The 288,358-nt window shown below is 33.7% G+C and overlaps 4 protein-coding genes across 5 annotated transcripts in view; 1 reads left to right on the forward strand and 3 right to left on the reverse strand.

The window, feature by feature from the left end:
• Positions 1-26,119: 26,119 nt before the first annotated feature.
• LOC106667885 (insulin-like growth factor-binding protein 7) lies at positions 26,120-210,128 on the reverse strand. Its single transcript, XM_014396126.2, has 4 exons — positions 209,842-210,128; positions 173,937-174,259; positions 42,797-42,991; positions 26,120-26,278 (listed from the first exon to the last, which is right to left on the reverse strand). Exons 2-4 carry the CDS (start codon positions 174,208-174,210, stop codon positions 26,247-26,249), a joined length of 501 nt encoding a protein of 166 aa, XP_014251612.1. The 5' UTR covers positions 174,211-174,259; positions 209,842-210,128; the 3' UTR covers positions 26,120-26,246.
• LOC106667884 lies at positions 107,354-130,780 on the forward strand. The gene is made up of 5 exons (XM_014396124.2): positions 107,354-107,515; positions 116,428-116,561; positions 117,189-117,277; positions 130,374-130,463; positions 130,528-130,780. The coding sequence occupies exons 1-5, from the start codon at positions 107,384-107,386 to the stop codon at positions 130,698-130,700; spliced, it is 618 nt and encodes a 205-aa protein (XP_014251610.1). The 5' UTR covers positions 107,354-107,383; the 3' UTR covers positions 130,701-130,780.
• Positions 210,129-262,707: 52,579 nt separating the features above from the next.
• LOC106667990 (lactoylglutathione lyase) lies at positions 262,708-266,869 on the reverse strand. The gene is made up of 5 exons (XM_014396348.2): positions 266,708-266,869; positions 266,414-266,637; positions 265,258-265,325; positions 264,900-264,989; positions 262,708-262,919 (listed from the first exon to the last, which is right to left on the reverse strand). The coding sequence occupies exons 1-5, from the start codon at positions 266,741-266,743 to the stop codon at positions 262,822-262,824; spliced, it is 516 nt and encodes a 171-aa protein (XP_014251834.1). The 5' UTR covers positions 266,744-266,869; the 3' UTR covers positions 262,708-262,821.
• Positions 266,870-271,822: 4,953 nt separating this feature from the next.
• Positions 271,823-288,358, reverse strand: part of LOC106667950 (ribosomal protein S6 kinase alpha-5-like) — a 262,137-nt gene continuing 245,601 nt past the window's right edge. For both annotated transcript variants that reach the window (XM_014396276.2, XM_014396275.2), the window contains exons 7-17: positions 283,330-283,433; positions 278,603-278,753; positions 278,362-278,523; positions 274,976-275,095; positions 274,590-274,814; positions 274,355-274,525; positions 274,092-274,277; positions 273,858-274,008; positions 273,589-273,791; positions 273,400-273,505; positions 271,823-272,562 (exon numbers count right to left, since the gene is read on the reverse strand). In XM_014396276.2, the coding sequence (XP_014251762.1) occupies positions 272,048-272,562; positions 273,400-273,505; positions 273,589-273,791; positions 273,858-274,008; positions 274,092-274,277; positions 274,355-274,525; positions 274,590-274,814; positions 274,976-275,095; positions 278,362-278,523; positions 278,603-278,753; positions 283,330-283,433 (2,094 nt within the window). In that variant the 3' untranslated portion in view covers positions 271,823-272,047. The remainder of the gene's footprint in view (positions 272,563-273,399; positions 273,506-273,588; positions 273,792-273,857; positions 274,009-274,091; positions 274,278-274,354; positions 274,526-274,589; positions 274,815-274,975; positions 275,096-278,361; positions 278,524-278,602; positions 278,754-283,329; positions 283,434-288,358) is intronic.

Raw genomic sequence — 288,358 nt, forward strand, 5'->3', positions numbered from 1 at the left:
GAGACAATATGAAGCAACTATGTTGGATAGAATAGCACATCCCAGCAACATTCTTATCTCTCTGGTGCATTTGCAGTCACGTTTGGGTCAGCGTTATTCTGTTGGAAACCAATCCATTGCGATTAGCCAATTTTGTTTTGCCAATGTTGTTTATGTTTAGAGTTTTGCTGACTTTAGTTAATCAAATTTGTTCACTATAAACTAGAATTAACGGTTTGTTTGGGCGGAAGAACTTCATAATAAAGCACCTCCATCTAATGCTCAGCATTAATGCTTTCACGTGTAATCCGGCTTTTGGAGTTTTTAACGGGGGGTAGCGCGCTTTTGTAATATACATCTCATCTGACTCTGCCATTTTTCGTGTTTGAATCATTTGTCAGAAAAGTTCAAAGTTGTACATCATCAATGGCTGAAAAACGACCAGAGCGCTTTGCGTCTTCGAAATGCGAAAAGCGGAAATGCGTTTCCGATTCTGAACCGAGCATACCAATTATGAACGGTGCTTTCTCTTAAAACATCTTTACTGTACAACTCAGAAAATTTCCATTTGAGTTTTAAAAAAAGCCTATTAATTGGGGGCGTCGGTGGCCGCAACGGTTTAGGCGTTGACACGTTTTATAAAGTAAAAATCCCGCGTTCGAATCCCGCATCGAGCATTCGAACCAGACATACTTACAATTTTTTTTTCCAAAAACACCGGCACCTCGAGGGTGGATATGATCTCTGCTGTTGCGAGCCCTCTTAAAAAAAATTAAACAAAGAAAATGCACTTTTATGTCACAATGTGAAGTCTAAAATACCTTGTAAAAATACTAGATCTCGAAGGAAACTGACGAATAAAAAATTTTTGCTAGCCTTTTCAGTGTTTAAATAATAATGAATAAATAAACAAAATAAACATTGCTTCCAGGCACAAGAAAGATAAAATCGCATGAAATTTAATTTATAATAAACAGCCTACATTACAAAATAAGCCTTAAAAATGACACAATAATGATCAAGTTAAGTCAGATGTACTGTATTAGGTAAGTAATAGTTTTAATGATTAATAAACTAAGGTATAATATTTTAATGGATTTACAAAAAATAAAATGCAGCAGGAGGTTCGGAAAATATTATGAAATTCGTATAAAAAGAAATTCGCACGTGTCGACCAAAAGTCCAAAAAATAATTAAACTTGTACGTAAATAATAATCAAGCTACGTTTAATAACAGGGCAAACATCCCTTTGTTAAAAAGTAGAGAGGGAACCTTGTTAAGACCTAAACCTTCACACATTTTCCCTTGAGTCTCACCCAAGAAATAATTGAATTCTGGGATAAAAATCAATACCTCAGAGATCGGAATTTAATGCCTTAAGACTCGGCGGTAGGGGGACTTTAATTAAAGCGATCAAACATGAACATTCGTGCCGGTTATACTATAACATGTTGGTAATTTTAAAACCCCGGTTCAATAATAGGCATCTTTGTTTTCATATTCATTATTTACAGTAATATTTCGATATATCAATTATGCAAGTATCATGTAGTATTAGGCTGAATTGTTTCTAAGTCTCTGGGCAAAACGGAAAGGTAAGAACATAAAGAGGCTTATAAGCTTTCGAGTACTTAGGAACTTGTGAACATCCATTATTTTGTAATAAAACCTGTACTGTCTTACGAAATACAAACAACAACATAACGAATGCTAGGCCAATGCCTGAATCAAATAATATTTGTTGTACTTGTTGGTTTTCTAGATATATAATTTACATGATTTACAATTTATTTAAAAAGAAAATTGAGTCAAATAATTAATGAGAAGGTGAAAGATGAAAACATTTTGCAATTGAAGGATGGGCTCAAAGGTTCAGAATTTTTCAAATCTGGGAACGCAGCATCAGTGGTGCACGACAATGAGTCTTGTCTAAATCCTGATTCCCGGTCAGTTCGAAATAATTTTGAAATGTAATTTCGATAATTATTTGAATTTAACATGCAAAGGGGTTTTGCTAAACTAGGAAAATTTTATGATACCAATACCAATACAGCTCGCTGGAAGTGTCGAAAAATTTTGAAAAATCATGGCCAGTTAGTAGTCATTAGTAACCAAAATTACTGCGGTCCAGGACTTACAACTTACGTACATCCTTTTTTACATAAATGATCACATTCCTATGCACAATTGAACCTCTCACAACAAGAACCAGAACAAATATTTAACTTACGTTCACACATATAAACACAATGAAAAAGTTTTTTTTATACAAACCAGTATATACTAAATTTTATCAGCTTCTATTAAATATGTAAATACTCAATTAATTATACACAATTTTTTTCAAAATGAAAAATTTGTGTCACAGGCGGGATTTGAACCCACGACCTTCGGCTCAATACGCCGCTGCGCTACCACTTGAGCTATCGTGACTTCGATCGCCCATGCCAAAAACTTCTCATTGCTATTATCCGATTTTATTCTAATTGTAAGCAAACCGCGGCTTCAAATAGAAACACTTTTTATTAACGATTGTACTAGATTAGCGGGACTGTGTACGATTCACAGGTGTGATTCTAGATTAATACTAAATTTTATCAGCTTCTATTAAATATATAAATACTCAATTAATTATTCACAATTATTTTCGAAATGAATTAGAAAATTAGAATAAAATCGGGTAGTCGAAATGAGAAGTTTGTGGCATGGGCGAAAGAGTTGGGCAAAATCTAACTAATTCAATCATGATTAAGAATTTTGATTGAAGTTTAATCATGATTGAATTAGTCATGAGTAAATTAATCATTATATGATTTAATCATAATTAATTCAATCATGAGGTATGACTAAATCATATAATGATTAATTGACTCATGACTAAAACAATCATGATTAAACTTCAATCAAAATTCTTAATCATGATTGAATTACTTTGATTTCGCCCAACTCTGGCTACAATGACCAACTTACCAAAATCCAACCGACTCCGGATAAAAATTTTGAGATGAGAGTCGTCCTCAAGGCCAACATTCAAAAATTATTATCATAAATGAAAACCAAAGTTACATAATTGTTTTACATGTCTATTTTATTACAATCAAGACCCCTAGATGGTGTATTTTCCAAATAACGTAAAAATCTCGCCTTTTAAGTGGAATAAATTTAATTCAAAGAAATATTTTTTCCATTGATCGGTTATGTAAACATATTTACTTTTCAAAGCGTAGCTCTTCAAGGATTTTTTTATTTTATTTTATTATTATTATTATCATTATTATTATCATTATCATTTTTTTGCTTTTCATAACGACGGAGTTTTACTTATAATTGGAAGATTGATTTTTCTTAAATAAGGTGCTGAAGGATTTTCGTTTTGATGAAATAAATTTCTGTTAGAAATTTTTTTAAAAGTGATGAAGTGTATTTTTCATTTTTTGAACACCCATTTGAACATGATTTATCGATATTTAGACATGACTAACTATATTGTGACTAAATTAGTCTTGCCTCATATTTAATTACTAGTCATGACTAATTTAGCCATCAATCACATATGGCGACTAATGACTAAATTAGTCATTTACTACCAATCATGACTAACGGTCTGAGTGATCAATCGTTAATCATTAGACATGACTAATTTTTGCCCAACACTGATGGGCGATCGAAGTCACGGTAGCTCAAGTAGAGCAGCGGCGTGTTGAGCCGAAGGTCGTAGGTTCGAATCCCGCCTGTGACACAAATTTTTCATTTCGAAAAAAATTGTGTACAATTAATTGAACAAACCAGTATTATCATTACGGTTAAAATGGTTTAAAAATGGTGGTTAAAATATCAAGAGAGTTCATCAAAATAATTCTCTAAGAAAATAACTGAATAAGATATTAGATGATTTAGGATGTTATTCTTTTGGAACAATATCACATAACTTAGGCTGGTATTTGCTGAAATAAAATCAAAGTTATATTTGCGTTTTTCAATCTTTTGCATATTAGGTAGTTTATTATTACTATATTTATTTTTACAATTTATGAGTTAGAAAAAAGAGAAGCATAAGTTGTCCTTCTCTTTACCAGAAGGAAGACATACAGATAAAGATAAAACCTTTAAAACTTTCCCTTTTCATGAAATCATTGTAATAAACCGTGATCTTTTCTTTTTCTTTTACGAACTAATTTGAAGTGTACAATAGAAGGAAGAAATGTTATTTGAAGCTACCGTTTGAAATAAGTTTAGGCAAAATAAGACAAAAAAAAAAGAGGGGAAAAAAGGAAAACTTCCAGCAATGAAGAAAATAAAACTAATCGAGGGTGGTTTTGAAGGAAAAGGTGTTAGGAGATAAAAGGGGAAATAATTCGGGGCAAATCCCCGCCTTCTCTGTCCTGCTCGTTAAGACTGAAGAAGAGAAATTTTGAAGCTTATCTGTTTAATGTGAGCTTCTAAGTAGGAGCTGATTGTTTTAGAAAAGTGGATTAAGTGTGGGGCATATTAGATAGGTTGGATTTAACACGTCTAATCACTTTTTCTACCCCAACGTCTTTTAAAAAGCTCATCAGGAACTACTCAGGCAGATGGTGGCGCAATGTCTCTTTTAAAGATGATTAATGTCAAAAAGTAGAAGTATGAAAAAAATTAGCAAAATTCAAATCTAGCTGTTGTAAATAAAAGTTGAATTCACTGAAATGGAATGAAGTTTTTACTTTTTAAACATTTTAAAATTTGCAAACAAAGTGTACACCAATTTTCACAATCTTTTAAAAATACTTTAAACAATAAATAAATTAAAATCAACCGTACTAACAAGGTTTTTAATTCTCACAACTGTACTAAAGGATATCGGTATTTTGTTGATTGTTTCTAATAAAATTTTCAGTATTAACCTTCTTATTTACATGTAATTTTAAATAGCGTCGTAAATCGACACAGAGTTCAATTTAAAAAGTGAGTATATTTTGGGAAAAGAAGACGTATCTTCTTGAAATGAAAGGGTTGTCGTAGCATCGTGTCCGCGGTCATTGGGCGTGCCCCCTGTGAAATATCGTCTCCAAGTGTTAGATTGCATTTAGTACGAAGCTACTACTTAGTCATTCAGGTCCAGGTTAATGTAAAACATTCACTGCGGCCATTTCTTGCCGGGTAAACGGAAATAAGTCTCCTCGGAGTAAACCGTGTGCACAACCCGAATCTAACGTGAAAGTTACTATTGAGTTAGTAAGGGTTTAAGCGTACCTAAGTACACACCTAATAAACGCACACAAATTAATGGGTACTTAAAACACACGCGTACACACACTTTTTCTCTCTTTCTTTTCCATTCTTATCTCTCTCTCACACACACTCTCTCTCTCTTTCTGGGTTTTTCCTTTTTCTCTATATTTTTTAACTATCTTTTACGTTTTCCCTTTATACCCCACTCTCTATCTCTCTCTCACCCTCTCTCCCTCCCTCTCTCTCTCTCTCTCTCTCTCGCTCTCTCTCTCTCTCTCGCTCTCTCTCTCTCTCTCCCTGAGATTGACAGTGTACGTAATTCCAGGGAATTTTGGAATTTAAACAGAACCACGATCTAACAAAAAGAGATAAAAGTTAAAAGGTCCCTTCATAAACTTAAATGAACTAAACATGCACAAGCTCGCTTTTCTTTATTATATTGTATTCCAGTGAGGAGACTAAGAACGTATAATGTGTGGTGATTAGTGACCCTTAATCGATATTTATTTAGAGATCGTGAGATACGGTCGGGTGTGGCGTAGGTTTAGAAAAAAATTTTCTTTATCGTGCCATCGTATCGATCTTTATTGAGATCATCTTCAGAGCCTGGGATTTATAAACATTGTTTAAATTATACAAATACTTGAAGGATTTGAAAAAAGTGAATTTATAAAATGATAGAAACTTTAGGCTCAATCAAAGTGTTTGTTTTCTGTATAAATGAGGGTCGTGTTAAGATATCCAGTGAGATATTGCTGTTTTATGTTTATATACGTTGGACTTTGAATGGATGGGGAAAGAAGTTGGGGCAGAAAGCATTTTTTTATAAATACTCGGCTTCTTTATTACAATAGATGGATTACAAAAACTTAACCCAGAAATAACACTTTATTATCAAAATTCAGAATTTTACTCTAACTTATCTGAGTAGATAGTAAATATTGTTAATGAGGAAAATTTACATTCAGTTATGTCTCATACTTATAACTATATAATCATAAGCTAAGAAGGTGATGGTATTTTTTCTTATTTCTTAATATTTCTTATCAGTAGATATTTTTCTCTGACACCTGACATTCTCACTTTCTTTTCCATCCTTCTCTTTCTCTCTCACTCTCTCTCTTTCTCTTTCTCTATCGTTCTCTCGTTCTCTTATTCTATTCTTTTATTCTCTCTCTCTTCTCTCTTTCTCTCTCCAACTATTTCTTTCTCCATTTTCATCTTTTTCTTATTTCATATTCATTCTCACTTTCTCTTTTTTTCTGTTTCAATCCTTCTCTTTTGGTTATTCTCTGTATTTTTCTCACTTTATCCTTTTTCTTTTTCAGTCCTTCTCTTCATATATATATTTTTTCACACACACTTAGTTCTGTTCTTTTCATTCTCTCGCTCTCTCTCTCTCTCTCTCTCTCTCTCTCTCTCTCTCTTTCTCGCTTTCTTTTCTCTCTCTCATTATACAACGTTACCAATCATTTTATTAATATTTTATTTCATTTTTATATTGTAAAATTATGTTCCAATTCTTATGAAAATCTATATTTAATTTTGATATAACTTCTATTATACTTACTTACTTATCTTTAACGATATTTAACCCATGTTTTTTTATTCTTACAATGTTATTCAATGCTAATACCCTCTCACTTTAGATATTTACTTTACTGTTGATTTTACTATAATTTGTTATTTTTATTTTATGTGTGATACAATAAAATTATAAACAAATATTATAATCGTAATTACAGATTAGCTGTAAGAAAGGTCCTACAGACCTCACTTCTGCGCATATTTTAATAAATAAATCGTTAATCAATCAATCAATTCTCGGTATTATCGAATCGAATCATCAATGTGTTTTATATGTGCGAGTATTGTAAATAAAACGTTTCAATTCAATTCTATCTTTTTAATTTTCACTCTTCCCCACTCTGTCATTATTTATCTTTATGTTAACATAAATTCACAATTCATAAAATTATTTCAATATTCGACAAGAAAAATGTGCCTTTGGGGAATCATGAAATTTACTTTAGGTCAGACCACTAATATGAGAGTTATTAAATGACGAGAATGTAAAGAATTTATTGTTTTTGATCTAACCGGCGCGCAAATAGACAACATGGAGTATCGATGTATTGCATATAGTGATGTATATTACATAAATCGCAAAGCGGCGAGACACAGCTGCCACTTATTCAGAAATTGAAAATAAAATATTCAGTTGATCATGAAAAGTCGCCCGAGAGACAGAGCGGTGTCGAGATTTAATGGAATGAGAATTTTCGGTGAACGGTTGTCTAAAGAGCGGAGGACTTTTGCCGATGTGTCAAGAAATGCGAGCCGAGGTTGTTCTTCGAATATCCCCAGAGTCTGCAAAGCTATTAGCCTCCCTCACGTCTCTACCAACACTCAATTTCGTTGAATGGTCCCATTCGTTTCCGAGGAAGCCGTAAAGACCGGTTGGTTTGGGTGCACGCCTTTAAAATATTCACCGGGTATTCTTAGGGAAGGGGGAGACTACAAGTGACATTACCACCTTTTCTCTCTATTTCTTTTAAGATGACAATCCGAAGTCTTTTTCTTCGTCGATGACAATTATCGGTATCCTTTCAATTTTTTTTCGTAAAATCATCTTCGACTTTTTAATATTTCTAAATTTTGATGAAGTCCTCACAATTGTATCCAAGATTTGCAAAGCAATTTGTTACCTCTTCGGTGTTATCAAAAAGGAATATTTGTTTACTACCAAATGGAAAAAAACGTCTCCTTATATGATTTACTAAAATTATGACGTTATAACGATTATTATTATAACCAAAAAGGTAATAATAGTCTACCGTAAATTTATTTTTTAATTGTGGCCCGGTGGGAGGTGAGCGGGCGGCATGCGAGGGAAGAAAAGGGGAAAGTTTGCTCCGCAGATCCTTAATGACCTAGCACTTTTTCCTTGGTCGAGTCGACGGAGAAAATTATTCACCAGAGGATGTAGGGGTCACCGGGATGGAGCTCTTCCCCTAACCGAGGCTGCTTCTCGGAAGGACACACCGCAGGACCGTAACACATAAAAGGCCAAATATATATCAAATATGTATTTGTAATCAAGGAAAATTGAAATTGTTCGACATCTTATAATTAACGACCTAATAACTTCCAGTAACGTGACGGTTTTAATCAACATGTTAACAGTATCATGTGGTAATTTTGTACCCTACGTATGACCTAAAACGGCAAAAGAACTGACAGACATTCTGTCAAGTTAAAAAATGTGCAAAATTGAATTTGCCTTTTGCAGTCAACAGGCTTATCTGTAAATCAATATATCATCAGTGATCGTTCTATTGAACCTAGAATATGCTTTACAGTGCTTAATCAAGCGCATCACATAGTGTAATGTGTTTTTCGGAAAATAGGGAGAAAACAGATTACAAGGCATCCAGTAAATAGATCAATTTGTAATTGAGCATCTGCACCAATTAACTCTGATCGACTCTCATTAGGTGAACTTTTACTAAGAACGGATAGATGTGTAAAGGAAATAGTTTAAATATCTGTGCCTGGTTAAAATGTCATAACATTTGAATAAAAATATTTACATAAAAAACTTAGGTTAAAATTATTTATTGAAAGACACATTAAGTACGTTAAGAAGACTTTCTTGGTGTGGTTGAGATGGGAGGTTGGTGTCCGAGTGGATCGAGGTCACGATAGCTCAAGAGCAGCGGCGTATGAAGCCGAAGATCGTGGGTTCGAATCCCGCTCGTGCCATTGACTTTTTTATCTCAACTGAAAACCTTAATTAATTGTAAAATATTAATTGGTCAAGCGGCCACGAAACTAGTGAATTTAACTAGTTGTAATTATACAAGTATTTTATATTCCCTTGAATCAATCCAGTCCTTTTTGTGCTGTTTGCGAAATTAGAAACGTATAAGCATATGTTGATAGACGATCACAACATTGAAATCAAATAGAGGACAAACTATTTGCTAACCGCTGTAACATCTGCTATACTACTTCAAAAACTACAGAATGTCACATCTGAGTGTGTAACTGATTCCCGGTTGATAGTTGTTATGGAAAAAAATGTGTACAAAAGCACAATTCAACTATTTTGGAAGGTGAAAACTTATTTTGTAGATGTCTAAAGCTATCGTTACGTATTAAACGTCTAAAAAAATATTTTACAAAATAAAACAAAAAATTCTTTGTTCGGCTTCTTTTGATTGAATTCGTAAATTTTTTCTCCTTTTTGCCATTTTTTTTTAAATGGCAAAAAGGAGTAAAAAATGGGAAGTTGGTGCCCGAGGGGATCGAGGTCACGATAGCTCAAGTGGTAGAGTAGCGGCGTATCAAGCCGAAGGTCGTGGGTTCGAATCCCGCTCGTGGCACTGACTTTTTTATCTCAACTTAAAACCTTAATTAATTGAATATATAGGGAAGTTCGTTAACGGATGCGACAAAATAGTATGGTTACGATACTCTGGAAATGGAGTAGAATGCCGCGGGTTTTTTAAAATTAAATCTATATGTCGAGAAGATACGATTTTTAAAATGTGTTTGGGGAAATAATTTCTACGTTACTTATACAATAGTCATAGGTCATTTAAGGTCGGTTTTAAAAACGGCGTAAAATTGTCCAAAGAATGAGTCTAGCTAACCTTATGTACTTACCTATAAAATTTGAACGTTGGAAGATCCTTGAAGGATTTCAAAAATGAATGGAGAAACATCCTAGATACTGAGAAATTTCACAAAATCTGTTTAATTTAATAAGCTTTCGGATGCTATGCTTGGTAGCGTCGGTACTTCTTTTTTACCAGTATGTATTTTGTAAGTAAGAGTTTTAAGTGAAGAGTAAGAATTAATTCTTATAGATTACAGTTTTGTAATACCACTTTTTAATACAGTATGAACGGAAGTATACAGGTTAAAATTAAATGTAGAATTTTTTGTGTAAACAAAATAAAAATAGAGTAAATAGGTTAACACCTTAAAAAATTCTGACAACGTACTGCAGCAAATTCTCGACGTGCATTCCATTCTTTCGTATATTCTACCTCTCTTTTTCTATCTTTTTTCACTATCACATTAATAATTACCAACTCTCACAGATTTTTGGCCGCATCCACCCTTTTGTGGTATCATCAAAATTGCCAACGATTGTAACAGCTTGTCAACTTGGGACTGAGTCGGTTCAAAGTAATTCGAAAATATCTACTAAAAACTTTATTATTACAATTTGTAGACACCTTTAAGACTGGTTTTCCTCTACTAGGGTTACTAGAGAACGTAAAAGATTTTGGGAACGTAAGCGAGGACAGCCCTTGGCAGTGTTGTAACTTTGTCTATTCTCAAAAAAATTTAAGACAGTGTTAATCTTTTTAAAAAGTTAGTTCCTAACTCCCCTGTGAGTAGATATTATCTTTTTAAAAAGATTGAATAACACACTCACTCCACCATTTATCATTTTGATCAATTTAAGATAGTTTTGCTCTGATTATGATCTTACAATAGGTCAAAAGCTAAACAGAACATAATTGAATTTGTTTTTTCATTCATTCATACCGTTATCCAGATTATACCTTACGGTCTTTCAATAGTTAAGAAAGGGTTAGTTTCTAGATACCTAGGAAATGGGCGGAGGTTGAAACATATTCCAAACATCTGTTTCTACAGAAATTAATAAGTATTAACTTAATGTGAGTACGAACCATTTTTTTAAAAAGCGAATCTGTTTCTACATTCTTTTAAGCCGCCAAAGTTGAAATAAAATTGTAAATTATTCTTTGTATGTAAGGTCTTGGTTGAAATGAACAAGTTAGTGTCACGAGCGGGATTCGAACCCACGATAGTTCGTCCCCCTTCGGCTCACGATAGTTCAAGTAGTTACAGCAGCGGTCCGAAGGTCGTGGGTTCGAATCCCGCTTGTGACATTAACTTTTTAATTTCAACCAAACCTTACAATCGATAATTAATTGAAAGGAGTAATTTGGCCAATCAGACCACTAAATATAATGGATTTAATAAAAGTATAAAGTTGAAAACTGCACTGGATCTTCAAGGTAAAAATAACACTAAAGTTCAAATCGAAATTGAAGAAAATATAAATAAATTTTACGACCAACAGCTCGTATGAACACCTGCCACCTTGATAAAGAGGTTAAAAATTCTCGAAACGTTGATGAATAAAAACGAATTAATATTTGTTTAAATATCAATGTCAAAATTCCACATCCAAAACCAATGAACTATTTAATTAAATAATTAAAATTATAATGTGGTTATAAAATTAATTAATATTTTGAAATCATTATTAATATGATATATTTCTTTTCGACGAACTGGCCTCTTCTACCTAACATCTAACTTTTTTTGCGTATAATACAGTTTGTTTCTACAATAACTAAATAAAACGTTTGTTTTATGCTTGTTTTGTATCGATTTGCCTGTGTCGTTCAGATTTAACAGGTACCTCAGAAATAGTGCAGTTGCATTGCAGGCGAGTTTCCATTTTACACCTGTATAAATACCACCGATGCCCAGTTAGCAATTAGCAGGACCAGAAGGTTCGCTAGCCCGACGGTTAATTATAGGCAATTGGAAGTGCTTACGTTACTGGGACTTCATTAATATGTATCGAGCTACAATCGCCATCAATCTCCCGCTCATATAGACGTACGCTGTTCAAATATATTGTGCACATTGCACCACACCTCCGCTTTTCCTCTCCCAGTACTATTTGTCTTGTACAGTAAAATGAAATTTCGTATCAGCGTTTAATTGCTTCACCAGGGTTGGTTTTGTACTATTGCATTACAAGGGAAGTAAGTGCATCACGAATTAATTGCTAATCAAGATGGCCGTATATGACATCTAATTTTAGCAGAGAGCCTAGTTAGAGCAGTAACTTCAATATTAATTGAAATTACTATCTCACTTGCTTTCGTAATAGGTCTCTTGGGTAATACGGTAAGACTTCATTATAAATAACATTCCTTATATCATGCATCTCCCACCTTAAAGAAATCTTCATACATTTAATACCAAGTATAAATTCGTAACAGTGCAACTAATACCAGCATATGAATTTTTTAAAATTTAACGAGAAAATACATTAAAAGCATTTTAATTCTTTGGTTTGTGTTTGTATCTCTTCACTGTATTCCTTGACTCCACACCATCATAAATCGGGAGGAAAAAGTGAAAGGCATTTTTTCTCGTATTCACAAATAATTATAACTCAATTAATGATGAAATGGAATTTAATTCTCTCATCTGACTAACAACTTGAAAATGATTGCCGAAATCCAAATCGCCCAAAATACAGTATTGTAAAAACAGTCCTTAGCGTTTCTGATGGGTAATTCACTGAATATTTCACGTATTCGTGAACAAATTTAACCACCTTGTCAGTATTTTGAACGAATTCCTTCATGTTTTTTCTGCAGCCCTCAAGCGAAGTTTCAAGTTTTTAAGAGCCTATAACAGGTTAAAATCTGAATAAGTAATGTCGAGTAAATACCGTGGATAGTGAGAGCAAATCTGAGCCAATCTCTAACAATATCTGGCTTGTCTGCAAACAAGGTGAGCCGAGCGTTGTCCTGATGGAAAACAATCCCCGTGCGATTAGCCAAAATTATTGACTTTAATATTTGCAACTGTGTGCATTACATACTCGAATTAACAGTTTGGTCGGGCGGAAGAAAATAATAAATCTCCCCCTTCCAATACCAACTACCTTCTAGATATGTACCCTTTTTTTGGAGTAGTTAACAGTGTGCCGTTTTGTTTTTTCCAAGATTTTCCATAACTTAACAATATGAAAAAGAACCCAATTTTTACACTCAATAATCAATCGTGTTAAAAGTGGGTTATTTCCAATCTGTTTTAGGAAGAAATCGCATATCATTTCACTCCCTCGTTTAATGCCCTACATTAAAAGATTTGTTCACTTAAGCCGTAGTTTCATGTCTAGAGCTGAATTAATCATAGACCTAAACTTTAAACTTATCGTGCTAATTAATTTTTGTAGTAATGCATAGAAATAAAAGTATGATTTTGATGCTTAAACCTTCATCGATATACAATATTGCCTCAATTTTTTCATTTTTAACTTTCATTACTTTTAAGTTCTATGGTCTTTAAATGTTTTTAACTTTCATTTTCTTGGTATATCCATCTTCCAGCATACGGAATTTTCTGTGGCGTACGGTGCTTATATTCTAAAGATATCATTTTTTGAATTGTGACAAATAAAGTATTATTTTTTTAAAGTATTATTTTTGTAAATGTGTGACGAACCGATATAGTTAACAAAATTTTCTTAAATAAACTTGTATTAATTTCAGAAGAAATTGAAATTATTTTTACAATGCCTTCGTCATACTTATTAATAATAATAATAATAATAATAAATTATTATGAGAACTAATCGTCGATATCATTTGATAAGATTCAGAAAAAAGTACACTAAACAGTTAATAAGTGATTTTTCAGGAGAGACAAAAATAAAAACAAAAACGGAAAAAGTCCTAATTGGATTTGAAAATATTATTTTTTAATTGATTTATCAGTAATTATTTATATAAATTATCGATTATCAGGGTGGAACCTCAGTAAAAGCTTTTTGAGCTTATTTTTTGTTGTGTTCATACATTCTACGACGGTAATATTTCCCATTTTCTTCGAATCGAACCGGATAAATTCTGTTATGAATCTATAAAAAGTTGGAACGGAAGTAAATAGGAAAATAGAGAAGGTTCTAGTCAACAACCTGCTAGAAAATCGGGCAGTAAAGGTAAACAAACTATGGAGAATGTGTACTAGAATGCTCTGGAAGGTTCTAAACAAATAATGAAAACAAAATTGGTTTTATAATATCTGTGTGGTGATTAGTGACCGTTAATCGATAATTATTCAGAAATCGTGAGATGCGGTCTGTGATGTAGGTTTAAAAAAAACGTTTTTCTGAAACCTACATCACACCAGATCGCATCTCACGATTTCTGAATAATTTTTTTATAATATCCTTAAGAAATTTTGAAATTATTTGAAAGAAAAATATTTTGAAGAGACAAGAAGTAAAACATATTTGTAGTACTCTGTATGCAAGTATTTCTTAAATGTTAAAAAAAATTAAAAAAGATACCATAAGATGTTAAAAAAAGACTGAAGAATATTTTAGGTGCATAAAAACCATAACTTTTCAGTTTTTGTTTAATTAAGTTTTGTCTGCCCTTCCACCTAACTAGCTTTGCTTTATCGACATCCCAGGAAAAGTTTCAAACTTTTAACAGCCCTGGCCAAATTTTGAAAATAAAGTGTTGCTACGAAACAGAAAAAAAAATAAAAAATCACCTGGAAGCTTCTAAAAACACTTTACAAGCAATATATGTTTTAATATATTTATAATGATCAAACCAAGATGGTTTTTGAAAGAAACCATAAAAAAACTGGGGCAAAAGTTAGACAGTTTTCAATTATTATTTTTTCCAGTGTCATCGGCCGTTCAGTATCCATACAACGAAAGCTCATCTAGAAAGGTGTACCCAGTGAAAGTTGATAAAACAAAAGTTCGCCGTTCCTAAAGTTGATCTTTCCGACAAAAGGTAAAAATGTATGCCGAATGGATTGGTGTACTTTGTCTTAATAAGACAGGCAAGCTCTTCCAACTCCAATTTAAACTGAATCGGGTTCTTCCTTTATAGATTATGTACATTGACGAAAAGCCTTTAGAACAAGTCCAAAAACATTGCCGTTTTAGGGAGAGAAAAGTGATTAAACAAGATACAGAAATAATATTAACCAATTCAGTAAAAATTCTTCCTATTAACCGAACTTGATCAGTTTTTAGGTGAAGATTTATGAATTGTTTGTATTTCTTAAAACTATTTTTCCTGGGTGGCTCACAATAAATGAAGAAGGTAATGGTTAACACTAACAGATAAAGAAAGAAATTAGAAGATAACTATCGATTATATTTTAGATTAATTATATATTCACTAGATTTCCTGGACCTTTAGTGGCTTGGGGAAGGGCTTTGGGCGGCCTTTATAAATTTCACTTTGATACATTTTTCAAATGTCGTGTAATCTATTTGATTCTCGGCGACAAATGAAATGGCCACGGATTTTATCTCAAAGATATTAATTGCTCAAGCGGACCACTAAAACTAGTGAATTTAATAAGTAAAAATGAAGTACACTTCACTAAAGCTCTCCGTAGCCATTTCATTTGTCGCCGAGAATCAAATAGATTACACGACATTTGAAAAATGGCAAAAAGGATGGAAAATTCAAAGGTGGAGTTGAGATGGGAAGTTGGTGTTCGAGTGGATCGAAGTCACGATAGCTGAGGTGGTTGAGTAGTGGCGTATCTAGCCGAAGATCGTGGGTTCGAATCTCGCTCGTGACACTGCCTTTTTTACCTCAACTAAAAAAAACCTTAATTAATTGAAAGATGTTAATTATAACATATACGTTGAACACCTACGTACAGAATTTTGTGTTTATTTAACTGTACATTTTTTCATGAGCTAATTTTAAAGTAAAACAAAAAAATTGAAAGTATCACTTCGTTGAGTGAAATCTTAAATTGCATTTAGGTTCGTTTGGATCTTGAATATGTTGAAAAAATTTTAAAATTGTAACTGGCGAACCATGATTTGACTGATTCCAGTCTTTCTGTACTTTCATTTAAAAACATTACTTCACACAAAAACATTAAGCCTACATCAGTCTAAATATATCCGAGATTTTACAGTAATAACTTCGCTTTTTATTTTATTAGAATTTTCACGGTTTTCCTCTTTTGAATATAGCATATAGCTGCTCAAAAATGATTAAATAATATGTAAATTTTTTTAATGCAATACGGCTCCCATCGGGTTGTATATTAGCGGCACTTAGTTTAACGGTGTCCTGTGTTGTGAGGCCGTTCGTTATTGCTTATCGTCCCGGGGAGACATCTAAATCGTTTTGAATTGCCCGTTCCTGTTTTCTAGTTTCCAATCGTCCATGGGAAAAAATAAATTTAGGGAAAAATGGTTTATATACTTGATAGAAAAATGAATCCCCGAGAGAGAGAAAGAAGGACGAAACAAAATAAAACGATAGTCAAAACTCTTATTTTGCACATTTTGTCAATGAATCTCACTATATTAAAAAGTTCAATGTTGAAAACAAAATTATTCTGCCTTCCAGAAATCCGATTTGTTTTAAGCTCACTTTAACCCGTTTAAAAATGAATTTTTATAGCAAACAAACAAACGATGTTTTCAGACTGGTTAAACCAGAAGCATTTTTTCTCTCTTTGAAATCCGGACTTGAAAAATCGTACTTTCTCAGTTTTATACAATATCCAGACCATTAAAATTTTTGAAATTTTTTATCATCTATACATAGCATTATAGAACCAACAACCTTTGTTTTTATATCTTTAATCTATTTGCGCATAGGTCTGCGGAATAAATCAGGCAGAGGTGAAAATGTCTGAAAAGCATAGATTTATTCTTGCAGACCTGTACTGTTTTTGGCATATGCTGGTCTTCCACTGTAACCAAGACGTTTAAATCAGTTCAGTTTTCGGATTCTGACTGAAAATTTTCAGATACCAGATCACCAACAAGTTATTTCTTCTCTGGTCAATTTATTCTTCTACACTATATTGGTTCTGCGTCACTCACTTTTCCTTGACCTCGACGAGAGGCTTAATTAATTAATCTTAATTTTTTTAAAATATGAAATTCAAGGTAGACAAATATAATTAGATTTTTTCTAAGTTAAAAAAAATATATGCAGAATCATTCATATTAAATAAGATTAGAGATCTAAAAATTAAAAAAAACCTTTCTAGTAAAGTACTTTAAAAAATTATTTTTGGAATAAAAATTAGGAATTTCTTAATCTAGCATTAAAACCTATAAATCCGAATTTTTAATAGAAAACTGACAAAATAAATGTTTTGGCTGGTTCGATCAGCAGATTTTTTCTCTATTTTATCCGGTGTTCCACTTGAAAATTCATAGCTCTTCTAGATTTTATCCAGTAACAAGGCTGTTAAAACCGCTGAAAAGATGATATTCTCATCGTTGAGGAAACAACCTTTCGGCTTTATGCCATTAAAACTGAGAAAAATTAACAATAAGACAAACAAAAATTCTCTAAAAGTTTTATTTTATATCTTTATTTACAGTTCCAGTTAAAATTTCCTGCGAATAAATTGAGGCGTTTAAAAATTAATTTTTTTTTTCGAAAAAAAACTAAAATAACGACTTTACAAAAATCTATCCTTGAATTTAAACTGCTATCAATTTGAACTGGTCTCCGTATTATATAAAATAAAATGATTGAGGGGATTTTGTTTATGTCATTCTTATTTTTGTCACTTGTACCCAAAGGTAAAACCTCAACATAGCTGGGTGAAGAGAAATTACGCTTCATACCAGTAGTAATAACGTCGAATTTGGATAAAATCCTGAGGTGTTATGAAATTTTAATATACCTATCTCTTAAAAGGCCGACCTTTAAGTTGCTTAATTTGATTCCTCGCTTATCAGCCGGACCGATTGTTTCCTCCTCGGCGAACTAGTTAAGTCAAAATTAATAGATTTAATCTTCCCAGTCGGAATTAGAAGCTCGAAGAGTTATGGGGGCAAGTAGGTCGAACTACAGGCAAGTAGGCCGTGTAGCGGGTGAACAGTGATAAGAACAGATATACCCGGTAGGTGTTACAAATATTGAGTTGGTTAAACATCAGTTACACTTCAAACTAGAATTTATTAAAACGTTCAGTCAATGTTAGTTCATAAATTTAGGAATTTAATTTTTTGTTTAATAATGAGATAGTGTAAATATTTTTTCAAAACTTGTATTTTTAACAAACCGTTGTTCAATAAATCATTTTAAAAAATACTAAACGAGCAATACATGTGTGCGCACCGTAAGCGTTGGTCTTTCGCTCCGTGCTAATAAGCTTGGAAACCTTAAATTAATTGTTCAATTAATAACTAACTCTATCTACCACGAAATAGGGCTCATTCTTTCTTACAGGACATTTTTACCTTCAGGACCTCATAGCACAAGTATAAAGATTTTTGTATAATTAATATAACTATAATTAATTTCAGGTTTGTTTTGTGAATTTCAGATGCAATATCTGTACGATTTGTAACATTTTTAAGATATAATTAAGGTTTTTAGTTGAGATGAAAAAAAGTTAATGGCACGAGCGGGATTCGAACCCACGATCTTCGTCTATATACGCCGCTGCTCTACCACTTGAGCTATCGTGACCTCGATCCACTCGGACATCAACTTCCTATCTCAAGCCATAATTCTAATGTATTAATTGGTCAAGCGGACCACGAAATTAGTGAATTTAATTAATTAAAATGAAGTACAGTTCACTAAACCTCTCCGTGGCACTTCACTAAAGCTCTCCGTGGCCATTTCATTTGTCGTCGAGAATCCAATCCGATTACACGACATTTGAAAAATGGCAAAAAGGTGGGTTGAGATAGGAAGTTGATGTCCCAGTGGATCGAGGTCACGATAGCTCAGGTGGTAGAGCAGCGACGTATCTAGCCGAAGATCGTGGGTTCGAATCCCGCTCGTGCCATTAACTTTTTTTCATCTCAACTAAAAACCTTAATTAATTGTAATGTATTAATTGGTCAAGCGGACCACGAAATTAGTGAATTTTTAAGATACTTCTCAATACTGCGATTGATTTTATATGTTACATTCTCTTATTGGTGACATACACTCTCAAAGACAACAAACTCGGACACTTGTATTTATTTGTTTCTTTTCCATAATAATAGTTAAAAAAATTATACAACTAACAAGCACGAGATTAGTAACTAGTTGTTTACGCTTATACACATTCTACACTATTTAGATTAAAAATAAAAGGAAATCAGTTCATTTTTATCATTTCCAGAGCGAACTTGGGCGATTATTAAATGGTAGTGGTTTTATTAAATTTTTTTCCTAAATAAACAATAAATTTGTATAAAAAATTAAATTACATATTTTTTGCTTGAAAGCAAAGTTCTAAATGAAAAATATGCTTTCCCCAAAGACAGACTAGCTTCTGCTCATACGTATGATATTGGATAAAAACAGATATACTCAGTAGGTGTTACGAATATTTAGTTGGTTAAACATTTCACTTCAAACTAGGATTTATTAAAACGTTCAGTTAATGCTAGTTCATAAATTTAGGAATTTAACTTTTTTTTAAATAATGAGATACTGGAAATATTTTTAAAAACTTGTGTTTTTAACAAACGTTGTTCAACTAGTTAAAGCATTAATTCACTACTTTCGTGGTCCGCTTGACTAATTAATACATGACAATTAATTAAGGTTTTTTGTTGAGATGAAAAAAAGTTAATGGCACGAGAAGGATTCGAACCCACGATCTTCGCCTAGATACGCCGCTGCTCTACCACCTGAGCTATCGTGACCTCGATCCACCCGGACATCAACTCCCCATCTCAACCCCACCTTATGAGTTTTCCCTCCTTTTTGTTAAAGAATGAGATACTGGAAATATTTTGAAAAAACTTGTGTTTTTAACAACCGTTGTTCAATAAATTATTTTAAAAAACACTAAACCAGCAATACATGTGTGTGCACCGTAAGTGTTGGTCTTTCGCTCCGTGCTAGCAGGCTTGAAAACCTTAAATTAATCGTTCAATTAATAACTAACTCTATCTACCACGAAATAGGGCTCATTCTTTCTTACAGGACATTTTTACCTTCAGGACCTAATAGCACAAGTATAAAGATTTTTTGTACCAAATTTACGAGAGATTTGCAAAGTTGAGAATTAATTTCAAGTCTGTTTTATAAATTTCAGAGACAATATCTGGACGATTTGTAACATTTTTAAGGTACTTCTCAATACCGCGGCTAATTTTTTATGTTCCATTTATTTCTTCTTCAACAAATATAACATAACACTCAAAAACAAAAAAACTCGGACACGTGTATTTTTTGTATATTTTCCAAAATAGTTAGGTATAAAGAGTAATAATTAACTAAAAACATAAACTCAACATTTTTAATTAGTTGTTTACCTTTAAAGACATTTAACACTCTTTCGATTAAAAATAAAGGAAATGAGTTCATTTTCATCCTTTCTAGAGCGACTTGTTGAGGAGTTAATTGGTTTTTAAATTGTTTTCCTAAATGAAACAATAAATTTGAATGAAAAATTAAATTATTAAATTGTTTTTTAAAAGCATGTTTTTACGTCAAAAAGATGCTTTGTTCAAAGACAGACTAGGGTCCGCTACGCAGGTAGAGTCATGGGTGAGCCGTGCTTTACCATCAACGATGATCTTCAACTGTTTACGGGCACCGAAATTCTCGATCAAAGAGAAGCAAGTGACCAACAACGACGGGTAGAGACGATCGTTTTACTGCTCTTACCACATTATTAATGTCATTTAATGGGTTCGTTGATAGGTAGTCAACTCCCCACGGTCCGTCAGGTAAGGGTGACTACTAAAACAGTCATCACAAGGCTTCATGAGACTAACCTAATCTCTAGACGTTCCGCAAAGGGTTCTGTATTACTTAAGAGTAGAAAGGTGATTACTCTCAAATCAACATATCGCTTGGACACTTGACCAATGGGGGCTGTTCTCTTCACAGATGAGTGCCGATTAGGTTTGTGGCAACCAGATGAACGGGTCTGTGGGTGGAGATGACCTGGAGAACACTGTGTATATCCCATGGGTACCTCATAACTGTTTCAAAGAGTGTTAGTTCATGGGGTGGAATCAGCCTCCGTGTACGGACAGACCTGATTATCTTACAAATTGGATCTTTGACATCATTAAGGAAATTCTTATAGAACTGTGGGTCCAGTTATTGGGGATAACGTCGAGTTGAGAGCAAATTCGAAAGGTAGGGTTGAGATGGGAAGTTAGTGTCCGAGTGGATCGAAGTACGATAGCTCAAAGGTTAGAGCAGCGGCGTATTTACCCAAAGGTCGTGGGTTCGAATCCCGCTCGTGACACTGACTTTTTCATTTCAACCAATACTTTACATAAAGATTAATTAATTGGAATAAAGAAAAACGTCATTCATTGTATCTGTTTGATATTTTTATTTGGAAAACTAATCTCTATTCTTTCTATACACTGAACCAAAGAGAAAGATAATCTTCAAATATATAAAATTTTATAAATACTATAATATTTTTCATTAAAATAATGAGTTTTTGCATGATATACAACATAAAATTGAATATATTTCATAATAATCCATGTTTGAATATATTTTTTTTCTTTCGAAAAGGTAGATCGGGGTTGAGGCCAGGAAGACAGAAACGTTTATTTTCTTGTCGAGCTTTCGGCAGAATATATCGCCTTCATCAGGGCTCTGTATTAACAAATTAACATAAGTAAATTTTCAAATATACAATTTTTAAAATTTTCCCTAATTACTAACTCGAAAAAAATCGTTATACTATATGAACAGGTACATGTGTGGATAACAGATAGCCGGTAGAACCCACCTTCGATAAACGAAGGTAATAAATATTACTAAACGCGACAGTATTGCCAACCGGCTCAATCTTCAATCTATAAAAAATTCCCTAACATTTTGGTATCAAATATCACAAATTATACAATTAAAAGAAAACCATTAATTAATTTGAAACGATCCTAAAATAAATTAATTATCACATATAAACATTCAGGCACATATTATACTATTAAAGCTGTTGGTTAAGGATAGAACTATAAATTACACTTAAGTTTGATATATCTGTTCTAAGGTTACACGAATTACCATCTTTATGAATGTATACCATCTCTTTAATCAATCTTCTACCTAAAAATTGTTCTTTATCCATAACAGAAACATTGTTAAAATCAAACGTGTGGTTATATTTTTGATTGTGTTGGGAAAGCGCAGTCCCTTGCTTATCTACATCTCTAACGTTGTTCGCGCCAAAAATCGCGAATTAGAATTGTTTATTTTGTTTCCGAAATGCCGCTAATCTAGAATTTATCCTAGCTCTGTTCCCTCCCAACAATCCTGTCCTGTTGCTGCCTAGTCCAGCTCTAGTCCTGTTCGCTTCCGTCTCGCTTCCATACAGTCCATTATTAATTAGTCTTCAAGAGTGATTTTCTTTTAGTTTTTTTTCAGTTTTTCTCTTATTTTCAAGAAGCATTTTTTTTCTTTGGTTTTGTTAATTATCGCGTTCAAAATAACGCGAGTGTCTCCTCCCGCATCCTTAATGCGACACATCATACAGGGTTCGGACGGAGCCCCGAAGGTAATTAATAGACTAGGATTCTGTTTTACCTTTGGCCAGAGTTATTGCAGGTTCTAGCTATTAAACAGCTCTACTCCCTGGTTGTCAAGAAAATCAAGCCACAATTAACAAGTTAGTATTTTATTTTATTTGGTATTTTTATTTAATTTAATTTTATTTTTATGGCGACCGACCAGCGCGTGCACAAACGTCGTAGGCGTGTTGTCTATATCTATTTTTCAATAATTGTTTAGTTTGACCATGATACACAGCACTAAATTCGTTACAACACAATTTATACACAACATTGCTACACAGTAGTGTTGGCACTTTTGATTTCAATTTTGAAAAAAATATATTTCCCAAATTGTTCTTATATTTTAAAGCTATCACAGTCGGTATATCACAGTTTGCAGTTCTATTTCTGACCATGGCAGAGAGCTTGTTAGTAATGCCCTTCACATATGTAATACCTCTGTATAATTTAACTGTATTGTTAACAGGTACTACAATTTCATTACTTTCATTCTTATATGTTAAAATTCTATCATTAATTAATTTATTTACAAGAGAGGTAGGATATTGATTTTTAACTAAAATATCTTTAACTAATGCTTTACATTCATAGTGGAATTGAGGGGAGCTAAGTTTAAAAATTCTACCGGTAAGGAGTATATCACATTTATTTTCAATTTAAAAGAGTGGAGGGAGTTATAATTTAGATTAAATAAATATTGTTTCTGTCTTCCTGGCCTCATCTTCGATCTACCTTTTGGAAAGAAAAAAAAAATTTTAACTGAGAAGGCTGATCAATCAACAAAGAAAATATTAATCCATGTATGTTTTAGTGGTCAATTGACCAAGTTACTTCTTTCAATTAATTATTTTTTTTATGTAAGGTTTTGGTTAAGATAAAAAAAGTCAGTGTCACGGGCGGAATTTTCATCTCAACCAAAATCTTACATAAAAAGAATAAATATTTCATAATCTTGCACCATATTTTAATTTGGATGTTATGAAGATAATAATGACCTTATAATAGTAGTGAAAAAATAAATATTGAACTCAAAATGACTACAATAAATAAAGTCTGTTTACTTCGAGAATTTTTAGGCTTCACGAGAGTCTGAATTGTAGATCATCCTAACACAACTCAGAACCGCGGTTATGTGACGGTCAATGTGTCCCTCTTAATTAATGGATTCATTCCTAGGCTCCTTATAAAGAGTGAATAGGAATGTCACCCAATATGAAAATTGAGCTTTAGTACTGCAACGGTCATTGGATGTCTTAAGCCAATTATTGGAGGCAACATGTGAATTTTTTTATATATTCATACTTTTGAAGTATTTAGTAGTGTGGAATATATCCAAAACGTTCTTATTTATAAGAAATTAAGTGCCTGCGTAGAGGCCACTTTTCTGAAAGCTCTAAATCTGATAGTAACCAAGAGAGTCATACTTAAACTTTATTAAAAACCTTTAAAAACTGGTAAAATGAATCGTCTAATTGATTATATATATTACAATTAATTAAGATTTTTAGTTGAGATAAAAAAGTCAATGGCACGAGCGGGATTCGAACCCACTATCTTCGGCTAGATACGCAGCTGCTTGGCTAGATAACAGCTTTAGTGAAGTATACTTCATTTAAATTCATTAAATTCACTAATTTCGTGGTCCTCTTGACCAATTAATATATTATAATTAATTAAGGTTTTTAGTTGAGATAAAAAAGGAGGGAAAATTCAAAAGGTGCGGTTGAAATGGGAAGTTAGTGTACAAGTGGATCGAGGTCACGATAGCTCAAGTGGTAGAGCAGCGGCGTATCTAGCCGAAGATCGTGGGTTCGAATCCCGCTCGTGCCATTGACTTTTTATCTCAACTAAGACCCTTAATTAATTGTAATATATTAATTGGTCAAGCGGACCAAGAAATTAGTGAATTTAATGATTTAAAATGAAGTATACTTCACTAAAGCTCTCCGTGGCCATTTCATTTGTCGTCAAGAATCCAATCCGATTACACGACATTTGAAAAATGGCAAAAAGGAGGGAAAATTCAAAAGTGGGGGTTGAGATGGGAAGTTAGTGTCCGAGTGGTTCGAGGTCACGATAGCTCAAGTGGTAGAGCAGCGGCGTATCTAGCCGAAGATCGTGGGTTCGAATCCCGCTCGTGCCATTGACTTTTTTATCTTAACTAAAAACCTTTACTAATTGTAATATATTAATGGTCAAGCGGACCACGAAATTAGTGAATTATATTATTGTTTACTTAATTTACAATAAGACGAATGAATCTCATAAATCATAACATTTTATGATATACGAAAAATTTATGGATTAAAGTTTTGAAAGTTTAAAGCAATCTAAAAATTGAAATATCTGGGATGCAATTGAAAATAGGATAACCTCATGAAATATTGACGTCTGTTCTCAGATCATCATATAGAGAAAAAGTTTGGTAATCTACTTTGTGTTACCCTTTTGCTGAGAATATAAGCATCAATGTGTATCCAGTACAGCGGAATATTAAGTACTCCATCGTCTCTCAATTAACGTAGATTATGTACAATATTTTATATGAGTAAAACAAAAATGAGCCTTATCTAGTATCCATCATCTTACTTGAGTGAAAACTATGCAAATAAAAAGACTTTTTTTTAAATGATGGCATAATAAGTGTGTTAAATGAAATTATATGCTTTGGGGTGGCTGAATTGACCTTGTTGTAGAAAGCACTTTATTAAACCTATAAAACCTAGAAATGCTTGATGACTTTCCCAATTTTTTCTCAATAAATACTCTTCTGACGTGTAGCAATAATTATTTTTGGCATGTTTATCAAATGGACAAATGGCATTCAAGTATCTATAACCTACAACACTGCTGCACTTTTTCGACTGGCTCTCTCTGACGTTAACACTAGCGAATATTTGGTTCTACGGTGGTGGAACAACTACAAACTGCAATTATCCTTACATGATTCTGTTAAGTACGGAATTGTGTAATGTAAATCTAAGTTTGAGCCAAAACTAATGAGTTTATAGCATAAACGTTAAGTGCGCTAATCGAATTACCAGCTAAGTTTCACGCCACATTGAAACAAAACTAAAAAATAGTACTTTTAATATTCGCTCAGCGAGTAGTTTCATGAAACTATCCCAGCTTGCGCGCATGATTACTAGTTGAAGTCGACAAAACATATCACATATTTTCATAGTACATATGATCAATGTTTTTAAAAAACACGAAAACAATAATATTTTCTTTCCTGAAATCTTATAGTTTGAATATAAAAATGGCTATTTGTAAAGTAAAACACTATTTGTAAAACTATCATCTTGTTTCCAAAAGATACGAAACGTAATTCTAGTATAAACAATTGCAAAAAAAAGTAAAACAAATGAAACTACTTTTACTCAATATCATTTATTACAATATAGCATTCAGTAGAGTACAATTTTCATTTAAAATATTCTATGTAATTTGTTTTAATTTCTTGTAAAAAGTGAGTTACCAATTGCAAAATATGTGTGAGAAGGAACAAAAAATGTAACAATAACACAATTATGAACTACCAATTATTTTTAATTTGAATGAGATTTTAAATAGTAAAAACACACAAAAATAAATTATCTGTGTGACACATTTGAATAATTTTGTAAAAATCATCTTGTTGGCAAAACAGTTCCTGATTATTTTTTAGAGTTCATAATTATGTCAATAAAAAATTGTACATACATATTTCATCCCTTATCACTGTAATTGTTATCCACTTCACAGTGATATTGGTAACCCATTTTTTAAGTCTGAAACAGAAAAGAACAAATTATTTCTATAATACTTTTTTGTTCAATAATTTAATCATCATAAAATTTAGACAAACCAAACTGGAAAGCAACTGTCTTTTATTTATAATTATTTATTTTCCTTTACTAAATATATTGCTAATATATTTGTGCGGTCATAATTTTATAGAATATGAAATTTAAATATATGTTTTGATTAAAAAATAAAAACTATTTGAGTGATGAAATGTATGAGTTATAATATGGAATAATTCAGCTAAAAATAACTCAGTTCTTATTTCACATAATTCCAGAAAAGTGGTACTCTCACTCTCCACATTGTTTTGTTTGGAATAGACAAAAATTTTACACAAAATTTTTTGAATTTTACTTAATATTCATTTATTACATGTTTTAGATTTTGATGGAATACAGATGGAGTTGGATTCTTGCAGTACTATACATAATATCGTAATATTGTACAACATTTAGTCTTACAAGTATTTAAATGTAATAAAAATTTCTATATTGTGATTATGGTAGTATTATATTAACAGAATAGTAGCAATAATGGCTATATTGATTACAATAATATAACCAAAATATCAATTGTAGCGATAATATCGCAAGAAGTAATTAGGAGTAATCATATTAATTAATAATTGATACTAATAATACTTGTTGACATAAATTTAGTGGGCTGAACTAAAGTAATGAATAATCGAACTGGTTAATGGAACGGAAATACACATAAAATTAGACGATTAATATTCTATGACGGCAATTAATCATAACTAAATGCACACATTTGTGTATTATAATTTTTATGCAATAAAGTATTTTCCCTTACACAAAGTATGTATGTTCAAGTAATGTGATATCTAAAACGAAGATGGCTTTTTTGTTTGATCTGGTAATGGCTGATCGATTAAATTAAGATGGTGTGACACTAAAAAGTGGTCTGATTCGTGAGAAATGTCAACAGGAAAAACATCGCTGATCGGCAGTGAGCGGTAGTTAACCAAAACCAGGTCAATTACACTTGAAGTTAGTAGGAGAATCATAGGAAGATTTGCCTTTCAGTAACAAAAATCTATTTTCTTACAAAAACTTAGCCATTCTTCACAATAGGGTACAATGTCATTTTTCCGTCAGGAACAGGTAATAACAGCCACTAGGTAATTCTTTATGTTAGCCAATATCAGTTGGAATATAATAAAGCATATTAGATGAAGAAGTTTTTGTAAAATTGGACAAGTTGTAGGTATTTTTTTGTAACCTCAGTAGAACGTACAATCATGTCCAAAATTGTAAATTTTGTAATTTTGACATGCTCCAACTGATATTGGCTAAAATTTTATGTCATTCAGATTATTGCAAAGAAGTATCTTACAGCAAATTTAGCGTTCTTTCAAATGGTGTAATTGGATTTGTTGTAGTCTCAACATTTTGAAAGTTGTAAGCGTTTTTATGTGGTAAGGTAGTGAAAAGTTGAAAAAACTTAATGACGAATATCTTCAAAATAGAGAACTTTCCGAAAATTTACTCCTGAGAATTTTTTGCTCCAAACGAAGAGTAGAATCGATTATTGATTCCCTCAGTTTGGTCAGAAAGAACTGGGACACCCTGTAAATGTGTGTGTGTGTGTGTGTGTGTGTGTGTGTGTGTGTGTGTGTGTGTGTGTGTGTGTGCGAATTTCTTGTATGTGGCAAACGTGAGAAAACATTTCTGAAATTTCAACCCGACTCGGTTCCCAACACAATTTTCTTTTATACCATAGCAAAAAAAATTTATATATCAATCGGTGCAAAGTCGACCATCTTTTATTAACTGCACCAGTGCTAATAAAAATGACATCAAAATGTACAAAACGACACCATGATGAGCAGAGAAAAATCAATCGTGTTTTCAATACAACAAATAACATAAGCTGTAACACAGAGAAAGGCCAAGAAATAAAGGGAAAGAGAGCATATACATATAAAATGTTTAGAACACATACAGTTTAGTAAAGAGAGATAGAATGATAGAGAGAGAGAGAGAGAGAGAGAGAGAGAGAGAGAAAGAGAGAGAGTAAGTGGACGTGAGAGAGAGAGAATGTGAGGGAGAGAGGGTAAGTGGACGTGAGACAAAGAGAGAGAGACTGAATGAATGACATAAAGAAAGGAAGAGAGAGAGAAAGGGAAAACATTATAGGAGGAATGTGTACTGTTTAGTTGGTTGAGTGGATGAGTAAATGAGCGTGGGTTTATTGTGGTTTGTATAAAGCAGTAAGTGTGTGGGTTCAGGAGACAGATTCGCGTGGGAAAGACAAAAGTAAAAAAAAAAATTACAGACAGAAAAGGAATCCTCTTTGATTTACAAATTTTAATATTTTTAAAAAATTTTTATATATTTTTAAGCCGTTTTTTTATATATTTAAATGTATGTGAAATTATTTATATAATTATGAAGTATTATTTTTAAGTAAATTATTTTACATTTAATTTTGATTTATGCTATCTTTGCCGTACATTGATACTATGTAGATATAAATAAACTGTCGATATAGAAAGTTAAATCCAAGAAAAGAAACACCCCTTCACGGCAGAAATTTACCCTGTAGAAAGCCCAGCTGGTGTGGAATATATTGTAATATATAAATGCTTAAATGCTGTAGGGGGCGGATAAAAAATATGAAAAAAAGCAGAAGAAAAAGGGGGCGGAACATTTATTAATTTTCTGCGAGGCTCGCATTTAGAAAGGACATATGTCATTTGCATGTTTTTATATGCAAATCTCACAGGATTTAGCCGTATTTTTAATCCCGGCCGGTGTCCCTTGCGTTCATTACTGTATATCACCTCATGTAGGTGGTAAATAATACCTGTATTTCCTTGAAACATCCTCTTGACGTTTCTATAAGCAAGGCTGGCTATTTGTGTAATATAGGTGGGCCATAATCTCTCGACTTGTCAGAAAATAATGAAACCCTCTAGAAGCGTACTAAAGTTATTAAAGTTGTATTTTCCTAAACAAGTCGAAAACGATCACACACTTTATTTCATTAAACGAAACAATGTAAAATGGCCTGAAATTATTATTTGCAGATCGTGAGATGGGGTTGTTGTGCCGTAGGTCAGAAAAACATTTTCTTTATAGTGCCAACGTTTCGAGCTCATAGTGTTTGTTTTCTGTGTAGATGTGTCATTGTTGGTGTCGTGTTGAGAGTGCCATACCATACCGCATCTCACCATCTCCAAATAATCATTAATTAATCGTCACTAAACGTACAATATCGACATTAAATTAAAAACGTTCATACAAAGGAAAAACCTACGCATTAAGAAATCTGTAAATTAAGCATTAAGAGGTTCCCGGTCAATAGTGCCTTTTGGAAGGAAAGGATAATATATGTCAACTTAAATATAACATGCCATGTGTTCTCACAATGAAAATTTTTCTGGCTCGTATGGGCACCTTAAAAAACTCCCTTAAAATGTAGCCGAAAGTCAGCGAGAAGAAGGCTTACATGGCGTTTAAATCTCTGCACACCTAAATTTGTATAAAGATGTACACTCTGTATTAATTAATTTTAAGACAGACAACCTTTGTGGTTTTATTTTATTAGATATTCAGTGTTTATTCAAAATGAGATGCGAGGTCATTTTGACAAGGACAGAGACAAGGAGAGAATGGTTTGTGGACATTATGTAATTCACGAAACCAGGAGAGTGTCCTCCTCTTTTGGGCAGAATGTACTATACTTAGTAAAAGTAGTTGATTACTCTTGGTTTATTTTTACCGTTACAAGATAAACACTAGTAGATAGACTAGTGGAAACAGTGTAAGTATTCGAGCTGTCATACTGTACGCGTATCAGGCCTGCCTGTATAAGAAGTTGTGCAGGAATTTAATTGCTAATAACGTTAAAAAATAAAGTATTTACTCCTCTCATAGAAGTTAAGTTATGTGATTTAAGTTTCTGTGTCTTGTATGAGTGAATGTATTTATCGGTGTGAATGGGGAGGGGCTGATGGTGAATTGCATTTCCATCGCCCCTCATATTGCGTCCGTGACTTGGATCTACGGCGGAAAACTTTTAAAGTACCCCATCGACCCCAATTTAGATTAATGCACTGTAGTGAACAGGTAGATGGAGGAATATCGTGTACTCCATCTACCAAACCAGATGAGTGAGATCAATGTATGTTGGTGTGAATGTATTTATTGGTGTGAAAGGGGAGAGGCTGATGGTGAAGTAGCATCTCCATCGCCTTTCATGTTCCTTGCGTGACTTGGGTCTACGGCGGAAAACTTTTAAAGTACCCCATCGACCCCAAATTAGATTAGTTTATTGTAGTGTACAGGTAGATGGAGGAATATCGAGTACTCTACTCCAACTACCAAACAGAATGAGTGTGATAAATGAACGGTGGTTTGAATGGGGAGAGGCTGATGTTGAAGTAGCATCTCCATCGCCTTTTATGTTCCTTGCGTGACATGGGTCTACGGCGGAAAACGTTTAAAGTACCACATCAACCCCAAATTAGCTTAGTGCATTGTAGTGAACAGGTAGATGGAGAAATATCGAGTACTCCATCTACCAAACAGTATGAGTGCGATCAATGTATATAGGTATGAATGTATTTATTCGTGTGATGGTGTATAGAGTGTGTAGCGGTACTTTGCTAGTGCTTCGGGGCTGAAATTACCAAGCTGTCGGATACCCCGTCACAAAAAACATTATCCTCTCCTCAAAATGCTAATTTTTATACCCCCCATTCGTGTAAAGGTTCGAATTTAAGTGTAATATCGTTAGTAAAATTTAGTTCCTTGTGGTTTTTCTTAATTAATTAGGTTATGCATGTGTTTTATTATTATTATTTATTACAATTAATTAAGGTTTTTAGTTGAGATGAAAAAAAGTTAATGGCACGAGAGGGATTCGAACCCACGACCTTCGGCTAGATACGTCGCTGTTCTACCACCTGAGCTATCGTGACCTCGATCCACTCGGACATCAACTCCCCATCTCAACCCCACCTTATGAGGTTGAAAAATGGCAAAAGGAGAGAAAACTCATAAGGTGGGGTTGAGATGGGGAGTTGATGTCCGAGTGGATCGAGGTCACGATAGCTCAGGTGGTAGAGCAGCGGCGTATCTAGCCGAAGGTCGTGGGTTCGAATCCCTCTCGTGCCATTAACTTTTTTTCATCTCAACTAAAAACCTTAATTAATTGTAATGATTTAATTGGTCAAGCGGACCACGAAATTAGGGAATTATTATTTATTCAATTAATTAAGGTTTTAAGTTGAGATAAAAAAGTCTGTCACGAGCGGGATTCGAACCCACGACCTTCGGCTTGATACGCCGCTACTCTACCACTTGTGCTATCGTGACTTCCTGTGTCCCTTCGTGAAGTCACGATAGCTCAAGTGGTAGAGTAGCGGCGTATCAAGCTGAAGGTCGTGGGTTCGAATCCCGCTCGTGACACTGACTTTTTTATCTCAACTTAAAACCTTAATTAATTGAATGTTATTAATTGGTCAAGCGGACCACGAAAAATAGTGAATTATTATTTATTAATATTGTATTTAGGTTTTCTTTTTCTTTTCAACGATCTTCGGCAAACGGATATTGTCGCATGATCCACATTGATTAGTCAGTGTCCTACTCTATTCCGAGCCATTTAAGAGCTATTGTATCGATTCATACGCACATACTCGCAAAGAAGAAGTTTAAACAATAATCTACGATTTCAAATAAAATATTATTATTAGTACATCTCCACTTAATTGGCATTTTTTTGTTGATAACATTAACTAGTAAAATAATTAAGAAAAGTACGAAATCACCAGGAGTAGTACTATGATTCTAGAAAATATACTATTATATTAATGTTATAATAATAACACAAATTCAGGTAGGAATCAAATATAAAATATTTATTCGAATAATAACGGCCTTTTTGAACATTATGTGTGACACACGCGTAGGTATTTATCTTCAATTGAGTTTTGTAAGAAAAACATTTTTGTAAAGAGGGATGGTTGATTTTGACATAAAACTTTCTAAAACACTCTGATACTTTCAGCAATCAAACATTTTACTCTTACATTCAAGACTCATTTCTCAGTATCTTGACAATTTTAACTTTCTGACGTTGTTTTCTTGGAAACAGGAGACCAAATAACGTACCTGGTTGAGAATAAACGATAATGCAGTACACGAAACTTTTTTTACATTTATTTTATCCAGTTAAAACAAAAACAATTCATTTGTATTTTAAATTGTTTCCGTTTTGATTTTATGCAATGAATTGTATTGCCATACGGCAATAAATTATTGCCAGTGTGAAATTATCTCACTGGAAAATTGGGTCGTATTATCTTTAACGAACTGCTTCTGTATTGGATAAAATTAAATTTTCATTATTAATTTTTATCAATTGTCATAATTGCTTGTTTCAGTTTCAGTTATTTAGTCTTTAAAATACAATTCATTTTCAATGCTTAACTTTTCATCTATCTAAACAGAAATGAATTAACATCTAGTTTGTAACTAATTCACATAGTAATCGAGAAGTATCCCAGCTCTTCATCAAATTTAGCGTCGTGTCGAATGTAATGAAACTCCCGTATACATAACCGTCAAGTATCAAGATTGATCTTCATAGAAAATGGCATGGGTATAACAATACCGTTTTACATTACAATGAGAGCAGATAATACGGGCAAAAGGTAAGTGAAGGTTTGAAAGCTTCAGTTCGGTCCATTTACCGAAAATAAACAATGCGTTTTAAGTTTCACTGGAATCGGTATAATTTGTATGCAATTCGATCGGAATACATAAAAACGAACGAAAGCAACTAGTTTTCGTTATTTTAGCTAAAATGATCAAACATACAAAAAATACAGCAAACACTCTTGTATAAACCCCTAAAAAGCAGACTGTAGAAATGAATACCTATTGATGTAGATTTTTATATTTATCAGTTGAAGATCTGACACGCTGATTAGCATCAGTAATCGAAAATTGAAAAATTTCAGAAATTTTTAAAATGCATCAATTTATTCTTACTTTTAAAAAAACTTGCATGAAATTTCTATAAAATCATATGTATTTGGTGCAGGGTAAACGTCTATATTTCTCAACTAAGTTTTACAAAAAAAAAAGTAAACAAGACCAAAGTTTAAGTGCTGACATGGAAATGATTATTGGTAGTTTTTTTTTACGTTATCACAGAATACTAATCCTAATTCTAAATTTATATACGAAATATGAGAGTTTCTTAAAATTAGTTCATAAACGGTGCGCGTATGATCAAAAATGTGTATAATGTCAGTGTACGATCGATGACAGATTTGATTAATATGATGTAATGACACTTCAAAACAAATAGGACAGAATGATTGAAAATGATCATATTTGATTAAAATATTAGAAATGTGTACTAGTGGTTTGGGCATATGATTTTTCTTTATTTTAAAGAAAAATATTAGCTATTAAATAATAATATTGGGGCGTCGGTGGCCGCAACGGTTTAAGCCAGGAACACACTTACCCCTTGCTACGCCATGCGACGCTACCCGACGTAAATCCAAACTCCGATTTTCCATAAGGATGCATTACCACCGTGCACATCTACCCGATGCTGTGATTTTTGTCGGGTCGCATCGAATACTGTCGAAGACAAAAGAACCGGACACTCATATTTTTATTCTAACTACATGTATTATTGTCGTTATATTAATTACAACATACTTATTTTTATAAACCAAATTAACTGTGATTAAAAATTAATTAGTTTTTATTTAAAAAATTAATTTTAATGGTTTGGTAGAAAATCAATCAAAACACCGGAATACGATTTTTTGATATAATGAATTTAACTAACAATTTATTGTACTCGCTTCGGCGGTATATATACTAAAATTGGAACAATTTATTACACGGTTTTGCTCATAAAATTGTTAGTTGTAGGCTCAATGGACTGATGGTCCCCGACTGAACAATTCCAAAAAAAGAACAAGAACCGGGAAAAGAAAATTTACAACCACACACATACATCAAAAAACTATAATTTGACCTTTTGAAATTTAACAAAAGTTATATATACAAAAAATGCCGTGAGATAGAAACACACCCAAAAGAAAAATATCTTGTGAACCAAAAAATAAAAATTTTCTCTTAAGAACAAAACAACAAAATTTTAACCTTAATCAATTTTTGAAAAAAGAAAAAACAAATTTACTAATGCTATTAATTAAAAAAAAAGGAGCGGGCACACTCCCTGAAGAAAATAAAGGATTTTGGCTCACCGTTGTCGACTCGCTCGTGTCCAGCCGCACAATTCCCCTCTCCCCGCTTTTCTTATCATCTCCAGGGAAAGAAGGTCCCCACCAGGGGTGTTGCATATCAATTTTGCACCCTTACAAAATTTAATTAACAATTTATTTCATAGTTTTGCTCGTAAAATTACACCATTTTCGTCGGGTAGCATCAGAACAGGACACTCATATTTTTTGTAGTTTATTTCAAACTAAGTACATGTAATTTTGTCGTTATATTAATTACATGTTATTTTAATGTAAACTAAATTAAACGAGATCAAAAATTCATAAGTTTTTATAAACATTGTTTGATATGATGGTCAGGAGTAACTTTACTTAAAACAATTAAGTTTAACAAACAATTTATTAGATGGTCGTGCTCATAAAATTTAACTAATAATTTATTACAAGGTTTTGCTCCAAATAGTGCATTAAGAACAAAAGATGCGTTGGGATTGTGATTGTGATTATTGTGATAAACGCTGTGGCCTGTACGCGACGTGTGCTTGCGTCGGATAGATGTGCTCACCCCACCAAAACGTGGCAAGGCGTCGGGTAGCATCGGGTAGCGTCGCATGGCGTAGCATCGGGTAAGTGTGTTCCTGGCTTTAGGCGTTGGCACGGCGCTCATCACTGTAAGGTGAAGGTCCCGGGTTCGAATCCAGCGGCCCTGCATTCGACATACTACATACATACATACTTAAAAATGGTCTTTTTTAAAAAACACCGGCACTCTGAGGGTTTATATGACCTCTGCTGTTGCGATCACTTGTAAAAAAAAGATTAAATTAATAATAATAGTAATACATTACACATTGGAAAAATAAATTTAATAAATAGTTACTTCAAATATAACTATTCAGAAATCGTGAGATGCGGTCTGGTGTGATGTAGGTTTCAGAAAAACATTTTCTTTATCGTGCCAACGTTTCGATGTTTTTCTGAAACCTACATCACACCAGACCGCATCTCACGATTTCTGAATAATTATCGATTAACGGTCACTAATCACCACACATTTAAATATAATTACATTCGGTAACTTTTAAAAAAAGAAGTCAATTCCGATGGTTTAAGCGGAATATCCGTCAGTATTCACAGAGTCAAGGAAATTTAGCTTAAATTTAAGACAACAACTTTAGAAAGTCGTTAAGTTTATGGTCAAACTGATTTTGTATTTTGTTTGCTTAATGTTGCAATAAAAACACCACTGAATCGCACAACGTTTTCGATGGTCGTTCCACTTGTTTAATAAAATTCACAGTAAGATTGACGTTTAATGATAAGCGGATCAAGTTGTGAAAGGTGGACGTAATCCCCATACATCTCTAATACTATTGACAACCAGGCTTTGGCCAGTAAGACATTTTAGTCAAATTTGACATGTAGGATAACCACTTGAAATATTGACGTTCACGGTACTGAATACAGGGTGTCTAGTGAACAGATGTCAATACTTCAGGAGGTTGTTCTTATGTCAATACTAAAATTGGCACACTGAACATGGCGAAATTCCAAAATACGTCTGACAAACTAACCCAGCGAGAAAAGGAAAACAAAAATGACAGGTAACGGTCAAATTTCACAATTTATTACGCAAGAAAACCATCAAACAACATAATAATTAAAATCTTAGTATTAAAAACGAAACATTTAATTTTTTTATAAATTGTAGTTTTGCTGCCCGAAGCGTCCAAAAAATTTAATGTTAAATAAAAAAACAATTATTAAAAGAACTACATAGAAAATTTTTTTATAAACAAACACAAATTATAAATAAAAAAAGAGAGTAAGTCTTTAAAAAAGTCACGTTACAAACTAAATATTATAGTATAAAAATATTTAAACTATTTATAAGAAAAAAACTTGTGGATTTTAAAAGTTTTATTGGATTGTGCTACGTGCTCTTATGGAACGGAAACTTTTAACAGAAAAAGAGATAAGCCTAGCCTTTGTTAAAAAAACCAATTCGATTTTGTTTTATAATTATGAAATTTTGAAAAGCTGCGTGTCACTAAAGGATTTGACCATTCATTTATAATTTAAATTTTTTTAAATTTACATATCTAAAAAATCTAAATAAAAATGAAACATCAAACAAAAACAGAATTTTTTTAATTTTAAGCAAATATTCAATTAAGAATTACAAGAATTGTCATGATGTAATAACTATTTTAACATTAAACATTTTTCTTCTCTGAACAAGCCCTTTCTTTTATTGATTAGCAAGTTTCAACATATTACGTCCTAGTTGTATATTTCAAGTTTTCCCTAGGTAGTAAAGTTTCTTCCTGCTCATGATTCAACAAGGGGCCTGGGATATAAGAAATATTATAATACTAGCGTCACCTTGTAGACGATTACTTGGAGTTTCAGCTATGAATAATTGCCAAGTATCGCCAGAAAGAAAGGAGATATTTCATCCTTCACGGGACACAGAAGTTATTTAGTTATTTCAGAGTGTGGTAAGAATAATAATACAAAAATAATAAAGAAAATTATCGCGTATTTTTAATTTTTTAAATACTCTGTAAGACAAATACGTTCCTGACTTTTTAATATATTACGTTTTATATTAAAAAAATAAAAGAAACATTCAATTAAATATAGAATGTGAAATATTGAATAAAATGATCAGGGATGAAACCATATAGGTGAAAAAAAACTTGTTTTTCTGCTGTCGAGCTTTCGGCTGTATTTGACGCCTTAGAAACGTCCTAACAATCTTACAAATCATTCATTTTCAAAATTGAAGTCCCCAGTATCTATTGAACTATGTAGTAATGTTGTCTACAAATTGCCTTGCAAGGACGGTGAAAGGAACCAAACTGTTACTCAAGGACAGATGTAGACAAAATGAATATGATTGAAGGGACCAAGACAAACAGGGAACAGCTCTTTCCCAGCATTGTCACAAACTCAAACATAAATTTGATTTTGAGAAAGTGGAGATTGTTGACAAGGAGCGTAACCTAGGGAGGAGGTTAATTAAAGATATGCTCTACATAAAAGCTGACAATAAAGCTTTTAATTTGAGAACAGATATCTCTAACTTGAGTATTATTTATAGTTCTATTGTTAACTAAAGTAGTCATTGTTGGTTGTTTTGTTGTATTGTCTTTATTGATTTGTTTATTATTAATGTATTTATTGATTGTTTTTATTTATAAATGGTAATTGCTATTATTATTAAATTTATTAGGTTTCGTGGTCCTTGACCAAATAAATTTTTTTCAATTATTAATTGGCAATTATCAATTAATTAATTATTAGGTGGGGTTGAGATGGAAAGTTAGTGTCCGAGTCGATCGAAGATACCGTAGCTCAAGTGCTAGAGCAGCGGCGTATTTAGCCGAAAGTCGTGGGTTCGAATCTCGGTTGAGACACTGACTTTTTTATCTCAATCAAAATCTTAATTAAAGATTAATTAATTGAAAAGTTATTATTATTATTATTATTTAAGTGCGTTTTAACGGCTAAGGTCATTTCACGCCCTAACATCTTAACTATTTAAAAACCTTCTATCTTAAGCTATGTCCTTTCTGAGTGCTATAAAACTCTGACTCCAAACATTCACTCAAGTGTTATATGTGAAATTGTTAGCGTTGATAAATCTCTGTAACTAAAGAAAATTACTTTAGGACAATTTGTAAGCCATTGGCATTATTGTTGTGTGAGATTGATAACATGTTGTTATCTCTCCTGGTGGTCGGCGTTAAGTTATCCGGCACCTTCTATTTGGACTACATGTCCGAACTGATTGTAAAGTTTTTTAAATAGTTTTTCAAGTAAGTTGTCGATTTATCATTATAAGTTATGTTTGCAATCTGTAACGAAACACTGATTGTAATTAACCAAAGTCCTGAGGAAGGCGTCAAATACAGCCGAATGCTCGATAGCAGAAAAACAAGTTGGTTTTTTTCACCTACATGGCTTCATGCCTGAACACGTTACTTCAATATTGATCATGAAGGTCGATGCTATACTCAACGATAGAATCTGACGTTAAATTTTTCCATAACTACGATTTGAAGGTCCTATTAAATTATCAAAATTGCGACTATGCGATAAAAAAAATTAAAACTAAGTTTTCAAAAACAATACAAGCGTATTACCATTCGTTACTTCTTATGTATTAATATATCAGTGATACATAGTTAATTCATCCATACTGATTTAGTCAGATTTAACGTAGATTGTACGTTGTTTCTCCTGACGACAAAGTATTATGCCTACTATAATTTACTCTTTCTTTACTGACTATTCTTTGTAAAAAATACAACTGTGATCGTTAAATTTTAAGTTACTCATGTAAAATATAACACATTCGTTAAAAACAATAGGAATTCTTCTACTGACAGCACTTAGTACAAGTTCAAAACATACAAATATAGATAAGAATTAGCACTACAGTACCATTTTTAAAATCTGAAAATTTTTAAAATTAAACTGTTTTTCTGTATTTTTGGCTTTTTGTCCACTGATCTTTGCTACTTCTTTGGAAAAATTACAACTGCGATCAATGACTTTTAAAATAGTGTGGTGTTTAGTGGCCGTTAGTTAATGATTATTTGGAGATCGTGAGATGCGCTCTGGTGTGACGTAGGTTTAGAAAAACATTTTCTTTGTCGTGCCAACGTTTCGATCTTTATTGAGATCATCTTCAGAGCTGAAAGTGTGCCGCTCAGTGTGGCACTCTCAACACATAATAATGACACGTGTGCACAGAAAACAAACACTTTGAGCCCTGAAGATGTTCTCAATAAAGATCGAAAAGTTGGCACAATAAAGAAAATGTTTTTCTAAGCCTACGTCACACCAGAACGCATCTCACAATCTCCGAATAATTATTACTAATTTCCCATCGTTGTGTCGACAATACAGCTCTGCGTTAGATTGTTGTAGACAATGGATTCTTCTATCGAATGGGTCGAGTTGGCTGTACAATATTGTACAATTTAAATATTCACTGTTCGTAGTAATCCGTTATATCGATATCCGTTCAATTCCTCTTATCGTTTTGCGTGCATATCTTCCTCCTCCCATTGGAATGTTCCTAAATCATTTTACAATTTGAATAGACATTGTAGAATCCAATTTCCGGGTAAGGAGCAGGGATATCTTGTAAGACAATCGACTTATCACGTGATACGTCCTATTAATATAAATATACTTCCTCAAATTAGATTACTTATTTAAATTACATCATAAAATCCCACTTGGTTTGATATATGAAAGCTTACCAATCTTAACATGTAGATTGTGCGGGATACAATATTTCATCTTGCCTGTGTTTCCTTTCATCAACATTATCAACATTGCACGAAATATATTAATTTATTTAAAAGTTGAGGGCCTTAATGTATTCATAAACTATTGTGGAACTCAGAACTTGGTGCAAGAAAATTTAAAAGGTTTACAGCTCACTAACTTGTAGAATGAAACTGTTGAAGCGAGTTAAAAACAGCAAACTAATTGTAGAATGAAACTGATGAAGCGAGTTAAAAAAATATGTGTTTTCTTTTAGTCAAATTTAAAATAGTTCTGTTCTTATGTTTGATGACCTATAATTTGTTCTACTTGTATAAAGTTTATATAATTGAAAACTCTCAAACTCTTTAAATATCAACTATAAATATACAGGGGATCTCTATTTCAATGCGACACCACCCACTTTTCTTGAGTGAACGAAAGTTTAAATAATAAGCCGAAAGTTATTCCCGACGGTCAACACATTTTTTAACGACATAGTAATAAGTTATTGAGAATAAACTGTATTTTTTTAAATAATCCCTACTAATTTTTGATTCCTTTTCAAAAAGCAAAATTTTCAATAGAAAAAATAACACTAAGAAGGAAATTAGGATGGTTGTTTATTTCGTGAGATATTTCATCTCAAAAGAAGTTTTCCATAATTTCAATCTGGTTCAATCAAAAATAAACAAACATTTTGGTAATTTTATCTCTTACGTGTCTTAATACCAAAAAAATTCTTAACCTGTGGGACTTTCAAACTAGGACGGAAGAAAATCTTTGGACAGTATACGAAACTCGTCATCTAAACTATTTTCAATTAATGTTTCGCCATAATTTGAAAAAATTAATCCGTATTTCTACCTAAACAACTTGGAAGGAGAATTTATCAAAACTTTTTCGTATGACCAGGATTATTGAAGTACCATTGAAGACACGTCCCCTTTTCAACTAGACGACTGTACGGCATCATAATAACACAGGATTGTTAGCATAATGACTGAAATGTAAATTAATTATTCTTTTTAGGTAAGGTCTTTGTTTAGATGAAAAAGTCAGCGACACGATCGGGAATCGAACCTTCGGCTCAATACGCCGCTGCAACCACGTGAGTTATCGCGACTTAATCAGCTTTCTTGGAAAATGTATTGGAAACTCGATTTCTTCGGCAGATCCTGTCTCCCGATTTAACCTCGCTAGATTATTTCCTGTGAATCGGTAAACGTACCCTTCTCATTTCTGTCCAAGAACTTAAAGAACGTGTAATCGAAGCCTGCCATAATCGTCCCAAGTCAATCGCTGATGTAACAAACGAGCCGTGGTTGTCGAGAGCGCACAATTTTTTGGCAGTCACTGGCGGACAATTTGATCAGTCAAACTAAAAAAGGTGAGTAACAATGAAAATAGTCCTTAGAACAACATTGACAATAGTTAAATGGAGCTAAATTTTTCTTAAGAAGGTTTAAACCACTCGTTTTCGAGGAACTGAAATTGTCACCCGAGTGTTACGAATTTTTAACGTTATATTAATTAATTAATTTATATTACTTAGATTTGACATAATTTTAATTATATTTTTCATTTACCAATATTCCTTAACTACGTTTATTGAGATAGCACCGCTGCGCTTCTAGGCAACAAGTAAATATTGCTGAAATCTAAATTAATTATTGTTTTTAGCTAAGATTGAGACGAAAAAGGCAGTGGCACGAGCGGGATTTGAACCCACTACCTTCAATTCAATACGCCGCTGTTCTAACCACATGAGTTATCGTGAATTCGAACCACTCAGCCACCAACCGATGGGTTCGGATCCCGCAGTGACACTAGCTTTTTCATCTCAACCAAAACCTTAGCGAATAATAATAATTAACTGAAATAATTAATATGTCAAATTAATATTCTTTTTATCTAACATCTTCGATCCGCTCGGACACCAACTCCTCATCTCGGCATAAACCCTTTTGAATTTTCCCCCTTTTTTCCATTTTTCAAATGTCATGTCACCAGGATTCGATTCTCAGCGACTTATGAAATAGCCACGGGGTGCTGTTAGAAAGTGATTACTTCCTTAAATATTATATTAATGATAATTGGCCATATTAGTTATGTCAATTAAATATTCTTTTATCTCAAGTGGTTAGAGCAGCGGTGTATTAGCCAAAGGTCGTGGGTTCGAATCCCGCTCGTGACCCTAAGTTTTTCATCTTAAACAAAATCTTAAATTAAAAGAATATTTAATTGAAATAATTAATATGGCCAATTATGACAACTAAACATATATGGATTACTGAAATTGTTGCGTGTTAATTTGAATTGTGGAATAAATATATTATTTTAGGTATCATACTCTTTTAAAAAGTCTGATACCCACTCCTTGAAATCTTTGCTTTGATTTTGTTTTTTTACAAGCAAGCAAATCCCGCTTAGCCATAAATGCCTTATGGTATAAAAGCATTATATCGTCTCGGATTACCAGGAAATGCTATGAGGCATTTTGGCTCAAAGGTTGCTGATATTTACAATAAATTATAAATCGTTTTGAACTAGTAATTGATTGATGCTTCATAGTATTGGAGGTAGTAATTACCAAAAATGCGTAAAGTCAGCCTCTTTACGACCTTGCGCACCGATAAATATTAAATATTATCATATAAGTAGATACAATATCTTTAGAGAGATTTCCGACTATTTAAAGGACCGATATCCTGAATGGGAGTAGAAGTGTGAGTTTGGATTGCAAGTACCCAAATGGTACTTTTCGATTTGTAAGCTGAAAATACTTTTTGTCAATATCCTGTTCAATATATATAAATGCTATAAATGAGAAACCATTTTTTGGATTAAAAGATATCCTCTTATTTAACGTCGTTACATAATTAACGTTTAATAACACGTTTTTTATGTCACCTGGTGTAGACATTGTATTTGTTCAGTTTTGTTCGATTATATGGATTTAGTCGCAACCTACCTTCAATGTCACGCTGTCTCGCATGCTCCTTCATCACATCCAAGTTGATGGAACACTCGTTGTGATCGTGGAATGTGTACGGTGAGGTCTCACCGGGGCAGACTGGCGCAGATCCGCAGCGACACGTGCCCGATATGACATTGCAGCCGGATACGTTTTCCGGCGAATTACAATGTACGTCCGTTCCGGGAACCCCTGGAAAAACAAAACAGAATAAAGACACTCCTTAAGAAACAGAACAATTATTAGAATTTAAAATGTATAATAATGCGTCCCGCCACTCATAAATTATAGATATATTATGGTTTACCGAAAATTTTTAAGAATTATTTTACTCTTTTCAAACTGAAAATGAGACGTGAAAAATATCACCTACAAGAATTCTAAAATTCTTTTTTTCTAAACCATTTGTTACCACTGAACCACTGAACTGAAGTAAGCAAAACTGTTGAAACATTGAGTATGTTCTGTGAAATGCCACAAGAAGTATGAACGCATATACAAAAGGACGTGTAAGGCATATGAATAACGTTCATCCAGTGACGTCCTCCAACAGGGCGGAGATCACGTGACATTGTCCCTTTTCCAATAGACAACAAAGATTGCGCGTGGTCATCCGACGAGGATCGGCGGATAGTGTTGTGGATCGGATTAAGGGATTTGAGTGATCAGGTAATTAAGAACGACCATTTTTGTACCGAAATTTGGCAAGGTCGGATATTAATGGGATTTTAACGTCGGTGTGAATTGTGTGGTTAGAGACATAGAAGAGAGCATTAACTATTATACGAAGAATTTTAGATTGTCTGTTAAGATTGGAACACTTAGCGGTTTCGCACAGTTCATGTGCATAAGGGGGCTACCAGAGAAGTGCCTTGTCTTTTTCTGTTTGTTAATGTGTTAATTTACTCATTTAAGCAGTCTGAATCTTGTATTTAAACGTTTACGTTTGAGACCTCTTATAAGGATTGCATTTAAGTGGTTTGTCGAGGTACAGTCCGAGGTATAGTACAGTAGAGTAAAAATAATGTATTTAGATTTAGCGTGTACCTTGATTCTCTAGTGGCAGGCAAGAATTCAGTTGTGTGAAAACAACGTGATTCTATAACGAGATCTTTATCTGAGATAAATATTGATGTGTCATCGGCAAAGATAAAACTGAAAGTGTTAGGAATAGGTGGTGTAATTGTTTAAAGGAGATGAGCTCTCTACTCGGTAGGATACCAGCGATAATTTGGTAAATGGAGGAACAGAAAGTGTTTTGGACAGGGTGAAATTGACGGTCTATAAGATAGTTATACAGAATAGAGTTCAGAATGCATCGAGATCATGTCTCCAATAGATATCTTCTCTTTAAAGCCCTAGACCACTCTAAGGAAATCATTAACCCAAATGTTCAAGCTAGTGGGTCTATAAAATTTCCGACTATTCGATGGCTTCTTAAACTCAGATGCGAGTAAGTGTTCTTCAATTCTGTGCCAGGGAAGGAAGACGACGGAAATTTCTTGTGCAAGGACTGTAACCTAAGAGTTAGGGAAGATATCTTTCATTTTGTTGCCCAGTGTCCCATACTGGCTGAACTCCGTATCCTGTATCTAGGGTATAAATCGCTTTCCAGCTCTCAGCTGCTTGATCTGTTAAATATCGTGGATGTGGAGAGATCGAAAGGTCTAGCACACTATGCACATCATGCCTGGCAATATAGGTACGATTATAATACCGAGTCATAATTGTTTAACTTGTATCTAAAATCAGCTAGTTTTTATAATTTAGTTTTTACTTATAGTTTTCTATTATTACTATTATTATATAGTTTATTATTATTTTTTATTGAAGAGACATGCTGTGACGATAATTGATTTTAAGATTATTCAGAAATCGTGGGATGCGGTTAGATGTGATGTAGTTTCAGAAAAGCATTTTCTTTATCGTGCCAACGTTTCGATCTTTACAAATACTTTGAGTGAGTAGAAATACTTGATCGAATTTACAAAATATATTTTGCATTGTATAAATTCACTTTTTTCCACATCCTACATGTATTTGTTAAATTTAAACAATGTTTGTAAATCCCAGGCCCTGATCTCAATAAAGATCGAAACGTTGGCACGATAAAGACAATGTTTTTCTGAAACCGACATCATATCAGAACGCATCTCACGATTTCTGAATAATCTTCGACTGACGGTCACTAATCACCACACATTGATTTTAAGGTAGTTTGGAAAGAATTTTAAGGGTAATCCGGTCGTACCCAAGATTTTTCATTTTCTGGAGATTACAGGTGCCTGCTTGACTTCCTTTGGAGAAAATGGTTTGAGGGGAAGGGAAATTGGTCGGAATTTGTGAAGTTCGTTGATAATGTTAGTGGAGTGTACTGAGTCGTATATGTTAGGGTGTGGAGTGCATATTTTTGTTTAATATTGGGCTTGTAGTTATGATTTATCCTCGTAAGATCCGTATTTTCGTTGAAAGGAGTAGTATGTGTTTTTCTATTTCAGTAAATTTTTTAATCGCAATTCATAATCAATTGTCTTCAGTGATCAATGACTCAGTTTGTGTGGGAATTGACTGTTGAAGGGGTATAATTCTTTAGTCAGTTTTCTAAAAAGTCTGTTAAATGTTAGTTTGTCATTTGTCATAAATTCTGCATTACCTTATTAAAGATTTTGTAACTTTCAAGAGCTAACAGTCCTAAAACCCTTTTAAATTAATATTTTATTTTATAAGTAAAATAAGTTTCATATTAATATACAATACATCCATTTATAATTTTTATCTCTTGAAAATGGTAAAAATATACAAAACTCCATTGAGAGTGCCCCTTTACACACGCTAATACTTCAGGTGTGTATCTTACAAACCGAATTTAATTAAATAGTCCTTATTATTCAAAATCTGCTCCTCAATTTTATTGGAAACATTTCACATATCAGGTTATTTCAACCGGTCACAACTTTAATCCGTAAAGGCGAACTTGTCTTATAAAACATCAAATTTGATTACACCAGTGAAAAGAGCATTGAAGATGAGATTCATTTGTTTTTTAGTGTAAACATAAGTTAATAAAATACTAAACCATTGCTAATAACGTAAGAGCAGATAATAAATTGTTAGTTAAATTTTAAGCTATCACTAAACAATTTTCCGGTGTTTGGTGAATTTTCTATCCAACCAAAGTAATTAAATAATTTTAATTAAAACTCATTAATTTCTGATCTCGCTTGATTTCGTTTACATTAAATAATCATTTTTAATTAATATAGCGATAAAAATACAATATGTATTGAAATACGAGAGTCAGTTTTTTTGGTTTTGAGTATCTTTTGAAAGTTCTAATAACCAATAATGAAATTAATATAAAATTACGATAGAAGAAGGGCAGGATAACCTTTTGAAAGTATTACAATCCGTCAGGAAACGCTATCGTACTTCATGATTCTTCAAAAAAGGTGAAAATTTTCAATATTTAATTTAATTTTAGATGAATTTTTCTCGTTTAAATTTGCCGCACACAATTTTAGTTGATTATTTTGTATTACATTGAAAGATTTTTATGAGAAATTTCAAAATTTCTCAAAATAATGAACATCTTTTTGAAACCGTTCGTTACCAATAATCCTATTTTTAGTAATTAACGTTTTCCTGGTTGGTTGAAAATTAAAATTTAAAAATTAAGTTCATGTATTTGATGGTTTGTTGGTCAATAAAAGGTGCAAGTTTTCTGTAAACACCATATCTGTCGTTATTTACAGAAACAAGAAAATCTAACTTAAACTTTCGACAACTTCGGAAACTCGTATAAGTTTATGTTCTAAGTGATTTAGGGTTTTATTTGCTTAATGTAACAAAAAATAAACAATAAATCTCATAGGATTTCAATGCTCTGTTCACCGGCTTTAATTAATTTTACAGTAAGAGCAACTTTGAGAAACACTTGAACTTTACAAAATCAAGTTTTGTAAGGTTGAAATAACACAAAAAGTAAAACTTCTCGAATAGAAAGGAAAAATGAAAAAAACATTCTAAAGCATCGACGTCTTTTACTAGGACACCCTGTATGTATATATAAATATATATATATATATATATACAGGGTGAATTGCTACTCGTGCTACAAACTTCTCCAGTAGATTCTTCACCCTAAAATGAACAAAAAAGTTCANTATGAACTTTTTTGTTCATTTTAGGGTGAAGAATCTACTGGAGAAGTTTGTAGCACGAGTAGCAATTCACCCTGTATATATATACATACAGGGTGTTTACCTCAGCTGTTTGTCGGCCCATATACCTATATACATATATATATACCCATATACATATATATATATATATATATATATATATATATATGTGTGCCTAGGTATATGGGCCGACAAACAGCTGAGGTAAACACCCTGTATATTTTGTAAAATGTGATATTTACGCTTGGTTTTTATAGAAGCTTCAATTTGTATTTTTTACAAAACTTTAACTAATTTATTATTATATATCTATTTACCAAATTAAGTAAGAAGTTCCTGGTTAAGTATTATACTACGCTCTATAAAGATTTGATAGACGTTAAATGTGTGCTGATTAGTGAGACACTCTCAACACGACACACAAGAATGGCACAATTATGCAGAAAACAAACACTTTGAGCCACGAAGATGATCTCAATAAAGATCGCAGCGTTGGCACGATAAAGAAAATGTTTTTCTAAAACTTACGTCACTCCAGACCGCATCTCACGATCTCTGAATAATCATAGACATTAAAGTTTAAGTCCAGAACAAATATTAAAATTGTTTTAGTTGTTTTACAATAAATAACCGTTTTATCATTGTTATGCTAAGAGGGAAGATGTTATTATATAACAAATATCAATCTTATGATAAATCTTAGTATCTTAAAACACAGCTAAAACAATAAAGGTTCACGGAATATTAGAATTCCACCTGCTGATAAACGTTCCACAATTTGATGTTCATCCAAGCCTGTGAAATTGTCAAAACGCATTAATCTTCCAAGAGAAGATGCAAGAGCAATCTTGAGTAAAACGTAAGATCAATATACCACGTAACAGCCAGTCGGATCTGAACGCTTTAAGCCTTTACCATTTGAAACTAACCTGAACTCCCGCAAACTCCTGAGGAAACATAATTAGGTTACTCTAATGTTCGTTTCGGGACATGGGGTATAGAACGAAAGGAAGACCCTAATAGCACAGCTAGATTGAACGCGCAGTCCTAACGGGACCGCAACTTTTCCGAGGAAATAAAAGTCTCCTGAAAGACGAGGTTACAATATTGGGATAAACAAGAAATACGTCAATTCAATGAAAACACCGGATAAAGATCAGTCAATTGGTGAAAGAAAAATGAAATGCGCTACGTCAATTAAGTTGAACTGTTGAATTCGCTGCTTTTCGTTTGACGAGTGCACGTTTCGGTTTCACGTCATATTGATTCAGGGATGATTAATGGTAAAATACAGAATGCTAATAGTGTCAGTCACCACAATCATCAGTCGGCTTTTTATGTCAGTTACTAACACGATCCTGAAATTTAACCAGTAATACAAAGGATTGAACATTCCATAAAAATTCATCAGATTTTGTCCGATTGACCAAATAACATCTTTCAATTATTTAATCTTTATGTAAGGTTTTGGTTGAGATAAAAAAGTCAGTGTCACGAGCGGGATTCTAAACTACGACCTTCGCCTAAATACGCAGCTCTACCCCTTGAGCTACCTTCCTAATTTTCCCTCCAAGTGATAGAGCAGCGGCGTATTTAGCAGAAAGTCGTGGGTTCGAATCCCGTTCGTTACACTGACTTTTTTATCTCAACCAATAATTTACATAAAGATTAATTAAATGAAGTTCGTTGAAAAGCTGAGTATTTTTTTATTCCTCCTTGACTTTTAAAATATATACACATTTCCTGTAACAGTATTGTCAGGTACGTTAGTATTCTTCGTAATTGAACTCCTAAACTGACATTTAATAAGTAACAATCCAATAATTGTTATTAGAGCAGAGCTGCCTTGCTGAGGGTTTTTTCCACTCAATTCGGAAGCTGATGGTATTTATTGCCTTCCTGTTCCCCCTATAAACCGCACTCAAGGAAAGTACGAGCCAATCCCTTCAAATTGATGGTAAGTGAAATGAACTGTCTGGTGGTTTTTGTTCATATATATTTCATGTTTCAAACTATATACATTTGTAATAAGGTCTCTCTCTCTCTCTCTAACAAAAGGGCAATGGGAGTCGAAAGAAATTAGTTATACAAACGGCTATGCTCCAGTAGAGGTGAACTGTTTTTCAGCTTCAAGTCCATGACAAAGGTTTTTAGGGACAAGGTTTCATGCATAATTTAAAAATTAACCCTGTTAACAATCGAATGGGCTGTTTGATCAAGGTTATATATTTATGTAACACCGAAGTCACATACTCATAATTCGTGAAAACAACAACAAAAACTAAACGTGAATTGTTGCTGTTTGCAAACATTAAGCCAGAATAGGCACAATAATAAAAAAAATCATTAAAAAACATATTTTTCATTTCATCGGTCTTTACATCGAGCAATCATTAGTGCAACTAAATGGTCAGATTCATTTAGCATTTGAGTTTTTATATATTATGTGCAGGAATGCGTAAATAAAATAAATAATATTTATTTGTACCCTTGAGATTTAATGGGTTGGGATACAAAACACAATGGTATAAAATTTTATTTCAAAGGGAACTGCTTACCTGACAACATTTGGGCTAAATTATACCTTTGCACAGCAATAAAATCTCTGAAAGGTATGTATTGGGTAAAATTTGAAATAAAAACCCCTGGAAAATTAATAAAAAACGAAACAATAATCACATACAGAACGAATCAACTTTGCTCTTTCCAACGGTTTTGTGGAACCATTTTCATTTTAGTTTTATTAAAAGAAAAGTGCATTTTAAAAATGTTTAACGCGTGCCGGCATTTGGCCAGGCTATCAAGTTTAATAATATAACACAGTGTGCGTGGATTAAAGTGCAAAAAAGATAAATATGATTTTTTTAGTTAAATTACATTCGGCCCCTTTTTTACTGTAGCTGTTGTAAATTGAGAATGATGCATTATGAAATTTGTGATGTCACCAATCGTATTTTATGTGACCGAATAAGCTGTTTGTTTCAGTTTTTTTTTTTTTAGTTATTTTTTGCACTGGCGGCCTGATTTATATTTATTTATAATAGTTGGTTATTTGTGTTTTTTCATTATTATCAAATTTTTCGAAATGGCTTGAGATTCCCTAAAACCTTTCTTTTCAGTCCATACGGTTTTAACAATTAAACGAACAAATATTAATTCAAGCTTTTTTTTTCATTTTCTATTATCCCTTTTTGAACCTATATGTATTGATAAGAAGTAGGAACTGTTTTATTTCAGTTTCGTTTTAGAACAAAATGATTAATTCATACTATTTGCAGACAAAGGAAAGGATTATCAAGTTTGTATTTTGTATAGAATGAAGTGTATTTTTAAGAATAAATAAAACAACTTTTAGTCTAGATACTATTGTTGAATTTCGTTTTCAATATTCGTATTATTTTTTATTGTTTTTGATAACTATGTTTATTTTGCATTGGCTAGCTTTTGAATTGCATTCAATCTTGAAACTTGTTTTCAAAATTATATTTCTTAGACATCTAGATAACAATAATTAACTTACATTTTCGTTATTACACTTTGTATTAGTATCAGCGAAAAATTTATATTAAAATTAAAAAATTTATAGAATTGTAATTATCCTGACAGTGAATCATTTTAGTTCGGTAAACGCCACAATAGATTTTGTAAAATTTGAATGTACCTTTTTGCAATTTTTAATGTTTCCAATTTTGTGCTGACATTTTCCTTTCTGTAAAAAATATTTATACATTTTGCACTTGATTATTCGGAGATCGTGAGATGCTGTCTGACGTGACGTAGGTTTAGGAAAACATTTTCTTTATCGTGCCACGTTTCGATCTTTATTGAGATCATCTTCAGCGCCTGGGATTCATAAACATTGTTTAAATTTTACGAATACATGTAGAATGTGAAAAAATGAATTTATACAATGCTAGAAACTTTAGATTTAAAAAAATGAATTTATACAATGATAGACAATTTTAGGGAAAAAATTAATTTATACAATGTTAGAAACTTTTAGGTTAGTTCAAAGATCATGAAAACGTCTTATCGTGACAGCGCTTTATTTAAATATAAAATCCTTGATTGAGTTGAAAGGTTATTGGATGTTGTCAAAAATATAAAATGACTGTTACCCGATAGTCAAGTGCTTTAACATTACAAGGCGTGTCAACACAACGGCGCGAAAGATATACAGTGCCGCATAACAATAAAGGAAAGTAGGTTTAGTCTAACTTAACTGCACACTATGTAGTTACAAGATAGTACATATATATAAAGAAAAATATTTAAACTGAGAAGGCTGATCAATCACCAAAGAGTATATTTTTCTCACATTTCACACTTTAGTTACATATAACAACGAGAGGCCAACCGGGTAATTTTATTACACGATTGAATGCGAACGCAGTTATGAATGGGCTGCTCTGGCAGCTTTGTACTCAGGTACAAAGGCTACAAAACACGTTCCTATAAGCACGTAATTTGAAACATCCAGCCAGCGAAGAAGATTTGGAGACGCTGTTACTTGTTTGTTACTTGATTCGGAAAGGAAAGAGATTACATTTGCTGATGCTGACCCGACATTTGACAATGGCCCAGATGTTCCTCGAAAGAACCCTGTTGCCTCTGTGAAGTATCGTACATGCGGTAACCGTTGCGACAATAAACAAACATCAGTTGGTATATTATGTGAAATGACGAGTTGAATCAGTAAGAAAGGAGATCTTTCAATTTCAGGCCTGATACGGGAAGCTAAAAAAAAAATGAAGTCCACTTCACACTGAAAATTCCCGAAATCCGAGATAGCATACACCGTCAGGTAGAATGACTCGAAGTTTGAAATGTGCACCGTAGAAAAGCTAATGCCCGTAACATTTTTTTCTTGTGTAATGGAAAATTTTTCAAATTTGGGAATAAAAACGATATTATGAAACAGCTTTACTCCAGATCTTCTGGATTTTTGAATGCCAGTGAAATCCCTTCAACACAGACATTCATCCGATTGGTGACTACAGCCCAAGCTCTTTGGGACGGTCCAGGGTTTTCCTGGTGCAACTGTACCACAAAATGCGGTTCGAAAATCATAAATTCTAGATTTTCATGTCAACCAAGACCTTACATAAAAATAATAATTAATTGAAATAAATAATATCGTCAATTAGGCCACTAAAACATAAATGGATTAATAAATTCTCGAGTCTGCAACAAAGTTTGCACTTTAACGCACAACAATCCGATAATGCATAGCATTTTTCATCAAAATTAGTATTTTTTTCAATCAATTTAATAACCGTCTCAGCCAATTTAATTACTGTTCCTTTCAATTTCATAATCGTATCAACTAAATAAATAATCGTGCCTTTTGGAATCTTATATTAGGGGCAAACTAAACACGACCTAGTAGCTGCGAAAAACTTCATTTAAATTTTAAAAAAAGTCAAATTATTTCCTCAAAAAATAAAAATATTTGAAAAAAATCGGAAACCGTGCAATCTATTGATTTTTTACGTGATCTGTGCACAAAACTTGAAGGGTTTTCATTATAAAACGCATTTCAAGTTATGGATAATGCCAGGATCCATAAAGCCGTTGAAGTCAAAGAGGATGTTGAATCATTTTTTCATACGATTAATTTCCTGATGCCTTACTCACCAACTGTAAACTCTACAGAGTAAGTTCTCCAAGATTTAGACAAATGCGAATACCCTGTCAGCTGAAGCCAAGGGAACTCACAATTTAAGTGAAATTATGAGTGTCAATTCCATTTCTGGCACCGACTGCACCAATTACGTAGGGATGTCGTATTGAAGCTGCCAAAAGCTGCCACAGGAATGCCTCTTTGATGTTGAACATTATCATTATTTAAATATTTTATTTTTTGATGAAATAATTTTAATTTTTTTAAATATATATACATATACAACAGTTTTAGTATTAAAGAAATTACGCATTCACGAGTAATTAGACGGTTTAGTTCAAACCATTTTGGTATTATGGCAATATTTCCAACTCTTTCGAACTGTATTATTTATGGAAACTATATANTATATATATACACACACACATTAAGGTGAGGAAAGCAAGTAGCTAACACTCTGGAACAAGGTAATATGTCATCCCGATACATCCCTTAGCAATTTTAGGACTGAATTGGTGTTCAAGCAAATTTCGGATCGACTGTAAAAAACTTAAATATGTCACTCTTTCAAAATATTTTTATTTGTTTTGCCCTGACGATTACCTTAAAATTGAAAGTTTGGCAGTAATATCTGAATTTGTTTTTTTTCCTCAAGTCCATACCTTCATTCAGAGTGTTCCTGTGTGAAAAAGTTGTCGATACTGTTAACATTGAAAATAGATTATTGGCTAAATGGTTGGGATGTTCTGTCAAAGTAGTTTACCGATTGTGTTGGTAGATTTTGCCCGTTTATGATAAGTTGAATAGATTGAAGTTTGTACGTTTTTCCTCTAGGCAGTGGATGTTAATATAGTCCATTTCGATGGTGTGGTTTTCTTTTTATGTGTACGTTTTGTTTGTTATTTTGTTGTTTTTACAAAATTTCAATTTTTGCATTGTAGCTGCTATTGTGTACTATGTTTTGTTTTTTAAGTTAATTTTAATATTGCTAATTAGCCAAAGGTTTTTGATTATGTTGTCACGTACTGCCATTTTATTTCGGTGGAGGTGATTTGAGTCGACTCTTCTGATGTAGGTCGACGTTGGTTTTAACGACGTAGTAACGCTATTATGAGATTTATTCATTTAATTACTTTTCAAATAGTTATATAAATTCTCCTAGAACAATATTGTTTTTAATTGATTAAATTAACAATTGCAATATTACCGTCGGACAATTTAACATATAACTTCAACTTTATATTAACACATATGCAAATCAAACATCGTGGAGCGCATACAAATTCCACTGTAATATTCATAGGGAAGACTATCCAGTATAAAGACGGCTACTATCTGCCTTGTCGAAACTGGTCAATATTTGGAAAGGCTAATTAGGCAAACATCATATCATGTTGCAAATATGTCTAAACAAACTTTGTAAAGCGTTTTAGTTGTAAGTTTTAGTTCGAATAAATGAAAAGCTAATCACATATTCTACCGGGTAAAAACCGTATTTTTTCAGGGCATGGGTATAAACGTATCATCATTAAAAGGCTGATAAATGTAGTTCATAATCCTCGCTTGTACGTCCTGATGCTTTAATTGTAAACAGGGCTTATTGGTAGTATCATAAACACGTTAAAAGCATATTTATCATGCTTAAAGTAAATAGGCATATTGCTTAAACCCTCAAGAGGTCCGGGGATCCGTGTCGGATTGAATGGGTCGAAAATGTTAAGATGTAAGAGATGCGACCTGGATGGCACATGTATGATTTCCCACGGGTTTCAGCCCCAATTCCGCCCCTGACGCCAATTATAGCCCTCTAAGAAGAAGGATAAAAGTAAATGAAAGTGAATAGAGCGAAAATGAGTAGAACATAATAAAAAGAGATTGCTGAAAAATATAATAACCTCTGCCGGGCTTCATGATGTCAACACTATTTAAAAACAGAACGTGATTACAGCCTTAAAACAAATGTTAAAATATTCACTTTATGTTTTCTTCTCAATATTATAATATTAATAAAATTGCAAATATTTTACATTAAATACTTGTTTAAAATTTAGTTTTACATAAATTATACACTTAAACTTTAGATTATATAATTTCAAATGAATTATTCATCAAATTTATTTTCCTTCGGTGAAGTTTCCCCGAACTTGTTTTACGATTGTTCTCTATACATATAATTAATTATTCTGTATATATATATTAAAAAATATAGAAATAGGAGGGAAAATTCGACATGTTGTAGGTTGAGCTGGGGGTTGGTGTCCGAGAGGATCGAGGTCACGATAGCTTAAGCAGTTAAAGCAGCGGCGTATTGAGCCGAAGATTGTGGGTTCAAATCCCGCTCGTGACACTAACTTTTTCATTTCAACTAAAACCTTAATTAAAAATGTTAATTAATTAAAAGAAGTAATTTGGTCAATAATACCACTAAATATAATGGATGTAGATATAAGTTTTATATTATGTTTACATCTAAATTTCACATTATATTCACATAAACGTGGTTTATTATGTTTTTTTTTAAAATTGAAATTTAATCATTTTTTATCTTTACCTCCTTGATAAAAACGTTCACTAATTCACTTATTAAATGATTATATGTGTATACATACATATTTTTCAATTTTTTAAATATAGCCTTTTACGTATCTACTTCAAGATTTTGTGTTGATACATAGTTATTGGGTTGTCCGGAAAATAATGCAGGATTTTGGTATTAAACAAAAAAAAAGAAACTAGTTACTTTAAAGCAATGTTCTTTAATCAAAATAATTTCCCATACTCTCAATACATTTCTCCCAACGTGTTGGTAACTTATTAATTCCGTCTGAGTAGAATTCAGAATTTTTAGAATTGATAAAGTCAATAAATGCATTTTCCAGTTCCGTTTGATTTTTGAATATTATGTGTTGTAAGTAGTGGTCCAGGTGTCTAAAAAAATGGTAGTCAGTAGGCGAGAGGTCCGGAGAGTAGGGTGGGTGAGGCAAAGTTTCATAGCCAAGCTCCAATAATTTTTGTGACGTTACACGTGACACATGTGGTCGAGCGTTGTCATGCAACAAAATGGGCCCTTTCCGATTGACCAAAGAGGGCTTCATTACTGCCAATTTCTGATGCATGGTATTAATTTGGTTACAGTATGATTCAGCATTGATGGTTTCGCCAGGATTTAAGAAGCTGTAGTGTATTAAACCAAATGAAGCCCACCATACCGTAACCATTACCTTTTTTTGATGAGTTGGGGGCTTTGGAAAATGTATTGGAGCTTCTCCTTTGTCGAGCCACTGTCCAGAACGTCTAGTGTTATCGTAGAGAATCCACTTTTCGTCACATGTAACAATTCTGGCCAGAAATGGGTCATTTTTGTTTCGACAAAGAAGTGATGCACAAACATCAAAGCGCTGATTTTTTTGGCGATCGTTTAATGAGTGTGGAACCCAATTTTCGAGTTTTTTCACTTTTCCAATCGCCTTGAGGTGGTCAGCGACGGTCGTTTTACTGACTTTGAGTTGCTCTGCAAGTTCTCGAACAGTTGTTTTGGGGTTTTCTTCCACCACTGATCGCAGAACATCATCATTAAGAGAGGAAGGCCTTCCACGACCTTCTTCATCTTCAAGGCTGAAATCTCCCTCCCGAAATTTTTTAAACCACCTTTGCACAGTGCACTCATTAACACAACCCTCGCCCCAGACTTGGTTAATGTTTCTAGCCGTTTGGGCTCCGCTTCGGCCGAGTTTAAACTCGTAAAAGAAAATCGTACGAAATTCTCGCTTTGACATTATAAGGATGACTGAATTATTTCCAAGTAGCGGAATGCTACAGAGGTAAACAAACAATATCATTTGGAAGAGGATTAATAAGTGTTGACATTCATACAAATGAGTAATCCTGTAAACGTAAACAGAATATTTTATATAGATTTTTTTTAATGAAAACTTAAAATCCTGCATTATTTTCCGGACAACCCGATACTTTTTAAATTGTAGTAATTGTCATGTGAAATCTTGCATGGTGTATAATGCAATCAAGTTAGGTCAGTTGTACTGTATATTATACACTACATGTTCAATTTTGTTGTTAATAATTTAGTAATTAATTGTTAAAATGACTAAAGCTAGCACTACGTTTGTCCCATAACCATTGTGTTTTGCTTATTTTGTATTTATTTATTTTTGTAAAATCGAACTCGTTAATTATAAGAAAGGTCAATGTGATCTAAATCTGATAGTATTATAAATTAAGCTCTCTCTCTCTCTTCTCTCTCTCTCTCTCTCTCTCTCTCTCTCTCTCTCTCTCTCTCTCTCTCACACACACACACACACACACACACGTCATACATGCGACGAGAATGTTATTCTGATTTGTTCCATCCGGGGTCAACATTCAGTCTTAAAACTATTTAATATGTCAGCATTGTAGCTTTTGCCGTATTTGATAGATTAACTAAAATAAAATGCAGACTAACAATTTACTGTAACAATAATCAGGCCGAATTGCTATCAATACTGAAAGACCTGATATGGATTAAACAGAGTAGATTAAAAGAACTAGGTGTTCCTATAATTTTACCAACAACTAATTAACTTCATTTCTGTGGCCATAAAAATACAGATGTACATTGGCCCTTTCCGCAAAATAGAACGCATTGGTTGATCAAACTTCAACCAAACGGCAGAATGATCCAAGGCAATGAAGTTACAACGCATTAGCAAAAGAGGCTGCAACTAAGTCCGGTCAGCAAATAACTTATAAAAAACGCCCTAATTATTTTTGAAAACCCTTTAGACAAATTGGGATCAATTAAAAGAAGAGGATCATAATGCTAATATAAAAAAAACAGCGGATGACAAGAAATACTTTGAAGCATATAAAATTAACTAAGTAGATACTATTTATTTTGTAATATGCGACGTGGCAGACTTGATATAATCAAGTAGAAAACGTACTCTCCTATCTTCGCACAGAAGCAACCTAATAATTTTATTGATCCCAGGATATGATTGGTTACCACCAGTTCAAATAAACTCCCTTCTAACAGGAGCACTAGAGGAAAATAAACACGTAGAAGAAAATACACAATCCCGCACATAATGTAATGTTTAATAGAGATATGTGGTAAATTATAGATTTTCTTTGTGTGAGTATGAGGTAAAATTTATTTATATCATGTCAAAAATTGTGTAAGGGTGCAAAAATTCATTATGCACAGAGATCTAACCGTGTGAAATAATTTATAAAGCTTATCTTTATGAAATGTTACTTCTTAAAAATGTTTTTAGTCACATTTTTGATAATACGTCCCCTTTGGTTAACATAAATTAAATTAAGATTAAAAATATAATAAAACACATATAAAAATAAAATATGTGGTCTGTCGTATGTACTTACTGACTGACTTCCTTTTAGGTCGGCTAAAAGCTTCTTGATCGAAAAAACCCCTTACCACACAATTGTAATATTTTCCATTGACAAGTGACATTTCCCCTGAAGGCTGAAAGCCCCGTGCCCAGGAATTGACCATGGGCAACAATTTTTGACGCGAACCGTCGATGGTCTTTACTTGTGCTCCATTTATGTCCTCCAACTGTTTTCTCTTTATACATGGATTTAGTCGTCTGAGTTGAGAATCGTGTTTAATGGGATCGACCGATTCCCTCTCTGTTAGCAAACAGCGAACGATCCTCCTTTTGTCATAACAAATGTATTGCTGATCCCTTTTCCGTGAACATCTTTTAGAAGAGTTGGAAAAAATCTATTTTTTCTTTCTCCCTTGATGTTACAAAAAATCATATAAATTTTTTTTTACCTTGCCACCATTTTTTAAAAGTATTTTCTAAAAAACGTGGACTTTTATAACGGCACATTCAGAACAGATAATTATTTTTTATTTCATATATTTTCATACACAACTATAGATGCGTTATACACCACCAGACGATCGGATTTCTATTTGTGATTGTGTCATTACGGGCATTATAGCGAAAGCTACCCAGGGGCAGCCGCTCTGGTTCTGTGCATGATATTAATCATTCAAGAGTCTCTTATCCATATTCTCTTCAGTGGTACGTGTTAATTGTGGCGAATGGAGTAATCGTATTTTCAATTGTATTGGTATTATTATTGTTAATTTATTGTAAAATTATAAATTACAATTAAGGCATTTTAAGCAACTTTACCATTTGCCCAGAAATACTCCTAGTCACTATGTGAGGATTGAGCTTGAACTTGAGCCCATTACCGTTCAGTTGCTAAAAAGAATTTTAAATTTGTGGATAAAAGTATTAAGCACGGAAAATGGTTCACTTTGGAGAAGTTCCTTTCATGATGTCTTCCGTAAGGCAAATTCATCAGCATGTGATTAAGAAGTAAATTATAGGGACTGGTTCTATCAATTGCAAAAGTTACTGATTGGTGTACGATATACAATGCAGTTATATACAAGATGTGCCTTTACGACCCTGAACGCTAAAACGCGAAAAAGAAAGTATTTTGTCGAAGTGGAAAAATAATCTCTACTCAATAAACATAAAAGGTGCAAAACTCTCAATTTAACCCTTTTTACAGAAAAATCAGCTCCTTGTACAAATGAGAAATTATTTACAACTAAACTCGTCAATAAGTAAACAAAGGTTAAAGTCTTTTCGGAGGATCTACGGAAGAGGTCAAATACAGAGAAAACTTCCTTTCGGTTTTCGCCGAGCTTTTGACAGTTTTTATACTGTCATCTTCAGGGCCTGTTTTATTATCATAAAAAAAATTAAAACATGAAAAACAAATTGCACAAAAATCGAAATATCTTACTTAAACCTTAATGTGGAAATTAAGGTTTAATTGTTATTTGTTATGCAATAAGTAAAATATTTCATTTTTTGTGCAATTTGTTTTTCATGTTTTAATTGTTTTTTTATATGATAATAAAACAGGCCCTGAAGATGACAATATAAAAACTGTCGAAAGCTCGGCAAAAACCGAAAGGAAGTTTTCTCTGTATTTGACATCTTCCGTAGATCCTCCGAATCTAGCTCATCGAAACAAAGGTTATTTTGTTTTAACTAAGGCTGTCTAGTGCTAAGGAAATCAATTTTTTTGTAAATGGGCTCAAATATGTTACTGACACACAATCAATGTGCTCTTTGTGTAAATTGTTGGAAGAGGAAAACTTGGAACATATATTTTTAATTATTCAGAAATCGTGAGATGCGGTCTGGTGTGATGTAGGTCTCACAAAAACATTTTCTTTATCGAGCTAACGTTTCGATCTTTATTGACATCATCTTCAGGGTCAAAGTATTTGTCTTCTGTGTACTTGTGCCATTCTTGCGTGTCGTGTTGAGAGTGCCCACACACACGACACGCAAGAATGGCACAATTACACAGAAGACAAACACTTTGAGCCCTGAAGATGATCTCAATAAAGATCGAAACGTTGGCACAATAAAGAAAATGTTTTTCTGAAACCTACATCACATCAGACCGTATCTCACGATTTCTGAATAATTTTCTTTTATCTTCGGTAAGCTATATCCCTTCTGAGTGCTATAAAGCTCTGACTCCAAACATTCACTCGTAGATTAATTTATCCTATGGCCATCCAAGCTTTAATTTGTCCTCCTATAATTCTTAATTTGGAAAGCCAAAGGTATGCAAAAATCACATTTTAAATGACATATATATTTTTTTTTAATTAGAATTCTTAATTTTTGTTCCATAATTTAAACATTTCCCATAGGCTTGTATGGCTAATAATAATAATAATAATGGAGTCAGACTAGCAACAGTCTCAGCATGAGTATAGGCTCATCGTTATCATTTTATTCTTCCAATCAAATATGATAAATAAACTAATTCTACATAACAATAGTAAGAAACAAAACACAATATTTTTTATTATTATTATTTTTTTTAGGGTTAAGGGAGCTATCTTTCTTATTTAAATTGCGATTTTTCTTCCATTTCATTCTTCCGCTCCGGCAGCCTCAAAAACTTCTGGAAAAATAAGAAATCTTGCACGCACAACTTTCATTCAAACATTAGCAGGCAAACGTTGAATGGTATAACAATTTAGGAAGAGGCCTAAATCTCATATAAATTCCAATAAATTTGAGAAAATTGAAAAGTGCTCTTCGAAAGAAACTGGGGACCCAGTAACTCCTGTAAATCACTCGAAAGGTTGACCCTTTGCCTAAAGGGTTGCAAAGTGGGCCAGTCGACCAAAATATGTTTTACTGTCAGAATTCGTCGTACTTCTTCGTTGCCTATTAAAAGCCTATTATGGATTAGCTTGATGTGACCTATTCACAATCTAGAGAGAATCACAAGTTTTTTGGAATTTATGAAAAAAAATTTATGGACAACTGGCTTAATTTCTTTCATACTATCTCTACAGACATTCCATCTTGCCGCCCACTTTCGTTTGATAATGTTGTTAACATAAACGACTATATCATCTTGGCGAAGAGGAAATTGATCGGTTCTTTGTGGATGGTTTGCAGCGTTCCTTGCCTGTCGATCAGATTTTTCATTTCCAGAAATGCCGACATCACTAGGAAGCCAAACAAATACCACATGTTTGTTAAGTGTTCTGATTTCATAGAGATATTTGTGAATTTCTAAGATGTATGGGTCAACCGAGAAATTATTTTTGATTGCTTCGAGACCACTTTTCGAATCAGAGAAAATAATGGCATTATAAATTCCTTGCTATTTTGCTATTCCTTTATAATGCTCAATGAACTTGCATGAAGTTCAGCTGTGTATACGCTAGCCTCATTCGATAGAGACCAGCTGAGGTATAGTTCCTTTTGTAAATAGTGTCATGTTAATTTAAGTTGGAAGATATCTTTAATGATGTATATATATCTTTATTTTGCCATTTGGCTCCCCCCTGTAATAGCTATTGCTGGAATACAGTATTAATCTATCTATTTATTGAAAAATTATCTTTTACAAAATGAATGTAAAAAAACAATATATTATTTTAATTTTGGTGAATTGTTTTCAATTCCAGCTTCGGTTTAACTCTATAGTCTTTGGTTATGTTGACAGCATAAATTAAATTAAACTTGGGTAAGGCTGAGTGAAAGTGTATACATAAGGTTAATTATAGTTTACGAAGATAAGAAAAGATAAATGACTTGCTCTTGATTGAAAAAAAATATTGATTTATTTCCCCGACCCGGAATATAGTCGGTTAACATATGGGCAATGAGTTTTGGGTCACCTGTGCCGATTTTTGGAAGAAATAGGAGTTTTCGTCTAGGTAAAACCTTTTTAATTTAATGATTTCGGTTGTAGTATAAGATGTGTACACAAGACACATTTCATTTATTAGCGTGAATGCGAAGAAAGAGAAGACTAATGGCTGAACATAGTATCAGATAATGTAGATTAGTTTTTTCTTTGGTGTTTGATCAGCCTTCTCAGTTTAAATATACTTTCCTAAAGGTAGATTAGTTTATGGTATGTGTAATGTGATGGACGAATATTGAATACAACAACATCCCACCACATAAGAAATATTTAATAATACATTATTTGGAGATCGTGAGATGCGTTCTTGTGTGACGTAGGTTTAGAAAAACATTTTCTTTATCGTGCCAACGTTCCGATCTTTATTGAGATCATCCCGCGCCCCGAGGAATATCGAGTACTGGGTGAGTGTGTGACATTTGGAGAGTAAAAAAAAAGTTATTAGCGAGAATGGAGAGAGTTCAACCCCGCCCCGAGGAATATCGAGTACTATGGGGGGAGTGAAAGTGCCCAGACGTCTATGTTTCTACCGAATGTTGTGTTCGGGTTAATTTATTGTAATGAGTGTAATTTATTAGCGTGAAAGGAAGGGGTTGCTTATAACCCCGCCTCGAGGAATATCGAGTATTCTGAGGTGAGTATATGACGTCTGGAGAGTGGAAGTAATTTATTAGGATGAAAGAAAGGGGTTGCTTATAACCCCACCAAGAGGAATATCGAGTATTCTGAGGGAGTGAATGTGACCAGATATCTATGTTGTATATATTCATTGCGTGTTTTGTTTCTATTCTGCATTTGACAACCTGAGGTACAAACGAGAGTCTAGCATTCTAGGATATGAACGCAGTATATACTTGAAATCAGAGAGTCAGTAACCAGATCGAGACGCTCAAATGGATGCAGCTTAAAACAAAATATGCGCGAAAGAAGAGAAAAAGAAGGAACACACCCAGTTGGCCGGCGATGACCTCAGCTGTTTGTCGACCCATAAACTTCCCACTCTATTGTTATTATTGAGATCAACTTCAGGACCTTGTTTGCTTGCATTTCAACAAAAAATCTCTGATTGACAGCCGATGCAAACATCTCAGAGAATCTTTTTGTTGAAATGCAGGCAATACAAGGCCCTGAAGATGATCTCAATAAAGATCGAAAGGTTGCCATAAAGAAAACGTTTTTTCTAAACCTACGTCACACTGCACGCATCTCACTATCTTCAATTAATCATTAATTAACGGTCACTAAAAAGCACATATTTAAGAATACAACTGAAACGAGATTGTGCCTAAGTTGATATGAAAAACTTTCATTGATATGAAGCAATCAAAGTTTCATTACCTCCAACTTTCCTCACCACAACTCAAGAGAAAATTGGTTTAACGTTAAAGGTGTTGTGTAAATTAAGTGGTTGTTAGCGTTAAGTGGAAGGACACGTCAAAGAATGAGGGTGCGAATATTAGTACATTATAATTTGACCAAGTTGTAGAATACCGTTCCCTTACTTCTTGATGTTTTTGGCGTAAAATGCCAATTGTACCAACGTAAATTATTTAAATTTCATATAGCTTTTGTTGCAAGATTGTAAGCAAGTAACTATTAGGTGCAATATAGGAGGACTTTTTTATTTTTTGCTGCGATGCTACCGAGCGCGGTACATACGAGTGAGACGCGAACGGAATATTCTGTAAATCCGCATTCATTTCGCTGAGAAGCACGGAGAGACAAAAAACGGCCCGGCATACCTATAGAAGCTGAGAAGCTTTTCTCGATCTTCCCGGCCAGAGCGACGTTAATATTCGTGCTAACTCTCGGCGACGGAATGTAATATGAGGTGGAAGATTTATGGGTGCAGCGCAGCGCAGGCCTTTTGGCAAGCCGCTCAGCCGGCTTTAAAGGTAAATATATAGCCCCTAGAGATTGGAGGAGGTTTGCATCTACGTTCGCCGGTTCGAGGTTAATTCAAGATCCATGCTAAATTGATTCATCTTCAATGGATACATCAAGGATGTTCATCGTCATCAGAATATCCCTTAAATTGAAGCTAGTTACATTAAAAGGCAACCAAATTTCTAAGAAAAATATCAGAACATTTATATGATAATTTTTACAAACAAATTATTGTTGGATTTGGGTTGTGGTTAAAAGGAAAAATACTAGTGTTGTATGAATCCCAAGCTTTCGACAATTTTTATTGTCTTCCTCAGGGCACAACAGAGACAGGTAATTAATAAAATAATACAATTTTTTGTTTCCTTTTTGCTACTCACACATACTCAGTCAATATGTAAATAAATGGTTATACATCATGTCAATGATTTTTAACAACCTCTTCTCCACACACTTACTTTAAGATATATGTACATAAATAAATAAAAATAAAACTTGTTTCAGGTGCATATGTCACAGGTGTTTGACTAGATGAATTGCAATACTTTTTATCACGTGGGAGGTTCTTTGACACTGCTACCAACTAATAACTAACATTTTTTACAAGGATTTCTTAAATACTATTATCACAGCCTGTTAAATAAATAATTACATGAATAATGCTTTTATAAATAACTAAAAAATATATTGCTAAAATGCCCGGTGCGGGGCATTGTCCTGTTCTAAAATCCCATTTTATATTATATTCAAAGCATTCATATCAGTTTTTAAATTGCACGAATTGCTATCCTGGTGAATTTACATCATTTATATCACAAGGCGGCGACCTGTATTTTTCTATGTGGCCATGATTTTGACTTTACATTTCAGTTTGGTATAGAAGTTTTTTCCTACTTTATTATTGTACATATAAACAACTTTCACACATTCTGTTTTTCTTTCCAATAACTTTTTTAATTTGTTCGAAGTTTCACTGACATGAGTGACAGGTTGATGAACCTTTCCCTCTACTGGTGGTGTTCTTTCTCTGTGTATCAACGTCCTATTTTCCATTAACTTATTAATCAGGGGTAACCATTGACCAACAGCATCATGTGGAAACACCCACTGCTGAACTTCAGGATAATAACAGATATTTGTTAAATTTAAATAAGGCCCTGAAGATGATCTCAGTAAAGATCGAAACGTTGGCACGATAAAGAAAATGTTTTTCTAAAACCTACGTCACACCAGACCGCATCAAACGATCTCCGAATACTTGTTATATATAATGTTAACTTTCATCTGAAAAAAAATGGATAGATGAAAAATGTAAAAACCTATCTGTGTTGGTGGATTTCATATACCAATCACTTAACAATTTTCTTTCCTCCATGATAATAACCAAAACCAGAAACAAGAGCCTCCCATCCACCCTAACTCCTGTGTGAATTGTAACAATGGATGAAATACAATCCAAACCAAACAATACCTGTCTGAACGAGTGCGTCAACATAAATATGATTGCGATGATGAGGAAAGACCTGAAACTACGTTATCGAAACATAAACATGCTAAAAGAAATGGTTTTGACTTTGATAAAGTCAAAATCATGACCACAGAGAAAAATACAGGTCGCCGCCTTGTGAAAGAAATGATGTGTATTCACCAGAATAGCGATTTGTGCAATTTAAAAACTGATATTAACGGTTTGAGGATAATATAAAATGGGATTTTAGAACAAGACAAGGCCCCCCACCGAGAATTTTAGCAATATATTTTTTATTTATTTAGAAATTGTGAGATGCGGTGTGGTGTGATGTAGGTTTCAGAAAAACATTTTCTTTATCGTGCCAACGTTTTGATCTTTATTGAGATCATCTTCAGGGCCTGGGATTTACAAACATTGTTTATATATATCATCACATTACATTCCAGACATCAAATATTTTTCACATAGTCTAATTTCCCAACAATTTAGCTTTCCTTTTCCTATTTATCCCTTTCTATATAATCCTGAAAGGATAATCTGGCCGAACCATTACCAACACATTTTTTCCCTTCGTCGGCTCTTTTCACCTCAATACAAAAATGTCTTTTCTATACCGACATCCTTTCCCACCCCTTCAAAATCCAACGTATATAAACACAAAATAGCAAAATCTTACTGGCACTCTCGAGAGGACACGCAAGAATGGCACAATTACACAGAAGACAGACACTTTGAGTGAGTAGAAATACTTTGATTGAATATATAAAAAAAAATATTTTGCATTGTATAAATTCACTTTTCCACATCCAAAATGTAATTGTTATATGTAAACAATGTTTAATCCAATAAATCCCAGGCCCTGAAGATGATCTCAATAAAGATCGAAACGTAGCACAATAAAGAAAATGTTTTTCTGAAACCTACATCACACCAGACCGCTTTTTCACGATTTCTAAATAAATATCGATTAATGGTCACTAATCACTAAACAAATATATTTTTTAGTAATTTATAAAAGGATAATTTATTTAACTATTTATTATGCATAAGGTTTAGATAAACAGGCTATGATAATAGTTTTTAAGAAATCAGAGTAGTTATTAGTTGGTGGCAGTGTCAAAGAACCTCCCACGTGATCACAAGTATTGCAATTCGTCTAGTCAAACACCTGTGATTTATGTACCTGTAACAAGGTTTATTTTCATTTATATTCATTTATGTATATATATCTTAAAATAAGTGTGTTAAGAAGAAGTTATTAAAAAATGAGTGACCTGATGTATAACCATTTGTTTACATATTGACTGAGTATCTGTGAGTAGCCAAAATGAAAAAAAAATTGTATTATTTTATTAATTGTTATCTATCTCTGTAGGGAAAGACAATAAAAGTTGTCGAAAGCTTGGCGTTGATACAACACTGGTATTTTTCCTTTTGACCACAACCCAAATTCAACAGAAACATCGATATCGAACGTTGGTCGATAGGATCCATTAAACAACTTATTATTAATAGATGATAAAATTATGTAATTTTCTCGACGAATCTGAAATTATCTTACCATAGCAACAAACTACTGTTGTACAAAAAAAGTGCTAGTGACTGGTACTACTGATGGAAATTAATAGTAATGCCAATCGCCAAAACTGTATCAAATTTTATTTACATAATACTTACCAAACCTGGTACGAACAAAATACGTTAGAAAATACGGGTAACACTGTAAATGAATGGTTCAAAAGTGGGGCGTACATTGGTTTGGCAACACAAAATTCAACAAAACTCGATTTTTATATATCTCATTATATATATCATATACGTAAAACTGTAATGAAACAATTAACTATTTTATTGTCTAATTACTCATAAGAATCATAATTCTTATTTTCAGTTAGTGTAATTTACATCAAATAACCTGAGATTATGTAGCATTCGATAAAATCTCTTGGCAGGTTTTATTACAAAAATCATCACGTATTTACAGAAAGATAACCGATTCGCTAATTTTATAATTATAAACCGTTTCGGTTGAGTCAATTTATGCAATTAAATTGTTTCAGTAACGACCGCAAAATTGAGTTTCTGCATATTATAAATATGAAGATGGTATCCAATTAAATTAAACCTCGTTAATGAGATGATCATTACTGTTGTTGCCTCGCTCCGCTAAGCTCCAGTACGGTACCAACCAGATCCTATTATCACGCCATCATCAGCCGGATGGTTCACCCGCCGGAATTAGGAGCTATATCTTTTGTTTTTTAGACAATTGACAAGCACAAGAAGAAGAAGAATAAAATAATAATTAAATGACAAAAGGCCAAAAATAAAAAGATTGAACGATCTATTTGTTCTACTACGCTTAATTAAATACAAAAAATAATAATAATTTATTAAAAACATAATGTATATCACGAGAATTTAATAAATAATTTCTTTGAGTATTTTACTAATTCGATTTATAGGTAAAAAATCTCTACAACCAACATCATGAAATCATCATCAAAAATCAGATCTTTTTTGTCTGCCTTTGCTTTGTCATATTATATAAATTTTGCATAGTAAAGAATTGAGCTTGGACTTGAGCCCATTACCGTTCAGTTGCTAAAAATAATTTTAAATTTGTGAATAAAAGTATTGAGCATGGAAAATGGTTCGCTTCTGAGAAGATCCTTTTATGATGTCTTCCGTAAGGCCAATTCATCAGCATTTGATTAAGAAGTAATTTATAGGGACTCATTCTATCAATTGCAAAAGCTATTGATTGGTATAGGTTGTAACAAAATGTGCCTTGCGACCCTGATTGTCTGAAACGCGAAAAAGGAAATATTTTGTCGAAGTGGAAAAATAATCTCTACTCAATAGACTTAGAAAAGGTGCTAAACTCAAAATTTAACCCTTTTTATAGAAAAATCGATTCCTTGTATAAGTGTGAAAATTATTTACAACTAAATTTGACTATAAGCCTACTTATACAACTAAGGCTGTCTAGTTCTAGGGAAATCAAATTGTTTGTAAATGGGCTCAAATATCAAATTGACACACAATCAATGTGCACTTTGTGTAAATTGTTTGAAAAGAAGAACATGGAACATATATTTTTAAATTGTCCAATTGACAACAATTTGATTTCTTTGCAAAAATAGGTAGCAAAAAACCAGACAATTGATATGTTCAATTTTATTTATGAAGCACTTAAATTGAGGGCTTTTATTGTCAATGAATGATGTTTTATTGTTGTGCCATGAAATTATTGATTTTAAGTTAAGCTCCATGTATTTGATGATGTATGTTGATTAGTTCTTACATGCTATTATATTATTATTACTCACTAGTTTTCGTGGTCTGCTTGACCAATTAATATCTTTCAATTGAGATAAAAAAAGTCAGTATCACGAGCGGGATTCGAACCCACGATGTTCGGCTAAATACGCCGTTGCTCTACTACTTGAGCTATCGTGACCTCGATCCACGAATTTTAATTCAAATTCCAATTTTAATTTGCTGAAATTGGCAACTGAAAAATGGCAAAAAGGAGGGAAAATTCAAAAGGTGGGGTTGAGGTGGTGTCCGAGTGGATCGAGGTCGCGATCGCTCAAGTGGTAGAGCAGGTGCGTATCTACCCGAAGATTGTGGGTTCGAATCCCACTCGTGACACTGACTTTTTTATCTCAAATAAAAACCGTAATTAATTAATTATTATTATATTATTAATTACTTTTGTAAATAGTGTCGTATCAAATTTAAGTTGGAAGATATCTTTAATGATGTATGTATATTTATTTTGCCATTTGGTTCCCCCCTGTAATAGCTATTGCTGGAATACAGTATTAATCTATCCATCCATCTACATAGTAAAGATTAATTTGGAAAAATGTAAAACCTTGTTTTAATTTTTTATCTGCGAATAAATTATTATATTCCCTTAACTATTTATATGTTTCTTATTAAAAAAAGAAGTGATTTCCAATGTCCTTATCATTTAGCTAAATTAATTAGCTTATAATTACCGAGTAATATTCACTTTCTACCCTAGAAGACCTTTTTAATTACATATCGTAATAATCACCAATTCCTGACTGTTTTGTGTTACCGTTTTTAATCAAAACCAACACTGACTTCTTATTCACCTTTTTTTATGGTGTACAGATTCAAAAGAGGGGGGTAAACGTTTTGACTCTTCAATTTCATTCCGTACCGTTTATACTCTGGAAAGTAGTTACAGGGTTAAAAGGGCCGTAAAGGCAGCTGCTCTTACCTGAGATAAAATCTTAGGGTTAATATCGTTGGAAAGAAGGGCGAAGGAAGCGACACCCTAATTCTTGGTAATAAGGGTGAAGATCCGATCATGCTTCCATGGTATTGGACAAGTGCCCGGGAATTTCATTAGAACCGACAAGGCCCGTCGCAGTAATGAAATCAATGTTAACCTACCTCTTCCTTACACACCTTCCCCACAACATTCAGTAAGGCAATATCAACTTTTTATTTTGTTCTTACTCTCAAGGAGGTCACGTGACGAGTAATTCGAAAACTTGTTTTCCATAGCCAAAAATTGTTAAATTGACATTCTGAACTAACATGAAGTGTTGGTTTTTAATGAATGTAAATTACAACTATCCCATATGAGGTAACAAACAATAGTGGTACGTCGAAATAAACAATCAAAAAAATTACTCAGAAGTTTCATAGAGTAGAGAAACTTCCCATGGTTAGCGCTCCATACGAAAACACTCCCCACTGTATTTATGGTAAGATTTTTTTTTTAAATTGTCGGTAACTTTTGTGTGTGGTTTAAAAATTAAAATGGAATCTCAAGGAAGTTTAAAAAATTGTTGATTGAAAACTCGAATATGAATATGTACGACGGTTTTGCCGAACCCCAAACTTCTAGTATGTGTTTTTTATGTTGTTATTATTTTGTGTGTATCCATATTGGTTTTAGTATAGAGCTGAATAGTAGTCTTTTGTTGGGCAGCTCTGTGCTCTCACTCTCTCTCTCTCTCTCTCTCTCTCTCTCTCTCTCTCTCTCTCTCTCCCCCTCTCTCTCTGGTATCTCAGAAACTATATCACCAACTGCGTGTTTCGAAAACGTAAAACATCCACTTTCTAGGTTTCAATCATAATCATCATCAAATCGGAGTGTCATAATGTCTTACATCTAGAAATGCCCCAGAACAGAGTTTCAACAATGTGATGAGAATGGTGATGACGAACAGCGAATACTAAGAAGAGGGGGTGTTTCATTCCCAAAGCATTTCATCCTTGTTGTAATTGCGATCCTTTTTGTAAGTTGATTGGTAGATCAATTCAGTCAGTTTTTTCAGGTATCCTTGGTACGCAAGATTATGTCTCCAATGGGCTGTTATTTTCCATTCGATGATCATATGACCATGTAGTGGCAATTTCATCCGCCTCAAGTGACGTTCGTCACCGATTTATAGCCTCAGTTGAGGTTTATTTTGTGGTTATAGCATTGTTGTAAAAGTTCTTTATTCATGAGTATTTTGTCTGGCACCTTAGAGCTCTTCATTCTCTCTCTCTCTCTCTCTCTCTCTCTCTCTCTCTCTCTCTCTCTCACTCTCTCTCTCTCTCTCTTCCTCTTCCTCCCTCTCTTTATCTATCTACCCATCTGTCTATCTCTCTATCATCTCTCTCTCTATATATATTTTTTTTTTAAAAGATTTTTTTTTAATTTTTACATTGTGTTTGATTATTGTTTTAATAATATTGGTTTTGTTTATTTCCCTTCAACCTACTAAAACTAATTTGTTGTCGAAAAGTGACTCGCCTATTTTTTCGTACAAGACTAACAAAATAACATGTCATAATTAGACGCACCAACGTCGATTTTCCTATGGTGCACCGAAAATTGACTCACTTTCTTTTATTAATCAAAGGAAATAGGTCTTGAATCAGATTTAAACGCACCCACGTTGATTTTCCAATGGTGCGTCAAAAAATTACTCACCCTGTATATATACATTTATATCTATCTATCTCTGGGGCTCTCTTTCTTTTTTTTTGATTAGTAGACCAAATCTTACGATGGAGTTTTTATGTCTGATGTTAGTTCTGGGTGCCCTTCTGCAGATCCTCCTCTTGACATTTTATCCGGTAGTTTCTTACTCATAATTTCTTTATGCCCTGGCACCGAATAGATTGTCAGGTTATACATCCACTAAGTATTTTGATGATTCTTTGGGACTTGGGCTCTTGGGTGTCTATTATTATGAGCATTTGTTGTCAGTGTTAACGTTTTAAGATTTTTTTACAGAAGAAAATAGTGTGCGTTGTAGCTTGAAAACCCGAGTTGTACTTCCCTAATGAATTGAAGTGCTCATGGATTAGACGCAAAACAGTATGAGATGCTGCATGTTTCGAGACAAATGAGGATGATCTGCGATCTGTACGCGAAAGCAGAGGTGCACATCATATAATGGGAGTCTGTACGTAATCTTGAGGAATACCAGGATGATTGCAGAAAAAAGGTAAGTAGTAAGCACTGGCAAAGCGGCTGAAGTTAGAATCTTTCAGCTTAGAAGGAGAAGTAGAATCAGCAGGCTAAGTGATATAACACCTTTAAAATGTATAATATTTAAATATTTTTCATTCTAATTTAATCTATAAATTTATAGTTGATTTTAGAAAGTTTTCCTTGTTTTATTAGTTTTAATTTTGTTTTATTTGTTTTATTAGTTAATTGCGAAGGATCTTACAATCTAGGCCGTTGAACGATCCCCTAACTCAACAACTTTCCCAAAGGAGATTTCATTTATCTGAGAGTGTTGTACTCAGAAGGTAACAGTTCCCGCAATTGAATATTCTTCTACCTATTTGAAAGGGCATTCAAAGGGACCCGTATAGGCCTTACAGGGCGGAGGCCGAGTAGGGCAAAGCCTCTGAATCATTTATACATTACGGCAGAGCCCGAGGGTAAATGTGAGTTTCAATGGAATAGGAAAGTTGAACATCCGCCAGCGATTGTGTTTCGACGCCCGCCGTCACAGCTCACCCTGTAGATAATGTAACTCCTTCCCCTAATTCCAAACTTTCTCACTTTCTTCCCGCTTACTGCAGGGATTTCCGGAGTCCACCCCAGTTATGAAAATCTATTCGGAATTGTATCGGATCCATTCCGCATGGGGATGTATTTAGGAAAATCGCAAGGCCCCGCATATTTGATGTAAAAAGAAATTATAAGGATTTGGAAAAATTTTCCGACTTACACTCCGTTGAAAATAAATCTTGCCTCGGAAGAGACTACTTTCACCTAACCAAAAGTTTCTTTAACAAATTTTCTAATAGTCCATTAAATTCACTAGTTTTCATGGTCTGCTTGACCAATTAATATCATTCGTTGAAAAATTTCAAAAAGGAGGGAAAATTCAAAAGGTGGGGTTGAGGTGGAGGTTAGTGCCCGAGTGGATCGAAGTCATGATAGCTCAAGTGATAGAGTAGCGGCGTATCAAGCTGAAGGTCGTGGGTTCGAATCCCGCTCGTGACACTGACTTTTTTATCTCAACTAAAAACCTTAATTAATTTAATTTTCTAATAGTATTGATAATTTATAATTGTTCTAGATTTCAATAATCAAAGAAAAATCTGCAAGGAACGCTTAATTGCCTAGAATCCCGGTACTCGACAAATTTGGACCAGCGATTTGATAAATTTTGGGTGTTAACAAACAAGTTTTAAACGAGAACGTTTGTACAGTTTATCAAATATTGAACTGATATAAGCTGATCACTTTACAAGGTCAGTACATTCTGGATGGTTTCCCATTATTCCTCCGCGTTTCGGCTTCACCCCCCTTTAGTAAGAAACTGTAAATAATGAGTTCTGTGTAGATATGCTAATCCACTGCTTATTTGTAATTGAAAAATTTACCTAATTATAATTTTTCTTTTATTTATCAGCATTTGGGAATAATGACGCATGTTTGAATCCTTCATTGACAGACTGCAAAAAATTAGAACAGGCAAACACAAATTGTATAATTTCGAGGTTTACTTGTTCCATTCGTTGTTTTCCTCCTAACACCCGTATTTCATCGTTACTCTTTATTTGGATTAACTTAAATATTGATTCGTTACGCAGGATCATTGAACTGGCAGAACAGAGAGGACGCAGTGGTGTGAAAATTATAAAATGAAAGGTAAGATTCATTTGCATTTTATCCTATTGGTTTATCCTATTTGGTTTGGAAATTCCGACCTCTAGAACGTTTTATTGTCTGTTTTTGATTATTACTGTTGCTTCAATTAATATTAATGTGTACATTATTCTTTTATCTTGACAAAAATTTAGATATTTTCCAGTTCAATTTGCTTATAAAATATCTATATAAATTTAGAAGACAACAATTCAAACACTAGCAAGATAGAAATAAAATTTGTATACAATATAATAACTTTTTTTTTTAATTTTTTTTTTTACGAGAGTTCGCAACAGCAGAGGTTATATCAACCCTCGGGGTGCCGGCGGTTTTGATAAAAAGCCCATTTGTAAGTATGTCGGGTTCGAATGCAGGGCCGATGGATTCGAACCCGGGACCTTTACCTTACAGTGATGAGCGCCGTGTCAACGCCTAAACCGTTGCGGCCACCGACGCCCTCATAATAACATTTTAAAAATGTACAAAATTTTCAATAAAATTTAAAGTTCAAAATAAAAAAGGAATTGTCACAAAATAAAATTTGTTTTGAAAAAATAATAAAATAACAGAATAAAATCATGTAATTTTCTAGTGTATAACAATTTCACATGTGTAAATAAACAAAAACAAAATTATGTAAAAGTAATTATACATACTACTTTCCAAAAATGAAAAGAGGTAGATGCCTATTTCAGCAATTTCAACACTTCACTAGGTTTGATTGAAAATTGTAATTACAAGCATGTTCAAAATAAATAATTCTCCACTTTTTAACTATATAAACTGAAGAGGAGAGGCCCTGAAATCGATTTCCTCAATAAATGGATTTGATCGAATGATTGTGTGTTCCTTAAAACTCCTCTTAAAACAACTTTAAATAATGAAGTTTCATTTTTATATTGACCACGATAGAAAGAAACATAACATACTTTCAAAACACCATCAGAATGATTTAATTTTAATTTAAACACTACAAGATTCACAACGGTTTTTTAAATAGACTATTGGCACGTATTTAAAGAAAAAAATCAAATAATTTTCTAAAATTTGATATTTGTTATAAATTTAAATAGCGATTGGTTGAGTTATTGCGAGTGGTGTGGTCATCGAAATTTTATTTAAGAGATGTTTAAAAAAATAATGTGTTAATCGAACGTTAACTTAGAAAATAATGTAATATTGTTTCAATTGTATAAATGAGATATAATCTTAATAAGCTTTCATGCTAATCTCCTTACCGGGTAATCTCTTGTAGGAGATAATTGCGGGCCATTGGTAAGCCTGAGGCTTTAATTTCGGCCTGTATCTAAACAATATGTAATCTCTCCTGATCAAGAATTCACTTATCCTTTAAAAACAAAAGATAATTGATAATTAATTTATGTGCTTGATTAATAATACGAAATTTGGCCGTTTTGATTTTTTTCATACTAAATTGCAAGGCCCTCAGTCGATTGACGATGAAAGTACTGTCTTTCCGCTTTACTTAATTATAATATTCTAATATGTAAACTGACAATTGGAGATTTTTATTATTATTTTTAGTGTTGCTACTAAATTTCAAGTGGTTTACTAGTTCGATTTAATTATTCGGAAAAGAATAATTAAATAAAAGTAATTATGAACTTGAACCTAATCGGAAATATTGCATAAATTATTAAAAACTTATACCAACACAATAATACAAAAGTAAACGTACCTAAAAAACTTTTAAGATTCAAGGTTTTGTGTCACACACACAAAATATTCACGAAATGTATGTACTAGAAATGTATATGTAATAAATGTATTTATATGTGTTCCCATATTTATTTTTGTTTATCTATGTCATTTTTCTTCGTGGGATGGTTCATGATCAGACGGAAAAAATGTGGACGACTAAAGAAGACTGTAAATAGAACTAGAATATCGTAAATACGTGGATTTTAAATAATTAGCAGGAAGATAAGATTTTTTAAAATTGTTTTGGAAAAAATGAAATTGTGACAATAAATTTCTTCGTTACTTTTTGGACTTTCCATTAAAATTTAAATAGTATTTTTAACATTTGACTAAATGTTGCAAAAAGAGTGGTCTTCACAACCATTTTGGTCCAGGTGAAGGCCGTTTTATGGCACAAACTGATAAAATTTGAAGATTATAAGATCTAAGAATGCCAAAAACCCGCTGCCTTGAGCGGAAACTTCCAAGAAGCTGGAGAATCTCAGGAAAACTGTTTAATTTAATAACCTTTCGAATGGTATATCTGGTCGGATTGGTAAATTCCATTTTCGATGTTTACGACAGATCAAACCCCTCAAGACCGTATATCGTGGGAAAAACAATGCTTCAAACGAATGGAAGGAATTACGATAATTCGCATTGATGACAGAAGTTTTATAGAAGAAAAATGGAACACTGCAGATTAATTAAATTCACTGGTTTTCGTGTTCCGCTAGACCAATTAATATCTTTCAATTAATTAAAGTTTTTAGTTGAGATAAAAAAGAAAAATGGTAAAAAGGAGGGAAAACTCAAAAGGTGGGGTTGAGATGGGAAGTTGTCCGAGTGGATCGAAGTCACGATAGGTCAAGTGGTCGAGTACCGGCGTATCTTGCCGAAGTTCGTGGGTTCGAATCCCGTTCGTGACACTAAAAACTAAAAACCTTAATTAATTGAAAGATTAAAATTAAAGTCCATTTTTTGTCAGCACTGATACAGAAGGTACGAATCTCAACACCCTATGCAACAAATCGTCGAAGTGGATTGACAATTTGTTTTGTTTTTTTTTACTGTCACATCGCAAGTTAAAATTACTCGTAGATTTTATTCTTCATTGACATTATATTATACATTACACACTTTTGTTTTAACAGCAGAAACAGGATAAAGAAACAACGATTTGTTATTTATCAGTTCTTACTATTTCAAATCGTTCAGAATGGGAATGAGATTTAACAGGTTGAAATTGTTTAGAAAATTGAACGTAAATTTTAAAAACAAGCTAAATTTTGATTTTAACAACCATATATAACGAAAAAATTTGTTTGTGTCAGCACAAATTTTTCCAAAGAAAAAAAAAAGAAAAATCGTATCGACAGTTAATCGACGGAATGTGTTAATTTACAGTCTACCGACACCAAATTACAACCTTGTAAACGCTTAAATTTTGCCCAAGGGAAGACGCACGAAAATATTTTTACCAATAGTAATATCGAGGATCTTGGAACAAGAATGGTTCAATACTTCAAATTTGGCAGCAGTCTTACCGAGGCCCAAATCCTATATGACATACTTCGATGAAAGAAGATTAAGTACCGGTTCGTATTGCACTTTTCATGGTCTCACCTGTCTTGACATTTCCCACGTAGTATACATTTCTCCGCTATTGGATTCATATAGACAAACTCAAAAAACGTGGCCTATATCCAAGAGCTCCTGTGTAAAGAAGAATTTATCAATGAATTGATCAAAAAATTGAACTGACGCTTAATTAACGGCACCATTTACCGCATTATTTGTTGAAAAAATATATTATTGTATTTCTAATACTGCGGTATTCTTATACTTTTTTTAAGGAACATGTAGAATAAACACCTCGATACCTGGGCGAAGTGTGTCGACAAAAAAATTAAATGTACTGTTTAAAGACGTGTAAATTTGATAAAAATCTTATTCTGTGCGTATTGTCTTAAAAGTAACATTATAGCTGCCATATTTGTTTATTTATTACGAAATGGTTTATTTAATTTTTTTTTATTTATTATTATTGGCCTTATGATCTTGCATATTAGCCATGGTACGAATTCTTGTGTGTTCAAATTGGGGGTTATCGGGAAAAAAGGGCCAGAGGCGACGGTGGGAATCGAACCCACGACCGCGGCGTGAGAGTCTCTCATGCTAACCACTCGGCTACCGCGGTTTATTTAATTTGTACAGTGGAAATAAACAACAATTGCAAATTCAAAGAAAATTAAATTTATTGGGGAAAAAGTACAGTTACCGATTGCCTTAAATTCATACAACTATAAAATAACATTTCTCTCATAAAAATATTAAAAATTATTCTTTATGTAAGGTATTGGTTGAGATAAAAAAGTCAGTGTCACGAGCGGGATTCGAACCCACGACCTTCGGTTAAATACGCCGGGGGTTCGAATCCCGCTCGTGACACTGACTTTTTTATCTCAGCCAATGCCTTACATAAAGATTAATTAATTGAAAGAAGTTATTTGGTCAATCGGACCACGAAACCTCATGGAATTAAAAATTAACTCATCACTTGAACCAAGTGTTTTCCAACCTTGCCAATAATTGAATAAGATTTGTAAAATCATAAAATCGGGTATATTAAATGGTAAACATACATCGCAGATTCAAATTCTCTCAAACAATAGAATATTATTAGAATAGTAGACAGGAGTCCAACAATTATGAAGAAGGCATTCAAAACTGATACACAGCAGGTATGTTCAAAATCATTTCTACGAATGTATTAAAAAAAATTAAATTAAATTGGAATTGACCTCCAATGATTAAATAAAAATATTAAAAAATAAATTACCGCTTAAACTAACGGTTTTCTCTATTCTAAAAAATAAAATAATAGAAAAAAATATTTATTAAAATAAAAATTAAAAACAAATGGATTCAACGTTTCCCTTCTTTACCACGAATGGTATGAAATAGGCCACGAAGTGTGAAAACCGTTCGACTTCGCGACATGTAAGAAAGTTGAAGAAAATACATGGCTTTCAGTTTCTTTCAACAGTAACAATTTTTGTAGTTGTGAAATATCAGGATCAGAAAACATTGGAAATGATGGAAAATGTTCGTTGAGCTTAGTTTATTTAAATGTGGAATATGTTTCCGATTTTAAAATAATTTCGGTAAGATAACTCAGCAGAAACGCTTACGCCCTTATAAAAGCCTACGATGCCTCTTATAAAATCATTTTATGTTGCAAAGAGTGCATCATCACATACTACAGTGTTTGATTGGATTTTATTTTATGTTATTTTTGTTATTTTGCCATCATTGATACACTAAGAGTAAGATAGTCTCAGGTGACAGATTAAACATAAGTAAGTCTACTGTTAGTTTTTTATAAATAGTGTATTTTGTTGTACTGTAAAAATTTAAACTGGTATTATACAATATTATTGTTAATACTTGTCGCGCTATAAACGTAAAACAAGTCCTTTATTTTGGACTCGTTTTCCGTTTTTGTTTTTCAAATAAACAAAACTAATATTGAATTTTTTTCTTAAATTATATCATTCTACACGGTGGCCCTTTTAGATGGCCCGGATGAATTTCTCTTGAAGCAATGACGCTATAAATAAAGTACGTGTATAAATTTCTTAGTCTAGTTCCAAACTTTTACCTTTTTTAGAGACAAATTTTACCGGGTACCACAGGCCCATATCAACCTAAAAATTTGAAGTACCACCCCTATACATCTTGACACATCATTTTCAAGGATTTTATACGTTGAATATAATAATGCAATTGGATTTTAATTTTTTTTTAATGACTAAGTTATGACAAAAAGTTAGGAAGGGGGGAAAGTCATAAGAAAAACGAGAACTGTAGCAGTGAACCTTCGAAAATTATCACAAGAAAAGAAAAAGAGAACACATCGTTTGTCTGTTTTATGTAAAATGGCATGTGTAGTCATAAATTATAATATTATTCTATTCTTCATTTTTGTTATCCTTTTTTTTTTCTTTTTATGAGTTGTTTTTATTACTATTTTTTGTGGGTTTTTTCACTTTTTAAAAAAATATCGCAATAGTACGATGTATCCTGTATCATTTTGAAATTAAATGGTTTATTTCTGGAGAATTTTTCTTATTTTAGAACATTCTGTTCAATTTACGTAATATAATTATTTTTTTATTATCATTATCAATAAACGTTTTTAGTAAATAACGTACTAAATAAACCGAATGGTTGTACAATTGAGAATTTCTTAAAAAACACTTTACAAAGGCCTAAAAAAAATCAACCACACGTATAGTAACAATATAAACGTTCCCGAACCTGTTTTGCATGGTTTTCATTCTTTTAAAATACAATTTCAACTTTCTATAAAATTTCTAGGATAGACAAGAGTTTATATACTATATTGTGAGTCAGCAGTTGTATCCTTTGTTGTGTTGGACATTTTTATAAACGTTTTTCTTTATGTTTAGTTTAACAAATTGTTAGTGTAATGTCTTCTTTTCAGTCGTTTATGTGGTAATTGTGGAGAACGGATTAATCGTATTTATGTGATTTTGTAGTTTACTACGAAAGTATGTAATATGTTTTCATAGATGAAAAACTGCTGGCATGTGAAGATTTCTGTGAAGTGGGTTATTGTTTGCATAAAAAAAGGCAGAAAGAATTATACTTAAAATTCTGGATTGAAAACATGGTAATCTTTGAATATTGGAATATTTGGCCGATCCATAACTTGACGCCCGTACACCTAGGTTTGAATAGGAAGTCGGTATAAAGCCTTTTAAACCGTTTGTTGAATGTCTGTTTTTTTTATCGTATGTGGATTCCAAGTTAGTGTTCTATCAAATGTAAGTCCTAAATGTATCACGGCGGAGTGTAAAGGGGACATGTGACTTTGAGGGGTTAAACTTTATTTTCTAAAGATTACTGTTTTTCAATCGTTGTTATTTATTTATTTTATTTTTTTTTGTTAAAATGAAATGGGAGAGGGTAAAAAGTACCAAGTATTGTATCGCACAATGGAGCTCACTGAACTTCATTTCGATTCACAAAATCTGAATAATTTTATAAATTATTATTTTAATCAAGTTAAAGGTTGTGAGAAAAACATTTTGTGTCGCACGGTTTATCCGAGTGGATTTTGGCCGGTTTTGGTGTTGGTTCGAGAGCAAAACCGTGGGGTTGGGCAAAGGAGTAAAATGTGTCTCCGTTAACGTCCTCTTTGTTCAATTCCAGGGTGAATGGAAGGAGGGCGGTCGGCCAAAAAGCGCCGTAAAATAAAGACAGGGTGGAAAAGACTCCTTTGTCGGTTAAGAAAGAGATAGAAAGAAGGGTGTAATGAGTTGTGATTCAAGAGGTTGAGAGGCCTGGAGTAAAATCAGTTTTTATATTTTATCTCCAAAAATTAGATAGCGACCTATTTCCGTAGAACGGTCCCTTAAAAAAAAAAAATCACCTCATCAAATTGTTGAAAACCGGTAGCTACTGTTGAAACATCTCATACCGCCTTCACTCGCCTTTCTTACATCTACCATTCACAAATAAAAATAAAAAATGCAAGGGAAACTTTTTTCTTTTAATTTTCCGTCTCCTTAGACAAAGAGAAATGGGTGGTAACGCCTGGAAGCAATTTGTACCGGGTTCAGTAATGCACGCCTGTGTGAGTCCCGTCCCTCTGAACCCTCTAAGACCCTTTTCGTCGCAAACAGTTTTACAAATGTGAATTTTGTAACCTATGCGTAAAAACGATTTTTGAGTTGTACGTAAACAGTAGCTACGTTCATTTTTTTTCACCTTTATAAGTCCTAGTTGTAGAAAAATACGTTGAATTAAACAATCATATTATTTGCTTATCAAATATCTCGAGTTCTTGATTTTTCCCAATTGGACTCATTCGGCGGAATTTGATTTGTTCCAAAGAGAAATTCTACTAGTTTTAATCATATTCTATGATTTTTGACATTTTCAATTAATATAAAGCAGGCTTGTCATAATAACAACTAACATAATAACATGTAGTCAAATATATTATTACAATGACGAGCGTATCAACTTAACTGGACGTTATTCGAAGCTTACCTATATGAGAAATTGTTTTTCAAAAACTCGAATTTGTATAATTGACACTTTTTACTACTTACTGGGGCCGAGAGATGTCAACGATTTGATCAATGCTGACATTTCAAAATTGAACAGGGGATTTGACTTCCGCATAAATTCAAAAAGTTCTATCAACGCCACAAACTCGCCTTTAAAATTTTTAGATGTAATGAACAAAAAACTGCATTTGTTAAAGGAATTTCTTGGCTTATACGATATTTATAAAATAACTATAAATATAACTATACCAAAGTTTGAATGGGAATGTAAAACATTATTACTATTGTTACTATTAAATTCACTAGTTTCGTGGTCCGCTTGACCAATTAATATTTTACAATTAATTAAGGTTTTCAGTTGAGATAAAAAAACCTTAATTAATTGTAAAATATTAATTGGTCAAGCGGACCACGAAACTAGTGAATTTAATAAGTTTAAAATGAAGTATACTTCTCTAAACCTCTCCGTGGCCATTTCATTTGTCGGCGAGAATCCAATCCGATTACACGACATTTGAAAAATGGCAAAAATGAGGGAAAACTCAAAAGGTGGGGTTGAGATAGGAAGTTGGTGTCCGAGTGGATCGAGGTCACGGTAGCTCAAGTGGTAGAGCAGCGGTGTATCTAGCCGAAGATCGTGGGTTCGAATCCCGCTCGTGCCATTGACTTTTTATCTCAACTGAAAACCTTAATTAATTGTTAAATACGATACATTTTCCAAATTGTTAAAACGTTTCTTTTTGCAAATTATATCACTAAAAATGAATATAATAAAAATAAATAGTTTCTTTCTAGAGTTACCTCAAATACCATTTTCACGATGTTTTGCCTTCGTAAAGGTATTATAATGAGTTTGGGGAAAGTTGACAGAGCCACATTACTCGTTATTTAATCTCCAGTTCACTTATTGTGGTTATCTTTTTCCTCTTTTAATTTGTATTATGCAGTGACCACAAAGCTTGAATGTTAATAATAATAATAATTGGTGTAATGTCAAATAAAATCTTTCTGTTTTTGGTTTGTCAACTTTACAGTCCGGAGACAATAAAAGTTTTACATCTAAATAGGATGAAACATTTTAAATCAAAACTTTTTTCTAACGAGAAATGTTCTGAAGCTCGACAAAATTATAATGAAACACTTTTTTTACTTTATTTATTTATATCCGTAACTGTATACATATTATATTACACATATTATACACAATCAGCAGATTGGATTTAATTTTGACTTATGACATTAATCGGCGCCATCCTTTGGCACTCTGGATCATTTAAGAGGTCGTGGATCCATATTCTTTTCACACGTTTATAGGGTACTTGTGGGGCGTGGAGCAGTTGTATTTATGCGTTTATATGATCTTGCAAGCTGCAAGAATTAATGCAAGAATTAATCTATGATTGGGATTTTTGTAATTTTTGAATATTTTTGGCCAATTCGTTAACTTGGCACCCCTATATCCGTATAGGTTTGAGTAAGAATGTGTATGTGGACAGTTTTGATTTTAATGGTAAATTTAACTAAGCTTCAGTGGATAGTTAAGAATGTTAAAACGTTTGTTATGTGTCTGTTTTTTTTTTTTATCGTTTGGGCTGAGCCCAAGCTAGTTTTCTAAAAAAAGTTCTAAATAGGTACATTTTTCGGATTGAGAAACAGTTTCATTGCATTGGCAATGCAATAGTACGCTAGAACAAGTATCAGGGCGGAGGGTAACGATGATGTTAAAATGTTGTTTAGATGTTAAAATTAAAAAATTAAGTGCCAACGATTGCTTCATTTTTCAATTGGTAACAGGTAGTATTTTAACGCTAGAGAAGGTTGTAAAGAAGGGAGGTTGCATGTTAAAATAACGGTGTCATGCGCGTATGTGGCCTAAATTGCATCTCAATTGCGGCATGACAGAATTAAAAATTGAAAAATGCCAAAAAGGAGGGAAAATTCAAAAGGTGGGGTTGAGATGGGACGTTAGTGTCCGAGTGGATCGAGGTCGTGGTTTCGAATCCCGCTTGTGACCCTGACTTTTTTATCTCAACTAAAACCTTAATTAAAGATTAATTAATTGAAATTAAAAATTGTGTACAAAAGTACAAATTGGGCACCCCCACAATCATCTCCTTCACCTCAGAAGTCTCTCTTCCCTGATTGGCTATAAATAATCTCTTCTTGAAGAATGATTTTATGATCAGATTATAGGCGTGGGGTAAAAATAATCTTAATTTGTGTAGTCACTCATATCATACTTTGTCGAAAGCCTGAGAAATATTCAATAAAACTCCAGGCGCGTAGTATTTATCGGAGACACGTGATCTGAAACTACGAAGTTTATTAAAACGTATGTCCCAACCTTACCAAAATTCTAAAAATCCACTTCCAAAAAAATTATATTTTTGAATGATAATGTAGTTTTAAATAACTTTCCTAAGCTTGATGTTATGAAAAAACCAGTATTATAGAGAATTATGACTTAAATGTGCAGGGTGTATCAACTTCTAAGTCCATTAATTTAATTCGGAAACGATTACCTTTTGCAAAAAATAGTTCTATACAAACTCCAAGTTAACTTTTGCTAGGAATCGCGTGGAAGTAACAGATTTAACATAACTATTTTATCTAGCTGGGAAATGACACCAACTTCGTTATTTCAAATGAGGATCTCATATTTTCTGGAGCTTATTCTCTCGATTCTGGAGCTTATTTGATGCCACTTTACTGAAAAGAAAATTTTGATAGAATTGACCTTTCAGAGTTATACCCAATGGAAGACGCATGAGGGGGATATGCTTAACAAGATGGTCCAACCCCTTTATTTCGAAAACGAGTAACTTTAACAAAATATCGTCTTTTACAAACCTAAAGTTAATTTTGGCTAGAAAACACGCGGTGGTAACAGATTTAACATAACTTTCTCACCTAGCTGGGAAATGACATTAACTTTGTTATTGTAAAGGAGAATCCCATATTTTATAGTACAATTCGATTATAAAGCTTATTTGATACCACTTTTACTCAAAAGAAAATTTTGCTCGGCCATTTTCTCTCCCAGAAGTATGAATCTCAGCCGAACCGGTACTAGGTCACTTTGTGGGTCAGCCTAAACTCGCTGGAATGTAGACAAAGTGATGCAGTGCCTGTTCAACGTAAGTTCAGCGACTCTAAGCCAACATCTGCCATCAACTTTAACGGAGGATATGTTCCGCCGTTTCTGCTTCCTGGCAATATCGGTACAAGCTTATTTACGCTGGTCCGAAATTATACATATGCCTTGAGAGTCCAGTCAGCAGTCTCACTAACATCCTAGTCTTAATGAGTCCTAGATTCTGCGTTAGTTTCTGCGATGGACCTGATGACTCATTCTTAATCCATTGTCTGACGGATCTACGCTTTTGGCCATTTCATATGCAGCAAAAAGCTTCAGAGCCTGCATAACCCTTGTCTTATTTTTCGACTTTTCTTTGCCTCTCGGTCTAGTATGCCCCGGTACTCAAACAAGAGTGAATTTTTTGTTTTACACAATGCAATTACAGCCTAAATGCCAACTGACTGATAGACGTTTCTACGATGACGTATAGTTTCATTTTTTGCTACCTGGCAGTCCGAGTAGATGGTTATCGTTCCATAAATCCAATTAACCCCTTGGCACTATGTTCAGTAGCTATACAGTGGCGTATTGCGTAAATGATTTCTAGTCCTTGGTTTATATCCATAAATACCGACCCATACTCGGTCATAGAGGTATCTGTTTAACAGATATAATCTTATGTGTTATCTTGGATTCCATTCTTCTAGTCAGCATTAAAGGATGTATTTCGCGACCATAAGTCCTCAGAACCTTACATGAACTTTGGGAATATACAACGGTGCAGTAACCATAATATTAATACAATTTATGCTGAGGAGTTTAATTGGTGAAACTGAAAAATATACGTCAATATGTTTTATTTGAAACATTGTTCTGCGTGAAAAATCGTTACAGATGGCCGGCAGTGAAAATATCCAACCGTGGAAAATCACACAACCAAATATCTCTTTTATTTGCGGATATAATCCATTATAAAGGTTATTTTATAAAAATGCAAATTCACAAAATATATTTCCATCGTGAAAATTTTTTCGACAATAAGGCAAAGAGAGGGGCTCTTTGCCGGAAATATGATTTAGGGCATTTCCCTTTGCAAGAATTGTTGTTGCAAGACCATGTTAGATCAAAAGGAGAAAAAGGTCAAAGCTTATTTTATATTCACCCTCAATCGGGTTAAGATATGGTTCTGACACCACTTTTGCCTTTGAGTTTATGTATCGGCAAAGGATTGTTTACTTTTAAAGATGCACCTCTTGGAGGATCATTGTGAGTTTATTAATTTTTTTATGATATCTTTGCTTACACCTGACGTCAGTAATTAAACTCAGCACAGTCGAAGATGTATCTTTTTCTCAACGAAAGTTTAATAGTTGTTTGTACAGGTCTAGAGAAATGGATTAACAATTCTTTTGCCAGATTCACATTGGTCTGTAATTTATCGTTACCCCGATCACTATGACATTCTATTCTCGTTATGTTTGCTCTACACACGAGTCTGGCTATTTCATCGTTTTTGATGTTGGTTCAGAGTACTTTCACTGAATATGGCCAAATGCTGAAATACTTCTGACAGACCAACATTGCAACAACACGCCAACCAGGGTGATCGAAATTACATGCTCACCACACAGGAAAATCTCATAAATTTATCGTCCATGATTTGTAGCATCTGTTTTCCATGTAAAATTTTACAATATACAAATATATATATATATATATATACTTCTAAATATACATCCTGAAGAAGNATATACACACGTAAAAAATCCTTTAAAATGATGTGTCGGGATATATAGGGTCATATTTGAAATTTTGAAGTTGAAGAGTTTCAGAAAAATCAGATGCATTTGAAGGCAAAAATTTTGAGAAAACATTTTTTCACTAACAATTAATATTCAGTGGTTGTTTTCGTAGAGGGGTTTAGAACCTTATATCCTTTACTTAAAACAAAAAATTAAAAATAAAAAAATAAAACCTTAGAAGAGTTTTTGTTGATTTCACTTCTAACTTACTGCACAACAAAATTACAAAATGTAATCCTTGCTGACAATGACTTAAAGTTGATACTGTAAAGTTTAAGTTACTGCAATAGCTGTATTAAATAAACGTAAATATTAGATCACATTCAGAAGAGTTATGAAATGTTTAGTGGAAGAACGGACATCGGTGGCAAAAAGTTCCCCAGGCTGATTCAGCCCAAAAATATTTATTTTCTGGTATTTGGATTTATATTACACCATTAGTTAGTGATAATAAAAAAATATACATATAAATGAAATTATTTTAGCCATAATTTTTTTAACCTGTTGAATTAATGCTATACCTCGGAAAGAAATCCAACTATAATTTCACTTCGCACCCTTATCTCTAAGTTGTAAAACGCGAAGTTATAACTTATATCACCGTGGCTAACTGTAATAAAACGATATTGCCCTTCTTAAGGGCAAATTTAATAATACATCATAAATGTAAACTACGATAAAAAGTACTTAACTGGACGTTATTCGAAGCTTACCTATATGAGAAATTGTTTTCAAAAACTCGAATTTTTATTATTGACAGTTTTTACTACTTCCTGGGGCCGAGAGATGTCAACGATTTGATCAATGATGGCATTTCAAAATTGAACAGGGGCTTTGACTTCCGCATAAATTCAAAAAGTTCTATCAACGCCACAAACTCGCCTTTAAAATTTTTAGATGTAATGAACAAAAAACTGCATTTGTTAAAGGAATTTCTTGGCTTATACGATATTTATAAAATAACTATAAATATACCTATACCAAAGTTTGAAAGTGAATGTAAAATATTATTACTATTGTTACTATTAAATTCACTAATTTCGTGGTCCGCTTGACCAATTAATATATTACAATTAATTAAGGTTTTTAGTTGAGATAAAAAAGTCAATGGCACGAGAGGGATTCGAACCCACGATCTTCGGCTAGATACGCCGCTGTTCTACCACTTGAGCTATCGTAACCTCGATCCACTCGGACACCAACTTCCCATCTCAACCCCACCTTTTGAATATTCCCTCCTTTTTGCCTAGAAATAGCTCAAGTGGTGAGCAGCGCCGTATCTAGCCGAAGATCGTGGTTCGAATCCCGTTCTTGTCATTGACTTTTTTATCTCAACTAAAAACCTTAATTAATTGTAATATTGTTACTATTATTGACTCAAATGACAAATTCAACATACATGAACATATTTACATAATACAATATTTGTAGTTGTAAATGTTGGTAATTAAAAACTCTGTCATTCATAATGGATAAAGATTTATTGAAAAACAACAATGCTTTCTAACTGATATCAGACCATGTACGGTTTAATTTTTTCAATAATACTTCCTACGATACATAAAGACTAGTTCAATTGTAAAAACATCCGTAAAAAAACGGAATTCGCCTGTTAGGACCTGAATGATTCGTGTTAAATCGTAATTTACCAGCCTGGAAGAAGTAAGGAGCCCGGGTATTGCCGGGAGGATTTACTGCGGAGGCTGGGTTCCTCAATAGGTTTTCGCCCGAGGCATTAACGCAATGAATTATCCGGTTGATAAGTGAGAGTGGGTCCACGGAGCATACTAAGTGATACGGACTTAACGAAGTTCAAAATTAAACGCAATTTCCGAGAAACGAGAATTTCGTTCATTCAGGATTTCTGGGAAAATGTTATGAGAATCGGTGGACATTTGAACGACATTAAATAAAATTTGATCTCTGGCACTCTACGTTATTCTCTGTTTGTCTGTCTCGCTTTCTTTCCTTTACTCTCTCTCTCTCTCCCTCTCTCTCTTTATCTATCTTTCTATCATCTCTCTATTATCTCTCTCTAGCTATCTATATCTCTATTTCTATCTACCTATCTACCCATGACTTGCTCCCTCTCTCTAGCTATCTATCAGTACTGTATCACTCATTTTTTTCTCGCTTTTTTTATATTTCCCTATTTTTCTCTTTATCTTTGTCTTTTCACTCTCTCTACCTTTCACATTCTATCTATTTATCTCCCCTATCACTCTCTCTATTCCCTCCCTTCCTCTACCTATCAATCTTTCCTATCTCTCTCCCTTATTCTATCTCTCTTCCTCTCTGCCTCTCTTTTTCATCATAAGTACATACTTTCTCCCACTTTCTTTCTCAGAAAAATATACAATGTACAGTCACTCATCCACTGAACTGCGTACTCAATCACTTAGCCATCAATTGCTTTATCTTTGAATTTCCATGTTTCACATTTTCTTTTATCCGTATCTACTTTCTTTTCCAGTATCTTCCCCTTGTATAGATTTATCAATGATTCTGAAAACAGGGCTATCCTTGTCCTTTCTCTAATTATAAAAAAATATCTTGTTTTCTCTGTTAACTTTGTTACTGATCTCTCTCTTTCTCTCTTTCTCTCTCTCTCTCTCTCTCTCTCTCTCTTTATCTATCTTTTTCTCATCTCTCTCTCTCTCTCTCTCTCTGCCTATTTATCGATCATCTACATATTTATTATCTGTCAGTCTCTTCTTTTCTCGCTTTCTCTTTCTCCGACCCTCTTCTCATAAATCAGGGTTATTTCGTGTAAACCAATAATTCGCATTACTCTGTTTGATAAACGACAAAATCTAGTATATTTAAGTTAATTATTTGTAGAAATGGTGGACAAACATGACAAACGATTAACAATTAATTGATTGACGTTTGTAGTGTCAGACTCATCGACCATGCGGTCATGTGTTCGATTCCCCCCACCCCATAGGAATTTGAGCGACCACACCTCCTCGGCGAAAAAATACGTTTACGAACGTACATTTGAAAAGTATTTATGTAAAAACTCTGGTCAAATAATAACTAGCAAAAGTCCATTTAAAATTCCTAACTTATACCCTTTTTCTATATCGTTCAGAGTTAAAAACATGCTGAGAATCAAAATGTTTTACCGGAACGTGAAGTGAAGGGGAAAAAAGGCAGTTCTATTCCGACACAAAAGGACATTGTGGTCGACGGCTATTCTATGATCAAAATGCTTTTAGCTAAGGAAAAGAACGACCTATTTCGTGATTCGACGTCAAGACTTTCATCCGTGCAAAGGGATTAAAGATTTTTCCATGAAAAGAACTGCACCTTGATTCAATTCGACACGAAACAATGGAACACAAATTAGACCCTAATATGTCTGTTACAATGGTTTTAAATCATTTCTAACTGTAGGGAAGCCGTTTTTTTAATCACTGAATTTTTTATTGTCCAATTGGGTCAAAATTGGCTAAAATTTGCATATATGAAAAACTAAGGGGTTTAAGTATTTAAAAGATGTAGTCTATACACTCAATAAATAAAAAAAGATTACCAATAAAACTTTTACAAACCTATTAAATTAAATAAATCATTGATTGGGTCTTGCATTGCATGTCCTTTAATTATTTTTTAAGACTTTATTTCTTTCTGTGCAATTTAACTCCCGTTCTGTATATTGTAAAATTTGTTCAAACGATGGACGAAGGTGCAGACCCACTTTGAATTTTTTTTCTCAAATAAAAGTCGTGCCAGGTTTCGAACCCAGAACCGCTAGCGTCACAAATACGAGTCGTTCAAATAGTCTTAAACCCTATTATATCTGAGATACATAAAAAAGAAATAAAAGTTTAAAAAATATTGCTGTAGATGACCTTTTGTCATTTTCCGTTCTTTAATATCCAACATAAAAAAAACAACCAATTTCATTTCATTTCAGCCAATACCTTACATAAAGATTAATTAATTGAAAGAAGTTATTTGGTCAATCGGACCAAGAAATATAATGGATTTAATAAAGAAAAAAGATTACTTTCGTGGAAAATTTTTTAAAAGTAATTCCATTCAAACAAAATAATTCCAGTTACATTTTACGAAATCTTACGTAATGTTTATTTACGTGCTAATGCCTATAGCAGTGATAGTAAAGAATGGTATTATTCATACTGAAAATACATTTGTGGAAAGCAGGAAAAATCGACCTATTTATACTATGTTTCACACAATAAAAATAAGCAATATGAAACAAAGAACAGATACTACACTTTGATCTTAGCCAAAAGTACGAGAAGCGAAGTTGTTCTCCAAAGTGAGTTTCAACTTTGTATTTTTTGTTTGTTTTGATTTATTTACTTACTGTTGTGTGCTTTGTATTGTTTGTTGTTGTTTTTTTAATGTTTTTTAATTAATTAGTTTTTATTTTTTTATTTATTTAATTTTTGTTTAATTTTTATTTATTTTTTCTTTAAACATTTTTTTAAAATGTCTATATTATTTTATATGATAGCAGCAACAACCTCCGGCAGACGGTTTTAATCCATGCTTGTATGTACTTATAAATGTATTTCTTTGTTGTAGTCGTTTTCCTTTTGTTGTAAATAAAAGTATTAATCTATCCATCTATGAAACAAAGAAAACTACAGAGAGATTAGATGAAGCCATGATTAACCAGATGATCAAAAAGCTCATAACATGGTGTTCATCCATCCGACAAATGACTTACTAACCGTCTAAATCTGTTTATCTCTTTGTTCCTAGTAATGGAACAAACCATTATTTAAGTAAAAATGATCGCGCCTGGGGAGAAAAGAACCCAACTGGTCCTGGCCTACTGCGCAAATATATGGTCGAGAAAAAAGCACTTCTTTCATAAAATATTATTTAATGCCGAATTGCAAGACAAGTGTGAAAGGCGGAGAACCCGTACGAGACCTTTAGCGATCAGGTTAAAGGAAACTTTGACTTCAAGAGGAAAAGAGATGGAAAACGTACTTTCAGTGCAGGTCCCTACTACTGAGCCATGGCTGGCTTCACTCCTAGTACGGGATGATATAGCGGTAAGGAAAAAGGAAGAAACCTCCCCTTACATCTACCAAATGGAATTTCTTTCTTTACGGGAGGAATATCCAGACGCCAAATTTATCTTTACAGGTGGATCAAAGACCATGGGGGTAGGCTGCGCTGTATACATGGGAGGGCGCTCAGTGGAGCTTCCTCTCCCAACTGCAGCCAGTATCTACATTGCTGAGATGACCGCCATATCAATTGCCCTGACTGAGATAGAGAAACTGCAAAACCTTAAATTCGTAATATGTACAGAAATTCAGCGCAATTTCGGCTTTAAAAAACAAGTTCTCCAAGGAACTTTTAACACAAAGAATAGTCGAGCAAGTGAGTATACTGAGAAATCAGGATCGCGAAATCATATTTGCATGGATCCCGGGCCATGTTGGGCTGCAGGGCAACGAAAATGCAGATCGGGCCGTCAAGAGAGCTGCTGCTAGGCCGCACGACGCGGATATCCTGAATAGCCCGGAAGATCTGAAAAGAAAAATGATAAATTTAATCTACAGTGAATAGCAGGCCCGCTGGAACGAGATGAACGAAAAATTAAAAGTGCATAAAGGAACGGTGAGGCCATGACCCGTGGAGAACTTAAAGAAACGAGACAAAACAATACTAACAAGGTTGAAGATAGGCCACACCCGTCTCACGCACGGCCATCTCCTGGTGGGGAGAAGATGCAAAAGTTGCCCTCTGTGCAGAGACCTGGTAACGGTAAGACATCTATTAGAAGAATGTAATAGCGTAAGAGTATACCGAGAAAGGTGCGGCGTACCCTCCGACCAACGAGCAACTCTAAAACATAATAGTGACCACATAAAGAAGTTATTTAGATATCTGAGAGCAGTGAACGCATATCAATTAATTTGATCCACCCCTTAGTAGAACTTATGGATTTCGTATGTTTGTATTTATTGGCGAGGATGTTGCAGTGAATGTTGTGAGTAAGATTGTTGTTTTTAACTGTACATAGTGAATGTGTGTAGTGGATGAGCGTATTTATTGGAGTGAATGTATTTATTAGCAAGAAAGGAATGTATGTTTATATGTTCAAACAGTGTAGGTGTGTATAAATGAGGGCGGGTCGTCTTCGGAATACCATGACGGCCGGCAAAAAGTCAGTTTAGGATTAGTATAGGGTGCATGTTGTTATGAGTGAGGACAGGTTACTGACGGAATATCGGTACCTCGGTAACCTGTCAATATGTGTGAAAGGTGTTCTTTTAATTGAGGGAAATTAACAGTTTATAAGGGGGCGGGTGACGAGTAACGGACAGAATGGGGTACCAAAATACCCTACTCGAAAATGCGAGAATTGTTAATATGCGAGGTGCCGGTAATGGCCATAGATGCTGACTGGCGAGAAAAAAATAATGATAAATACAAACAAATCCAGCCCATAAAACTGATTATTCATTTTCGGATTATCATCTAATGGACATATTTTAGAAGTCATGACTGGATCAGGTATCGTTATTAGGTTGATTCACAGGGAACAAAATATTCTGAGTGACTTGTTACCGGTTTTGACGAGTGCTACTTTTTTATTTTAGCACAACCTCCACTACTTTCTTCAAGATTGGCAGGCCTTCTGTTTTATTCAGTACATGAGAATATCAATGTTTTAGTATTGATCAGGTACGTTGAATAGATTTTACCATGTTCGTTTATTTTCGGCACGTTGTGTTTTTATAGTCAAGTCTAAATTGATCGATTATATTATTTTACTCACAGGATATAACAAATTTTAGGGGATTTTTATCTAATTTTGACATACTTTTGCCTAGAACATGTAAATATAATTAACGTATTAATTTTTTAAAGCAGGATAAATGATGAATATTTTATGTTACGAGTTGGATCTTCGGGAGGTCAAATGACGGATGAAATAAAAGAACGAGGAAAAGCTTCCGGGTTCAACCAAGCTTTCGGCGACTTATATTGCTATTTAAAGTACAAAATACAAGATGATATTAATATGCAATTCGTAGAGATTTCATCTTTCATTGTTGTCATTGAATCACTGATTGCTTAAAGGACAGATTCATACTCAGAATAGGCCGTACGCGGACGACTCACGGTCACTTACTTTTAGACCGACAGCGTATGTGCCCAAAAGGCAGAGAAAGATTGCCCAATGTGTTCCACGTAATTGTAAGAATGACATCATTGGCTCCATATAAAGAGCGAATAGGAATGTCCCCTGATATGAGAATTGTGCGCGAGTACAGCAGTGAATCTTACATAAGATTTGAGTAAGAAAAAAATGTTAATGTCACTGTGTCAACTGTTTTATGTTGTGTGGTTTCGCCCGACGTATAAAGTGATCAAAGCAGGGAAGAGAGGTCGCTGCCCTTTGGGACACATTCTGGAAAATGATAGGATAAATTGAAATTTTATGGAATATATGGAAGATATGCCATTGCAAGATAAATTCTAAGGTTAGGTAATAGATAGCTGACAGGATGTGCTTGAGCTTCTACTCCAGTCTCGAGTGCTTTACCCGGTCCAAGGCTTGCTGGACATCCAAGAAAACACCAAGATCGACCACAAGATCTTTATCGGAAGTAAAAGGCACTAGATGTCGGATAAATGAAGAAAAATGAGTTTTGGGTCATTTTGATTTCACAGTAGATGCTACTATACCGTTGAGATTCCATGGAATTCTGGTGGCTTACGCATGCCTCAGATATGTCCAGGAAGACTCCAGGGAGGTGAAAATGACGGTTGCAATGCTGTGTTGTATAACCGAGTGGCATTTCAGTTATCCGAATTAAAACTTTGGTAGTATTTTACCGATAAAATATTAAAACTTCAAAACATAAATTATACAAAATTAGATAGAATGGAAGACACAAACCAACGGTGTAAAAAGTTTAAGATAAATGGCGTAGTGAAATCTAAATGTAGCGTTTGTTCAATTGTTTGTTCAATGGTACGAGATGAGAATAGCACAACAACAGGTGTAAAACTCGTACTCTTTTATTAAATCTCAATTGTAATTTATTACAATTGTACCTGTGGATAATCAATTGAAAACGAAAGTTTCCCACTTTCCTAAACTGCCTTCGGCACATAATCGATCGGTGAATGTTAACTCAGCTTGTTTTTCAACGCCGACACTGGAAACAGTGAAATTTAAATCGGTTACTGGAATACGTTTTCCTATGTAATTCAAAAGTCCATGGTTAACAACAGCTATTGAAACTATCCTTATTAGCCTTGCATGTAACGAAAACAAACACTAATTTCTTGAAATAGAAGAGAACGTGTTTTTTAATTAACGCCTGCCGATAGTAGTAATTTTGATCGTAAATGAAACAGTATCTTCCGCTTGTATAGATTTATCCATGATTCTGAAAACAGGGCTATCCTTGTCCTTTCTCTAATTATAAAAAAATATCTTGTTTTCTCTGTTAACTTTGTTACTGATCTCTCTCTTTCTTTCTTTCTCTCTCTCTCTCTCTCTCTCTCTCTCTCTCTCTCTCACTCTCTGTCTCTCTCTCTCTGTCTCGTAAAATTAATATAATTAATTAATATTAATAAGAATTTTAAAGTATACTAATAGTTCAAACAAAGTAGTAAATTGGTTCGATTCTTAGTTATCAACAAGTAAAAACTAACGATAAATCTTCAAACTGCGAAATCATGGGGCCCCTAAAGGTATTCTTATTTTCTGTTTTTACTAACATTATGGCATATCATCGGAACAGTGCGTAATCTTGGGGCACGGCAGCGGGCACAGATAGCTGTTCCGGTACCTCAGGGCCATAGGTATCTTTAAATGTATATAGTTTTTATGTGTTTGTGTTGTGTCTGTGTTTGACTTTATTTTAATTTATTGGAATGAATGTAATTTGCGAATTGCTTAATACCCCGCCACGAGGAATATCGTGTACTCTGGGGTGAATGTGTGACGTCTGGAGAGTAAGTAATTTATTAGCGAGAGTGGAAAGGGTTCAACTCGGCCCCAAGGAATATCGAGTACTCTGGGGGAGTGAATGTGACCAGACTTGTATGTTTCTATCGAATGTTTTGTTTGTGTTAATTTATTTTAATGAATATAATTTATTAGCGTGAAAGGAATATCGAGTACTCTGGGGTGAGTGTATGATGTCTGGAGAGTGAAAGTAATTTATTAGAATGAAAGATAGGGGTTGCTTATAACCCCACCAAGAGGAATATCGAGTACTGTGGGGGAGTAAAAGTGACCAGACATCTATGTTTGTGGTGATGTATATATATGCATTGCATTTTTTCTGTATTTGACAACCTGAGGCACAAACGAAAGACTAGCATTCTAGGATATCAACGTAGTATATATTTGAAATCAGAGAGTCAGTAACCAGATCGAGACGCTCAAATGGCTGCAGTTAAAACAAAATACGCGCGAAAGAAGAGAAAAAGAAGGAAAACACGCAGAGAAAACAGGGCAGATGACCTCAGCTGTTTGTCGGCCCATAAACTTCGCACTTTATTATTATTACTAACAATATAAGAAGTGTATGCTCACAGTGAATTTTAGTTTGTGTGTAGATAATTTAAATGTATACAAAGCAGCTAAAATAGATTACATTAATGATGAAATTAAAAAATTGAATGAGGACCTTAGCAAATTTGAAAATTAGTGTAACCAATATGAACTAACACTAAATGGTACTCAACGTAAAGTAAATACTTTTTGGCCATAATATATTACTGAAAAAAATATGTACAAGTTTAAATAATGTTAAAATCGAACAATGTTAACCTAAAATATGAAGAAATTTCATGTACGATGTCTACATGAAAAACAAGCAAACTTGCGACCTTTGCCCTATTTGAACTACACTGATATCACTCACAAAAAGTCTAGAAAGAAATAAAATATTCAATTAGGATTTTTCTACATGAACGAACTATTTTCATTGCGAGTAATACCGATGTTAAAAGCTGGCGAATGCATGTACGATGTTTGCATGAAAAACAACCGTACCAAGCGACCGGAACACTTCTTCAAATAAATTGTTATCATTTACGAAAACCTAAAAACAAATAAAATATATTATAACGACTTATCGACTCCAATGAACTATATTGATTTTGATTTATATCGATGTTTAAACTAGGCGAGCGGATATGTAAAAACAAGCATACTTGCGACGGTAACACTTCTTCAAATAAATTTGTATCGTTTACAAAAACCTTTATGTTGGTCAATTGACCAAGTTTCTTCTATCAATTAACTATTCTTTTTATGTAAGGTCTTGGTGGAGATAAAAAAGTCAGCGTCACGAGCGGGATTCGAACCAACCTACAACCGTCCGAATTTTCCCCCTTTTTGCCATTTTCATCTAAACCAAGACCTTACATAAAAAGAATAATTAATTGAAATGAATCAATTGACCACTAAAACATAAATGGATTAATATTTAATAAGTAAAAGAAGTATCACTTCACTAATAGAATCACTACCCGTGGCCACTTCATAAGTCGCTGAGAATCGAATCCTGATTACAAGACATTTGAAAATGGCAAAAAGAGAGAAACGTCGAACGGTTGTAGGTTGAGCTGGAGAGTTGGTGTGCGAGAGGATCGAAGTCACGATAGCTCAAGTGGTAGAGCAGCGGTGTATTTAGACGAAGGTCGTGGGTTCGAATCCCGCTCATGACACTTAGTTTTTATCTCAACCAAGACCGTACATAAAACGAATGATTGATTGAATTTCACAGTATGTTCGCAAAAATCGGAATTCCTCTCTCCGAAATGTAGGAAGGGTTTTAGGTTTTTCAAAAAATAAAATTAGAGATGAATCCAGATTTAAATTTTAAGCCGTATCGCTCTCATCCTGTCCAAGTACTTCGGTACCCAGATTATGACAGGCGTCTAAAGTTCGTCGCAGAGGAAAATCCGAGAATTTCGTATTATTGTCATCATCAGGTGGTTCATAGTATCAACGTTTAGTATGGACTTTGGAAATAAATTAATTGGGCCTTATTTCTACAAAAATAATTTAAATGGTGTTTAGTTCCTCAATTTTTCGTCAAGAGAGGTTTTACCAACATTATTAGATGATGTTCCTCTGCAACAACGACAACATAAAACATAAATTTTTTGTATTTTTTCGCCTCTGGACTTTTTCTGACGTCTAAGGGGGCCGGTGGCCGCAATTGAAAGCAATTGACACGGCACTCACCAATGGACGGGCCGGGATCGGATCTCAGCGACCCTGAATTTGGTCCCAACCCCCTTCAAAAATGAGTTTCTTCGATGGAAGAACATGGATACAGCGGGGGCTCAAGTTCACATTTGTGTTGCGAGCCCTCCCCCAAAATATGGAGCCAGGGATAAAGTACAGTAAGCTGTACAGCTCAGCTGCCGTGCTCAGGAGGGAACTCCTCCAGTCCCTGGTATCCATTGTAAAAAAAAATGTGAATGTATAGTGACAGAGCCGATGTTGGAATCTTTAGTCCCCTATCGAACCCCCAGTCAGATGTTATTATGTTAGTTAGTATTTGTCAAAGATATTGGGTAATTTTGTGTCGTCCACCACCCAGCTTAAGCGAATCGTATATAAATAATAATAATTTATTTAGGAATGTATTGCAGTGTGTCTAAATTTAAAAGCAGCATGCGTTAGAGGCTGACATCTTGAAACCATGGATCTCATTGGCATAGATTTTTCATTTCTGGACAATGCCAGACCAGAATAGAGGCAGAGTTGTTCATCAATGTTTAGAGTTAGTCAACAGAGGACATAATACACGGTATTAATTGTTTTAAAAAAATATTGTGTCCAATGAACAAAATTGTGGATTTAAAGCCTTTTATTTTGTTATTTTTCAAAATCCTTTAATTAAATTTTTTCAGTAATAAACATAATAATTTCTAATAAATTTTAATGCAATTTATAACAGAAAATAAATACTACAAAATTGGCAGTACCTCTCTTCATTTTTGAGCAATTTACATTAGCTGATATTAAACTTATTTTCATTTTTATTGTTTTTAATTTGAACAAAAATGTGTTATTTTTTTAATTGTCAGTACATTTATTATTGTGCATCTAAGCCTTAAATCCAGGATTTTTTGAAGAATAAAGAGTAGAATTAAAATTGCAAAGCCAAAATGCTCATAAATTTTAAATCTACAAATTGTTGCTTTCACTGTTTTATTATTAACGACCGTATATTTTTCACACTGCTTTTTGACTGAAAAGTAAAAGGGGTCTTACGTATCTGAACCACGTAATTGTTGTTTGTGGCTTAGAATGTCCTTTAGATTAGGGTTTTCGAAGAACCCGAGGAAACGGGCGTAAATGAATTGAGTTAATTGGGGCAGCGAAAAAAAAGAGAAAGGGCATTCTTTTGAAAGAAATAAAGAAAATTCCTTAACACAGAACAGTCGAAACGTTCATTTCGGACGGTTACAAAAGTTATTCATAATTGGAATTTCGATCAAAAAGTTGGACGGGCGTAGTTAGTAAAGTTGATTTTAAAAAATTCTTTTACACCGATTGTAATTGTAATTCTCGGCGGCCCGAGTTTCCTACTACTCTGATTTGTAGGGGAAATATATTTTTTTCTGAATTTCTTTACGGAGATATTTCAATCCCTGCAGATAAGAGGGGAATGGGAAAGCGTATTCTAATGAAAGAAGACTTTGAGTAAATAACTTTTCATAAGACCGACCTAATTCCAACCGAGGTGAAATTGTCGAGGGCCAAGGAAGGGGCTGCGGTCAATATTTGAAACATCTGCGGCTCTTATTTGAAATACTAAATACTACCTTGACTAAATTTGGTCTTGGATTAAAGTAATTAGACTATTTTTTACTGTTTTTTATGAAAATTAAGTAAACAACTAATTTAAAAATAAATGTAATTTCTCAAAACTAAATACTTTTTGAATTTGGCATTATTTATTATTCGAATTGTCCCTTCTTTTTGACATTTTTCAAATGACGGGTAATCAGGATTCGGCGACAAATGAAATGGTCACAAATAAAAAAATAGATTAATTAATTGATAGAAATTATTTTGTCAATCGGACCACAAAATCTAACGGATTTGATAAGGAAAACGAAGTATATGTTCACTAAAGCTCTCCATGGCCATTTCATTTGTTGCCGAGAATCGAATCCTGATTACACATTTGAAAAATAGCAAAAAGGAGGGAAAATTTGAAAGATAGTACAATTACTTAAGGTTTTTAGTTGAGATATAAAAGTCAATGGCACGAGCGGGATTCGAACCCACGATCTTCGGCTAGATACGCCGCTGCTATACCACTTGAGCTATCGTGACCTCGATCCACTCGGACATTAACTTCCCATCTCAACCGCACCTTTTGAATTTTCCCTCCTTTTTGACATTTTTATCTCAACTAAACACTTTAATTAATTGTAATATATTAATTGGTCAAGCGACCACGAAATTAGTGAATTTATTTGAAAGGTAGGTTGAGATGAGAAGTTGGTAGCAGAACGACGTATTTAGCCGAAGGTCATGGGTTCGATTCTCGCTCGTGGCGCTGGCTTTTTTGTTTCAACCAATATCTTACATAAAGATTAGTTAACTGAAAGAAGTCAATCGGTCCACGATATATAATGGATTATTTATTATGCATAGTATCTACTGACCGTTAATTAATGAATATATTCTACTATGAAACCAGCAAGCAGGCAGAAGCATGGCACCAAATCACCATTACCCAACACAAGAGATATCACAGGCCCACCAGTGATGATGGTGGGAAACAACACCGCGTCGGATAATTACAATGAAGAAAATAGACAAAACAGAATGCCAGGAAACAACCATACAACGGTTTATAGACTTTGTAGGACAACAGTGATGAGATTGGCGAGCTTACTTTTTACCTTGGCAATTAATTTTTGGAAAAACATAATTTTAATCTCGTTGCGGAGCATAGTATGGAGACATAATACGAAGAATTGCTAATTTATTGATTGGATTGAAAGGATTAGATATATTGGATATTGGAAAGTTTAGCGGCTTCCTATATTACGTCCGAATCGGTTGAAATAGCAATTTGACATGACCATATTACATATGAATCTAAGTGGAACCCAAGTTAACTAAATCAGTCAATTTATGGATAAAAACATTATAGTAGAAGGACGTGAAATTGCTTGAACCAATATGAGACATGACCCTTTTGCTTTCACTGATCCTCATTTTTCGTTGACTATACCAGTCTGCTATACATGAGATATATCTGTTCATCTTTCCAAGCTCTTGTACGACGGGGATAAGAGGATTTGTCCACTTGCACCATTTGCAAAGGATATAACGATATTGATAGGTATAGTCGGAACATTTGCAGTATAAAGGTATAGAAGATGGGTCCAAGCACACTGCCCAATGGTATTGTACTACCATGGCCAAAGAGAAGTATTCGCAGTGATCTGATCCTCGCCCGACCGGAAACAACTTCTCTGATTAATAAAAGCGGAATGTTAACCAATGGCGGTAGTAATTGAAGTACACGATTTATATTGTACAGGAGACCAAAGTACCGGAGTCAAATCAAGTAAACCGCCCATAAACGATAAGATTTAATATTCGTTGCGCTCAAAGAAAGGATTCTTTCTTCTATATTCTCAAAAGGATATGCGGTCAACACAAACACACTTAATTGTAGAATGTTGAGAACAAAAGCTAAACTGATGGTATCGGAAAAATTTAAATTTTACTAACATTATTAATTATTTGGAGATCTTGAGATGCGGTCTGGGTGACTTAGATGTAAGAAAAACATTTTCTTTATCGTGCCATCGTTTTCATCTTTATTGAGTTCATCTTCAGGGACTGGGATTTATAAATATTGTTTAAATTATGTTATAATGAGTGTATGTGAATACAATGTTATATATATTAACACTACAAATATATGTAAGACGTCAAAAAATGAATTTATACAATGCTAGAAATTTTAGACGCAATCAAAGTATTTGTACTCACTCAAAGTGTTTGTTTTCTGTGTAGATGTGTCATTGTTGTGTGTCATGATGTTTATAGTTTTTCTAAACTTTCCACACCAGTAACAAACAATCTGATTGTTTAAATTGTCTGGCAACTTACATCGGTATTACATCCCAATATCTGGATAAGAAAATAAATCAACATATCTAGGATTGCAAAAAAACCAAACAAAATCCTACAGCACTGGCTACCCAACATTTCGAACAAGAACACAATTTCGACTTCAACAATCCAAAAATATTACACACTGAACAAAACACACACAAATGTAACTTTTTAGAAAAGTTTACATCAAAGCACACAGCATCAATTATAGAACCGACACATGCATACTCAGTGGCAGCTACTCTAATATCATTAATGAAATTCGTTATCAACAACATACATATATTATCATCACATCACACAAAATATATAATATAACATATAGAACAATCATTACATTCCACACAACAAACATTTCTACATAGCCTAATTCGTCAACTATTTGGCTTTCCTTTCCCTAATTATCCCCGTCTATATAATCCTGAAAGGATAATCAGGCCGAACCATTATTCATTTTTTCACAATGTCGGCTCCTTTCACCTCAAAGAAGCCGACTCCTCATATAAAGAAGTCTTTCTATCCCTACTTCCTTACCCGCCACTTCAAAATCCAACGTATATAAATATGTACTGGCACTCTCAACATGACATACAATAATGAATCTACAAGGGGCGTCGGTGGCCGCAAGGTTTAGTCTTTGACACGGCGCTCATCACTGTAAGGTAAAGGTCCGTACGTACTAATGGGCTGTTTTTCAAAAACACCGGCACCCTGAGGGTTTATATGACCTCTGCTGTTGCGAACCCTCGTAAAAAAAAAATCTACCCAGAAAACAAACACTTTGAATGAGTACAAATATTGAGTCTCAACTTTCAAGCATTGAATAAATTCAATTTTTCACATCCTACATGTATTTGTATAATTTAAACAATGTTTATAAATCGCGGGCCCTGAAGATAATGTCAATGAAGATCGAAACATTGGCACGACAAAGAAAATGTTTTACTGAAACCTACGTCACACCAGACCGCATCTCATAATCTCCAAATAACCGTTAACTAACGGTCACTAAACACCACACACTTTAATAACTTTTTTACACATAATGAGGAGTAAACTGCTTGGACGATATGACATAGCCTTTTGAACTGATTTGCCATTTTTATGGAGTTGGATGGTATTCGAATATTTCCATAGTAAGGAACAATGGGTAGTGCGGAATAGACAAATGCAAAGTTATGTGAGAAATATAATAGTGTTTTGGTATTTTGGGCGAATTGGGATGTAATTGGTTCAAAACCAGGAAGTTTTGACTTTGGTAAGCGAGACAAGATATATATGAATTCTGCGGGAGTGACGGCTTTCGGAAGGAAGGATAAAAGGAGGGAACAAGGTATTCATAAATTTATAATGAATTCCCAAACTTGGGTTCAAAGACCAGCTATGATGACGACACAAAGGTCCCTTTTAAATAGTGCATTTATCTCAGGAGATATTTACTTAAAATTGGGAAAGACAGCATTAGGGCTGTCCAGGGATTAGGAACCCAGGATTAGGTAAACAAAGCAGATGAAAGATGCTTTGAAAAACAATGTTATCTACTTTGACTTTGAGCCGCTAGAAAATACAAGGCTTATCTGTTTTAGATTCTTCCTAGACTCAAACTATGATAACTCTTACTAATGTCTTCATGTTCCTTCTGAATTTATTAAGTAATATCTCAGAAACGATTGGCAAAAAGAAGTTTTGGAGAATTATATCAACGGTGAAAAATTTGATTTCAAGCCCGACTCCAGCTGGAGTGTAATCGCGATTTGGTAATCGAAACAGACTCTATCTGACCTCAGCAGACGTGACGGCAATAAATTTTTTGAAAATTTGTGCGTATTTATACATATGCATCCTGTATAAAACTTTAACAGACAAACACAGAAATGAATGAATAAACATTGTTTTATTTAAACATCTTCTTTTAGGCCACGAACGATCTTTCTTAAAATTAAGAGAGAAAGTGAAAAAATTACCTTAAAATAAAGAATAGAGTTAGAAATTGAGTGAGATGAGAGGTGGAGAAAGAGCATTTGAGGGAAAGAGAGTGTAAAAAAGAAAATAATAAAAATGTATTGTCTGTATGTACGTAAATATTATTTTAATAAAACACAGACAGACTAAAAACCGTTATGAGATGGTTCCTTTTTAAGCTGGAATTATCACAAAAAAGGCGTTTGGTATTTTATGTTCAACCGTACCTTTTAATAGATATCTGTCCAAAAAAGGTGTAGTTTTACAAGTAAAACGTAAAAAAAAATATGTATTCATTTTTGACATTCCCAAATAAAGTTATGTGTTTCATCCAGCTATCCAAAAGCTAACCAAATGTGATATAGTAATTGAATAATAAAATTGACTTTATGAAAAAAATTGATTTATAAATTGATTTGCAGCAGTTTTGTTTTCTTAAACCCGTTTTTACGATAATTAAAAACGATTTTCGAGTTTCAAACTCTCTTTTTTTCGACCTAGCATTCGCGTTCTATCAACGAAATCAAATCAATCTCAATAAGTGTATAAACTTTTAAAATGTATTATATTTACCAAGCTGTGACCTTTAAACAAAAACTGGGCTGTTAAATTTATTCCGGGCAGAAAACGGCAAAAGGGAAAGTTGTCCCTTTTTCTTCAATTTACATAGGAAACCTCCGTGAAAGCAGGGTACAAGCAAGCATGACCCAATTTATCAATACGTTGGCTTTAAAGTTAGATAAATTAATTTCCTTAATGGCGGGAAAACTATTCCAATAGTAGACTCAATCAAATGAGTTTGTTTGAATAAAAAAAAGTTTTTATAAGAAATTTTTAAATAAGAATAAATTGACAATTGAAATAAAGATTGTTTGCTTAAGAGTTTTTTTAAAACTCTATACATTAGATCAAATCATAGTCAAAATAAATGTAATAAAAATTAACTGTTTTAAATAATAGTCAATAATTATACTTGTTGCAGTAAAAAAGCATAAAATCCAAATAATAGTGAAACACGTATAAAACACAAATCAATTGTATTTCGTCCAGATGTTCAATACATCGTTAAGGAATACATTGAGTAGAGTTGGTGACAATCAACACCCTTGGTTCAAACCTTTTGTCGACGGGATGAATGGACGCGCGATTACCCTCCTTAACGAAAAGGATCGATAAAGTCGTTTCCCATTTATATTCAATATTTCCGTATTCCAGAAACGTGGGATGTGCTATGTGAACAAATAATTGTTTGGGAAAGCATCTTTTTCTGCTTTCATTTGTTTATGTTTTTATCGGTAAAACACCTTTAAATTTTGCTTAAGAATCGTTTATTATTATTCTAGAAAATGTCATATCTAGTTGAACAATTTCTGTTATTTCGATGTTCATTTTTGTGTTTAATCAGTTTTCTTCGATTTCAATTTTTCAAAACAAAATATTAAATTTAGAAATGATTTTTGAAAGGAGGAAAATGTTAAATTTACGTTTGCGGCAGTGCACATTTTCTATTATATTCAATGTATATGAAATGAGACCTTTAGAATAACATTACAACTCAATTGAGGCGTTCCGAGCGATAAATCTTCCTGAAAGTTCACCAGTTTGGTAAAAACTGTATGTACACACATACATACGCCCACACACAAACACACACACACAATTTTTATATTCCCGTTACTTGTTTTCAGTTAGACAGCCTGGTATGTACGCACTTTAAAATTCCCCCTTCCGCTATACGAATACATATATTTTTTGTACATCTACAGGGTATTCGGCTATTCGTGTTACAAACTTTGCCAGTAGATTGTACATTCAAAAAGGAACCAAAAATTTCTTATTAACTATCGTCCGAATCTCAACAGATTAGGAGTAATTCGCCTTTTTCTGATTTGTTAAAATTTCACGACCTTGCTTCCAATAAACAATGTTAACTCCAAAACTAAAAGGTATTAGACAAATATGTTGATACCATTGAAAACGGCGTTACATTTCCAATAAGAAGTGATCAATACTAAACTTGTAAACCTTCGTGGAATAAGCGTTTTAGTAGCGAGGGTTTTTTTTCCAAAGTTTAAAAACTTACTATGGTGATTCTAAACTACTTTTTCCCAACCTAGAGACCAGCAAATGTCAGAAAACGTATGTAATAAGGAATTAATTAAGGTTTTTAGTTTAGATAAAAAGTCAATGGCACGAGCGGGATTCGAACCCACGATCTTCGGCTTGATACGCCGCTGCTCTACCACTTGAGCTATCGTGACCTCGATCCACTCGGACACTAACTTCCCATCTCAACCCCACCTTTTGAATTTTCCCTCCTTTTTGCCGTTTTTCAAATGTCGCGTAATCTATTTGATTCTCGGCGGCAAATGAAATGGCCATGGAGAGCTTTAGTGAATATATACTTCATTGAACTTATTAACTTCATTAGATTTCGTGGTCCGATTGATTAATTAATTAATCTTTGTAAGGTATTGGTTGAGATAAATTCATCTCCTCCAATTGAGATAAATTTATTACACCCTGTATAAATGAAGGTAGTATCTTTTGAACTTATTTAGAAGTGAAAAATCAGCTTATCGAACCGATTAAAATATGTCATTTATATGTTTTGTATTTTATCACTAATAACAGAGAAGGAATATTTGGACAAAGATCAGAATCGGAAAAGGAGTAAACAGTAAATATTTTAGAAATTGAATCCATCCATAAAATTCCAGCATGATTAGAAACATCAAGGATGTTGCCGCGTATAAAAAGATGGAAATGGGGGAGCGACGAAACTCGAGGAAGTAGAACCATTCAGATAGTTGAAGTTGATGAGAGATAATAACTTTTCACAAAACAATTTCGTAGTTTTCATAAAAAATTCATAATTATGCGTCAAGGAAAGTATATGTGATAAAATGGGTAAGCGTACAACACATAAAACAATCACTCGAGGAGTTAAAAAGTTTTTCGAAACGAAACGCCCAAGATGTCACCGATATTATATTGCTACACGCAATTTTTGAAGCTTTAAAATTACTTATCAAGGACCAAAGTTCTTTCAAATTTTGTACACAAGAAAACTGAGAGAACAAGGAGGAGAAAAACTATTTCTTTTTTGAATATACATAAGGATTTGGATATACATAGAACTGATAGAGTCTAAATAAGCATTAACACGGTTTAAATTAAGCGATTTAAAAGATCTCTTTCTGGTTTGAATCAAACCTTGGCTTCGTTTTGACAGTATAAATAAAAGAAGATCTAGGTGTACGAGAAGTTGATACAGATATGAAAACGTTAATTAATACCACTCTCGACACGACACGCAAGAATGGCACAATTACACAGAAGATAAACACTTTGAGCCCTGAAGATGATCTCAATAAAGATCGAAACGTTGGCACGATAAAGAAAATGTTTTTCTGAAACCTACGTCACACCAGACCGCATCTCACGATTTCTAAATAAATAGTTAATTAATAAATTTTACCATGTTTGGGGGTTATTTGGAAACGACTGGATGTTAGAGAGTGTGGCATTACATTTGTACAAGGAAGAAGTATTTGTGTTTTCTACCTATAAAATAAATTCTCACATGCTAGTGGTTTTGTTTACATTCAAAATAATCCATTGTATTTCGTGGTTCGATTAACCAAATAAGTTCTTTCAATTAATTAATCTTTTTGTAAGGTATTGGTTGAAATGAAAGTCGAAGGTCGTGGGTTCGAATCCCGGTCGTGCCACTAACTTTTTCATTTCAACCAAAACCTTGCCAAAATGAGTTTCAACTCTTTAAACGTAACAGAATTATCAATTCTTTAATGTCAAAATCCCTAGTGATTTATTCATATGTGTTTTTTAATTATGTTATAAAACAACATATATAAAACAACTACAGAATTATTCTCCATCTGTTTGTTCAAAAATTTTACTTAATACAGCAACCTCCAAATAATATTTTAATTTCAAATTTGAGCTGACAATAACAGGAAAAAAAATAAAATGAAACATTGGAATATTAAAATATAATTATAATTTATTTCAATGTACTTACTCCCTAAAACATCATTAATCAATAACGTTGAATAGCTTTGTCAAGCACTGACGTAAGAAAGAAAAAATTCATGAAATGAACGCATTTTAAAAATAAAATTCCAGGGGAAGGAATTGATAAATCTTAATTCGAGCGGAAAATAAAATAGGCTTTACCGCATTAACAGAGGCAAGCTGTGTTAGTTACGCCATGCGGTTCGTTGCGTTCGCACTCGCGTTTATTTTCATCACCGATAACGGAGCGGATGCTATAGACGAAAACGAACAAATCGGACTTTGCGCACGACGCTTTTCCGTCGCCAGAAAATACACCATTTACGAGGTAAACACAAGTCAGACAAATAAAAACATTTATTTGCATCTTTAAAACATTTTATCGTTCATAACCTGATTTGTCAAAAATAAAACTTGAGATGATAGGCAGTCAGATTATAAACTACGATAGATAATCCTTTAATATTACTCTTGTCGTGTTGTGTTTTGAAAATATGTCAATCCCTAACAATTTTCGGGAGGATTAGACGAATTTAGAGACAGTAAAAATCAATCTTTATTGAATTTTAAACAGAGATTTTCAACATTATTTTATATGAAAATGGAAAGATGGTTATTTTCGTTTTTGTTATTACTGTGCTTCATTTTGTAATATTTTGATTGAACATCTAGGTAGAGCTTGTCGATTTTCATATAGCAATGAAGAAACTATTTATATTTTGTGAGATTTTTTTGTGTTCTCTGCAACCTAAACCTGGAATTTGATCGTTGGTCGCTCCCATTCAATTTTGACGTGAGTATACTAATTGACTTCCCTGAAAATTAACTAATTTGTTCTACAAGATATTGTGAGATCATGTCAGAATATATCGCTTATTGCACCTTTAAATAATTTTTTAAAGTATTTCTTGTGATCGGATTTTTATTAGTGGTATGAGACCTAGGTCAAAATTTGAACCTTTGACTCCTGCCCCTTCACAAGTTTGGAGTGACTATTAACTTAAAAGATCGCTGCTCCAACAGTATTGATAATTTTTTATCAATCTGTTCAAATAACCACATCGTCGAGGCAATGTCCTTTCTCTACTACGCACATGCAGTTGGCCGTTTTACACACTGAATCTGCCACCAATTTAACGATGTTGAGAGGGTATAATGCATTTTTAACACACCCATATCCAGTGAAACCTGAAAGCTATGGGCCAGGGTTAAGTGGTTAACGTAAGAAACCACTCGATAAACTTAGTAACCGCACTATTAGATCAGTGAATTATACGATACAACCCGTTCTACAGAATAAGTATTCACATGTGATTCCCTTACATGTGAATACTGGAATGGCGAGTCGTTTTACCGCTTCGATCAAGCTGAAACCGGTGGGGACATTATTAAGCCCAACTAAACGAGAATTGATCAGAACTGTATTTGGTCTAACTTCTTCAAAGGTGATGTAGCAACGTCGAAAAACCTACTGCTAGTTAACTTTTGCCATTACCTCAGAATATTGAGGGCTTTTACGCATTGCCGACTGTGTATGCGATATATGGTCCCCATAATTAACATTAGACAAACAGTTTTGTTTATTTTCTAGAAAGTAAAACTAATTATCAAAGTTTTCATATTGTATTTGATCTATTAGGTTTCGTGTCCGATTGACCAAATAAATTCTTTTCAATTAATTAATCGTTTAATTAAGGTTTTGGTTGAGATAAAAAAGTCAGTGTCACGAGCGGGATTCGAACTCACGACCTTCGTCTATTACGCCGCAGCTGTACCACTTGAGCTATCGTGACTTCGATCCACTCGGACACCAACTTCCCATCTCAACCCCAACTTTTTAATTTTCCCTCATTTTTGCCATTTTTGAGTTGTCGTGTAATCTGTTTGATTCTCCGCGACAAATGAAATGGCCACGGAGAGCTTTAATGAAGTATACTTCATTTAATTATAATTAAATTCAATAATTTCGTAGTCCGCTTGACCAAGAAATATATTAAAATTAATTAAGGTTTTTAGTTGAGATAAAAAAAGTTAGTGTCACGAGCGGGATTCGAACTCACGACCTTCGGCTATTACGCCGCTGCTCTACCATTTGAGCTATCGTGACCTCGATCCACTCGGAAACCAACTTCCTATCTCAATCGCACCTTTTGAATTTTCCCTCCTTTTTGCCATTTTTCAAATGTCGTGTAATCAGATTGGATTCTCGGCGACAAATGAAATGGCCACGGAAGTATACTTCAATTTGCTTACTACATCTATTAGGTTTCGTGGTCCGATTGACCCAATAAATTCTTTTCAATTAATTAATCTTTTAATTAAGGTTTTGGTTTAGAAAAAAGTCAGTGTCACGAGCGGTTCAGAAGGTGGGGTTGAGATGGGAAGTTGGTGTCCGAGAGGATTGACGCCACGATAGCTCAAGTGGTCGAGTAGCGGTGTATTTAGCTGAAGGTCGCGGGTTCGAATCCCGCTCGTGACATTGACTATTTTATCTGAACCAGAACCTTAATTAAAAGATTAATTGTATTTAATGTTTACTTTTGTTAAATTTATATACATATTTATTATCTAATGTTTTTTTCAATTAATTATTCTTTATGTAAGGTGTTGGTTGAAATGAAAAATTAGTGTCACGAGCGGGATTCGAACCCACGACCTTCGGCTAAATACGCTTTCAATCCCGCACGTGATTCTAACTCTTTCATTTCAACCAGTATCTTACATAAAGTCTAATTAATTGAAAGCGAAGTTAACCAAGAAGTTATTTGGTCAATTGGAACACGCAATATAATGGATTTAATTTTATAAACGATCGGATCAAAGGAAACAGTGTAAATGAAAAAGTGACTATTCTGTAAGTGAATCGAATTAATTTAAATGTTACTATATTTTTCGACATGGTACAAACGTGAGTGGTACTATTGTTAACTTCCATTTCATTTTTTTTTTTTTTACTTGCGTGAATGCAGTTAGTAGCTCTAAAAGGGAAAATAAATAAAGAAAAATACCAAAATAACGGGAAAGTTTTGACATAATCTCACGTTTCTAAACTCTGTTGTTGAGGCTTAAAACAGATTTCGTGTTAGCTTTAAAGTTCAAGTTAAAAACGGTCCGGAGTTAGCGAGCTGTGATATGACATTACAGTCGTAAAAACCATAATATATTTGGAATGTGTGGAATTACTCGTTTCCTTTTCGTATTGTATTTTAAGATTATTTAGAGATGGTGAAATACGGTGCTGTGTTGTAGTTATAGAAAAACATTGAAATAATTAATACGGTCAATTATGACCACTAAACATATATTGATTAATAAACTGTTAAACTTTATTTTTGTTTTTTCCTTCGTTATCAACCTCAACAATTTACTTCCTTTTTAATATTGAATAACGCCGAATAACAAATCCAATCCAGAAAATCCCTATTCTCGACTTCTTTTGAGTTAAATACAACCGCCTATGATCGAAGAAATTTTCCAAATTTATCCGCGTACCCTACCGCTGTCACATTCATATAAAAACAGCAGAATACAAATTCACGTTTCATAACAATTTTACACTACACCAATATGAACCTTCAAGTATAACACCACACTTTATGTGAGTATGAAATAGCAGATCTAAAAAAAGAGCTGGCTAATCAGCAAGGTTTTCGTGTGGTGGGACAGGTTAATTCAAATCTCTGAAAGAGCGTCAGCCATTGAGCATACCAGGCAGCCTTATTCCTGATGACTTCGATTGCAGTTAATTTTGCCAATTTTATGTAAGGGGAATTCAAAATTTTGAAAATAAATGAAAAGTGAAGTTTAAAGGTGTATACGTAAATCAGGTCAGTGGCCGTTTCTAAACAAATCATGTAGTTTGGGGTAGGGTTAGGAAGAGCAACTAACTTACGAATAAAAAATCTTTGGAATTTCTAGACTTCTTCATATTATTGGTAGCCCCATATCTGGCAACCGTGACAGATGATTGACCGACATACCGAGTTGAATACACTAAATTCGCGTGGATCGGAACCACTTCCTGTTTCATCAATGGGGCCCAAGTTTTACAGAGAAAGCATATGATACTTTGTTTTTCAGTTTGTTTCAGTTCTGTAATTTGCCCAGACCCTGTAGATGACCAGAATAAAGGTGGAAACGTCGCCAAACAAAATGAAAAAGTTGTTTTTTTAAACTACCTCATTCCTGACCGCTTCTCGCGAATCCGACAATATTTAAATAACCGGTCACTAAAAAAACACACATTATTTATACTTTGTTTAATCAATAATTCAAAAATGTTTCATAAACTTTTGATGTATATAATTTATAGCCTTTTAACAATTAAGGCTTTTATGAAAGGACTTATTTTTTAACACTCAATTTTATTTAAAGTGATAAAAATAGGGCATTTTCAAAAATAAATTAAATTAAACTCTCACTTTCTAATTATCCCGTTCAAATAGTTGTTGACTATTTAGGTGGACCGAATATTGCAGGAAACCGCTTATGACAGTATTCCTTTGGTTAGTAATTTAGGATCGGCCTGTTTAAATCAAATACAAAGCATTCGGTAGTCAGAACGGAATATATTTGTAAATGACGTCAATGAACAAAGTTAACGTCATTGATTTTACGCATTTGATAATTTTATCAGTGTGTTTGGTTCAGGCGAGAGTTCATCAACCTTTCGGGATTAAACTATTTTGTATTTTTTCATATCAACTTAATAAAATGAAATTAAAAAATTAAAACAATAACTTTAATAATAAATTTTCATACTTTTTTATGTAAAATTCAATCATGATATAATTTTAGAACATTATACTTTTTTTTCTGTTATGCAAATGAGGGGCTACAATCAATGATTTGTGTTAATGTTCGATTTTTGATCATCAATGCGATATTCATCAATAAACATTCAATACTAAATGCATATTAAATCCGTTAGATTTCGTGGTCCGATTGACCAAATAATTTCTTTCAATTAATTCATTTTTATGTAAGGCATTGATCGAAATAAAAAAGCAAGTTGAAAAATGGCAAAAAGGAGGGAAAATTCGAAAGGTGAGTTGAGATGGGAAGTTGGTGTCCGAGTGGATAGAAGTCACGATAGCTCAAGTGGTAGAACAGCAGCGTATCAAGCCGAAGATCGTGGGTTCGAATCCCGCTCGTGACACTGGCTGTTTTATTTCAACCAATACTTTACATAAATATTAATTATTGAATTAAATGCATTGTATAAATACCCCATACGAAGGACTAATTGTTTACATCGATGTTTTGGTTCCACGCTCTCGGACGCAGTCTATTTTTATTATGCTGTAAAATAAATTAGAAGCTTAGTTTATGATGATTGTATAAGTTTCGTTTCAATTCAATCCGTTAAAAATACATTCGATGCTAATATTAACTTCTTACGGGCTTATTAAAACAAATGCAGCACAGTTTTTTTTTTAAATTGTACTATCTATGATGATGGCGTTCTGAGTGGAAGTTCATTAGGTTTCCGGATATGAAATTTCAGCTTAGTTCAAAGCTTTGCTCAAACTCTCCTCAATCTACAAGACAATGCAGTATCGTTTAGAATTCACCTTGTGAAAATTTAAAAAGTTAAATGCTATCATTAAAAACATTATATGTTCTTAGTCTCCTCACTGGAATACAATATAATAAAGAAAAGCGAGCTTGTGCATGTAAGACAACGTTCCTTAGATTGCATTTAGTGTGGTGAGTATATTGTTGACAGACCCATAAAACGGACATTGCATTCCATGTTGCGAGCAGAAAATAATCGAGTTGTAGAGCTACAATTAACTTTCTCTAGAACAAATAGTTGACTTTTTGAGGCGAAACTTTAGAGTACGATCCATTCTAAAAATTGATACCAGAAACTCAAAATTTAATCGATTCTTCCAGAAATATTGAAATTTTCCTCGAAAATTTCAATTTATCGAGTAACTATTTGCTGTCGTTTAAAGTTTTGTTTAAAAAAAATAACACAAATTAAATTTTCCTATTTGGTTCAATTGCATTTCTAGTTGTCTTCTTTTTTTAACCATTTAAACGATACATTTAAGTTATCGAGTTGGAAACCTTCGAATTCTCCAGAATAAATGTATGAGTTTTTGCGTTTTTCATATTATTATTGTTAAGAACGTAAAAGATTTTCAAAATCTTTGAATAATACTGCATTACATTTTAAAATAGTTGATCAGCAGATCTGCTTAACGCGTGCGAACTTAATAAATTTCTAATAGCACAACGATAAACAATAATTATCCAGAAATCGTGAGATGCGGTCTGGTTTCAGAAAAACATTTTCTTTATCGTGCCAACGTTTCGATCTTTATTGAGATCATCTTCAGGGCTCAAAGTGTTTGTCTTCTGTGTAATTGTGCCATTCTTGCGTGTCGTGTTGAGAGATGTAAACAATACTTTTTTATCCATAGTAAAATAGGCACGATAACAATAAAACAAATTTATACAAACAATAATACAACTTTTATACAAACGCACATATAACATTTCCAACACATTTTTAGATGACCTTAATATCTCAAAAATTTAATACTTTGCTCGAACACGTTTAATAGCTATATCAAATAAATGAATAAATATTGTTACTAGTTAAGTCTATTGCAATATAAACTCATGGTATATAAAACTTAGCAATAAAATACATCTATTTTTCAAAAATGTTGAAAATTTCATCTTCTCCCTAATAATCTTTCACATATTTAAGATGACAAGCTGCAATCGTTAATAGTAGCCCAAAGCTAATCAATAAATTTCAACTACGATCTCAGACAGAAATAAAAGAAAGGCACGCTTTGTAATTCGGACGTGTATAAAGATGTCGAATATTTTTTTGGCAAGATGCCCCATCGTATCTGTACAAAGAAAACAATTTTCAGAAAACCACATAATATCTCAAGGGTCAAGCCGTAAAGCTTTAAAAAGTAAAACTTATTTATATTGTACTCGTTTATACCTCTATTCCATTGCTGATTATTAACCCGCCAATAATAGCAGAGTCACACTAATTTCACCTTTTTATTTTTTTTCTTATTATATACATTTTGTATATGATGTCATAATAGATACAGTTATCTGAGACATGGAATTTACGATGTTTCTATTTTCTCAACAAGCTTAACGAATCGTCTTTGTAAAAATTTTGTTTTCTTTTAAGGTAGTCATATAGCTAAGTGCCTTCTACTTCTGATAGTTAGTTGAGCCGAGTATATACTATTATCGTTTGACCGTTTAATATTCCTTCATATTATTTTTTGTGGTCGTAAAATACTAAACTTAACCTACAAATAATCTTTAAGCCATGTGTAAGTACACATTATATTAAAGCGATTTATTACCACTTTCTTTTTGAAAAATAATAACGGGGAAAAAAGGGGCCATAATTTAAAAATCGGGAGATAAATATCTAATTTCATTGCAAAGTACAAAAAATTAGTTGCCTGCATTGCAGAGGTGCCGAGGTGAAAAAACTAACCAATCTCTCAAAATATAAAATAACTATGCGAATTTAATTTATAATAGTTTGTTTAAAATATACCGTGGATTTAATAAAAATAAAGGAAATGGCTTTTATTTTTACACTGTCTATTTTATTGAAAAACTAAGTATGCTAAAGGTAAATTTTCACGTAGTATCTGTTAGTGCTGCTAGAATTTTAATAAGTTGACCCCTTAAGTCAACCTGGAGTATGGAACCTTTTTTTAAAATTTCATCTTCAAAAATTGCTTTGAATAGAAAAATTCTAATTTCGATTTTTTTGTATTTTTTCGCCCATTTTGAAAGCCCTTTCCTATCCTAAAAAATGAAGAGAAAAAAAATCATCCATCCTCTGAAAATATTGGTTTTCTTTCAGAACTCTAATTCAATTTATTGATAGTTGTTGTTTAAATTTAGTATTGATAAGTCAACACAATCAGTTTCATTGTACATTGAAAATTTTCAAGTTCTGAAGGAAAACATCAAAATCACCAGAACAAATCGATTAATTTTTGTATGTATGTGTGTAATTTTTGTATAAATATATATATATATATATATATATATATATATATATATATATTAGAGGAAATATATAATAGAGTTTAAAAAAAAACAGAAAAAAAACCGCACCAACTTGTTAAAATTCTAATAGCACTAGCAGATTAAAAAGTACATACAAGTTACATACTAAGTTTCACAATAAAGTAAGTAGCGTGAAAATAGAAGGCCATGTCTTTTATAAAAATCGGTAATCATAATATTCTATATATAAACAACTTTATTTACATAATCTGTATACAAAGTAATAATGCAAAAAAATTTACTAATACCTCTCTTCATTTTCTGAGTTTTTCTGACTTAAGGTAACTTAGTTTAATCCTAAAATGTAATGACATTAATAATTTATAAGAGGATTGACAACAAGGGCTGAAAATGGGTGTTTTATGTATTCAAAAGATCTTCAATTATAGACAGCGAACTTAAGAAGAAATATGTACTTTATCTTTCAGTGAAAGTAGGAAGTCCTTTACATGAGTGCTTCTAATTATACATTAAATTACGGCTAATAAATGGAAAGGTTAAAGAGAAACCTTCCCTCTTGTGTCTTCCAAAACTGTTTTATGTTTTAAAAGTACGTTGACGAAAAGTTTAAATTTTTATTAAGAAGAGAATATGGATTTTCGGTAAATTGAATAAAATGTCCATGAAGAACGCCTTCATGACTTCTTACAAACGCGCCAAAACATATTGGAAAAAAATGAATTATGTTTTTGCATGAAAACGCCTTATTTACCAGACCTCGCATCAACTTTGTTAAATTATTTCGGAATCTACAATATTCGCATTAAATTTTACATCGTCCAATTACTACACGCTTTTAAAAATAAATAGTAATAAAATTAACTAAATTTAAAGTATCATAAAATCTTTTATGAAAGCTTTTTTTAACTAAACCCTGCAAACGCTAGAAAGTTGAAAATTTTATATAATTAAAGTATAAAATGTCTTAAAATATATCACAGAATTTTATTATTGAATTGTCTGATATTTTTATTAAAATTGATTACTCTGTTTAATGTTTCACAGGCATATTTGAATAAAAAATTTAAATTTTAATACCATCTATAATAGGACATCATGCACTCTTGTATTTATTTTCCTGGAGGATAATTTCGCTACATTAATTTATTTTTATTCTCTTAACTTGCATTGGTAATTTTTAATGTTGAGGCTCTTTTCCAGCTCGAAGGCATTTGGTTTCCTCAATACAGGACAAGAAACAAATCTAACTTTCAATATAAGTGCCACATCCTTTACGAAACATCAGGCAAAGATGACGGAATTTCCACTTTGGACGTTCACTCCTATTTTATGGCGTAAGTTACCCATATTTTTATTACAACAATTTGCAATATTTATAAACTTAAATGTCAGAAATTTTTTGTTTTCAACTCTTTCCCAGATATGATGTATTGAAATACTAACTCGGAAAATTTCTTAAAAACCTAATTTTGTATTCACGCAACAAACATAATGCAAGTTCCATTTATCTCAACTTATTCACGTCAAAAAAAGAAACCTGTATTAACTCTAGGCAAACAGCAACCATCCCGCCACAATAAATATTTTGCCTCTGGGAAATTTGTGCTCGTAGTTAATAATGCCATGCATCACGTTAAACGCTTATCATGGAAAAAGCAAAAGGTAGCTACTATCCGAATAAAAGGACAGAGGCCGGGTGAGCCGTCCAAGTTTTTCCCCCTTATCTCTATAAATTATATGATTCGGGTTGACGCAATTGCAAAACTTCTTATGATTCTTCTTAAGGAAGCGTCCCCTTTTCAACCAGGCGGGGAGATCTATTGTCTCATCGTTAACGTCTGCTGACTGAACAACTTTCTTAAATAGTCGTCCCTTTAAATCTTATTTTTTAATCATTCCCATTCAATTTTGCCGCTTTTCAAAACTCTAATGAATGCCTTTACAATTCGTTTTTTTTACAGCAACGATACTGTTCGGAAGGCACCTTACTCTGTATCCTACAGAACTGACCTGGATAAGGGATTACTAATTGAGACGGCGGATGTCGAAGGTACAATTTTTATTATTTACTTAAAAAATACGAGAAGACAAAACAGTTAAACACCTGCAAAATTTCCAGTTTAGTTTGCTCATTGCTGATAATAAAGTAGTATCAGCGCTAATATAGTGTGAAGGCCGGTGGAATAATCGATATATTACATACATACGATATATTGAAAAATGGCAAAAAGGAAGGAAAATTCAAAAGGTGCGGTTGAGATAGGAAGTTGATGGCCGAGTGGATCGAGATCACGATAGCTCAAGTGGTAGAGCAGCGGCGTATCTAGCCGAAGATCGTGGATTCGAATCCCGCTCGTGCCATTGAATTTTTTATCTCAACTAAAAACCTTAATTAATTGTAATATATTAATTGGTCAAGCGGACAACGAAATTAGTGAATTTAATGATTTAAAATGAAGTATACTTCACTAAAGCTCTCCGTGGCCATTTCATTTGTCGTCGAGAATCCAATCCGATTACACGACATTTGAAAAATGGCAAAAAGGAGGGAAAATTCAAAAGGTGGGGTTGAGACGGGAATTTGGTGTCCGTGTGGATCGAGGTCACGATAGCTCAAGTGGTAGAGCAGCGGCGTATCTTGCCGAAGATCGTGGGTTCGAATCCCGCTCATGCCATTGACTTTTTTATCTCAACTAAAAACCACGAAATTAGTGAATATTACATACTCATTCCCACAAAGAAACAAATACATACATACACCCTTACCCAATAATGAAATATAATTTGTACAATATTTACAGATCAGGGAACACACAGTTTTCCTTAAAAATCGGAAAGAGGGGACCTAACAACCCACTCTCCGCCCAATAGAAATGGAAGGATCCTTGCCTACTCATTTCCTGTAAAGGAACAAGGCGTGACACCTGAGTAACCTGTCTCTACATGACGGTTGCCTCAAAAGAAGGTGTCCGTGGGTCAATCGGGTACGGCCTATCCTCAGACGGATGAGCACGATCGACTTTCTTGCGTTTCAGACATTCGGTGGGTATTGCGCAGTCGTTCTCTTGGCACGCAGGAGTTTCTCGGACGATCTGGCCTATTGGCACTGCTAACGTTCTTTCATTGCGTTCTTTATTGCGCTACAGCGGCACGGCCGCCTAATCTACCTGTTCGTTCCACTCCCTTTCTTTGTACGCGCGTACCCAAACGACTACCACCGTTTTTCGAGGCGCTCTAACTCAGCATACGTTTTTAACGTTTATATGTATAGATTTAGTAATAAAGATACAGTAAATTTCTACTTGTACTGCTATTATAATAATGAGGGACACATTGAATTTTTAGGTATTTGAAGATACGTTGATTCATAAGCAAACAAGAGGCTCCATGAGGATGGGGGAGACGAAAGGAGATGAGTAGAAAGTAGATCACCATCCTCATGTACATAGACAGTTATATATATATATATATATATATATATGTACATAGGAGACATTATATATATATATATATATATATAGAGAGAGAGAGAGAGAGAGAGAGAGAGAGAGAGAGAGTGTGTCAGACAGACAGACAACCAGACAGAGAAGACAGAGGTTAAGAACTACACTGACAGGCAAAAATTCCACCCAATTGATTTTTTTGTTTACTCGAAAAAAGAAAATTCTGCTCTTAATTTGTCTCGCTGTTTTTACCAATAAATATTTCTTTATGCTATGTTTTAAATTGAATGTCAGAGGCAAACACAGTTAATTCCTTAATGGTCCTGCACGGCTCGCATTTGTTCGAAAACACAGCCATTGGTCTTTGTACGATTGGTCTGCTGTACTTTTTACAGATGAGTGTATGGTCGAGAATATGGTGGTATGAGTGTATTGGTCGACAATATCTAGAAAGGCATGAAAGAGTGTGGAGAAGGAAAAATGAAGGTACGAATCCTGTAATTTTTCCCAGAGCCGACCTTTTCAACGTAGCTCAGTGATGGTGTGGGCGGGAATTTCAATGGGGAGTTGCACAGAGTTGGTTGTTGTTCGTGGATGGCCTTTGACGGCTACTGGCTATGTGAATGAAATTTTGGAAAATCATGCGTTGCCTATCGTCGATGATATCAGCAACAATCCTATTCTAATGCACGATAAAGAACGTCCACATGTCGCTCCCATAGCACAAACGTACCTTCAACAGCATAACATCAGGGCCTGGCCTGCCCGTTCTCCAGACTTGAACATTTATGGGATCACCTCAAAAGACGAATAAGAGCACATCCATCACTTCCTGATACACTCCCCGATGTTGAAAGGACTCTTTTGAGCAGATGACCACACGCAGAAAAATTTTATATCAATACTGATCGGAATAATGCAGATCATTACACAAATGATGTTTTGGAAAATATACCACAAGGAGACGCGGGAACGGGGGAAATTTTCCAGCAGATTTCCTGTCAGATGTAGCTCTATTCAAACAGGATTCAAGATAAATTTACATGCTCAGCGAGCTTTTTATAAACAAAACTACCACTGAAGAAATCATCAAAGTATTGGAGACAGTATTAAAAAAATAAACGCCTAAACATTGCTGATGATTTTGTTGAAATAGAAGCATTGAATTAAATTGAAGATATAAAATCTTTTGAAATCAGAAAAAATGTCAAGAATCTTTTTGGAAAATCAATTTAAGATAGAGGATTGAAATTTTATGTTGAAGTCTTATAATTGATTAGTCGTAAGTCTATTTTGAAAATTAGAAAGAAAAAATTATCCTCAATATAATTTAGCTAATTTTTTGTTTGGCTGTTTTCTTTTCTGAAATACGAAAATAATTGCTGTAATACATTACAAGCGACGACAAAAATATTGCTTACTAATTCACATCTTTTTTGAGGAAATCTCTTAGAATTGATTTGAAGACGTTTTAGAGGGTGTTTTGGCTATTCTTTCTGTCTTCATTGAGTACTTCAATGAAATCTTGTTTGAATTCGTCATTTTTGGGTAGGTCTTGTTTGAGAATACTTGCTGACAAAATAATCTGGTGCAATGTTTAGTCGTGTCGTATTGGTGCTTCAAAGACACGTTTGACCCAATCGATAGGCAAAATGTGTTCGAGGGCTAATTCCTCAGCCCAATGCCAATCAAAGCGTTTGATTTCGTCTTCGCACAGAATGCAAATTGACTTTGCGTCATAGGTCATTGATTACTTAAATAACTGATACTGATACCGCTACACTATTGCCAGTTCATGTTTTCGTCCGGGAATGGGCTCCAGCAAAGAGACCTTTGCAGACTGGAAGAAAGTAGGCCGAGGCGTCTTCGATATTTAATTAAGGCATACTAAATACCCGATATTGAAATGTTAATTAAAAATCTAAAATCTTTTATTCCTCTTCACAGTTTATTTATTTTTCTATTTTTTTGCTTTTTAGTCAAAGACGCAATTACTAGACGTGAAAAAACGTGAAACTTTGATTAATATACAAAAATCTATACAAATCAAGGTATATTGCACAAGTGGGTGGAAATTTTTGTCTGTCAGTGTATTTGTTGAACTTCTACTATAAATAAATTTATTAACATCTAAATACATATTATTTTAGCATATATATTAATAGCATACATATTAATAGCAAAGCATCGATGCTTCGATATTACCAAACACAATTGTGGGGACATTTTCATTTGCAATTTAGATGCGTTCATGTTAGCCTTACGTACGCAAATTGCCATAAAAAAATAACAGAGTAAATTTTAACAATGATTAAAAATAACAGTAATGTAGTCATTAACTAGACTTCAACTTTATTGAACAGTTGATGAAGTTTATTGCCCACTGCCATCTCGAGTGCAAAGCACCTTCGAACTTAGAAGCATTTAGTAAATAAAGCTAAGTTAAACCTAACTTCTGAGCGTTGGCACATGACGAAGTTTTGTTTGACTTGAAAAATTAAACAATTTTAATTATTAATAATTTAATAATTGATTATAAAACATTAAAAAAGTTTAAATTTCAAATAATAATTTTAAGTAATACTGTAAAACGTATTTTTATCATCATGCAGATATTTCTATTTTTTTCATTTACAAATTTATTTATAATTCCATTATATTTCGTGGTCCGATGGACCAAATAACTTCTTTCAATTAATTAATTTTTATGTACGGTGGTGGTTAGTGTTACGAGCGGGATTCGAACCCACGACCTTCGGCTAAATTTGCGGCTGCTCTGCCACTTGAGCAATCGTGACTTCGATCCACTAGGATTGTTATTATTTATAATTAGTCAAAGTTCTATCATGGGGAAATTTTCAGCTCATAAGGGAGATGAAATTTTGGTATTATAATTTTAAAAAATTTAACTCTTTGGGATTTTTTATTTAGTCAAGTCTTGTTGTGTTATTTTATAAGTATTTATAAAAAGAATCAGGGAAAAAGGAAATTTGATAGAAAGAAAAATACTAAGATCTTTCATCAAGGTTTCGAGGAAATATCTCCTTCATCATGACTTTCAAACTTCTACTGTGGGGGCGTCGGTGGCCGCAACGGTTTAGGCGTTGACCGGCGTTCATCACTGTAAGTTAAAGGTCCCGGGTTCGAATCTAGCGGCGGCCCTGCATTCCAACCCGACGTACTTACAAATGGTCTTTTTTCAAAAACAACGGCATCCTGAGGGTTTATATGACCTCTGCTTTTGCGAACCCGAAAAAATATCAAGTGTACTAAGGTTTAAATGTTTAACAAATATAAACATCTACTTACAATACTTAAAATTATGGTTTCAACCATAACAAAAATGTAAGAGTTTTGTTTTGAAGATTAAATGAGATCTTTCACCCGGCCATTACGACTGTCAACATTGGCGAAGGAACTGACTGTTTATTTCTTTCAAATTTTCATTATCCCTGATTCATTTTTATGTAGAACTATAGTCAAGTATTTTACATAGTCTGCATGACGGTTATTAATATTTTCTGCAATACAATGCTTTTTCTATCTGGTAAATCGGACTTTTACTCCAGTATTTTGCAAGTTTTATCACAACATTAAAAAAAATCTTTGGCTTTCCAAATATGTGTATGTAATATGTCTATATGTCCAAATATGCATTAGACTTAAGCCAGAATAAAAATCACTAAATATTGTTTATTGAATGAATTATAGGTACGTGATTTATCAATATTTATCTCTTTTTAATCGTAAAACACCAGTTGATGCATTTAAACCAAAGTGAAATTGTAATCGCTTTGTACACATTACCCAATTAAGTCTGTTAAAAGATATTTCAGAGCTTATTTCCAAGGTAAATCGTCCACTTATGTACATAGATCCCACTTCCACAAGAATCAACGACTTCTTAACTCGCACGACAACATATTGCCCCCTTATAATGCGAGTTTGCCTCCTCTTCCTCAGAGCTTGTTATCCGAGATGGTTTCAGGTTACGTACGTTAAAGTTCACTCCGGGCTTTTCTCTTACCTCAAGACAAGGTTATTTTTCCCCCTAGGACCGTTTCACCTATCCTGCTTACAAAGAATGACTGTCTTGTAAATCGTAACGAACGCGACAAAAGCGTAATTAGTTAATTTTTAAAGGAAAAATGTCCTGGGGAATTTGCGAAAAGTTTTTAAACATTTGAATTGTTATGAGTATAGTAAATCCTTTTGAATTTCCAACTGCATTTATTTGATTTTGATTCTGATGAACTATTGTTGTTCCATTAGATTGCGCAACAGAAATTTTTTTTTTCGTAAAACAAGCATTTTTTGTTTGGCGTTGTAATGACCATGTTGTTGGATCGTTTCCTGCCATTTAGGTCTGCCTACCCTCGATGTTTGTGTTTGTCACTATTTTCAGTATTACGTCTGTGGATATTTGGCTGGTATTATTATTATTATATAAACTATATAAGTATTATATAAAATACGCAAAATTTGAATTTTATCAAACAAAGAGAAATAACATTTAACGTTATTCTTTATGTCAAAAAAAAATTTTTTTTATTGGCCTTATGATCTTGCATATTTAGCCATGGTACGAATTTTTGTGTGTTCAAATTGGGGGTTATCGGGAAAAAAGGGCCAGAGGCGACGGTGGGAATCGAACCCACGACCGCGGCGTGAGAGTCTCTCATGCTAACCACTCGGCTACCGCGGTTATTTGTTCAATCGGACCACGAAATATAATGGATTTAATAAATCATAAACATTTTCTACTGGGTTTTAATTGCACATAAATGACACAAGTCTACTTCGCATGGTCTGTAATTTAACTTTAACAACTTCCTTTAAAAAATTAACTTACCTTCATCAATGACGTAGGCGCAACATAATCAGTGCAGATATTAATATTTTCAGGAGGTTAACGTACATGTCAAACTGGACTAAAAAGCCCCCATTTCCCAAATTCTGATCCTCAAGTATATTCGACATATTTCACTTCAAAAGGCAAAATAAAATCACTTATCGTGCATTGCCTCCTGTTCACGGGGCACCATGTAAATCTATTTATGTTTGAAAAAATACCTGCCTTTAAAAATTGTTTTGAATAATATGCATTACTAAAATTTCTTACTACGATAGATTTTCATTTATGTAAATTTTTCTACAACGTTAAAATTTTCTTTTTTTTTAGTCTCTCAGAAAACGATGTCAAGAAATTAACATTCTTTACCGTCAGAATAATTAATTGCCCTTAGTCTTATCGCATTTAAATTTTTATTGGTTTTATCAGGATCGAAAGAGTAGTTAAAAACGTCAATTAATTCAACAATTAATATTGAATTAAATAACAGAACGTCGTCTGATGAAAAAGTACAGCTATGATATTGTGAAAAGTCAACTAGAATATAATTTAACAAAAATATTAAACTTTTACCCAAAGCAACTGGGGACTATTTACGTGGGAGGGAAAACAGGAAAATTTAAAATCGCAAATAGTCAGATCGATAAAACTAATTTCTATCAACCGTTTTCTTGACGTTTTACTATATTTTATTTTCAACTTTTTGTTGAGTTTTTGACAATTGATTTTAGTTAATAAATTTTTTAAATTTTTTTTCAAACGATGCTTGAATTATTTCGATGATTTCGAATTAGAAAGTAAGTCTTTATGCTCTAAACAATTCTCGCATTTTTCTAAAGAGAACAGAAAAGTGCCCAGCATAATTGAGATGTCATTAGGACAGCCCCACTATTACTATCGTCAGTAGAACAGTCATTAGAACTAAAATCACAACTTACAGACATTCCCCAAAACACTTCCTTCTCATCCATTTAACTGATTGTCGGTGGTGTCCCACAGGGTAGGGTACTCGCTTCTCTCCATTACACAATTTACCCGGCTGAGACTTTCATTTTTACCTTTGCCGATGACACATCAATACTCACGTTCGATAAAGATCCCGTAAATCATCACGTAATTTACGAAATCACTTACACACTTGAATCCTGGCTCCCCCAATGGAAAATCAAGATAAACGAAAGTAAATCTAAATACATTAAATCCATTAGATTTCGTGGTCCGATTGACCAAATAACATCTTATAATTAATTAATCTTTAAGTAAGGTATTGGTTGAGATAAAAAATTCAGTGTCGCGAGCGGGATTCGAACCACCGACCTTCGGCTAAATACGCCGCTGCTGTACCTCTTGAGCTATGACTTCGATTCACTCGGACACTAATTTCCAATCTCAACCCAAACTTTCGAATTAAATTTATCTCAACCAATATCTTACAAAGATTAATTAATTAATCAATCGGCACAAGAAATCCAATGAATTTAATAAGTTCAATGAAGTATATCTTCACTAAAGCTCTCCATGGCCGTTCCAGATTACACGACATTTGAAAAACGGCGAAAAGGAGGTAAAATTTGAAAGGTTGGGTTGAGATGGGAAGTTAGTGTCTGTGTGGATCGAAATCATGATAGTTCCAGTGGTAGAGCAGCGGCGTATCTAGCCGAAGATCGTGGGTTCGAATCCCGCTCGTAACACTGAGTTTTTTATCTCAACCAATAACTTACATAAAAATCTAAATACGTTGTTTTTAATCTGAACAAAACTCTCATTCTTCTACATTTCAATAACCTTTCTATTCCCGTTGCGAACCACGTGTGATTCGACATCGGCAAACGACTTACATGGAATCTTCATACGTGACTCAAACATTTAAATATAACATTCAGATTGTTTGAACTTGCCAAGCGATCTAAACTTACATTAAAAAAAGACTATACACTGCCCTGCTAGCCCGCTGATGTTTATATGGACTTGAACTGTACGCAACCGCTAAGCGTTCCTAACTAAACAGACTCCAACCCGTACAATCGAAAATTCATCGAGCAATAGTTAATGCTACCTTCTATGTCGCTAACCATGCTAAAATTCATACTGACGTAAAAATCCCGACCGTATCCAACCTTGCTAAATTTTACAAACATTTTCGTTCGTTCCCACCCCACAAACCCTTTAAATCAGCGAATTGTCTTTCACAGCATTACACGCCAATCCTCGTCTGAGACTGAAACGACGTTGGCCGGGGTGTTCACACTGTTGGTGAACTAACAGCTCTCATCATTTTTCGCCATTTGTGCCTTACACGCCCTTTTGTGAATCCTTTTGTGCACGTTCACACAATAGACTCAATTGTTTCAACATTTTTTCTTGTTGCATATTTAAAGAGCAATTGCAAATAAATTAATTCATTCATTAAAAAAATATATATGAAGCAATAGCCACAAAAAGAAATGAAGTTTTGCGTGACAAATGCAAATTGTGTCAAAACATTTGTAGAAATAAAAGGAACCACAGTTAAACCCAAAAATACCTTATTTTCACAGAGAATATCGTACGATTTTTGGAAAACTTCAGAATTATTAGGGGTATTCACGATGTTTGTAAAATGTTAACGAATAGAGAAATGTAAAATGTAAGATCTTGAACGCCCCCTTCTTTTCTTAGCATGTTAAACGTTAATTTTTCCCCATTGCTGCGCGTGGCGATTGGTAGAACCAAAAATAAAGCTGTAGCAGTCCTTGAAGGCTTGTAGGTGGTTTCCTTTTAAATTGTAAGATGCCAGAAGTTAATAAAAAAGGAAAATGAATCCACTCTTTCATTCAAAATGCTATCTATGCACTCGAAAAGTACTAACAAATGACACGTTTCAATTCGTGCCGAAGTGCCTAACATGTATCCAAACGTCTAACAGCCTACAACTTTATGGGATAGGGGATGTATCTATTATGTATGAGAGTATAAGTCAGGTCAGAAATTACCAAAATAAATGTATTAGTCTGATTTAATTAATGCGTAATTAAGAATAAAAATACGTGTAAACAAAAACCAGCTGTTAAATTCATGGCTGCCATGTTGATTATCTACGCCCTAACGGATAGCAGTGTGACTACATTTTCGTCCTAACATCTAACATTGGCCCTGGCTTGTTAGATCGAGCAATGTTAACTAGCCGATTCTTGCAAGTCTACGTCATCGTTTTTGTCGATCTAACAGGACCTAACAGAGTTAACAGGGTTAACGAAAAGTTCGTGAATACCCCTTTTATTTTCTTTAAACTGTATTTTTCCAAGTAATAGTTACTAGACTCGATCAAATGAGTATTCCAGTTACGTCAAAATGCTTTTTAATAATTTATTAAGATTCCATTCTAGTACTCAACATCTTGTACGAAATTCACCTAAAATCAAGATATACTTTTTTCTAGAGAATATAAAATTTCTTGATGTAATAGGAAACTCTTTAGAATGAACAATTTTTCTAAATTATGAGTACTATTCTAATGAATATTAAAGTAATGTTGATCAATTGAGTGTACTAACCGAGCCAAAATGACTTCTCTCATTTAATAGAAGTTCAGTTTCCCTCTTAGTAAACAACACGGCCAGAGGATTGAAAGCAGTCGGTAAAGAATTCTTCAAAATAACTCGTAATTACAGTCATTATACTAATGAATATTATATTTGAAAAATGAATGCAAATGTACCTTGACTGTTACATTATTTCATGACTCATAGATGTTTGAGAAAATCTTTGAACTTAGTTTAAAATATGGGTACATTTTTACGCACCTATTACTACACATGATTTGCCTTAAAACTATGAAATAAATATGCGGAGACTAACGACCAAAAAAGCGAAATTCCCTTAGAGTAAAAATAAGTTAAGGAGAGATCATCCGTTTAGGCTCATGCTCAAATAATTGGGATCGATTTGGATATCGTTTTAACGTTTTACATAGCTTTATTTCTTTTAATAATTTTTCATTTCATTACTTCATTTTATTATCATCACAATAAATTAAGGGCACAGAAGAACCTGAAAAAACAAACTAAACCTTCGCTTACATTTTAAAGATTTATAAATGGGGCGTGATTTACAAAATAATGCACATGATCAGACACCAAAACAAAAAAAAATTTCCGAACAATATCTGGTAGTAAATTAAGAGTAGTAGGAGATAATCTGTCATGAAGACTCATCTTCAAATATTGGAATCGATTTTAATAGCCTTCTTAAACCCTACATAGTTTCACTTATTTTATTTATTTTTGTTTCTTTACGTAAATTTATTATTATTATAATAAGTCAAGGCAGCAAAATATCATATATCAAACGTTGCAAAAACAAATCTCAACCTCTGTTTACAATTTGTAAAACTTAAACACGTAGCACAAATGACAAAATAATGCACTGATCAACCACAAAAAAACAAACAAATGGTGTCTGATTATAAAACAGAGTAATAGATATTTTACAAGCATAACTATTTATCAACTTCCAGACCCCAGAATAGCACGTCAGTTGAAAGAACAGTTATATTTACAAATATTGTACTCTTTGTCTTCAATCATTTCTACAAGAAAACGGCGAACCTGATAAAAGTATATCATATTACTGAGGTTATTGTGCTAAGTAGAGATAATCTCCAAATCAATTCAATTCAAAAGGTGGGGTTGAGATGGGAAGTATTGTCCGAGTGGATCGAGGTCACGATAGCTCAGGTGGTAGAGCAGCGGCGTATCTAGCCGAAGATCGTGGGTTCGAATCCCGCTCGTGCCATTGACTTTTTTATCTCAACCAAAAAACCTTAATTAATTGTAATCTCCAAAGTGAAGAGCATAAAAAGATCCTAATAGTATCAAAACAAACATTCAACCCCTGCTTACAGTTTGCAAACTCTCAAAAATGTGTCACGATTGACAAAATAACACATTGACCAACTGCCAAACTTCAAAGGATTTGACCGATGAATCAAGCCTACCTGTGTGCAAAGTACACCGATGAACTTCAAGACCTCTCTCCAGCACTATGTTCTATGTTCTTACCCTTGGTCTTAAAAATAATCACATTTTTAAGATATTACGAAGAACAGTATTATGTTTATAATGTTTATTATATTCTTTGTCTTTTCTGCTAGAAAACAACGTTCTGGGATAAAAGTAAGCTGGATTACTGACGATAGTGTGTCCGAGTAAAAACAGATTCAGACAATTTAAAGAAAAATAGCATACATTTTTTAGTTTAAATATAAGTTTTAAAAAATAAAATAAAATAAAAATTAAAAACCGGCAACCTTGATTTTCGACGAAAAAATGACCAATTTCGGAAATGTGTATTTACTATGCCTTTTAAGTCACAAACTTTTGCTCTCTTTTTTTTTATTTACGCTGAACAAGATGGCTTTTTAAATGTTTTCCTAGACGCATTCATCAGGAAATTCAAAAATTCGAGAACTGTTAATTTTTTCACTTTTTACGAAAACTTCAAATTGAGCTGTGGAGCCAGCAAATCGTCCTAGATCAGCGCTCTATAGCAATCGATAGGAAATTTTAATAAGGTTTCAATTTAAAAAGGTTTTCAACTCACCTTCCAGTTTGCCCGATTTCTCTACCGTTTCGGGTTAATCGTGATTTTTGGGATAAGAAACGAGGCTTTTTAAGAGCTTATGGAAAAAAACCGATGACTCCTTCACCCGACCACAGCAGATCTGACTCAAAAGGCTGAGAAAATATGAATTTTCAAAGTGGCCATTTTTTCATGCAAAACCTAGATGGTCGGTTTTTTATTTTTTTATATTTTTTTAGTGTGCCTCATAGATAGAATCTCCACCAGAATTTTACCAAATAATTGGTTGTAATGTCACCAAAATAACTTCAACGATCTACAAAATGCCTTACCGGTAACGTGAAAAGGATAGCAGACATCGTTCGTCTACAGGGGTTTTTAAGAGATCAAATCATAAAATCATTTGTTTCCAAAAAGGTTTTAAATGTAAGCCATTCTATAAAAAATATTAGTATATATTACATAGGGTTCAAACAGCCCTTGAACAAAAGTTTTTGACTGATTGTGAGTTTGGCTCATTAAACTCTATAATAAAGGCTTCCGTGGATGGTAGAAGAAAAAATTACTTTTTTCGAATTGGTGAAGCGTGATAACTAACCTTTAAACCAAGAGATAAACTTCGGCTTATGGGCTTCGAGATCATATCAAAGCCCCTCGTGATAAATAGACAGAAAAAGAACTCGAGGTTTTATAAACTTTTTCAACAGATTAGAACTAGAGGCCGCCATGAGATCAAAAAAGGTTCGTGTGATTTCAGTGAAAAACATTCTGCTTAATTGTAATTCTCATGATTCCAAAAGGAAAATGTTAAACTAAAATGGAAGTTGGATTAGCTTTTTTAATTGTCTCTAAAAATTAACGAAATTACGAAACCATTTGCTTAATTGAATCAATTTTGTTTTAAATGCCGTTTCTTACAGATTGTACATAATTTTTTTTTATTAGGAAGACTTCTGAGCCCAAACGTGTCCAGTTCATTTTAAAATCTGCTTCAATTGTCCTTGTAATGAACAGGTAAGAAGCCAAGGATGTCAGCGGGGTAAATCAGTGGAAAAGTTTTGACACCGCCTGCCTTTTTACAATACTACTCTGGGATAAGGTCGGTAAGGGTTGAACAAAGCTGAAAGAGGGAAAAGTCTGATTGCGAGATCGGAATTTTCCACAAGGCTGGCTCGCAAAAGATCACGCGGCCCAGTGTGAAAATATAATCTTAGCTGTTTCGCGTACACATCCTTGATAGAATTCGTCAAATTTTCACTATTAATTAACAACTCTTTTTTATCTGTCCGCAGGTATCGGGGAGATTCGCATTTACAACTTCGTGCTCAAAAGCACAAAACAATACCGCGTCAGATACGTATGCACTGACTATATTTACGTCGGTATGTACATATCAGTTTTATTAGTTGATGTTTTTACTGAAGCATAAGAGAATTTTGTTTCTAGCAAAAGTCAATTTCAACAACGTGTACATCGAAACCCGAAGCATGAAGCCTGAGTTGGAGGTGATCAACGAGGCCGTTGGTGTAATAAGGAAGTCAAATTTGAGCCACATTATTTTGGACAAAATTGATCAGAAGAATTGCAAACGGCCCACATTCTACAATGGCTACGAATGAGAAGATTAACTTACATATGAAACATTTTTAAGACTAATTATATTTTCAAAAATAAAAAATTGTATGCTGTATATCTTTAATGTGATGTCATAACATAAATTTTTTATTGACTTTGTTGTCCAGAACAACAGCATATCTACTTCAAGGGAAAAATTCTCTTCAGCAATTTAACTAGCAGAAATAAGAGAATGCTTATATAACTGTTCTTCAATTATTACACGAAATAAATTTTAATAAAAATATTTTTCGTAACATTGTCTGGGGTACTTCAAATAATTAATTAGAGTTCTAACGACGTACCAGCACGTTTTTCAACGTTTTATTTTTAAATATACGATGCTTTTAGTTTCGCATCATTATTTCTTGCTTCACAGCGTCTGTTCTGCTTTTCTGTGTTACATTTTTTATTTTAGGTTGTTTTTCCCGTATTCATTATTTATTTACCGATTGAAATGGAATAATTTATTCATTATTGTTTTACGGATTTCAAGGTTATCAGAGAATTCCACCGATTATTCAAGCCTATATGTTAAAATCATTATTCACCACAGCAAGAAAACAGACCATTTTCTTACCATTTGTCTTAGAAGTAAATGATATTTTTCGTAAAAATCATCGAAGGAACATGCTCAAAATTTTTATTGGTTTAGCTTGCTCTATCATATCTCCAGGAAAATAATAGAATAAAAATAGATCAGATTGCTAAAGATAATGTGCCAGATAGAAAACAACTAAAAAAGAACACGACTACCAAAATAGCATACGGATCAACAATGAAGCAGGACATAGAAATCAAGACTGTCACATATCAAAGTTACGAAATATTTTAATTTTTTTAAAATTTATGAACAATTTTTTTGCTTTGTCTTTCGATTAAATGTCAGAGTTAGCCTCATAGAGAGAACTTTCAACATAATTTTACCTATTGCAATATTTCTCAATATCAATCAATTTCACCTTTTCACCAGAAATATTTTTTTACGAGGGTTTCCAACAGCAGAAGTCATATAAACTCTCAGGGTGCCGGTGCTTTTGAAAAAAAAACCCATTGGTAAGTATGTCCAGCAGCCATGCATTCGAACCCGGGACCTTTACTTTACAGTAATCAGAGCCGTGTCAACGCCTAAACCGTTGCAGCCACCGACGCCTCTTTCATCATGAATATTGTCTCTTTTCTGATATATTTTTAAAAAATTTTACTTGCTTTGGCTCATTGGTCCTTGCTTTTTTCACCCCATCTCCGTTAAGTTCTCAATAATTTATTATTGTTTGACATATTGAATTGGGACGAAATAATCATAATAATCATTTTTTGAAATCTGGTATATTTTTATGTTCTGCCTATTTATATTAACTGATTATGATATTTTTTAGTTTTTTAATATTTAAATTTTTTCTTTAAATATTATTTTCATTTCTTCTGCCTTTTTTATTTTATCTAGAGTACTTTAAAGAGAAATACAATAGAATTTAGGAAATTTCATCGTATAAGAGCGCTTTACTTATACAATTATCTTATCTTTAATAAGGCCTATTCTGGAATATAACTAAGCAGTTTGTTAACCTTACTATATAAAATATGTTCAGACAAAAGGAAGTGTGCAAAACAGATTCCGCAAGTATGGGGGCTTTCAACCTCGGCCTAAATTTGGAATCTGTATCTTATAAATCCTTAGGATGTTGATAAACACATGTACTCTAGAAAAGCGTAGAAAAAAAAGTTGGCGATGATACAGTTTGTTTCAGATTGTTAAATAACCTACTTTACTGACCGGAACTTTTAGAAAGAATTAAATTGAATGTGCCTGATAAAAGAACAAGATAACAAAGTTGTTTTTTGGTCCTATTAACGAAACAAATAATACATTTAATTAAGGTTTTTAGTTGAGATAAAAACCTTAATTAATTGTAATACATTAATTGGTCAAGCGGACCACGAAATTAGTGAATTTAATGATTTAAAATGAAGTATACTTCACTAAGCTCTCCGTGGCCATTTCATTTGTCGTCGAGAGTCCAATCCGATTACACAACATTTGAAAAATGGCAAAAAGGAGAGAAAATTCAAAGGGTGGGGTTGAGATGGGAAGTTGGTGTCCCAGTGGATAAAGGTCACGATAGCTCAAGTGGTAAAGCAGCGGCGTATCAAGCCGAAGATCGTGGGTTCGAATCCCGCTCGTGCCATTGACGTTTTTATCTCAACTAAAAACCTTAATTAATTGTAATGTATTACTTGGTCAAGCGGACTACGAAATTATTGATAGAAAACAAATAACGTTCATTTGGATCTATTTCATAATTCATTTTTCTCTGTAATAAATATGTAAATTGTATAATTTGCTTAAATTGGCTTGCCGTTAATAAAGATATTATTATTAAACGTTGTCGAATAAAATGTTGTTTTAGAATAGTTGAACGACCTCTTTCCAAATGTTGCCCTTTTTTTAAAATATATTGTCGTAATCTACTTGTAGTTGTAGCCTATCAATCCTTGCTTTCTCATTTATGCTAGAATTGAAGCTGTTGTAAATTCTTTCTTACTAATTTTACAGATCGTTATGGAACGAAATAATCATGTTTCCAGCTTTTGTGTTATGTTTTCCCTATTTCTTCATATTGAGCGATATATGCTTTAAGTCTTCCTGGCAACGTTTTACGTTTAAGTTATTCTTTATTAATATATTTTTAATGATGGCTTATGCTACGTTTCATTTGAGCATTTTCCATGAGCTCTTTTCATATTTTCCTATTTTCTGGTTGCCCAGATTTTCTTCTTTTCATAATGTACTAAAGATTTTTCCCCTTTTCTATTGCAATTTTTTAGTATGTATTCTTACTTTTGGCCTATCGGTCATAGCTGATTGTCTTCCCCAAGTCTGTTAAGTTTTTATTTTTGGTTTTACACCATATTTGCCTAAAATGCTAGGATAAGGAAAGTTTAATCATTATATTATCATTAGTATCATTAGAATTAGAATTTATTCAAATACAAACAGGAAAATTATAATTCGCGTGTATTACAAAACATTTAAAAAATTAATTCGAAAATAAAAATAAACCTAAATATAACAAGAAATGACCCGTAGTTTTGGTCAGATACTTTTTTTCACCTAGGTTAAATATAATTGAATCGGTTGGATTGAATTTGTGACCCTCGTATGTTATACGTGACTTGTCATGCTGACTCAAATCCCTTTTTGTCTTTCGCTCTCACTATTGACGTGAGATATTTTCGTAGTCCGAGCCTAAGCGGTTCGGTAACAACCCTTTTGATTTTTTTTCGTCGCCAATTTTACCCCGTCCATTCCGCCGAATAACTTCGTTGTTGCGGCAATACCGCCTCCAGTATTAATTAAACACAAGGGATATGGGGCCGGTAAAAAGTGCCGCCTGCGGTCATCAGATAAGAGAGTTGCCAACATTATTAACCGGGGGATGTGACCGGGCCGTAGCGTCAAAACAATCGCAACTTTCTACTTTTAATTGCCAAAGGGATGACTGGAAAGATATAACAGTCTCTGGGGAAATAGAGTCGTGTATAGTGTATTTCTAAGAACAACCCTTTCCATTCGATGATACTTCTTCCAGAGCACAATACAATTGTTGATAATTTAATAATGAGTAACAAAATCTCCTAAACAATATTAGCACATAAAACCTTAAATAATATTTTTAAAACTCTCTCATATTCACTTTCAGAAGAATAAGGAAATTTTCTCCAGCAATAAATGTTGGTTGTTATTAGTTAGACACAAAGGTGGGAAGGAATAGTTTTTTTACAGAACTGATCTGCTGTTCACAAAAATTTACAAAAAAATCGAAACCAAAAAAAAAATGATTGCATTAATTTTTTTTATCAAACAATATGATCTTACATTCTTTTGAAAAAATCTTCACTGTTATCCTACGGACTTCCGTTAACCCTATACTTTAGGGTGTCTGGTGTGACGTAGGTTTTAGAAAAACATTTTCTTTATCGTGCCAACGTTTCAATCTTTACTGAGATCATCTTCAGGGCTCAAAGATGAAGTTTGCTGCGTAATTGTGCCATTATTGTGTCTCATGCTGAGAGTGCTCAACTTACTTACAAGGTTGATCTTTCACGGGTTTAGACGAAACATTTTTTGGTAATTTTGCTCTCCAAATTATCCGCAAATTGCTTAGTTGATCCTTCTAAACCTCTTGACATCATTCACTTATTTTCGATATTCTACGTAACCTCGGGAAAATTAACCCCTTTTATAATTGCTAATACATAAATTCATGCTTCACTAGTGATATTGATGCTTATAAATTACTGTTATATAACATAATTACTTATTGTGCAACTCCATTCAAACGGATCTAGTGTATTGATATTGCTTTGGATCGATTAATTCCAATGAAGTCCTTGATAATATTTCGCTTCATAAATCTTTATTTAATTGTTAATGCTTACTTACAAGATTACTCGGAAACGTGAGATACCGTCTGGTGTGACGTAGGTTTTAGAAAAACATTTTCTTTATCGTGCCAACGTTTCAATCTTTACTGAGATCATCTTCAGGGCTCAAAGATGAAGTTTCTGCGTAATTATGCCATTATTGTGTCTCATGCTGAGAGTGCTCAACTTACTTACAAGGTTGATCTTTCACGGATTTAGACGAAACATTTTTTGGTAATTTTGCACTCCAAATTATCGGAAAATTATCCGCTACTTCTTGTGAATATCCTCTGATTTCGCCAAAAACAAATTTGAAAATTGAAATTTTTCGTTTCTTAATATTTTTATTTCGCTGTTTTCCTTTTTCAAATCAACTCTGTGAATATATGATTTTGCAATATGTAGATTACAATAAAAAAATCAATAGGTAAGGCAATCAAAGTTTACCAATAACCAAAATATTTCTAAAACCCAAATATTTTTCACGTAAACTAGCTCATCAAAAGGTTTTCGTGAAACATATGAAATTTCTTTTTAGCACCCCTACAACTCCGAAATATAAATTTTTGTTTGAATTTAAAGTTATAAATTGTTTTGACCTTACGGACCAGTATTTCCGATTTTTAAGAAATCGTTCTAGGAATATCTGATTGAAACGGCTAGAAGTCAAAAATGACTAAATGATTTTAACGTCAAACACACCATTGAAAGAAGAAAAACGTAGCTATTTAAAGATATGTCTGCCATGAAAAGAAATAAAATATTTCAATAAGAAAATACATAAAATAAAAAAATATTTTTTAAATGGAAATAAGAGTTCAATTTTAATGTTTCATACAGTTATAAAATCTAATTGTCTCTTTATTTAAAACAAATTATAAACCATGAAAATCGGTCTGCTAGGTGTTGAGAAAAATTATGTTAAATCATGCACTAGGAATGTCAGTGGGTCGTCGAAATTATCGAAAAAAATTAATTTACCTCAATTTCCTCACAAGTCTGTAAATAAGAGTTTTATAACGCTATAATTAAGACAATGACGTCAAATCCCAGTTTTTACCATTTTCTGGTCTAATTTGCTTACAGAATGTTTGTTAAAATATGCAAAAAGCAGTACTTATCTTTTTTAAATCAAAACAATTTATAATATTCGGTGTAACAGAATATTTTTATGTTTATCTTAACTAGCAATGAAATTATAACACAAAAATAATATTTTTTTTATCTTAAATAACGATTTATGATCATTTAATTGTGTCTAAAATTGGATTTTATAAAGGGTTGATTGCAGTGAATTAAACTTTCTGCTACCAGTTTTTGTAACTCTCTCGCTGCCGGTTTCCTACCAGCGGAAGTGGGGTTAAAGAGTAGGGAAAGTAGATTAAAAAATTTTAAAAGATAATTTTTGAAATGATTTAGAAACAGCAAATTAAGTAACATTAAATGGAACGAAGTGTTTACTCAATAATTATGGATGCTTAGGCTAAACCCGTAGTACGTCTGTGTCATACAGAAGTGTTGTTCCGTTTTATTTATTTTTTTAATATTTTTAGTAATATCATTTTATTTCTACTCTTAGAAGAGCGGAAAAAAATATTAAAAGACAAAAAATTTAACGTTTCTTTTTTTTTATGAAACCAGGCAAAAAAACTGACAGATATGTGTCCGATATTTTGTAGTGTAGAATCACCAAAAAAGTTTGGTCCAAATCCGTGACACATCAACCTGGTCGTCCCCTTGTTTGTTTCAGACTGTAGGAAGAGCATTTTTAAATGTACGCAGTTGAAAAAATATCGAGGAACCATCGAAATAGTAGTAGTAGTGTTGTATTTATTTGAATAGTAGTCGTAGCAGTAGAGGTAGATGTAGTATTAGTAGTGGTAGTTGTTGTAGTAGCCCTCTCATTTATGCAAATCATTTACATGCACATCAGGAACCACGGCATATAAACTATAACTAAATACGTTTAAAAACTCTGGTTGCCCGGAGATATTAGACTGCGATCTCTAATGCTATTCATTCCAATCTATGACACACAGGAATCATAAAAATAACCCCATCAACTGACTTAGAGACACTACTAAACCTACTTCCATAGGATCCATTTTTATACAAAGAGCATCTAGGAAAAGCGCACTCAGATTTTATGAATAATGAAATGGGATGCGGATTGAACTTTTCTGACATATAACAATAACGTATAAAATCGGAGACCCAATCCTACAGGAGAAAAAGGAATCAGAAGGCCCTTCGTTTGGCAAAGTAATCCTCGGGAGGACTTAACCTGCAAATATAGGTCCTGGAATTCGGTGATTGAGATTACAAATTAGAGAAGTTCACCGCAGTCGTTCATGCATCATCCTCAAAAGATCAGACAGCTAAGCAACCATAAAAGCAGTAACACTTAAAAAGGTCACATCTAAAATACTGAATTCAAACCTTAGGAAAATACAACAATCTGAAGAACTCGGGTGCCAGGAGACAAAGGAGTTGTGGATATTGAAAAAGCAGACTGGTCAGAGGGGGTGTGCAAGACAAAGACAAACTAATACTCTACCATCCCAGAATGGGTCCACAAAAATCAAAAGGAGCAACGGATGAACTCCAGAAATGACAGACAGGTTGTGATAAAAGAACCCTCACTAAAACTGGCAAACAGCCACAGTAACAAGAATAAAACTGGAAAACTTAGGGGAGGGATATGGCTACATACAGATCACTGGCATCAGATCAACAGATTGTCTGAGAAAACACCTACATAACATGGATATTTTCAAGGATGTAGTTTATTCTGTGATACTAAGAAACTGTCACAATATTATCTTCGAATGTTAAGTGACTGCTCAATCGAGACATAATTAAAATATCAAGAAGATACAAGTAAAAGAATTCGAGCCAGTACAGTCAATGGCCTACTAATATTTAAGAAAACGATCGATGCGATTTAACTGAAACTAAAAAAGCCAGATGACGGCAGTGTCACATCAGGCAGTACAAAACCCCGCTTCATAGCAAAGCATATGTCAGTTAGGCTTCATCATCCTGCAGGCTTCTAGTTTTCTCCATTGTAAAATATGTTCAACGCTTATCTCTCGATAAATAATTCATAGTAGCGTCTCTTTTTGGCTAGTAAAACTTTGTCAGCCTAGTACGGCCTATGCGCAGTTGTTTTGGTTCTCCGGTCTCCGTGAACTCTGGAGAAATACCAAGTGTCTTTATATGTCGTAATTTGGCAGAAAGCAGCGAATTCTACATGCAACTTTTTTGTTATTATTTTGTCTGCTGGGTGGGTGGGATGAAGTGCACTGATGCGGCCAATTTAGCCGCTTTGTCCCAGTTATCCCTGTATGTCCGGGATCCAGACCAGCCCGACCTTCTTCCCTGACACTGATCCCTCTTAATTATATATATTTTATTTTTTCCTTCTGAGCTTTGAGAGAGAGAGAGAGAGATAGAGATAGAGAGAGAGAGAGAGAGAGAGAGAGAGAGAGAGAGAGAGAGAGAGAGAGAGCACTGAAGAACCCGTGTGAATGAAGGATTTTTGATGATTTCACTCAATGCAAGGGGTAGGTTAAATATATATATATATATATATGAGTTCCCTAGTGAACACCGAGCAGGAAATGCTGTGTTAAAGTACAATTTAATCAAGAAACTAGTAAGCAAACGTAACTGGATAGTACAAAAATATTCATTTTTTAATACATTTCTATTGTTTGAGCAGCATTTTTTAAAAACCTCATCATACATTTTTCTACTACAATCGTAATTCTTCGCTGATAATACAAATCTTCCATCTACTTTGCACGAATTTATTTCTGTCTCAGTATTCTTATAATAACGAAAGAAGGTAGAAAAACTAAAATAAAACAAAGAAGGTATAAAAGTAAATTCATTTAAACAAAAGCGCTTCGTGGGACAACATTTGTATATTTTCTCGCTTTAATTTCGAAGAATTTTCTTTTCAGGAAAAAGCCCAAACATTGGGAAACCTTAATAACCAAATGTTATTGAAATGAAAGGCCACTTATAACATTTGTTTTTCTTCCAAATTTATTTTGATTTTCAAAGGATCTTTCTTGCTCAAATACTGAATATATTTTTTTTAATTTAAACTTTAGAAAATTACTACATCTTAAATTAAGCGGTCAAAAATAATATGGTTTGCAAATTTACAAAGGAAATGAAAGAACGCATTAACTAGATATTGAGGTCGCATTAATATATTTATTGGCATATGAAATTGTGTTCGGTGTTCTGAAGAATTCTATACGTCAAAAAATGTAAAACGAATACATACATAAAAAGGTAAAATTTGTATGTAGATTTAATAGATAAGTTAATAGATTAGATAGTAGAAAAGTTTAACATAATTTTTAATCGATAAAAGACAGACACAAGATCTTGAAATTTTCATAATCTATATCCCGCCATCTAACGGTACAAATTAAATTAAAAAATTGTTAAAAAAATGGTATAAGTGGGAAAAGTTTCTATGTATAAGGAGAACGATCGATGATGTGGCCGTTGGAGGATCTGAATCGAAAAAGAGACATAATCTTCACCCGATTAAGAATAGGCCATGAGAGGTAAACACCACCAGATACTTGATTTTCGGCATGCAAAAAGAAAAGTTGCTCGATGTGTCCTTCTTAATTAAAGAGACGTTTGATCGCCAATTTTAATCAAACTTTTTGGGCGATCCTAAGCCTCAAAAATATAAAAAAGCTAATGAGGCCTAGAAAACGAAAAAAATATTTACATTCTTTCGTCGGTCGATCGAATGCAATTTTCGAGCAGTGGAACGACTTAGCAAAGTAGATTAAAATATTTTTTAACAAGAAAAATGTTGAGATTTTTTTTAAATTTGAATACACATTTTTAGGGGGGAAAAATTCAACATGTTTGCGTTAGAAATGCTTTGGATTTTTTTTTCTTTTTCAAAAATCACAAATAGGGTGATAATTTTGAAACGAAACTTTACAGGCGTTTAGAACCATATAAACTGCAGTCTACTTTTGGTCGTAAATAAATCGGAAAATACAACAAAAATTTAAAAAAATTTGGTTCAATTCACTCTTATTGTCCTCTCAGAACTGTAGCCGTTGCCTGAATGTGAAAACATTCCTGTTTCCCAATTGAAATTTGCTATAAGTAGCAGCATATACAAAATAATTTTATGATAAATATATTAATATACAAATAAACTATGTTTACCAGACGATTTGCTTTGACATTTCTGAGAATGTTTACAATTATTTCTAAATATTTTTGAAATGAAAATTGGTAGTCGTGCATGGTAAAGTTTACTAAATTCTGCTCAAAGCTCGCTTAGTTTTGCTTTAGCCAATTATTGAAGATATACTGATCCGTTTCAAACGAAATATGCTCTAAAGACAATTCTGGTTAATCGTAAGTTAAAATACATTTTAGATCCGACCCAAACAATTTGATTCTCAATGGATTATTTATTCATCGAGGGCTTACTCTTTTTCTTTCTTCTGTTTCTGTTCTGATACATTCCAGTACTTTCTTCGCGGCATGGGAAGAGCCTAAGTGGGAAGGATGTACGCTCGGTGAACCGCCCTTACTTGTCTCGGGGTGGAAGTTAATGATCCGAGGATACCCTGGGCCAATTTCAATTTGTGCGGTCTTGCTCTCTCTTTCACTCTCTCTCTCTCTATCTATCTATCTATCTCTCTCTCTCTCTTTTCCTGGCTCCCTCGTTTCTTTGCCATGCCCACTCTCGCAATCCCTCTTGCTCCTTCTTCCAGTTACGAGTGAATGGAGACGGTGGTTTTTCATGTGAACCCACTTACTCACTGCTCCGGCGAAATATTGCGAGAAATTTCCTTAACTTTCCACCTATGTGACACGAAATAAATTGTGCCCGGATGAAAAAATGGCAACGTAACATGAAAAGAGAACAGAGTAGGTTGACAGGAAATAACATCAACTGAGTTGTTTACTTTTCACCAACTAAACCATATCTGCAAACCGCCTACAGTTGCCATGCAAATCGCCCAGAAAATCATTAATAATCTTTCTATTATAGAAATATTCTAAACTCTTATGCAAAATCACGCTAGCGCTACAATTTCGAATTTTACCCCTAACAGAGCAATATTTGGTTTATATGGCTGTTGTGGCTCATCTCATTATGTCATAACTCATGCTTGTATATCTCATTAAGATATCCGTTGAAAATACCTTGCACCACAATGTTGGCTTTTCTAAATATATTTTTTTTAAATTCACTACAGCTCTAGACCAGTCTCCCGTGAAGCGTTATTGTGTTGTTAATTACTAAAGTAACCTCTTCCATGTACATCATGGTGACGACTTTATGTGGATCCTAATTTAAAAAATAATTTGACACGATAAAGAAAATGTTTTTCTAAAACCTACGTCACACCAGACCGCATCTCACGATCTCCAAATAATAATTAAAAAATAATAATTCAGCCCAATTGGGAACGTTGTACTGTCAGGTTCAAATTTCTCGTAAGATAATTGATCCATTATTCCATCTTTCTTCGCCACATAAGCACTGCCAGTGGGTCAGTCGATATTTCTTCTATTAGCAAATATCTAGCAATCACATTCTCCGACTTTCTATTACTTTAACTTCCTTGTTCCGGCCGTATGTTACCATTCGCTTACATCAGGGAAAAAACGTACCATGTCTAAATGTACATCACATTGTAATTACTCAAATCCAGAAATTGCAGCACGGGAATCGTCTAATTTATTTGACCTCCCATTTCTGTACCATTCCAAAACGTTCTGTAGTTTTGGATGTATCTCTAACATCATAGAATTCACGTTAATTGGTTTAAAAAATTTTAAAAATTAAATAAAAATTTCGTAATTTTTATTAAATCTTTTTTTACGAAGTTTTGGATTTATAATCTCTAACATCATAGAATTTACTTTAATTGGTATCAAAAATTTAAAAAATTAAATAAAAATTCTGTAATTTTTATTAAATTTTTGTTTGCGAATTGCATGTTCTAGCAGTGTTGCACAATGCAAAAAAAATAGGTTTGTCGTGATGAATTTTTTCCCATAAAAATGTGAGAGAGAAAAGAGAAATTTGCGATCAGCCTACAACCTAATTTATTTCGAATTCGTGAGATGCGGTCTGGTGTGATGTAGGGTTCAGAAAAACATTTTCTTTATCGTGCCAACGTTTCGATCTTTATTGAGATCATCTTTAGAGCCTGGGATTTACAAACATTGTTTACATATAACAATTACATTTTGGATGTGGAAAAGTGAATTTATACAATGCAAAATGTAATTGTTGTATGTAAACAATGTTTGTAAATCCCAGGCCCTAAAGATGATCTCAATGAAGATTGAAACGTTGGCACGATAAAGAAAATGTTTTTCTGAAACCTACATCACACCAGACCGCATCTCACGAATTCTAAATAAATATCAGTTAACGGTCACTAATCACCACACATTTCTACAACCTGCTGCTGCATGCTCATATAGAAATAGTGCAAACTAAACAAACGCAAGCCTCGAGGAGGGATATTTGGACTATATGATAGATGAAAGTGTTCGATTTATTGGTCGAACATTTCCTTGGGTTCACATGAAGTGTGGTGTTGTGCTTCATCATGCTGTAACATGAAGCCCTTTGCTGTTACCCGATGCTGGTTAAGAATTTGACATTTTTATCGTAAAATCATACATTTTCAGTTGTGTTCAGAGTTCGTAAAACACTCATTAAAAACTAAATCGTGACGAATAATCAACAGCGAACTATTCCTTGCAGTAGCAACTAACCCCCTACAATCTTTTGGCATCTTAAATCTAATGGAATTTAAACTATTGTAGAAATACTACCAGCAGATATATAATGTGTAATCTCAACTGGGTTCTTTTTCGCTCGTGTGTTGTACTTTTGTATATTCCACATTGCCTGGCAAGTGGTGAAGTACATATAAATTTGATTAGCTTGCTGCAGAACTTTGTCACTAAGACCTTCCATTCTAAGTGTATATTTTTTTCTGATTATAGGGAGCGAAACTACATTGGATATTGCCAGCTTTTGCTTCGCCTTTCTTCTCCTGGCGATTTAATCTTACTAATTTATTGTCCTGTATCTCCAACTAAGTTTCAATCAGACCAATTGAGACAGTAGTCAATTCCTTCCTTTCTTGATCCTAGTTGTAGCCTCTCTTTTCCTTGAAGGCCTCGTCAATTGCGGATAAAATTACAAAAATTCTTTGAAATTCAGAAACAAGATAAAACATAGTAGTCTGGCTAGCATTCACACTACCCGAGATTACTCAATATTCCACGGGGTAATCGGGGAAAAGCCCCTCCATTCAGGCTAATAAATTAAATTCACACACCACAATTCATTCACACTACCTCGGAGTAAACGATATTCCTTGGGGTAATGGGGGATAAGCCCTCCACTCTCGCTAATAAATACATTCGTTTCAATAAATTACATAAATCACATACAAAGGTACAGTTAAAAATATTTCTGGCCCTAAGATACCGGATGAGAAATCTCTGCCTGCTGCCTCGCCCAATGGCGCGTATAGTTCGTTATCGTACTTCTATCATTGCAGTTTTTTATTATGTGCTCTACCGTGGTAATTTCCCCCAGCAGGCACTTGGGTGGTCTCACCAGCATTAATAGGTGCCCATGTGTGAACTTGTTATGACATTTCGTAACCTGATAAATATTACCTACGACCTTCTAAAACCTATATTCTCATTGTTAAATTTTCCAACCAATCCTCATTTTCTCTGAGCTAATTGCCAAAGAAGAAAAGGGAGAAAAATGCTCACTTGGTCACATGGTCACGACTTCTGGTGTTTGCTATTGAGCTACATCAGCGGTTGTTCATTTTAGGTTATACAGTAAGGTTACAATACAAGAAAATATTTCATAAGAAACCAACGTCTTTCTTTTTCGGCAAATTATTTTAAACTAGGAGCTTTATTGAGCCAGTGGAGCATTTATATACAAGCTTAGTAGAGTTCTATAAGCATAAATGATGGTAAACATAAAATGAATTAGCCCATTTACCATTCTGGAACAGTGTTCATTTGATAAAACAGTTATTTTGTTAAATACATCCTATTATTAGAAGAAAAGATTTTCTGGGTAGAAAGGATTTAAATAAAACAATCAAATTTCGTTGAATGAACATAGAATTAATCAGACGTATAACCCAGTTTTCAAACTTGAATTGTGATCTACTTTCTAGACCAGATTTCAAAATTTGTGAATATATTATTTCGACTCGTTCCCCTTGTACATTTCCCACGATAATAACTGACATTTTATACACACCCATGGCGGACAAAAGTACTATTTCTGCTACCTACTACGACTGAATCAAATATCAAATCAATCGCCAAATTTCGACAAAGACTTGTTACTGTTTTTGAAACGATTTATCAAAGTCTAGAAAGCATGTAAATACCGTAAATCAATTAAAGGAGCATAAGCACTTAATCTTCCGACGGGACCTCTTAATTAGCTTCAACCACGAAGCTTCCGTGAGATCAAATTTTCTTGCTTTCCTTGATTGAAGTATTTCAATCTATTTTTCAAAAAAAGTGCTGAAGTACCGTGTTTAAATTTATTGCAGGTGTTTCAACTATGTAAATGTTTAAGGGAAAAGATTTATTTAGTTGAACTTTATTTCAATAATTATTCTGATATCGTGAGATGCGGTCTGGTGTGACGTAAGTTTTAGAAAAACATTTTCTTTATCGGGCCAACGATTCGATCTTTATTGAGATCATATTCACACTAAATTTATTTTTAACAAATCTAAACACCGCACATTTATTTCAATAGTAAATAATATATCAAAATTCACTAGTTTTCGTGGTCCGTTTGACAAATTAATATTTTCCAATTTATATCTAATAATTATATCAAAACTTTTGCTTTTTTAAAAGAGACCGAACAAGTCGCATTCAAACTGTTTTTTCTCCAAACCTATACAAGATATCCGTTAGATTATTTTTTTAATTTTATTTCACACTTATATTTATATTTGTTTTATAATTTTATTTCGAAAAAATCAAAATTACAATTACAGAAGTTTTGAAAAGTGGATTCTAGACTTGATCCAGAACGTCTATGATAGTCAGTCATTTACAAAATTCTTTTTGCACTTCGTTTCTATTCCATTACTTATTTTAATATTTTGATTAAAAAGTATCAGATAGACAATTTTTGACAACTAATTGAAATTTTCGTAAAAAATGATGACTTTTCACATTTTTTTCTAGTGCTGCAATATACTCGTACTTTTTATACCTCACCAATCTCTTCACCTTTAATAGACAAAAGTTTAAAAAAATAAGTCTGGCATTGACAAGCCATCATCACTCTAACTAAAGTAAAGGGTCCTGGGTTCGAATCCACCTGAACCTGAAATCTTAAACGTTGTTTTACACTGGGCTTCTTTTTGACAAAAACACCGGCACCTCGGGAAGTTGATAGGACGTCCACTTTTGCGAACCTCCGTACTAAAAAAATAGAAGAGACGAGAAAATAAGTGCATCTAAAAGCGCAAATACTTAACTTTTCATAAGAACGCTTTTTGTGACGACACTTCGAAACTTATTTTCAAAGCACCTGCTTATTAATTAGTCTTTATTGTATTATTTACCTATATCTTGTGTGAATGTCTTCTAATATATAAAGATGTAATTATCTTTTAAAATTCGGGATTTATTGTACAGATGTATTGGGTTGTCCGGAAAATAATGCAGGATTTTGGTATTAAACAAAAAAAAAGAAACTAGTTACTTTAAAGCAATGTTCTTTAATCAAAATAATTTCCCATNAAATGAGTAATCCTGTAAACGTAAACAGAATATTTTATATAGATTTTTTTTAATGAAAACTTAAAATCCTGCATTATTTTCCGGACAACCCAATATATTGGGAAAAAATTAGTTGTAATACGTACTCGTCTCAAATGCAAACTCTGGTTTGTTTTTTTAAATATTTTTCAAAAAGGGTTTCATAACATATAGCCCATAATAAAATATAAATAATTATAACTACTCAAAATGACTAGAAAAGAGTAAGGAATTTTTTAAGACGATAAAAAGAAATTGGATTTTTTTACGGTACCGTCTTGCCCCCAAATTGTAATTAGGATAAAATAAAACTAAAATAAACAATAAAAGCATAACCGGGACAGGTTATTGTCAGATTAATGAGTAAATTGCAACAGTTACTTCAAACAACAGTGACTTAATTTGCGCAAAAATCCAGTTTTTTTTAAATTACATTTATTTTATTTTTACAACTAAAAATATTATATACAAAGTAAATATGTTCATACATGTTGAATTTGTCATTAAGTCTCTTGTAAGAAAAGCGGCCCAGTGGCAAAAATTCAGTAAAAACTTTTTAATTTGCAAATTTAAACATTCTAGATTAAAATCAAAAAATGTATATCCAGTGCATTGGGTTAATTAATTTTTTAGAGGTAAAAAGGTGATTACTAAAGTTTCTAAAGGCACAGAGGTAACATAATTATTTTCACATTTCCAACCAACAAAGTTCCACTAATTACTTCGGTCTACTAATTATTTTATTATCGTTTACATTTATTACCACTGGGAAAACTCTATTATTAATTTTTTGTTGACAATGTATCATACCGGTATATGTATGTTAAATTACACCATTTAACCTTTAATAATGTATAGTTGATGCAATAATTAAACGTTAAGGGAGCACTTTAGTTTTGCTAAAAGAAATTGCCTATTACTAAATTAGAAAAGAACAATGTTTTCATTTCACCAACACAGTCAACGATCCGTAAATCCTCCTAAAGGCTCCTAATTTTCACCAGATGATTGATTAGTTCAAGCAACTCGCTTCAATGACGATTGGAATTTTACGATCTAACTCAACAAATTCCGCAAAGGATCCGGCGTGAAAGGTAAATTCACAGAAGAGATAATAAAATAAATTCGCCGTTTTATAATATTTCAAATTTAATAAAGTGAACAAGTAAAATAAACCAGTTATCAGCGCCTGTATTAAGTCCGTAGTGATTGTATCTTCAGAGGAAACCCTTTCTGGGAGGGGGGACTACACACAAAAAGGAGAAAAAAGTGTTCCTATCTAATACATTATAGTTAGATCAGCACCCTCTCATTATTCTAGGCATTTCCCACTTCCAACGACCGCATTCATAGATTAGTCGGCCGATTGGAATGGACGTGGGGTGGGAAGTTAAGTTAAACTCCAGTAACTTAACTTAAACCGTTTCGTGTGAATCGTTAAGGAATTTTATGGCTACCCGTGAACCGGTGTAAACAAGCCTTTACAGTATTGCCACCAGCGGTTATTCGTTACAAAAAACTCATTTTAACTTTGTTTTATTGTTTTTAAAATCATTCAACGTAATAATTATGTGTGGTGATTATTAATCGATATTTATTACCGTTAATCGATATTTATTTAGAAATCGTGAGATACGATCTGGTGTGATGTAGGTTTCAAAAAAACATTTTCGTTATCGTGCCAACGTTTCGATCTTTATTGAGATCATCTTCAGGGCCTGGGATTTATAAACATTGTTTACATATTACAATTACATTTTGGATATAAAATCACTTTTCCGATTTCTAAATAACGTAATAATTATGTTGGTGCAATAATATAATTAAAAAATATGCACTGCTGACAGTTTGATAAAATAGTTAAAATTAAATCTAATATATTCTAAAGCATAGGCAAAACCCAAGCTATTTTGATTTATTAAAAGAAAGCCTAACAAATATTTTGTAACTAATGATCTTAATCAAATACCTTGAACCAAATTAATTAATTATTTGGAGGTGCAGTTAGATTAAAGGTGACTTGAAATTGCCTTTGTCTCTTTGAAACTTTGTCTCTGATAAAGCGACTCAAGTACTTCATAAACTCCTGCTAATAATTTTGGATTAAATGTTCTTCATTTAAATAAAACTAAATCTAAGTGAAATCTTTTAAATAAATTAATCCTGATTATTGAGTTACTTCATATTGTTCAATTTTTTGTATTTTTTTCTCCTTTATTGTTAATTTTTTTTCTTCGTTGCCTTATTCTTTCTACAAGTTTTTAAGATAGTTTAATACATGTTCAGAATTTATAGATTTTTTAAATATTGTTTATATAATTGTGAGTTTATTGTCCGCATTTGGCATCACCACATCCAAAAATGGAACTAGAAGAATAATTTCGTTTTTATACGTTTTTGAATATATCTTATCTCTGTAATTGGTCGTGACCTATCATATTTATCTATACTCGCCCGGTTGGCCTGTCAGACACGTTCGGCATTTCGCCATCTTCAGTGTGTCTGCGTGATTTTCATGAAGTCGAGTCTCTGTTATAACATCGTGAGGGTTGGGATGCGTGTCCCGTTGTAGTCTGTTTTCGGGCGCATTTGGTCGATAAATTCTGTAATTTTTTACTCTTCTCGTCGTTTTTATTTTTAATTAGTGCAAATAACGTATGTGAATTATTGCTAATCTGTGTAAATTTGTTCTTATGCGTAAATTTTGGTTAAATGTGTTAAAACAACACAGTAAACCGCGTGTACACATCAAAGAGTGTTTTGCAATTCATAAATTGCCACATTTTACATTTGAACTGCTGACCTTAGTATTATTTCATATTTAAGTATGGAGTGTGTTTCTATGTATTTATGCTAGCAACATACAAACTTAAAGGTCATGTTGACGTGTTGCTAATTAATTAAGTAGATATGAACATTTGTATGCGCTTTTGTTGGACTGTCGGTCAGTTTCAATCTCTACGCGATTATGACGAAACAAAATAGATCATTTTTACGTGCTTCAAATCTGTTTTAATTTTGAAGAGCTACGCAAACAAAACACTCGACAAAAAAATTCCAGAGATGATTTTCCAAGTCAAAGAGTTTTTCTTTTATTACAAAAAATAAAGACCTAAATCCGCCTAAAATTTTAAGAATCTAGCGTGAAAATTTAATGTATTACAAATCTATCTGTCAAATTAAATATATTAAATGTGTTTAATATATTTTCTAGGTTACTTCTAGTAATACCGACTGTAGGTAATAAGAGAATATGAACTATAATCCCCTCGTGATATACCAAAAGTATAAAAACCAATCAAGTATTACTAATCAAATTCCTGTCATGTTATTAAAGTCGTTTATTTTATTTAAAGTTTTTCATTATGGTGATGATGATAATGATAAAATGATTATCAATAGATACATCATATACAGAAAAAAGTGGCGCACTATGAAATTTTGATTTCGTTTTTAATTTGACAGTGGTTTGACTGATTTTTTGTTTTACTTCTTTAAAAGTGATTTAATTTTTATAATTAGACGGAAAGTATTTGGTTTTGTTGCCAATAGTAAGGCAAAACCGGTTAATTCATAATTTAATTTAAAATCTCCACAATGTATATCATCAACAAGGACATCCTTTAAAAAGCCTTTATTCATTATTGTGTTCGTGGCACAAAACAAAACGATTACAAAAATGCCCATAATCAGCGAGCATTGCACTCATTAGATGTGCCTAAAACGACGATTGTTGGGCCTTCGGTGGTACCATGAGATTGCAAGAAGTACTCGGAGATCAGGATCGAGACGCCCGAGAACAAGAGACCAGCTGATGTAACATGGGCTGAATTTGGAACATTTTGTTACCCCGAGAACTCATCGTCAACAAGGCACCTGGTCTATTCGGCCTTATCGGACGTTTTGATTCTCAAGATGAGAACTGACGCACCTCCGCATACGGCGGAATGGTGTTACCGTCGCAGCATTGGTGTAGAGGCCCCCAGCCCCTAAGGGCCGAGACAACTTCGCTCTCCGTTGGACCACTCCGAATGGTCGGGCCCGCATTGTGCATCGGGTCGTACGCCGCACGCAAAGGGCAAAATACCTAGCCTGATCTCCCGCCTACTCCCTAGAAAGAGAAGGCCACTCCTCCCTGAGTATAGGGGCTCCCCTAGCGTAGAAACTTCCGGGAACGCCTCGGCAGCGGTTTAGTTTAAAGTGGAATTGCTAACCCCACCCTAGACGAGCACCGCCTACGGTAAAGTCTCTTATCGAGCTCAGCCTACACCTGCCATGCGCATTCGAGGGACGCCATAGGCTCATCCTAGGTGGTTCGATCCTTCGCTTCCCCAAGGGTACACGCCGGTCATACGCACAACAATGCAAAGCATACTGAGAGAGTCAGAGACACCGATTCACTACCCGTTTCCGTCCGCTTACCCACGCATTCGAGGGACTGTAGCATGATCATCGCGTCCTCAACGCTTACACGCTCTCGTCCCGTCGCAACGTCTCCCGTGAGGCCGGGGGGATTTACGCTGGCCATACGCAAGCTTCACGAAGGTCACAGATCGAAGACAGCCTCTGTCTAAGTTCCCGCCAGGGGCGTCACCACGCGCCTCCACGAATCCGTTCCCAGTGTAACTAGGGTTGAATTTGGAAGGTTTAGATACCCCGTGGTATAGACGGCCATACACCCTCCCCCGTCTATACAGACAGGATCTAGTGCACTGGCCCTCGTGTGACTCTGCTAAGGCACCCGCCGCCCATGCCGACCCTAGGCAGACACGAGTACAGCTTGTACTTTAGAGAGGTTGCCACGCCCTCTGAGCTGTACCTTTATTTTGTGCCCGGATACCCCTTTGTAACCAAGGGTTAGGAGGGGTCACAGGATAGAATGAAGGAGTTCGGATTGAGAAAAAGGGCCGTGGATGAGAACACGAGGTGAGCCGTTTCGGGGTCTCGAGTCTCAAACCACACTATACCACCCGTTGTCGCCGTAGTTCCACACATAGTGAGTCACGACTCCTAGGGTGGGTGAGACGAGATGGCCTTTCAAGAGTCGAACAAGTCGGCCCTATCTCAGCCAGTCGCCTCGGGGGGTGAATCCGAGTCTGCGGGAAATAAACGACGCAGGTCGGATTGGGATCCTCAATCGCAAGTATCCACTCTTCACAGTCAGTGCGCTCGTGGTGGGAGACCGGTTCCTCAGGCTTTCGCAGTTTCCGTTCAGGCTCCCTGCTACTTCCCGAAGGCCGAATGTCGCTCACACCTGGGCTTGAGAGACTCTTCCTCAGCGATTCAAACCCTTGAATCGCACATGGAGGCAAGAGGGAGGTGTTCAATTCTCCCCCAGCGTCAGAAACGGGAACAGTCGAACTCAGATAACGTGAGCTACGCCTTTCGCTGCCTCTCGTGAGACCCAGAGCAGCCAGATTGCTGAACCAAGCCGATAGCCATCGCCGGAACCGCTTAGAGTTGTAAGGGACACCGACATTGGGCAAAAACAGTAATGAAGGAATGATATTTTTAGACGAGTCTTGTTTTCTCTACATTTACCAGATAGTGCAATGCAACATTGCCGTTCGGAGGTGGCTCAATTATGGTGTAGAGTGGAATTTCTTTGGAGGCAAAAACGTACGTACAAATTATTAATAGGACGTCACTTAACGCAGAAATCTACATGGCGGAAATTATTGAGGAATATGTGGTGCCATTTGCCCAATTTATTGGGGAACAATTTTTGTTTCTGCAAGGTAATGCAAAACCAACTATCGCCACCGGTGTTATGGTACCTTTCAAATGTCAACATTTACATCTTAAAGCGCCTAGCCCGTATTACATATTTGAACTTCTTTGGGTACTTTTGGGACGAGCTAGGACGTTGGGTAAACGAAATTAACCAAAATAACCTTTCTACAGCCTTAGCTGTAACGTTAGTTGAAATTCGGGATGAAATTCCTCAAGAAATGGTTAAATGCTTAATTATAACCATGTTGAGAGTTGTAGAGTGTGTAATAAGAGAAAGAGGAGGTAATATACCCTATTACAGATTGTTATGTTTGTTTTATAATGTTTTTATACTCATAGACAAAAGTGATTTTTTCTTTCTTTATTTTTTTTCTATTTTGGAAAGATATTTTTTCCCACTAACCAAATCTTTTAATAAATACCTGAGTTATAAAATATATCCTACTGAAGAGGAAGTAAATAAAAATATTAAAATTTAAAGTGCGCCATTTTTTGTAGAACGGTTTATTTATATCCGCGTTGTTTAGGTGGGATTTTTTCAGATGACAGTAAAAATATGTTTGCCAGTTTTGTGCTTGCTTCATCATAAGGTAACTGAGCGTGGCACTTTAGGAGTTCGTTTGCTTTCGAATCAATTTTGAGATGGAGAATTACGGTGTTTATCCGTTTTATCCAACCATACGATATCCTTTTTATCCCAAGTATAGGTTCTGGTCTTACAGATCCTCCTGTGACAAATTTGTCTGCTTTTTCATACGGAACTCCTTCGTGCACTGGTTTCCAAGATAGTGTCAGCAATTAAATCCGACAGCGGATTCCAATCTGGGTTTGAAGGTTAAGTCCTCCCGAGAAAAACGTCATCGGAAGAAGGGCCTCCAGCGATCCAATGCGTCCCAGATTTACGACCCAGCATGACATCGTTCCTCCCACGCATGAAGAAACTGAACAATAAATCTGATTGTAAGCCAGGGCACCACCCCTTACAACTGCAACATATATTAAATTAAATCCTTTTTCCGGTGTAAGACCGCTCTAGTTTTTAAGGGAGGTATCTCGGATCACAAGAGAAGTGAGATTTGTGCCACAATATCGTATATTTATACTGATGTTGCCTAAAAATAAATAGAATGTACATTTATCACAATTATTGCCAAATATTATTTATAATCTTAAAGGCGATAAAAGCTAATTTATTTTTTTTATTATTTTTTGCCGGATTTAGATTTTTATTTGTTTTTGACTGTTTTTATTGAACCGGTTTAATTATTTAGCAGGTTAAAAAATTAATATCATTACGACGGACGATACTTTTTATTGACTTTATCAACACAATTAAAATCGAATTACTTTACCCCCCATCAAAACAGGTATTAGATAAGGCAATGAAACTTCTTACGAGTAACGTTTTTATGAATGGGCATAAAATCTCTTCGTCTAATATTAATATTCCATATCCGCTAATTACTTTTGTTTATACCTTTACTGTGCGATTTGAAATGGTTTAAATTTAATGGGATCTATTCCAGTGATTAGTATATTGACTATAACAGGAGAAAATTTTAGAAAAACTCGTTCCTCAGCACATTCCAGCAGTATTCCCCCCACCTTCTTCCTAATCGAAAGCGTGGTTCGGACATTCCTATTTTACTATTCATCAGTCCATCGACCTTAGACATCTCTTTAGCGAAAGAACTGCTGGTCCGGTATTTCCAGATACAAACTGGAAGCTTAATAGATTTTTACAATTAAGCAATTAAAGTACAATTTGCGTATTTCTGGAGATATTTCAATTCAGAGAGTCCATCTCAAACTTTCAATATTGTATTAAGCATGTTCTAGCATTACCAATTAGCATTTCGTGAGTTTTCAATTTTAATTATCAAATATTATCCCAAGAGTACTGAATTTTTACTTATTTTTATATCATTTATCCATTGCACCATTAACCATTTAATAGTTGTTCATAACATTATATTGGTTTGGTGCAAAACTAATGCAGGTTTTGTAAATTTGTTTTATTTTCGCAGGCGCTTGTCATGTAAATGTGCTAATTTTTCTAATTCATGGATTACAATAAATACTTTTAAATGTTATCTGTTATATAAAACATTTTAATTTAATTTTTTTATGTATGGTTTTGTTTTAAATGAAAAAGCTAGTGTCACGATCGGGATTCGAACCCACCACCAGCCGAAGGTCGTTGGTTCGAATCCCGATCGTGACACTAGCTTTTTCATCTCAACCAAAACCTTATATAAAAAGAAATATAAAAAGAACAATTAATTGAAATAAAGTTATGGTCAATCATGACCGATAAACATATATGGATATGTATGTATAATATAATTAATTTACGTTAGAAAACATTATTTCCGATATGATTAATTATCACCCGCAAAGAAATTTATGGTAAATCTAAAACCGAAAGCCTCATGTTGTAGTATGGGTGAACGACTACCGTTTTTCTAACAATAACAATACCTAGCTATTTACATACTATTTTTTAAAATTACATGATTATTAAAACAATGTAATAAGAATAATAAACTATAACATAAGTAACACAAATTTGGAGCCGCATTGAAATGAGAGGTGTTGTGTTCGGTCCAGTTTCCGCTCTGGTCAGGGATGGCGCAACGATCTCGGTCTCTTTGTTTTTCAAAGGGACTGTTAATCCCTTCTGTCAGCCGTTCTTTTGTTTAAAATATAATTTAGTTTTCGGTGTATTACAAACGATTGCGATTGACCGTTGATCTCCACAACCATATTTTCGGCCCTCTGGCTCCCGCTTTCTTCACCACCAGTTCCGCTAATTCTTTGTCCTCTTTATTTCTCATTTGTCCAACTCCATTTCCCTCATCCGTTCGAGACACGTCTCGTCCAACTTTCGCATCTGTAGCCGCCATCAGTGGGCCCCTCTCCGACGAAGTTCTTCGCTGTAGATCTACGAAACCGAGTGAGTCTATTTTTTCTTATCATTTTCTCGACCCCGTTTAAAATATTCCATATATTCGCTCTCCCACAAAACGCTATAATTTACAATATTTTATTTTCCTTAAAACAGTATCTGAAAAATCTATTTTGAAAAGTTCGATCTTACTCACAGTTGTTACTTTCAATGATCAGGATTTAAAGCTTAAAGCCCATTATCAGATTGAAATATTTTCAACCACATCTCTCAACATGAATTCTAAGACCTTGTACTTTTTGCATACAAAGTCGAGCAATTTGTTATATAGAAAATCGATTTGACTTTGAAACAAAATCGAAGAACTTTTGATTTCTATTTGAAATGGGAGACACGAGACAATTCTCAAGACTGGTACACATTCGTAGGCAAAATCGTGTCAGTAGACAAAGTTCTGTGATTGTTCTGCAAGTACTTTAGATAACAATCCCATGACTATGGTCACCCAGCTCGGATGGAAAACTTGAGACATGTTGCGCAACATCAACAACTTCGATGCTGGAATGTTTGCTCTGAACCTTGTTTCTTGCTTACATATTTTATGTTTAACCATAAGAACCAATTTTCAAAATGCTTGGTGGCTAGCCGGGTGAAAACTAAGAAACCTGAACTATCTTCTAATTTAAACTTCTCTGGAAGAATTAATCCAAATGTAAGACTGTCTGATAAAATGTTCTTTATCCATCAATGATTCGTACTTATACGATTATTTACCCTTTTGATCAAAAATTAAAGCTGCACAAGTGAAGTGCAAAAAGCGGGAATTATAACACAAGTAAATATTATGTTAATATAATATTTAGTATCTCCTAAGATAATATTTAGTTCACTTTTATAATTCATGTCGAGAGAACGAGAGAAATGGTTTTAAATCCTTCAACATGATGAAGAGCTTTTAATCTTGAAATCCGGACCGGAAAACAACAAACTGCGAGTAAGATCCAATTTTTCAAAAAACATTAAAAACATATTTACCCCACCTTTATAATTTCTATATAGGAAAATGTTTTACTACTACCTCTGGTGTCAATTAAATTCACAAATTCACTAATCTCGTGTCCGCTTGACCAATTAATATATTACAATTAATTAAGGTTTTTAGTTGAGATAAAAAAGTCAATGGCACGAGTGGGATTCGAACCCCCGCCCTTCGGCTAAGTACGCCACTGCTTTACCACTTGAGCTATCGTGACTTTGATCAACTCGGACACCAACTTCCCATCTCAACCGCACCTTTTGAATTTTCCCTCTTTTTGCCATTTTTCAAATGTCGTGTAATCGGGTTGGATTCTCGGCGGCAAATGAAGTGGCCACGGAGAGCTTTAGTGAAGTATACTTCATTTCTAATCATTAAATTCACTAATTTCGTGGTCCGCTTGACCAATTAATATATCACAATTAATTAAGGTTTTTAGTTGAGATAAAAATGTCAATGGCACGAGCGGGATTCGAACCCACGATCTTCGGCTTGATAAGCCGCTGCTCTACCACTTGTGCTATCGAGACCTCGATCCACTCGGACACCAACTTCCCATCTCAACCGCACCTTTTGAATTTTCCCTCCTTTTTGCCTTTTTTCAAATTTAGTGTAATCGGGATGGATTCTCGACGACAAATGGCGGTTGAGATGGGAAGTTGGTGTCCGAGAGGATCGAGGTCACGATAGCTCAAGTGGTAGAGCAGCGGCGAATCAATCCGAAGATCGTGGGTTCGAATCCCGCTCTTGCCATTGACTTTTTTATCTCAACTAAAAACCTTAATTAATTGTAAATTCACAAACTTAAAATAAAAAATTCTTTATTCGTAATAAATTCAGTATTCAGGGGTTTATTGACTGATAATAGCTCTGACCTTTGGAAACAGCTAATGATTATTATAAGATGAAAAAGCATCATCGCTCGTATAATCATTAATAGAGTCTAAAAAATGAAATCAATTATAATAAAGGGAAAAACTGTAATCATTCAAAGTTGGGTTATGTAAGGTGTGTAGTTGGCAAAAAGGGTCGGAGCCTGCCCATTACCAGAGCCCCTCTTTTTGTTCCTGGTCGCGTTTCTTGCGATAAGACTAACTCCACTAGATCACAACTTCCTCGGCCACAACTACTACATCTAATTATAACTGTTCTCAAGAGCCTTTCAGGCGATCTTTGTTACACAGACTTAAGCCTTCGAAACTTTTAAATTGTGTGACTAAACGGATTTTAATTCCTTCTGGGTTCATTTGTTTGCGGGGTTTTTTCTCCTAGCATTTCCTGGATATTTTTTATTTCCCTAACCGCGTTTATATTTGTCGGATTTAGATAAAAATGCCCACAAATACCGGGCTTCTTTTTTGGTGGGTTGGTTAAACCTCTGTAGGGAATTTTTTCAGCATATTGTCAAAAGACCATTAAATACACGATTACAACATTATATGTGTGCTATATAACTGAATTATTTAAAGAAACTAAATTGTAACCAGTTTTAATTTAATTGGAAAAATTAAGATAATTAGGACCAATATACACTGATGACATATAGCTACGTACTCAGAACCATACAGCTTTCCAAAAACGCCTAGACCTCATTATCAACTGTGCACATGATGGCAGATCAGGTGAAACGAGCAGAAAAGCCATTTCGCTATTTTTATATCGAGACGTTAGATTTGCCCACCGAGCATGTAAACAACGAAGTAATCCCTCGCTACATTGGGCTTCACTACGAAGGGATTTTCCTTTTTTCAGTTCTTAACCGTCCATCGATTATACCTATATCTGCTAATAGATTCCTGGAATATTTTACTAAATTACAGAATTTTTCAGGAACATCGTTTCTAGATCTATGATTCACAGAAATGCTTTTTCCAGATACCATAGCCTATTTCTAGTTATTACAGAGCAGTAAATGATGATATGTTCCGTTGTTTGTTTTTTCTGGACATAGCAGACATTGGCCATCTGTTGATAATCCCCTTTTTTTAAAGGTTATTTTACCTTACAGCGGTCCTGCATTCGAACCCGACATACGTACAAATGGGCTTTTTTTGTTCAAAAACATCGGCGCCCCGAGGGCTGATATAACCTCTTCTGTTGCCAACCCTCGTTAAAAAAAAGAAAAAAAATTATTTTATTGAAGCATATCCCGTAGATATACGTTTCGGCTCTCTTTGTTTGGTTTTTGTTTCTTCATGCCTGGCATACATTTTTGTATTGGTTGTGTTCATAAGTTACCCAAGATTTCAGTTCTTTTTCTATGTGGCTATTGTTTATGAGACAGAATGGATTGGTTTTATTTGTGGCCACCAATGTAACTTGCATAATTATGCGTTTGAAAATCGTGAGATATGGCCAAAGGTCATTTTAGAATAAAGCCCCCTCTACTACAAACTAACCACATTCGAAAACACTTATTAGACAAATTTGAACATGCAGTCAACCCCGGCCAAATCGAAACAGTCAGCGAATCCGATCATTTCAATCCAATTTCCTCCGAAGCATCTTATACAGCTTAAAAGAAATTTTTGATTTTATTTGATAAAAACGATCAATATAGTGAAGTAAAGGTAATGACATGTTGAACCGGCACTTGGTCACTTACTGGGTCCATCTACACTCGCGGCTTTTTATGTTTCGCAAGCTTGTTTCAGCTTTGCGCCTTTTTCAATGAGGAACTGTTTTTCTTGTTGTCTGTGTAGGTCTTTATTTTGCGTGGGGTTCAGTGGTTGACGTATTGGTTCTTTTATATATTCTGTGTGTATTGTTAGGCTTTTTGCGATATTTATTTCAATACTGTCTCCTTTTGGACGTTTGCGTAGTTGTTTTGGTGTTTTTAGTAGTGTGGAAGTGTGTTTTTATCTTTGACTGTTTTTTTGTTGTTAGCTTTTTATTGTTCTCCAATACGTTAGATTTTCGACCGTTTTGTTCACAACAATCATCTTTAATAGTTAAAAAAGTTAAGTTAAATTAAAAGTTAAGTGAGTTAAGTGTGTATGTAACAAGTTTTTTTAATTTTTTTTTTATAAAAGTATATTTAGAAAAGAAAACAAAATATCACTTTTTTTTTACAAAATAATACTTGTAATGGCATGATCTAGTCGTCTGAGTTGACTCTGAGCATTGGTAGCGAAAGGTTGTGTTACCTGTTCTCTGCACAAAGTCGTTGTTTTTTGTCGCGTTTACCCCGAAATTTTCGGTGAAAATTTACACATGGTTGTGGTGTAGTGTGTTGAACACATTTCTGCAGATTTTATTGGATGAATTCCGCTGTTATTAGTGGAAATTGACACGGAAACAGTGAGTTAAATGGAACTATTTTATACAGATAAATAATCAGTAGTGGGACGATAGAAAAATAGTATCAAGTGGGGACTAGTTGAAGGTCGCCTTAGAGGAAAAGGGCTTACGGTGTCATTGTATATCTTGTTGCCTGAGATACTTGATTAACATTGCATATGAGTAAAAATATAGACCGGTATTTCACACCCGTTGCAGATCGCACTTTAAAGAGTCGACGATCGAAAAGTTCGCCAGAACCCTTGAATATAAATAAACAGCTAAAATCGGCGGAACTTATTAAAAACATGTCAATTCAAAATTATGATGAAGTAGGAAAGATGACAATTGATCAGTTTAGTACGCTTTTGGATAATAAGCTGAAAAACGTGGCAACGAAAGATGATATTAATTTAATGAATAACAAACTTCAGAACCTGCAAGAAGAAAATGAGAAATTAAAAGAAGAATGTTCTAAACTAATGCAGGTTACAGACAAATTACAAATGCAGATGGAATATCTGTTAAGAGAAAATAAAATAAAGAAATTAATTTTTCGTGGACCAGCGTTTGCTGAAAAGTCAGATTGTGTTACGACTGTGAAAAACTTCTGCGTTAACGTATTAGGGGCTCCAGAAGATATCGCCATAACAAGAGCCTTTCCATTGAAAAATAACAGAGAACCTAATGCTTTTCAAGTTGTATTTTGCACCAGGAGGATATTAGATACATACTTAAGAATGCCCGACGTCTGAAAAATACTGGTTGCTTTATATACGAAGACATGACAAAATCTATGCTGGCCCAAAAAAGTAAACTCTTATTGCTTAGATTAAAGAAGTAAATAAGAACTTGAGAGTGGTGGTAAGAGGTACTCATCTGCATGTAGACGGCTACAATTTCAGTGAAGCTCAGAATTAGTGTTGAAGTACAAAGGAATGGATGGCACAGGAGTACTTGGGGATATTTTGAAGACTGACATCAGCGGGGTCATAGAAGATGTTAAAAAGGCACCTTTATCGAGAACAGACGTTGCGTACAATTCCAGTATCATTACAGAAGAAACACAGATAGCTGCCCAAAGGATTAAAATGGATCCGAGAAGAATGTAAAACCTAAGGGAGGAAGTACAAGAGAAACCAAGTGAGGTTTGCTAGTCTGCCAGCCAAAGTGTAAATATAAAGCAAGTTTGCATAAAATAAACGTTCTTTCTTATAATGTTGCTGGTTTGAAAAATAAGGTAATTATTAATATGGTTTGAGTAATCGATTGATTTTACAACTACCAAATAAGTAAATGGAAAAATTTTCAAATTTTACAAAAAGCTTAAATTATTAGCATTTAAAAGCACCAAAACATAATGTGTTTACATAACAACCTTGAGTTTTATATTTATGTAGAGTAATTTAAATTTAAATATTCATAATGCTGAAATATCGTCGAAACCAGATAAACAAAATAAATTATCATGATAATTTGAATTAAAAACTGAAAATTAATTTATTGCCTTGACATTGTTTATCATTAATTTGCGCAGTCTGAAAATTGATGGATTATACGTATAAAATATGCTTTTCTTAATTACGAACCCCTTGCATTTATTTGTTTCATGTCTGTAATCAAATTTAGATTAATACAGATTACATTAAGATAAAATACTCCAGCATAAACAATTCAAGAAGGTTGCTTTCAGTGTGATGGAGTTTAGATCGAATTTATATTGGCTGGTATAACTTATCCCTTAAAGCATCGTTTACTAGAATGTATAATAAGGCTGCTTTTCGAGATAGTTAAAAATTCCAAATAATATACTTTTTTTCAAGTAGAGTCCCTTTTGCTAAAAGAAAAACTTTATAGTTAAGTGAATAATTCGCTGTTCGATTATTCATGAAGCAGCATCTCGAAATTCCAGGATGATGGAAACTGGAAAATTAGCTCGTCAAAAATTCATCGGCCATTCGGTTCGGAAAACATTTTCGGAATCTTCGGAAAAATCCCGAACCACCAGCGAATAAGTATTATGTGTACACTTTGAGGATAATATCGAACGTTCAAAAGGCGTAAATTAACATTTATATTGGACGAGGGAGGATTTCGTTCTGTTATTGACTCGTCGATTGCTTTGTCCCCAACGTATATTTTTCCCATGAAGTTATATCATAAAACGATTCTTTAACATCGGAACAATATTAGGTAGTCCACTATGTTTGACTTCGTCTGTGCTTTATACCATTCTCTTAATATTTGTACCATATTCAAGCCTCAAACGGCTCGATGATTCACAAAAGATCCTTTCATAAAAATGATGGGACGATAAATTATAATGCAAAAATTGTTTATGGTAAATAAGCATCATTGGATATCATTTATATTGACTTTATTGTGTTATTGTTTAGATGATGACTGACTACCTTTTCACAGCTTCAGATAATTGATTAAGTAATTATTTTCGAAATTCAATTATTTTTGAAGAACTGTTGATTGATGTGTTGTGTAAAACGCGGTGTTACAATAATGACTATTAATATAATATACAGGGTAAATCAGAAATATCGTCTCAAACTCCCTAAGGCCTTTATTACCCTGAAATGAAACCAAAGTTTCTCTTTACCCCTGTTTCTTAACATTAAATGAGATATTTTGTTCTGGTTTATCTCTTTTTTCCCCTGGTAAAACTGAGTTTCTCCATATAAATGCGTATATTTTTTAAACCCTTGGTCGAAAAACAAATTTAATCGCATCACTCTGATGACATTTCAATTAAGAAACATCCGCTACTAAGTTTTTATTCCATTTTATTTGTAATAGCGTGCAAACATTTAGACACTTTAAAATGCCAAAATTTAGAAATTATTTTTACGAATTTCAGTTTTGAAATAAAAACCTTCACTGATCTGTCGTTTTTGCTTTTCTATTGAACTTTGAGAGAAAAATAAGTAAGAATGTAAAAAACCAAAGGTATCGTGTGAAAGGAAGCGAAAGGTTTTGAAAATCAAGCAATCTACAGGAATCCACTGACAATCAGTTATTATGCCCCTTTGAATAACCCATTAGACCAATTAAACTAGTGTCAAAGGAAACAAGAAGAAATACTATTAGCTTGGGACTTGGTTGCCTGTAATTAAAATTCAACTCATTAAATTAGAAAAGAAACAAAACATCTACTCAGGTTCTGAAAAGTTGTGCTCTAAAATCGTATATTGTGACCGTGACGTAAAATCTTATCTGTCAGATATGTAGTTTAAAGTAGTAGCCTTAATATATTCCTCGCATCAACTATGCGGAAATGGGTGTTCGTCAAGGCAGCATCCTTGGTCCCACTCTCTTTTCAAATACACTGAAGACTTCCCTCTCAATATCAATACGTCTTTTAAGCAAACCCAGACCCAGTAGTACACTTCAGAAACTTCTAGGTCGGACAATTTTTCTGAAACAATGGCTCAAGACGTGGAGGATCGGATACAATGAAACCAAATCCAAACAAATAACTTTTACATTCCGCCGAATCACCTTTCCTCCAGTCTAATACAACTCACAGCAATAAATTTTGTCCGCTATTTAGGTCTTTACTTAGATTAAAATCTTATTTGGATCTCTCACACACAACACGAAAGTATATATAGATGATACAAACTACTCCAAAGACTACTTGAGAACAGATCGAATCTCTCACTACAAAACAATTGCCTGTTTTACAATACTGGTAAAACCAATCTGGCCGTAAGGAATTTAACTGTGGGGTTCAACTGTGCCACCAGAGAATCCAGGCTCTCCAGACCAAAATCCTTCGAAACATTTTCCAAGCTCCCTAATCCACCATACTATTCACGTGCACCTTCAAATACCATATGTCCTCGAACCACAAAATGTTGATAACGATAACATCGTCCCAACCATTTGATGGTGATGGTGATGAGGATACTAAGAAGCGGGTAGGATCATCATCACAATCACCATCACCAGGAAGCAGGGTTTGTGCTCCCCAGCTACTGCAGCCTTTTGACTTATTGTAACCTTCCTAGTCCCCTAGTTCAGCGCAATCGACTCAATCCTTCTTCGGAAAGTATTAAGTCATTAACTGTCAGGGCTACAATTTCATTCCCTACCTAGGTTTTTTCTGTTCGCATTCGAAGATGATATGGGTGGCTGTTTCTTCATCCTCATTACATAATCTGCAAACGGGATCATCATTACATATGCCCATGTTATGTGGATGGTGATCCCTTAGCGCTTAGTGGCTAATGGACTCGCGAAGTCCTCCGAACTAAAAAAAGTGAATTGTGTTGTTTAGAAATGTAAGATAATGTGCCCATGCTTGTAGAGCTTGAGAGCTATTGTTAAAAAAAATCTACTCATAATTTCATTATTTTTACTGATATGTTCATAGATTAATTAGAACATACATATCTACAGTTTGAGTTAATTAATATTAATTGACTAACATTTTCTTCACGAAATCCCAAATAGGCTATCTACTGGAAAAGTCTCTAATGATGAAATTATTCAAAATTAATCAAGTTTCAAAGTTTAGATGATCAGTCAGCAGAAAAGAGATTTGTTTAAAAGAAAATATATTCAACAGTAACGGTATCTATTATTAAAATTACAAAATCTGTTTTCCTTATTTTTATGTCAATACACACATTCCCTCACATAAAACGAATTTCAGAAGATTTGGATTGATATAAATTGTCCTATTTTTGAATGTACAATATATGATGAAAAATGTATAATTCAGTTACTATTTATCTCTCCAATGTATTTTCATCTTCGCCGCCATCCTTTCCCATAGAAAGTTCCCGTTTCCTTGATGACTTAATTAGTGAATCTTTTTAAATAAATTATGTTGGTATTATTATAATTATCATTTGGCTTTTCGAAGAATCACACCTCGTGCTCTGTATCATATCCATGAATTATTATTATTTCCAGATGAGATTTGGCAAACATTATCATTTATATTAATCTCGCTTTTCCAGGGGATAATCTAAGTGAAAAATTAAAAATTAATTTATTACTTTTAAACATTACAATCTGTTTTTTGTTTTTTTGTTTTTTTTTAAACAGTGCATATCTGAAAGTCAATCGTATCGATATTACAATTCAACAAAATAATAATGAATAAATTTTGAGTTTATATTATTGATTACCATATATCTATTTATATTAATGAATTCCATTTTAGACGTGTTTAACTGAATAGGAAACAGAGGATGAAAGGGAATTATTGGGTTGTCCGGAAAATAATGCAGGATTTTGGTATTAAACAAAAAAAAAGAAACTAGTTACTTTAAAGCAATGTTCTTTAATCAAAATAATTTCCCANCATACAGCTCTGCCGTGTATACGCTGCAGTGAGGGGACAACGACCAAAAGGTGGCTACTCCCTCGCTATACACAGCACACGCCACACCATCGCCGGTCTTGGACCCGTCTGTATAAATCAGACGAAAACCGGCGTATCTATTTCTAAGTGTGAAATTATTGTTATTACAAAAACGAAATACAGCTTACAAGCAAGATTATTGAACAAATTTAACTGGTACTCTATTTAAGAAGGGCATTTTGAACAACTCCGAACAATTAATTTGTTTAAAAAATTCCATAAAAACATTCACGGTTATAAATATCAGTGCTCAGCGACCAGTGTGGAAAAATCTTAAAGACTAGAATTAACACGTTGCAGGTCTCAACCTAGAGCTTAGATAAAAAGTGGTTTCCTTTAGTTTTTATGCCGAGTCTCTAAAATTAATAATCCCGAAATATCTGAAAAAATATAACAAATCTAAATGTAAAAATAATACTCAGAAAAATGTTAATAAAGAAAATATTACGCTTCCTGAATTACAGATTGCGCACAGGGAAAATTGTGAACGTCGGCTTGCTCAGACAAATAAATTTATGACTTTCAGGACGGGTCTCGCATATTTTTCTTGATTTCTCACACTGTAAGTCCCCTGAGGGCAAATGAAGAATACATTTTGTTTTGTTTTGCTCTATGAATTTTAAAATAAACTGGATCTATGGGATTTTTTCTCCGCGTCCGGGAAAGGGTGGACGGGATTATTAACTACAGCTTTTAATATTATTCAGCGGGTAGAGATATATGCAAATTCCATTTTGCATTGTGAAACAAGGAATATCAGATTCTAAACACCCTTTGACATTATAAGGATGACTGAATTATTTCCAAGTAGCGGAATGCTACAGAGGTAAACAAACAATATCATTTGGAAGAGGATTAATAAGTGTTGACATTCATACAAATGAGTAATCCTGTAAACGTAAACAGAATATTTTATATAGATTTTTTTTAATGAAAACTTAAAATCCTGCATTATTTTCCGGACAACCCAATAGTACGAGGTCCGACAATCCACTAATATATATTTCAACGTCAAAAGCAAGCATTACTCACTTTATCAGAGACTCTAGGGTTGTTTTGTATCGGCCATTAGTTATTTAAATATGTCCTATTCGCAATCGTGCAAACTACCCAAATATTATTAAATATTCTTTTGTGTTTAATTAACATAAAAAGTATACTTTTTATTGTTATTTTTCAATGTTTATTTCAGGCTTTAATATTTTGTCTTAAATACATTCTTTTAATTATATACTCGTTTTAGTTGTTTATTTTGTCAGTACTGCTACATTAAAAGGAATGGTCGATTTTAAATTTGTTTATAAGGTCATTTGAATTTCATCTACACGTTATCGACTTACAATAAGACAATATTGTAAATAAGTACGAAGCGTTTTTCAATAATTCCACTTCTCAATCTTGTGTTTTGAATAAATTTAAAAGTGAACAGTTAATTTTTTGTGTATTTTTGTAAGCGTGTGGCATATTTTAACTAATTATGTAACAGTTTTAAAGCGGATGAAAAATTTTTACATTTAAAATTTTTTATTACCGCAAAGGAAAAAGTGTAGCTCAAACTGCTCAGAAAATTTGTGACATTTGTGGTAAAGACGGTAATTTTTATTGTAAAACACTAGTCATCCTTTAACTTTAGCATTCATAACCAAACTTTTTCGTCAAACATAGATGTTGATGTAGTAGTCGGAGTGTAATATACTGCGCCCTTTAAGAACTTTTGCAGTTCTCTGCCTAAAACACACCTATTTCCTCAACGTGCCCTATTTCATCAAGGAACATGAAGGATTAGCAGGGCCGGTTTCAATGGTTGAATCTCTTCTATGGTCACATTGTACATCCCAAAGCACATCCTTCTTAAGTGGCAAGTGTAGGTGTATTTACTAGTAGGTGTGTTAGTATCTCCTCTGCTGCTTTGCAGAATCTACATATGCCATCTTGAATTATTCCAATCTTTTTTAACTGTCCATTTAGCTTGGAGTGTACTGTTAAGAATCCTGTTAGGATTCTCCGTTTCTTCCTGCGTCCTTTGACACATTCTGTAACTTCTTTTCTTTCGAGATTTGTTAGGAGATTCTTGGACTGCCTTGTCTGAGGTACTCATTGCTAGTGTGGGTTCCTATGACTCAGAACGGTTCGGGTCCTATTAGCGGTGTAGCAGCTCCATTTCTTGCAAGTGTGTCCGCTTTCTCGTTGCCTTCTACTCCCATCTGTCCTGGGACCCAGCAGAGGCTTACTTTGTTTTCCGTACCTAGTATGTTTAATTTGGTTTGCCAGTTCAACACCATCTTTGAACTGACGATATTTGAGCTTAGTGCTTTAATGGCTGCCTGGCAATCTGACACGATAGCTATGCTCTTGTTTTCGTACCCTTTAGTCAAGTTGAATTGAGTACATCTTTCGATTGCGTGAGTCTCAGGTTAGAAGATACAGGTGTGGGTTCTAAGTACTTGGTTCCAGGACCGAATACTCCTACCCCTGTTCCTTCTAGTGCTCTAGATCGAGCTTTATACCAAAAGTTGGTGCCATTTTTAAAGGAGGTGATTTCCTCTTGTTCCAATTTCTTTTTGGTTACATAGGTTTATTTGGAAGTTTTGATTAAATTCAAACATCCTGTTCATGACTCCTCTTGGAGCCATGAGTATCGGATGGTCTTTCATTGTTTTGTTGCTGTTTTTCCAATTTAGTTTTATTCCTGTATATACTACTAATGATAGTTTACTGTGCAGTCCTCCTCATTACCATGTGGTGCAGGGGGATTAATCCCCATATTTTTTCCATACTAACTGAGGGACATGTTCTCATTGCTCCCGTTATGCAGATGAACAACAACTGCAAGTCTCTGTATTTTTGTGAGTTATTTTCTTTTAGTTACTGGTTCTGCTTTATCGGCTCAGGCTACAGCTCCATCGTCACACGTAACTTACACCTAATAACTAGAGACGTCGCAGAAAGGATTAACATATATATCGTTTCCTCTGAATGAGGAAAATTTATGAGAAGAATTTATTGGACAGAATCTCCATCTGCGATAGCCTCTAAAAAGTTAATTTAAAAAAAGGGATAACTCGGGTTTATTTATTAAGGATTGATATCTGGAGATGAAAAGTTAATCTTTCACAACAATGTCCAGAGAGGAAAATCTACACTATCTCAAGAAAGTAATGCTGAGCGTATTTTGGTGAGGTGAGGGAATGCTTTATTATGAGCTTTATCCAGCGATTACAGTCGAAAATTGGCCAAAAACGACAGATCCGCAAAGGCGAAAGAAATTTTTGAAATGTGGCTGGAATATACTACACTACCTGACATTGCCCATTTAAATTTTTACCTAGTCATGGTTCTCCAAAACTGTAATGCGAAAACTTCACTCCATTTGTGAACTCAGAAAACACATCGAGAAGTTTATTGGCCAAAAGTAAAAGAAATTTTGGGACGACAGAATTACATAATTATATGAAATGACGGAAATAGTGAAATATTGGAACAATCTGATTAGTATATTTTTTTATTAAATTTGTACTAGAAAGTACTTGAAATTTTTAATGAATTTACCAGTAAAATATTTAACGGAATTCAGCTAATTATTCATCAAACAGACAGCTAAAAGATCACGATGTACACATCATGCATTTTTCACTGTTTTCTGCTTAGCCAGGATTCGAACCGGCAACCGCTGGTGTGGCAAATTCTGGTCCGACGCCCTAACCACTCAGCCACCGTGTGCCCTAATCAAGCTAAAAACAAATATATTATTTACCATAGTTCTTAGCTATGATTTTGAAATTTATGCGCTGTATACATTACAAGAGTTTTGCAAAATTGATATTTTTCAAGCTTTTACGAAATGTATATGTTTATTTTTTATTTATATTATTTATTCGTAAAATACGCCGAAGAAAGTTAAATACAACTTATATATTTTAAATAAATATAAATGGTATAAATTTTGATGAATAATCTTTTATATTATCATTTATGTTGAAATTGCGAAATTTAAATCGTTATAAATAATAATCTCTTTCAATTAATTAATCTTTGTGTAAGGCATTGGTTGTGATAAAAAAGTGAAGTCGCGATAGCTCAAGTGGTAGAGCAGCGGCGTATTTGGCCGAAGGTCGTGGGTTCGAATCCCGCTCATGACACTGATTTTTTGTCTCAACTAATACCTTACATAAAGATTAATTAATTGGAAGAGGTTATCATGGACCATGAAATCTAATGGATTTAATAAATAATAATGATTAAAGGTCAATTTCGCTATAAAATGTTAATATTTGGTTAATTTACATTATAATTAAATTTCGGAAATAAAACTATCCTTCCTGGAATTCTTGTCTTTCAATATTTCCGGAAATAGGAGTGGATCTCCAATTCAGCTCCTGACGTCGCACGGGATTGCAATGGGGTCAAAAATGTCCGGTCAAAACAATTCGAGACCCCCTCCGGACGTGCTGTGGGAGCTAAATAGAATTATCAGCCTACTTTTTGGTTAAGGACTTGCCACAGGACACATAAAACTGTCCTTTATGATTTATCCCCTCTTTTAACTCGGAACAATTTTATACATCCTTATCTTTATGGAGAGCTCCGTGTTGGCAGATAATTTTTATTTGAGTTTGTTATTTAGAAGGAAAATAATAGATTTTACAATTCCATAAAATACAATTCATCGAGTACCAAAAGATTTATATTTATAGGCTCAAATATTTCTTCACTATAATAGCAATTTTATTGAAAAAGTTTTTAATAAAAAATTATTTTAAAAACAAGACAATAAGACTTTTTATTATATATTACATTAAAAATTATGGAAATTTCTGTATACCAAATTTTTTTTCAAAGGCTTAAATAGCATTGGGGTTGATAGCCGTCAAAAAAATATTTTCTTTTTTGTCAGTGAGAATGCGATGGATTGATAATGCGCCTCTTCACTAATGGCAGGTGCTTAGAGGGTTATTTGGCTATTATGCGTCCGTGGGTCAGTGCGATTTATCTTATTCTTAGTGTTTTATAAAGATATCCATTGTTTGATTGATTTGTTTACTGACCATAGTCATACTAGGACTTTTCAAATTATATACGAAGGTTGCTACGATTTTTTTTATTGATTTTTTTTTTTTTACCTTTAACATCATGGAAGGTGGTTCCTTGTTTCCTCTAGCTTGAAGAGATATTTATTATCTGTTTTGATGTTTTAACTGTCTTTTCATACTCTTAATGCCTGAGCGGGCATGTATCAAAATAAGCTTTGCTTCTTCTCTCCAACTTTTTTAAATGAAATATACAAAGTTTTGAATTTTTTTGAATTTCATAACGTCTAACCATCCTTTATTCAGTAAATCTGTCTATTTGACTTTTTCCGATGGCATATGACTAAGAGGAAACCAAGAAAAATGAACGTAGCTTTCGCATAATGATTCAGATAATGAAATGATTAATTTACAAAATATTGTTTGTTATTAGTTATTAATATGGTGAGTATTAGTATTAAAATATTATTATTAATTTTGAGATTTGTTGGGAGAATTATCGCTAATATATAATTTTGTAATTTCATATCTATCCTCAAAAGTACAGACCCATCGAAATCGAAAAGGTAAATTATAAAATTCTCATTCCATCTTAGTCAATATTAACTACCCATTTTGAACATTGTAATGCGAATATTCGGTACAAGCCCGAGTTGGTTTCTTTTTTCAATTTAATGATATTTACGTGACTAGGGGCTATGTCACTTGCCGAAAGAAACTAGAAGATAAATGGTGAAACGCGACGAAATTCGGCTGTGAAATTATTATTATTATTTTTTTTTTTTTTTTTTGCTGGGGCTTCCGACATCTAGGTCATTTCAGCCCCCACTAAGTCTATATTCTATACACGTTCATACAAATAAATACATTTATACACTTAAATACATCCATACAGTACACTCATTCCGTTTGGTCGGTGGAGTACTTGATATTCCTCCACCGACCTACACTTAAACTAAACTAGATTGGGGTCGATGGGGTACTTTTATAAATATTCCGCCATCGACCCCGAACACACACTCACCCGCTTTCATCGTTCGAGGGGCGATGATGACGTTATATTCACCCTCACCCCTCGCCATTCACGCTAATAAATACATGCACACAGACAAAACATATAGACACATAACACATAAGACATACTATATACAATAAAANAATAGAGAGAAATACAGAGAGAACACAGTCAGACTTCAAAAAATTATTTTCGTCAGAAAGTGGAATTATGTGAATTTTTTTTTTAATGTATATATAAGATTCTCACACTGTAAGTCCCCTGAGGGCAAATGAAGAATACATTTTGTTTTGTTTTGCTCTATGAATTTTAAAATAAACTGGATCTATGGGATTTTTTCTCCGCGTCCGGGAAAGGGTGGACGGGATTATTAACTACAGCTTTTAATATTATTCAGCGGGTAGAGATATATGCAAATTCCATTTTGCATTGTGAAACAAGGAATATCAGATTCTAAACACCCTGATACTTGTTTTTTTTTAAATAATTTTATTTCAAATAACCACGTATTCGTATTATTTGTTACGGTTCAGATTATGAAATGATTGAAATGACATGGACAAAAATTTTTGTATAGATATATACTTTTCGCTCTTGATCAGTCAGTATTCACAAATATCTAACCTGAATACATAATTTACTTTTTACTGATATTAAATAAGAAAAAAATAGAGAGAAATACAGAGAGAACACAGTCAGACTTCAAAAAATTATTTTCGTCAGAAAGTGGAATTATGTGAATTTTTTTTTAATGTATATATAAGAAAAATTTATCTGGAGAACGTTGTATAAAGAAATGTAAAGAATAATTTATTTTTATATTGGGAGTATATTCAGCTAAATGTTTCAGAGGTATTATTTCGTAAAACGAAAAAATGAGAGAGATAGAGAAATATAAAGGTAAAGAAGGGCAGAGAAGTAGAGGGGGAGAGAAAACATATTACCATTATATAACTACAAACTTTTAGATTCTTGCTGTGGAAAAATTATTTTGGTCAGAAACTGTAGGAACATTTTGTGGAATCGACTTTTTTCATGTATTAGAAAAACATATCTGGATGATATTGCATGTAAGAAATGCCAGGAGGGAAGGTGAAAGAAAGATAGAATGACAAATTGAAAATAATCAAAGATTAAAATGAAGTGTAATGTAAGCAAAAAGAGAAAGACCGTGTGATAGAGAAAGGAAGAAAGATAGGAAATATACTACCGTTATATTAACTTTTAGATCCTTTTTATAGAACAATCATTTAGGTTAAAAAAATATTGTATTTTTTTAATGGCCTTATGAGCAATGCATATTAGCCAAGGAGACGATTATGATATGTGTATTCATATGGGAGGAGGGATTGTGAAAGAAGAAAAAGCCAGTGGCGACGGTGGGAATCGAACCCACGACCGCGGGTCTGAGCCGAGAGTCTCTCACACTAACCACTCGGCTACCGCGGTCCACCAATATGACGTACTTCTGTACAACTTTGCGCGTTAGCAAGAATGATTATTATATTGGTGAAGATTTTATCTTAATTGTTCAATTTCTTAATAGTTTCAGATATTCTGATTATGGTTTGATTTTGTAATTTGGTTATTACCGAATTTGGTCTGCCGGTCCTTGCTCGGTTGGTCGATGACATCTTCAGTGGTGGATTGTTTGACAAACTGGACAAAATGACACACGAAAATTTCACCATTTTGTCTAATAGTAAGAATTTATCGATTAGAATAATATTTTTTGTCGTACAGCAAACCCTTAATTTAGCGAAATCGCGAATGTCTTCAGAGAGGTATCGACCAAATTACACATTCACCGCCCTGCAGACTACACGTAAAAATCTCAAAATTGTTGTTTGATTGTTATTATTGGATATAGTTGCGAGAAAAAAATTGTGGAACAAGAGACAGATGGATTTGGGAGAATATAGAGTGCATTAAAAATTAAAATTGAAAGTTTATTTGTAAGTCAGTATGCTTAATAATGGGAATAAATGATGTTAGTCGTTAAAAAGAGCAGTGTAAACTAAATGGGCATTTCTTGAATTCATTTAAATTTAAGCTGTTTTTTTATCGTTTCTTGGACCAATCACTTTATGACCTACTTCACCATGGGTTAGTTGAATTCTTGGGAAACGAGAATTTTATTACCCACACTTTACGTCCACACACTATCGACATCTTTCCCACATGACCGTAAAGTTTAATCGCCTACCTATATAAATATTTTGATCGTTTTAATTAAAACATGGCCGCGACAGGGGGGCGAGAGGGACTAACTGCCAATTCGGGTGGTAAAGGCGGTACATCTGTGGTCAACCTCCAACTTTATTAAGACTACTCATCCTAGAAATTCTTGTTTAATTAAACCAAACCCCTTGTACCAAAATTAGTTAAAACTATAGGAATTTAATTTTACTCCACTTCGTTCGCCAATGTTTTACTCTTTATTGGGAGGGGTGAAATTGTAGAAACGGCTTTTTCGTGTGGGATACTTTCTCGCGGTTGGTTTTTACCCTTTGAACATTTTCTTACCTACGGTCATAAAAACAACTTTTTCACCTATTACAAGATGTTAAATCTACAAGAATAAAACATTTTCAACAGTCGTGCAGTCAACTTCCTCTAACACCAACTACTGAAATGGGTCGTGGCATGCTTTTCCTCTTACACGGTTTTTATTTTCACAACTCAACTTTTTTTCAGCTTCTATACAAGATATACAATCACCTTCTAAAAATGATTACAAACAATATAAGTTTTATTATTGATGTTTTCTAGAGTTTGAGAGACATCAAAATTCTTAAACTAAAATATTATGGCCATTAAATAAATTTAATTAATAAACGACCACGGTAATAATTTGGTGTTAACCTTATACATCCTCGGAGTTTGGAGGTGGATGAGGAAAGATTAATTAACTTCATTATGGATATAGTATAGCAGTTTTAATTAACGTTAATTGATAGTGGGATTGAATCGGTCTTAGTCGTTAAACCGCCCTTTAAATATAATAATAACAGCTATAACAACTGCGATCTGACCCAACTACTTCAAAGTTAAATTTTCTACTTAAATTTTAACATAATCAAAATTGTTATTGTTAATGGAATAAAGATTATAGTAGTCAAACAGGCTGGTCAGGCAACAATAAAGACATTTTCTTATTACTATCAAATCAATTACTTAAGTTATTAATTTAATACGTTATATTTGGTGGTATGATTGACCAAATTACTACTTTTAATCAATTAATCTTTTATGTTTGGTTTGAAATGAAAAAGTTAGTGTCAGCGGGATTCGAACCCACGACCTTCGGCTTGTTGATTTAAGTTAATTTTTGTACAAGTGGATATTGATTACTGGCATAACTCCTTACAAAAAATCATTTGGACTTCCGCTAAAGTCGACGATTTAGTTATTGGCATATTGAGCCAACTATTAAGTTTGCTTTTACATGCTGTAACATCAGTTTTCTATGTGTCATAAAATTAATTACCCGGATTGATTTTTGTAACTTTAATAGAGATTTTTTAAATTTAATTATTAAAATTTACACGAAAAAGTAAGTTACTTACTTTTGCATGTCCCTTCGACACCTTCAGACATGACGTCAGAGACGACACATTCCAGACCTGAACCGCAAGTGCCGTAGAAGCCGTAGGGGCCGCCGCAAGGCTCGTTTTCCGTTCTAGCGCAGACCCTACAGCAGCCGCAGGGGTCCCAGACAGTACCGACCCCTGGTGGGCAATCGTCTTCTGCCAGGGGTTCGCATTCACTCGGGGAACAAACGCAAGAGAATCCGAGCGCGAGGTGCGCGCTGGCGAGCACCAATGTTGTGTATCCCCACATATCTAGAATATTTCACATCTCTCTTAGCTCCTCCGGCCCTCCCTCATCTCTGAAATCAAAAACAAAATCAACATAAAAAATTATTAAATTCACTAATTTCGTGGTCCGCTGGACCAATTAATATATTACGATTAATTGAGGTTTTTAGTTGAAATAAAAAAGTCAATGGCAGGAGCGGGATTCGAACCCACGATCTTCGGCTAGATACGCCGCTGCTCTAGCACTTGAGCTATCGTGACCTCGATCCACTCGGACACCAACTTCCTATCTCAACCCCACCTTTTGAGTTTTCCCTCATTTTTGCCATTTTTCAAATGTCGTGTAATCGGATTGGATTCTCGACGACAAATCAAAGAGAGCTTTAGTGAAGTTACTTCATTTTAATTCATTAAGTGCACTAATTCCGTGGTCCGCTTGACCAATTAATATATTACGATTGATTAAGGTTTTTAGTTGAGATAAAAAAGTCAATGGCACGAGGGGGATTCGAGTGGTAGAGCAGCGGCGTATCTAGCCGAAGATCGTGGGTTCAAATCCCGCTCGTGCCATTGACTTTTTTATCTCAACTAAAAACCTTAATTAATCGTAATAAAAAATTATTATTTCGATATCGTGAGATGCGGTCTTGTGTGATGTAGGTTTTGAAACACATTTTCTTTATCGTGCCAACGTTTCGATCTTTATTGAGATCATCTTCAGGGCCTGGGATTTATAAGCATTGTTTAAATTATACAAATACACTAGTACCAATAATACTACATCAAATCTATAAAATGCCATTCATTCAAGTGCTATCACATAAATTAAACACATTTCTCTCTTCTGATTACTTTAAAATAGCCTCAAAAACTTTACCACAATTCTCACTTTTTTCCAAAGATCCCACACCAGAAACAAAGAAGTCTGATGTAATTTACAAAATCTTTAAATTGTCCGGCAACTAAAAAATGGTAAGAAAAAAATTTTCCTTATCATCTTTATGTAGATCATCTTCAGGACTAAAAGTAAGTGCTTTCTGTGTACATGTGTCACGGTTGTGTGTCGTGTTACGAGTGTAGTCATACAACCGTGACACATCAACATAAACTGTAAGGCTGAAGATGATCGGAACAAAGATCGAAACGTTGGCACAATAAAGAAAATTATTTTCTATCCTACATCACACAAGACCGCATAAGCGATCTCCAAAAAATCATTAATTAATTAATGGTCACCAAATACAACACATAAAAAATTATATAATTGATTGATTTGACGTTAGAAAAATCATCTCATAAACTGCTGACTTAAATAAACAAAAGTTGATTACTCTTCGTTAAATTTTGTTTTCAATTAATATGTAATACTGCTTAAGCTTAATACTAAAGATTTAAAACAGCTTAGAGATCATTGAAATATTAAATTTATTGTATATTATCATTAATATTTTTTTATGATGCTTCTTTTATTTTTATTTCCTTATAAAATTATATGAAGACATTGCATTTTACTGTTTATATTATTTTTTTACAAAAATGTAAAATATCTTTGACGTAAATGCTTTAAAATGAAAAGTTAACAACAAATATTTTTACTTAATTATTTGGAGGTCGTGAGATGCAGTCCGGTGTGACGTAGGTTTAGAAAAACCAAAAAAAGTATATAATATAATAAATATTTTTAGATTATAATAAATATGTTATAAATATTTTATATTATAATCAATATTTTTATGTTTTTCTATCCCTACTTACTTCTCCACCCCTTCAAAATCCAACCTATATAAACATCAAACATCAATATCTCACTGGCACTCTCAACACGACACACAAATGACACATCTACACAGAAAACAAACACTTTGAGTGAGTACAAATACTGTGATTGAGTCTAAAATGTCTATCTTCTATAAATTCATTTTTTTCACATCCTCTATCTATTTGTATAATTTAAACAATGTTTATTAATTCCAGGCCCTGAAGATGATCTCAATAAAGATCGAAACGTTGGCACGATAAAGATAATGATTTTCTAAAACCTACGTCACACCAGACCGCATCTTACGATCTCCAAATAATCATTAACTAACGGTCACTAAACACCACTCAAAAATATTTCTACATTAAAATTTCAAGGAAAGGTTTCTAGAAATGTTCTTTGATAATACAAGCGTTAAATATTAAAGGAAAGTGGATCGATTAATCCGGCCCTAGCGGTCCAGATTGATTACTTTTACAAAAATAACACCTCCCACTACAATCAAAAAGACATTCGGTGAAATAATTTGCCAAATTGAGAGAATTCTTGTTTTTTCTGTAATTTAACAGCCATCAGTTTAATTAACACATCACTGTCAAGTCTGATTTCGATGAAAAGTACAAATTAAAGCAGTTAAGGGTTGATGAAAATGGAGTGTTTACGGTAAAATTCAATTACACGAGGTAACCAAAAGAACACGCCGGGCTTGGTTAGAGGAAATGTTTTAGGGCTAAATCACGAACGTAGAAACATTTAAAACGACTATTTTGTTATCATTTTAATTTTTTTAATTCATCTAACATGCTCTTTTTTCTCTTTTCAAATAAGAGGTTTTACATGCTGTGATCTATTCTTTAACATTTTAAATAAGATTTCTGACTTCAATATTCAATAGTATCATTCCTTGAGCGGAGAGAATGATCCTCCGGTGGCATAGAACGAGTGAAACCAAGGGCATTCTTCCATTTACTTATTACCACAACCTAAAACCCTACCAGTCCAGTAGGTACATTCAAGTGCGATTTGGAACATAGTTTGTGCTTCGATCCCCATCAGCTGTGCCGAAGCGCGTGTTCTTCAAGGCAGGTCGTCGGTCCCATTCTCTATTCAATATACACTGCAGACTTCCATTCCAATACATTACTTCTCACATATGCAGACGATACGATCCTCTCAAAGAACCCCAACTAGTGGCCTTCAGAAACCTCCCGTTGTTAAGGATGTTACAAGAAATGGAGGATCAGACTCAATGGAAACAAATCCCTTGAAATACCCTTCACACACTATCGTGTCACTTTTCTTCCAATGTACTGTAACTCCTCTCATCAACTAATATTTTTCGCTATTTAGAACTTTACATAGTCCATCGATTTACTTGGTACACTCGATTCAGCAGAATAACAGAAGAATACAAAATACTATAAAATTCTATAAAAGCTCAGACCAAAATCCCAACCTCCTGGACAAACTTCTATCATCCCAAACCCTTCCCGCTCATCCTCAGAAGCGAAAATTGGCTCGCTATTTACTTCGTAGAGGGAAAAAGTGTCTGTGATAGGAGTGTAATTAGCAATAAAAAAGTGTGTGTGTGTGTGTGTGTGTGTAAGAGAGAGAGAGAGAGAGAGAGAGAGAGAGAGAGAGAGAGAGAGAGAGAAATAGTACTCAATAAAATACTTTATTAGTATAAAAAGTATTAAAAAATAACATTATTCCTAGACCAAAATCAGAACCAGCCACAAGGAATATCAAAAAAATTTATTCAACCTAAAATTATTACAACTGGGGAATCTCGATTATTCACAAGGTAAAATTGCAATAAATAGCATTCAATGAACGTTTTCAGAATAATGAGGTTAATTAATTTTTCCGTGTGGTGTGTGTATATCTGTGTTCGACGGTACCATGCCGCCATTTTCCATTAAGTGCCATTTTCCTTAAATTTAAACATGGGCACTCTCAACACGACACACAAGAATGCACAATTACGCAGAAAACAAACACTTTGAGCCCCGAAGAGGATCTCAATAAAGATCGAAACGTTGGCATGACAAAGAAAATGTTTTTCTAAAACCTACGTCACACCAGACCGCATCTCACGATCTCCGAATAATCATCAACTAACGGTCACTAATCACTCTTAAATTTAAGTTCGCATTAATTTGATTGTTAACACACGTTAGTAAAAGAAATCTAGCTTAATTTTATTGAACGTATAACCTAATACTATATGTTTGGATATTATTTTATCCTAATTTATATGGCATATATTCTGCAGATTTTTGACCTCTTAAATTAGTGTTCATTTGATCATTTAATTACTTAATTTTTCTTAACGATTCCTGTTGCCATATGAAGCGTCTAACACAATAATTCATGACCGGAACCGAACAGAGTTATTAGATATAGAGGAACAATTCATAATCAAAATTGATCTTCAATGGTCCACCTGCTCTCGATGTTGTCACTTCAAGTGAACGGCTAAGCCGAAACGGGACTGACAACTTGTGTCAGTTTGGCATTAAACGATTTCCGGTGGATGCGACACGCCAACGGCGAGAATAGGCGGACTGGAGGTGATCAATTCCGATCAAATTACTGTCAACATTTCTCTGTTTGTTGTATTGACAGTTATCACTTAATTTCTGTTTTGTTAGACACACCGTCTCCCTGCTGAGGTTGTTGCTTCGATTCTCCCTTATCCTAGTCAGATAGCACGTTCAAACGAAGCAACTATTTCTCGAAAAATCAGATTCCAATCGTAAATTTAAATGGGGTAAATAATTACAAAAAAAGAGAAACCTGTCTTATATGAAAGCCGTATTAAAAAAAACTACTTTAAATATTGGCCTAAGACACATGAATTGGTATTAGCTGTTTGCTTGTTATTTCTCATCAAGAAGCTAAAAATTTAAATATTTTTGGCAGGTAGAAAAAAAATGTGCTAACATAAACCTAGAAAAGTAACTATTGTGCAGATAGTGTTTTCTGACGTGAAATTTCTGTAAATTCAAGTCTATATGCGTGCCAAAACTTGGTGATTCTTAATGAGATAAAAGTAGTGTGTGATTATGAGTATTTGTGCGAAGATATATTTGTTTGTAAATCTCTAGGTTTTCCAATACGTTGAGTTTCGTCCTTTCTTTGGTGCGTTGCTTACTGTTGTGTGATGTGTTAAGTTTGTGTGTGTCGTAATTTGATTTCCTACGGTTGCTTTGAAGGATCTGAAAGTTTTTTCGAATCGATCTCTTAATTTCATACCACTGGTTCGAATGTACGAGTTTCCGCATTGACATGTAATGACCCAATGCCGGTTAAACATGAGTTAAACGAATTTAACATTGGTAATCACGGACCTGAGAAATTATTTACATGGGATTAGAGGTTAATATAGCGGAAATATTTCTAAGAGGTCGATGCATGTAACACTTAACATTATGTAAGTTAATTAATCTTTATGTAAGGAATTGGTTGAGATAAAAAGCCAGTATAATGAGCGGGATTCGAACCCACGACCTTCGGCTAAATACGCAGCTGCTCTACCACTTGAGCTATCGTGACTTCCATCCACTCAGACACCCGCTTCCCATCTCAACCTACCTTTTGAATTTTCCCTCATTTTTGGCATTTTTCAAATGTCGTGTAATCTATTTGATTCTCGGCGACAAATGAAATAGCCACGGAGAGCTTTAGTGAAGTATATTTCATTTTGCTTATTAAATTTATTAGGTTTTGTGGTCCGCTTATTAAGGTTTTGGTTGAAATGAAAAAGGTAGTGTCACGAGCGGGATTCGAACCCACGACCTTCGGCTAAATAAGAACCACGACACCAACTTCCCATCTCAACTTTCATCAAATTTTCCCTCCTTTTCGCCATTTTTCAAAATTCGAAAGGAGCAGTAGGTGTATTTATGCGAAGGTCGTGGGTTCGAATCCCTCTCGTGACACTGGCTGCTTTTTTATCCTTAACCAATTCCTTACTAGTTATTTGGTCTAATCTAATGAATTGTGTAAGATGTTAGGCTACTAATAATAATAATACTTTATTGCAAAAAAGAAAAGTTATAAACATTACATAGTATGTAATTTAAAGTAAAATTACGGCATGGAAGGTCCGTCTGCCGGAGGTCGATTTTCATTTGGCTTAAATTTTTGGTCGACACAGAGAAAAATGTACAAAAGAAAAAATTTTAAAAAAATTGATCCATAAATAAATATTACAATTGATAATTTAATTTTTAATAATTACATTAATTACTAGCATACATTATAAACAATAATTTTTGTTCTTCGTTTAATTTACAATAATATAGATATATAAATTATTTGGGCCAGCAATTTAGAATGACAAGGCTTTAAAATATTCAAAAATTAAATTCTAATATTAACTCTTGGCGATAGTGCCAGACATGGCGAGCATATTTGATTAAATTTTTGTAATCATTAAGCAGTAAGTCAATAACCTGTGTCATATTAAATTTAGAAAAATTTAGATGCAGAAGCCGAATCTACGATAAGATAGTGCATTTTGCAATAAAATGCACTATTTCTTCTTTAACCTGGTCATTGCATAATGAACAAATTACATTTTCTCTAGCCCGAAAAGCTGCACCATTGAGATAAAGGAGGTCCCCTCTGATTTTGAATAACCACCTTAACTCGACCAATGGCAAACTTTTAGACCTGTCCTTAGATAGATTAAACATATTAAAATCATCTTGGTAAAGTTCTTTATAGAATAAAAAGCGCGAGGTTGATCTGACTTGTTCACGAAGTTCTTCACTGAAATTGACACTCAGTTTTGTTATAATTTCCTTAAACTGCAAAGGCCACTCATTCAAGTTATTTATAGAAAATGATGAGTCACATGATAGATCCCTAAACATACTATTCCAACATTCAAACCACAATGCACCACGACTAACTACTTCCAAAGCTACAATTTTGGAAAGACGGTAATCAGGATGTTTCAAGAGTTTAAAGATGTAATTAAAATGAAGTTTGAAGGTATATAAAAATAACGGGTCAACTTTAGTCTCTAAATAAATCATAAAATTCGGGGTGGTTTTGGGATGTTAGGCTACTATGTGACTTTACTTAATTATGCACAAATGTCAAAAGAAGTACTGTTTAAGTACTGATAGTGATGATAATTCCAATAAAGCAAGCCAAAAAATATTAACATCATAAAATTTTACAAAATATAACAAATAAAACATAAAAGAGTAAACGGAAAATCCTCGTATAAAATATGTTAGACACGTATGAGACACATATAGAGCAAAATACCGAGTTTTTTGTCATCTTAATTTTTTGATCATGTATGTTGTAATTGAGATAATGCACAGACCGTTGAATTTCATCTACTGCACACCTTTTATTCTTTCGTTCTTTTGTCCTCCCACGGCCTACTTATGCATGCATCAAGTCTGGCATAACTAAAAAAATTCGTTTTTGTTTTATCCGAATCCTTTGTATATATATCGCCAACGTGGTGTCTTATTCCGCTGGAAGAGAAATATTAGCATTAGAGGGCTGTTGTTCCCGGCGCTACATCACAGAGAAAACACACGTCGCATGTGGGAGCACAATTGTTAATCGTGTACAACTGGTATACGAGCTGGCTTAACACGCTACACCTCGCGTAATAACGTGTATATTTGTGTTAATATTTACTTAGGTAGTTTTAATTAGGCGTGTTTGTTTTGGGTCGGTTGAAAGTCACGGAACGGGTTTGTTTAACTTTGTTTATATAAACAAATCCAATGGGATAAAGTGGATATGCTTTTTATTATTTCTCCTGGTTTCTAATTAACAATCCGATTTATTTATCTTACTTGATTACGTACGTTGAAATTAACATATTAATGTATGTAATGCCATATGTCAAGCCTTTTATTAATATATTTTTTCTGGCACTTTTTCCACTTTTATTAAATGCTTCATAAAACCTAAAAAATATATGAATATTTCTTATTAGACTAAGCATATCCGAATATATACACTGAATGCGGACCAAGGTATGCTGTAAGACAGTATATAATCGTATGCTTCAAATATATCTATCTTATTATTCTCTTGTTCTTCTAGTCATGCTCTCGACGTTTGTGCTGATTTGTTTCCACTCATGCTAGTTCGTTTTCCGACAAAAAAGTGCTTTGTCGGCCCCGCACGACCGTTGGTTTAAAGTGAAACGTTTATTTTTAGCGTATCGGATAGAAAAAAAATAAGTCATTGAGTGCCTACCAAATTGTATTTTAACATAAAGCAGACACTATTTTGACACTTATTTTGACTATTATCAACGTCGATTAATAATTCTTTCCTCAATTTCACTGAATATGGCAGGAGCGATTGATAAAGACATAGCTTGATATCTTTGGACGATGCTTTGTCATACATTTCGCACACCCACAAAAAGTGAGATAGGTACAAGTTTACTTTTTTTTGCTAATGTATTAAGTACTCGCCATTACAGTTGCTCGCTATAAAAACTGTCTTGATCCATGTCTTAAGGAAAAATACAAAAGTTTTAAGATTCCAGCTGTACTGCCCCTAAAAACTACTCCTTTTTCAGTTGTGTAATTTTTCTTGCATATATTGGCTCTCGTTATTTTATGTTAGGTCTTTCCTCTAACTAAGATAGAGGTTAATGGATTATAAGCGTATTAATTTATTTTTGATAGCAACAGACAACATACAAACTTATTAAGTAAGTATTACTAAGATTATTGTTGAATCAAATGGGCTTTCCTCCTGGAATCCTGGTTCTCCATCATCTGTTAGAGAATCATCGATGAAGATCAAGAAAAAAGATCATGGACCGAAAGATTTGACACCAAAACTAAATATTCAAAGCCCATGGGCAAATACATCATCACATTCCACACATGAAACATTTCTACATAGCCTAATTCTTCAACAATATGTTTGACCTTTCCCTAATTTAATCCCCGTCTATTTAATCCTGATCGGGACGAACCATTACCCAGTTTTTCCCATTGTCGGCTCCTTCCACCTCAAATACGACTTCCCCCCCTTCAAAATCCAACGTATATAAACATCAAACATCAATGTGTCACCGGGACTCCCAAAACGACACACAAAGAAAACACTTTGAGTGAGTACCAATACTTTGTAGCATTGTATAAATTAATTTTTTTCACATCCTACATTAAATTGTAAAATTTAAACAATGTTTATAAATCCCAGGCCCTGAAGATGATCTCAATAAAGATTGAAACGTTAGCACGATAAAGAAAATGTTTTTCTGAAACCTATGACACACCAGACCGCATCTCACGATTTCCGAATAATCTTGTAAGTAAGCATTAACAATTAAATAAAGATTTATAAAGCGAAATATTATCAAGGACTTTATTGGAATTAATCGATCCAAAACAATATCAATACACTAGATCCGTTTGAATGGAGTTGCAAAATAAGTAATTATGTTATATAACAGTAATTTTCAAGCATCAGTATCACTAGTGATGCATGAATTTATTTATTAGCGATTATAAAAGGGGTTATTTTCCCGAGGTTACGAAGAATATCGAAAATAAGTAAATGATTGTCAATAGATTTAGAAGGATCAAATAAGCAATTTGCGTATAGCCAGTAAAGTATACGGTTAACGGAAATCCGTAGTATTACGGTGAAGATTTTTTAATAGAATGTTAGATCATACTGTTTGATCAAAAAATGAATGCAATTATTGTTTTTGTTTTCAATTTTTTTGTAAATGTTTGTGAACAGCAAGATCAGTGCTTTATTCTATTCTATTACTATTCCTTCCTACCTTTTGTGTCTAACTATTAACATTAATCTCACTAATCACGATCTCCAAATAATCATTAATTAACGGTCTCTAAACACCACGCATTTTATTTAATGTTTAGAAGCTTTGTTTTTTTTCTTACGTTCGAATTTGTATCAAATAGTTATATCGTTTCTGAACGAGGATGTGTGGTTAGGATGCTACTGAGCTTTTGGAATCAAAAGGAAGATGTAAACTTCCATATGAGAGGGAAATGAGTGGTAAAATGGCCATCTGCGATTTGGAATGAAATTTATGTACTTGTACATTCGATTTGTCTTTTTCTTTGAGCGTCATGCCTTGGCATTTGACCTCAGATATTGAAAATATGATCATTTATTTTAACGTGTGGTGATTAGTGCCCGTTAATCGATAATTGTTCCGAAATCGTGAGATGCAGTCTTGTGTGATGTAGGTTTCAGAAAAACATTTTCTTTATCGTGCCAACGTTTCGATCTTTAATGATCGAGCCCTGAAGATGATCTCATTAAAGATCGAAACGTTGGAACGATAAAGAAAATGTTTTTCTGAAACCTACACACACCAGACCGCATCTTACGATATCTGAATAATTATTTATTTTAACATATAATGAACGATAATTTAAAAGAACGAAAGATTTAAAAGCAAAATTTATAATAAATGCTGTTAATTATAGAAAAACTGTGTAATACATTAACATTAAGACTAATTGAATCCCAGTAATGCCATTGATTTTTTGTTGGGCAGTCAACTAAACGTTTAAACTGGATTAATTCAGAATAGTAATTAATAATTCCAATAAACATATTGACTATTTATTTTTTATTATTTAATTTTAAAAATTCAAAAGACTAAAGTCTGTTAAGTTCGGTCTGGGAATTTCGATCTTAGCAACCAAGAACGTGGTCCGAAGAGGAAGTTGGACAAGTTCCAGTTAGAGGATTTGGTTGAATCTGTCCCACCCTAAACTATTCTGGAATTGGGAACAAGTTTCATGTCAGTTTCCAGACTTCTTAAGGAGCTTGGAAAAACAAAAATTCTAGAAAATATAGGCGACAAATTTTGCTCTATCGATTCCAATCGCTTACGTTGTTCAACAGAAGGCTACAATAAGCAGTTATGTAAAATAGGGCTTAGATAAATATGATAACTTTACGCCCAAACCAAGCCTACAACTTAAAATGTGATGGCTGTTCAAACCAGAATTCTCTTTTTGCCAGTCTGTGAAACAATTTGGAGAAACCCTTTAAAAATTTGTCAACTGCTTCAATCCTTATTGTTGCCTTATTGGAGCTTTAACCAATTTAAACACAACGTTTCAATATCTGTGATGTGTTATTTTATAGTCTTGGATGTTCTTGAAAGAAAGAAAAATTAAAATTGGTAGATTTATTTCCATAAAATTTCGTTTAGCTAACGCAACTACGTGGAAACATGTTTTAGCGTCACAGTTCTAGACAAATTGTATCTTACCCTATAAATAACCTTTAACCTATAACTGCAAAGTAAATATAATTGAACAATTTAATTAGTAAAAACATCCAATAATTTATTCGATATATGTATTACAATTCCTAATTCCATCTTGATTACAAAACATTAAAAACATAAATTTGTTTCTGTCAATTTAGTATAAAAATATGGAAAGTTATTCTGGTCTGAGCTAACGGTTTTATTCGGAACAGCTAGAAGTCTTATCAGATTCTGAAGGCCAAGGGATCTAATAAAATTCAAATCGCTTAGTATGCCCAGCAGCCGAGTCGAGTGAAGCCCCAGCAGGATCCGCTTGTCCTCCCACTTTCCTTTTACAGTATTTTCCCGAAGATGTCATTGTATGTCTATTCATATTAACAGGAGAAACCGCACAAAATTTGCCATGACCAAAATGAATCCGGGTGCGTTTTTGAACCTAACTATAGCGCCCCTAATAGTAAAGCTTCAACTTTCAAATAGAAAAACGTATAACTTTCTTCATTAAATGAGTATTAGTTTTGTAGACAACCTATTAAACATAGCAACGATTGTTATTTCAGCCCATTTATTGAGTCTTCATAAAGATCAACATGGCCTATCTCTGGTAAGATATGTAAATCGCGTCTGGGCATTTCACTGATGATACAACAACGACATAACACCAACAAATCCGTTTTCTCTTTTGAAACATAACACACGAGGGCTAACAGCAGAGTTGAAAAACGTAACAAGAATAAAATTGTTAAGAAAATTTAAAAAACTAATTGAAAGAGCTAAGGCGATGCTAACAATCTTCAACAATCAACAACAAAAGATGAGACGTTGTCAGAAAACAATTTATCATTTTGATAATTCCCTTTTTCCTGGTTGTTACTTGAATCTGGAAATAATAACAGTGGCTAAGTACGAAGAATAAAAACTTGTTTATTATTTAAAATCAACAATGAATTAGCATATTTCTGTGGCTTTATTTTTTTTTTAGATTTTCGAGGAAAGCAACCTCAAATGTGCAGCAGTAGCGCTTTATCAGTGACAGTTTTCTAATCGACACTATGATGAGAGGCAGTTTCGAGAGATTCGTACTGTCACACCGGACCGCATAAAAGAAATCGCCCTCTCCGAACCGAAGGCTATTGAATTAGCAATTCTTTTGTATTTTATTGAGCATCCGTAACATCGCTTCGGAATGCCAGCATAATTTTCGAATTTCATAAAAACATTATGTTGAAAGTCCTTCACACCTAGCGCGTACCCCATTCAGGGATTACTCCCAGGAGATGCAGAACGGCGTCTCATATTTTTGGCATCTGTTTATGTTCGGTTAGTCAAAAATGCAAAGGTTTTATTAGACTGTTTACGAACCGACGAATCTAAGTTCACAAACAATGGGATATTGAACAGGTTGAATTTCCGTACAAGGATGAGCCGACAGGTTATGGTAGAGACTCACCGCAAGACAATTTTGTCAGTAAATTTATGATGCTGGATAATAGTGGAATTGCTCAAAGGACCGTACATTTATGTTGAAGATTTAAATAGTGAACAGTTTATCGCATTTTTACGTGGTATACTGGTAGAATTTATGGAACACATTCCTCTTTCGAGGCATGCGGCTATGTGGTTCCTTTGGATGAATGTCCTGGGCACAATTCAAATGTAGAAAAGTATTTCTTGGATCACCGTTTCCTTAATAAGTGGATTGGCATCAGAGATCCCGTACCAAGGCGCCCACGTTCACCTAACTTAACCCCATTAGATTTTTGTTTTTTTGGTTACCATAAAAATCAGCTTATGGAAATTTACGGTCCGTAAATAGCCGGCAGGAATTACGAGAAAGGATAGAGAAAGCATGTTGTGGATTTGATAGAGACTCAAGTGCAAAGAAATGTGGATAAAAATAGCAGCGATGTGTGTCTATGTGAATGGAACACATTTTGAAGCTTTTCTTTAATTTGCTAGTTTAACGAAGGTGAGGGATCAGGGTAGTGGTCTAAATAAAGTACAGTGTTGTGAGACCGCAGTAGCCGAGTGGTTAAGGTGTCAGACTCTCGGTTAGTAGATCCTGCGGTCGTGAGTTCGATTCCACGTCGCTTCTCAACATTTTTTCTTACGTATAAGGGGACCGGAGGCTGCAATGAAAATTGAAACGGCATCGCACCCTGAATTTGGTTCCACCCCTTCGAAAATGTGTTTCATCGATTGAAGAACACCGGCAGACCGGGCTAAATTCACACATATGTTGCGGGCCCCCCAAAAAAGGCGTACAATAAGCTCTACAGTGCTCAGGGAGTACAGAACTCCTCTAGTTCTTGGTATCCACCACAATTATGTCAATTTTGTAACTATCGAAAGTAGGGAATCTTTCTTCTTGCAGTTTGCATTTCAGACCTTTCTGAACAAATTTGGTTCCGTGTCTATTTGTGGTCATTTCTCTATAACCAGCAAAACTCCGAAACCATGATTTTTCTGGTGAAATTTTCTGAAAATGTGTGGGTTGGTTTCTAGGTGGTCCTTTATGAGAATGCTACATCTTCAAACAATTTGTCGGATTCTTATTTATTTTTCAGGGATTGTGCGGGTTGCTTTCTAGATTATCTCTTATGAATTTTATTCCAATATGCACATAATGTGAGGAAGCTGTAATGCCCACCCACATGATAGACGTTTTTTTCTTAGTTTTCTTTTTCGACTATTAGTTTGACTGAGAAATAAGGAGTTGAGAGTAAAGATCAATCCCCTTTACCCTACCATCTATGTTTTTAAACGGAATTAACATAAATACACATATATTTTAAGTGGGGTTTTAAAGATAATTTTTTTAAATTATTAAAAAGAGAAAATTAACTAACATTTAAAGGAAAGAAGTGTTTATTCAGTAATTCGTAGATATTTATGAATTTTACATAACAGTTTAGAATAGGCTAAACCCGCACGACGTCTGTGTCATGCCGAACTGTTGGTCCATTTCATTTATTTTTAATATTTTTTTAAATTATTTTATTTATACACTTACTTACTATTACATTTTATAAATGCGATCAAAAGCCGTTTTTCAGACGATCACATCACCAACGTTAATGCCAGCGCTGCACCCGGAACACACATGTCAAGAGAAACTAGCCAATGCTGGCGCCAATGTGAGGGGTTAAGGGGCAACGAGGTTTCGAGGCCGTTATCGGTTAGACTGAATCCAAAGGAAAATCAGTTCGTTTTCAAAAGGAATTCGTTATATATAGTGAGGTAAGTCAAGTTTTTGGGAGGTTTGGCAATTTGTATAAAAACTTTTGTTTTGACGGATTAGATGCACTGGATGTTTGGATGGCAGAACCCGACAGTAACACTGCGTTATGTCCTAAAGTTGTCACAGTGAAGTCTTGCATAAAGTTAGTTTAGTGTTGACGGTCAAGACGGATTTCGGTCCTAGAAGCCTTCGTAGTTGTCCATATCTTCTGTTAAGTTGTTGTCCCCTAAGTCTTATGTGAGGATTCGAGGTCAGACTGCCGTCTAGGTATACTCCTAAGTATTTAACAACATCGTTATGTCTTTGTGAAAGTCAAGGCTGTTTCGAATATCCTAATCCATGAGAGTGCAGCCCTTTTTTGTTCCGCATATTTTTCAAATAAACTAGGTCATAAAAATATGCGTCTATATGTCATTTTCATGAAACTAATATGAAATTTCGTTTTAGCATCTCTAGAGGCCCTTAAATATAACTTTTTGTTTCAATTTAATTTCATCGATTTTTGGACCCCTAAAATAAGAAGTCGTTCTTGAAAAATCTGACTGGAACGGCTATAATGCAAAAACAGCTCAAAGGATTTTAATGTTAAACATACCATACAAAAGAAGACAATTTTAGTTTTTAAGAACTTATTTACCATAAAGATATATAAAAGGTTTCTGTAAGAAAATACATAAAATAAAAAAATATTTCGTTAATTTATGACAAAAATATTTTCTTATTTTATATATGTTCTTATGGAACCTTTTACATGTTTTTTGGTACATACGTCGTCAAAAAGCTACGTATCTCTTCGGTCAAATTAGAACGAAAGGAACGATTCCTTTTAGCTCCTTTTTGAAAAGCTCCTTTTAGCTGTTTTTGAATTATAGCAGTTTCAGCCAGATATTCCGAGAAAGATTTCTTAAAAAGCGGAAAAAGTTGAGGGGTCAAAAAATCGATAAATTTAAATTCAAAAAAATTTTATCTTTAGGGGTCTCTATTAGTATTAAAACGAATTTATTATTAGTTTCACGAAAATTCTTTTATGACCTAGTTTACTTGAAAAATATTTGGTTTTTGGTAAGTTTTTGTTTATTGATAAACTTTGATACCTTTTAATATATTCTTATTGCAATGTAAATAAAATGATATACTCACATAGTTGATTTGAGTAAGTGGAATGGCGAAATAAAAATATTTTTTTAAAATGTGTGGTGATTAGTGACCGTTAGTCGATAATTATTCAGAAATCGTGAGATGCGGACTGGTGTGACGTAGGTTTCAGAAAAACATTTTATTTATCGTGTCTACCTTAATCGTGTCTTTATTAAGATCATCTTCAGGGCCTGGGATTTTCAAACAATGTTTAAATTTATAAATTCACTTTTTTCCACATCCTAAATGTATTTGTTAAATTTAAACAATGTTGTAAATCCCAGGCCCTGAAGATGATCTCAATAAAGACCGAAACGTTGGCACGAGAAAGAAAATGTTTTTCTGAAACATACATCACACCAGACCGCATCTCACGATTTCTGAATAATCCCCTGTACTACTATTTTTGAAAAACTGTATATTAGAAAATCAATGACCGATTTCAATTTAAAAAAAATTTGTACTAAAACATCATTAAACGACATACTTTAAGAATATACAGCAAAAATGAGTTGAATTAAAAAAAGTTAATTAACTTATCCTGTATGTTTATGGTAGAAAAAATATTTGTTTAGATAAATATAGATACCTTACAAAAATGAAGGGGGTGGGTCACAATTTAAATTTTTTAAATATTTGTTTACAATAAAAGTGGCTGGTCCGGATGAAAAAGGAAACGTTGAATGTAGTAAACATTATAATATGAACAATATATATTTAATACTGAGTTCTTCTGTTTGTTTTTTATTTTCAATGTGTTTTCAACGAATTTAATACTGTTATGATGTTTTGTTTTGTGCTGTTTAAACGTTTAAAAACCTCGTCCACTCTTACGTTTTTAATTTGTTACTCTATGAGGTAAAATTGAAAAACAAAACAGTATTCGAAAAAAGAAGATACGATACGGCGGTCGGTGAAATAACGAATTGACCAGAGCAATCACTTTGCGTCTGCCCTGATAGGGACGAATTCGAGCTACCTCGGTTTTACGTAATGCTGCATGTCTGATTGGATTAAAAGGATGACTCGGGCCTGAAACAGATTATCACTTGGTAGATGTGTATACATTATTGCATTTACGCTCCAGCCGTTTTCTGTATAATCAACCATTTAGCCCCGCGAAGGTTTTAAAGAGATAGCGGCATAATTCATTTGAACTAACCGGTTAGCCCGGGGTCCCGCTAACGTTTTGAATTTTACGGCCCGTATTTTTGAAATATCCTCGGGACGCTGATTCGAATAGAGTAGTATGAAAACATTTTTTGATTATAGGGACATTTCTTTTTCCACGTGAACGTGACAAAATGAGGTTTTCTTTTTGAATTATGTCTTAGAAAATCCTACGGAATGGCCAAAGTAGAGCTTTTCTACAGCACTTTTTTATAAGAACGACTCCTGAGAACAACTGATAGGATGTGAAAAGCTTGAAAATAATCCTGATATATATTGGCCATCTTCGTCTATCCCTAGAAATTGATCTTTCATGCTGAGAAAACATCAATAATTAATCCAGACATTTTCACTAGCGATCACTATAAACAATACCATTGATTTTAGGCAAATCTTGAATGTTTTTTTTATCATTCTAGGATAATACAAACTATGAAATGATTCGTTTTTAATACCAGCTGATACATTATTTTATTATTGATAGCCAAATCAATAACCAATACATTATGTATTATTCGCCCATCCTTCAAGTAATTTTCACATTATTTTTAACATGTAATGCATTTTTGCCCAAACTTGGTACTTAATTATTTAAATGATTCATTGTTTGGATGGCAGTTTGGAAACATCAATAAGGATGAAGGGAGGCAATATATTTTATTGATATTCTGATATTCTTTATTAATTTATTCAACATATGGACTGAAATGCATTTCGGGCCTCTGTCCACCCCCCTCATCAGGGGTTTAAAATTTCATGTTGTTTACATTAAAATATAATAAAAATTGAATGATTGTAAACTTAATGTGGCTAATATTTATGATAACTCATATCAGTACGAATGAGTACTCTCCTATTTTTCTATATTATTTTGTGACAGCACTAATTGTTTGTTATAATACATCTTTGTTTTTACATTTTTGATTTTTTTACATGTTTGTAATATTATAATATTCAACATATATTTTTTATTGACCTTTTGTAAATGTGTCGTTATAATATGAATTTCTGTGTATCTCATGCCAATTTTTTCGTGTTTCTTTCATTCGCTATTTTTGCTCCTTGGTGTTCAATATGACGTTTCTTATGTTCAATGTTGTGCTAGCCCTACAGTTGGATTTTATTTTTAATATGTCTCTCTTTCGTGTTTTTTAATCTATTTTACAAACATTGAGTCGTCTTTTCTACATATATTTTTTTTACCTTAGCTTAAACATGCTAATGTAAAAAATAAACATTAGCATGTTTAAAAAAGTAAACTACGTTATTATGGTATATTTTTTTGTAAGATTTTGTTGCAATATTAGTACTAAACTGCCTTTTGTTAAATGTAAATAATAGAAACAAACTGATTTTTTCTTGTTTGAATTTGTACTTCTTTTTTTATAATTTTTGTTATTGTTTCTGCGAGCACTCAATTCCATAGAGTTCCATAATTTTTTAGTTCCATAAAGTTTCTATAAAATATCTTTATTTTCATGTAAAATGTAAAATAGTGTGACGTTCATTGAAACCACACTTCATCTATAAAAAGATAAGAACAAAAACCAAATAAGCTATACAAACGTATAATTATTATTAAATATGTTTTACCCAAAAGCAACATGTTTTGGCGGATTTTAGAACTTTTTCTGTTTATCAGTTTTATCTGGTTAAACCTAGAGTAGAAATTAACTGATTTGACTAGTATGATTTCAGAAAGTAATTAATTAATTTGAAGTAATATTTGAGAAGTTATCCTTTCGTGGAAGTAATTAATTGAATAATTTGGCCACATAATTTGACCAGTATTCTACTCTTGTTAATACTTTTCTGATTTCCTGACTTATATACGCTTAAATAAGCATATGTACATACATACACCCATGAACAGTATCAAACCTATCACCTAACACCGTAGTCCATGGCAATTCCAGCTATCGTAATTTCCAATAAATTACGTCAGGCCTCAAGAATCACCCACACCGTGTGTTGGCAGTTCGGGTCAAACCTCGGTCTTATCCGTCCAGCCACCGAGGATGAATTTCCAGAAGATAACAACAGCTAGGTCATCATTTAATATTCATCCATCAGCCTACTATATAACTAAACTAATAGAGAGTCGATGGGGTATTCAATATTCCTCCATCAGCCCACTCTACACAAACTATTGCATACATTCCTCCGAAAATCGGAACAGGGGACCCTAATACTGATTTCGTGCTCAAGAACAATTCTCATATCGGCTACCTTCCCTACGCGCTCTCTAAATGGAGCGAAGGAAAAATACCATTCAATTAAGTGAGACACATCGACAGTCCTTTCTCTACATGCTGTACATATTGGCCCAAAATTTAATGCCCGTTTGACAACCTCACATGGCCTATTCTTAATCGGATGGGGATGGTCCCCCTTCTACAGTTCAGATCCGCCGAAGAACACCTTTCAACACTCCTCTTGATATCCAAGACCTTGTCTAACTATCCAGCCCACCAACGCTGCCACGTTCCTTTCATCATGTTTTATTGCTTTTTTGGAGCCAGAGGGTCGGGTTCGCGGTTGTTAAACCAGGAGGTTGGGACGGCTCTGTGTTAGCAGCTTTGTCCGCCTTTTCGTTACTCTCCAGACGTATATATCAGGGAACCAAGAGAACGACCGGTTTTTTTCATGGCATTTCTGCAACAAAAGCACCACTAGATGGTGGTCGCCGGAGAACATGTCACTGACAGGTGACACTGCGCTTAGGCTGGATGTACACTGGAATCGTATATGGGCGGAACGAAAGACACCGGCGACGAGAGATTACAAGAAAAAGGAGCAGAAATACAAATAATAGATATACTAGGAAACCACAACCACGGGGAATGTGCGAAGGGCGTGATCATAACTGATCACACAAACTAGTTGGAATTTTGGCGCTTCGAATCGCGCATGGATGTCGACAAATTAATTTATACTTGTGACCTCGTTGGGAACAAATATCCAAGTTTTATCACCGGCGAAACACCAAGCGAATCTATGAGGTGAACTCGGAGAAAAAATAAAGACGCCCGGAGAGTAAATAAAATATATTATTATAAAATCAACTAGTTTCTTTTGGGGGAAGCACACAAATCTTTCTTAATGCGAGACCACTATCCCAAGTTTTTCCGATTAGCAAAAAATCGCTGACACACTCTGCTTTCTTTTTCTGAACTTCGTTTCGTTAGTGAAGGAGATTCAAGCACATAAATGTAGAAGAATCACTTGGAAGGGGCGTAATTATTGTGTTTTATATTAAAAAAAAAGATGAACCTCACCCAGACACCTGAAGTGCTACTTCGGACGCCTGGCTGCCACGATCGAAACTTCTTTTAGTGGAGATGGACTTGTCGCGCGATCACGTCGCCTCGGAGATTTCACGTTCATTGTGTGATAATTTTTCATGCGAATAATATTCCCGTGTAGTTCCAGCCGTAGAAAGTCGGTACAGGCAAGGTAGGCAGACCCACCATCGTCTCGAAGCACCCCAAGCGCGTGCCAAGACCCGCACAATTTTGCTGCGTAAACGCTATAATTCAGTGTTTATCAGTTTAACTAATTGTTAAAAAATTTCTAAAAAAGCATTTTGTCTGTTGAAGTAAAAATTATTTAAATAACTACTAAATGTACTACACTAAACTGTTAATATATGTAATGTTTTAGTCATGTCAGTCTTCTGTTATGTTCATATCTTCTTAAACGGTGAGATATCCTCCTAATACAATTTGTTTAAACAATTAATTCGTGATTTAAAGATTGTCATGAGTAATAACGACGAAACTTCCAATTTATTCGTTCTAAAAGCTTCTGGGGATGAACCCTAATATTTTCCTGTAAAATTCCGGATTCAAAAAGAGGGTCAATCGTATGATTTTTACGTTTGTTTAAACTAGTAAACCTAGATTGAAAGAGTTAGAACTGAATTCGGTCCAACCGTATAATTGGAAAGTCCAGAAACTTAACGGGATTGCGGGGGTCTTTTCTCATCGAAACTTAACACGAAACAAGTTCGGCCAGGGCCAGGTGTTGAGTATTGCTTTGAATTCGGGCGTTTCAATCGATTCGCACTTGGAAAACATTCGCTTTTTAAACGATTTTCTATTTTTATTCAGTTATAACAGTGTATTAAATTTCAAGTCTGTTTTTCCTTAATGTATAAAAGAATTACTCCAGGCCGAGTCAGCCCTTAAAGGTACGGAGGGGTATTTTTCATTAGGTGAAATATGTCAAAAACAGGCAGGACTGTTTCTACTAGCACTGACAAAGTTAAAGAAAGGTAAACTCACGTAATGGCTACTACAATTGGAACTCACTTTAATTATGATAACAATATTTCTAATTGCTTACAGTTTTCACTATTTATGCAAATTTTCCTATTAAAAGACGATTTAATATTGAAGATTATAATTAAGTTAATTAAGGTTGTTCGTTGAGATAAAAGTCAATGGCACGAGCGGGATTCGAACCCACGATCTTCGGCTAGATACGACGCTGCTCTACCACTTGAGCTATCGTGACCTCGATGCACTCGGACACTAACTTCCCGTCTCAACCCCACCTTTTGAAGTTTTCCTCCTTTTTGCCATTTTTCAACTATGCCATTTTATCTCAACTAAAAATCTCAATTAATTGTAATATATTAATTGGTCAAGCGGACCACCAAATTAGTGAATTTAAGTTATAATTAAGAACTGAAATATCATATTGTTTATGTTTAGGTTAATGTGTGTCATTTTGCAACCGGTTATTCACTAATTAGTTGAAGTAGTGAGTAGCGGCCAGGAATGGAGTATTTCATAAAAAAAATTTCATTTTTTGTAAACGTTTCGACCTTTATTCGGGTCTTCTTCAGGGCCTGAACGATCGCAAAATATATGTTGATTGGAAAAAAATATTTATAGAATATGGGATCAGCAGCAGAATACAAAATCACGTTTCACAACAATTTCACACGAAACAAACATGAAACTATAAGAATAGCACCACACTTTATGGGAGTAGGAAATATTTGGTTCAAAATTTATCTTTTTTACATCTGTATACTATGATTATTTTTTCCAATCAATATATGTTTTGTAATTCAACCAAGCCCGAAGATGACCCGAATACATGTAGATACGTTGGTAAAAAAAACCTAAATAAAATAGGTGTATTGAAAAGGTTTAATGTTGTAATCTTGATTTTTTTCTCATTTTTTATTCCTACATATTGACATTATTTTGTTAATTTTTCCTTTTACGTACTGTTTTTAGCAATTAAATATTTTTGAAAATCATGATTAGTAATGAAAATAAAAGAGTTATTAATCTTCGTCTAAGTTCATTAAACTATACTCTATAAAATTGTGAGTGTTCGACCTATTATGGTGAAAGTCATAAGGAACATCTTTGTTAAATAAGTCAAGGAGTTACTGGTCCTAAATCTCCAATAAATTCTTACAAGCTCGCTAAGGAAATAATTTAAGTCAAAGATAAAAACGAATTGGTAAGAATTTACTACTAACTAGCATGCAAATGCTCGAGTTAATTAATGAATGACGAATTAATCTGGTAATTCTTTATCTTTTGAATAAATCTTAAAATCTTAAAACTACTCTTGAATTATTCTTAATAAGCGCAATTGTTTGTGGGCTATTACTCATTATACCATTAACAAAAATGATTCTAAGTTGCTTAATAAGACCTCGTAAATAAAATCAGGTTTTATAAAAAAATTAATAGAAAGTAATTTTGGATATAATTGATATCAGCCTTCAATAATTTGGTCATAAAACACAGGGATAAGTCTAATAACGACGTAAAATTGTAAACGCTCGGTCTCAAATTATGTATTTCAATATGTACGATACCCATGCAATGGGCTGGATGCCAAATGCAATTTTGATGCAAATTAGGTAAATTTTTTTCAGGAGGAATAAAGTTAATATTCATTTTGCCTATCTCCAATATTGGTCATTCATACTGATCATTTCTTTATATCTATGACACACCTATCTTCTTTGAAGTAACACACGTTTTCAGGCAAAAAAGAATCTCTTTGTAACTATTTAAAAATCTGATTATTTAGAGATTAGATTTAAGCCTTAAAATATACTTGAATTCTTTATTAATTATGATGTAAACTTAAAAAGAATTATACTTTGTTATGTTGCTTGTTATATGTATATCTCTCATTTATAATATAAGATTTTTTCGGCATAATTCTAAGGTTAAACAAGAAAATGTTCAAAGTTAATTTTAAACAAGTTCAAATAGAAAGTTGAGAATAATTTACTTTTGGCTTCTCGTTGAAAAAAAGAAATCCACCCTTTTCATGTTTAATTCAAACAGCATTATTCACTACGGCTGAGAATTAGAGTTGGGCAAAGTATCGCCTTCGGTAGTTCACTCCGCCGCAAAGATTATTTTGTTCTGACGTCTAAACCTAATTGTGCGATAGCGTGAACTGTAGTTGCGATATAGAAAAAACGTCTTATTTTACGTAACAAGTTTATTTCACGATTCACAGAACTTGCTAAAGAAAATCAATAAGAAGTTTGACAGTTTCGAAAAAAAATTAGGTACATCCATCAATAGCAACACGAAGCCATCAGAGTGATCAATTTGGACCAATAAAATCTGTTTTTTTTACTTTTTCCAATTTTGTTTTTCCAGGAATGGTTTTTTCTGGTAGTTTTTTTTAATTTTGACTAACCAGGCCCAGATTCGTATAGATTGCAAACAACAAAAATAGGCAGACCAGAGTTGATCAACTAGGATTAAGTGACAGCAAACAAGAAAAGGAGGACCAAAACAAAATCAAAACTTCAATTCTAATAAATAGAATGAAAATTAAAATTGGGTGAGTTAAAAATGATGAAATAACGATACATATTATTAAACAAATCATAATAATAAATAATAAAATAATAATTTTAAATATATCTTCACATTGTCGAAAGAATCAAGATGTTATTTTAAATTTTATTGTTATCATCACTCTTACGTGGGAGTTAACAGCGAGCATTCACTTGCAGGAATCAGATTGGCTCTGTAATTTACGTTTAGTTCTGTGGTTATATGTATATGCCGATCGATTTTTTTTTCGTAAGATTTATTGAACTTTTATCAAAATAATTTGTGCAAGGATTTTTGTACACGGAAAGGGCAAGGTCTAAGTCAGTGGGTTTTGCCCTACTCACAACTCGTTTTGTGGTTACGTTAAGGTCACCGACCATACTCTGGTTTGATAAACGGATCCACTTTCCTCTTTCTATGTTGTTGTCCGCTTCGCGTAAAAGAGATCGTACTTCTTCATCATATCCACAACATCTATCCGCAATAAAAACTGTTGTTGTCAGTTGTTCTAAACGTTCGCTTCTCGCAACTAAAGATGACATAAATGCTCTCAAAAATGATCTGATGTCACTCATGGAGGAAAAGCTCCTATTTATGCACTGAGAAACTCTTTCCTTTCGAGAAAAATCCAGGTAAAAGAATATAATTCTTAAAGGTTCTAAACATAAAAGACGTCACCCAACACTTCTTTTTGTCAGCGAGTGCTCAACATCGACAATTCTCTGCAAAAACACCAGGTGCAACACCTGAATGGTGAAGGTCGGTTAATTCCCCATTACCAGTTACTAAATTCATTAAATTTCGTGGTCCGAATGGGACCTCCTGTCACGAGCGGGATTCGAACCCACGACCTTAGGCTAAATACGCCGCTGCTTTACCACTTGAGCTATCGTGAATTCTATCCACTGGGACACTAACTTACCATCTCAATTCACCTTTCGAATTTTCCTTCTTTTTGCCATTTTTAGAATCCCGCTCGTGACACTGACTTTTTTATCTCAACCAATACTTCACGTAAAAAGTAGTTAAGTGAAAGAAGTTATTTGGTCAATCTGACCGCGAAATATAATGGATTTAATAAATAAAATGAAGTATATCTTCACTAAAGCTCTCTGTGGCCATTTCATTTGTAGCCGAGAGTCGAAAAGATTACACGACATTTGAAAAATGGCAAAAAGGAGGGAAAATTAAAAAAAGGAGGGTAGAGATGGAAGTTAGTGTCGGAGTGGATCGAAGTCACGATAGCTCAAGTCGTAGAGCAGCACCTTATCTAGCCGAAGGTCGTGGGTTCGAATCCCGCTCGTGACACTGACTTTTTTATCTCAACCAATACCTTACGTAAATATTAATTAATTACTAGTTACTTTCTTACATCCTAAAGACAGATTCGTTATTTATCATTAATTCAACTCATATGCCAAGGGTCGTCAGGACCTCACAGCCTTACAGGAAAGAAAAAACAGTACTTCATTATTGAGGAGAGAAATTCAGAGATTGATTCTTCTTCTGAGTATTAAAATTCTTCCAAAAGATAACCTAGTAAAAATTCTTCAGGCCATTGGAGAAAGGATTATCTTTATACACGATGATGGAACCTCCAGGCTGAACTCACTAGGCGGCCTTCTTGAAAGCTATTCACACGGACTACTATTTTTCTTCCAATTCCGAAATATTCTAAATGAGATATTGTTTTTTGGTGTAGCAAAGTTTTTCCAAAATGTTTGTGTCGTTATATTCAGTAAATATAATTGTCTGTTTGTATTAATTACACTTGATTGTGTTTTTATTTCTTTTATTACGTATATTTAAAAACCCCGTTCACTCCGTCTCAATCATATTTTCCTTAAGACTAAATCCTATCTATAATAGAGGCGCAGAGTTCTGTTTGAATAGTAGTTGTAATTTTTTAAATTACCACTCTTAAACAAAGAAATAAAATCGCAGAAAACAGGATTCACAGGAAATTTATTCCCATGTATTTTAAAAATTAAATAATCAAAACAGGACCGTTATTGGTGAAATTTGTGTACTAGAAGTAATTAAAAGTTCATAAGCGAAATAATGTGAACATTTATTTCCTCAGTGTTTCATCTGAGTTCACTGTATGTGCCCTAATTAAAATAATATAAATCAATAGAAGAGCAATTACGTAAAAGTATTTTAGATATGGTTCACCTAAATAATACAGTTACAGGTTATATATGGTTCACCTAAATAGTACAGTTATGTTTTATACATTGCCTCTCCTAGTGTTTGGCCGGGTTTTCCTACACTGTTTCTTTCGATGCAATTCTATTTGGCGAATTGGCAAAATTAAAAATTGCTGAATTTCTATTTGACAAATGAAAATGGGTATTTTTGAAATTTTAACATAACAAAATATTCTTTCAATTAATTACTCTTTATGTAAGGTATTGGTTGAGATAAAAAATTCAGTGTTACGAGCGGGATTCGAACCTACGGTTTTGATCTCAACCAATACCTTACGTAAAGAGAATTAATTGAAAGAAGTTATCTGGTAACGGATTTTATAAGCAAAATGAAGTATCTCTTCACTAAAGCTCTCCGTGGCCATTTCATTTGTCGTCGAGAATCCAATCCGATTACACGACATTTGAAAAATGGCAAAAAGGGGGGAAAATTCAAAAGGTGGGGTTGAGATAGGAAGTTAGTGTCCGAGTGGATCGAGGTCACGATAGCTCAAGTGGTAGAGTAGCGGCGTATCTAGCCGAAGGTCGTGGGTTCGAATCCCGCTCGTGACACTGACATTTTTTATCTCAACCAATACCTTACATAAAGAGTAATTAATTGAAAGAAGTTATTTGGTCAATCGGACCACGAAATCTAATGGATTTAATAACAAAATATGCTATGTAAACTATTGTTAAGAATTTTTTAATCGATCAAACAGCAAAATTTTTGATCGTATAATTGTTTATGGTTAGGTAAAACAAAGCAACGTAACTAGAAATAACATATATCAATGACAATGAGGTCATCAATTCAGAAATCCTAACAGGAAAATACATGAAACATCTCATCGTGATTCTGGAATGCTGTTATAAATCGGGAATTATAAAAGAAAATCTATCGTAAAGCGGTTTATTCAAAATAACGCTTGACTCTCTCGGTTTTACCAGACATAAAATTCTATTTGTTCAACAATTTAAAATATTTCCATTTTTAAGTTAGGATGAAAGTGCGTGATCTTATAGTTTAAAAAAAAGCAGGATATTCTTACATTATTAATAAATATTTATTTAACAAATATATTTTAATTAAATGAACTTTTTCTTCGTAAGCAATTTTTGATCATTTGTAATGACGAGGCTGTTTGAACTATTTCCTGACATTATCGACTTGGGAAGAGCTTGGGGAAAATTGCGCCGTATAAGGGCAGCCTTTGAAATAACACGGTCGGCACATCTTTTTTACGGCCACTTCCATATTCAGTGATGTTCTTATCGTAAAGAAAAAACGAAGTTCTCTCTTCACCGAGAAGCTCGTCGAGGATAATAAAACAAGGAAAACGCCAAAACCTTTTAATATCAGGGTATTTCTTACTCCGACATCCACCGGCTGTCATTAATTGATTTAAGACTTGTGTGCAAAATTCACGGGGATTTGACCGATATCTTACTCCAAGAGGATTCAACTTCAAAGCTGGCAAAAGCCTAAATCCTGTACCACTTTGGATTAGGGCGGCCAGTTACGAAACGCCTTCTTCAGCGATCTGCCCGCTGATCAATTTAAAGTCCGTAGATTAACATCAACCTTTCTATGTAAGAGAAAATGATAATTACGTAAGTTCAGAACTTATAGTTTAGGGAGGACGGTGGTAGGCGCGAAGACTTTACTTAAGTTAGCATGATATAATTTCTATTTTATAATTTATAAAAATCTCTTTCTACCTTTTCTCTCTTTTTTAAAGCAAAATAAGCTTAAGCAAAATTTTATTAACCGTTAGCAAAATCAGCGAGGTTAAACCATTTTACGCTTAGGCAAAGTAGTTTATTAAATTTGCAGATCTCGCCGTTTAACCTTCTAATCTTCGTGTCGGGGCGCGACTTACCAAAAAAACATGTTTCGTACTTAACTCCATGTTCTGGAATTAAATCGCAAACTTTTGACCTTTGTGACCCGTCACATTTTGCGAAAGGAAATTAGAATCTCAATGAATGGGGGGGTATGACTACAAGGCCAATAATAATCGTTCTTATTAACCCCTTTCTTCTTTAAAATGTTCTTTCACACTCATAACTTTCCGTTCTCTAAAACCCATTGCATTTCTAAACTTCTTAATGATTATCTATACACAAACCATTGCTGTCCGATATTAGCAATAATTTCTTCAATTATGTAAGGCATAATTATATTTTAAAGTGCGTTCTTTTTCATTCTGTATGTATTACATAATTTTTATATAAGTTGGTCCAATGGGTTTGACGTGAAAATCATTAAAACTGACTTCTTATTTTATTATGTACAACATTTACATCTCTCTCACCCAAACCCACACTCTCTCACATATACACACGCACACACACATACACACACTCGTGTCGTTGTGTGCGACCTAAATTAGCTTTTTCTCAAATAAAACGATAATCATTCATTTATTCATTCAGTCTCACTCTCTCTCTCCCTCTCTCTCTCTCTCTCTCTCTCTCTCCCTCCCTCTCTCTCTCCCCTCACTTCTCTCTCTTTCCCTCTTTCTCTCGGTCTCTATTGTTATTTTTTTCTTCTGATAGAAGTTAGGTTTGTTATTATTTAAAGATTTCTTTTTATTTTGAATATCTTAATCCACTGTAAGTAAGTATATAATTTTTTAAGAGATAATTAATTTTTTCAACTTTGTTGTGTATAGTGGACTAAGTAGAGTAAACATCAAACTATGTGTAAAAATATTAAACTGTAATATTAATATTTCCCCTATCTTTTTCCGCAATTAAGTACCAAGATTGTCATGTTAAGATGTTGCTAATGTATCTTTACAACTGTCAGTTAAGTTTATAATGTTAAACCCTTACAAATGTCTATTGTCATTTTTTTTTCTTCTCCTGATAGAAGTTAGGTTTGCTATTATCGTATTTAATAATTACTTTTTATTTTGTATGTGTTAATCCACTGTAAACAAGTATATAGCTTGTAAGAGATAATTAATTTGTTCATCTTTGTTGTGTACAGTAGATTCAGTAGAGCTTATAAAATCATGTTAGTGTAATTTCACTTTAGGTGTAAGAGTGGTCCTAGACCACCTGGAGCGATTGTTAAAAAAAGCGATAATCAATCAATCAATCTCTTGTCTCTCTCTCTCTCTCTCTCTCTCTCTCTCTCTCTCTCTCTCTCTCTCTCTCTCTCTCTCTCTCTCTCTCTCTCTCTCTCTCTGTTTCTCTCTATCACTATCTATCTATCTCTATCTATCTCTATCTATCTCTATCTATCTATCTATCTCTCCCTCTTTTATCTCCTCTCCTTTTTCACTTTCTCTCTCTCTCACCTCTCTTTTTCTCTCCTCTCACTTGTTTCTCTATCTCACACACACACTTGTCGTTAGCAACCTAAATTTGCAATTTTTTAAAAATAAAACTACATTCATTCAGTCTCTCCCTCTCTCTCCTCCCATCACTTCTCTATATATTCATCTTCATATCCATGTATCGTTCTAAATATCTTACATTCACATTCGAAACAAAAAACTGTATTTTCCCCGCTACCTTCCTGTTAAATTTTTCATCAAGATAACCTTAGGCTATCTGTTAAAATAAGCTAGGATGATAGTTAAAGAGGATAAACACATATTTTTATCAGTTTTTGCCGTCTAATAAAAACCCGACTTTAATAAAACAGTTTCTTAATGGAAAAGTTTTTAACATCAACCTTATTTTAAAGACTTAACAACCTTGAACAAAATCTTCGTAACAAAACAAATATGTATTTTTATTTAACGAAGTATTTGTTAAATTCAATAACCAAAGTTATTATTTTGGCTTTAACGTGGTAGAATACACCGGCACACAAGCATTCAACCGAATTGAGAATATTAATGTACAAAGTTTGTTTCTAAACGGTTTTCTCAGTCCGACCACTGACGTTACAAGAGAAACCGTGAATTAATTTAAGTGCCTACTAATCAGAATTGCCCACAAACTACTTAGAGAAGTTTTTCGTCAATTCACACCTTTGAAATTGTTTAATGATTAATCCCTCAGATTACGTTTATTTTAATGTTAGCGCCCGGTCTAAAATCAAAACGGTCGAATTAGGATCGGTTTTCGTCATGTGCAAATAAAACGCCCACTCGGTCAAATATTGACTTGGTGTAGCTAAAAAAAATTATTTTGTAATAGCAGCGATCACGTTGGTAATCAAGTTTGACGCCATGCTTTTGTCTGAAATTACGTTATTTTAAAAGGATAAAGTAATACTGGATTCTTAGAAACGAAATATTTACCTATTACTATCAAGCAGCAAAATATGAATTGTTTATTTTTTGAGATAGCAGATTAGAAAGCTCAGAGAACAATAGAACAAATGTGTATTTACGGATTTTGAATTTATTTACAATTTAAATGATATAGTTGGTATGTCTGTACCATTTATTTTTGTTAAATTTGGAGAAAAAATAAGTTTTTTGAACGTGACCGAAAATTTTCTGCCTGTTTTCCACTATTTACAGTCGTAAATAAAACTAATGCATTCAAACCTAGAAACAAGCTCATTCTATCAATGTATAAATATACACAATTCTTAGATAAAAAAATAAAAATTCTAAAGACAAATTAACTTTAATGTTTTTTATATCAAATAAAATTCAAAAGAAATAGAAAATTTAATGTCTATAACGCTGTATTTTAAACTATCATTTCACAAAAAGAATTAAGTGAAAATTTACTAAGCCTTTCAGGTTTTATATTAGTTTGATGGATATTTATCAAAAATAACGAAGATTTTATTTCAACATGTATTTTATTTGAATACATACACTACAAAAAATTCCTCCCATTTTCACAAGTACGTTGCAATTCCAATTTAACAATGGTTAAATGATAAATTTACATGTGTAACGAAATCAACGAGGGCTATTAAAAAGAAATTAAATATTTATGCTTCTTTTTATACAAATGCAGTTTTATTTGAATAAATCCTCAAGAAGAAAATTTCTAATCAATTCCTGGATTACTTTTCATACAGAACAATGTGACATAAACAAGTGTTCTCGTGTACATTTGAAGAAAATTTCAACCAACTTCAATTTAACAACAGTTAATTAATCTACGGATTTAAAAATACTTTTGGCCCTGTTTAAAAATAAAACTCATTGCTAAGTGACTAAAACTTTACATTTCTAAAAAGTCCAAGTTGATTTATGAGAAATTTTTCAGAATGAATGAGAGATCTTCACTAAAATGATTGACGCGGGTATTGCCTGTACCAAGTTATAATGAAATTCAAAAATATTTACCGATTTTTATTATTATTACGCTGCTAATCAGGGTACTGTTCAAATTATTTTTAATGACCATTTTTAATTGATTTAATATGCATTAATTAATTAAATGTACAATTCTTGACTCTATGCGAGTTTATGTATAACATTATTTAAACAATAAGATTTTATTGTTTTCCAGGTTTATGTTCTAAAACAATTAAATAGCAATGCGTAAAAAAATTAATACTCATTTATTAACTAATTTAGATATGGTATTGTTTATAAAAATTTATATTGGAGTATGTAGTTTATTTATGTTTAAAATGATTATGTCGTGCCCACTCTCAACACGACAGACAAGAATGGCACATCTACACAGAAAACAAACACTTTGAGCCCTGAAGATGATCTCAATAAAGATCGAAATGTTGGCACGATAAATGTTTTCTAAAACCTACTTCACACCAGACCGCATCTCACGATCTCCGAATAACTTATGTTTTAAAACAATTAAATAACAATGCGTAAAAAAATTAGTAATTTATTAACTAATTTACAAATGATATTGTTTATGAAAATTTGTATTGGAGTATGTAGTTTATTTATTTTTAAAAAAAGAAACAAACTTTAAAGTGAGTAGCTGCAAAGTCAGGCAAGGGGAGAAGTTTTCATATGGAGATAAATTTTTCACTTTTTTATTAAACTGTAAGAAAATGTTCTCATGTCAACGCATTTCCTCTTTATGTCTTTTTTATATTATTCTTCTAACTTTAAGAACTTGCGGTTTTTCCCTTATTATTTACACACAAAAATATTATCGTCGGCTTTAATGTTTAATATTGATCTTCTTAAGCAGTTTTTTTTTAGTAAGGAAGGCTTTTTTTTATCATCAAAAACTGTCATAGTTTTGTTTTAAATACATTCTAAACAGCGCGGAGGTTTTCTCGTAAATGAATGATATTTAGCATTTAATGTGATATCTAGGCTTCTATTGTGAATTTGCGAGATTGTAAAAAATTCTTTGTGTTTACGCCAATGTAAACATTTTTCATTTACGATGAATAATTTAAGTTTTTATGTGTGGTGTAATTGTAATACATATTGTAGTAGTAGTATTGTACACTATGGTAATTAGTGACCGTTAGTAGATGATTATTCAGAAATCGTGAGATGCGGTATGATGTGATGTAGATATCAGAAAAACATTTTCTTTATCGTGCCAACGTTTCGATCTTTTTTGAGATCATCTTCAGGGCTCTCAACACGACACGCAAAAATGGCACACTTACGCAGAAAACATACACTTTGAGTGAGTAGAAATACTTTGATTGACTATAAAAAATATATTTTTTGCATTGTATAAATTAACTTTTTTCCACATCCCACATGTATTTGTTAAATTTAAACAATGTTTGTAAATCCCAGGCCCTGAAGAGTATCTCAATAATGATCGAAACGTTGGCACTATAAAGAAAATGTTTTTCTGAAACCTACGTCACACCAGACCGCATCTCACGATTTCTGAATAGTTAAGTTTTTATATTTTTTTTTCTTCCTTTTCTGGGGAAGCATGACATATGTAACGGTTTAAGCCAAAATTTAATAAATTTAAGAACGGACTGAAGTGAGAAAAAGGCATCGCTTTTTAGTCAGTTGCCTTCAAGTCACTACTCACGAATGTTCCGTGTGCACTCTTTTGTCAGTTTCTCTCAAGTCACCAATACGCACGACGAGAGAGCAGCTGTGAGGACGAGAGCAGAAGGTAGTTCGTGCGTACTGGCGACTTGGGAGCAACTGAGAACTGACTAAAAAGTGACGTCTCTTTCTACCACCGTTCTTGGATCTACAAAGTTTTCTGCCTAAAAAGAATTTATTTACAGAACGCTTTGCAAAAGAAGGAAAGGATAAAAATTTAAATTATTAACCGTAAATGAACAGTTTACATTACCGTGTACAATTCGAGTAAACAAACAAAACCCAACAAAATAAACATCGGATCATCTAGAATAATATTTTTTCTAATAAAGCCAACATACTCAAATTAATTCATCTTCAGAAGCCTGTATATACTAGAATATTTGTATAAAAACGAAACAATATGAAATAAAAATTAATTCAGTCAGTCAAATTTTAAATAAAATGATGTTTCTTTACTATTGTCATATTCGAAAATTACATTTCAGACATGAAAGTAATATTATAAAATAAAAGCTTTATGTGCAAACAAATCTTTCAAAAGTAATAAGTAATGATTGTTAATACCATAAGTTTTAAAGCAGGTCACTGTTAAAGTGTATTAAAGCATCAATTTTTTATCTCAATATAAACATTTAATATAGATTTAATGCTCCTTATGGTATTAAACTTCATAAATGAGTAATAAACGACAAAATATTTTTTTTAAACAAAATTCATCTTTTTATGATCTCGCAATGTACGACATAGATTAAAAGTATTTTATCTCAACAAACTATAATCGTGTTATAATAAAACTTTGTTTATAGAAAGAGTAGAATAGAAAATATGTGAAATTAATAAACAAAATATTTTGCAATGATATAAATCTTTTTCTAGGTTGTATATAACATTTAACAGAAGTGTTTTACAAACAATTTTTAGCCTTTAACATTCGACACCATTGGTTTATAAGGTATAGTAATAAAAAAGTAACACATTTCTAAGTCGTATAAATGAAATAACTATTGTTTTTCGACGTTAAAATATAAAAACAAATCTGATAATTTTTTGTGGCAATATCGTCAGGACAAACAATGACGAATCTCTACACGGAGCACCTGTAAGCGATGAAAAAACAAGCCTGAACTGCGGTATCAAACTGTTTGATTAATAAATTACGTGATGAGGTTATTAATTTTATGAAATGAATTTAAATTATATTATACTCATTACATGACGAAAGTATAATTTATCGATATATAGATAAACAGTGAAAATTTGATCAACTATAAATATTTATTCAATCCTTTTCCATACGTAGAAGAAAATAAATCCAATTTATTTTTTATTGATTAAAATTTCAATTTAATGGAAATTTTTAAAAATACTTCTGTCGAAAATTATTTGATGGTTTATTTAAAGATAGTGAACTTTTCACTTTTTGTAAATACGATTTTATATTAAATTATTTTTGTCTGATATGGTTAAACCTTAATTTTAAACTGAAAATAGTTTTTAAAAACGAACTGATTTAAAACCAATGTTATTAGTGTTCCTTTTGAAAAAAATATTGAAATTGTCTTTACCAAAAGCTACACGTATTTTTCAGGAAAAATTGAATTATTGATGTTTAAAGGAATCGCTTAATAACTTTTAAATTGTAATAGTTAAAAATTTTCTGTACGTCATAGTAGCTTGTTTATGTTTATATGCTACTCATAGTTTAACATATCTGAGCCCAATGGACTACCCTTCCATACTGTTTGAAATTTAAATTGTCATTGAAAATTTACATCTTAAGAAAACACGAAATATTAAAAAAATATCGTATATTAGTTATCTGCTAATCGTAGTTTAAAATTTAAAAATAAAACTTGGCGATATGAATGCGACACACTTAACTCTTCGTTGTCATTGATTACGATTTCCTAAACACAAATATGTTAAGGAATTGATTTATAAATGTGTTAATTTCAGTACTTTAGTATTTATATTTGAAAAATTTAAGAAGGAAGTTTTACAACTTAGGAATAAAAATGTGTTTTGTAGTGACCTGTTGTTTTATAATTTGTTGAAGTCGTCAGGAGCGGTGAAGATTGAGGTAGTTTAGAAAAACACATTTTTCATTTTTTGCCGACGTTTCGACCTTTATTCGCGTCATCTTCAGGGCCTGGGTAAATTACAAAAATATGATGATTGAAAAAAAAATTTGAGATGTAAATATAAATTTTGAACCAAGTATTTCATACTCACATAAAGTGTGATGCTACTCTCTTGGTGTCATATTGGTTTTGTGTGAAAGTGTTGTGAAACGTGAAATTGTATTCTGCTGTTTTTACAGTATTGTGACAAGGTGGGGGACGCGGTAAATCTGGGAAAATTTCTTTGATCATAGGCGGTTTTATTTAACTCAAAGGAAGACGAGAATGGGGATTTTCCATTCCAGAAAATGTTTTGTAATTTACCCAGGCCCTGAAGATGACCCGAATAAAGGTCGAAACGTCAGGGGGTGGGGCAAATAAAAATGAAAAAGGTGTTTTTCTAAACTACCTCATTCTTGACCGCTCCTCACGGCTCCAACAAATTAGGAATAAAACTTGGCAACTTGACCACTTTCTTATACTGCCTACGGGATTTTGGATTGCCGTTTAATATAAAGATTCCCTAAATATTTATATTTGAAGGAAACTCATAAAGTGACGATTTCAGTACTTTATTATTATTAGTTTTAAAACTCTGGAAGAAGTTTTAGAACCTTGGAATACAATTTGGCAACTTAACCACTCTCGCACACGACTTAAAAGACTTTGATTTGTGGTTTAAAATTAAAAAGCAAATGTAAATTTATGTATAAAGAAAATTCTTTATAAAATGGAACTTTTAATAGTTTAAAAAATGAACATCTTGTTACTCATATGTAAAAAATTTAGGATTAAAATTTGGCATGTGAACCAAACTAACACAGTTTTAGTACTGTCTACACATGATTTACTTTTAATCATTTTTTAAATTTAATGTAAGTAACTTTAAAAACGCGAAAAGTGTTTTACATCAAGGAAGATCAGAATAGGTTTATATATCCTAGAATACCTCTAATAAAAAGACAAATCCTCAAAAGAAATCAACAAACCTAGGCTGGTTGATGAGGCGGACAATCCGAAAATTGAGCCGATATATGATAAAACTTCGGAATGACAAATTTGCGTTTTTCTTTAATTCTCTCGTCGCGCGATCTGTGCGTGGTGCCGATGGTGCACAGGGGTTGCTCTTTCAGCAGAGTTCACAAGGTGACTGAGCTGCCGCCCAACGCCGCTCCCTCCTCGGCCGGCCTCAGTTTTCCCACCCCTATTTAACGGGGATGCGTCCCAGACCCCCGCAATATACCGAAAACCCGCCCCGTCTATTGCTTCAACGGGACACTCCAATTTCGATATCTGGCCGCACGTCGGTCTCGAGGACCCTTGACGGTTTGTTCGGTTAATCGCAATAAAAAGATTTGTTTTTCTGCTCTATTTCCCTCTTCAGTAGAAAATTATCTATGGGGAAAAATTCATTGTATCTTCACAAAATGGAAAACTGTCTATTTGTTACACTGAAAACACGCACTACTTTTATTTAGATTCTGACTTTCGATATGGCAAATAGACAGTCGTACCCATACCACATGTAATATGAAAATATTTACTTAATATGATTCATTTACTTCAATCAATTATTCATTTTGTCTAAGGTTTGTTTCTTGGTTGAGATGAAAAGTTAGTGTCATGAGAGGGATTCGAACCACGACCTTCGGCTATCAAAGTCGCGGATAGCTCAAGTGGTTACAGCAGCGGCGTATTAAGCCAAAGGCCGTGGGTTCGAATCCCGCTCGTGCCATTCACTTTTTCATCTCAACCAAAACCTTAGATTAATTGAAATAAAGTTATGGTCAATCATGACCGATAAACATATATGGATATGTATAATATAATTAATTTACGTTAGAAAACATTATTTCCGATATGATTAATTATCAGCCTACAAATTTTATTTTTAACAATTCTAATTTTATACTAACAAATTCAAATTTTATATTAACAAACGATAAGGGATAAGGCCATTTAGAAAAATAACACTCAGTTTACTTATCGAACTTTAACATCTTTCCTTAATATTTTTCATCCTCTTCATCGGAACCATGATACAATTTTTACTAAATTAAAAATATGTAAAAATTACAAGCCAGTTCTACTAATATTTTTTAAAACAGGGTACGGTCAAATTATGCACCATACTTATTTTAATTAATCATGTTTAATGCTTTATAAAATTTGAATATTGAATAAAAATTCAAACATTTATGGGACCGTAGAGCCAAGTGTTAAGTCGTCCGACTCCTGTTTGCAACGCTTGTGGATCTGGGGTCGAATCCCGTTAGACCTATAATTTTTTAATCGATTCTAGTATTCAAAATGTATTGTAAAACGACAATTGGACGTTTAACTGTACTATATGACAGGAATTAATTTGCCTTACTTTTATCCAAATAATAAATAATTTGAGATTTAGGCCTTTTCCCAATTTGTTATACCATTGAATGCCTGCTAATGTTTGAATAAAAGTTGTGCGTGCAAGATTTCTTTTTTCAAAGGTTTTTGAGGCTGCCGGAGCAGAAAAATGAAATGGAAGAAAATATAAATTGCGGGGGAATAAACTGCAATGCCCAAAATCGCAATTTAAATAAGAAAAATAGCTCCCTAAAAAAAAAAAAGTAAAGAAAAAGAAATGCTATTGTGTTTTGTTTCTTATTATTGTTATGTAGAATTAGTTATCATATTTGAATGGAAGAATAAAAGGATAAGGATGAGCCTATACTCATGCTGAGACTGTTGCTGGTCTGACTCCATTATTATTATTATTAGCCATACAAGCCTACGGGGAATTTTTAAATTATGGAACAAAAATTCACAATTCTAATTAAAAAAAGAAACAGAAATAAATTTCATAATTTTATTAAATTTTATGGAATTTAAAATGGGAATTTTGTATACATTTGGCCTTCCGAATTAAGAATTTTTAAAGAAAAATTAAAGCTTGGATGGCAATAGAATAAATTAGATAACGAGTGAATGTTTGGAGTCAAAGCTTTATAGCATTCAGAAGAGATATAGCTAACCTAAGATAGAAGGTTTGGATGTTAGGGCGTGAAATGACCTTAGCCGTTAAAACGCCCTTAAAAATTAATAATAATAATAATAATAATAATAAATAATTAGTAAGACCAACCTCCGAAGATGGCAACTGACTGGCAACTTCTGCAGAAAGCGATCAAACTGCACGTAAATAGCTGTATGTAGCTAAACTAACACCGTAACTTTTTTGAAACATTGTTATTAATAAATTTTTTCAAAAATGAAACGTGATAGATTCAAATAATAAATAAGTAGACTATTATAGACCAACCTCTGCAGATGGCGAGAAGCCAAAAGGTGTTCGACATAACTAATCAAAAAGGATAGACATATTAAAATTGTTTAGCAATTGTTTAATTGAAGTTTTTTTTTATTATATATCAACCTGGCTGCCGGTGTTATTGGAAAAAAGCCCATTTGGAAGTATGTCCGGTTCGAATGCAGAGCCGCAGGATTCGAACCCGGGACCTTTACCTTACAGTGATGAGCGCCGTGTCAACGCCTAAACCGTTGCGGCCACCGACGCCCCCTCAGAAGTTATTTTGTTGTTTGTGTTTACAGTTCAATCAATCAATGTTTATAGTTCATANTATATATCGTTTTCTATCAACTATCAAAAAAACATCGATTCTACAAAAAAAAATATATATACATATATATACACACTTATATATAGTATATACTTTTAGATCCTTACTGCAGAAAAATATATATTATATATAAACATATATAAAACGCTACTATATTTTCTGACCAAAATAATTTTTCTACAATAAGGATCTAAAAGTATATACTATATACAAGTGTGTATATATATATTGTTATATTACATTATATATGTTGTAATGGTTTTAAAAAATTTTAAATAAAAATATTGCACTCACTTCTCGTAGAAACATTGAATCATGGATAATCATTTAACTTTAGTCCTATTTACTAACATTGCCTAACCCCAACCCCATTTAACCTAATCAATCCCTAACCCAAACATTGCCTAACTTATTTAACCTGTCCCCTACCCTAACCTCGTAACGTTACCCGAATCTAAACCCAAGTTAACCTAATCCGATCCATGCGCACTCCCTAGTAACGCAAAAATATACACACACGAAAATTTCATATGTGGGCAAAAAATATGTCCACGTTAAAAACAGCGTAACCTACACTAACACAGCTCAATCTAGCCCTTCCTAACCCAGTTGTTAATAAGAGGTGTGGCGTTTTTTTTTCATGTAAGAATTAACAACGATTACTTTACTAATATTGAGTAAAATGAAAAATTGTAATTTTAACTGTCTTTTTTAATTTAAAATAATAACTTAAGTAATAAAAGGAGTAACAGGCATTCCCTTTCAGTGGAATAGAATTTGAGTCCAAATCCTCTCATTTCGCACCCTGTGCCAGAATTAGATAAGTGTTTAACCCATAAAAACAAAACGGTTTAGGGACAATTAAATTTTATTTCCGTCTCTTCAAGGTTCTTTAAACCAAATGGAGTGGAATATAAAAAAAAGAAGGCTCAGATAGGTGAGGAGGTTCAAAAAACATTTAGGAAAATCGTATTTATACCAAGTAGGATTACTTAGCCAATCTTCAAATTGAATCCACTTAACTTTCTCTTCTTCAATAACACAGATGAAATCAAATTTATATTTCGCTTTGCGTTTTTGTTTGGACAACATCTGTTTAAAGAGATAAAATCTCTTTCCTGGACTTTCACAAAAATATTTTGTTGATAGCTACAGCCGTTTCTTAAAGATTTCCGATAAACAGGATTACTAGCTATTACGTACGGATTGCTGGCGTTAGTAATATTTACAAATTAAAATTCTGGTTCACGCTGTGAAAATTTCAATCTAATAAAAGTGCTGACCGCTGAAACACCCTTTCTCCGGGCGTGGGAGAGGGAAAGAGAGATTTGTCCCGGGTAATTCCCTTAAAACCCCAACCGCACAGCATTAAGAAAACTGCTGGCAGATAACTGTAAAAGTAAATGGGTTTTGACTAATGAATTACAGCCGGGCGGAGAAAGCCGAGCGTAGATAAGCTTCTTATCCTTTGTTTCGACCGAACGTGTAAATTATCAAAATAAAGGGCGGAATCCGGAATGACGTGGTTGAAACGAAGGAATTGCAGATTCACTTTCATTCCATTCTGTAGACATTCAAGCTAGAACTAAATTATGTATGCCTTTTTAATACGTGATGTAGCGTGCTTCTGGGCATTAGAGCAGTATTGTATGCTGTTACAATAGAATAGAATAATTTTATTATCATTCATTTACAATAGTTTAGAATTTAAGGTAGGCATAATATAATTCTTTGGCTAGTAAATAGGTATCTCCTGATTAGACAATTAAAATACAAAGAGAGTAGTGTGACCGATTTCCTTTTTCAGTGATACTAGGTGAAAATGGGCCTTAGGAGCCGTGAAAAAATATTTAATAATTTAAATCATTTTGTTTAACATGGATATCTGCCTGTTTTTTAGCAAGTACTTCAAAACTAAAAATCATAAAAGCATTTAAATCTGGAAGAAAATAATGTACAGGAACGTACAAAATAAAATTAGATACACAAAATGTTCAAAAACGAAAAGACGCAAACTTAGTCCAAAATATTGTTTCTTAAAAAACGTTCATATTTGTTTTAATCACCCCTTAAAACCCTTAAGAACGAATTTTTCTAGCAAACATACATTTATAACTATTATGGTTGTGCCCAATGTTCACGGTATTGCTATCATCGTTAAGCTGGTTTTTTATGATTACTTTGTTTATTTCTTTTTATTTACTTTATTTTTTAAGTTTATTATTGTGGGTAAATCAAATACGTTTCGTTTTTGGCAGTATAAATGAGAAAAAGATGGATAGCCTGTATCTCTGTATGTCTGATGAGAAAACTAATTCAATACTTTTCTGCCAAGCTTTCGATATATCATTCATCAGGGGTAAAAAAACAATCTTAAAGATGTCTACAAATTGACATCACATAAGTTTTTATAAACTCTTTAAAATTTCTTTGAAGAAATCTTCTAATCAAGAAGAAAGAAAGAATCATCACTTCATTTGATTTTGTATGGTTTATCGTATTTATGATGTAAACACTTATTCCTCCTATGAAAATAGAAATGTAGATTTACTGTATTAAAACATGAACAAATAAAAAACCGCAAAAACTTTTCTAGTTAGTTGGCCTACTAATTCAATTGTCAGAAAGCTCAAGGCGTTTCATTCATTATGCGGTTTTTTACATTAAATGAGCGCACTGCCCAAAAGTGGTACAAAAATTTTGCATCGGGTATTGAGAGGATTGAAGATTAACCACGGTCTGGTATACCTTATCTTAAATTACGACATATTAAGGTATGCTACCGAACTTCATTCGGGTCAAACATGTCAGAATTTCGCCAGAGTTTTCAACTGAAGCGATGAAACCATTCGCTCTTGCTTATACGGACTTGGTTCTCTGATAGAGCCCAACAAGTCAAAGGCGCAGAGAACAAAGAAAAGATCAGAAGGGTTATATGGACATGGGTGTGAAAGCTCTGCAAATGGATTCCTCAAAAATTAACCGACTGTAATCAGCTTCAGCGTCAAAACAATAGCCTTTCATGACACCAAATAAATAAGTTTTTTTTACTGGATACGAAAAATGGTTACTTTTCAGATAACACTTGTAGGTCATACTGGCTGTCACCAAATGATCCTATCCATTGACACGAAATTGGAATATTCACCAACTAAAGGTGATACTTTGAGTTTGGTGAAGCGTACTACGTTTTAAAGCACACCTTTAAAGCAAGGTATAAAAAACGGCATATTTTATTTGTTAATGTTTTATAACCGTTAATCTAAATTTCTATTTGCATAGGAGGAATAAGTGATTACATCATAAATATGATAAATCGTACGTGTGTATAGTACGAATTTTAGCTGGGTATTAGGGCGGTCGAGGCAGCTCATAAATTAGCACAGCGTTGGGTGATGAAACAAAACGTTAGAGCAATACCCAAAAGTGCTTTAAAACGCAGTACACTCCACCAAACTCAAAGCATCACTTTTAGTTGATGAATATTCCATTTTCGCGTCAATGGATAGAATTTTTGGTTAAAGCCAGTATGACCTATAGGTGTTATCTGTAAAGTAACCATTTTTCGTGGAATCCAATCAACAAAGAAACTTATTTATTTGGTGTCGTCAAAGGCTATTGTTTTGATTCTGAAGATTATTACAGTCGGTTAATTTTTGAGGAATCCATTTGCTCATCTTTCACGCCCAAGTCCATATAACCCTTCTGGTCTTTTCTTTGTTCTCTGAGCTTTAGACTTGTTGGGTTCTATCAGAGAACCAAGTCCGTATAAGCAAGAGCGAATGGTTTCATCGCTTAAGTTGAAAACTCTGGCGAAATTCTGACATGTTTGACTCGAATGAAGTTCGGTAGCATACCTTAATATGTCGTAATTCAAGACAAGGTATACCAGACCGTGGTTAATCTTCAAACCTCTCATTACTAGATGCAAATTTTTTATACCACTTTTGGGCATTGCTTTCCCGTATACTCAGTCGTCCTTAAAAGGACAATGAAGATCTTTAACCTAGCCTTCCGGTCTTACCGGACGTTTTGATTCTCAAGATGAGAGCTGATGCATCTCAGCATTCGGCAGAAGTGTGTTACTGCCGCAGCATTGGTGTAGAGGCTGCTCAGCCTCGAGGGGCCAAGACAACCTAGCTCCCCACTTGCCCATTCGGAGTGGTCAGGTCGGCATTAAGCATCGAACCGTATGCCGCGCGCAAAGGGCACCTAAGCCGAAATACATCATATATACATCAGCGCAGTCCCTAGGTAGAAGGCCACTCTATCTCCCAGAGTAGAAACTACCGGATCCGCTCGGTCGCGGTTTTGTTTAAAGACCACTTCTGGCAGTGCGCTCACTTACTGTAACATACCGAAAGCAACTCAGATTTTACAGGCGGTCTCGACCGTCCTAGTACCGAGCTAAAATTCATTCACAAGCATGATTTATTCGTTTTAAAGCCTTGAGAAAAAATATTTTTCAGTTTACAGCAAACTGTTCAAGACACTTTTTCTTAATGCACTGTCGCATTATTCTCTTGGTATTACGTGAAGTAAAATATCTAAACCTCATATGCAAATAAAAATGTTAATTAACGGTATTAAAGCATTACAAATGAGAATTCGAACATACTGTTTTGGCTTCCTGGTATATTCTACCTTTACAATTTTTGCTTAACTGCAATACCTACTAAAATTGGAGTCAAAAAATCGTAAAATGTTAAAACAAAGACTCATACGAATATATCTTATATTTATTTGTTTTTTCATTTATCAACAGTTTTCCGTGATGTTTGATTTTATGAGCTATTTTTTTAAATAATGCCCCGGTTATAATTAACCATAGCTCCAATTTTTGCTAAAATGTCGATGGCTGTTTCTTTATGGGCACCCGTGCATGAAAACAAAGGACAGTGCCCATACCGTAACCCCCCGTGGTCACAATGGCGTGTAAATGCCCATGAGTAATTTGCCATTTATCGTATAAATAGGGATTATCAAAGCGATTCTTCGGGTTCGATCCCTTTAAATTAATCCCCTCTCACAGTAACCTGGTGAAATGTTGCAAATTTCAACTCTCTGAGGAATTGGTGTTTATCTAGGCGTAATTAATTCCTCATGAAGGCTTAAAGAAACGTGGCAAGGATACGGACAACCAGGATTTAGTAAGATCATTTACAAGATGTATCTTAATACCCATGTCAGCTTGACGTTAATTTTCCTATAACAAACTTTATTAAATAGCAAAGGCTGTAATTTATTATTATTTATTATTAACTGTACAAATCGGGGCTTTATTAGGTAATACAATTTAGATAACTGCTTGTAATCGTTTTGTTTAATTACTATTGTTTTCATGAGATTACATGTATAATGAAAATTCTAACTATTTCTACTTAACGATCCAACCTCGTAATAAATTCCATAAAGCCGTAATATTTAATTAGTCAATGGTTTGGAATTAACCTTTCTAATTTCGATCTAGTAGTCCCCCAGCAAATCCAGGTTTTGCTATTGACAGTAAACTTACCCCGCAGTGTTGGCAGTCGGGGGCAGACCTCAGTCTTACCCGTCCAACCACCGAGGTTGATCTCCCGGGGGGGAGGGGTTGCTGTCAGCAGCTCGGTTCAGCGCCTAACGCAGACAACAAACCCATTCGTACACGTTAATTCACTCCGATTTACATACCATATATCATTAGGGTGATAAAATATTCGATATCCCACCATCAACCTTTACACATATACAACTAACCTAATTGAGTGTTCATGGGGGTACTGGATATTCCGCCATCAACCCTCGCACATCAAACATTCACGCTAATAAATACATTCACTCTGTAGGTAAGTAGTACTACTAGGTATACACAACTATTATTTACTATATACAATAGAACAACCCCGCTTCCTTCAAGAATCAGAACAGGGGACACAAATACTCGCTGCCGTTCTCGAGCACAATTCTCAAATCGGGTGGCATTCCTGCACGCGCTCTCTATGGAGCCAAGAAACTGCACGACCAACTGGATAGGTGTATTGGTAATACTGTAAGGAGAATACTGAATATTACTGATATAGAATGGATCGTCGTTGTTATAAATTAATAATGAACCTGATGAAAAGTACTGGCCTTATCATGATTTTTATTATAAAATTATTTGTATAAACGCACTAAACAAGCACAATTCAATTGTGGCAAGCAACATGTTTAACTTTCTTTTGAAAACACAAATGGTGTTTCACTTTGGATCAATAATTTAGTATAAAATCTACCTCGTTAAAATTAATAAAAAGAAATGTTTATTTTTCATGAAAATTGTTGTGTAATTACAATGTAATCTGATGCTTAATCGAAAAATATAATCGATTAGGTCATTTGAGAAGATTTAGCTGTTTGATGGATGCGTAATTAGTGCAGTGTTGATGATTGCTGTCTCCCTCCCATGCAAATGAGGTTACAAGTCCAATATTATTGTTTGCTGACTTCAGAGATAATGTGGCAACAGCCGATGCTTTAAGATGAAGTTAGTGCGCTTAGCAACAACTAGCAACACAAGTTCAGTTGTTTACACTAACGAGCCAGCGAGAGGATCTCAATGGCGTCAAGTCAAAATCGCCGGCTCGTTAAAGGCGGTTATTATCTTTTTTAAAAATTTGCATACCGTAATGTTATCTTGCACATTTAATTAACTTCAATAACAAAGGAGAGGCCGAAAGGGGATTGTAATATTAGAGAAAAACGAAAATTTACTTAGTCCTAAGCTGGGCCAATATCCATGGGCTATATTAATATCGCTATTCCGTAGGCGGGAGGTTAATTAGACTGTCAAGAGAGAAAGTATTAAAACTTTGTTTTAAAGAGTTACATAAGGTTTAATTTTAATTTTCTTTTGAATTGAACGAGGAAGAATAAGTGAAAATGATTTTGTATAGGGCATTACCTTAAACAATTTTCGCGCCTTCACAAATAAAATCAACTGCGCGGCATTAGAGCGTTATTTTCTTCTTAGTAAAACATAGAACCTTTTTATATTTCTTATTATTATGTGAATTAAATTACATTATCACTTTTTCTATTGATATTCAACATATATTTTCTAAATATTTATAAACGGGATAACATAAATAAACAGACATTATTCTAAACAATAACGTTTAAAGTGTAGTTTTCACTCCTTGATATATTTTCAGAATCAAATTAGCAATGTAGAATCCATATATATTTTATGATCATATTAGCTAACCTTTTAAATAGTTACTATAATTTCATATTCGTATGACGAATATATATGAATGTTTGAAGTTGGAACCATAAGTTTTAAAACAGTAAATAGATATTCATATTCTTCTCAATTAGTAATTACAGTTGCAAAGTCTTGGTGAAGAAAATGCATTACTCGGTGAACAATTTGAGTTTGGGACCTTAATCCCTCAATGTTTATAATACAATTATTTAGAAATCGTGAGATGCGGTCTGGTGTGATGTAGGTTTCAGAAAAACATTTTCTTTATCGTGCCAACGTTTCGATCTGTATTGAAATCATCTTCAGGGCTCAAAGTGTTTGTCTTCTGTGTAATTTTGCCATTCTTGCGTATCGTGTTGAGAGTTCACTCAGAGAATGGCACAATTACACAGAAGACAAACACTTTGAGCCCTGAAGATGATCTCAATAAAGATCGAAACGTTGGCACGATAAAGAAAATGTTTTTCTGAGACCTACATCACACCAGACCGCATCTCACGATTTCTGAATAATTATCGATTAACGGTCACTAATCACCACACACGTTTATAATACAGTGGATCAAAAATGAATTGGCAATTTTCTTTTATCTTCTTTAATCTCAAACATTCTAAATAGATTTTTTAAATATAAATTAGTAATTTTTTTATTATTGTAATTATCCTTTCTGTGTAAGATCTTGGTTAAAAAAGTCAGTGTCACGAGCGGGATTCGAACCCACGAATTTTTTTGACTTTTTTATCCCAACCAAGACCTTAGGTAGAAAGAATAATTAATTAAAACAAGTAACATGGTCAACTGACCACTAAAACGTAAATGTATCAATATTTAATAAGGAAGAGAAGTATCACTTTACTAAACAGATCCCCGTGGCCACTTCGTAATTCGCTGAGCATCCAATCCTGATTACACGACATTTGAAAATGGCAAAAAAGAGGGAAAATTCGACCGGTTGTAGGTTAGTCCGAGAGGATCGAAGTCACGATAGCTCAAGTGGTAGAGCAGCGGCGTATTTAGCCGAAGGTCGTGGGTTCGTATCCGGCTCGTGACACTGACTTTTTTTATCTCAATAAAGACCTTATATGGAAAGAATAATTAATTAAAAGAAGTAACTTGGCCAATTGACCACTAAAACGTAAATGGAGAAATTAGTATATATTTTAAAGTAGCCTTCGACTGCAGCATTCTTTTTTACCAAGTTCAGTCCAAAGGAACTATTGGAAAGGCAGATAATAGTCATGTAGGTTCTGTAAAGAAGAAGAAGCGGTGGAGCCGTAACAAGGAAAATGTTTCTACTCAATGGAAAAGAAAATCATATTTAATAGATGTAGTTACAAATGTACACCTGGTAAAAAACAGGCCACAACAAAGAAAATAATTCGTCAGAAAAATTAACTTATAACATACGTGCAGCAGCAAAATCTTTAAAAGAAATTATAATGAAGAAAGTGCTGGTTTATTAAAAGCTAATATATCAAGTATAACTGAGGTGGCAATACTGAAAAACCTGAGATTGGTGTGAGTTATAATGGATTTTCTAAGTAACACATTAGACTGATTGGCCTGGCAGTAAAAAGAAACATTGTGGAATGAGTCAATTCAACACCCTTTCGAAACAACACCCCAGGACTGAGGCGAACAAAATACTTCGTCAAGAAAATAAATTAACATCAGTTGTGCTGGAGCAAAACCAGAAAAAACGCAAGATTTTGCATGTCAACCACTGGCACGATCCTGCAACTGAGAAGGAACTATCACAAAGTTTGAAGTTCGTGTGAGGTTTAAAAGATTTGTTGTGGGGCGCAATATTTCTACTATAAGATGATATGATTGGGCAATACCTCCGCTGTGATCCTCGATTTTACTTTTGGGATTTTTTTTGTGTTATCCATTCGGTGTTATCCCATTCCTTAACACATTCTTTTATCACCATGGTATGCATTTTTATTTTGCCCTAAAAACTATGGATTTTGCTGATAATCATTTTCAAATAGAATCATAAAAGTACGGAGGCATCGCTTGGCTCTCTTCGCGCATAGCCGCGAATATCCCTCACCAATGCATTGTCCATAATGCTCCGTTCTTTGCGATTGCAGCTTTACTCGCGCGATATCGCAGATAAATATAAACAACCGTGAACAACACGAACAAAATGAAACCATTATCAATCGCAACACATTTATTAACGATGAACTAGATTATCGACCTGCTGGATACAAGAAGTCTTTTCAGAGGATCTTCGNAGGAAGTTTTCTCTGTTTTGACCTCTTCCGAAGATCCTCTGAAAAGACTTCTTACATTTATTAACATTAATAGAAATTATGAATGATGGAGTGAGTGTGGAGTTCAATTATTTTTAAAAAGATACCTACTCACTGTAAGTTGTTTCGTAACAATCCGGATTTCGAGCCCTTTAGCTCATCATCAGGTTGAAGGGTTTCTACAAACACGTCTCTCGACATGAATTGCAAAAGTGAACCCGTTTTATTGATTGTGTTATAATCCATTACTGCTTCACTTTTGCAATTCATGTCGAGAGACGTGTTTGTAGAAACCCTTCAACCTGATGATGAGCTAAAGGGCTCGAAATCCGGATTGTTGCGAAACAACTTACTGTGAGTAGGAACCATCTTTTTAAAAAGGATTTATTAGCATTTGTTTTACAATAAATACTTGCGCTTAATTAAGGTTGTGATAGAACAATTAACAATTTATTCTTTTTGTGGGCCACACATGTGTAACGTTCCCATTTGATGGAATCTTACAAATTATCGAATAAAAAGGGGAAAATAATTTAAAAAAATATATTATTGAAACTAAACAAAGAGATATCAATTCTCTCCTTACAACAGGCCAATAAGGTGCACAGAGGGAGGGGCCAAAGGAGTAAGAGTTAAAACAAAAAGAGTCTTGAATCAGCGGTAAGATTGAAAAGACAATATTGAGAAAGCCAAGCTGTGTGTTTTTTCAAATTAATTAGTGGAATCTTTATTTTATAAGAAAAGCGTTCCAGGCCTCGTGAGGTGAGCCTTCCATTTTAATTTACCTTTAGCAAAAGTTTGTTTTATATTTTGATAATTAGTTATTTTCAATTTATTTCGGATTTGAGAAAAAAGAAGAATTTTATTTTATATTATTATTTCAAAATAATATTTAAATAATTTGTTTTGGTTTCCTTCGAGAATTATAATAAACCCTCATTTTAAAGGAATTTGTTTATTCTATTTTTTCTTCTGTTTGAAACAAAATTGAGAATATTTAAATAATTTGTTTTGCTTATCTTTCTTGAAAATAATTCACTTAAAAAAATCAATTAATAATATAAATCTTTAAAAATTCACAAATAATTTAATTAATAAATTCTTATTTTAAAAATAATTTGTTTATTCAGTTTTTTCCTTCGTATGTGACACTTGTCAGCACGTTTTTCATAACTATTATATAAACTTTTCTTATCTTATATACATATCGTATAAGAGTTTCCAAAATGAAAGTGCTCCTGTAGGGCAATAAATTGTTTTTATTATGCCATAACGCTCTCCACTCAGACATTCATTACTGCCTTGCAAATGTCCGAAATAAGATGAAATGCTTGGACAAAAGAACAAACCGTTACAGCCAGAAAAAAGTACTATTGTTTTTTGGTAAACCGTTGTAATTTTATTTCAACCACCATTATTATAAATTTAAAAAAGGGAGTATAGACCCTTTTTTCGGGCCAAGTAAAGTATTTATTAAGTGTTTCTTTATATCAAACTAAAATATTTTTGGCACACTATGAACCTGGTACCATGAAATTCCGAAGAAAAGCTTAAACGATTTTTTTTTAATGTGGCGAATATTTAGTGCATTCCTAACGGTGATTTAACTCTCTAGCCTTATTTATATTCTAAAATGTATCTCTATTCTATGTGAAATGGTCAAAAACTGCTTTTTCTACTAAAGCATCAACTGCCAACAGGAATCAGAATATAACATATAGAAATGATAAATGATGGAGTGAGTGTGGTGGTCAATCCTTTTTAAAAAGATAGTTCCTACTCACAGTAAGTTGTTTTGCAACAATCCGGATTTCGAGCCTTTTAGCTCATCATCAGGTTGAAGGACTTCTACAGGACTTCTTCAGAATATAACGTTTTTATAGAGTAAATGGGACAGCAACTTGTAATAAAAAATATGGTCCCAACATTAGATAGTTGTCAAAAATTAACGATTCCCTATTTTTAAAATTCTTGTATTACGTATTATTAGTATATTTAAATTTTTAAAAAAAATATTGAACCAAACAGATTTTGAGACTATGGTTACAGTAAATAGTCACATTAAGCCTCTCTTTGTACGAGATTCACTAAACGAGCTTGCAATTTTTTTTAGTGTAAAATATTAGTTTCATCCTTAAATAAAAAGATGCAAACTTAACTGGAAAGGAAATTAACATCAATCGAGTGATTTAGTAAAAAATCGAGTTAAAATAAATAAATATAGAAACCAACAGATGCTATCCACTTAAACTAGATCACAAACTCAATTTCATTGTAATCATGTGTGCTGATTAGTGACCGTTAATCGATAATTATTCAACTCTCAACACGACACGCAAGAATGGCACAATTACACACAAGACAAACACTTTGAGCCCTGAAGATGATATCAATAAAGATCGAAACGTTGGCACGATAAAGAAAATGTTTTTCTGAAACCTACATCACACCAGACCGCATCTCACGATTTCTGAATAATTAATTCATTGTAAACCTTTAATAAAACAGTATTCCGCTACAAGACAAACTATCATAAAATAAAGTTCATCTATTATTTACGATTTATGTTAAAACCTCATCTCAATATTTAAAGATTTGACAGGCACTAACCAAACTGAGGCGAATTAGTACAAATTGTTGAATAAAACAGTAACAACTATTCTAAGAAACTAATACACTATTTAGTATATCCAGAGCGCCCAGGAACAGACGTCAAATCTTTTGGAGGTTATCCTACACGTCAAATTGGAATACAAATTCTTTATTGTCCAAAGTTTGTTATTCAATTGTGTTCTGCTATTTCACTTTTCTTCCAAAGATATTTCACTTTTCGGCTTACTTCAACAGGTATTCATTGTTTTTAAGCCCTTTTGTTCAATTTTACCGCGCGGAGAAAGCAATTAGAAACATTAGAGTGGATGAGGCTTTCAAGATTTTTCTATCGGGTTGTCCGGAAAATAATGCAGGATTTTAAGTTTTCATTAAAAAAAATCTATATAAAATATTCTGTTTACGTTTACAGGATTACTCATTTGTATGAATGTCAACACTTATTAATCCTCTTCCAAATGATATTGTTTGTTTACCTCTGTAGCATTCCGCTACTTGGAAATAATTCAGTCATCCTTATAATGTCAAAGCGAGAATTTCGTACGATTTTCTTTTACGAGTTTAAACTCGGCCGAAGCGGAGCCCAAACGGCTAGAAACATTAACCAAGTCTGGGGCGAGGGTTGTGTTAATGAGTGCACTGTGCAAAGGTGGTTTAAAAAATTTCGGGAGGGAGATTTCAGCCTTGAAGATGAAGAAGGTCGTGGAAGGCCTTCCTCTCTTAATGATGATGTTCTGCGATCAGTGGTGGAAGAAAACCCCAAAACAACTGTTCGAGAACTTGCAGAGCAACTCAAAGTCAGTAAAACGACCGTCGCTGACCACCTCAAGGCGATTGGAAAAGTGAAAAAACTCGAAAATTGGGTTCCACACTCATTAAACGATCGCCAAAAAATCAGCGCTTTGATGTTTGTGCATCACTTCTTTGTCGAAACAAAAATGACCCATTTCTGGCCAGAATTGTTACATGTGACGAAAAGTGGATTCTCTACGATAACACTAGACGTTCTGGACAGTGGCTCGACAAAGGAGAAGCTCCAAAGCCCCCAACTCATCAAAAAAAGGTAATGGTTACGGTATGGTGGGCTTCATTTGGTTTAATACACTACAGCTTCTTAAATCCTGGCGAAACCATCAATGCTAAATCATACTGTAACCAAATTAATACCATGCATCAGAAATTGGCAGTAATGAAGCCCTCTTTGGTCAATCGGAAAGGGCCCATTTTGTTGCATGACAACGCTCGACCACATGTGTCACGTGTAACGTCACAAAAATTATTGGAGCTTGGCTATGAAACTTTGCCTCACCCACCCTACTCTCCGGACCTCTCGCCTACTGACTACCATTTTTTTAGACACCTGGACCACTACTTACAACACATAATATTCAAAAATCAAACGGAACTGGAAAATGCATTTATTGACTTTATCAATTCTAAAAATTCTGAATTCTACTCAGACGGAATTAATAAGTTACCAACACGTTGGGAGAAATGTATTGAGAGTATGGGAAATTATTTTGATTAAAGAACATTGCTTTAAAGTAACTAGTTTCTTTTTTTTTTGTTTAATACCAAAATCCTGCATTATTTTCCGGACAACCCAATATGTAGAAAATTGTTTGAAAACATTAAAAAAGACCAAAAACAAACAATAGACTAGCTCAGTATTGTGCATATTTGTAATAAATATTATATTATGGTTACCCCGTGGAAAGCCACCAATATTTCAACAAGTTTTCTTATATGTCAAGTTGGACTAAAACAGTTATCTTTGTTTTCTCACAATCTCAAGCCGAGATATTTCACTTTTCAGGTAACTTCAACCTATCACAACTTTACTCTAAAGTCCCCTGCATGTCATAAAAATTAATCCTAGAAGATAAACTTTTAATAAGATAAAAAAAGTTTTTGCCTTAAGTTTGGGTAAGATTTTCTTGGTTCTATAAATACTGACAGGGCTTACCAAAAGTAACCAGAATACACTTTTAGTTCGCAATTGAACAGAAAAACAAAATTGACATGAGGAATATCTGCCAGGAAACTGTCAGGCTTGCTTCCTCCAAGAAGTTGTACATTTTAAACATTTAATTTAATTTTTTGAACCATTTTGTTTTACTTGTGTTCAATTTTGTACCAAAACGTTCTTTTAGTTTATTTTGTATTACTATCATTATTTTTTAAGTAAGAATTTCAAAACATTAATGACGCGTTTTGCAAACCGTTTATACCCCAGAAATCAAATTTTTAGCAATTAACCATTAAATTTTCATAGGTGATAAGTGTTAACCGATGAACTTTTCTATAAGTGCTTAAAGAACCAAGTAAATCTAATTTAAACTTTAGAAACTAAAAAATTCGTAAAACTTCTAGCTTTTGATTTTGTATTTTGTTTTCTTAAGGTTAAAATAAAGCACACTACAAAAATAATTTCATAGAGTTTTTAATCCTTTTTCGATTGGTGTAATCAATTATACAGCAGATGACATACGGGGACATTTTATGAGATACGGGAAAAGTTAAAGTGACTTGAAATGTGAAATATCTCGAATACAATTGAGAATCAGGCTTTGGTCAATATTGACATAGTCCAGTTTGACATGTAGGATAGCCTTCTGAAATATTTATGTCCTTTCACGGTACGGCCTGAATATATTATATATACAAGGTAACCAGAAAGGTTCGCGCAGTTTTTTGTTTGTTAATACGTTAATCACCATTTCTATTTACAAGGAGGAGTAGATGTTAATATCATGTAATACCAAAAGAATAATGCGTCAGTTCATAAAGAATATTTTGAACAGTTCACTGTAAATTATAAAAAAAATTTGGTTGGTTTCATTCCTCTTCGATTTTAATATCTTCTATCTAACGATTTTGATAGGATATTAAAGTCCCTATAAGGAATTTTTGTAAATAATTTTTTGTTGGTTTTATATATTTTAATTATTTACACTTTTTATCTAATTTCTTGGTTGGGATGAAAAAGTGTTACAAGCGAAATCTAGTTGGTATAATTGAAATATTGTAGAAAATGTGATAATTTGTGAAAATGACCAGTTAACGGCCGAAACTGGAATAGAAAAATTGCGTTTTCTGAAGAAAAACTCTCGTAAAAGCACCTAAAAAAGGAAACTATTTTTTTTCTTATGGATTCAAAACGCATAATTCTTGCGAGCTTATTGTATGGATTCAGACTTTTATTTATTAATAGGATGGCTTTGAGGCAACTCGTAAAATTTACACTGCATTCAGTGATGAAACAATAAATGACCAAAAGTGGTTCAAAAAGTTTGCATCTGGTAATGAAGGGATTGACGATGAACCAGGGGGTTTACCTTCTGTCTGGAATGACGAACGAACTTCATTCCAGTCAAACGTGTCAGAGGTTCGCCATAGGTTTCATCTTAAGCTATAAAACCATCCCCTTTAGCTTTCATCGACTTGGGAAGACGTGAGGGTTTCTCATAAATAGGCCGAAGGTGAAAACCTTCAGCGTCAAAACCTTTGCCTTTCAATGCTTTCATGGGACCAAGTAGATAAATTTTTGACTGGATTGGAGGAAAAATGGATCCTTTACAGATAATACATGAAGGTCATACTGGCTGTCACCAAATGAACCTATCCATTGACGTGAAAATGGAATATTCACCTACTAAAGGTGATGCTTTGTGTTTGGTGGAGTGTATTACGTTTTGAAACACTTTCGGAAATTGCTCTAACGTTTTGTTTCCCCTCCGCTGCTGCTACTGCTTTTTCTGCTGTATCTGTCAAACTGGTTGACTTCCTATGCAGTGCTAATTTACGCTAACATGCTTTCACAGCAAAAAATGAGACTTTTTGAACGGATTGTCACATGCGACGAAAGAAAGACCATGTACAGGTACCAGGAGGTCATACAATTGCTTGTCACCAAATGACCTGTCCCATTGATGCGAAAACCAAATATTCACCAACAAAAGGATTTGCTTTGTGTTTGGTGGTGTACAGCTGGCCCTACGAACTCTTACCTTGTGGCCAAACCATTATCGCAGAAATGTACTCAAGCGAACGGCAACGAGTATCTCTCGCTCTGGCCCAGCAACGACCTGCTCTTTAGAACAGGAGAGGTGTAATGTTCCACCAGGACACGAGACTCATACATCAAGAGGTGACAACGAAACTTGTTTGGAAATTTCTACCACACCTTCCGTATTCTCCTGCCCTGGCTCCACTGCCTTTCACATTTTCTTAACAATGGATGATATGTGCAATCTGGAGATCGATAATCTCCAAAAACTGGAAAATGAGCTGAAACTATATTTTTAATCCCGGAACCCATACTTTTATGAGAAGGGCTTAACTAGTCTGATAACTATCGGGAAAAGTTTATAGATGCCGTGGAAGGATAAAATATTTCTAAAATATATTTAATTGTGAAAATTAAAAAACCCTTTAAACTCGCACGAAACTTTCTCGTTACCTGGTAGTTCGCATTGACGTTGATGTATCAGCAGCCATTGCTGAAGTAATTATATGCTGTTCAACCATTATGCCGTTTTCATTTATAAACGTGCACCTTGCTGGTTTTTTGTTTGTACAAAACTGATTTGTATATTTTATAGGAATGTCCCTATTGAAGGTCCTTTTATAACTAACGTTTCTCCGATGTTTTCGGGACATCCCAAATGACACATTTGCGTTGCCGTTCAATCTTGTATCCAAGTCCGCGATACAAATTTCGGTCAGGTGGTATGTGGGATGATCGTGGGTAAAGCACAACAATTGTTGTTAAGTATTTCTTTCGATCTGTTAACTTTATGATACCAAGGTGTTTCCTGTATCATAGGTAGAATGTTGGCGAAGTACCGACTTTTGTTAAATTGGATTTCGTATTGCTTTTAACAACCTCCTCTTACAGTTCGTTCCGTATGAGTGCAAAAATGTTTTATTTAGTCTCATTCTGTGTGGGTTTATTTAAAGTGTACTTCTTGTATCTATGCACATGATCCGAGTTAACTTTTTTACTCGTACTCTTGTTCATGTTTATAGGGCACAAAATAAGACTAATCACGCAGTATTTAACAATAACTGTTGCAATAACAACTTTGGGTTTAGAAGTTTAAAATTTATCAAGATGTTTTGTTAATCAACGTCCCACATCGCCTTGGTTTGGAATTATAAAGAGGACAAAAAGAAACACAACCACGGGGGCCTAGAAAAAATTGTCAAGCGTACAATCTTTATCTGCTTGGCAAATATTTATTGACGAGAAATACTATGCGGTCGGAATGCCGAATGTTTCATGCTAGTAAGTTACACAGTTCAATGAATCCTGTCGACCCTTAGAAGGGTGAACGTGTCTGCAAAGGAGGATTTATCAGTGTCACTTGAGACAGGTTGAGATCGAGTTGGTCTAACCCTTAGGAAGGAGGGATTAGTCAACACTATTAATTATCAGGAGAACTACTCGTGCAAATAATGTAAACGGGTTAGGTAAACCGTTAAACAGTACATGGAAAGGCTAGAGAGGAAATCCGTAGCTTATTTACAATTAGGTCGGTTCAAATAACACGTTCATAATCCTTCAAATAAAATGAAATACCTTTTGTTATAAATTATATTCTAATAACAAAATTTGGTAAATATGTGATCAATGTTGAATAATTATGAAAGTCTCTTAAGAAGTAAATAGATTGATTCGCTGAAGTATCTTTCTCGTTATCCATAGATTAAGCAATTTATCACCACGCTCACACAATAATAAGTTTCATAAAATATTTATTCTACTAAAATAAGTTATTACAATTTTTCTCACTTCAATGGTACTTTCTTACCTTTACAACTCTGGATTTAATTTTTTTATGAGTAAATGTACAAAGTGTTATTTTTTTAATGTGTACACTGATTTTAAAAACGTTAACGGTTTACTGCCCCCTAAGTACAGAGTTTTCACAAATAAGGTCCCAATTTCTTCTGTTTTGGAAATATTCATCGGATTATTTTCCGAAGTTAAAGCCTCGAAAAGATCGTAGCTGTTTCCTCTGGCTCCTTGGCACATTCATATTCCAAAAATAATGAAATCTAAAGTTTCGATGTTCTAGAGTGGATTCCAGAAGATCTTTTTTCCAACTTTGATAATACCTCCAAGAGAGACTATATTGTTTGCGAAAAACAGTTAAAAACTAGTTTAATCTGAAATAAAATTATTTAAATATGGAAACATTAATTTTAAAAAATCAATAAAAAATGATTAATTCATAAAATACAGGAGTCGTTCTCATACAGTAATTATAAAGTAACTTGAATAAAAATTACATTATTTTACGTCTTTTAAACAAAACTGAAATCAAATTTAAAAAAATACTGTAGAAACAAAAAAACTTTTTTTTAATTTGCGCCTTACTTTTACCCAAATGAATAAGTAGTAAGACCAACCTCCGAAGATGGCAACCGACTGGCAACTTCTGACAGAAAACGATCAAACTGCACGTAAATAGCTGTATGTAGCTAAACTAACACCGTAACTTTTTTTAAACATTGTTTTTCATAATTTTTTCAAAAATGAAAAGAGATAGATTCAAATAATAAATAAGTAGAATTTATAGACCAACGTCTGCAGATGGCGAGAAGCCAAAAGGTTTTCGACATCACTAACAAGAAAGGATAGACATACAAAAATTGTTTACCAATTGTTTAATTGAAGTTTTTTTTTTATCATTTCGCTCCCTGTTAGACATATGGTTAAGTATAGAAAATTAAGATAAGTCACTCGCAAACTAACAAATAAGTTAGTAGCCTGAATTCTTTTCTCAAATTATTGTATTTTATTAATTATTTATGGGCCAACTAACATCAAGTGGTCATAGTGTGTTTTAAGCGAAAATTCATTTTTTTATTTTTTTCGCGTATCTTTGCCACTGACTCTCCCATATTTTGTCCCCTGTTTCTTTATCTTTCTGTTACCTTGCTAAGGGATGGTTAGGGTTTTTTTTACGAGGTTATATCAATCCTCGGGGTGCCGGTGTTTTTGAAAAAAACCCATTTGGAAGTATGTCGGGTTCGAATGCAGGGCCGCTGGATTCGAACCCGGGACCTTTACCTTACAGTGATGAGCGCCGTGTCAACGCCTAAACCGTTGCGGCCACCGACGCCCCAATAACCTTATTATTACACTTTTTAAAATAATAAATTTTTTACAAAAAAATCTAATGCCTGTACCTATAACTTGAATAAAAAGTACAAGTACTTTTACGCCTTTTAAACAAAACTGAAATCAAACTTTAAAAAAAATTACTGAACAAACAAAAAATAACATAAATTATTCTAATTGCTTTTCTAAATAACTTTATTAAAGAAACTATTTAAAATAATAAACCTTTTATAAAAAAATTGTTGTATGTATACTTTTTTTGGAAACAACTGGTCTTCCTGCTTACTCTTAAGTCTTTACGTCCACAATTTCCCAATGCTGTCTGCGTAAACTTTTCGTACTTCGACAATTCGATTTTTGGTTACTTGAACTTCATCTACTTCTTTTTAATCCTGAGAGAGATCTTCATCTTCATTGATCTCCGTCCCATAACCACCTGAATTAAATAACTTAATTATTAACTCCATTATATTTAGTCACCTATAGATGAAATTATTTATTTCAATTAATTAATCTTTTTACGTTAGGGTTTGGTTGAACTGAAAAAGTTAGTGTTACGAGCGGGATTCGAACCCAAGACGCCGCTACTCTAATCACTTGAGCTATCGTCACGATGGGGTGTTCGAATTCCGCTCCTGACACTAACTTTTTCATTTCAACCAAAACCTTACGTAAAAAGATTAATTAATTATTAACGATGTATTTTACGTTAAGCCAGACTAGCAATCTTCAATTCTGTCACTGTCATCAAAAATGTAGGATGTGTTGTCCTTAATTTTGTAAAGAATACCCCAGTGCTAATTTTAAAACGTCTTTACTTCTTTAAGCACAAATGCACACTGTACAATATCAAACTCCGAGAGAGATGTTTCTCTGTACTTTTGAACTACAATATATGTAAAATACTATTTTTGACAAATTCCTTTTCCCCAACTAATACATGTTTGTTATTATTATAATGAGGTATGGCCCCTTAGCTCCGAAATACCTGGCAATAAATAAACAAATTAATGGTTGGATTATTTCAACTAAACATCTAAGTTTTACTATTATTCACCTTATAGCAAAAATAATAAATGAAGACAATCCACGTCAAAATTTCAAGATGAATTACTATTTAATATCTCTTCGGCACGGTTTTGATCGACCAACATTCATAAACCTCGTCCACACAGATCAGACTAAGGACTATCAGAACTATCAGAAAAAGGATAATGGAAAAATTAAGCCAGGAAACTTTACACCCGTCTGCAAAGTAGCGGCAGGACTTGAATCCTGATTTATAACAGAGGTTACAAAGTGAAATGCATTGCGATGCAAGTTGTGCAACGAGACGTGATAAGGAACTGACCAACTAGAAACAACTATAAATCGGTCTTAGAGCAAACTAGATTCAGACCGAGCACGCTTTATCGCGCAAGCAGTTTGCATTTAATCAAAATCGTGTAAATTTCTACAACCAACTTGTTATTTTAAGTTCAACTCGTAAAAAATAACACAGGAACCTGTCTGAACATAAACCAAGAAAGGTGAACAGTATTAGTAAGCAATAAAAAGTATGTGTTTGAGAATATATGCGAACTGCAACGTTTCCTATTTATAATTAGTTTTTCCCTGACAAATTAGCCATAAATTTTTTGACATTAAATACATCATCCCACCATTTTTCTAATAGCCTCAAGAATTTTATATGTCAGAATTGTTTTTCTTCTTTCAAAAACTATGCAAAATCATAAAAGGAAAAGTTGAAAAACTAGGAAACAAATATTAAGATTTTAAAAGTCTTCAAGGTTAAACAGCTTTGCAAATAAAGTTTTGTTTAAAATAGCTTAAAATAAGGTTTAGTTCATAGAAAAGATGGAAACTGCTAAAAATATATAAAGGTTCAAGAAAAATTAAAACTTTTCTCATCATATATGTGTTTTTACTGAGAAATGAGACTAGTTTATTTATTACCTCTGTGTTTTTCTCAATCGTAAACTCCTTAGAGCCAGGTGGAGTAGACGTCTAATTTTACAATATTTTAAGCTTCCATTCCACCAATTTAACACGTGGGAAACGGGAAATGGCGATAAATAAAATTAGGGGGTTAAAGTTTGCCGGGGAGTAATTTCACCGAGAAGGGCTATAATAGCGGGTGGGCAAATATGAACAATTTGAACGAGCCTAATTCAGATGAGTGCAAGCCGTGTAACGTGGAGGTTTTGTTGTTGACAGTAGTGAGTTTGTTAAGTTCAACTTCGCTTTTTCTCCCCGCCTCCCGATCTTTGCTAAAGGATAAGGGTGAAGAAAGTTAATTTAACACGGCACTCTCTCTTCAACACTTTCACGATTGATAAGTAAAAGATCTTTAGTATTGTTTTCCAAATGAGAAGGGAAGTTGTTTTTCTTACATTACAAAGACGTCATTCTAGAAACTTTGGTTTAATTTGAAGTTTACAAAAAAATCGATCACTTCTCCACATCGTCATCCTCAGAAAGAGAAGCAAGATCAGTTGCACACAGGCTATTACAATCTATGACATCAAACAACTAAAATTGAAAGAAACTTCAAAAAGATTATTCATGGGTGCAAACATTCATTTCTATAAGAAAAAAAGAAATATCAAATTCCAGACAAAACGGAAGGAAAGACTCTGCTGAACGATGATTCTATTTAGTGCAAGTCCGACTGAAAGGCCAAAAATGGCAACGGTATCAGTGATTAAGAAGGAAATTAACGGTTTGCCATGGTAAATCAGGTAGTCCACTCTTAAAGGTAAGCTCACAATACTCACCTGATAGTGTCAACACTCACCTAAGATAATATCACGAACAGCAAGGAATAGGAATGTGCACTAAAAGAAAGAGAAAACGGAAAACAAACTCTTTTAAGGGTCCTATGATACACAAGAGAGAAGACTAACAAAGAAATTGATAATCTAGAGAGGGTAGTCAACAACACCAACAAAACTAATCAAACTACCACATGCAAGCAATTATTGTAAGAACAAGTTTAAGTCTACTAATCTTACATCTACCCTACACCAGGCAGAGAAATTTGTCAATGGCCGTTCAACATTGAGAAGGCTGAAGATAGTGTGCCAATTCGGCCAACAGGAAGAAAAACCGTACAAGTAGGTACATCTGAAGGAACAAAGGAAAAGGGTACGGCCCAAGGGCAAAAAAAACTCAATCCAGCAGATATAGCTAAGGAACTTCTCTCGGCAAACCTGAAGTTGAATAAATGAGATAACATAATGCATATGTTGTGGAACACAATCACCGTATGCAAGTCTGCCTTAAAATTACAACAGCCTTGCATCAACAAACACGGAACAACTCAGCATTAGACGGACCTTGATATTGAAGTTTTGGGAATACTGGTAAATAAATCGAAATGTAGGTTCTACCATGAAGAAGAAGATACAGCAGTGCATAGCATATGTCAGTCTGGAGTCGTAAGAAGGAAAATTTTCTATCAAGGGCAACGAAAATCAAATGAATTGAATTAAGTAAAAGATCCATACCTGGTGCAACTATAACTCAGGACAAGCAAAAAAATTCCTTTCTAATGAAACCAGCCATAAAACAGGAAACATCACTTTGATTAAAAAATATATTTTATTAGGGAAAAGTTAATTGGGAAAAATATTTTTTTAAATCTCATAAGGTTAAAGACTCACACCTTTAATTGTAAAACAACACCCCGGGACAGAGGCTGGCAAAAGACTTGGTCAAGAAAGTATACTTACAACAGCAGTACTGCAAGCAAAGCAGGAAAAACTGATGATGATGCCGATCTGTCAGTCTGAATCCTGAAAATGTAACTTCGGACCAACTATCAAAAATCCTGAACTTTGACTATTGTCCTACTCATCATGTTATTTCTGCATCCCAGCCAAAACTGTATAAGTCAAAAATCCTAACCTTTCATGATTGCAAGTGTACAGTTTAGACCTTTGGTAACTTTTTAGTAACTTTTTTTATTGTGCGCAAATTTCCCATTAAATTCAATGTAATTCTCCCAGTAAATAGATGCATGAGTTATTCTAGTTACAAATGGACAAGTATAATTCTCTAAATGTGGAAGTAACTATTCGAAATTGCCAAAAAGGTACATTTCGTTCAACTGAAATGGTTTCGTCAAGGAAGCAAATTTACATCAACCTTGCTGCAGCAAACCCTAAAAGTTAGAAGAAATAAATGTCATGTTCGGTAGCCCAATATGTGCTACAGCTAAACAGCACCAGATGTGCTTGTACCAAAGGGTTATTTCAGTAACCACGACAAATCTATTGAAATTACGATTGAAAGACATCTGTTTGATTTTATCAACATTTATCATACCACAATTTCCTTTCACATTACCCTTCCTCACTAAATACGTAGATGATATATTGACAGCAGTTCCCACAGATCAAATTCAAACTACATTAGATACATTTAATAGCTTTCACCCACGCCTACAATTTATACATGAAATCGAAAACAACAAAAAAATACCATTTTTAGGTACACTCGTAATAAAACAACCAGATAACCAGATAGCACATTAATCACAGATTGGTACCAAAAACCAAGAAACACAGATCGCTACCTCAACTTTAAATTTCACCATCCCCTTCATACAATAATAAACACGGCCAAAGGATGATTCACAGAATGATTACCTTAAGCCATGAATACATCCACCACAAAAACATAAAGATATACAAACAGATCCTCCATAACAATCTCTACCCTAAACACATAATTAACAGAATAGTCAACAACTACACCATCCACTATTACTAATAATACTATATTAAGTCTATCGAATACAAACAAACCAGCATACATTTCCATGCCATTTATCCAATGCCTCGTCATATAACGTCAAAATAGCTTTCAAAAATTATAAAACAATCCAAACACTTGTTTCCAAAAGTAAAGATCCCACACCAATAACAAATAAATCTGACGTAATCTACAAGATCAACTGTTTAAACTGTCCGGCAACTTACATCGGTCTTACATCCCAATTTCTGGACAAGAGAGTAAAGCAATATATCTACGATTGCAAAAAACCTAAGCAAAATCCTACAGCACTCGCTACCCACCATCTTGAACAGCAACACAATTTCGACTTCAAAAATCCAAAAGTACTACACAGAGAACCAAACAAACATAAACGTAATTTCTTAGAAATGGTTTATATCAACAGAGATAAACACAGCATTAATTACAGAACAAAACAAACCTAAACGTAATTTCTTAGAAATGGTTTATATCAACAGAGATAAACACAGATACATGTAAACTCAGTCGCAGCTACGCCAATATCATTAATCAAATTCAATATAGATAACATACCTGTATCATCACAATACATTCCACACATCAAATATTTTTCAAATAGTCTAATTTCCCAACAATTTAGCTTTCCTTTTCCTATTTATCCCTTTCTATATAATCCTGAAAGGATAATCTGGCCGAACCATTACCATTTTAATCTATTAAATTCACTAGTTTTCGTGGTCCGCTTGACCAATTAATAGGATCGAAGTCACGTTGCTGAAGTAGAGTAGCGGCGTATCTAGCCGAAGATCGTGGGTTCGAATCCTGCTCGTTACACTGACTTTTTTATCTCAACCAAAAACCTTAATTATTTAAGATGTTTGTGGTGTTTAGTGACCGTTACTTGATGATTATTTGGAGGTCGTAAGATTTTTTCACATCGTACATGTATTTGTAAAATTTAAACAATGTTTATAAATCCCAGTCTCTGAAGATGATCTCAATAATGATCGAAACGTTGGCACGATAAAGAAAATGTTTTTCTAGACCTACGTCACACCACACCGCATCTCATGACCTACAAATAATTATTTAAGATCCACTCACGGGCGCATGTGCTCATTTTTAACTGCAATTGCATATAGTAACACGAATTAAAGGATTTCACGTTTTACATAATCAAAATTTAAGATTGATTGCTAGAGATGAATTTATAAAAATTTTAATATTACCAGCCAAAGCTTCGAATCATTGAGGAATCGTACAGCGAGAGGATAAAAGACGAACTGGAGGATAAAACCAAGCCTTTAACAAGGCATGATATGTTATTGGGTTGTCCGGAAAATAATGCAGGATTTTGGTATTAAACAAAAAAAAAGAAACTAGTTACTTTAAAGCAATGTTCTTTAATCAAAATAATTTCCCATACNGAGTAATCCTGTAAACGTAAACAGAATATTTTATATAGATTTTTTTTAATGAAAACTTAAAATCCTGCATTATTTTCCGGACAACCCAATATTTCACTGCACAAGTAAATTTTCATTCCTTCTATTTTAGTATAAATTAATAATTAGTTTCTTTTTTATTTGTTTGATTTATTTTATTAACTATTAAAAAAGTGTATTTAGTCAAGGTGTTATTTCGAATTTATGTAATTTTTATTGATCAGTGTATACGTTTTTTTATTCAGTTGGGTAGTTAAAAATAAAGTTTTTTTAATTAAACTGGTGGTAGAAAAATTATAATTATCACTTATTATATTTAAAACTTAAAATTGCCCGGGAGTTCTGTTGTAAATGGTTAATGATGTCTCACAGAAGAGTGATTAAAGACTTTTTAAAAAATAATTCTTACCCCGACGACCTAGAATCCTTTCGAAACCAATTTTTTTCTCGAGTTATTATATTATTTACCACCTACTTAAAGATGAGAATTAATTACGCCGGATAGGCAAGGGAAGAAAGGTTTTTCCATTGAATAAGGTTTTGAAAGGAACCTCCCAGTATTTGTAATGCAAATTGCCAATATGATTAACAAAGGCAAGACCCTTGAATATTCATTTTTATTACTTCAATTCAAAAGCCTTTTTTGGAGAGCATCCCCCTTTTATTTTCACTTTTAAGCACTCTCGGGTAATCAATCCTTCATAGAAAACCCCGAATCCGACTGAACATTCGGCAGACACGTAACGGCCCAAATCAAGCCTCACGCCCTTTAACGATAAATGTTAAACATGTTTGTTTGCCTCGCGTAGGCGGAGGTATACTATATCGAAAGATTTCCTGAAAAGGATTTAAAAAGCGAAAAGTGCGGAAAATTATTTTTAGCGTATGTCGTCGGGAAAATGTTGTCACAGTAGTGCCTGGTTGAAACATCCCTGATGACACCCCCGGGGGATCGTGCGATAGACATTTCAACCTGAAATCTTTTTCAATCCGCACCGTTCTGCAATTATTGGACTTTTGTCGTGTAAATAGTATTTCCATGAAATTTTTCATTGTTCCTCTCAATCCAGCTATAAAATTTGTTTCATTATTATATAACCTTCTTAAATAAATGACTGCTACGTATGTTGTAATGACTTCACAACAATGTCATTATAAACGTCTTTTCTTATTATATTTAAATCTTTATTGTAATAAAAACGTTTATTGTAAAAAAAAACTCTAGTTAATTGTTTATTATTATTTTCTTTTTTTTCTCAATTGTCATTCGTCGATGGGCGATATTTTCCTCCATTAGAAGCGACTCAAATCTTACGTAAAAATGGGACGATTGTGCCATGTTTTTAACCTTTCCAATATCCTTTTTATCCAAGTGGATTTTGAGCCAATCTTCAGCGTCAGCTGTCTTTTCGTATGCCTAAATGAATGCCTAAAAATGCATTTAAATAAAAAGCAATAACGCTTAATAACATCACTTTGTGAAAGACTACAAAAACATAAAAAAAATTGAAAAATATAGTAATTACGTTAATTAATTTTCTAGTGAGAATACAGCAACACAATTCATTTTACCGTTACTCGTTGGAAATTCGTAACGATTCATGATTAGAACTGAGAACGCAGGGAAAAAGTGTCAACTTCATATTAAAAAACTTACTACGATAGTATCTCTGTGTTAAGGTCACAAAAAGGCCGTAAATTAATCTCCCCGGCTCGTTCACGTATTCCTCGTCCTGTGGCTGTAGAGTTGTCCTTAGTCGTAAAGGGAAACTCCAATTTCCGCTGCAAATCCGGGATGGGAAACGACTTGTGACGTTTCAATACAAAAGAGGCGTGAGCAATGAGGGAGAATGACGGGAAGTCGATGTCAAATGTTAACAACTTCAACAAAACCTCGTTAAAAGGTTGGAAATGTAACTGGATGATAAAATCTCTTCATTCAACTAACTCTCTTTATTTATCTTTCTCTCCATCTCCCTCACACTCTCCCTCACCCTCTCTCTCTCTCACTCTCTCTCTTTCTCTCTCTCTTTCTCTCTCTCTTTCACTCTCTTCCTATCACACACTTCTCTTTTGCTCTATTCCTCTCTTTCTCTCTCTCTCACTCACTCTCGCTCTCTCTCTCTCTCTCTCTCTCTCTCTTTCTCTCTCTCTTTCATTCTCTTCCTATCACACACTCTTCTCTTTCGCTCTATTCCTCTCTCTCTCTCTCTCTCTCTCTCTTTCTCTCTATCTCTCTCTCTCTCTCTCTCTCTCTTTCTCTCTCTCTCTCTATCTATCTCTCTCTCTTTTTCTTTCTATCTCTATTTATATCTTTTTCAATCTCTTCCTATCACACTCTCTTCTCTTTCACTCTATTCCTCTCTCTTTCTCTCTCTCTCTCTCTCTCTCTCTCTCTCTTTCTCTTTCACTCTATTCCTCTCTCTCTCTCTCTCTCTCTCTCTCTCTCTCTCTCTCTCTGTTTCTCCCTCTTTTTGATCTGTGTTTTATTTCCTGTAATCCGTTAAAAAAGACCAAATATAATTGTAATATAATCAATGGAGGATTGTCTAAGAGATAATTTATAATATTAAGGGTGGCCACTTTTTTCCTCTCAGTGCAGTATTATGAATTAAATTGCTTTGTAAATTCCTGAAAAAATGTATTCAAAGCCTCAATCAAATTAAAATAAAAACAGTACATAATAGATTTAAGTTCAATCATGAATTTAACATTATATTAATTATTGGTTTAATCATGATAAATTTATAAAATATTAATAAAAGCTCATAACAGAAAACACAGATTCACTTTTCATGTAACTTTCTGAAGTTTCAGTAAAATTATCTATTCAACATACTTGGACAAACAGAAACAACATTTTTGCCTAAACCAAGTGTATTAGTCTGGATAAATTTTGTTAATTTTGGCACGGTGACAGTCGACGTTGTTGGATTATTCCGGTGTTGACATAGCTAACACAGATTATCTGACTGTAAATATCCATTTCCAAATGTTTCCATAATTGGCTAAATTTTATTACCGTCGTATATTAATGCATTTTTTATTTATCTTAAGTTGGTATCGAAAACACTGGTTTTTATTTTGTTATAATATTTTTTTTTTCTTTTATTGTTCTTGTTATAATTTCGTCAGGGAATAGAACACCGACCTGACAATTTAATATATATATATNCAATTTTTTTAATTTTATATATATATATTTTTTTTTTTTCTGTATAGCTGCATATGTCAATTTCGTTTGTGCCTAAATTTCTGAGAGAAAGAAAAATTGTTGATAGGACTTGTTAAATCGATTTAGCAACTACAAACCCATACAAAATATGATCTGCCCATGATGGACTAATCCCCGTAAGTTTGTTCATATGTTTAAATAAACCAACCTTATAAAAAGTGTGTACCTCATAGATTGGCTTAAATGGATTATTCAACTAATAAATTTATGCTTGCTCTTATCGGTGTAATGCTTTAACCGATTAAAAAGCCGTTTGTCGTTGTTTCATACTATTACGCTCTTAATTACACTAACTATGTATCATAAAGCAACAAATATTAAATATGAAATTAGAAATTGTTTAATCTATACTTAATTACACCGTAGACGTTATGATGAATCTAATTAAATTTTAATTTATATTTCCATTAAACCGCTTTATGCAAATAATATAAAGTTGCAAAGCTCTTAATGAAACTTTTCATAGTACATTTGAACTTAATTTTCATTATATAATCAGTAAATATAAGTCAAAATTAAAAAATAAATGATTTATTTTATTTTATATTGGGTACATTGAAGTTGAGAGCGTTTGTGTTAGATGAATGATGCAGTCTGCCAAAGATTCTTTATATGTCCATAATATGTTCTATGTTATTATTAATTATCTATATCAATATATAATTGTATAATTATAATAAATAAATAATAATAATTAATTATTTTTTAAATTAAAAATTATGTATATTGTTAATTGTGTTGCACTGTACATATGGTACTCTACTGTAGTTATCTTTGACATGGATAAAGCTTTGTAATTATGTAAAAATATGTGAGAAAACAAAATGTGCATCCCTTGTATAGGCATATATATAATGCTAAAATACAATAAAATATTCTATTCTATTCTATAAGTCAAAATTGTTGTATAATTCAAACAAATTAATCAAAAATATTTGTCTACGATACTTGAAAGATGTTAATTAAAATTTTAGTTTTTTTCTGTACAATTTTTAACGTCAATACTTGTCTATTGGAATTATAAAATTCTCTTGTGTACTTATTTTTGTTTCAAACTTTATGTCATTAGTCGGCCATTAAAACGTCGAATAACAGTTTATACGACAATATTTACTTTATTTTGATTGATATTATAGCTTGAGAAATGCTGTCAGACAAGTGTTTTTCGTCACGACATGTCGGCTAGAATGAAGACAAATGCGATTGAGACTATGCAACAGGGTGATGATAAATTTATATGTAGATGGGAGAACACGTGTGATTCAAACTGAGGCTTAGTGTTATCATTGTAATTTACATGAAAACAGAAACTACATTTCACTTTCTCTCCTCTAATCATGTTTACACTCGTGTTATCATTTAAGTTATGTTATCTACAAGTGAACAATCTGGGAAAACGATTAGCAATTTCAAAGTTAAAAATTTCACAATTATGAAATGATAAATTGTATGGGATTATCTTTTCATTATTAAATTATTATTGTGGCTATATTACTATTATAATGTAGTTAACGCCATTTTTTCGTGGACTTTTAGCCCGAGGTCCGGCGATGTTAACGCTCGATCGTCTCCGCCTTACACAGTTCGTTGTTGTCGTTCCAATCGTTCATATCCGTCGTTGGCAAATCGTTGCCGTTCGAAATTTCTATTTTGTCTTCTTTTTTTTTATTTCTCGGATCGTGGGGCGAAATCACCGATCGACAGTGGCTCTTCGAGGAAACGAGGTAAAAGGTATCCTGATCCAGATTTTCCTACATCGTCCGGACCCCTGTCCTTTCCCCCTTAAACTGATCGTGGAGCTTTGAGGAGTCGTCTGAATGGTGTTTTTTTTTACCCAATTTTTCGTTCTTAAAATTACAGTCCACTTGCTCGTTAACAAATGTACTTACAATCATAATAGAATATGAAAATATTTCGACGAATCTATAAGATTTTTTGAAAATGAGTTTTATAATTATATTTGGTAAATCAGTTAGATAAGACAGTGCCATTGTGTTATGAGTTTAAAGTATATAAACAATTGGATAGAACCAATGATGGCACTCTACGATACACCCTTGAAAACTTCAAGGAATTATGATAAGGCTGAGTTATTAGAAATAGGAAATTTTTTATTATTAGATTTGGATTGTTTTTTTGTAATATGAAGGTTAGTTTGTCCATTTTGTCAATGTGTTAATGGCATTAACAAATGCCTTATTAACTATGAGAACTGGTGTGGATTAATTAACTATACACGTCGTTTACGTCTTTTACAATTCTGGTTAACTGGAAAATTGTAAAAAAATTTCTTTTATATTTTTCAAGCAAATTTAACTAGGTTATAATGTACGGTATTTTGAACCTAAAAAGTACAGTAATTCCTGGCAAGCAGGAGGGCTAAACTATCCATTAGTTGTCGAGAACGGGGTATAAAATCACTTTACAACATATTCGCGAATTAATAATAATAATAACGCTTTATTTATTATTTCTACTTTTCACAATATTTTACAAATTTTTATTAGCATGCTATTACGGCATGGAAAGACCAACTGCCGGAATTCAACCAAAAAAGGAAAAAGAATAAGAGAAAAAAATTCAGGGCTTGTTGATGTAAGCAAAACAATAAAATATAATTATATATACATTATTCCTCCTCGAAAGTGGGATAGTGGGTCATCTCAATTTGTATTAAGATAATTGGGAAAAACATTGTTTATTCTACATTTTGTCAAGAATTCTTTCTTGAGTTGGGCGTTTAATAACTTATTATTTAGTGAAGACCATTTCTTAAAACTTGGCATTACTTGTGTTGCGTGTTCTTCAGCGATCTGTCTGTAGAGCATACCTCCTCCCCGATGGGCTGTACTGGCATGTCTGTTGACATCTTTCATGATTAGAGTAACGATGTTCTTATATTTTGACCTCAACAGTTTAACTTATGATTTTTCCTTCTCGAAGGTGGGATAATATTATCCCTAAGAACATCGTTATTATATATACAATTATGAACTAAGCTATTACAATTTTAAATTTAAAAAATTATCCTACATTAAAAACATATGCATATATATAGACTTATATATAAAAATAAACATTTACAGATATGTATATATATATAACTTGCATATATATTTCCTTCTAAGCGAGAAATTCGATTTTAAAGTTGAAATGTTGTACTAATTCATAACTGTAAAACCATACTTCACGTGCGTACTGAGCAAGAGCCTGGCTTTGATGATTTAACGAGTTTAGTAGGCAAACCAGCTGAGCTCTAGTCATTGCTCGCTGTCCCAGATACAAAAGCCGAAACTCGGCCAGCAAAGTGCATTCAGCGACAAAAGGGAAAAGGTCCTCTTTTTTAGTTACATAACGAACATTGTTGTCTTCCAACCTCCCTCCATGGAATACAATTTAGAAACAATTGCTCACATCTTAGTTTCAGGTAGTCTAATGGTGTGGTTACTGGTATGGTATGGTATGGTAGAAAAGGATACTAGGAAGCGGGGTTTGTACTTCCCAGGCACTGCAGCCTTCTGGCTTATTGTACCTTCCCTTAGTTCAGTCAATAGACTCAATCCTTCTTCTCAGAAGTATCAGGTCATTGACTGTTGCTGCTGCAATTTGATTCCCTAAGTTTTTTCCGTACGTTAGATTAAACCTCCATTGAGCTGTTGCTTCGCATTCGAAGATGATATGAGTGGCTGTTTCCTCCTCATCATTACATAATCTGCAAATGGGATCATCGCTGTATATGCCCATGTTGTGTAGATGTTTTCTCAGATGCCAGTGACCGGTTAGTTGTCCTACCACTCCTCTGATTTTTGCCCTCTCCAATTGCAGCCGTTTTTTGCCAGTCTCGGTGAGGGTTGTTTCATCATAAGTTTACTATGTCTAGCACCGCTAGATTTTATCCATTTCTCCTTTTGTTTTGCTTGGATCCATTCTGCGATGGAGGATTCTATATTTGTTTTTGCCATCCCAAAAATAGGTTCGGGGCCTATGTATGATCTTGCAGATCCTCCTCTGGCCAGTCTGTCTGCTTGGTATGGTTACTACTTTGACTAGGTTGGATAACGGGTTCAAATCTTTGTACAACAAAAAGCGGTTCGATTAACTTGCTTGATTCACCGGCTTCTCTGTGGGTACGCTTAGTTCTTTCTAATATTATAGAGAACCATTTTGGCCAGCTTATATATTATACATAAGTGGGAGGTTTATGGGCAGACAAACAGCTGAGGTCATCGCCGATCCTCTGCGTGTTTTCCATCTTTTTCTTTTCTTTCGCGCATATTTTGTTTTAAATTGCAGCCATTTGAGCGTCTCGATCTGGTTACTGACTCTCTGATTTCAGATATATACTACGTTGATATTCTAGAATGCTAGTCTCTCGTTTGTACCTCAGGTTGTCAAATACAGAATAACAACAAGACATACAATACATATATATACATCACCACAAACATAGATGTCTGGTCACATTCATTCCCCCAGAGTACTCGATATTCCTCGGGACGGGGTTATAAGCAACCCCTTCCTTTTACGCTAATAAATTACTTTTACTCTCCAGACGTCATATACTCACCCCAGAGTACTTGGTATTCCTCGGGGCGGGGTTATAAGCAACCCCTTCCTTTCACGCTAATAAACTACATTCATTCCGATAAATTAACACAAACACAACACTCGATAGAAACATAGAGGTCTGGTCACTTTCACTCCCCCAGAGTACTCGATATTCCTCGAGGCGGGGTTGAACCCTCTCCACTCTCGCTAATAACTTACTTTTACACTCCAGACGTCACACACTCACCCCAGAGTACTCGATATTCCTCGGGGCGGGATTTAATCACTCCTTCCTTTCATGCTAATAAATTACATTCATTCCAATAAATTAACATAAAGTCAAACACAGACACAACGCAAAAACATAAAACTATATACATTTAAAAATCCCTATAGCCCTGAGGTACCGGAACAGCGATCTGTGCCAGCTGCCGTGCCTCAAGACTACGCACAGGTCCGATGATATGCCAAAATATTGTCTATATCCATCAAGCCTTCTGCACTTGAAGAGGTGCTCGACCGTTATTCTATCCTTACATAACGGGCACCTACGCGGTCGCTTTCCGGTCAGAAGGTGCCCGTGCGTTATTCTCGTATGACCTATGCGTAGTCTTGTCAGTATGGCCTTTTCCCTTTTCGAACCGTTCTCCGTGGACCAGGGACTGACTTCTTTATTAACCTGCTACAGTTTGGCAGGGTTAATTCTATTTCTTCGAGCCCAGCGGTTTTCCCATTCTTTTTTTTACTGAGTTTGAAATTAGTAGTTTTAGGTCCGCTGGGCGTAGCTGTTAATATCGTCCCGCGTTAAGGAGAAATTGAATTTAGCTCGCTCGTTAGTATATTTTTCAAATTTTTATCAATTAAAAAGCCAAAGGATATGCCGGGATTTCAAACCCAAAAACGATAAAGGTGACAAATACAAGTCGGATGCCCAAACCACTCGACTACCATGAGCCATAAAATAGGCCTAGTTGCCTTCTATTGCAGAACTGTTTGTGAAATCTTGCCATGGGTCTTCTGAATAAGTACGAAAGACAGACAATTTATTTACGTCTGATATTTTTGCAAGGTTTCTTTTTCGTATCATCTCAAAGCATTTATTAACACCGGATACGTCAACACAGTCTCAAACCAAAACGTGCCTTCTAAAGTCCACTCAAAACAACACTATTAATAAAAACTTGTTGGACCGGCTTGCGGAAAACTTGGCATCAATATGACCGTGACGATAAATCAAATGGTAAATTCATGATAAGCCGGTGTTAGGGGTCTCTGCACCTTCCATTTTTCACGTATTAGGGGCAGAGATGCCTGATATATGGTACGTGCTCTACCTTCCGTGATATTATACAGCTCTTCCAAAGTTCCGATTTTATCAGCGAGCCACCGAGAACCCTTTTACTTTTTCTATTACGGTTTCATTAACTTTAAGCCGAGTCTCTCGTTCCGCCCTCTGCACTGTGCGTTTGTATTACAAGGATCCCTTGATGGACATTTTTAGGTAAGCGAAGCGATTTTTTCCCTTTCTTCTTCTTTTTTTTCTTTTTTTTTTATAATAATTAAAGTAACAAACGAAACGCTTCAGTTATAATGAAAACGCATTCACTATAATCTCCCTCTTTTTATAATACCAAGCTAATTAGTTTTCAAGCGCAATGCTATGTTTTAGGAAGAAACTTTGAATAACAACATTATTATAAAACTGTAGAGAAAAGATTTTCCTGAGAGCTTTTTCAAGAATTGTTGTAGAAGCTTTTTAAACCTATTCGTAAATAAATATTTTCGATAATATTGTCTTGAAAGAAAGACGTAAGAACCTCAAGTTTTATATAAATTTAATTATAAAATGATAAGAAATTCTTTACATTATACAAGGTTTCAAACAATTTTCATGACGAAGGAAAGCTTGATGAACTAATCACGTTTTTATAATTTAATATTTGAATCGTTTTTGAAACCTTTTCCTGCATGTTTCTAAACTTTTTGTGTATAATATGTATGTTCATAATCTTAGTATAGAATTTTGTTTAACTGTGTCCCTTTTCATGTTTCTTTCTTTTCTCTTAAAATTATGAAGGGAAGCTTGACAAATTAATCAACTTATTTTCGAACAGCACTTAACAAGGCGAAACTGCTGAGGATGAGAAAGGCAAAGTCTCTAAACGTCAAAATATAAAGATCGCTAGCACAAACCAAAAAAGATCCTCATTTGCTTCATTCATTGTTTTTATTTATAATTATCGGACTTACTGCAAACTGAAAAAGATCTATGGGTGCTTAATTCATAATGAACACAAAATGTGTGAATCTTCTATTGGCCAGATAGAAAATAAGTCTAGAGGAACTCGATTCACAACACTAATGCTTTCAAATAATGAACTCAACATGATGATCCTTTTGCCAAACATCGGGTAGCGATTTTCTCGTGAAAACTATTTTATTTTAAATTTCCATACCTTTTCCTTGGGGGAAAATCACGTAGAAAGATCATTTTTCTAGCATAAACTCGAGTAAAATACACTTTCTTACGAGTAGAAGGCAATTTTTCTAGCACTATTATAACCCGTGTTCAATCTACCTTTTTGGCAAGGCTAAACGCAAAATCATCTATTCTGAAGAGAAACTTCATGCTTCATTATTTTATTTAGGCCAATAGTTTACAAACATGTCACTAAATGCTTTAAACACAGTAACCTGCTAAACCTATGCATTCAGGATTCAGTAGATATATTAATCTCAACCAACATTAATTAATCTGAGGTGTGGACGGTGTTCACGGTAGTTCTTTTCGATTTTAGGCCTTCCATACGGCTGAACATGTCATCTATAAATTATGGATTCCCTTTGCATCTCCAACTTGCAAGGGGACCACTAGGTTAGTGTGTCACGGATGTGGACCAAACGTATTTTAGTGATTCTACACTCCTAAATATCAGACACGTATCCACCACTTCCTGTGAATAGACACTGGTTTTGCCAAAAAAAAATTTGAAACTTGAAATGTTTCGTTTTTTAGTATTTTTCGTTCGCCGATCTTACTCAAACAACTATGTGAATATTCATTTTATAGCATGTTTTATTTACATTCAATAAGAATATAGTAAAAGCTCTCAAAGTTTATCAATAACCAAAAAATTTCCAAAAAAAAATATTTTTCATGTAAACTATGTCATAAAAATATTTTTTCGTGAAACTAATATATTTCGTTTTAACACCTCTAGAAACCCCTAAATATAAATTTTTGTTTGAATTTAAATTTATCGATTTTTTTGACCCCTAAAATTTTTCGAATTTTGAGAAGTCGTTCTCGGAATATCTGATTGAAACGGCTATAATTCAAAAAGGGCTAAAAGGATTTTAACGTCAAGTATAACATTTGAAAGAAAAGAAACGTACCTTTTTAAGGACGTGTGGACACTAAAAATATATAAAAAATGTCTATAAGAAAATATTTTTGTCAGAAGTTATCTTCGTTTTTTAAATGTAAATAATAGTCCGATTTTAATGTTTGATACAGTTATAAATGCACTTGACAATTTCTTCAAAACGCATTTTTAAACATGAAATTACACTAGGAAAGTCAGTCACGCGGAATGTCATCAAAATTATCAGTCATAAAATTAATTTCATATCGATAGAATCACGACTTGAGTTGAGTCAAATCCCAAGTTTTTATCATTTTCTATACCTACTCTGTTTATCTGGGTAGAAAATCATCTCTCTGCTTGTATGTTTGTTAAATATACAAAAAAAGCAGCATTTTGTTGATTTATCTTTTTAAATCACACCAAATTAGAATATTCTGCGTCATAACACATTTTTATTTTTATGTTAAACAACAATGAAATTAATACATTAAAAATAATTTTTTTTTTAATTTCTAAATAACGAATTATGTTTATTTTATTGCGACTACATTTAGATTTTGGTAAAACTTTATTGTTGTGAATTAAATGCTGCACTAACAGTTTTTGTCACCCTCTCTCTGCCGGTTTTCTACCAGCGGAGGTAGAATTAAAGAGTATAGAGAGTAGAGTAAAATATTAAAGGAAAAGAAATAAAATTAAAAAAATAATCCTCAGTTATAAAGAAATTATCATTGAAATTTAAATATTAATAATTCCTCCACCAATTAAACAAACAATATTAGCTAAATTAAAAGTATTTCTTTCGCATGCCATAGATTTTATACTCCAAATCTCATAAACTCGGTTTACGGACAGATTCAGAGCTCAAGTGCACTTGACTTCGCCTTCCAGGATCGTTCCGGTTTGAAGGAGTTTTGACTTTCTCCTTGACTCGCGGTGCTCCCAGGATAGTGACAACTGTGAGACGTGATAGGCTCAACCCTGTGCATCCGTTTATGCATGCACATACGTACACAGACTCGAGCAAATATAAATAATAAATCAGTCATCACTCAGTAGCATTCATTCATGAATGTTGCGAGTAATTTCAAATAAATAAAATAAATATATACTCTACCATGTATGTTTTTAAAGGGAATTAACATAAATACCCATATATTTTAAGTGGGGTGTTAAAGATAATTTTTTAAATTATTAAAAAGAGAAAATTAAATAACATTTAAAGGAAAGAAGTGTTTATTCAGTAATTCAAAGATATTTATGAATTTTACATAACAGCTTAAAATAGGCTAAACCCGCACGACGTCTGTGTCATGCCGAACTGTTGGTCCATTTCATTTATTTTTAATATTTTTTTAAATTATTTTATTTATACACTTACTTACTATTACATTTTATAAATGCGATCAAAAGCCGTTTTTCGACTATTTCCGCCCTGACAGGTAAGACACGGATTGGTGTGTCATGGATTCAGACCAAACTTTTTTGGTGATTCCACTCTCTAAAATATCAGACACGTATTTGCTTTTTGTGAATAAGCCCTAGTTTCGCCATCAAATGTTTTTAAAGTTGAAATTTTTTTTTAATTATTCAGAAACCGTAAGATGCGGTCTGGTGTGATGTAGGTTTCAGAAAAACATTTTCTTTATCGTGCCAACGTCTCGATCTTTTTGGAGGTCATCTTCAGGGCCTGGGATTTACAAACATTGTTTACATTTAACAAATACATGTAGGATATGGAAAAAAGTGAATTTATCCCTGGCACTCTCAACACAACACGCAAGAATGACACAATTACACAGAAGACAAACACTTTGAGTTAGTAGAAATACCTTGATTGAATATAGAATATATTTTGCATTGTATAAATTCACTTTTTTCCACATCCTACATGTATTTGTTAAATGTAAACTATGTTTGTAAATCCCAGGCCCTGAAGATGACCTCCAAAAAGATCGAGACGTTGGCACGATAAAGAAAATGTTTTTCTGAAACCTACGTCACACCAGACCGCATCTCACGATTTCTGAATAATTAAAAAAAAGAAAATTTCAACTTTAAAAACATTTTATGGCGAAACCAAGGCTTATTCACAAAAAGCGAGTACGTGTCTGATATTTTAGAGAGTGGAATCACCAAAAAGTTTGGTCTGAATCCATGACACAACAATCCGTGTCTTGCCTGTCAGGGCGGAAATAGTCGATCATGGGAAAACCAAATTAGATCTCCACGTGTTTGCCATAAAAGCGAGTTGTTCCTCAGGGCTCCGCCCTTGGCCTCCTTTTTCTCTGTCTTTACCTGTATTTATTAAAAATAATTTCTTGCAACCACATACTCTTTGCTAGTCTTCCCAGACCGTTGGCCTGAGGCGTGATTATTCCCGCCCAATCCTAATCCCAATACGGTGGCCACGAGTTGCAGGCCGATCTCTCTAACAACCTCCTGAGAATTCCTGAAGTTCATCACAAACGGTCCTTAGCCTCGGTTTCTTCAGAGAAAAGGGTTTTAGAGCCAGTATCAGGCGGGATTCCGCAGGCATCGTTACGCACTGGATCAAGCTTGCCTTCTCGAGAGAGATTTCCAGAATACGTTTCTGATTAGAGAGCACGCTCTGGCTGTGTTATTTGACCTCGAGAAAGCGTATGATACGACGTCGACATATGGGATACATCGGAAATATTATAATATCGGATTTAGAGACAAATTACCCCGGTTCTTACATATAAATTTTTGTATTTATTGTTAACGGAAAACCTTATGGCATATTGTTAAAATTATATCGTTGCGCTTAAGTGAGAATGTCTCCCAGAGCAAAATAGAGTTTTCTTTCTTTCTTTATAGAGCGTTATTGGTATAATTATCATGACGGGTCAAATAGCACATGAGATTGGTGCTGGATTGTGATTGAGAATGAGGAAGGATAAGATGTTGGGTGTAGGATTTAGAAGGTTACAGGTCCAGCTTCGTGAAGGTGGAAAGTCGGAGTAGAATACTAGAGGCTATTTGAGACTTATATTAAGACTTTCTATAATGAAACTGTGATTTATGAATTCTAATACTGGATACAATTCTTCACTGAAGATAGCGCGTAGTCAGCATGACGACGGTGGACGGACCCACTAAGTGACCAATTGCCGGTTTAAACTGTGTTGGCCGATTCACAGATCAACACTTATCTACTGTTTGATATTTTTTAAAGTAAGAAATATTTACTTAGGGCAGGTTTTTATTTTTTGAAGATCTGCCGAATTTTTTAAACCATGTTAAATCTTATTTTTTGGGACCGCGGTAGCCGAGTGGTTAGCATGAGAGACTCTCACGCCGCGGTCGTGGGTTCGATTCCCACCGTCGCCTCTGGCCCTTTTTTCCCGATAACCCCCAATTGGAACAACATATATATAAGAATTCGTCATGGCTAATATACAAAGATCATAAGGTCAATTAAAAAAAAATCTTATTTTTTTAAATTATAAAATCAAAGATTGCACAATAGTTTTTGCAGTTTTTAAATACATTAGTTTTTGGAGAAATAAGCAAATTGTTTAGGAAGTTCGTAACAAACAAAAAATTAGTTAGCGCATGAGACGTCCTTAGATGTAAAACTGTTTAAATTAACAAATTTGCGTAGTATGCGCCAAGAACAACTTAGTTAAAACATTAAGTTTTGTACATAACAAATTAAGTAGGAATCTGTTTCCTTTTGTTTTATGGTATTATAAATGGTGGTTTAAGTATAACCCAACTTTTCATCAGTTATAATTTAATTTCGAAGAAACAAGCGTGATTTATCCTTGTTTTAAGGGTGATTTATTTTTTCTAACTAAAAGAATTTAAATTGTTTCATTGATCCCCTTATCCGAGCTTGTAGGAAAGGAGTGATTGCAATTGATTACTTAGGCCCATGTTCAGGCCATAAACCTTAACGGCCGTTAATCATTAGATCTTTAAGAAAGGATTTATCTCAGGCATTCGTTATATTGATGCGCCGAACCTTTCGGCGAAGAATTTGCAACCAAGTTCGGAACGAAGGGTGGGAAAACTTGTAAATAGCTTTTTTTATATGAGCAGTGAAGCAAGCATCAATATGCTTTCTCCAAGAGGTGTAACGAGCTTTCCCAACTTGAATGGTACCGAGAGGAAAATATTTTAATAAAAGTTTAAAATTTGTTAAGAGTGGTGAAGCTGGGTGGAGAAAGGGAAGGTTTCCGGTATAAATTTGTCTCCCGGCCCTTTGAACCGCGCCAAAGTGTTGGTGTTCCACTAAGTGGATTTATGTTGCTTGTGAAATTTTCATAAGTTCGCGAATTATTTTTGGCGGATGTCTTTGCAACTCTTCACCGGTCCTGCGACATTAAAGACCTACGCGGCATTAAACTTTCATCTCGATCAAGCTGGCATAATGGCCTTGTTGGAAAATATTTCATCTCAATTCTCCGTTAAATTAGCAGCAAAGCTTGAAAGCTGTTATTTCAAAAAGAAAAGTCGACCCAATTTTCTAGCCTGATGGGATTTTGACTAAAGTGTAACGCTGCTTTCAAACAAGCCCAAATCTCGGCCTCTGGCAATAATCACTGGGGACTGTAATTACGCCCTTTTAATCACACACGGAAATTCCTATTCCGTTATTTCTCGTTTCTATTTAACGTCAATCAAAATATCTTATTTTTAAAAAAAGGACAAATCACTCATTTTTTTACAGAAGCAAGTGTGTGTGTGTGTGTGTGTGTGTGTGTGTGTGTGTGTGTGTGTGTGTGTGTGTGTGTGTGTTTTCCTCATACCAGTATCCCTGGAATGAGGGAGTTTATTGTTGATTTATTTAGATGCTTCCATTCCAGTGATTACATGTATTTCTTCCACAGAATTATCTATATTTATATATTTCCTATTAGCTACTTACATACATTTTTTCTCTGACAAAACAAGATGGTGAATTTATAGTAAATTAAAGTCTATATGGTTGAGAAATTTGCACGAATACTTCAGATATTTTTTTTTCAACCAGTTGATTCTTCTTCAGAGGCCAAGATGCTTCTGATTCAAGGGTGATTCCTTGTATTAGGTTGCTTCTTTCGATTTTGGAACAGAGAAAACGATGTGATCCCAGTCTTGAATCGCGGCTCCGCATGGACAGTTGGGTGACTCGACGATTTAAACCGAGCGAGATATTCACGATGTTTCCCGTGACCGCTTAACATCATTGTTATTTTATAGTTGAGTGTAATTGGGGTGGCTAGTCTACTCCTTATAGTAGGAAAATAATTCTTAGTCCGAAGAACTTTGAATGAAGTTTCCCACATTTTTTCCCAATTATGGACGGTCTGTTCCTTGCATTTTGGTTTTATATAGAGGATGGGAATTTTTGTAAAAGAAATTTCCAAGACCTGGCTTGCAGCAGCTTCCTTAGCTCATTTGTCTGCTTCTTCGTTTCCCCGATGCCCTGCGTGCGCTTTTATCCAAGACAATTCTATTTTCCATCCTCTGTCTTGTAAAATGCGTATATGACATCGAATTGCCATGACCATTTCACTACAATTTTTGTTGTTTTGTAAAATATTGAGTGAAATGAGGCTGTCTGTCCAGATATTCGCAGTTCTCTCTGTCTCGCTAGGTTCTTGGTTGCATAACCATTTTAAACTTTTTGCAGGCATGATTGGTGTGTGTGTGTGTGTGTGTGTGTGTGTGTGTGTGTGTGTGTGTGTGTGTGTGTGTGTGTGTGTGGCTATTCAGTGCTCTCCAAAATTAGAAATCATAACTTAAACATTCGCACTCTCTGAGAGCCAGGGTCATTGCCTTTTTAGAAGTTGAGGTTGATTTTTGTAGCTGGATTTTACAAATTCATTTAACAAGGAACATTTAGGTCGTTTTGGATGACTTGGTACATAGAACGGGACGTTGACGATGGGTCTAATCATTCGTGATTGTAAGGTCTGGGTACTGCAAAGATTGGAAAGTTTGGTTTAATCCTATAGTTCTATGCTGTATTTATTGGTTTCAATACTGAGTTTAATATTAGAGGTGTTCTAAGTTTTCTTCATTTACATGTTATGTTGATTTAAACCAAATTCCTCTGTATGCCTTAACTGCCTATAATTGATTAATAATAAATAAATAAAAAGCCAATTGTGTACGTGATCTTCAATACTGTTTTAATTCCCAATTTGTTATTAAATAGAATAGTTTGTGTTCTCGTATTGTTTATTATTTTGAATATCTCTGTGATGATTAGTGACCGTTAGTCAATGATTTTTCGGAGATCGTGAGATTGCGGTCAGGTGTGACGTAGGTTTAGAAAAACATTTTTTTTTATCTTGCCAACGTTTCGATCTTTATTGAGATCATCTTCAGCGCTCAAAGTGTTTGTTTTCTGCGTAATTGTGTGTCGTGTTGAGAGTGCCACGACCTAGACGGGATACACCCAGTACCACTACAAAAGGGAAAACTACACTAATCCCCCTACTTGTAAAAATATACAGAAGCTGCCTAGCAATGGGATACATCCCAAGCATATGGAGAACTGTAAAAGTATTTTTCATTTTTCCTAAAGTTGCTCGGAATAACTACACACACGCAAAATCGTATAGACCGATTAGTCTAACATCCTTTCTACTCAAAACACTTGAAAGGCTAGTTGAAAAACATATAAGGGGCAGTTCTTTAAAAGAAAATCCCCTTCATAAATATCAACATGCCTATCAGAAAGGAAAATCGTGTAAATCAGCACTACATCAACTAACGTTACAAATAGAGGATTCACTGAACAACCAACGAAACCTGCTGTAGATGGATAGAATCAGTGCTAAAAAGCAGGAAAGTGCAGGCCTCCATGTTCCACGAAAAAGTAGAACAGTGGCGGCGAGGGGTGTCCGCAAGGAGGAAAACTCTCGCCTCTGCTGTGGAATGTGGTAGTGGACGACCTCATATGCGAACTAAATGAAAGTGAAGTTTACACCCAATGCTATGCACATGACATTGTCATACTATTCAGGGGAAAATTCGATTCAACATTAAAAGAGCTCACCCAAAGAGCACTAAACCTGGTGGAACAATGGTGCTTAAAGCGGGGACTTAAAGTAAACCCCTCAAAAACCACCTTAATTGCTTTCACCAAAAAAACACATATAGAAATACAAGGATTACGCTTCTATAACGAAATGCTGCTATTAAAAAATGAGGTTAAATATCTAGGAATAATCTCTGATAAGAAATCAACCTGGAATCCTCACTTGCAACATACTATAGCAAAAGGTAAAATATCGCTAATGATCACAAGTAGGACCTTAGGCAAATCTTGGGGACTAAAACCGAAAATGGCCTGTTGGTTATACACGGCGGTAATAAGACCCAGAATAACCTATGGATCACTAATCTGGTGGAACAAAGCTCAACGAAAAGTAGCTACCCAAACATTAGGCAGCATACAAAGACTAGCAAACCTATGTATGACAGGGGCGATGAGAACAACCCCTACAAACGCATTAGAAACTTTGCTAAACCTACCTCCACTGGAAATATTTATACAAGGAGAGGCGAGGAAAAGCTCATTTAGGCTCCAGAAACAATTAAATTGGAAAGGAACTAAACAATTCGGGCATACAACCACAATCAACAAAATCAGACACCCATTATTATAAATGGGGACTGATTACATGATCCCGGAAACAATCTTCACAACTTACTATAAAGTCTCAACGGACTGTAAAGGAGAGGAAGAACACAAGAGAGCATCAGATTCAATGATATGGTACACAGATGGCTCCAAAACAAACGAAGGAGCCGGATCAGGCGTTTTCTGTACAAGCCCAAAACATGAGCAATCAAACTCATTAGGGGAATACACTTCGGTCTTTCAAGCAGAAATTCATGCCATCAATGCGTGTGCCCTGGAAAATCTTAAGAGGTTACACTGACAAAAAATCCTCATAAGATCGGACAGCCAAGCAGCTATTAAAGCATTAGCATGTAAAAGAATCACATCAAAACTAGTCAATGAATGCATCCAAAATCTCCAAAACCTCGGGAAAAACAACAACCTGATATCTTGGGTAACGGTGCCAGGGCACAGGGGAATTTTGGGTAACGAGAAAGCAGACAAACTGGCCAGAGGAGGATCTGCAAGATCATACATAGGCCCCGAACCTATCCTTGGGATAACAAAAACAAATATAGAATCCACCATCGCAGAATGGATCCAAGCAAAACAAACGGAATAATGGATAAACTCTAGCGGTGCTAGACATAGTAAACGTATGATGAAACAACCCTCACCGAGACTGGCAAAAACACTGCTACAATTGGAGAGGGACAAACTCAGATGAGTGGTAGGACTATTAACCGGTCACTGGTATCTGAGAAAACATCTACACAACATGGGTATATACAACGATGACCCCATTTGCAGATTATGTAATGAGGAGGAGGAAACAGCTACTCATATCATCTTCGAATGCGAAGCAACAGCTCAATGGAGGTTTAACCTAACGTACGGAAAAGACTTAGGGAATCAAATTGCAGCAGCAACAGTTAATGACCTGATACTTCTAAGAACAAGGATTGAGTCTATTGACTGAACTAAGGAACTAGGAAGGTACAATAAGCCAGAAGGCTGCAGTGCCTGGGGAATACAAACCCTGCTTCCTAGCATCGTTGCCATCAACCAACACTTACCATCGTTACCAACACTTTGAGCTCTGAAGATGATCTCAATAAAGATCGAAACGTTGGCACGATAAAGAAAATGTTTTTCTAAAACCTACGTCACACCAGACCGTATCCCACGATCTCCGAATTACCAATTTTGAATATCGGGTTGTGTTGTATTCATTATTTTAACAAAAGTAATTTTTTTAATCAATTTCAATTTTAATGTGACCAAGAACTCACGACTACATAATAAACATATAATTTATCTATAAATTCAAGATAACGTTAAAATAAAAACGGATAATTGAAAAGAAATTTAGTGGATTAAAAGAAAATCCGATATTATAGCCTTGTAAATTATTACTTTATTTATTAACTCGTGAAAATATTTGGCTTGAAATTGAAAACTCTGATAAAACTTCATCGTCGTGGTTAAACGATTTTTAAAGCTTCTCCCTTTTTTTTAATAAACCCTCAAAAGAGGATCGTGCCACGTTCCCCTGTAATTTGAGAGGAATAGATTTTCTGGCATTCTCTTCAGAAAATTGACGATTTTCATTTCGCTCTCGGTGTTCGTGACAGTGAAAACTTCGCCTCCCATTACAGGCGTGACAGAAATTAGATTGGGACCGCCGACTGGTAAACAATAGCCTGGAACAAAAACGCAGGGCTATTAGCAACTGCAAAGGGAACGCTCTGCAAAAGGCCTAATGCCTCCAGATAAGGGAATGATAAAAGGGGAACTGGAAAGGGATCTGCCCTCATGGGTGGAGAATTTATTGCTTGAAAGCACTTGTGTGATTAAAATCACCGATTACTAAGCCCGCTCAAAAGGCTGAAAGATTTCGCGAAATATTTGATTGAAAAGAAAAACGTATATAAAACAGTAATGAAATTTTATTTAATAAATCATGTGAAGGATTTTTTTATTTATATTCTACATTTTTCCTCTCGTTTTAATTTGTCGATTGGAATAAAACTGAGTTTCTTTATATTATTATATAAGATTCATTTTTACGAAAATACTCATATTTAAATTAAAAAATTGGTATCGTTAATAATTTTTAAAGCCAAATACATTTTGATTAGAAGAACAAGAAAATTGTTTATAATTTCGCTCCGAACCTTACAAGGGTGTGTCATGGATTTGGACCAAACTTTGATATTACACTCCAAAATATCGGACATGTACCCGCCATTTCTTGTGTATAAGCCCTGGTTTCGTTAAAAAAAAAAAAAAAAAAAAAAAAAAAAAACAATTGAAATTTTCCGTTTTTTAATATTTTTATTTCACCGTTCTTACTCAATCAACTATATGAATACATCATTTTACAGTATTTTATTTCCATTGAAATAAGAATATAATAAAAGCTATCAAAGTTTATCAATAACCAAAAAAATTCTAAAAACCAAATATTTTTCGAGGAAATTAGGTCATAAAAATATTTTTTCGTGAAACTAATAAATTTCGTTTTAACAACTGTATAGACCCCTGAGTAAAACTTTCTGTTTAAATTTATAGATTTTTTAATGATTGAAACGGAAATAATAGTCCGATTTTAATGTTAGATAAAGTTATAAAATGCACTTGACAAATTCTTTGAAACGAATTATTTTCCAAACTTTTTTGGTGATACTACATTCCAAAATATCGGACATGTATCCGCCAATTCTTGTGAATAAGCCCTGGTTTCGAAAAAAAAAAAAAAATGAAAATTGAAATTTTCCGTTTTCTAATATGTTTATTTCGCCGCTTACTCAAATAAACCAGGTGAATATATCATTTTATAGCATTTTTTATTTACATTGCAATAAGAATATAGTCAAAGTTATCAAAAATTATCAATAACCAAAAAATTCTAAAAACCAAATATTTTTCGAGTAAACTAGGTCATAAAAATATTTTTTCGTGAAACTAATATGAAATTTCGTTTTAACAACTATAGATCCCTGAATAAAAATTTCTGTTTAAATTTATCTTTGTTTCAATGATTGAAAAGGAAATAATAGTCCGATTTTAATTTTTGAAAACTTATAAAATGCACTTGACAATTTCTTTGAAACGAATTACCAACCATGAAAATCGATCTCCTAGCTATTGAGAAAAATGATGAAAAATTTGCACTAGGAATCGCGTCAAGGTCAATCGCGCAAGTGTCGAAATTATCAGTCAAAAAATTAATTTAAGCAGCATAACGCTACTAAGCTCCTCCTAGTTTTATCATTTAACCTTTTAATTTCTAAAGACAATTTAAATAGATTTTTCATGCTACATTCAAGTCTTCTTCTACAGTTCTCATTGTTTTAGCATGTTTACCTTGTTTAAATTATTATAATTCATCTTTTGTTATGTGTTGTATTTTGATACTATAGTATATATATTTTATTTAAGGGCTGAGAAACATCTAGTAGTCCAAGAGCATGAAGCAGATTTTTTTAAGTGTGTGCCTCACTGATTCTCCCATATTTTTTCTCCTGTTTTCTCCTTGCTAACCTCTTGTTCTTCCTAAGTTTTTCAAAATTTAGAATAAACAAAATCCATTAAAATATATTAAACATATCATGTATTAATAATTTCATATTAGTTTTTGATGGTGTAGCCGAAATGTTTGTTGCCTTGTTATCTCACAATTGCATAAGTACATCGGAAAACTCAACAAATAAGTCAAAACTAACTGTATCTAACTCTTTCCCATTTGGCGGAATACGACTCTACACCTTTGGTGAGATGGGAGAAGTTGTAATTCAAACGGGCAAGGGAGATGGCGAACAAGAGCTGAATAACTTGTCAAACTTATATTAGACTTAGGGGGTAAATCAGAAATCGCAGTGAACAGGAATGAAACATATCAAAATTGAGTTGTCCACTACTGTGAGTTATTCATCCAAATAACATAATTAGTGTTTGATATAAATCAACACTAAAACAATATTTTAATAAAAGATTTTTAATTTTGGAAGAAATAGAGAGTGGTTGTGCCCAAAGGGTGTGTCAAATTTCTACAAGTACTAATATGTAGATATGACAAATAAAAATTGTATAGAGAAAGAAATATGCAAAATAATCCAGTACACATAAGGTATATGAAAATTATTATTTCAAAAGTTGGTGAAGCAAATAGCTGATGAATATAATAATGATATATCTGTATTGCGTTGGTTTAGCCTGTCCACAACTGAAACTATGCAGAACAACCACTGACATTGTGAAATGCATCTGACAGGCAAAACCAACAAGAAAGGCCAGACCAGGATGTTCAGAGACAAACTACATAAATAACGATGGTTTGTATTTTGTATTATAAAACCATTTTAGACTGTTTATCAAAAAAGTTGTTTCGTTCACAAGGTGTTAGATAAATAAACAGGGCTTATACTTTATATTTTTATTGTTTTTATAATTAGGTAAATAATACATATCACATGGAATTAATTTTATTACTAATGTGTTTACAGCTCTTTTCTTTTACAATTTTATTTTTATTTTTTGGGTTGTTTAAAAGTTACATTGTTGTACTTGCTTGATAAATTTGATGTAGGCTCAATAATATAAAATAAAATACTTCTCTTTAACACAATTATTGAGAAAATGAATTATTTGTTGTATATGTCAATACATTTGTACATTTTTATAGCTAACTTATTCATTCTGGTAAAATATTCATTTTTTAACATATATATTTCTTTAGCATAAGAATATTCAGAATGCTATTTACTAAAATATTACTGGTGTTGTTATAAAAATAAATTTATAATGTCTTTATTTGTGGTTTCTAGTCTCATTTAGTTGATCCATTGTGATTGATAAAATTTTGTTTATATAGAACAAAACATATACACAGTATAAAAAAATATTTTTATTTTAAATAATACATCAACCATAAAATTCCTTGTGACCTTTCCCAAAATATTTAACTTTCTGTGATTAAAAGGTACTTTATGAAATTCAAGTACAGGTACAAAATATCCAGTCTTTTTTTTTCAGTTACCAGATGATTATTTTTGGATAAGACCAATTTACAAAACTATTGAGATAATTAATTTATTATTGTATTTGGCTGTGTTTTACAAATTTTTTTTCAACTTCAAGTTGTAAAACTACGAAACTAGCTTATGACAACATAGAGGATCTGACTAATCTACATGGCAAAAAAATAATACATGTATGTATTATTTATGGTCCAATAAACATCAAGCGGTCATCACCAACCTGCTGCGCTTTAAACAAAGATTTCTTTTTTTTTAGCGCATCCTTGTCTCTTACTCTCATATTTTGTCTTGTTTACTTTGCTTGCTAACCTCTCAAAGGTACTTCAGGATATCAAATTGCGATTAAGAGAATAAAAAAATAAACACATAACACAAAGATTTTCACGCTTCCCCCCACTTCCAAGGGATGGGAGCTCCTCTGAAACACCGAGACAGTGTGTGGTGAAACCCCCAGCAGCACCCTGGTGAGGAGGTGTCAGACAATACACCTGAAATACCACTGAAAACAGGCCATGTGCCCATGGCGAGATAGCCGGAAGCACAATAATACATATACATTTAATTTCAATCAAACGTAGAGGACTAGAATCGATGTCGTAAACTAATTTTCTAAATGAACACTACATTTGAACACGTATACTCTTAGTGGATTAACCTAATCTAACACAGCGAGAGAGAGAGTTCTAAACCCTGTTGTAATTCACTACTATCACTACGAGAAGGCAAAGCATGCCCGCTAAGTGTACTTTCACGCACAACCATTAACTACAATGATAGGTCAATGTCTGTGTATCTGCTATGTTCTCAATTGACATTTAGTGCATACTATTGATATTGTTTCCAATGAAAAAGAAATAGTGCCTGTAAAAATTAAAGAACAGAAAAGTAAAAGAAATTGTTGAAAAATACTGAGATTTATTTTACGTGGCGTTTCTTTTTTTAAAGATACTCCAAGGGAAAAAGATTTTTCAAAAAATCCAAAGAAAAGTAGATAGGAGAAAAAATAATTAGACAGTATAATAAGACAAAATAAGTAAAATTTATTTAAAAAAGAATTGAACAAAAAAAATAAAATAAAATCTTAAGGCACTGTAATGATATAATAGGGTGTTATGTAAAAATAAAGAATTATTAAAAATAATCAACAAGTTTAGCGATATTTTTGGAGTTAAATATTTCGATCCAATAGCCATCTGGGTCTTTTATAAAAGCGAGCCCCTTCATTTTTCCTGTAAAAAATAATAAAAACTTTTTTTAATGTGTAGTATTTAGTAACTGTTAATTAATGATTATTTAGAGGTCATGAGATGCCGTCTGGTGTGATGTAGGTATAAATCCCAGGCCCTGAAGATAATCTCAATAAATATCGAAACAACAAGAAAATGTTTTTCTAAACCTACATCACACCAGACTGCATCTCACGACCTCTAAATAACTTTTTTAACAATTTATTTGTAGCCTGTACTACATGTACTAATGTAATACATATTACAAAATGTATGCATAAATGACATCACTGACAATATGGCCACAGTGCAAATAGATGACACATGTTATGAGAAACCAGCCAATGTTGGCACCCAACATGAGAGATTAAGCGATGAGGAGGTCTCAATGTAATCGTCTATCTCATGATGGAAACATAGGAAGTAGGGTTAGGAAGGATCAAGAGCTTGATATGGAACTTTTGGAAGCAGGATCGGATCAGTTCATTCATTGATTTAATTGAATTAATTGAAAGAAGTTATTTGGTCAATCGGACCACAAAATATAATGGATTTAAAAAGGTAAAATGAAGTATATTACTACTATTTACTAAAGCTCTCCATGGTCATTTCATTTGTCGACAACAATCGAATCCTGATTACACATTTGAAAAATGGCAAAAAGGAGGGAAATTAGCATTAAATATGAAATATTAAGGTGCAAGAGAAGGCGCCAAGGCTATCATCATTTGATTTGTGGCAGGTTCTCAGCTAGCTTGGAAGCTTTTCAAAGGATTGGAAGGTTTGATTAATCCATTGTCAAAATAAATATTGACATTGTTGTGGATAGTGAGGTTAGGGATGAAGTAAGGGATTTGATAATTTGATTGAGGACTTTTGGTTGGATGGCTTGGCAGAACCCCACTGTTCAACTATGTATGTCCAGAGTGGTAGCTGTAATGTCTTGTATTCGATAGTCTTCTTAGGCTACTGTTAAACTTTTATCTATTAAGCCTTATGTGGAGATTCCCCGTAAATCTGGTATCTTGGTACAATCTTAACTATTTGACTTGAGTCAGTAGCTACTTGTTGTTGATGAGCAGTCACATTGTGAACATTTTTCCTCATTCAGTCTGATCATCTACTTTTGCACCAGTCTTTGATAAGCTCAAGGTGTTCTTGGATGTTAGCGGTTGCTTGGATAAGATTCGGGTTAGAAGGTTAAATTACAGTATAATCTGCGTATGTGGTAATTATTGGGATATTTAGGAAAGTCAGCAGTATAAATGGGATGGTGCGCAGGATGGGGCCGAGAATGCTCCCTTGTCAGACACAGATTTGCATTGGTCTGATATATGAGATACAGCCAAACCTCAGCAGTTAAATAGGACTTCATGCAAGGATGTCTCGGGGTAAGCTAAGGGTTGTTTGTTTCACTCCGTGTAAATGCATTTGTCTCAAGTATAAGAATGAACAGTAATAATTCAACTTAGTCATATGTATCATAGCTACCGTTTTTTGTGGGATGCTAAAGATAAAAAACATTAGAACAAAAAGACTCGCTGTGATAGCAAATTCAGATGCAGCAGTTGGTGAAGGTTATAAACGGCATGCTTGTCTCGCACAAACTGATGGCTCATCTTGTTTCGCCTTTAGGTTGCGAAATGTTTCACCTCGTGGAAATGGTTAACCCCAGATGGCATTTTGTAAGTAATTATCATATTTAGTTGCTCGAGTGATTTTTTCCCACAGTGGAAATCCAGCTTAAGAGTGAGTAGGATTTTATATTGTGACTAAATATACTATTTTTAAGTATAGAATCCAGGGGATTTTCTACTTGGATATTTGTGCATGTAGTGCTTAACTTCAGAAGAATGGATAGGTTTGAGAGGGAAATAAGGTAGAAGTGGTATAAATAAAAACTTATTCAAGAAATCTAAATTTAAAAATATAAATGCACTTGAACAAACAAAAAGTTATTATAGATTATTATCTTTGGTTTACCTTCTTGTGGTTTTTTAACAAATTCGACTCCCAACTTCTGAAATCTGTCGCAAGCTGCATCAACGTCGGGGACATGAATTCCAATATGGCCTTGGAGATTAAAAAAAAATTGAATGATAGTGCAAATATATACAAAATAAACACAATTATGCATGTAATTTGGTCGTTACTTGTCATTTGGACTGAATGAATCAGTAACAACAAAATTACACATCTATCACCCCGAAAACATTAAGGAGAAATCTCACTAAAAGACGCAGTATTAACAACAATCTGAAGGGAAAAAAAGCAATATGCACCTGTAGTCAAGAAATATATGTAAAATTGTGTAAAAAAAAATTTGCAAGAAGGAACTCACCAAATCCACGTGGCTCTGCGTTACCATTGTGATATGACAAATTATCATCATCTTCAGTTCCCCAGTTACTGTGAAAAGAAACTATTAACAGAAACAGTATAGCGGCTCCTTTAAAACATAAAATATAGGTGTTACAAACAATGAAACAAATAAAAACTTAACAAATCCTGGGAAAACTTAGCCCTCTTAAAGAAAGGAAAAGAAATGCCTACTTTAGTACAAATATTCAGAGCATATGCACCATCTGCTGAAGAGGTGAAAGGTTTTTTTTTAACGATAGTATTTCAACTATGAGGTTTTTTTTTTTTAAAAAAAAGCTCATTTGTACTTTTTACAGAAGTGTGTGGTGATTAGTGACCGTTAGTCAATGATTATTCAGAAATCATGAGATGTGACCTGGTTTGACGTAGGTTTAGAAAAACATTTTCTTTATCGTGTCAACGTTTCAATCTTTATTGAGATCATCTTCAGGGCTCAAAGTGTTTTCTGCATACCTGAAGATGATCTCAATAAAGATCGAAACATTGGCACGATAAAGGAAATGTTTTTCTGAAACCTACATCACACCAGACCGCATCTCATGATTTCCAAATAATCAGTTTTTACAGAGTGGAATTGGTCTAGAATTTTTAATCTGCAGTATTACATGTGAGCAATTCATACATTATGTATTTTAGATGGCATATTCAGGTACTTTGTATTGTGCAATAAACTTTTTTAATTTATTTATTATTTAAATCTAATTGTTTAATTATCCAGTGAACTATTATGTAACTATCCTGTGGCTGTTTATACTTTATGATACATGAAAAACCGGAATCCGGTTCTCATTGACTTTCAGGTGCCCACTCCTGGTCATGTATCACTTGTAGCGCATATAAATAAAGAACTTTTCCTTTCTTAATATCGAAAAAGACTAATTTTATTTTAATCAATACTCGATATATAGAACTACTGGGCAAACAGAAATGAGGAGAATCATTTGAATCCCACACATTTTACTTGAATTTTATTCTGTGCTTATCCAGGTACCTATACTGTAGCGAACCACCTGTAGTTCTGCTTTAAATTGCCAAATATAGTGCAAAACAGGTAAAGGTACTTTGTATTGTATCAACCAATAGTTTAATAACAAAATAGACATTATGAGGCTTACTGAGTCAATTCCAAAGTAGCTTTCCTCGACAGTGCCCATTGAGTCCTTTCGGTATTGTCTGACGGCACCTCAGACTGGTCTTCATACCCGACAAAATAAAGCGTGAACTTCATAGGCTCAACGTCTATCTTTGTCAACAGTGTCATGCCAAGTACGTCGGTGTAGAAAGGAAGGGACTTTTTAGGATCCTTAATCCTGTACATGGTCTGCTGCATTAAGTAATCCTGAAAATGGTGGAAATATGTCAAAAACGATTGCTCTTTCTTTGAACAATCAATTTGTTTTTTTCATTACCTTTGTCGCCGGATCGGGCTTGGAGCAATCGGCCATGGTATTTAGTATCTTTTTAATTATATCCTTTAAATTTCAAAGAGGAAAGACTCAAACAACAACTGAAAATTGATAAGTTGATACCACTTAAATTTTACAATCTGCTTGGTGGGATTCCCGATAGGGGTCAACGGCCTTATCACCATAATCCCACCAATTTTCAACTTCAAAATTGTCTCGATCAAGTCATTTTTGTCTGCAATTTCAACCTAGAAAGATAAAATTCCTTTCAGGACGATTGCCTGGATCACTTTTCAATGTGGAAGATGGCTGCATGGATCCTATGATTAATAACAATTGGAAAGACATTTATTAACAAAAAATGACAAATAATTTCCCCCTGTTCTGATTTTAGAAGGAAACAGGGTTGTTTGTACAATACATATAATACTGATATATGTATTGAGTGCCTCTTAGTGTGTTTTGAGATTGAATGTATTTATTGTCGCGAATTTTCAGTGTGTGAGGTCCATTGGCAGAATATTGAGTACTCCAGCCCCTCAATAAGGTTAGTTATAGTGAGGAGGGTGTTGGAGGAGTGTCAAATACTCCACTACGCTGACGGAGTGGATGGTAGGTAAACTGGATGAAGATAACTTGGAAGTGGGGTTTTTCTTCCCCAGCCTTTTTGCTTATTGTACTTTCCTAGTTCCCTAGTTCAATGCAATTGACAAACCTTCATACTTCACCTACTAGATAATTGATGTATTGCTACAATTCCTTTCTGTGAGTTTTCTCTGTATCTCAGGTTATGTCTGCATTGAGCGGTTTTGACTCGAAGATGATATGAGTGGCTCTTTCTTCCTCTTTATGAATCTACAAATGACAATTGAATATACCCCATGTGGTGTAGATGTTTTCTCAGATGCCAATGGCTGGTATATAATGCTATAACTCCTCTAAGTTTAGCACTCTCTAACTAGCAGTGAGTTTGCCAGTTTTGGCGAGGGTTGTTTTAGCATAACCTTACTCCATCTAGCACCACTAGAGTCCTAGGAGGACAAACTCAGAGGAATGGTAGGATTACTAACCGGTCACTGGCATCTGAGAAAACATCTACACAACATGGGTATATACAACGATGATCCCATTTGCAGATTATGTAATGAGGAGGAGGAAACAGCCACTCGTATCATCTTCGAATGTGAAGCAACAGCTCAATGGAGATTTCACCTAATATAAAAAAAAAAAACTTAGGGAATCAAATTGCAGCAGCGACAGTCAATGACCTGATACTTCTGAGGAGAAGGATTGAGTCTATTGCACTGAACTAAGGAACTAGGAAGGTACAATAAGCCAGAAGGGGAGCGCAAACCCCCACTTCCTAGTATCCTTTTTACCATACCATACCACTAGAGTTTATCTAATTCTTCTTTTGTCTTGTTTGAATCAATTCTGTGATGGAGGATTTTGTGTTTGTTTTTGTTATCCCAAGAATAGGTTCAGGCCCTATATAAGGCCTTTCAGATCCTCCTCTGACCAGTGGGTCTGCCTTTTCATTACCCCAAATTCTCTTGTGTCATTGTACCCAACATGTCATCAGGTTGTTGTTTCTTCTGGTTATGGAAATTTTCAATGTATTCACTGTCTAATTTTGATGTGATATTTTTTTCATGCTAATGTTTGGCTGCACAAACATTGATGGTATGCATTTCAGCTTGAAAGGCCCCCCCCCTTCACTAATGCTTCGATTGTTCATGTTTTGAACTTGTACAGAAAACGGCTGGTCCAGTTCCTTTCTTTGTTTTGGAGCCATCTGTATACTATATCATTGTATCTGATTTCCTCCCGAAAACTTCTTCCCCTTTGTAGTCTGTAAACCATTGTAAGTGTAAAGGGTTTGCACGCCAAATATTTTTTAAAAATTGTGAATTGTTATTTTTCCATAATTTTGTTTTAATTATTTTAAACAGTCTGTCAGGTGTATCCCCAGGGTGCTTGTGAAAAACAGCCAATTTGTAAGTATGTCGGTTTTGAATGCAGGGCCATGTGTCTTTGATAACTGACATTTTTTCTGAATCTTTGTTAGTTTTCAACTCTAGAATTTTACTCCAGATATAATAATAAGTAATGCTAGCCCGCACGACCCGGGTATCCTGATCAGCCTGGAAGATCTGAAAAGAAAAATGAGAAATTTAATCTACAATGAATGGCAGGCCCGCTGGAAAGAGATGAACGAAAAATTAAAAGTGCATAAAGAAACGGTGAGGCCATGGCCTGTGGAGAACTTAAAGAAACGAGACAAAACAATATTAACAAGGTTGAGGATAGGCCACACCCGTCTCACGCACGGCCATCTCACCATTACTTGGTGGGGAGAAGATGCAATAGGTTAAGAGTATACCGAGAAAGGCGCGACCTACCCTATGACCAATGAGCAATCTAAAACATAATAGTGACCACATAAAGAAATTATTTAGATATCTGAAAGCAGTGAACGCATATCAATTAATTTGATCCACCCCTTAGTAGAACTTTGGATTTCGTATGTATGTATTTATTGGCGAGGATGCTGCAGTGAATGTTATGAGTAAGAACGTTGTTTTTAACTGTACATAGTGAATGTGTGTAGTGGATGAGCGTATTTATTAGAGTGAATGTATTTATTAGCAAGGATGGAATGTATGTTTATATGTTTAAACAGGTGTGTATAAATGAGGTCGGGGCGTCATCGGAATGCGCTGTACCATGACTGTCCGCCAAATGTTAGTTTAGGATTAGTAAAGGGTGTATGTTGTTATGAGTGAGGACAGGTTCTGACGGAATATCGAGTACCTCGGTAACCTATCAATATGTGTGAAAGGTGTTCTTTTAATTGAGGGAAATTAACAGTTTATAAGGGGGCGGGTGATGAGTAACGAACAGAGTGGGGCATCAAATACCATAATCAAAAATGCGAGAATTGTTAATATGCCTGGTAATGGCCATAGCTGACTGGCGGGGGGGGGGGAAGTAATGAATATTATATACAAATGTTTGATGATGTATCACATTTATGATAATTTGTTTGATATGTATGACTGCTCGGTATTGGGATGTTTGGGCTATCATGTATAAAATAAAATATTTTAAAAAAATTCCTACTCATACTACAAAAGAAAGGTGTGCAGGTATATTAAGTAGAAAAGAAAATATACGTGTTCTGGATGATATGTGCTGGGGGAACAAAAATGCTCTAACTGCAAAGTGCTGTTGCAGAAAACAACACTGGAATCTGAGTACGAACTTATTTCGTTCTGACATCTAGATAATTTATTCCAAATTAACCTCATTAAAAAATCTCAGGCTTCATCAAGAGGTTATTACCTTCAAATAGAGATAAGTACAGAAGCCTTATATTCATTACGCTTAAAAAATAAATAATAAAATAAAATGTACTGTTTTAAAGGGGGAAAACTAATAAAACTTCAATCACATTCATCGATATATATTTATTTTCAAGGATCCCAACATTTATATACTATATCTTGCTTTGATCTACTTACAACATGTATACACACAAAAAATTACAGTGTTTCACATTTCCTTTCTCTTTACATTGTAAGTCAATCGAATCTCTGCATAATAAATATAATTAATGTACTATAATGTATTTACTGTACAATTTGAAGACCACTTTTTCTTTGTGTATAAAAATAAATTTTCAGTCCTTCAAATGTTCCCCACTGATCCATCACATGTATAAGGCAACATAGGCATCGTTTGCAAATGTACCTCCATAACAAATTAACTAACACTTCCACTTGGAGCACGCAATACAATAAATACATTTATCTTTAATGGTTGTGTACGATAAAACAATATAGGGTTTTTTTTTAATTTAATTTAGAATCTACAAAAATAACATAGGAACTAAATATTTTCAACCTATTTCACCCATGCCAGTATTCCTCTTAGTTTTGCTTATGTTGTAGTTTATCAAAAACGAGCCATTTTTTTTAATTTTTATTTGGAAGACAACTAAACTTATGTCTTTTTGAAGATTAAGCACAACGAAGTGTTTGCCATGGAGTATGAAATGCAATTAGCTCTATTAAAAAAAAAATTACTGTCATGATTAACACGCATTGTTGTTTTCAGTTTCCCTTTGGAGTGAAATTTAAAAATAATTTCCTGAGATAATACAAGGGGCACTCACATAAGTATATATGCATATATATTAACACATACATACATTTTCAATTTCATAAATTTAAAAGATATATAATAAAATTCTATTTACAACCTATATATAATATATATTTATTTTTTAATTTTCTGGTAATTATCTTACGTATTTCATGACTTAGAGGCACTCTTTGAGGATATAAAATAATTAATACTCAAGATAAAAACCAGTTTTCTTATAACATTGAAGTTCATCTTGTAAGTGTTGGCCTCTTCAGTCGACAACAATTGAACAATTTTATTGGTAGCCACAAAAAACAATCATAAGCCACTTCATAAGTACTTGTGTAAAACGTATCCAAGAAAACAAAAATTTAAAAATTAATTATTTAACTATCTCAATCATAAAATGTCATTTAAAATATAATTTCATTTGTTCTACAAGTTAAACATTAAATATTAATTCATGTGAATTATAATCGCTGATATGGAAAGCCCCATTTTACATCAATTGAACAAAACATTATATTTCCAAGGCACTTGGTGAGTTTTTCAAGTTTCAGTATCATAATAATTTATTTTCATGCAATTATTCAATAACAAATTCAAATTGTGATAATTTTAAAACTTAACATTACATTTAATCAAAATTTTAAATTTAAATTATTTGTTTTGCATTTTTTTTTATTTCAATGTTTTATTTGTGTTTGGTATCAAAACCGTTTACATTTTTAAACAACTACATGTATATAACAAAGAAATAAAATTTTTCAATTATATAACATTGGTAAATTTTCTTTATAGTTAATAAATTATACAATATTTATAAGATTATAACATAAGTGACTAAAAAAAAGAAACATAAATGAGGATAGCACAAAATTAAAATACACATAGTATTTGACTAAAAGGAAATAATCTGACTAAATCAACTCATCCAGTTGTTCTACAATCTGCGACTTATTTGCCAGCTTTTTAAAAAACACGATTTAGTATCATTGCACATGTAAAAAGAAATGAAAGAGATAACTGAGCAGTTCCTCAGTATTTAAAAAGGCCTCATAATTTACTATGGTAAGTTAGCCTTTTCTACCCTAAGCAAGGGTGGAATTATCACTAAGGCTATGAATAGCACAACATGACTATGCTGAAAATATTCTAAAATAAACTAATTTACAAAATTTATTTAGAAGAATGTCAGTGTGAAGGGTGGTCTATTTTTTGCCTTTTGCGATTATGATAGGTTTCTTTGTAATTAGCCTTTTGCTCGGGGAAATTAACTGTTTGCTCTGGTGTCATCACAATAGCTTGGAGTAATTTTCTTTTCGCTCTTGTCATTGGTCCTGCAAACGTATTGTTCATTTCGTGGAAGGTGTCTTCGGGCGTCGGATGGATTCGCTCCTCCGTGTCCATCCTGGTAGGTTCGGGGACGGGCGCTTTGAGTTTTTGCCCTGCTGGTTCGTCTGGCCGTTTCCTCTTCTTTGGCGGGAGAAGGGGAGACAGGACAAACGCCCCCGTAGAACTTTGAGTCGGGATCTCAGCGTTGTACTCGGATGAGCTGCTGGACAAACTCGAAAGATATTCTTGTACCCGCGCTTCACCAAAATTGAACACATTGTTTTCATCACTGATTTTTCCTCTCATCATCGGCTTAGTCTTTGCACTTGTAACTGATTGGCCTGAGCTAATGGGAGTTTGGAGGGATGAAAGACCTAAAACAAAAATAAAGTAAATAAGATTACAATAAAAAATTTAGAAGTATTCTGGACCAAATAAAAAAATTTGACAATTAATTAAGGTTTTTAGTTGAGATGAAAAAAAGTTAATGGCACGAGAGGGATTCGAACCCATGACCTTCGGCTAGATACGCCGCTGCTCTACCACTTGAGCTATCGTGACCTCAATCCACTCTGACATCAACTCCCCATCTCAACCCCACCTTATGAGTTTTCCTTCCTTTTGCCATTTTTCAAGTTTTTCGAGTGGATGGTCAAGCATATTGGTCAAGCAGACCACGAAAGTAGTGAATTAATAAAAAAATTTATTGATCAAATAATGTAAAAACCGCAGGGGACGACAGTGATCAAGTGTTTAGGGTGTCAGATTCGTATTTGCCATGCTTGCAGTTCTAGGTTTGAATCTTGGCAAAGCGCTTGGAATTTTAATTTGTAATAATATTTAAAACATATTGTGAAGTACCCTTTGTCAGTAATGCCAATCAGTTGGACATTAGCCCTCTGGTATCAAAATAAGGCATCTGACTTGTTCTTGTTTCACCCCACAAGTGGTTGTGGGTTTGAATCCTGACACAGCCCGTGAACATTTAATTGGTAAATAATATATAAAATGTATTATAAAGTATTCTGCCACCTCATACACAACACCCAAGAGATAGTTGGGCGTTAAACCCTCTTGTAAGATAGGAATTTTTTTACTTTTTAATTTTAAAAAATCATATAAAGTAATTAATTTATTAATTTAAAAGAGTTCATTTTTTAGTTAATTTGTATTATTGATTGTAAGTTGTAAAATAAAGTAATGTCAATTACCTGAAGAACTTGAACTGGAGAAACTGCTTGAGGTTGAGAAACTCCTGTTGTCTATGGAAGACTTCTTCAATCTCCTCCTCTGAGCGAGTTTTGCATTGAAAACATCCTAGAAAAAATATAAATATATTGAAACATCCTTCTATGTTTTTATTATTAGTGTCATTATTTCAAGAAGTAATTTCATCGCACCTGCAATCTAAAGCCTTCTCTTGTCGCTTTATGGAAAGCACTGAATGCGGATGCTACGCCATGTTCAACAGTTCTCGGTGCCGCACCAGTGAGCACGTCAGGTGTCATTAGAGGTGTCGATGCGACAGTGCATCCCTGGAGCCAGCTATTTTCTAGCAGATCGGTCATTCGCAATCTTTGATGTGGCTCAACAGTAAGCAAACCTATAAAAATATTTTTATTAGATGTCATATAAATTTGATTATATTTATTTAAAATGTATACAGTACCTTTAGTTAGATCTTTGGCCTCTTGTGAAACTGACTCCCATGCTCCAGAATTAAAGTTAAAGTCGCCTTCTTTAATCCTAGCCATTATAGCTGCAGAGCTGTCATCTCTAGATCTCGCTAAAAATGGAGCTCTTCCACTTAGCATCGTGTACTGTAAAAAATAAGTCAAAATACATATTTAGAAAATAAGTAAAATTTTCTAGGTTTATTTTAAGGTTTGTATGTTGACATTACCAATATCACACCAAGGCTCCACAGATCACAGTTCTCGTCATAACCACTAGCAGCATTGTGAAGTACTTCCGGTGCTGCATAATGAAGGGTGTAGCATGGAGTGTGAAGGGAATCACCTTCCTTTTTCAATTGAGCAAATCCAAAATCTACTACTTTAATCGTTGTTCCATCGGTGAAGAGAAGATTCTACGAGTATAAAATAATATTTTAAAAAAATCCGAAGACAAAATTAAAAAGATTTCGGTGTATGAAACAACTTCTACCTCAGGTTTAAGGTCTCTGTGAACAACTCCATGGGAATGCATGAAATGCACAGCAGATACAAGTTGTTTCATTATCTTGCTAGCTTCATTTTCAGTAAAGCGCGTCTGCCTTCTAATTCTCTGCAGCAGCTCGCCACCTTCAAGGAGCTCTAAGACGAGGTACGTATGGGCCTAAATATTTAAACAAAATTAATACCTTGCACTATAGGCTCAAAAAAAAAAAAAAAAATCATACCTCATCGTAATAAACTTGATGGAGATTCACAATATTAGGGTGCCCTTGACAAGCCCTTAGTAGGTTAATCTCTCTAGTTGAATCAACCTTTCGGCTAATAATTTTCACAGCGTATGCTTTCCCTGTCGCCCTTTCGACACATCTCCTGCATACCGAAAACGAGCCATCTCCTAGGGCACCACTTCTTTCCAGATCGACATCATACTTGTTGAAAAATTCCGAATCCTGAAAATACATAAACATGTATTAAATAATACATACTAGAATAATTTTACTAGATATTGTTAAATTGTAAAATATTATTTAAAATGTTATAATAGAATAGTTTTGTTGCAATAAAAGAAGTGGATGTGTAAAAAATTACCCCACCTAAAACCACAAATTACCTTAAAAGTTTGTGCAACAAGATTGGCGATCGTGGGCCTTCTGTCGGAGTTCGGCTTGAAAATTTCATCACTAATGACATTTTCGCTAAATAATACTGACGGAGCGACGTAGGAATAACCCTAAAAATAACAAAAAAAATTAAAATATAGATTAAACGAATTTTTTCTACGTTCGATAATAGAAGGATGGGGATATAGTCGCAACTAGGTCATAGCCAAGGTTTTTCAAACTTTTAAACTGTAATTCCATTTGCGTTATCGGGACGAAACGACGGAGGTGGACATTAATCTATTTCTTCCATTTTAAAAATATCAAGAAAAATATAACAAAAAATGGAAACATGTAACAAAGCACGCCGTTGACGTATAATACACACTCCTGGACGCGCCATATAAAACAAGAATGCTTTTATTACGTCCAAAATTTAAATATCAAATACAGAACCCCACTTTATACATGGGGAAAAACAAGACATTCTTTTTATTTAAACAGAAAATCCAGGTGTTAATATATTTATTGGCGAGGTCATTAGAATTTCCATTATAATTCAATGTTTGTCACTTGACACAAATGTGTATAAAGCCTGTGCCTTCTTTCCATTAATTTTAAATTATTATAATATTAAAGTATTAATTTACAATTTAAACTCTATAAAGGATTGAGTGGATCAGAGAAAATAAAGTCATTAATTATGTATACAATTTTTTTCTGGAATGCCTAGTTTCGATTATGTTTTTTGTTGAATATGTAATAATCGACCAGTTTTTTTATAGTAGGTTGAAAAGATGGGATGTACGGTTTAACAGAAGTAAATTGTATCAACCTTTGTGATGATATCACCTTCATAATTTTAACGCTTTTTCTCAAATGAATTACATTATACATGGGGATTTAAAAATAGGTTGTCCATGATAAAGTAAGTAGTTAACTGTTGCGAAAATTTTGGCTGATCTTAAAATTGTACTTTCAATTAGGCTTTTTATTTAAGTAAATTCATTTTACACGCTATGTTAAGTTTAAAAGATAAGCTTCTATGAGAGTTTTTGCTAAGAAATGTGTTTTATGGCTTTTTATACATTAAAATATGTTCCAAACGGGTTCTACATTGAAAAAGCAGCTTCTCCATGAGTTAATCATTGAATAAGTTGGTTCCAAGAAGGTTCTAATTATTAAAAAAAATTCTACTTGTGTATTTGTTGAAACAAAAAAAAAAGTTTGCCCTTGAAAAACTTACCTTTATGTAGCTGATTGACGAAGTAAATACGTTCTGCACGTTACAGTGTTTAAAAAGGTAAACTTCTAAGTGGGGTTTTGTTAAAAAAAAAAGAAAAAAAAGGCTTTTTATCGATTAGAATATATTCTACATTGAAAAAAAGCATTTATCATTTAATAAGTTGGTTCCAAGAAGGTTCTACATAAAAGAATGGGCATTTGTTGATAAAATGGCTGCCCATGAAAAAAGTTGCCTTTACGTAGCTATTTGTAGTAAATATGTTCTAAAGGCTCTCTGTTTGGAGAGATAAGCTTCTTTTTTAACTAGATTTTTTATTTTTTAAAAATTGCTTGTTTATGAAAAGTTTGTGTTTTGTGAGTTTTCTATTGATTAAAATATGTCATACATTGAAAAAGCTGCTTCTGCATGGGTTTATCTTTGAATAAGTTGGTTCTGAGAAGGTTTTGCCATTATAAAACGGTTCCAAGATGGGTGTTTTAAAAAAAAAAAGGTTCGGTTGTGCATAAAAAATGTGTTTTTACGTATATTTCTCTCGGCGTAAATAAGTTCTAAACGATATCTTGTTTTAAAAAAAGAAGCTTCTGCGTAAGTTTTTGTCAAAAAATTGGTTGTTCAGGTTTGTGTTTCCTGGCTTTTTTTTTTATCGATTATGATATGTTCTACAGGGGTTAAATATTGAAAAAAAGCATATACAAATAACTTGGTTCCAAGATGGTTCTACTTAAAAAAAATGGTTTCAACATGGGCATTTGTTGAAAAAATGGTTGCACTTGAAAAAGTTGTCTTTACTTAGCTATTTGCCGACATAAATATGTTCTACAGTCTATGTTTTTTGAACAGATAAGCTTCTATGGGTTTTTTGTTAAAAAATTGGTATTTCAAGAAAAGTTTGAGTTTTGTGTTGTTTTGAATGGATTAAAATACGTTCTACAATGAAAAAGCAGGGTTTTTTCTTTGAATAAGTTGGTTCTGAGAAGGTATTACCATTAAAAAACGGATTCAAGATGGGTAATTTAAAAAAATGATTTGATTGTGCGTAAAAAAGATGGTTTTACGTATATTTTTGTCCGTGTAAATAAATTCTACTCGCTATGTTGTTTAAAAAAAAAGGAAGATTCTCCGTACATTTTTGTCAAAATAATTAGTTGTTTGTGTTTCTTAGCTTTTTTATTGATTAAAATATGTTTTACATTGGTTGTGTATTGAAAAAGCAGCTTCAGCGTGATTTTATCTTTGTATAAGCTGGTTCTGAGAAGGTGTTAACATAAAAGGAATGCTTAAACATGTGCATTTTGTGTAACAAATGGATCGTTCATGAAAAACCTTAAACTTTACTTTTTTTAACACAATTTCTACGCTGAAAGTACAGCTTGCACACGAATTTATCTTTGCTCAAAAAAAGTTTCTTCACAGGGTTTTAAAGCAGACAACATTAATCAAGGATGACCATAGGCTCATCACTTCTCAGGCCATTTCAGACAGACAAATCTGTTCATTAATCCTGATTAATTTTGCTAACGTTTGAAAACGGATATTCTTTCCATGGAAAGCAAGAAATAATCCTCGGTGAAATGCTGGTCTTGCAACCGTCTCCATTAAGCAACATTTAAAATATTTAATTTTAATTTATTTTTAAAGAAAAAAATCTGTATTGGTTTTCTTTAAGATATCAATGAATACTTGAAAATTGTGTTCTAAAAATAATATCAAAAAGTACTTAAAATGATTATCGACTGATCAATATACGTTTGATTTTATAAATATAGATAGGCTAAATTTAGTTTGGCTAGAAGTTGTTTTTTTAAAGATGGCTTTGTAAGTTAAAGAGAACATTATTTGATCCGAAAAGTAAATTATTAAGTAACGGAAGTTTAAGTGTTACAGATCCGAAGCAATGATGTAATAAAATAGAGTAGATTTTTGCTGTGATGTCCAAGGTTGGTCGTTACTTTTAGAAGACCTTGGCTATAAACGCGGCCTTTGTCAATGCGTTCACGCCGAAAATACGTTTTAAAGACAATATACGAGAGGAAAAAAAACTTTTCATCGGCTATGACGGAAGTTGGTCCACCCCAGAACAAATTGTAAATAGTAAACATTTCAATGTAAGATTACAAAAAAAGGACTACTATATGAGTAAAAAAAACTTGCCTTGAATATTTTATCGAAGTTGGGAGGTATGATGGCCGGCGAGTCCGTCGGAGTCATTTTGGTGAATTCTTCGGAGAAATTCGAGACGTCCAGCTCGCCGGCGATTTTGGGAACGAAAGGCGCTGGGACGGCTTTTCTCGAGAGATCGTTCCAGTTCAAACCCTGTTTGACAGATCGGATTAGTAAAAGTAAAGTAGGGAAATTTGTGAAAAAATCACACGGGCAGAAGAATTTTCCTCACCTTGAAGAACGGGTGCCTCTTCAGCTCTTCGGCGTCGTCCGCGCCCCCACCCAGTCTTTCTCTCGGTTCCTTTACTAAAAGCTTCGTTATAAAGTCCGCCACCTCGGGCGAAAGATCTTCAGGAATGGGTGGATACGTCCTGAGAATTCTCCTGAAAAATAAAGAAAATATTAGTTTATAAAGTTTGTCCATAAATTATGAGATTTCTCTTGGGTGGTGATACATTTCCGGTCATTTTGATCTGCCTATCTTCGATGTTTGGTTTATCAGAAGTGTTTCTACTTCTGATGAACCAAAATGATCCAAAACGACCAAACTTCAACAAATTAGTTAATTACAAAAGTGTCTGAAAATTTAACCTTAAGATATTTATAATTCGGAGATCTTGAGATGCGGTCTGGTATGACGTAGGTTTTAGAAAAACTTTTTTTTATCGTGCCAACGTTTCGATCTTTATTGAGATAATCTTCAGAGCCTGGGATTTATAAACAAACATTATTTGAATTTTACAAATTCATGTAGGATGTATAAAAAACAATTATGAATTTATAAATGCTAGAAAATTTTAAATTAAAAAAGAAAGAACGAATTTATACAATGCTAAAAAATGTTAGATTAAAAAAAGAAAAATGAATTTATACAATGCTAGAAAATTTTAGATTAAAAAAAAATGTATTTATAGAAAAATGTATTTTTAGATACAACCAAAGTATTTGTACTCACTCAAATGCTTTGAGTGAATCTAAAATTTTCTAGCATTATATAAATTCTTTTTTTTTTCAATCTAAAATTTTCTAGCATTGTATAAATTTATAATTTTTTTCCACATCCTACATGTATTCAAACAATGTTTGTTTATAAAACCCAGGCCCTGAAGATGATCTCAATCTGATATATATANTAGTATGAGTACAAATACTTATATATAATCTAAAATTTTCTAGCATTGTATAAATTCATATTTTTTTCCAAATCCTACATGTATTTGTAAAATTCAAACAATGTTCTTTTATAAATCCCAGGCCCTGAAGATGATCTCAATAAAGATCGAAACGTTGGCACGATAAAGATAACGATTTTCTAAAACCTACGTCACACCAGACCGCATCTCACCATTTCCGAATAATCATTGACTAAAGGCCACTAAACACCATACATTTCTACACTTAAAATATTTAATTAAGAATTAAACATAAAAGTGTTATTTGTACATGAAAGCCATTTGAAAAACTGTTTATGAAGGCAGTAAAACAGAATGGGATCAAAGCTGTTTCTTTGAGAAGGAATTTTCATTAGACGATGAGACTGTTTAAATATTAAATTTGTCGTTAACACTCCAGAGCTAAAGTAAGATAGCAAATTATACCGTATAATCTTACATTTGTTTTATTAACATATAAGTATGTCGAACCGGCTTACTTTGAATCGTGAAATGTTATGAATAAGTAATAAGAAATAATTCCAAATGGAATCTATTATCCTTCTGTATTAGTTACCCGGAATGGACGTTTGATTTGATTGTTGCAACATTTACATTTTAAATGGTCTTTATGATGTGTCAAACAACTCGGTACCGCGATAGCTAAATGTGAATCCACCGGGCCGTGTTATATATGCAAATTCAGTCGCCTCCTGTTTTCCCTCAGATTCCAGGCGAAGACGGAAAATCGTGTCATCTCTTTAGGACAGTTTAATGTAAACCGAGGGAAAAAGGTCGGATGGTGCACATGAGGAGTGAGCAGTAGCCGAGGAGTCGGAAGTGGTCATTCTTCAACGTACATCACTCAAAATAATTTCATGGCAAAGAGTATCTTTTTATTTTTTCCCAACATCAATTTATCTCACCGGAAATAGGTCAAAAAGGCACAGAAAACTTTCAGGTGTATTTGACTATTTTAGATTCTATCTACACCTGTTGAAGTCACGACAGATAAGGTCGTAAAAAGTCTTTAAGAGAAAGCATTAACATCCGAGACGTCCTGTACACTTGTTTGACTACATTAACATAATGCAAAAGGTCCAAAGGTCTTTTTCTTTTCCGCCTCAAACTACATCGTTATGGGAATTTACATTCAGAACGGACTGAATGTATATTGACCTAAATATTCCCACGGTATATTAATTTTAATTGGATTGAAAATTTTGCTGTGAATAAAGGCAAATTCTACCTCTTTTACATGGCAAATACAGTTTGTACTAATATTTATCTATTTGTACTTTATTGCTTTGCTTGGAGATGAGTTTGTTTGTCTCTCTCCTTCACTCTCACTTTCTGTTTTCTTTCTTTTGTGTAACTATTTATTTACGTTTAACTCTGTGATCTGTGTTTCTGTTCTCTCTCTCTATGTACCAACGTTTATATATATTTTCACTATTTTTATGTCTATATCTACTTGTGTCATGTGTGTTTTTCTAGGTTCTCTTTTTGTGTGCATTTATACCCTCTGTGTAAGACTCTGTTCTTATTTTCAACTTTATTTCTCTTTTACGCTCATTTTCTCTCTCTCTCTCTTTCTCTTTCTTTCTTCTTTCTCCTTATGTCACCTACTTTCCCTCTCTGTCGACTTTTATCGCCCGATCGCCCGCCCTCTCACTTCATTTCATTATTTTACTCTCTCTCTCTCTCTCTGTCTTCCTTTCTGTCTGTCGGTATCTCTCTTCCTTTTTTTCTGTCTCTCAAACACTTTCTCTCTCCCTCTTCCTTTCTTTTCCCTCTCTCACTTTCTTTCTCTTTCTCCTATGTTACCTACTTTTCCTCTCTGTCGACTTTCATTCGCCGCCCTCTCTCTCTCTCTCCCCGTCTTCCTTTCTGTCTGTCGGTATCTCTCTTCCTTTTTTTCTGTCTCTCCCACATTCTCTCTCTATCTCTCTCTCTCTCTCTCTCCCCGTCTTCCTTTCTGTCTGTCGGTATATCTCTTCCTTTTTTTCTGTCTCTCCCACACTTTCTTTCTCTCTCTTACTCTTTCTTTCTTCTCTCTCCTTATGTTGCTTACTTTTTATCTCTGTCGATTTTCATTCGCCGCCCTCTCACTTCCTTTCATTCTTTCTTTTTTCCTCTATATCTTCCTTTCTCTCTCTCTCTTCCTTCCTTTCTTTCTGTTTGTTGGTCTCCCTCTTCCTTTCTTTCTTTTCCACTCTCTCTCTTTCTCTTTCTTTCTTCTCTCTCCTTATGTTACTTACTTTCACTCTCTGTCGACTTTCATTGGCCACCCTCTCATGTCCTTTCATGTTTTTACTCATTCTCTCTTTTTCCTCTCTCTCTCTCTCTCTCTCTCTCTCTTCCTTTCTGTCTGTCGGTATCTCTCTTCCTTTCTTTCTGTCTCTCCCACTCTCTCTTTCTATCTCGTCCTTTCTATCTTTCCTCTCACACATGGACAGAAAGTCACAGAAACACACACACTCTCAATCTCTCCTCCTCCTTTCACTCTCTCTCTCTTTCTCTATATATACATTTATCATCTATCTATTTATTTATTTCTCCGCATTGTATTGTTACCTTATTTGTCCAACTTCTCTCTATAAGTTATATAAATTTAATCATGTTTTTTAGAAGAGAGTTGATTATTTTCACAAAAACGTAGATATATTTATGACACATGGATGTTGGTAATTTCGCCAATTTTATCATCGAATCATTCACTAACACCAGATCCCAATTGCATTACTGTAGAAAATAATTTATAATTGTGATTAAACTTTATTTTAAAAGCTGGTTTCGTGAATGCCATTCCATTTTAAGCACGCAAGTGCACTACAAGGGCCATGCTTTGTCAAGATACTTGCTAAAATTTGTGCAACATTACCCTCAAATTTGCAGCTTTTCCGACTTAATATGCTGTCTGAAACAATTCTACACAGATTGTTGTTGTTTTTAAATTGTTGTAGATGATACAATAGTGGAATTTGAAAAAGAGTACACGAATTGGCACTTAAATCCGCAAATTATGCAATGTTGTAAAAACATGTTTGTTACTTGTTAAACAGTCAGGTTGCATTCCAATCCATGCAATTGAAGTTTCTGTCGTTTAGAAATATTATTCAATTTTTAATTCTAGTTTATAGCAATTTATTACACACCTAGCTTAAAGGCATATACAAGTTAGGAGTACCATTGCAATTAACATGTATATAACTTTTTTGTTATTAAAAACGTGTTTTTAAATTATGTGTAGTAAGTATTAGGATAGATAGGTCAGCAAGTTTGGCAAAGTGGTTACAAATTATACAATTTAAGAATATGCGAATCTATTCGAGGCTCTTGCGTTTTTGTGATAATTTCTTTTTCACCGGTTTAGTTACGAGAAATCGCGAATGACCTTTTCAAATGAGAAATCCAGTTCCCATTCGAGGATAATCTCTCCGAAAATCGAATTTGTGTGCGTGAAGAGCTGGCCGATTGAATCGTGTCGAGACGAAGATCGTCTGACATTTTCCCAGATGTCCCACCCCCCTGCCAGACAATCGCTTTTCCGGGAAGTTAGACTATACGTGAACGTCAGTTTTATTATTAGGCATGGAATGACTGTTTATCGGGAAAATATCGCCTTGGCATTGCCAGGCTTCGATCCTCCGTTTTACGAGGGGGAAAACTAATTGAAACGAGATTCGATGGAAACGACGTTGGGAAAATAACAGAAAACCCTGTTTTTGAAAGAAAGGAACAATGCTATAATCATTAATTATTAAAATAATATAATTGCTTTTATTCTTGTTTTGCGCAAAATTACCTTGAGATTTCCTGTTGAGTATTCTTCTCTCCTTCGACCGTGAAGGGAGAAGCACCAGTCAAAAGTTCATATGTCAGCACGCCGACACTCCACCAATCCACTGCCTGTAAAATATACAAATTACGTTATAATTACGTGTTTATTAAATATACAGAATTCTATATCAAAAAAATGAAAATAAATATATAAATAAGTCAAAATTAGACGGTGTTGTTCTCGACTGCTGTTCTTTTTTTTTCCCAAGGTTCTTTTTTTTACCAGATCGTAACTTTTACCCGATTAATTATTTAAATAATCCATTATATTTAGTGGTCTGATTGACCAAATAACTTCTTTCAATTAATTAATGTTTTTATGTAAGGTCTTGGTTGAAATGAAAAAGTTAGTGTCACGCGCCGGATACGAACCCCCAGCCGAAGGTCGTCCCAACTTTTTCATTTCAACCAAGACCTTACATAAAAATACTTAAATAATATATTTCAATAATTTTAAGCCATGATATTATAATTTTATATCAAAAAATCAGGAATAAGGCCAATTTTATTGTAAGGCAATTTAATGGCCCTTCAAATTGGCCTTTTCCCTGATTTTTGATGGACAATTATATCAATAATATTCATAGAAAATATTGCTATTTTATGTTAGAATTATACATTTCTAATAGTGCTAATAAATTGTTTGTTGAACGTCAGTTCGTGAGAAGTGAAAACAATGGCAATCCTCCAGAACAAGTGTGGCCAACCTTTACCCAACTAGTTCCACTGAAACGAGCACAAATCCTCAGCCCAATTTAGCAAGCGTACAGGGAATTTAACATCAACAAACTTGACTATTTTAAAGCCCTCACATATCAGAATATTAACAAAGTTGAAATTGTTTAAAGAAGTCAATAATTAAAAATATTAATTGAGAAACATCACGCCAACTCTGATCACCGTGGTCAGACTTCTCGCGTTATTTTATCAATCATGTCCCGTATCGCGGAAGGCAGAACAGAAAGACTGGGATGATCATAGACGATCAGACTTAAGAATTGTCACAATTATTCAGCCAAGCCTTTTTAAATTTAGTTGAGACACAATTGTAGGAAAAATACAATTTCAATCGAGTCAATTTATAAAACTGGATCAATCTCGAGACTCAACCAAACCGTGTTTTTTTTTGTTAAACTTTCATTACTCTGTTTTGTAAATAGTCAGGTGCTCTGGAGAAATCTCGGTTCAATCGGCGATACGGTAAATCTTAGGTGCAATTTATACGAAGTAGGTAAGAAACCAACGGTCTCCAGGCCAGAGAACCGCTTAAAAATTGAGCGGCTTCTTCGGAAATTTAATGTTACCAACAAGTTGCTTTACTTTTAGTAGTTTTAAAAGTATACAATAGTACTCCACCTTTATATACTGCACTATGATTTATTAATTTTTTTTTCGAATTTTAAATAACTGGCAAGAAGATCAAATGTCATGACTGCCTCGGAATATATTGTGATTGTTAAAATAAATCATAATTGAGACACCATAGTGACATCATAACCGCCGTATGATCACCTCTGATCATCATCAATTGGTATGTGCGTTATTTTGTCAGATAAGTTCCCGGTCGGCGCCAGAAAGGCATTACAGATTAGCATGATTGATTGCTTTTTAATTTTGTATGTTTATGTATGTTTCACATACATATTTTTTATATGTTGATATATGCTTATATTATTAACCTCGATATTTTTGCTTTTCAACTTAATTAGCTTTTAAATTTTTTTTTCTAAAACTTCATGTTCAAAATTGGAAGTTGTATGTTTTTGTATGTCGTGTTTTTATAACTTTACTCTGTTTTGGTTGAAATGTGTAAATTTTCATAGGTTGTAAAATATTGCGCACTTTTCCGCTTATAAGTTTCATATTATTTAAGTGTTTTGTCATTCATTGCAATATGCAAGATTTTTCTGTTAAAAAATATTAAATAAAAATATCAATGTTCTTGTTTTTGTTTTAAAGGGATACTCTCACGCGTTTGGAAGAGTGAAAACAACGGATTCTTGTCGTAGTAAACAAGTTCAAAGACAACAAATTATATCTATTACCAAAAACAAACTTAATTATTTTCTTGAGGTCATACTTTATTTTTAATTAAATTGTATAAATAATTCTTAAACATAAACATAAACAACATAAATTATAATTATTTACCTTATATTTCGTAGGAAATGTACAAGAAAGCAGCGACTTGCCAACCGTGGTTAAGGACAAAAAATATAAACCGCAATGCCACAACCTTCTTTATAAGATAATTTTATCACTTTTCAAAACGAAGGCCGTTCGCAGATTCTCCGCCGGCTTTTATGCCCAAATGCGTGGAATTACATGGATTCAGGATGAAAACGGGTCGTCAACACCCGACGAGAAAAACATCCTGGTCCTCCTTTTCATAACAGTGGCTGCCATGAGATGTTTATACCAAAAGAAAAGAAGCGACCTCCATTTCCACAGGTGATCCCCGTGACACCTACTGCGATGTAAATATTTTAAAAAATTCTTCTAGAACTCTTTTATTTCTTTAGTTAAAGCACTAAAATGGTGATGTTGGTATAGCTTCAATATCAGGCTTTGAGACCCTCGAACGCTCGGCTTCTGCTATTGACAAGAGCGATATCCCACTTAATTTGGTCGGGCACGTGCCCCCATCGCCTATGCTTCCGATCACTCCTTGAAAGACGCCGAGAGAGTTTTAATTTAAGAAATCGAAAGTCGGCTTATTGACCGGAAAGGTATTCGGGCTTGAGAACTGCCAACCTTTAACTTTTATCAACAAATTAGCGAAATCTTCGAATAACAGAAATTCCAATACTTATCACAGAAAGGGAAAAAGATAAAAAAAGAAAAAAGAAAAAGAGAAAGATAAACTCGAGAATATTTTCTCTCTCTTTTTCTAGTATTGATTACAATGGTATCTTCGTTTAGACTTCGTATGAAAAGGCAAGGCTTTCTATTTCACTCCCCAACTTATACACGAATTTTAAAATTGGTAACATTGTGATACTAGTGTTGTGTTTTCACATATATAAAACGTCTTATCAAACACGAAATTGTTTCATCGATTTTATTCGTTTGTATGTCTTTTTTCTCCCATCAATTTGACAGTATAAAATGTTTTAAAACCTGAGAATGTTTACCCGTATTACAATGTAATAATGCGCGCGCGCGCGCGTGTGTGTGTGTGTAGGAAAGGGATAGATAGATAGATAGAGAGATAGGAAGAGAGAAACAGAAAAAGAGAAAAATTGAGAAGAAGCGAGAAAGAGAGGGTGAGAAAGGGAAAAAGCGAGAGAGTGATAGAGAGAGAAATAGAAAAGGGGGAAGGAGGGAGAATGAAAGAGTGTTTGAGAGAGATAGAGGGGGAGAGAGTGAACTTCTTCTAACTGTAGAAAAAATAGGGGGAGGACTAGATTAATAGATAGATAGATAGTTAGACAGACAGACAGACAGATAGATAGATAGATAGGTAGATAGATAGATAGAGAGAGCGAGAGAGAGTGAGAAGGAAGAGAGAGAGAGAGAGGGAAAAGAGAGAGAGAGAGTGAGAAGGAAGAGAGAGAGAAAAGAGAGAGAGAGAGACAAAAGAGAGAGAGAGAGCGAGAGAGAGAAAAGAGAGAGAGTGAGAAGGAAGAGAGAGAGAGTGAGAAGGAAGAGAGAGAGAGAGAGAGAGAGAGAGAGAGAGAGAGAGAGAGCGAGCGAGAGAGAGACAGGCTGAAGAAGAAAAAGTCATACAGTCTTCACAGAAAACAAGCCGCCTTAAGAATCCCTCAAAAAAAATTATGCTTAATTATCATGCCTCAATTTAATACACGATTCAATTCTATAACTAGACCAATACGAATAAATATAAGTTCATACAGGGGACTTGAGAGAGTTCTTAGATGGAAAACCGAGTCACAGGGCCACAAAGGCTAACCAATTCATTATTCAACACTAGCACAACTGGGGGCGATAGAGCTTCGAATATCTCCACGACGTACTGAAATGTATTTGTACGCCCCTTTTTATACACACTACCTAACAAAACGGAATACGACTTTTGTGCCGAACCGGCGAGTCAAACCGAACAAACGGTCTGATTCCCGCCAGTTCAAATATTTGGACACGGGCCGAACCAAAGTCATGTTTGAGCATATCACACTCCTGGCCTGGAGAGAAGAGAACAGCAGACATACAATTGTACGAGAAGCATAGCGATTAGTTTTATACACACACACACACACACACACACACACACACACACACACATATATATATATATTTACATATTTATATTTATAGGTTCTATGAATATCCTATTAACATTTTATCACTGTGCGTTTAAAATATTTGTATATGAAGCTTTTCCTTGTGAATTTCAAAACCGTTTAAGCAATATTTTATCAAGTTTTAAATTTTCGATTAGAATCATTGCCTTTTCCTCGGATTTTTAAATCGTGCACTTCTTAAAATATTTTATGCCGAGTCACCATTCTTCATTAGCGTGACCCAAATGCTGTTAGCGAGTGGCAATAGTTTTGAAACTCATGCCGTGTACACAATATAAAACACTGTTGTTCCGAATTAAGAGTCCAGAGGATAAAAACGGTAGGAGGAAAAATTGCTAATTAACCCCGGAAAGGATTTCGGCCGGTTCCGTTATGCCCCACATGGCCGAGGCATATGCTATGTTCACACGGCATTTAGTCAGCGTTTCTCACAGTCTCCATTCTTGACAATTTCTTTTTCCTTCCTCTTAAAGCTTTAAATAATGTCTGGCGATATCGCAACGATACACTTTCACCCGGCCCACGACGAATCTACCCTCAATTCCGAGTTTTCCTCGACTGCTGCGTTTCTTTCACGCCTCGCTGGCCAAAAACGACAGGGCAAAAATTGGTGATTGTTAACTTCTTTTTTTTTACACTCCCGTCCGAGTAGTTTTTGGATTACGGAATCGTATCGCTTTTCGCGCGTTGAATCAAGTGTAAAAAAAACTCTTCCTCGTATAACAGGAT

Source organism: Cimex lectularius, unplaced genomic scaffold (genome assembly GCF_000648675.2).
Source record: "Cimex lectularius strain Harlan isolate CLEC.00 unplaced genomic scaffold, Clec_2.1 scaffold232, whole genome shotgun sequence".
In the NCBI taxonomy this organism is placed as follows: Eukaryota; Metazoa; Arthropoda; class Insecta; order Hemiptera; family Cimicidae; genus Cimex; species Cimex lectularius.

Bases quoted from the DNA above. Each gene is read 5' to 3' on its own strand.
- LOC106667884 (XM_014396124.2), top strand. From the start codon at position 107,384: ATGCGGTTCGTTGCGTTCGCACTCGCGTTTATTTTCATCACCGATAAC. The intron at 107,516-116,427 runs GTAAACACAAGT...GCTCTTTTCCAG, and splicing joins GAAAATACACCATTTACGAG to CTCGAAGGCATTTGGTTTCC. The intron at 117,278-130,373 runs GTACAATTTTTA...ATCTGTCCGCAG, and splicing joins TGAGACGGCGGATGTCGAAG to GTATCGGGGAGATTCGCATT.
- LOC106667885 (XM_014396126.2), bottom strand. From the start codon at position 174,210: ATGTGGGGATACACAACATTGGTGCTCGCCAGCGCGCACCTCGCGCTC. The intron at 42,992-173,936 runs GTAAGTAACTTA...TTGTTTTTCCAG, and splicing joins TGTCGAAGGGACATGCAAAA to GGGTTCCCGGAACGGACGTA. The intron at 26,279-42,796 runs GTAGGTTGCGAC...TTTCTGTTTCAG, and splicing joins GAGACAGCGTGACATTGAAG to ACTTAAAAAATGGGTTACCA.
- LOC106667990 (XM_014396348.2), bottom strand. From the start codon at position 266,743: ATGGCCGATTGCTCCAAGCCCGATCCGGCGACAAAG. The intron at 266,638-266,707 runs GTAATGAAAAAA...CACCATTTTCAG, and splicing joins AGCCCGATCCGGCGACAAAG to GATTACTTAATGCAGCAGAC. The intron at 265,326-266,413 runs GTAAGCCTCATA...TTCTTTTCACAG, and splicing joins GCTACTTTGGAATTGACTCA to TAACTGGGGAACTGAAGATG.